This window comes from Dromiciops gliroides, chromosome 2 (assembly GCF_019393635.1).
Source record: "Dromiciops gliroides isolate mDroGli1 chromosome 2, mDroGli1.pri, whole genome shotgun sequence".
NCBI lineage: Eukaryota > Metazoa > Chordata > Mammalia > Microbiotheria > Microbiotheriidae > Dromiciops > Dromiciops gliroides.
Window position 1 is genome coordinate 243417055 of NC_057862.1, and position 288358 is coordinate 243705412.

At 37.7% G+C, this 288358-nt stretch overlaps 5 protein-coding genes, 1 non-coding gene and 1 pseudogene across 13 annotated transcripts; 3 read left to right on the plus strand and 4 right to left on the minus strand.

Annotated features, from left to right (window-relative positions):
- The first annotated feature begins 748 nt into the window (after window positions 1-748).
- Window positions 749-17486, plus strand: FKBP3 (FKBP prolyl isomerase 3). The gene is made up of 7 exons (XM_043981774.1): window positions 749-969; window positions 3167-3242; window positions 6115-6222; window positions 13806-13941; window positions 15124-15191; window positions 16527-16624; window positions 17191-17486. Exons 1-7 carry the CDS (start codon window positions 836-838, stop codon window positions 17243-17245), a joined length of 675 nt encoding a protein of 224 aa, XP_043837709.1. The 5' UTR covers window positions 749-835; the 3' UTR covers window positions 17246-17486.
- Window positions 17487-18048: 562 nt separating this feature from the next.
- On the minus strand, window positions 18049-75567 carry PRPF39 (pre-mRNA processing factor 39). The gene is given in 17 exon segments (XM_043981775.1): window positions 18049-18765; window positions 19496-19616; window positions 20537-20611; window positions 28032-28216; window positions 29928-30139; window positions 30142-30195; window positions 30327-30453; window positions 30768-30817; window positions 30820-30931; window positions 31479-31497; window positions 31499-31584; window positions 32092-32257; window positions 34492-34659; window positions 57749-57867; window positions 58511-58636; window positions 59583-59930; window positions 75374-75567. Coding segments are annotated over 16 exon segments (1998 nt in total). The 5' UTR covers window positions 59904-59930; window positions 75374-75567; the 3' UTR covers window positions 18049-18708.
- Window positions 29780-29866, minus strand: LOC122745164. The gene has a single exon (XR_006355437.1). It is a non-coding gene; the product is annotated as a small nucleolar RNA SNORD127 (small nucleolar RNA).
- LOC122740010 lies at window positions 45392-45908 on the plus strand (annotated as a pseudogene).
- A 22549-nt stretch (window positions 75568-98116) lies between the features above and the next one.
- On the minus strand, window positions 98117-188292 carry TOGARAM1 (TOG array regulator of axonemal microtubules 1). Of its 5 annotated transcripts, none has more exons than XM_043981923.1 (22): window positions 185927-188287; window positions 157075-157228; window positions 145160-145294; window positions 142080-142376; window positions 141139-141395; window positions 138738-138970; window positions 134359-134459; window positions 131474-131623; window positions 128050-128145; window positions 126367-126542; window positions 122171-122339; window positions 121418-121543; window positions 118518-118671; window positions 114779-114884; window positions 113799-114034; window positions 113239-113397; window positions 110707-110833; window positions 109152-109228; window positions 102751-102937; window positions 101396-101615; window positions 101059-101145; window positions 98117-100296 (listed from the first exon to the last, which is right to left on the minus strand). In XM_043981923.1, exons 1-22 carry the CDS (start codon window positions 187997-187999, stop codon window positions 100043-100045), a joined length of 5574 nt encoding a protein of 1857 aa, XP_043837858.1. In that variant the 5' UTR covers window positions 188000-188287; the 3' UTR covers window positions 98117-100042. The 5 variants fall into 5 exon arrangements, with proteins under 5 accessions (XP_043837858.1, XP_043837860.1, XP_043837857.1 ...); XM_043981922.1 differs by having other exon boundaries at window positions 98118-100296; window positions 109110-109228; window positions 185927-188286; XM_043981925.1 differs by lacking the exon at window positions 121418-121543 and having other exon boundaries at window positions 109110-109228.
- Window positions 188293-188453: 161 nt separating this feature from the next.
- KLHL28 (kelch like family member 28) lies at window positions 188454-238233 on the plus strand. 2 transcript variants are annotated; one of them, XM_043981927.1, is made up of 6 exons: window positions 188454-188721; window positions 209474-209512; window positions 216861-217759; window positions 230281-230724; window positions 232594-232802; window positions 233721-238233. In XM_043981927.1, exons 1-6 carry the CDS (start codon window positions 188557-188559, stop codon window positions 233882-233884), a joined length of 1920 nt encoding a protein of 639 aa, XP_043837862.1. In that variant the 5' UTR covers window positions 188454-188556; the 3' UTR covers window positions 233885-238233. The 2 variants fall into 2 exon arrangements, with proteins under 2 accessions (XP_043837862.1, XP_043837863.1); XM_043981928.1 differs by lacking the exon at window positions 209474-209512.
- A 15802-nt stretch (window positions 238234-254035) lies between these two features.
- On the minus strand, window positions 254036-278147 carry C2H14orf28 (chromosome 2 C14orf28 homolog). Of its 3 annotated transcripts, none has more exons than XM_043981129.1 (5): window positions 277818-278145; window positions 260834-261358; window positions 259175-259264; window positions 256866-257000; window positions 254036-256118 (listed from the first exon to the last, which is right to left on the minus strand). In XM_043981129.1, the coding sequence occupies exons 2-5, from the start codon at window positions 261355-261357 to the stop codon at window positions 255935-255937; spliced, it is 933 nt and encodes a 310-aa protein (XP_043837064.1). In that variant the 5' UTR covers window position 261358; window positions 277818-278145; the 3' UTR covers window positions 254036-255934. The 3 variants fall into 3 exon arrangements, with proteins under 3 accessions (XP_043837064.1, XP_043837065.1, XP_043837066.1); XM_043981130.1 differs by lacking the exon at window positions 277818-278145 and adding an exon at window positions 277262-277392; XM_043981131.1 differs by lacking the exon at window positions 256866-257000 and having other exon boundaries at window positions 277818-278147.
- Window positions 278148-288358: the final 10211 nt, after the last annotated feature.

Here is a 288358-nt window from a genome sequence, read left to right on the forward strand (position 1 = left end):
CAGAAAATTGTCCAGTTCTAATGCTGATAACTGAGATCTCCATTAACATAAATAAGTGCTGGTCTCTTTTAAAAGTACTCTTAGTCATAATTTTTCTTTTTACCTCACTCTTATTTCTTAATATATCGCTCCCATAATCTGTTTTAAAGATATGTTCTCAAAAAAAAAGCTAAAGACATTTTTTCAATTAATAAGCAATTATTTTCTCCTTCCATTTTTCTCATCACTGAGGAGAGGGGAAAACTTAAAAATAGTTCAGCAAAAGCCAATTTCAGTGTTTTTCAGATATGACTGTGGCCTTTTGAGCACAGGCCGAATTATATACGGTGTCTTTAGTCCAGCCTAATTTTGAAAACTTTTATGCACCAGGACACAGGCCTGCGTGACTTCAACAAATGCTGACAGAGACAGAGACAGAGACAGAGAGAGACAGAAAGAGACAGAGAGAGACACAGAGAGAGAGAGACACAGAGAGAGAGAGAGACAGAGAGAGACAGAGAGAGAGAGAGAGACAGAGAGAGACAGAGAGAGAGAGAGAGAGAGAGAGACAGAGAGAGAGAGAGAGAGAGAGAGAGACAGAGAGAGAGGGGGGGGGGAGAGGGAGAGAGGGGGGGGATGGATGAAGAAGGGGGGGCCATTTCCCCCCATACCAAAAAAATAGAGAAAGACTTCGTAGGAGAGTCCTACGTCACTCAAAACCTGGCCAATCGCGCTCAAGGCTCCCGCGGGAACCCCGCCTATGACTCGAAGGCTCCGAACCTTCGGAACTGCGGGGGGAGGGACTCAGCTTGACTGAGGCGAGCGGCCTCAGTCGTTTAGAGGCAGTAGGGGGAAGATGGCGGCTGCTGGACCACAGCGGGTTTGGAGTGCGGAGCAGCTGCGTAGCGAGGCGCTCCCTAAGAAGGACATCATCAAGTTTCTGCAAGACAACGGCTCGGATTCGGTACCTCAGGGCAGGGAAGAGGCCGGGCTTGGGATAGTTGAGGGGGCAACCCTTCTCCCCCAACAACATTCTATCTCCCGCCTCGTGCTCCTCGCCACGCGCACCCAGCCTCGCGGCGCTGGGAAGGGAGGGGGGGGGGAAGCCGCCCCTCCATTTACCGGAACTAGAACCACGTATTTTAATCTCGAGCCCCGGGGAGAAGTCCCGCCTCCTCGGACTTGAGGGAGGGGGAAGGTGGAAAAGAAGACCGCGGAGACAAAGTGCGCCGGCCGGGTGGGGGAGGCGAGAGAGGAGAGCCCGAGGGGGATTGTGGGACTCAAACTTCCCTTCTTCCCCGCTTCCTATCGCCTTGGGTGCTGGCTTGTGCCCTCTCCCCTCCCGATTTTAATTTTTTTTTTTGTTTGGCTCTGTTTTCTTTTCTTCAAATTTTGATGAACCTCACTCCCCGAAATCTTAATTCTCGAAGGGGCCTGAGTGGGAGTGAGGTCGACGTTCTCCTCGCGGTTAGGGGCCAGTCCTGCTCCATGCCCTTTCTCCCCCCCCCCCCCCCCCCCCCCGGGCCTCCTGAGGCTGATTCCAAATTTGCAGCCACCTCGGTCATACTCAGGTGCTCTGCGTATAACGGGGTAGCAGAACTTGGTTTTTTTAATTTAGATAACTTTCAATGTAACGAGTTACTTTCGTGACCCTGTGGTGTTTTGTCTTTTTTTTTTATTTATTTAAAAGCATTTCTTAAAGGGGTCCATTGGCTTCAGGTTTAGCAAGTTGCAAACTCAGTCAACCTCAATTATACTCAAATTCTCTGCATAAAAAAGAGTTTCTTAACCTGGGGTGCCTGAACTTTTTTTTTTTAAGAAAATAACTTTAAGTATAATGGATTTGATTGGTAATCCTACGCGTTTTATTTTTTGCATTTAAAAGCATTCCTTTGAGAGGGGTCTCTTGGCTTCACCCGATTGCCAGAAGGTTGCAAACTGACACCGAAAAGGTTAAGCAAGTTGCAAACTCAGTCACCTTCAATTATACTCAGCTGCTCTGCACAAAACTGGAATTATTTACACGAACTTTATGTTTTTATTAAATGTTTTATAACAGTATAATGGGATTCCTCTATCATCCTATACATATATATATATTTTTTTTCATCTTACCTATTTTATGCAGGAAGAATTTTTAGATATAGGTGGCAAACTGAAAACTGGTGAAGAGCCAAGGTACCTAGATTAAAGCAGAGAGGGAAGTAGTGGATACTAGGAGGAAGAGATTTATTTTAAATAAAATTTTCAAATTAATCAAAATCACTTTCTTCCAACCTCCCACCCCTAGTTAAAATAAAGAAAAAGAAAGCTCTTCTAACAAACACACATAGCTAAGCAAAACAAATCCTACATTGGATATGTCCAAAAATTAAAATGTCACAATCTGCCCTTTGAGTTCCTTACCTCCCTATCAGAAAGTATGTTGGTATTTGAGGAAATTATTTAAGATTAGTATGGCACACAGTTGTGAGTGAAGAGAAATTAATTTTTCACCTTTGTCAATTTAAGATTATGGTATTAGTATTTCTAAGTTTTTTTACTTGATAGTATAATTTCTGTCTAGTACAAGTGAAATTACAGCCAATTTTTTAGTTAACAATACATTTCACTGGCCTTTAATAGGCAGTATCAAACCCATTAGGACTGATAATACTATAATTCTTTTGCCTTTGAAGAATTTTAATTTTATATATAATTTTAACATTAACATTTTTTTAAAATTATGCTGTTGCGTAGCTAGGTAGCACAGTGGATAGAGCACAGGCCCTGGCACTAGGAGGACCTGAGTTCAGATTGGCTTCAGATACTTACTACGTGGGCAAGTCACTTAACCCCAGTTGCTCTTCCCTCCAAAAAGAAAAATTACAGTGTGACTAAACCTTGAGTAAACATAGTAGCAAAACTTTAATATCCCTGTTCTATACACTCATTTCAGGTCCACAAGTATATATTGAGTGCCTAGTTTTCCAAATACTGAGCTTAATTATTTTGGGGGAGGGAGGAAACAACGGGTATACCAATAAGAATATAGAAAATATTGGAATAAGTACCAGTAAGTAATTGGAGGTATTGAGGGAAATTTAGGAATTGATTTCTTTTAGCAAGTTTTTCACTTGGAAGGAAGCTAGAAATTCCATATGTAACTTTCCTCTCTTAATAGTTTCTTGCAGACATAAATTCCTAGGAAACATAAAAATGTGGCCAATACAGCAAACAAGGATCATTTAGTCACAGCCTACAACCACCTTTTTGAAAGTAAGGTAAGTGTCTCCATCCTCTCTATATTCAAATGATTTTCAAGGATTTACAGACATGTGTATAGACATGTAGGCATGTGTTTTCCATATGCATATACAGATACTATGTCATTTGAAATATTTTGGGCATACCTATCTCTGTCCTAAGTTAAGGGAACTTAACTGGGGTTTCTAATATATTGCTACTTATAAATTGGAGACTATAGCACCAGTCTTTGGGCATTAAACATTTATTAAATCATATTAAATGTTAGTAAAAAGAGAGCACATGGCTGCAAAAGTTCAGAAGCCCTACATTACCTAGGATAGGAAGGAGACCCAGCGGCAACAAGTGCCTGTTCCCTTCAGCATGGGGCAGGGGAGGGGGGGAAGAGCGTGACCACCCTCTCCCCAAGGATTTTGTCCTCTCTCAGATAGAGGTGGGTCACTGCATCTTGACCCAAGCTAATTGGCCAATAACATTCAAGTCCATGGATTGGCATGACTTGAGGATGGTCCATATTAAAATGAACAGTGCCCTGCTGCTCAGGGTCTGTGAAAGACAGATCCTCTGAGAGCAAAGTTTTTAGATAGGTGTGGGTTGTTTTTTTTGTTTTTTTGTGGGGTTTTTTTGGTGAGGCAATTAGGGTTAAGTGACTTGCCCAGGGTCACACAGCTACTAAGTGTTAACCATTGCCCCAGGGAGGTGTGGTTTTAATCTATTGTCCCTATTCAGAGTCTGAGCTTCAACTTTACTGACTCTGGGTTGGCCTTAAAAGAGCTCAGGCAAGGCTCCCTCAAGTGGGAGGGCCTCTGGGTTTCCCAGAACCCCATTATTTTTCTCACAATACATTAGAGTTATAATGTATATAAATTGTACATGTATATATATGTACATGTGTGTCTGTTAAATATATGTATTGTCTGCTGGTTTTGTAAAATTCAGAGATAAAAATCTGCCAATTCTAGGGAAGTTAATTTACACCATGATAAGATATTGTACTATTTCAGGAATTTTGATTTTATTATTAGTAAGTTTGACCTCTAATTAAACATAAAATGACATAATGGGTATGAATGCACCTTGAAAATCTACACATTATGTATGGTGTCATCATATTACTGAAGCAGCAGTTTTCTGCAGTTTAGTCTTGTGGAAAGAATGTTAGATTGTAGTGAGAATATATACATTTAGGGGGCAGCTAGGTGTCACAGTGGGTAGAGCACTGGCCCTGGATTCAGGAGGACCTGAGTTCAAATCTGGCCTCAGACACTTGACACTTACTAGCTGTGTGACCCTGGGCAAGTCACTTAACCCTCATTGCCTTGTGCCCAACCCCTCCCCCCCAAAGAATATATACATTTGAATCCTGTCTCTTGATACTAGCTATATGAATCTTTATGTTGTTGAGCCTCTGGGGGTGGGTAACACTTTAACATCAGACCATTATATAAATGTGAGCTATTGTTATCACATAGCAGACCAGTTAGAGATTTGTATTGGTAGAAAAAAGTTCCCTCACCCTGAAATCTGAGGTTTCAAACAAAAAATGCCTTGGTGATATTGGGGCTCCTCCTTTTAATGCAAGGGTTCTAAACCTTGAGTCTCTTTTTAAAAAATAAATATTTTAACATAATCAGTTTCCCTTGTAATCTTTGTGTTTTCATACATTTAAAATTATTTATTTTGAAAAGGGATCTATAGATTTTACCTGATTCTCTCAAAGGGGTCCATGACACAGAAAAGGTTAAGAATCCCCATTTTAGGGGTAGTAGGTGGTGCAATGGATAAAGCACCCAGCTTGGATTCAGAAGGACCTGAGTTCAAATCTGGTCTCAGACACTTGACACTTATTAGCTGTGTGATTCTGGGCAAGTCACTTAACCTCATTGCCCCCCCCCACACACACACAAAAGAATCCCCATTTTAATGACTCTGTGAGGTGCTATATATTTAGGTTCTGGTAGCAACAAATACCTCAGAAAGTACCTTCCTGTTGCTCATTGTAAAATATACAGCTCAGGGCAGCTAGGTGGCGCAGTGGATAGAGCATTGGCCCTGGATTCAGGAGGACCTGAGTTCAAATCCAGCCTCAGACACTTGATACTTAGTAGATGTGTGACCCTGGGCAAGTCACTTAACCCCAATTGCCTCACCAAAAAAAAAAAAAGAGTAGTGAATCTCTAGATAATGGAAAATATATAACTCTGTGGAAAAAAGGATTCCTTTTTTTTAATGATCAAATGAGTAACATAGGCATATCTTCCTCACCCCACCAGTCCTCATTCCGAGGAGATATATATGTACTATTTGAAGAATAGGACTGTTTAAATTTTGTCTTTGTACTCCAGCCACCACAGAGACTGATACATAGGAGGCCATGATAAATGATTATTGATTGATAACTATCAGCATCAGTATGTTTTATGAAAATGTGATTTGGGGTATATAACAGGTCTATAGGAGTAATCCAAAGATGAATTGACAAAAAGAATGTTACAGTGGAGTATTGCAGTGTTATGATTTGAGTTAGATTAAAATGTATCAGCAGTGTTGTTGCAAAACAACTCTGGTTCCAGCAGCATTAGATGGGGTCTACCTGCATTTGTGCCATTGAATCAGGAGTATCTTCTTAGGATTGTTTTTTGGTTCTTATTGGTATCCAAGGTTACCAATGGCATTTGGAAAATTAGCTCATGATTTATATAGTAAAAATGTTGACAATAATTTATGTTTTATATTCCTTAAGCCAATTATTTTATGTTAAATTACGTTAAATTCCATTTATATTCATTGGTCAGTTTTTCATTTGGCACAGGGTAGCCCGATTTCCTCAGGTTCATGAAAAACAGGCTTGTCCTTGATGTATTAACATGTAAGGAAATTTTATTACAGCGTTTCCAAGGTACTGAGAGTGTTGCCAAAGTGACAGAGCAGGTGAAAAATGTGAAGCTTGATGAAGAGAAATCCAAAGAAGTCAAGCCTGAAGAAGCTTTGGATGAGGTCTGTATAATGTCACAAAATATTTGCAATTTTTTTGTTGCTTTTTATGTAAATTCTAATGGTATTGTCACTTAATGTAATTTGCAAATCCAACCTTGGATTGCTTTTATTTCCAATCCTGAGCCCAACTTTTTTCTAGCCTTTGAGGCGGAATTTCTAGGCAGAAGATTTTATGTGCAAATTGTAATAGATCTGTGGGAACTCCTACTTCCTGGCTTGAAAGCCTTGAACCTATTGCTTAAGCTTCGGGGATGAAAAATAAGTGATTATGGTTATTTAGACCTCTTTGGGCCTTTCAGACCTAGGTTGACATTCAGTAAAAATTATTATTGTCTCTTTTTGTCCATCTCACAGCTCATTTTCTTGTCTTTTTTTTTTTTTTTACCCCACCGTTCAACATAACTGCTTTTTCCAAGGTTACCAGTGGTCCTTTTGTTATGCCTTGGCTTTCTTGACCTCTTAAGTATTAAGTAAATATACCACTTGGGTGGGATGGGGAAGGGGCATGTCAAGATGGGTTGTGGTTTTCCTGATGTTGTTCTCTCATGGTTCTTTGAATATCTGGATTATCATCCTTGTTTGGTTGTTTGGTTTGCTCTGTCCTAGGTCCTTTTTTCTCTTTTCTTTGTGATCTCTTTCATTCCCATGGTTTCAGTTACTCTCCTTGTCTACAAAGAGACACCCAGATTTGCTTATTAAACTCATTGTTCTTCTGAGTGCCAGTTCTGTATCACCAAAAATTTACTACTTCAACTCTCTACCTTGATGCCTATATATGATGATTACATAATATCTATGTATTTTTATACATAATATATACATACACATACACATATACACACATACATATAAATCACTGTCATCCAAATTCAGGCCTTCATGTCTTCTTACCTGCAGTCACTTCTTATTTGGGCTTTCCTTCTGTCCATCCTCCATATATCTGCCAAACTGATATTCTCAGAGCACAGGTTAGCTCCCCTTTGTCAGTGTCTTCCTCTTGCCTCTCTAATAAATGCAAACATCCTCGTTGGGTATTTAAAACCCTTTGTAACCTGGCTTCAACCTTGTTTTCAAATTTTCATTAAATATTTCCAAATTATATATAAATTTAACATTCATTTAAAAAAAATTTTGAGTTCCATATGCTTTCCTTCCTCCTTCATATCCCTTGAGAAGGCAAGCAGTATATCCATGAAAGTGAAGAGGACAGTCTTTTACTGATTTGATTACAACCACTGGTACCTTACGGATTTCAGCCAATGAGTCCTATAGTCCCCATAGTCTTTGACCACTAGATTATTCTGCTATTCCTCCTGAAAGCAATACTCAGTCTCTGGGTCTCAATAGGTAGAATAAATAAGGATGGAAATATTTGTAGTCTGTAAAAGTTCAGGTGAAGAATCAGAAGCCTTTTGTAATCAGAAAATTGCATGTTCTTAATGGATGATATCCAGTGACTGAATCCTTTATTTAAAAAACTTTTATAAAAAAGTTTCTTCTGAGATAAGCAACTGTTAGGCAAGGTGTTGGGCTAGACCCTAAGGATGCAAAAAACTAGAAATAAAGTGGTAGCTATCTTCAGAGCTTACTTTGTCTTTAAAGGTGGGGGATAAAATACATACTTAGGTATGTAAATTCAGCATAATTTGAGGAGAACATAACAACTAGAGGGGATCAGGAAAGGCTTAGGAGGTGGCAGCCTAAAGAGACAAAGGTGAAGAGAAAAGGCGATCCAGGCATGGACGTATTGTTTATGCAGGCTCACAGAGAATGGGAGTTGAAATGTTGAAGATGGGAAACAGCTAATCGGCCAGTACAGTTAGAAAGTAAAGTACATGAAATAAACCTGAAAATCAGATGGGAGTCAGACTATAGAGGAGTTTTAAATGCAAGGCCAAAGCTTTTGTATTGTATTCTAGAGGCCATGGGGAGGCAACTTCCACCACCCCCCACACACACACCTGACTTTTGGGGGGGGTGGTATAAATGGGGGGATGACATGGTTAGACTGAGATTTTAGGCATGCTAATTTGGCAGCTTTGTAGAAAAGGATTGCAAAGAGAGGATAATGAAAGAAGATACTGACCAATTTTGAGACTTTTGCAATAGTCCAGGTGGGAGATTATGAACCCCGGAACAAGTGGTTGTGTGATTGGACTCCAATTTTAGCCTGTAATCCACTGTACAAGACTGCCTCTCTTTTGATCCCCACATCTCACATCTATTCCTCTCTGATGTCACGACTGTAGTATAGGACTATATTATTTCAAAGCTGGACAGTTGCAGTATCTTAAATATGCTCTTTGCCTTCTTTAAAGCTTTCCCTTTTCTAATTCATCCTCTGTGCCACTGCCAGATTAATCTTCCTAAAACACTGTTTCACACATGACTTCCCTATGGAATAAATGCCATTGGATTAATTGGGAGTTCTGTTCAATTTTTAAAGCCCTTCACAATCTAGCTGAAGAGGCTGCTCCATATTCGCTTCCATGAATATGCAGTCTTTCTTTATCTTCCTCTCCTTGAATCCATTACTTCCTTGAGCACCATATACTACATGAAGCCTTCCCCTAAATTACTTTTTGTTTATGTGTATAGATGTTATATATGTATGTGTGTTTATAACTTTACCTTGAATAAGCCCTGCTTTATATCATTGCCTGATCTTTCTGAAGAATTCATTTACACATATCACCCCACACATTCAAAAAGCTTCAGTGGTTGTCATTGCCTGTTGGATAAAATCCAATATCCTTGCCTACCAACCAGGACATCTTATAAAAAGGATTCAGCCTACTCTTCTGATCTTATTTCCCAATGTTCCCCTTTGGATTAGCTTGCTTAGAGTACAGGATTCCTTTTATTTACTGTTTGCCAAACACACATAGTCCTGCCTCCAGGCCTTTATGCTGGTGTGTTCTCTGAGATTTCCTTCCCACTTCTTATTCTGCATCTTGAATCATCATTTCTATCTAGAGATATATAGCATAAATGATCAATATCAGTTTTCTTGACTCAGGTTGGTTATTTTATTGGTCAGAGTTCTTAAGTCTAACAGAGTTTGTCTTTACTATATTATACAGATTGTTTGGGGCAGCTAGGTGGCGCAGTGGATAGAGCACGGCCGTGGAGTCAGGAGTGCCTGGTTCAAATCCGGCCTCAGACATTTAACACTTACTAGCTGTGACCCTGGGCAAGTCACTTGACCCCAATTGCCTCACTAAAAAAAAAAAAAACATTGTTCTTCTGGCTCTGTTCACTTCACTCTGTCAATTCATACAAGTCTTTCCATGTTTCTCTGAAATCATCCCTTTTGCCCATTCCTTAAGGCAAAAGAGTGTTCCATTATATTCGTGCTTTAATTTCGCTTTAACTTGTTTGGCCATTCCTCAACTGATGGACACCCTTTAGTTTTCAGATTCTTTGCCATTTAAAAAAATGTTGCTATAAATATATTTGTACATACAGGTCTTTTTCCTCTTAGATTTCTTTGGAGCCACTTTTTTTTGCAGGAAAATTCCAAACATAATACATGATTACAATACTATTAGCCCAGCCTAATTAAGGACTAATTTTGCATTATCTGGCTGTCCTGTCGATTATTTGTAGTTTGATGAAGTCCTTAAAAACTGGGTTAGTTTCAGGGCCAGTCACCAGCATTTTGACCTTCCAGAGTGGCTCTAGAACTATTGCTATTCTTTTAAGATGATTCCATGTGTTCACCAGGAAATAAACCCATATCCTCGATCAGTCCAAAATTTGAAGTTCTTCTCCGTTATACCTTAAAGCTGAACAGGAACATGGAAGCTTGATATTGGGCACTTGCCATAATGTCTGCCTGTGGTTGTGGGAAATATATAGGTTAAATGATTTGCTTATGTGACCAGAAAGCACAGTAAGCATATGGGGAGTTAGCATTTAAAATTTGATTCTTATCGTTGACTCAGAATACTAATCTATTCTCCAGTTTAAAAAGCAGTTTAAAAAAAACCTTCAGAGATTTTGACATTACTTTTGAAGTAAGTTATTTTTATGGTTTATTAGGTTTCTTTTCTCTAAGAAAATAAACTTTTAAAAAAGAATTATTTTCTAATCTTGGAATTGTTTTTATACATTGTCATAGCATACCACTTTTAGTAGGCTTTCTGATGTACTTGAGCTTTTGAAGTGGGTTAAGTTGTAGGTCATTTGAAACAGCTTCCAATTTTATTAATGAAAGTTATTGTTAAGTGTTAAAGAATAAAATTGGGTCAGCTAGGTGGTGTGTGTAGTGGATAGTATGATGGACCTAAAGTTCAAATGTGACCTCATGGGGCAGCTACATGGCACAGTGGATAGAGCAGACACTTGACACTAGCTGTGTGACCCTGGGCAAGTCATTTAACCATTTGCCTCAATTTCCTCATCTGTAAAAATGAGCTGAAGAAGGAAATGGCAAACCTTGCCAAGAAAACCCCCAAAATGGGGTCACTAAAGTGTTGGACTGAAAAAACAACTCAACAACAAAAAAGATCAAAATTATTAATGTAAAAATGCTTGGGTTAAATTTTCATAGCTATTCTTTACCATAATAGGGGAAGATCTATTAAGCAGCAGTTCACCAGTACAGTTTCCTGAAACATTATTAACTTTAATTTATACATTTTGAGGCTAAGAATATTTTTAGGAAGAAACATTCTAGGATTTTCATAAGAATGAACTAAAGGGGGCAGCTAGGGTGGCACAGTGGATAGAGTACCGGCCCTGGATTCAGGAGTACCTGAGTTCAAATCCGGCTCAGACACTTAACACTTACTAGCTGTGTGACCCTGGGAAGTCACTTAACCCCCATTGCCTCACTAAAAAAAAAAAAAGAATGAACTAAAGGATGTTACAGCCGTGCAGTTCAGAAGAGCACCTTCTGTGTACAAATAGTTTTATTCCTTAAAAAAAACCCTGAATCTTGAACATACTCATTTATGTTTCTCTTATACCTTTAACAGAGTCCCCTAAAGAACTGAAGAAATGCCTTTTAAATGTATACCACCAGAAGTTTTAAATATTCTTTTGGTGGTCCTTCAGATGTTTAGACATTTGTACAGTCAATCACCAAGCATTATTAAGTGCTGTGTCAGGCATAGTAGCCACTGGTCATATAGATGTAAGGTGGTTGAAGGATTTTAAAAGCCAAATAGGAATTAATATGAAATTAAAGGAGATAATAGGAGCCATTGGGCCTTGAGTATAGGAGAGATGTGTTCAGACATTATTTACTTAGTACTAAAAACATTTTAGCAAATGTGTAGAAGATAGTTGTAAGGAAAGACTTGACTCAGAGAACCTAGTTAAGAAGCTATTGCAAAATGAGGGCATGCACTAGAGTGGTGGCTATGTGAATGGAGATGGATTTGAGAGATCTATCAGTAGAATCAACAACTGGCAACTGATAAGATTTCCAACAAGTATTTTAACCTCTTTTTTTTTGGTGAAGCAGTTGGGGTTAAGTGACTTGCCCAGGGTCACACAGCTAGTGTCAAGTGACTGAGGCCAGATTTGAACTCATGTCCTTCTGACTCCAGGGCCACTGCTCTATCCACTGCACCACCTAGCTGCCCTGTTTTTTAACCTCTTAAAAAAATATTTCTTTTGATAGATTCTACTCTTGGAGATGTGCCTAAAAATCCTGTCTTTACAAATTTAGAACAAACCCCAGCTTATCAAAAAGAAAAGCAGCAGTAAGATTCTAAGGACAGGGCCCCTTTTCTTATATGCTTAGGACAATGGCTGGCACATGGTAGGTACTTAAATGTTTACTGAATTAGATTAGAAAAAAATATCACATAGAAGGTGGGACATGACCTGAGCCTTTTCTTTTCTTTTTTAAATAGTGTTTTGTTTTAGCCAGTTGCATGTAGGGACAGTTTTTTTGTTTGTTTTTGTTTTGCAGGGCAGTGAGGGTTAAGTGACTTGCCCGGCTACACAGCTAGTGTCAAGTGTCTGAGGCTGGATTTGAACTCAGGTCCTCTGAATCCAAGGCCCGTGTTTTATCCACTGCGCCACCTAGCTGCCCCAGGGACAGGTTTTGTTTTTGGTTTTTTTGCAGGACAATGAGGATTAAGTGACTTGCCCAGGGTCACACAGGTAGTAAGTGTCAAGTGTCTGAGGCTGGATTTGAACTCAGGTCCTCCTGAATCCAAGGCCCGTGTTTTATCCACTGCGCCACACTAGCTGCCCAGGGACAGGTTTTGTTTTTGGTTTTCTTGCAGGACAATGAGGTTTAAGTGACTTGCCCAGGGTCACACAGCTAGTAAGTGTCAAGTGTCTGAGGCCAGATTTGAACTCAGGTACTCCTGAATCCAGGGCCGGTGCTTTACCACTGTGCCATCCAGCTGCCCCTAATGTTTCCTTTTTTTTTCTTTTTTGTGTGGCAATGAGGGTTAAGTGACTTGCCCAGGTTCACACAGTAATAAGTGGCAAGTATCTGAGGCGGACCTGAACTCAGGTCCTCCTGAACCCCGGGCCAGTGCTTTATTCATTGCACCCACCTAGCTGCCCCTCAGGGACAGTTTTTAACATTAATTTTTAAATAAACTTTGAGTTCCAGATTTTCTCCTTCCCTTCTCCCCAGGAAGGTAGGCTGTTTGATATGGGTTGTATATGTGCAGTTATGTGGAGAATATTTCATCTTGTTTGGGAGTTATTTATTTTTACACTAAAAGGAAATTATGGGATGATTATTTGATATATATTTGTAATAGTTTGATTTCTACAAATGCATTATATGGATGTTTTTAGGATCACAGATAAAGGTGTACATTTGTATAAAATGTTAAAACTAATGTATTAGTATCTAACTTATCTGAATGTTAACTATTGAGAAACTTCAGGAATCATTTGGGGATGGATGGATTAAAGCACATGTTTTTAATATCTTTTGAATTATAGCAAACAGTTTCAATTCATTACAAAACTTGTTATGGCATTTTACCTTTCAACCCTTTCTTTCCCTCATTTGAAATTTTCAGCTGTTTTCTTGGCTTGGATTTCTTCTGCTTTAAGTCCGTAAATTCTGTAGGTGTTAATGTTTGAATTTGACTGAAAGTTGGATGTACTCAGATATGTAGTAATTTTTGTGAAATTAAACCAATTCTGAAATCGTGGGTATCTATTTTTCAATGTTCTTCTGGTACACAAAGACACTTCAGAAATCCAATTACTCTATATACCTAACTTAAAAGGTATTGAGCTAGTTTTTAATAGTTCATTTTTAAATCTACATATTCATGCAAGAAAAATTAGAAGTCATTACTTTACAAGTATATTTATGATTGAATTTTACTCATTTATAATCCAAAGTATTCTGAACACTGATGATTTGTACTATTTTTAACGTTCAGATTTTAGATTTGACATGAAATATATACAGTCCTGTCAAATTTCCACTGAAATATAATTAATGTTAGCATTTAGCAACCATTTTGATTTCTTGGCATTTTTTTTTAAGTTGAGTTGAATTGGATATAGTTAAATATCAGAAATCTCTCTATAGGATTTTTTTTCTTAATGACTAAGTTGGTACCAATTCTGTTTTCTCTTTTATTTAGGGTCCACCAAAATATACAAAATCTATTCTTAAGAAGGGAGATAAAACTAACTTTCCCAAAAAAGGAGATATTGTTCATTGTTGGTATACAGGAACATTACAGGATGGAACTGTTTTTGATACTAATATTCAAACTAGTAAGTCTGTATTTACTTGACATTGTGAATTATTTGTATATATAAGTTGGGGAAATACCTGGGAGTATCCATTAGCTTTTTATTATCCACTTTCAAAACTCTCCACAACAGGTTTTTCTGGTTTGTTTTTTTTAAACCTAAATTCCAGTTAAAGGAATATCAGTTACAATGGTTTTCAACTTTTTAAAGTGTGGATTTTTTTTCATATTAAAAAATTTCATTGACTATACTTAGTATTTTTATATATACTTAGTATTTTATATATACTTATTATTTTTTATTAGTACCCATTCATTGAGAAAACACATGACAAGAGATTACTATGAATTAAAAAACTTTTAATGACTTTTAGTAATCATAACATCATCTATATACATTTTAAAAATGGTAATACATACATGAGTCATGCTGCATTTTTATTGGAACTAAGGTTAAAAAAATTACAATGCTTGGTACATAATGTGGATCTGAAGACCCTTATAATAATTTTGCTGTTCCTCTTCCCACCTTAATCCCCACCACACCCCAAAAGAGTCCTTGGCCCAGAGGTTGGGAACCATCAATTTACTTCAAACTACAGTGAACTTGTAGTCAAGAAACTAGATTCCAGTCTAGGCAAATCCAACCTTTGTGACTGACCTCTGGAGTCTGTTCCCTCATTTGTAAAATGGGGATAACACCAGCACTTCTATACAGGCTATTGTGAGGATTAAATTAGATAATACACGAAAAGCTTTGTAACCATAAAGCACTATATAAATAAAAGATGTCTAAGTCTCCTTTTCACTGGCTGACTATAGGCTGTTGACAGCTCTTCGCCTTCAACACAGTTGATATTGATAGGTTAATTCAAAATCTGAGTAGAAATGGGAGAACCCTAATTCCCCAGCCTTGAATGATGCAGCATTATAGGGCCTGAAATACTTGGACTAAGTGTCATTCAAGCCTAATGGAACAAACAAAAACAAATAAAATAAAGCTTCTCAGTGGTAAGCCTGAATATTGAAAACATAATACAGAATTCTGAGTCATCTGATTTTTTTGGCTTTTACTTTGTTTTATATTACCAAAAAGCCTGCATAGTGACATCAGCAAGAATGTAACTGGTTATTGACTACTGTTTAAATTTTTTTAAAAATCCAGTTCTCAAAAAATAGATCATATCTTTAAATTGTTTTACAGGTGCAAAGAAGAAAAAGAATGCTAAACCTCTAAGTTTTAAAGTTGGAGTGGGTAAAGTTATCAGAGGAGTAAGTAATCAACATATATACTTGCATTTCTGTCCCATAGAAGGCATTGTGCTATCAAAGACAAGATGTCATCCTTGCACCTTCTAACAGCCTTACAGCATCAAATTTGGAATCATTATTTTCTCTTTAACTTAAGTTTATAGATGAACTCCTTGGATACCCAAAAAGTGAGTGGGAATTAGGATGTATATTCAGTGTTCAGTTTTAATTTCTGACTGAAGTAGGTATAACTTAAGGTGATTTATTTGCTTGTTATAGGTAATTTTTTATTTATTATTTTTCTTAATTATCTGGGCCTTTAACCTAATAACTAGCTTAGTGGTAGTACAGTTATGGACTTTGCTCAAGTTAGAGCCTGGAAGACACAGATTTGAATTTTGACTATTTGTAAAATGGGGGTGGGAGGTTTGGACTTAATGACCTAAGTTACTGCTCTAACTCTAGTGCTTGTAGGAACAAGAAAGAATCAAGTGGTATTCTGTCACTCTGATGCATGGGGCAGTCTCAATTTCTGTTACTTGAGACTTTTCCCATCTCTCTTACCCTTCAAATACAAGCTCAACAAAGAGAAACTTAAGTGATGGGATTTTATATATAGTGAATGAGGCATAAGGCAACTTTCAATTTCTGTTCAGTCAGGTCTATATTTAGTTACTTGAGTATTAGCTAAACCAAATACAATAGGAATCCCAGCACCTCAGTTCATTTTAGTGAATGGACATTTGGGATTGTTTCATTCCTTATATTTGTGCCCCTATCACAGGGTCTGATACATAGTAGATGCTCAAGTTCAATAAGCTCCTTGATTGATCACCAAAGTCTAGGATGAATTTTGTAAACTAGAGAACTTAATCATAGGTATAACTAGAGTAGCTTTCAGCAGATGGACCTCACCAGCTTACATTTCTGCTACCTTTTTTAAGGTCCTTCTAAATAGCTTACAAATAACTCATGAATTTTTCCCCTTTCCTCCAAGCACAGCAGAAATTGAGATTATCTACTATTGAGAAAGAGATGTCGGCCTCCACTTAATAGAGAATGATTCTGTGTGCCTTGTAAACTTTTATAACTTGTGATTTTCCCCCTCATAAAGAGCTTCAAGAACCAAAATGGGGGGATGAGGTGGGAGGACCTTACCATTTTTAAAAACCTTATATTTCTATAAAGAAGGTTAATGATAAGCATTTAGACAATGTCTGTTATAAAAATAAGCCCTTAGTAAAGCAGACTTATTTAAGAATCATTATTTCTATCTAGTTTCTACCCAAGTTTTTTTGTTTGTTCTTTTAAAAAGCTTGGACTGTTTTTCCATGTTTTCTTTGTTTTCACTTTTAGTGGGATGAAGCACTCTTAACAATGAGTAAAGGAGAAAAGGCTCGCCTGGAGATTGAACCTGAATGGGCTTATGGCAAGAAAGGACAGCCTGATGCGAAGTATCCTTTTTATTGAAGCAGGTGTTTGCTAGCTAGAAAATGGTGATGCCATGTATCACCTATCCTGTGCAGCAATAACTCATGGTACATATAACCATAACCATTTTGCTTTTCTCCTTTAATCACTTGGAATAGGAAAGGGGGAAAAGACTTTATACAGGTAGAGCTCATTAGGCTACCTGGAATATGGGAGAAAATGTTTATCAGTATTCAGTGCATGTCAACCACGTGGGAAAATGACAATTCTGCCACTAAGGAGGACAGGTTCAAGAAGGACTTGGTTCAAGATACTCCAGGGGCCTTTTTTTCCTATGGTGAAAAATTTCCTGAGGTTTTCTGAAGGTAGCTTTCTCAACCTAATGCCTCCATAAAGTGAAGTCTTTTAAGTTTGAAATATTAGGTAATAGCTACTTATGATATTTCAGAATAGTTCACAGTGAATAGCTCTATTCTGATTTATATAGAACAAGGGATTCATATGACTTTTTGGGCTTTGGACTACTGTGATGAAAATAAAGGTGGTCTGATTTAGGCAATTACTATTTTTACCTTGACCTCTCAAACAGAATTCCACCAAATGCAAAACTCAATTTTGAAGTGGAATTAGTGGACATTGATTGAAATGATAAACGGTTTGTTGCCCAAACTACATGCTTCAGGAGCTACTTCTACAAATCTGTGGCCTTGTCTATACTTGAAGAACTGACCTTATTTGTGGGGAAGGGGGAAACATTACTCATTTTGAGACTACATCCCTCAAGTTGAAAATGTATTGTTGAGGCTGGTTGGGGTTGAGTTTTCTATTATTTAATAGTCATGTTGTAAATAGAAAATCCTGAATACAAATACATTAACACATTAACTGGATGACTCATTGAATTTTTGGAGGCTGCATGCAATGCATAAGATTCCTTCGGTATATGTTTTAAGTATTTTTAGGAAGTACTCTCCTCAGTAGTAAAAAAACAATAAGAAGTAGTAAAAAAACAATAACTAAGAAATTTTCCTATTTTTAATTAAGGGAATAGATCTAATAGATCAAATTTCTCTGCAACTGGGTGCGAGATGAGATTCTCAATCCCCAAACTTCCTAATAAATACTTTGACCTTTTCCCAATTAAAAACTTAACTGCATCTGTGGTCATGACAACTGGGCACAACTTTCCTTGCTGGTTATAAATAATATACACATTGAAAGATTGAGTGCTCAGCAGAAGTCAGTGGCTAAAAAGTTGGAAATCTAGGTTTAAATCCTCTTTTGAATATGAGCAAGGCAAACCCTCCCTGGACCTGTATACAATAGAGATTATGCAAGGAGCAGAGTTTTTTGGCATTTAAAAGTAAAATAAATATCAAAAATGTCTCACCCGGCTTGTTGCCTGCTTTAATTGGCACAAGTTTAATTTCTAAAATGTGTTTTTAAAAAAAAAAATCAATTCATAAGCAATTTTATAGAAGTCCTTGTTTTATTATGAAAATGATCAGTTTGATCAAAAAAGTCTGCTCACAAGTTACACATGAACATTCTGTGTACAAAGGTCTACCTGAAATAGCATATTTTTAAAATGATTTTCATTTTTAAAGGGATGCAAATATTGACATTTTATTACATGTCCATTTTAAGATTAGATCTTTATGTTTCTAGGTGCAAGATTACAACAAGGACAACTGAAACATGACCTGGACACAATCCTTTTTAGGTCGAAAGTTTGAAATCATTTTTGATAGATGAGGTGAAGACATTTTAATAACCAGCCCTTATGTGTATTCAAAATTACTGCAATACTGACATGACAGTCAGTTTTTTCTCCTTAAGGCTACTAGACTTGGTTTCAAATATGTTGAGAATTCTAGACCACTTAATATGCCAAAAATAAAAAAAATTCCAATAAAAAGTAGGAAATAGTATTATTTGCTATTAAGTGAAATTATTGTCCCAATTACTACATAAATCATGTTACATATCAACAGGGAAGACAAGTTATCAAATATTATCAAATAGTTTTGTTTATACCCCTCATTTAAAAAAAAGTTTGGTTTTCCCCCCAAGACAATACCAATTATGAAATTAAAACTTTTTTCCATCAGGTTGGAGGGGGAGGATAATATTGTCCATAATTCCAGGGATTCTGGTAATTATACTGTAACAAAAAAACAGACAAATTAGCACTGTTATCTGGTTATCTTTATCAGGAAATGTTATTCATCAAAATTAGGTAATTTTAAAATAAAGGAACCTGAGTTTAACTCCATCATTTTATGGTCTGGGCGCACAATATCCCTTAGGTAACTCCCCTACACCTTCAAAAAGAAGCACAGCCATACTGGAATCAAGTACTTCTACTAATTCAGTAATCAACAAAAAGTACCCTAACAATATTAGCTGTGGCTCTAAAAACCTGAAATCCAGTAGCAAAGGAAGGGCGATACTTTGAATCAGGAATACAATCTACACATATGAAGAAAGGCCAGCATGGCACTGTGGCAGGACTGGTCAATAAAAAAATTTGAAAAGCCCACTTCTGACCCTTACAGTGACTCACGGGCAAATCTCAATTTTCATAGGCCTCAACCAACTCTTTAAGACATTTATAAATGGATTACAATCTGCATTATTTAGAACAAGTTCCCATACTGACAAAAAAGTCAAAACAAGCATTTAATAAGCACCTATTATTGTAGGCTAGGCTCTATTCTATCCACACCTTAGTAGAAGATATCAAGACAAAAAAATTTAAATGATGCCTTTCTTGGCAAGTTTATCACGAGTGTACATAAGTATATCTGTAGAAAAGTCAGTGGGAAAGATAAAAACTTTAAGAGAAACTGGGTCACAGAAAAAGTCCCCAAATATGAATTATTTATACTTACTTGATACCAGGCACTATAATTATATGCAGCTTGGTTAGCTTGGATGTCTCCATCAATCATCTGAGTAGATGCTAACGTGGCATCTTCTGTGTGTACTTTTTTTTCATCTGGCTCTTCTGCCCTATTAAGACAAAAATAACCAAGTGTTTCAAAATTCTGGGCACCAAGACAAGAATTCTGTATCCATTAAGCTTTTTTTTTGGGGGGGGGGGTTAATAAGGGTTCAGTGACTTGCCCAGGGTCACACAGCTAGTAAGTGTCAAGTGTCTGAGGCCAGATTTGAATTCAGGTCCTTCTGAATCCAGGGCCTGTGCTTTATCCACTGCACCACTTAGCTGCCCCCTCCATTAAGCTTTAAAAAGCACAACAATCAGCCACTTTAAGTCAGCATAATGAAGGAACAGTAAGTTTCTTGCCCTCACTGATAATTACTGGTGCTGATTCTGGATTATACACTTTATGTAGACTTTGACTTTTAAAAATAGTTTTTTTTTAAAGTAAAGAAAAACAACAATAAGAACAAAACAATTTTTAAATTCTTCTATGTTCAGAAAAATAATTAACTTTTGAACCAAAAAACAATATGGGACAATTTCTCTTATATAAGAACTGACATTCCCAACTTATGATCCAAATATTCACAAATCATAGATTTAGGTAGAAGGGGTTTTTTTTGTTGTTGTTTTTTTAGTTTTTAGTGAGGCAACTGGGGTTAAGTGACTTGCCCAGGGTCACACAGCTAGTAAGTGTTAAGTGTCTGAGGCCAGATTTGAACTCAGGTACTCCTGACTCCAGGGCCGGTGCTCTATCCACTGTGCCACCTAGCTGCCCCCAGAAGGGGTTTTTTAACCCTCTTATTTAAAAGATAAGAAAACAGGCCTAGAGAGGTTGGCTTGCCCAAGGTCATAAAGGCATCAAAGGCAGAATTTGAACCTAGGTCCAAATGCAGTGGGGTTTATGGGTTAAAAATAACCTTTAGAAATGCTAACCAAGTATTTCTTCAACTTAATCCACTGTAATGATCTTAAAGATATTACATACCCATTTTCAGCTTTCCTTTTTAAAGAATCTTGTTCTTTTAAAAGTATTTGATGTTCATCATAAGCATCCAAAAGCCTGAATGGGGGGGAAAAGGCATTAGGTTTTTTCTATATTTAAGGTATAAAATAATGTCAATAATTATTTTTTCCAGAAAATCTATGTTATTTCAAAGTCTTCAAGTTTTCTAACAATAACTAACATTTGTTTTGTAGTTAGAAGAAAAAAACCTTTATGTTAAATGAAAACCAAAAAGTTTTCAATTTGAATATCACAACAGCTCATTGATAAAAAGTCTTTCTTTAAACTTTTATGGACTCTTGTACATTTTAAGGTAAAAGTTACCAAACTGTTTTCTACTAAAATTTTTTTAAAAACACAAAAAACACAAAACCAAAACTCTATGGAATTTGTAAGCATAGGATATATAAATGGAATGCCCAGCAGTTATGATATCTGTAACAAGATTTCTGCCACTTAAAAGTCTATGAATGGAAATCGTTCAAAGACAAGAGAAATCCTACCTTAAATTCTTTTTTGTTTTGTTTTGTTTTGGCAGGGCAATGAGGGTTAAGTGACTTGCCCAGGGTCACACGGCTAGTAAGTGTCAAGTGTCTGAGGCCAGATTTGAACTTAGGTACCACTGAATCCAGGGCCAGTGCTTTATTCACTGTGCCACATAGCTGCCCCCTACCTTAAATTCTTAATTTCCATGATTAAAGCTACTTTTATCAATACTTGTGCCTCAAAACAAAAATTCCAAAATCACAATGAGTAGTCATAAAATAAAGTTTCTTATGTCATGATGCAAGTAGTAAGCAATATGGAAAAAATTTTATCCAAGTCATAACAGTTTTTTAAAATCAAACTATTTCTGGGGGCATCCAGGTGGCGCAGTGGATAGAGCACTGGCCCTGGAGTCAGGAGGACCTTTGTTCAAATCCAGTCTCAGACACTTGACAACTTACTAGCTGTGTGACCCTGGGCAAGTCACTTAACCCCAATTGCCTCACACAAAAAAAACAAAAACAAAATTAAACTATTTCTGGAGAAAACACAAGCTGAACCATGATGTGTATGTTTAACTTTCATTTCCTCAAGTGGCTGACATGCATTTACCTAAAATAATCATTCAATTGTGCGGTACTGAGACATAGAAAAAGTACCCAAATAAAAATACCCAGCTCCTATGCCCATGATTCCAGTTCTTAAGATTTTTTTTCTAGCAAAGCAAAAAACTGGCAAATTCTACTGTGCTGGAGAGCCTTTTAGTTATTCCCTTAGTTTGAGATTTTTGTCTGTTTTCTGAGGATAAGATTAGCTATTTACAAAAAAGATATTCAGGTAAGCATATTAGGTGAATTATTTGGCCAAAACAACACATAAAATGAAAAAAGTACCTCCAAGGTGCTCTTTTACTCATTTACTACCTGTATAAGCTTCAACAGGGAACTAGGGGTCTCAATTTCTTTATCTGTAAATTTCTGGGGGGTTTTGTTGTTTTTTAATGGTGAGGCAATTGGAGTTAAGTGACTTGCCAGGGTCACACAGCTAGTAAGTGTCAAGTGTCTGAGGTCACATTTGTACTCAGGTCCTCCTGACTCCAGGGCTGGTGCTTTATCCACTGTGTCATCTAGCTGCTCCATCTGTAAATTGAGGGTTGGATTAGTGAAAGTGGTCCAGAAAAGGAAGATGAGCCTAAGAATGAGAGTTTTTAGACAGTCTATACACATCAGTAGACTAAGATCATCATTGTCCAAGAACCTCCATGTCCTGACTCAGCCCAGATCTTTATCTACTACTTACTAAGCTTCTTTTAATGGGATCTTAACAAATTTTATCTGTATCTTTTTCTGCAATAGATTTTGTTGTAACTGTCTTCACCGAAGTTTTTTTCAAAACCTCATGATGACTATTAAAATAAAAGATAGCACACCGACCACTGAAATGATGTTTCCTGTTGCCATTGGACTAAAAAAAAAAAAACCACCCCCCCAAAATAAAAAAAAAACAAACCACCCTCTGCCAAAGCCTTGAGTCCATGATAATCTCTAAATTAATTTTTACATTTGCAAGTTCCTTTTGACCTTATTTCATTAATATTCTGAATGTTAAAAACATTTTTTTAAAAGGTGATTATCTTCAGGTCAAACCATAATTAGTAAAAAGGTCCTTTTATTTTTTTCTTGCTCAATACGATCTGTGATCAGAATCGTTTAGGAATTTCCTCCAACAATACAGAATGCAGCTCATCAATGCCTTGCCCATTAGGGGCAACTGCTGTTCATGTTTTCCTCTAAGTTCACCAGAGGGGGAGCACTCTGTGCTATATAGAATTCTCCCTCACTTTCTCCTGACATCCTGAAGGCACCTGTGGAGCATTCTGTCCACCTGTCATTCCTCAACTTTATCACATCTTCTCTCTGTCATTCAGTCCCCTGAGGATATCTTTTGCTCCTGTTCTTCAGAATTCCTCACTGACTATGTTGCATGCAGCCTACTCACACCCTTTGTGTGACTGATACTCATTTTTAGTTTTTTGGTGAATGCTGTTGTATTCCATGTCTTGCTACCATGTATCAACACTGGGAGAAATGGACCTTTAGCTTTCATAGGAAGCCTGAGTTTATGAAAAGAGCTTTGTGATTTTCCAAAGGCAACAGAGCAAAATTGGAGCCTGATCTCATATTCAGTTCTGTCCTTCTGAACTGTCTGATCCGGATACACATAGTGGTGGGTGAGCTCTATAGGTGTGCAAACAAATGCTTGTTGGAGTCTGGGCAATAGACATTGTTCATCCACTTAAAGGTCTTTGCTGTGTGTCAGGCAGTTGTCTCTGAGGATACTCTTCAATATGCTGGGACTTGATGCAATCAGTACAATATCATGTGCAAGCCAGGACACCTGGACAATCTCACCATCCAGAGGATCCCTTTTCATCTTGGACTCTGGGCCTCATCACTTCCACTATAGTGCAGAGCAATTTTGCCAAGCTTACATCTTATGTCTCTTATGCCTTGTCTGATGTTTATGATCAGAAGGTTATTGAACAAGGTTATTATTTCTGTTAGATCTTTCAAGGAGGTGTGAATGATGTAGACATATCCATGGGAGAACCTGTTGTAAAAGAGCATACCAAATTTAATGTTGGGTTTTTTTTTTAAATCAACAAAGGACCACAGTGATTATGTACAGTCTTGTATTCTCTTCAAGGATGCCCTCTATTCATGTAAAAAGTCTCAGGAAGATTTTATATAGATGGAAGAGAGGGTCAATAGCCATTTTTATTTTCTTAATTGCCTTTTTCAGTGGTATTAAAGTCTTGATTTTCACCATGCCTTTGAAATTTTTGCTTTCTTAAACCAATGGATGAAAGTATACTATCAGTTGTCCACTTATTTTTGATAGTCTATTACTAGTTTAAATAGGTTCAGTGATACTTCAATACCTCAACACTAAGGTTTTTTCTGTCTTAAAGTATACTTTATTTTGGCCTTTACACTGCTAAAGAGCTGGCTAGTAGCTTTATTATGTTGATGCAATAAAAACTTGTATTTCTTAAGCACTTATTTATTAGGTGCTAAGCATAGAAAAAAAATAAACTCCCTATTCTCAAGGAGATAACATTCTATCAGAGGAGGCAGCATGTTCTTAATAAGAAACAAAATATTTATCAAGGTAATTTCGTGGAGCAAGGTCACTAAGCTGGGTATGGTAATCAGGACAGGCTTTATTAGAGTAGCTCTGAAAGCACAAGGCATTTCAAGAGATAGAGACGAGAAAGAAGTGCATTTCATACATAGAGATCAGTCAATGCAAAGGTATGGAAACAGATGATGGAGGTCCTTAAGTGGGATAGTGTCCATGTGAATAGTGAAGAGTTTGGATGTAAAAACTTATGAGGATGCATGTGGAAGTAGACAACAACTGACAACTTAATGGATACACACACAGCCATTAAGTTACCTACATGTATGTATATTTTATGTATGCACATGCACGAATGCAATTCATATGTATGTTACGGGAAGAGCATAACATCAAAGACTAGAAGGATGGTGGTATCCTTGAAAGAAATAGCCAAGTTTGGAAGAGGAAAGGGGTTATTTGTGAGGGGAAAGATAGTAAGATACTGTGTACATGTGGTTTTATATGTCTATAGACTGACCAGTTTAAGATGTCCCAAAGGGGACTGAAGTGTAAAAGATTGACTTAGGCTAGATAAATAGATGTGGAAGTCTCCTGCACAGAGAGAACAATCAAACCCTTTGATGCTAATGAGGTCACCAAGAGAGTATATATAAAAAGAGAAGAAAGGAGAGTCCAAGACAGACCTTTGAGGTATATCCACAATTAAGAGGTATGATATGGATGATGGGACTGACAAATGGAAAATGATTTAGGCCTAGAAAGGAAGAGAACATGCAGGACTGAACATTATTCTTCCAAGATAGTACATGGTTATAAATCAAGGAATATCACTTCTTTGAAGAATCAGGCACTAACTGGGCACTAGATGGCGCAGTAGATGAAGCACCAGCCCTGATTCAGGAGGATCTGAGTTCAAATGTGGCCTGAGACACTTGACACTTACTAGCTGTGTGACCCTGGGCAAGTCATTTTAACCTTCACTGCCCCACCAAAAAAAGAAAAGAAAAAAGAAAGGATCAGGCACTAAAAGGACAATGGAAAAGGTGGGTATAAATAAGCTGCGGCATATATATTAACACAGAACTGTGCCCCCAAACAGTAAAAACCATCACCGAGATATAGAACTATGAATGGGAGGTTAGAATGTAAAAGCAAATAGTTTTTAAAAATTACTGACAGACTACATATAATATTGGAATATCACAAGGGCTAATGACATACCCATGGCACACTATACATATCTTTATATGATTTCCAAGAAAATATGCTAAAGAATTATGTAAGACAGCATGGTATGGCAACAGAAAGAACTCTAGATTTTACTCAAAGAACCTGGATTAGAATGCTTGCTGTGCTAACTTAAGTAGTGTTGACAAAAATAACTTAATTCTCACATTGATCAAATCCAAGGATACATGGAAGTATAAAAAACAACCAATAAACATTTACTAAGCCTCTATTAGGTGCCAAATGCCAAGGAAACAAAAATGAAAATAAAGTGAAAGACATTAAGTTGAAGATTTTATAAGGGAAACCAGATCTTACCATTATGGTTTCTATTTAAGTAGAAGGATGACATCAGTTTTAAATCAATGATAACTACACTAAGTTTAAATAAAATCTATTAAAAAAATTTAAACTAGCTTTATCAGAAAATCTTACACATGCATACTTTCATCATTTACTCTTAAAATGAAAATCTGAAGCAAATAGATATAAAATAAAACTTAATTTTTACCCTAAATATTAGTTTTTCCTTAATTTTCTTTATGTACTTCACAATCATCAGGCAACATAATGAACATTTTCATACACAATGAACAGAAACAAAGGATTATATACAAAACTATGAATCTCTACTATAGGCTTTTTCTTTTAAAAGTATATATTAAGCATAATATGATCATACAACACGTGCTTGTGTCCTCTTCTGAAATTCCTTGTTTCGTTGACACTTTTTATTCTTTGCTTCTCTATTACTAACTCCCCAAACCACAACATAAAACACATTTTTAAAGGCAATAAGATTTCTGGGGGACACAACTTGTAGTTTCACTGGTATAGGTAATTCTTGGCAAGACAATTCCCTCTACCAATGAAAATCTATAAATATTTTGCAATTCAGAGGGAACACTAAGAGCTAAGTAACAACGTGTTTCAGGGTTATGCAATGATCTAGAGCTCCTGAATCCATGAAAATTCTCCAACAACTACCTGTATTGTGCTACTTTTAAGATTTCACTTTAAAAGTGAAAAGTTTCATATTTAAGTGCTGTATGTTCTTCCTTCAAAACCTCAGTTCCTCTCCATTCCTAGTATCCCAACTTGAGTCCAGGTTCTAATCGCTAATTATTACTAGAGGGGTCTAAAAATCATTAACTACAGGGGCAGCTAGGTGGTGCAGTGGATAGAGCACTGGCCCTGAATTCAGGAGGACCTGAGTTCAAATCCAGCCTCAGACACTTAACACTTACTAGCTGTGTGACCCTAGGCAAGTCACTTAACCCCAACTGCCTCACCAAAAAAAACCAAAAATCATTAACTACAGTCTCTCCTCATTACAACATTCCTCACTGGGTGGCTATTAGATTAAGCTGTCACTCCCTCAGCTACAAACTTCCAGTGGCTGCCCAATGTGTTCAAAGCTCTTAAATCTGATTTTTAAGACTTCACAGTAAGTAAATGGGGCCACTACATCTAACCCAATTGAACTTCCCACTGATTAGCCAAATAATCAGCCCTTCACTCTAGCTAGGCTTGTTTCTTAAACAACCATAAATTTGACCAAATTGATTCCTATCTTCTACAATGAATGACATTTCTTCCTTTTCCCCCCAAGCACCTTCAAAATTCAACAACTTTAGCCAAGTTCATGTTGCTTTCCCTAACTCTTCTGGGATGTTTCGATTTGGCTCTTAAGTACCATAAGACAAAGTATGTTAAAACTCTTTCATATCATGTCTGTATATGCCCAACTTAGGAGCATTTTTCTATAATGCATTGTTTTTTTTCCTCTTTCCAGGCTTGAGAGTGCTGAATTTATTTGTTCTGAGTTTAGTCATGTTTTAAAAAATTGAACTTCTCATTGAAAATTAGATAAGCAAGCCAAACAATAATAGGGCACTCACTAGCTGCATTCCACTGCAATTCCCAGGGAAGATGATGACAACTACCATAGCATTCTTCAAGGCTCCTAAAAAGCCATTACTAAGAGCTCTAACAGAACCAAATGAAATAGTACACTTGCCTTTTTTTTCATTAATATAAATACATAATTAAGTGATAACTAGGAGCTCTTTTTGCTGCATTATAAACTAATTTCTGGAAAAACTTTAGCAAGAAAACTAGAAACATATCTTCGCCTTCAATATTTTTTTGTTGTGTTTTTTTTTGGTTTTGTTTTTTTTCAGGGCAATGGGGGTTAAGTGACTTGCCAGGGTCACACAGCTAGTAAGTGTCTGAGGCCAGATTTGAACTCAGGTTCTCCTGAATCCAGGGGCGGTGCTCTATCCACTGCGCCACCTAGCTGCCCCCTCAATATTTTTTTAAAAGGAGGAGAGGTACAAGGGGTAAAGGGAAAAATACAGGAGTAATGAAGGAAGAAAGAGGTATACTTTCCCTTAGTCAAAGGATTCAGTCCCCATTTGAATTTTGAAGGACACAGTAAGTATTAAGGAGAAATAAGAAACAAAATTATCACTGATATATTCCTTGGCTTTAGTGTGGTCAGTATTTTAATTTAGAAGGAAAAACATTCCCAACTATATAGATGTTTAGTTTTTTTAGACTTTTTTAGAAGTCAATGTTCACTCATTCATCTTTCAAGTAAATAGTAAATATGTCTTACTTGTTCACATCAGAACCAAAATCTTCTAGAAACTCCACTTTTCGCTGAGAAAACGTAATTCTCATTTTAATAGGCAACGAACCATGTATAGCCTTGTCAAAACAGGTGAGGATATTGTCTTCATTTTGTTTGAGATCTCCACTATATTCCATTTCAAGTAAGTTGAGGTATAATTTCGTGTTCTCCTGTTTCAAAAGAAACACCAATAACATTAATTGCCTAAAATAGAGATAAAATGACAGAATTTAAAAACATTCAATAACAATTATTACAGTAATATTGTTATATAAATACATTACAACAAAATTATAAAAATATCATAAATCAGGGGATAGGGAGAGGTCAAAAACACCTACATACAAAATAATGTCATGCACAGCTGACTAGTCACAAGTAGGGAACTCAGAAAAGGCCTGTGTAGGAAGTGATCTGTGAGTGATATGAAATCAATTTTGGAATGCCAGGGGATAAATTTCTATTTTCTCCTTGATATAATTATGAAGGAACCATTGGAGTTTACCAAGTAACAGATGAACTAGTTAGAATAATGCTTTTGGCACTGATGGAGCTAAAAGAATAGATTAAAGAGACAAGAAACTGAAGGTAGCAGAGCAATGAGGAGGCTACTTTGACAGTCTAAGCATGAAATGATGAGGGCTTGGACTGAAGCAGGAAAACAAGTTCCCATTTTCCAGAAATATATTTTAAATTATATAGTATAATAAAAATTATTCCAGTGGGGCAGCTAGGTGGTGCAGTGGATAGAGCACCGGCCTGGAGTCAGGAGGACCTGAGTTTAAATCTGGCCTCAGACACTTAACAATAGCTGTGTGACTCTGGGCAAGTCACTTAAACCCAATTGCCTCACCAAAAAATAAATGAATGAATGAATGAATAAAAATTATTCCAAGTGGAAAAATATAAACTCCATCAATCATCCCACATAAATGTATGTATGTATACCTGCATATATTAGAAGTGACATTCCAAATACAGAAAAATGTACGGCTATTGCAACATTTAGTATGGTTTTGGGTTGTTTTTGTTTTTTTTTTTTTGCAGGGCAATGGGGGTTAAGTGACTTGCTCAGGGTCACAACAGCTAGTAAGTGTCAGGTGTCTGAGGCCAGACTTGAACTCAGGTCCTCCTGAATCTAGGGCCAGTGCTTTAATCCACTGCGCCACATAGCTGCCCCCTAGTATGTTTTTTAAAAAACCGTTTTCAATGGTCATTTTTAAACTTTTAAACCAATAATTAATATTTTTGCTGTCAAATTAGTTAAGAATGGCAAACATTTAATGTCCTATCCAAGGTTGCACTTTCATTTTTATCTAAATTGAATTTTCCACTCAGGTTTGAATTACTACATGACAAATGTAGCATGTGTATGTGTGTGTATATATGTATGTATGTGTGGTATGTGTGTGTATGTATGGATGCATGCATGCATGCATGCATGCATATATGTGTAGCTTAATACTAATTGGACCTCTGATTTTATTGGTATAGGAAACTCCAGGTGAATAAATTCCCTCTATGCATAAAGAGACTAGAATCTGCCTTGCAACTTGGAGTCTAGAGACCTGTCTTACAGCCTTGAAAGGTTAAGGGAACCAAGGAGTCACAGAGCAAGGAGACTAAGGTAGGAGTCAAGCCCAGGCCTTCTCAACTCTGACATCAGCTCCTAACCACTTAGATGATGCCTCTCCCCCACCCCCTCATATCTGATTAATGGCTGAAAACAAGAATGGCAACATCAGCTTAGAGGGACTGGTGTCTTCATGTAGTAATAAAATAATATTACATACAGACCAAACCTGTCATCACTGTTGCCAGTATGATAAAGTATTTGCTTATTTGCCTATTTCAATATTTGAAATGTACAGAAACACATACTTTGTCTCTCTCAATGGCTTCCAAGAGCACTTTTCTTGATTTTGGAAGGTTTTTCTGTATCTTGAAAAGATGTCGGGCTAGTTTTATAGCATAAAATGAGGATTCATTATTTGATTTGGCATTCTTAACAGCATCCTGAAGCAAGTGTTCAGCTTCTTCCATGTTTCCATGCCGTCGCTCTAAACTTACTCTTCTCAAACGAACCATTGCAATCCTAGAACACATTCTTCAATCGTTCTTAGACTGCTTCTTGCTTCATTAATATTACCTAGAAGTATCAAGTAAATATTCATGTTTTTAAAAAGCCTTCTCCTACAACCTTCCCATCCTTTTGATTTGATTATAATTTAAAGTAAAAATTTCAGAAACAAAATTTAAACTGATGTTGCAAATTCTTACCCTGCTGTTCTTCAAAAGCAGCCCATAGCATGTGAACCATGGGTTTCTTTGGAAGATGTATAGTACAAGCCCTGCTGTAGACATGTCTCACTCCTTCGATACTATGGTTTTCCATGTACTTGGCATACTACACACAGAAACAGAGTAAACACTGAATAATTTATGATTGAGTAGGCCATTAAATACATTTCAGAACAATAAAATTCTATTTTTAAACCCATTCAGCACCTTTATTGAACCACTAGACTAGTTTCTGTAAGGAAGGACGAAGAGAGGCAACGAGGTTGGCATATGCAGCAGTCAAATCTGGTTGCAAGCAGACCATCTCCTAATGCAACAGATATAGTTACATGAACAACATTCGACAGAGGTACAAAAAAGGTTAGTCACTGGATCAATGTTTGTAATCTATTAAAAATCATTAAAATGTAATTTTCGCACCTTAATCCAAAAGTCCTCATAGAGGGCACATGATATGACACATCTTTCAAGAGAACCACAACACGTTCGTGAGTCCCATTTTCAATTTCAAATTCTAAGTATTCTTTCCAGTTTTTCAGTTGGGCTTTTCCAATGGTTTCACAATGGAAATAAGGTCTTTTAATCTGAATTTTAAAAATAGCATGGCCAGTGCAAACATGCCAATATTGTTTAACACAGAAATGTCAAATGTGAATTCAATTAATATAAATTAAAAAACTGGTCTACTGTCTAAAATGTTGTGTGCTTTAACATACTGTGGGTTTTTTTTTAATTTATATCCCCTATACTTGGTATAATTCTGAGGCACATGCTAAGGAATCAATTTTAAATTAAATTTTATACTCTACAAACCGGGCATAATGAATAATTTTTTTAAAAAATACTCATGAACTCTCGGCTTTTCAGAATCATTTAATTAATAATGATCTAGTTCAGTATGGGCTACTAATTAATATAACTAATATTCTAAGAGTTCTAATAAAATCTTGATGATTCATGGCATCTACTGAAATTCAAATAAATTATTTTAATGAGATTTATATACAGGATAGTTCAATAGGAAAAAAGTATGTAGTCTTTATTTCTAGTTAAATAAGCAACAAACAAAAACCATAAAACAGAAAGTCAAGTTTCAAAACATCATATGTATTTTTAAAAAAGAACACTTACACCTTCTTCAAAGGTCCACTCTGCTAACCTCATGCTCATTATAATTAAACATTTCTTGATGAATCTCAATGATTCTATGTCTCATGTTTTCTATTTCAGTGATTAGCTTAGGAGAGAAAAAAAGAAGCATTAAAGAAATTAGTTTAGATTACAATTTATACCAGCTGCTTTAATCTCAGAATTATAATTATATAACATTATTTCTTCCAGTAGAGACAGCACCATCAATGTTAAACTAAAATTCATCTCTTGTAGAATTTTCAGAAAATACTATTTTTGCATTTCTTGAATTTTCTAGGTTGTACATTAATATCAAGAAATTCTTTTGCTGGTTATCTTTAAAAGTGAAATTTATCTTTATGCTAATTAATACCAAACACTTGTTCCTATTAAAAACATTCCATAAATTACATTTAAACCCAACAGTTGCAGCTGCAGAATTAGTCACTATTTGCCTTCAAGAGAAGTGAAAGGCTTGTTATTTTAATCATTTCACTTTCAAAATGTGAAATGATTGGTAAAAGAGTGATTTATAACTCAATACATCATATCTGTAACGAAGAATATGCAAACAGAGTTTATCATACACTAAAGGGAGGAACTTTTTAATTACTTTTGCTGGGTCAGTTATATCTTCAATGCCAGATGGTAAATCATCACCAGGAGGGCCATCATCACCACTGTGTCCATTTACAGAAGCCAGCTCTCTTCGTAGCTGAATAAATTGCTCACTAGATAAAAGGTCTCTAGGCAAGTTATTCTGTACATGTTCTTTAAACCTAGAAGATGCAATAATATATATTAAATATTTCAAAGCTCAAGGCCATCTTACTCTCAAAGCAAATATGCACTGACTTTTTAATGCTTCATAAAATTTGAATGTATCAAGGAAGTTATGACCAAAACAAAAACAAAAACAAAACAACCAAAAACAATCCAGTATCAGAGATGAAATAATACTGCTATAAATTAACATACACACAAAAGCAAAACTGCATAGTATGACCAAGATTTATTTGTATAAATGCTACAAATCAAATAGAAATTTGATTTCACTTTGTTGCATACTTTTAACAATACTAAGATGGGTCTTTATCTCACAAATTGGGCTTTCTCTTTAGAAAATACTGTTCATGGGGCAGCTAGATGGCGCAGTGGATAGAGCACCCCGGCCCTGGGGTCAGAAAGACCTGAGTTCAAATCTGGCCTCAGACACTTAACATTTACTGGCTGTGTGACCCTGGGCAAGTCACTTAAACCCCAATTGCCTCACCAAAAAAACCAAAAACAAAACCATTGTTCAAGTCAGCTAGAGATTAAAAAAAACTTTTTTTAGTTATTAATCTATTTAATAAATTTGGAAGTGAAAAGATTTCCTGGGAAAGGACAATTAGAATAAATGTTTTTGTCCTTTACCTCTTTTCAAGTTAATGCATGGACACAATGGATTTGTATTACAAAACAAATTAATTTCCAGTTACATAAAGGATAGTTTTCAACATTTTGTTTGATATCTTTGGGGACCCAGTGATCTCCCCTTTTGGGGGAGAGAGAATGAGGGTTAAGTGACTTGCCCAGGGTCACACAGCTAATAAGTGTCAAGGGTCTGAGGCCAGATTTGAACTCAGGTCCTCCTGAATCCAGGGCCAGTGCTTTATCCACTGCAACATCTAGCTGCCCCCCACAAAACAAATTAATAATAAAAGTTACTATATATAAATACTTTTTTGTTTTTCAGTCGTTTAGGGAAAGAACTGATATTAATTGAACACAGACTGAAGCATGCTATTTTTGACTTTCATTTTTTAAAGTTGAGTTTTCTTATACAATATGACTATATGGTAATGTTTTACATAATTGCGCATGTATAACCTATATATCTAATTGCTTACTGATTCAGGGAGAGGGGGGAAGGGAGTGAAGAAGGAATAGAATTTGTAACTCAAAACGTAAAAGTTTTTTAAAAGGAGAAGATACTGTATATGTGCATCTGTATAGATGCAAATAAATACTTACCCATGCACTATATATAAATATAAATACTAGCCCCAAAAGAAAAAAATTTGGATTGAATTCCTAGCTTCTTCACCACTCAAAAGTACATTATCATAACATATCTAGCCCATGGCTTTCTTATTTGGAAAGTGCAAAAGATTTTATAATCACTCAATTCAGTCACTACAGTGAAAGTGCTTTTGACGACCTTGAAAAACAGTCACTACTAATAATATGATTTTAAAAAGTAAGTGGTGGGGAGGGAGATAAGGGGTGGAAAGGGGAAGGAAGGAAGGGCAGATTGGGGAAGAGAGCAGTAAAAAGCAAAACACTTTTTAGGAAGGTAAAGATGTTCTGCATAACTGCACAAGTATGACATATTGAACTGCTTGATTTCATAGGGAGGGTTGAGGAGGGAGGGAGGAAGAAAATTTAGAACACAAAATTAGCTCAAAGACCTTAAACTCATCAGAATGGGCTCATGGAGGGAATAACATTCACACCCAGTTGGGAGGAGTAAGCTATTTAACCTACAGGAAAGTATGAGGGGAAGAGAATAAGGAAGGAAAGGTGAAAAAAAGGGAGTGCAGAGTAGGGGAGGGGACAGTCAGAAGTAAAACACTTTTGAGGAGGAATAGGTTAAAAGAAGATATAAAATAAAATTTTTAAAAGTTGTTCAAAGTTATATTAGTGATTACATAGCAGAATCAAGGTCTAAACCAGGATCTTATAATTCAAAAGTCAGTAATATTTCTACTATAATACATTATGATGGTACTATTCAAAATATTTAGATCAAAGTCCTACTCACATCTATTTTTAAAGCACCTTAAAACACTTAGTTTTTTGGGGCAGCTAGGTGGCGCAGTGGATAGAGCACTGGCCCTGGAGTCAGGAGTACATGAGTTCAAATCCAGTCTCAGACACTTGACACTTACTAGCTGTGTGACCCTGGGCAAGTCACTTAACCCCAATTGCCTCACTTAAAAAAAAAACAACACTTAGTTTTTCTACTTACCTCTGGAAATGATGACTGTATAGCTGTGTTGGAATACCAAGAATACGATCATATATAGTTGTAACCTCTCTCAAATTTCCCTGTTCATTTTCCCAGTTTATGTACATCTCCCATAATCTGTCAGATCGGAAATCTGTTCCTGCAGCTAAAACAGCATGCTCGAAAGTTCTGAAAAATTAAATTATTCCTAAAATTATCTGTGATGAAATCATCTTGTAAATGTTTTACAATCTTATAAAAAAATCTGTTTTTATCAGATAATCCTAATATTAAAATGTACTTTAAATCTTATATAACTAAAAAAAGGGGTACATTTTGCAAAGTAATGTGATATAGCAATTATCCTTCAGCTCAAACAGCACAAAATTGCTTTGTACACATTTAATCCAAAAGGAAACAAGTTGCAAACTCAAATGTCACATGAGCAAAGGCTCATGAATGTAAGGTCCCTTTGGGCAGGGGTAATTCTATTTTATAAATCCTTGTATTTAGCACAAAGCACTGCACACGTGGATGTTTAACAAATGTTTGTTGAATGAGGAAACTAATATAACTGCATAGGGAGTTCTCTAACATTAGATTTTAAATATAAAAAATTTAAAAGCACATAACCAAATATATACAAAATGACTGAAAAATGGTAAGAAAAGCTGAAACTCAGAATAAGCTAAGATTGTTAAAAGTACAGAAGAAAACAAAAAGTGTTAGTCTGAATCCATAGCATGGCAAGTCTGTGTTATATTAGCAAATTATTAAAAAAACTATTTTGATGATATGAAGCTGAAAGAGGTAATATAAGCATCATAAGAAGACAGAAACTGCATCTATGATAAAGGAAGAGAAATAGTTAAAAAAAAAAAAACATGAATTCAAGTAATCAAGACTACATGAAATTACATTAGAGCATTCCAAAACCATGCTATTGTGATCATTGTCAGTAATCTTTGAGAAAATGAAACAGGAGTTAAGCTTTAAGACTTAGGTTTTTGGGTGGTGGGTTTCTTTTTTTTGTTGTTGTTGTTTTTGGTGGTGGTGGGGCAAAGAAGATTAAGTGACTTGCCCAGGGTCACACAGCTATTTAAATTCAGGTCCTCTTGACTCCAGGGATGGTACTCTATCCACTGTGCCATCTAGCTGCCCTAGTTGTTGTGTTTTTTTTTAAAGATTCAGTTATTTATAAATGTTCCCTCAATTTATCAGACATATGAGAAAAGGGTACCATTCTGAAAATTACAAACAATTAAGCTTGATGTCAACTCCTGGAGAAATTCTAGAAAATATTTTTGAAGAGACAGTTTGTGATCTAGAAAAGAAAGCAGGTCACTAAGAACCAACAATGACATACTAAAAGTAGTCATGACAACCTAATTTTATTTCATTTTATGATGGGATTACTGATTGAATAGTTAGGATAATGACAAAGAAATATAGTAATTTTAGCAAGGTATACCTACATATTTCTTTTTTTAGTCTCTCCTGTTAGAATGCAAACACCTTTAAAGTAGACATTATATAATTCATTATATTTGCATTTCCAGTGCCTAACATAGTGCCTGGCACTTGGTAGGAGTTTAATGCTTGTTGAATGATATAAACAGGGTATCATTCCAGTTAGGATACTAGGGAAAAAAGATGCAAGTTGATTAAACAATTATATCCCAAGTACTGCTTAACATATATCAATTTAGAAATAGGTTTCTAATGTCAAGCCATGTAGCTCTGTACTTCTATGATCATAAAATTACAGATAGAGAGTTGAGAGGTACTTTAGAAGCCATTTAAACATTTTACAAATGACAGAACTGAAACCCAAGGACATTAGATGACTTGCAAAAGGTCATAGAAGTTTCAAGTACCCTGTCATAATCAACAAGTTTATGAAATATTTGGAGACATCTAAACTATGTTTATCATCTATATGGCTAATACAATGTTGAAATGGATATCCAATATAAGTAAGAATTAAGATCCAAAATTATCAAAACAATCTGGAATAATAAGCTAAAACAGAAAGGTAGAATTTAATAGGGGTAGATGTTTAAGTTAATAATAGTAATAGTTAGCATTTATATAGCACTTTAAGGTTTGCAAAACGCTTTAGAAAGATTTCATTTTATCCTCATGCCGACTAGAAAGATATGTCCTATTATTAGCCCCATTTTACAAATAAGGAAATTGAGCCAGGCAAAATATAAGTGATTTGCCAAGGGTCACAGATTTGAAATCAGATCTTACTGACTGATTGCAGGACCAATGTTCAATATCCACTGTAACATTTAGCTGACTAAAACAAAATCAACTCAAAAAAATTTTAAATTAAAATTAAAAAAAAAAAGAAATAAACTACATAGTAACAGTTAAAACTTGGTTTGACAGCTATTCAATTAAAAAAAGACCAGAAGGTTTAAGCTAATAAGGTTACACACAGATCAACAATCCAAAAAAAAAATTTTAGGCTGTCATTAACAAAAGTAGAAGGTCCACACAAAAATGAAACTAAGACCTCTACCATTCTCTTCACTGAATTTAGAGTTAAGATCCTATATTTTTAAATTTTCAATAAAAAATTGAGAAATTCATTAGAAGGGCAACCATAATGGTATAGAAACTGGCTAATCTAAAGAATATTTCAGGAAATGGGCAAGTTTTTTGTTGTTGTTGTTTTGGTGAGGCAATTGGGGTTAAGTGACTTGCCCAGGGTCACACAGCTAGTAAGCGTTAAGTGTTAAGTGTCTGAGGCCATATTTGAACTCAGATCCTCCTGAATCCAGGGCCAGTGCTTTATCCACTACGCCACCTAGCTGCCCCTCAGGAAATGGGCAAGTTTAAAGGACAATTGTTTTTAAAAGCTGTCTTTTGATTGGAGTCTGAATGCAGATCAAAGAATAATACTTTGGTCTGTATTTTCTTTCACAATATGACTAATATGTAAATATGCATGACCGTACATTTATAATCTATATAAAACTTGCCTTCTCAAGGAGGGAGGAGGGAAGAGGAGAGAATTTAGAACTCAAATCTTTGAAAATCTATGTTTAAAAAGTGGTTTTGCATGTAATTGATTTTTTTTTTAAGTGAGGCAGTTGGGGTTAAGTGACTTGCCCAGGGTCACACAGCTAGTAAGTGTTAAGTGTCTGAGGCCAGATTTGAACTCAGGTACTCCTGACCCCAGGGCTGGTACTCTATCCACTGCGCCACCTAGCTGCCCCTAATTGATTTTTTTAAAAAGAAAAGGCTGTCTTATTGAGCCCGATTTCTAAAAGATACCTGTGGTTTTTTTTTCCTCATGCTTAGTTTTATTTATATGTAACCAATAGCTGTATCTTACATTTTATACCATTTTAAAAAGCTGTAAATTTAAACTGCATATTATCTTGCAAATAAATTCTACCCCCCCCCCCAAAAAAAAGAAAGAAGGCTGGCCTGTGAGAGAGGGCAGACATTTCTCTACTTTATGCGGAAGCAGGATTAGAGCATATGAAAGGAAATTAAGGTAGATTTTGGCTCAACATAAGGAACAGTTATCCCAAAATGAAACAGTTATCATTTGAGGAGGTGATGCAAATTGTTCTATACTAGAAATCTCTGAAATCCCTTTCAATCTGAGATGTTATGAAATAATTATAATGAATATATGCAAAGAATCTTTTAACAAACATGGGTGAGAATATGAACCTACCACTGTTATTACCCATCTAACTATACCTAATCCAGAGTCCCACAGCTAAATAAATTTCAGAAGTGGGATGTAAACCCAGATTTTCCTCACTCCAAGTCCATCATGGCACAGTGCCTGCCTATAACTATCTACATGTGCATAAATAATCAAATGGATCTATAGTCTCACTGACTCAGGAGTTCCCCTGATTAAAGAAGACAGAAAAACATTATATTCAAATCTATAGATGTATATAGAAATGTTTACAGATATAGATATACACACACTTGTATAACAATCACATTCAGAAGATTAACCAAAATAAATTAATTGCCACGATAAGGCAAGACTGCCTTAGTCATCAGGCAAATGACTTTATGCCAGATGGAGAGAGATGGCTGCTGAAAGAAACAATCAGTCCCCAACTGAAAAATGGTCAAAGGATACGAATGGGTAGTTGGCAGATGAGGAAATTAAAGCTATCTGCAGCCATATGAAAAAAAGTTCACAATCAATACTGATTAGAGAAATAAAAATTAAAACTGCTCTGAAACACCACCTCCCAACTATCCAACTGGCTAATATGACAAAAAAGGAAAATTATAAATGTGGGAGGAGATGTGGGAAAATTGGAACACTAATACACTGTTGGTGGAGTTTTGAACTGATCCAACCATTCTGGAGAACAATTTGGAACCATGCCCAAAAGGCTATAAAACTGTGTATACCCTTTGACCCAGCAATACCACCACAAGGTCTACATCCTAAAGAGATCATAAAAAAAGGAAAGGACCCACATGTACAAGAATATTTATAACTGCCCTTTTTGTGGTGGCAAAGAATTGGAGATTAAGGGGATGCCCCATCAATTGTGGAATGGCTAAACGAGCTGTAGCACAAGAATGTAATGGAGCAGTATTGTGCTGTAAGAAACGATGAATTTCAGAAAAACCTGAAAAGACTAACATGAACTGATGCTGAGTGAAATGAGCAGAACCAAAAGAACATTGTATACAGTATCAACAACACTGTGTGATGATCAACTATGATACTTAGCTCTTCTCAGCAATACAATGATCCAAGACAATGCCAAAAGACTCATGGTCAAAAATGCTGTTGTTGTTTCTTCCTTCTTGATTTTTTCCTTTTGTTCTGATTTTTCTCTCACAACATAACTAATGTTAGCTTTGGGAGGGGGAAGGAAGGGATGGTGGGGGAAATATTTGGAATTCAAAATCTTACAAAAATAAATGTTGAAAATTATCTCTATATGTAATTTGGGAAAAAATAAAATAAAATGCTATTTAAAAAAAGAAAAAGCAGGTTAGGACATAAACTATTTTGCAAAATCTTAAGAATAATGGACAATTGTGGGTAGTACCATCTATCAAAACAGACAGAAGCAGTTGAGAGTAAAACCCCTTTAAATAAAACTTGACATAATGGTAAAATAAAGATAGTCACCTCCAAAACATTTAAAGGACAGAAAAGACAGAAAAAAAAGGAAAGTAACAGAAAAAACAGAAATCGATGCTGAAGGCAACCCAATTATGAGGGCCTTAATATATAAAAGTATCCAAAGAAACCCAAGGAACAGAAAAAAAAACCAACACAAAAAACCCCAACTCTGACTTTAAGGATAATGAAAAAATGGGAATCAAGAGAATTAAAGTGGCTACTGATCTACATCTCCCTCTCATTTATACAAAATATTCCTGAGACTCTTTATGTGAAGTAAGAGCATCCCTATAAGGGTATTAGTAGAGAATAGCAGACTAACATCTTTACGATTTCACAAGTAATGAGAATACAAGACTGTACATAATCACTGTGGTCATTTTCTTTTAAACAATTAATTTGGAAGGACAAAATGACTACTTCACAGGGTCTTTTACAACAAGGTTCTCCCATGGATATGTCTACATCATTCATACCTCCTTGAAAGATCTAACAGAAATTAATAACCTTGTTCAATAACCTTCTGATCATAAACATCAGACAAGGCATAAGAGACATAAGATGTAAGCTTGACAAAATTGCTCTGCACTATAGTGGAAGTGATGAGGCCCAGAGTCCAAGATGAAAAGGGATCCTCTGGATGGTGAGATTGTCCAGGTGTCCTGGCTTGCACATGATATTGTACTGATTGCATCAAGTCCCAGCATATTGAAGAGTATCCTCAGAGACAACTGGCCTGACACACAGCAAAGACCTTTAAGTGGATGAACAATGTCTATTGCCCAGACTCCAACAAGCATTTGTTTTGCACAACCTATAGAGCTCACCCACCACTATGTGTATCCGGATCAGACAGTTCAGAAGGACAGAACTGAATATGAGGAGATCAGGCTCCAATTTTGCTCTGTTGCCTTTGGAAAATCACAAAGCTCTTTTCATAAACTCAGGCTTCCCATGAAAGCTAAAGGTCCATTTCTCCCAGTGTTGATAACATGGAAGCAAGACATGGAATACAACAGCATTCACCAAAAAACTAAAAATGAGTATCAGTCACACAAAGGGTGTGAGTAGGCTGCATGCAACATAGTCAATGAGGAATTCTGAAGAACAGGAGCAAAAGATATCCTCAGGGAACTGAATGACAGAAAGAGATAAAGTTGAGGAATGACAGGTAGACAGAATGCTCCACAGGTGCCTTCAGGATGTCAGGAGAAAGTGAGGGAGAATTCTATATAGCACAGAGTGCTCCCCCTCTGGTGAATTTAGAGGAGAACGTGAACAGCAATTGTGCCTGAGAAACAAGCACTGTTTAGTGACAATCTGCATTACCAGGGAATATCCATGTTGATGAAATCAAATATCCATTGAAATAGAAGACAGACAGACACACACACACACACACACATACACTCTTTCTGTGATACATTATTTGTGACTGATGATTTTTATAGATGCTTTTAAAAGAAAGCACTCGGGGATAGCTAGGTGGCACAGTGAATAAAGCACTAGTCCTGGATTCAGGAGGATCCGAGTTCAAATCTGACCTCAGACACTTGACACTTTCTAGCTGTGTAACCTTGGACAAGTCATTTAACCCTCACTGCCCCACAAGAAAAAGAAAAAGAGGGGCAGCTAGGTGGCGAAGTAGATAAAGCACTGGCCCTTGATTCAAGAGGACCTGAGTTCAAATCCCGGCTCAGACACTTGACTCATACTAGCTGTGTGACCCTGGGCAAGTCACTTAACCCTCATTGCCCTGCCAAAAAAAAAAAAAAAAAAAAGAGAGAGAGAGAAAAAAAAAGAAAAAAAGAGGGCAGCTAGGTGGCACAGTAGATAGAGAACCAACCCTAGAGTCAGGAATACCTGAGTTCAAATCAGGCCTCAGCCAGTTAACACTTACTAGCTGTGTGACCCTGGGCAAGTCACTTAACCCTAGTTGCCTCACTAAAAAAAAAAAAGAAAAGAAAAAAACAACTGTGGGGGAAAAAAAATCCAAAAAGGAAAGCACTCACTAACCAAAATCTCCAATCTGACAATTACTCCAGAAATAAGATAGTGGATAAAGAGATGGACTCAGAAAGATAATAACCTAGGGGCAGCTAGGTGGCACGGTGGATAGAGCACCGGCCCTGGAGTCAGGAGTACCTGAGTTCAAATCTGGCCTCAGACACTTAACACTTACTAGCTGTGTGACCCTGGGCAAGTCACTTAACCCCCATTGCCTCACTAAAAAAAAAAAATAATAATAATAACCTAGACTCAATTCCCACTTCAAACACTGTGGAACTCTGGGAAAATCCCTTCATCACTTTTACCCTTGATATCCTTATATGGAGAATCATGATAATAATAGCACCTATATCATACTAGGGCTATTCTAAGCTATTCTAAGGATCAAAGGGTATGTATAACTGCATGGGGACACAGAAGATCTGAGAGTCCCTACCATTTACACAGACCCTCAAAAGGCCTAGAAGCCAGCTGAACTGAGTATATCCTATCACCCCATCAGATGAATAAAATTAACTACTGGAGAATAAAGTTAACTTCCTTTATATACACACATAGCTGTTCAAGGAGGAAATAAAAAGTTAAAATTGAAAGGTGACTCAAGCAGAAGCCAAGCAATGAGGCAAAACTGTAGAGTTCTTGTCCCAGGTCTCTGTCCCAGACCAGGGCTGTGGAAAAGCAGACAAATTATAACAAAATTCACATAGAGGAAACAAAAGGATTAGAAACTCAAAGGAAATACTGGGGGGGAAAACAGAAGGAAGGAGAATCAGCAGTACCCAATCTCAAGCTACACTATGAAGCACTAATCATCAAAACTATTTAGTACTCCTTAAAAAAATAGAAAAGGGGCAGCTAGGTGGCACAGTGGATAAAGCACCGGCCCTGGATTCAGGAGGACCTGAGTTCAAATTCGGCCTCAGACACTTGACACTTACTAGCTGTGACCCTGGGAAGTCACTTAACCCTCATTGCCCTGCCCCCCCAAAAATATATAATACAAAGAAATTAGATCTCACGTCCCATACAAAAATAAGCCCCAAAAAGATATGTGACCTAAATAGAGGCAGTCTTATCAAAAAAAAATCAGACAAAACAGGAAGGAAATATTTTTTACAACCCTGGATAGGGAAAGAATTCTTAAATAAACAAGGTTGATAAAGATCCTAAAACAAACAGGACAATTTTGATCACATAAAATTAAAAAGCTTTTTTAGAAACAAAATCAATGAAATTAGAATTATATAGCAGAAAATTTCTAATAGGTTTGATAAGGCAGGATATGGTACAAATATAAAATAAGAACCATTCCTCCAAAAATCATAAAAGCAAAGATTCACAACTGAAAAAGATATCATATTTTATGTACTTCAACTCCCTTATTTTACAGAGGACAAAATTAGGCTGAGTATATCACCTGACCAAGATAAATGCTTAAGTTATAAATAAGCAGTTTTCATTTTTAAAAATTAACTATTTTTAAAACTTCTAAACTTAAAAAGAAACCAAAGAAGACCCATTTTATATAATGCAGAAAAGAGAAAGGATAATATATAAAACGACTCATCTAATCAAGATATACATACAGCTTGTTATTTTCAAAGCTGTCCTGTTTCTTTGGGCTTCCTTCTGAGCTTTCTTCCAAGAAGCAGTTTTCAAAAGAAGAAATTCACGCTAAATACAACAATATAAAAAAAAGCTCCCAATCACTACTGAGAAATACAAATGCAAACAATGTTTTGGTTGTACCTCACATGCAGACTGACAGAAGTGACCAAAAATGGTAAATGACAACAAACAGCTACAGAGAAACAAGCATAAAGCACCACTGATGAAACCATGTGCAAATTGGTCCTTCCATTCTGAAAAGCAGTTTGGAACCACATCCAACAAGTCACAAAACTGAAACTTTCAATACAACAATATATGAATACTGGACTCATACCCCAAAGCTTGAAGACAGATTCACATACACACATATTTGCAGTAGCACTCTTTGTTGTGGTAAAGAAACAAAGGGGGTGCCAAAGAATTGGAGAATGGGTAAAGAAATTATGGTATATAAAAGTAATAGAGGAAAACCCAAGACAACTTACAGAAAAAAAGTCTAGAGTGAAATGAGCAGAACCAGGAGAATAATGTATACAATGACAACAATGATGTTAAGGAAAACAACTTTTTTTAAGGGGGGGGGGGGCGGCAGGGCAATGAGGGTTAGGTGACTTGCCCAGGGTCACACAGCTAGTGAGTGTTAAGTGTCTGAGGCTAAATTTGAACTCAGGTCCTCCTGAATCCAGGGCAGGTGCTTTATCCACTGCACCACCTAGCTGCCCCCCACAACCATCAAAATCTTAAGAATTCTGATTAATACATTATGAGAAGGGGCAGCTAGGTGGCGCAGAGGATAGAGCACTGGCCCTGGAGTCAGGAGTACCTGAGTTCAAATCCAGCCTCAGACACTTAACACTCACTAGCTGTGTGATCCTGGGCAAGTCACTTAACCCCAATTGCCTCACTAAAAAAAAAAAAAAGAAAAAAATACATTATGAGAAGTTAGGATTCAAAATGACTGATGACAAAGCATGCCTCCATCATTGTCATCCCTAGCATTTATTTACACAGACCTTTAAGGCTTATAAGTCCTTTATAAATATCTTATTTGAAGCTCACAACAACCTTGAAGGTAGCAGCTGTTATTAAAATCACCATTTTACAGATGAGGAACCTGAAGCAAAGAGCACTTAAATGCCTTACCCAGGGTCACAGAGCCAGTCAATAAACATTTGTTAGATGACTTTTATAATACTAGGTACTATGTTAAGTGCTGGGAATACAAAAGAGTCTGAGCTTAAGCCTTTCACGGTGTAATAGGGGAAACAACATGCAAACAACTAAGTACAAACAAGATATATACAGGATAAACTGAAGATAATCAATAGAGGGAAAGCACTAGTAAACCTTAAATGTCACTTAAAAACAACAATAGTAACAGTAATAGCAATTATGATACTGTCCTGGTGGAATCATCCCATTTCTTGTCCTTATTATAATCACTCAAGTCCTTAGCCGGGTTATGAGCTACTATCATCCTTAATCAAACCATATAGCCCATTACCCTGCCTGTGTACCTCATCTACCTCTCATACCTCCAATTCCCTACTTAGCCTCAGTTCTTAACTTCTAGCTTCTCTCCTCATTACACACACACCTCCTGGTCTCAACCTGCCAAACTACGGGCTATTATCATGAGCAGCTAAAGCCTCTTTCTCGAAAGCCAGATTTAAACTCGGCCTCAGGTCTGGCACTCTATCTAGTGGCACTTGGACTACTAGTGCAGAATGAGACATACGAATTCTAACAAGACCAAAGAAAATAAATTTTTTTTGGCTTGACTGTATTTGTTCGTTATAAGGAAGGACTCTTGTGTGGCAGGGAAGGGTCTGCAGAAATACTGACAAGAGATTAAAAAAAAAAAAAAGATTTAAAAAATACACAAAAAGAGCAGGAAGCCCGGAATGGAACAGGAAAAACCATGTCAATGTTGGTACTTCCACTTTAACTATATATTAAAATACAAGGTGGACATAATACATTAAGTTTCATATACGATTCTCTTTTTCTGACTTTTTTTTGTGAGGATATGTTCATGCTCTTCAGTTTATGGGTTTTTTCAAAATTGTTTTGAAAACCTTTAAAAATTACAAAAGAGAGGTGACCAGTTGTTCTCCAGTCCTGTACCCTGGCAGCCCTGTGGGCTCCACCACTGCCACTGAGATGCCAATGAAGGGGTGTTTCCCCATCTGGTGGACCCTGCAGTACTTGAACCAGGGCAACATTGTGTTTAAGAGCTTGATCAAGGTCATGATCGTGAATTACAACACCTACAGGGAGCTGAGCGAGGGAGCCAGGAAATTTGTGTTTTTCAACATTCCTCAGATTCAGTACAAAAACCCCTGGGTGCAGATCATGATGTTCAAGAACATGTCGCCATAGCCATTTCTGCGCTTTTATTTAGATTCTGGTGAACAAGTTTTGATGGACATGGAGGACAAGAGGAACAAAGAGATTGTGCTGCATATTAGAAAGATCCTGGGGAAAAATGAATTACTCAAGATGGAGGAGCCAGAGAAAAAGAAGCTCTCACCCAGCTAACTCTGAACCCAAAAAATATTGCCTGTGGAAATGTATCTGTGAAGTGGAAGGACAGGTCCCCTGCCCCGCCATTGTGCCTCTGCCCAAAGAGATGATTGGCAAGTACAAAGCTGCTCTGAAAGCCAATGTTCAAGACTAAGGGCTGTTGGGAGGCTTATGGTGCCTGGGACACCTGAGCCTATGCTGAAAGCCAGGTGATAGAGAACCAGCCACTGGTAAGCTCCCAGGCCTCTCTTTGTAGCTCAGGAAAGCCCAAGCTACCTCATGTGCAAAAAGACCCATTTTAGACACTAGGACAAGACTGAAGGAGCAAGAAGACAAAGCAAAGCTGGCGGCTATATATGAAAAGGTTAATTTTGCTAATAAAACACTCTAAAAAAATTACAAAAGAGAATCCAGAGAAGTGTGGGAATTTGTGTGACTGATACAGTAAAATAGAACCAAGATTTATACAGTAACTACAATGCCAAGAAAAGCAAAGGAAAGATTTAAGAACTATCATCAATGCAACAATCATGTTTCAGAAAAGCGTTAATAAAACAGTTCACCTCTACTGGTAGAGAGGTCACAAATCAAAGGTAAGAATGAGACATTCTTCTTCAAATATGACCAATGTGTGAATTTGTCTTTGATAACTATACCTATATAGATAAATAAAGGGGGCTTCTGGTTAGGATGCACTGCTGGGACAGTGGAAACCCCCAAGGGTGTATAATGAGTGGATAAATAGGGATGCAATTTTTTTTTTTTAAAGAAAAGATTATCAATGAAATATTTTAAAAATACATAGGATGGGGGGCAGCTAGATGGCGCAGTGGTTAAAGCACCGGCCCTGAATTCAGGAGTACCTGAGTTCAAATCCGGCCTCAGACACTTGACACTTACTAGCTGTGTGACCCTGGGCAAGTCACTTAACCCCCATTGCCTGCAAAAAAACAACAAAAAAAAGGAAATAAATGGATTAAAAAAATACATAGGATGGGGGCGGCTTGGTGGCGCAGTGGATAAAGCACCAGCCCTGGATTCAGGAGTTCCTGAGTTCAAATCCGGCCTCAGACACTTGACACTTACTAGCTGTGTGACCCTGGGCAAGTCACTTAACCCCCATTGCCCCGCAAAAAAAAAAAAAATTAAAAAAAAAATACATAGGACATAAAAATGAAGTTCAGAAGAGGTCAATAACAAGTGCGGTTTTGCTACTATTCTACACACACACACACACACACACAGAGTTTTTAAAATGTTCAGTTTCATATAAAAAGTTCCTGTCCATGTTATATTTAAATTGTATATTTGTTCAGTTCCACCATTAAAAAAAAAAAGTCAGGACCCAGCCACACTATCCAGGATTGGTAGCAGGGGACAAAGACTGTCCCTAACACAAAATTCCAATATAGAAACTGAGGCTGGAGATGTGTAAACAGAAGAAAATTCCTAACATGCTGAAGAAATATGGTTAAGATACACCCAAGGAAAAAAAAAGATACACCCAAGAAAATAACTCCATAACAAATACAAATAGAACTTGTAAATAAGATTCAATGTTTTATTCCCTCTATCATAGCCACCTCCTCAACAACACTCTCCAAGTCCATGCCAGAGAACAGGAACTAGGGGAATTTGAATCTTGAAGGCTCACTCACTCTCTTAACCAGCAAATGCCTCTCCTAAAACAATACTTTAGGAAAGCTCTAGCAATGCTTCACTTTACTTCCTCCTCTCCGGGGTCACTAACTCCAGATTCTTCCCTCATAACCATGCAAGCTTATACCTGGCACCCTTATTTAGTCCAATCACTGGGATCCTTTCCTTCTTCCCAGTTCTGGAACCATCAAGTTACTTCTTATATTGTTCTAGGATTAAGTGTGTTGAATATCCACTCACCATTCCTGTACCTTTTATCAACCAAAATACCCATTAGAATAATGTAACTTTTGTGAGAACAGGGACTGTCTTTCCTTTCCTATTTGTATACCCAGTGCATAGCACATAGTAAGCATTTAATAAATAACCTTTACAAATTTAATTATATGAAATATTGCAACTAATTTTAAAAAAAGAACAAATTAGATATCTACTATCAAAAACTGATCTGAACAAAACTGACCTAGAGGTGAATGAAGAAAACCAATTTGAGAATCACTAGTACTGACCACCAATATGAACAGGCAGTTTTCAGATGAAGAAATCAAAGCTATCTATAGTCATGAAAAAATGCTATAAATCACTATTGAATAGAGAAATGAAAATTAAAACAACTGAGGTACCACTTCACACCTATCACATTGACTAATATTACAAAAAGGATAAATGATACATGTTGGAAAGGATGTGGGAAAATTGGTACACTAATGCAGTAGTAGTAGAGTTTTGTACTGATCTAACCATCCTGGAGAACAATTTGGAACTTAGGCCAAAGGCCAATCAAACTGTGCATACCCTTTCATCCAACAATATCATTATTCAGTCTGTATCCCAAAGATATCATTAAAAAGGAGAGGACCTACATGTGCAAAAATATTTATAGCACCTCTTTTTGTGGTGCCAAAGACTTAGAAATTGAGGAGATGCCCATCAATTGGGAAATGACTAAACAAGCTGCGGTATATTAATGTTATGGAATAGTATTATGCTATAAGAAATTATGAGCAAGATGATTTCAGAAAAACCTGTGAAGACTTACATGAACTGATGCAAAGTAAAGTGAGTAAAACCAGGAGAATATCGTATACAGTAATAGCAATATTGTACTGATAATCAACTATGAATAACTTAGCTCTTCTCAGCAATACAATAATCCAAGACAAGTCCAAAGGGTTCATGATGGAAAATGCTATCCACATCCAGAGAATTAGGAGTCTGAACGCAGATTGAAATATACTATTTCCACCTTCCTAATTTTTGTATTTGTGTGTTTTTCCCCCCTTTTTGGTATGTTTTTTCTTTCACAACATGACTAATATGGAAATGTTTTACATGATTGCACTTGTAATCTATATAAAATTACTTACCATTTTAGTGAAGGAAGGAGAAAATTTGAAACAAAATTTTTTAAAAACAAATGTCGGGGCAGCTAGGTGGCACAGTGGATAGAGCACTGGCCCTGGAGTCAGGAGTACCTGAGTTCAAATCTGACCTTAGACACTTAACACTAGCTGCGTGACCCTGGGCAAGTCACTTAACCCCAATTGCCTCACCCCCCCCAAAAAAAATGTCATCAATTGTTTTTACATGTAATTGGGGGGGCAGCTAGGTGGCACAGTGGATGAAGCACCCACCGGCCCTGGATTCAGGAGTACCTGAGTTCAAATCTGGCCTCAGACACTTGACACTTACTAGCCGTGTGACCCTGGGCAAGTCACTTAACCCCCATTGCCCCGCAAAAAAATAAATAAATAAATAAAAACGAAAAAACGGACATGTAATTGGTAAAAAAAATAAAATACTATTTAAAAAACCCACCAGATTCCATGAAAAATATGACCAAACAAAAAACCTAGATATCATATTTCCAAAAAATTGTAAAAAAAACCAAAAAAACCTGCCCACAACTATTGGAATCAGAGGACAAACTTAAAATAGAAACACTCCATTAATTGGTTATCTCCTGATAGAAGCCCAAATAAAAAACCCTCAGAAACATATCCAAAACCCAGAGCATCCATATCAAAGAAATAGTGAAAACAGCCAAAAAGATACCAAGGAACCATATTCAGAGTCACACAAGACAATGTCACAGTAAAAAAGGAAAGGAAGTCTTGGAATGACATACCAAAAGGCAGAAGAAAAGATTTAACTACCAAGTATAACTTATCTTGCAAAACTGAGAATAATTCTGCAGGGGTAAAACTGTAGAGGAAATTGTCAAGTATTCCTGATGAAAAGACCTGAAATGAGTGGAATCTTTCAAGTACAAGCATAGGAGGCAAGGGAAAATGGGAAAGGTAAATAAATGCAGATGAGCAACTAGAAAGGTCTAGATGATGAACCAGTGATTACATTCCAATCAAAGGAGAAAAAAATAAATGGCTCTTCAGATTCCCAATTGTCTTAAAGGACCACAGAGAAAATAAAAAACTAAAGTAGGGCTCGACCTGAGTATGCTTCTGCTTTATGTTGTAGGTTTTAAGAGAAATGAAAATGGAAGGAAAGAGGAATACACTAAGGGAGAAAGGGGGAGAAAGGACTTATTTCTCATAATTTTTGTGGATAAGACGACTATAAAAACAAGGGTGAAAAGAAGCATCTTACAAACCTTGTTGGGTTTTTTAAAATTTTTTTGTGGAGCAATGAGGGTTAAGTCTTGCCCAGGGTCACAGAGCTAGTGGCAAATGGCTGAAGCTTGATTTGAACTCAAGTTTTCCTGAATCCAGGGCCGGTGGGTGCTTTATCCACTGTGCCACCTAGCTGCCCCCTACAAACCATGGTTTTTTTGGAACAAGGCTTCAATATATAATTTATTGTAGAGCAGAGCCAAGATGTTGGAGGAAAGACATTCAACACAGAGCTCCTGATACAATTACCCCCAAAACAGGAATAAGAGAACCCCATGAGCAGAAAAATCCACAAAAAGATGGGCTGAGATTATTTTCCAGACATAGACAGATTAAAGGGGGCCGTGCTGGACTGGTTATGTCCAACCCCCCAATCTCACTGAGAGACCCCAAGCACGCTGCACCAGAGTAACTTACTCCCAGCCTCTGAATCAGCTACAGCACCAGCGTCTTCTGCAACTAAGCTTGCAGTTGGGTGAAAGGGCTGAACAGCTGGCTGGGGGGAAAAGTGCAGGGGTGTCAACTGGACCTAGGGAAGAATTCGGCTGTCCCACCCCAGCAGGGAACCAGGAAGAAATCCTAAGCAGTGGGAGGCACAGATGGGGGAGGGGCACAGACTCATAGAAGATAAGAACCACAGCACAGAAAGCTTTGCTGGTTGGTTAATTAGTAATTTGACTTGAGGTTATCTTTGGACCAGAGAACATTCCAGGTAAGAGAAAAATCTGCCCTTCCTCAAACCAAAATACCTGGGACCCTCTGAACTTGGGACAGTGTAGCCCCGTTGGGGAGTTAAAAGTCAAGTAAAAGACAGCAAGATGAGCAAGCAAAGAAAAGTTGAGAATTATAGAAAGTTTCTTCAGTGACAAGGAAGATCAAGGTGCACCCTGAGAAGAGGATAACAACCTCAGGGCCCCTTCCAAGAAAAATATGAATTGGGCTCAGGCCATGGAAGGGCTCAAAAGGGACTGTGAAGAGAAAGTAGGAGAGATAGAAGATTTAGAGAGAGGGAGGAAAGAATGGAAAGAGAAATGAGAGCGATACAGGAGAGCTATGAGAAAAAAGTCAACAGCTTGAAAAGCCAAATGGAAAAAGATTAAAAAGCTGGTTGAAGAAAATTATTGCCTAAGAATTAGGACAGAACAAATGGAAGCTAGTGGCCTTATGAGAAATCAAGACACTGTAAAGAAAATCTGACTGAATAAAAAAATAGAAGGCAATATGAAATATCTCCTTGGAAAAACAGCTGACCTGGAAAATAGATCTAGAGAGATAATTTGAAAATCATTGGACTACCTGAAAACCATGACCAATGTAAGAGTTTAGATAACATCTTCCAAGAGATTGTCAGGGAAAATTTCCCTGATATTCTAGAAGCAGAAGGTAAAATAGAAATTGAAAGAATCCACTGATCACCTCCTGAAAGAGATCCCAAAAGGAAAACCTCCAGGAATATTATAGTCAAATTCCAGAACTCCCAGGTCAAAGAGAAAATATCACAAGCAGTAAGAAAAAAGGAATTCAAATACTGTGGAGCTCCAATAAGGATAAAACAAGATCTAGCAGCTTCTACATTAAAGAACCAGAGGGCATGGAGTATGATATTCCAGAGGGCAAAGGAACTCAGACTACAGCCAAGAATCACTTATCCAGCAAAACTGAGTATAATCTTTCAGAGGAAACAATGGAACACTTCGATGAAAAAGAGGACTTTCAGGCATTCATGATGAAAAGACCTGAAATGAATAGAAAATTTGACTTTTAAGTATAAGACCCTGGAGAAGAATAAAAAGGTAAACAGGAAAAAGAAATCATGAGGGACATCATGAGGTTAAATTGTGTGTAATTTAAAATTCTAAATGTGGGTTCAAATCTGTCCCCCCAGTTTGAGGGGAAACTGGCTAAAATCACTGACAAATGAGTATTTTTAAGGGTTTACTAAAAAGATAAGATAGTAAAGAAAAAGATCAAGAACAGATTTCTTATAGCATGGAAATCCTAGCCCTCCTAAACCTCTCACTTGAAGTTCTCTCGTACCAAAACGTGTCTCGAATCAAAAGAGGAAGAAGCCCTCCACCAGTGTGGGCTTCCTACTTTGCATCCTCCTCCCAGAAATGGGAGGCTCATCAAGTTGACTGGCTGGTAGGTTTGATAGACAGTACCCATGAGCAAACATCACTTCCTGACACCAAGGACCTGACCACATGGCTTGCCCTCAGACGCCTTCTCCTCATGGCAGAGATTTCCTACAATAACTCCCCAGTTATTTCCTACAATAACTCCAACTGTTACAACTGTTTACATTCTTACATGAGAAGATAATACTTCCAACTCATAAGAACTTTCTCAGTAAGGAATACACAGATGACACTGGTCTGAACTGAATATCAAGGTCATGTAGGAGGCAAAAAGGGGTTAATAGAAAAACCTAAGGTCCAAGCTCCATTTCAGATATTAGCTCCAAAATGGAGTTAGACCCCAGTTAATGGATAACTTATGCTAGGTTATCATACCCACAGTGATCAGTACCCATAATGGGACCACAAAGGGTCAGGCCATATAACAATAAAAGAAATGACAAAGTTTTAGAAATTCTTTCTTTTTTGGGGGAGGGAGAAGGGGGGCAATGAGGGTTAAGTGACTTGCCCAGGGTCACACAGCTAGTAAGTGTCAAGTGTCTGAGGCCAGATTTGAACTCAGGTCCTCCTGAATTCAAGGCCTGTGCTTTATTCACTGTGTCATCTAGCTGCCCCAGTTTAGAAATTCTAATAAAAAATGGTATTTTGAAACGAGCCATGGGCATCAGAAAGAGCCATGCGCAGAAAAGGCCAAATTTGCCCCCAATTTCACCATATGACCTGTAAACCCCAAAAACACACCTCCACAGAAAAAGGTATCTGCTTTGGGGGTTGGCTTAGGACCCCAGGAACTCCCAATTAGGATAAGCCCTCCCCTGTACCTTCCCAAGGTGGAGAATATAATAATGAGTAGGACAGGTCCTCCCTTGTACCTCCCCCCAAGGTAGAGATTATTATGAGACTGATAATCTATTTATCCATACTATAAATATAACTGTCTTTTCTTTCACTATTTGAGAGATACCTTTCCACTTTTCTGGTTCTCTCCCTGTGATCACTCACAGCATTGCAACAAAACTTGAGAAACTGAATCACTGAGTGTTGTAATTCTTTTGAGACGACTCACAATCAATATGACCCCAAATTCCATCCCACATCAAAGGGATGATACCTGTAAAGCATTTTTTTTTTGTTTATCCTTGCTCTTTGTGGGGCAAACAGGGTGGGGTGTCATATTTGGGGCCAGATTTGGGCTTGGGGCTTCCTGGGTTCAGGGCTGATGCTTTGTCCACTGTGCCACCTAGCTAACCCATGATGACATCTTTAAAATAGGGTTGAGGGGTAGGAGGAATAGACTGGGAGAGGTGGACTGGGGAGAGGTAGCTCACATGAAGAAAACAAGAAAAAAGCTTAAGGAGGGGAAGGGAAGATGGGGAAGGAGTGAAGGAGTGAGTGAACCTTACTATCATCAGAATTGGCTCAAAGAGGGAATAACATACATACTCAAGTGGGTATAGTAATATATTTTTGCCCTGAGGAAAAGTGGGAGGGGAGGGAGATAAGGGGTGGTGGGAGAAGAGGGGAAGGAGGGAAGGGAAGTTTGGGGGAGGGAGCTGTAAAAAGAAAAACACTTTCAAGAAAGGTGAAGATGTTGTGCATAACTGCACATGTAGGATGTAGATTGAATTGCTTGATTTCATAGTGAGGAAGAAAAATTTAGAAAAGAGAATTAGCTCCAAGACCATAACCTCATCAGAGTGGGCTCAAGGAGGGAATAACATACACACCCAATAGGGAGGAGTAATCTACTAAATCCTACAGGGAAGTAGGAGAGGAAGAGGATAAGGAGGGAAGGGTGAATGAAGGGAGGGTAGAGCAGGGGAGGGGCAATCAGTAGGAAAACACTTTTGAGGAGGAATAGGGCAACTAAGATAGAAAACAGAGTAAATATCATTGGGAGGGAATAGGATGGAGGAAAAGAGTTAGGATGATTGACTACAATGGCAGAATGTATGGTACCTACTCTGCTGGGCTATTGTGAAGAAAATTATTTGTCAAGTTTAAGGTGCTATATAAAAGTCATGATCAACAGGATGCTATCAGAAAAACCTGGAAGGACCCACGTGAACTGAAACAGAGAGAAATGTACTATATACAAAATAACAGCAATAGTGTAAGATGATCTGCTGAGAAGCACGTGGTTATTTTCTGCAAGGCAATGATCCAATATAACTCTGAAGGACTTAGAAAATTTAAATTGTAATACATCTACAGAGAAAGAACTGATGGCATCTGAAAACAGACTGAAACACATTTTTTTGACAATTCCTTAATCTGAAGTTTTGTTTTTATCTGTTTTCTCTCACAACCTAGCTAATGTAGAAATGTTTTCCATGACTTCTCATGTATAACTTACATTGAATTGCTTGAGTTCTTGGTGTGGGGGGGTGGGAAGGGAGGGAGGAAGAGAAGTTGGAACACGAAGTTTTAAAAAACATGTCAAAATTTGCTTTTGCATGTAATTTGGAAAAAAAATTCTAAACAGAAAAAAAAATTATTGTAGATATCAAATTCAACAGGGAAATAGGTAAAGAAGGGAAGCAGAAAAATGTTTAAGAGGGAAGGGATAACAAAACAAACATCAACTTTTGTTGATCAATTATTTCAGCCATCTGACTCTTTGTGACCACATTAGGAGTTTTGACAAAGATACCAGAGTGGTTTGCAATTTCCTTCTCTAGCTCATTTTACAGATGAGAAAACTGAGATAAACAGGATTCAGAGACTTGCCCAGTATCACACGGCCAGTAAGTGTCTGAGGCCAAATTTAAATTCTGGAAAATGAATATTCCTGAATGCAGACCTGGCACTTCACTACCTAGATATCAAAAAATATCAATCACCTAAGGATAATCATAAAGGGGGATGGAGGGAGGTGAGGGGAAAAGGTCAAAGGAGAATTTTTAAAATATAAGCACCAGGGTGGCTAGGTGGCACAGTGGATAGAGCACCAGCCTTGGATTTGGGAGGACCTGAGTTCAAATCCGACCTCAGACACTTGGCACTTACTAGCTGTGTGACCCTGGGCAAGTCACTTAACCCCCATTGCCCCGCAAAAAAAAAAAAAAAAAGAAGAAGAAGAACCAAGGGTCTGGATCTGGGCAAAGGAGTAGTCAGGCACATTACTAGGGTAGATCCCATTCTTATTCTCCACTTTTTTTTGTTTGTTTGTAAAAGAGGGCAGAGAAGATAAATTATACTAAGAGTTGATGGAAAAAAAGAAAGAAAAAAATAGGGGGCAGCTAGGTGGTGCAGTGGATAAAGCACTGGCCCTGGATTCAGGAGGACCTGAGTTCAAATCTGGGCTCAGATACTTGACACTTACTAGCTGTGTGACCCTGGGCAAGTCACCTAACCCTCATTGACCCCCCCCCCAAAAAAAGAGTTGATGTAGGGAAAACACAATTAACAATCATAATGGTGAATGTAATTAGGCTTAACTCTTAAAGTGGTAGAGGGTAGTAGTATGGATTAGATAGCAATTTAACAATATATAACAAGAAACATGTGAAACAAAAAAGTTCAACATAAAATTAAAATTAAAATTAAGAGCTAGAGCAGAATTTATAAGGCCTCAAGTGAATCCAAAAATGGCAATCAGATTCACAAGCCAAAAATTAATAGTTAAGCGGTAAGTAGGCACCTCATACCCAGCAAATTTTTGTTTGTTTGTTTGTTTTTTGGTGTGTTTTTTTTTGCAGGGCAATGAGGGTTAAGTGACTTGCCCAGGGTCACACAGCTAGTTAGTGTCAAGTGTCTGAGGCTGGATTTGAACTCAGGTCCTCCTGAATCCAGGGCCGGTGCTTTACCACTGTGTCATCTAGCTGCCCCCATACCCAGCAAATTAGCAAAGTTAATAAAAGGTAAGAATAGTCAAGGTTGGAGAAATATGGAAAAAACAGGCATACTAATACACTGTTAGTAGAGCTGTGAATTATTTCAACCATACTTAGAAGCAATGTGGAACTATGCAAATAAAGTAATAAAATGGCCCAAAGATTCCACTGCTCCATATATAACCTAAGGAAGTCACTGATAAATAAAGGCTCTACATACTCCAAAATATTTACAGAAGTACTTTTTGTGTTATGAAAGAACTAGAAACAAACTAGATGTCCATCAAATGGGGAATGGCTGAACTGTGGTATACAAAGGTAATGGAATATTATTGGGCTTTAAGAAAATACATGATGAATACCAAAAAAAAAAAAAAAACCATGGAAAGACTTACATAAATTGATGCAAAGTGAAGAGGAGCCAGGCAAACAATATTTACAATGACATCAATGGAAATAATGACCCCACAAAACTGGAGATGAATGTTGTGAAATTATAAACAAGCTTGGCCTCAAAAAGAACTATAATGAACCCTACCCCCCAACCTCTGAGTCACCCACACCCCTTTACTGAAGGGTAGGGGTGTTTGAAGGGGGGGAGGCTCTTTAAGTATAAAATATTACATGTCAATTTTTTTCAAAATATTGATATGTTCTATAATTTCCTCTTTCATTTTAATTCTTTAGTATAAGCAATGGTTCTCTGGGAAGAATCAGGGAAGGATGCATGGGAATAGGCAATGTAAAAACAAAAGATATCAATCTTTTTTTTTTTAAGAGACAATTCTAGTTTTAACTTTCCATGATTCTCTGGATTTTTGTGGGCAATCCTAGAAGGATGCTACTACATAATACCATGTCTAAAGTAGGGATTCTTAATTCTTTTGTGTCATAGTTCCCTTTGTCAATCTGATGAAACCAACAACCCCTCCTCAAAATGTTTTAGTGCAAAAAATAAAATACATAGAATTACAAAGGAAATCAACAGAAACAGACAAGGCACTAAAGATAATAGTAATAAAGATAAGGGGATGGACTTGTGAGTTCACTGGTATAGGGAACCTCTAGGAAAGGCAAACAATGAAGGTTAGTATCGTCTTTGCAAATTCTAGTTTGAGTTCCTTAGATCACAAGAGGTTAGGCACTGCATGGCACAACATTTAAGTTACTTAAACAAAAATCTAATCAACTATAGAAAGAAAGAGAGTGCAAAACTCTAAAGAGTTGAGGATTCAATGTGCCCTTTAGATACAGACAAATCTAACAGAAAGATAAACAAGAAGTGATACCTGGCTGTCAGAAAAAAGAAAAAAAGAAAAAGAAAACATCAACTACATAAGGGTAATCATAGGGGGAGGGGGGCAGGGGAAAAGTTGGTCAAAAGTAGAGTAAAAAAATCTAAGAACCAACGGTCTGGGTTTGGGTAAAGCAAACAGGCAGATAACTAGTGTAGATCCCATTCTTATTCTCCACCCTTTTCTTTTCCTTTGTAAAGGGAGGGTGGGGGGAGAGGAAAAATTATAAGAGCTGATGGAGGGAAAACAGAGAAGGACCAGAAAATAATTTTTTAAAAGTCAGTTAAGATAAATTTCAATATCAACTACTGAATGAGAACTGAAAGTAATTCAACTTTATAAAAACTAACCACATGCTATGGCATAAAAAAAAAATCAAACAAAGAAGTCCTCCCCCCTACTCAGGGCAAGAAAATAACATCTATATTTCACGTACCCTCTTATTGTATTATTTGTCTCAGGATCATCTGGGTCCAATGTTTCTTTTAAGAAGTTTATATAATGAATCCAAAGATCAACACTAAGAGGTATTGCCTGAAGCCCTCGCCGATAAACCTAAGAAGAAAACAACAAACTGTACTTCAAATATTTATTTATTTCTTAAAAGAGAGGCAACACTGTGTTATCCGGTGAACCTTAGAAATACTAATTACTGGAATTTTGTTTAAATAATCTACCATTACCATTTGGGTGGAGGTTGGATAGAACATGGCAATGTTCTGATCCCCACGTGCAGAATCTTGATCTTCAAAGCGCAGCAGTCCCTGCATTCTGACCGGGTTGTGTGGGCAGGCTTTGGGGTACAGACCATAGGGCACAGACCCATTAGAGCATCAATGACAGCGTCTGACCAAAAATGCAATAAGACGTAGCAAATGTGACTAGCAAACCAACTATATTATTTGGAAAATGAGAAATAAATGTAAGTGAGAAAAGCCCTGCCCTACTTGTTAAGCTGCAGTGTAATACAGAGGCTTGCACTGCAAAGCTTGACAAACTGTTGAGGTTTTACGCACCTGCCAACAAAGAGAGAAAATATTAGCTACAAATGCCACAAGAGTGACAAATGCAAATAAAATACCCTATTAAACTATTTGAGCATATATGGTAGGTACTGCCAGCCAAAAAAAAAAAATGTTTTGTTATTATTTGGCTTACAGTACCTAATAGTGTCAATTTCATTCTGTGATGTACGCACCTCATCTGATTGTTTAATGTTGTCATGGCGCTTTTCAAGATCTGCATACTTCTTCCAATAACCATAGCAATATGGGTAGTGTGTAAAAAATTTGTCAAATGCTTTCCTGGCAGCCAGCAAGTGATTCTGATGGGAAGAAAGAAAACCACAAACACAATGTTTTTTACAAATCTTATTTCTTACATGAAGAACACAAACCATCCTTTACCTAATATGTAATAAAATGTTCATCTAAATAATATTTAACACAAATAAAGGAATGGATTAAAAGAAATACCAAGTAATAATTTATATTGTGCTTAAGGTTGCAAAGCACTACAGAGACATTATCTCATTTGACCCTCATGATAACCTTATGAAGCAGGTGTTATTATCCCTATTTTACAAATGAGAAAACTGACAACGAGATTAAGTTATTTCCCCAGTTCACATAGCTTAGTACTTAAAGACTGATTCAAAAGTTAGGTCTTCTTGACTCCAAAGCCAATCCTCATCCTACTAAGCCATGCTATCTGTCATGAAACAACAAGCTTAAAATCTTAAGGATTCTGATGACCATGGTTTTGCAACTATAATGCTTACTGACTGAGATAGAAGCCATTAAATCTAATTGTGAACATTTTAACTTTCAGTAACATAATACTTATGCTCTGAGCTAGTATTCTTTTACTATAAAGATGATGTAAGAAATATTTTTCTAATATCAACATCATTAAAGATTTCATTCAACGTCAATTTGTCCTATCAAGATACAAGCAAAATTATACTAAAAAAAATTTTTCTAAGTCTCATTAAGGTCTAAAAAGCACTCTAAAGCAAAATAATTTGAAACAAGAAATTTTGAGAAAAAGGACTTGCATGATAAAATTATTTTCTATGCTTCCCCATTCATACTTTTTTTTTTTAAGGCAATTGGGGTTAAGTGACTTGCCCAGGATCACACAGCTAATAAGTGTCAAGTGTCTGAGGCTGGATTTGAACTCAGGTCCTCCTGACTCCAGGGCCAGTGCTCTATCCACTGCACCACATAGCTGCCCCTCCCCATTCATTCTTAATTTAAATAATTACTAACCTCCTGTTCTACATACTGCAGCAAATATACCCAGCCAGTAAAATCCTGGAGATTGTTTTCTACAGTTTTCCAAAACTTTTCATATTCTGGAGGAAATTGTGCTTCAGGGTCTGTCACTGGTAGTTCTACATTTGAAATTTCATTTTCCTCTGTATTTTCTTCATTCGCATTGGGAGAGCCATCAGGTGACTGTTCCATCTCTATAACATTCATAACCTCCGTACTGAAATCAGTCGGCTGCTCTATGGCTACCTCAGAACCATTGCTTGCGTTGCCATTGCTATTACTGCTGTACTCCTCCATGTGAGCAGAATTCTGCATAGCTGTTGTCTTCTGTTAAACAATAACCTGTGAAAACATAATAAAAAAATCACCATCCTCCAAAAGATAACTAAGTAGTACAATATGCAGTCAACCCTCTTCAAGTAGTCTGCTTAGGTGTAAAAGACATACAACTTCAGCACTCAAATACACCATCCTCTAAATCATAACGTTAATACATCTTTTCATCATTTGTTCTATTCACAAATACTTATGAGTGCTTTCTTATATGTTCATGCTATTTATACTTGGACCTAGAAGGATAAATGAGCATGCATCTATTAAGCACCTACTATGTACCAGACACTTATTAACAGTAGGCTAAATCAAAGCTTCTTAAACTATGGGTCGTAAAAAAAAAATGGCAGAAAATGCTTGATTTGTATACCTGTTTTATATACCTATATACCCAGGGTCATATAAAAATTTCTAGGGCAAAAAGGGGTTACAAGTAGAAAAAGTCTAAGAAGCTCTGGGCTAAATAATCCAGTTTTACAAATGGGGAAACTGAAGCCCAGAGAGGGGAAGAAGTGATTAGTCCCAAGTCCACCTATCCTACCAACCTTCCCTTTATCAAAAATATCATTTAGGTTTGTAACCTCTGCATTATCCTCTATTATTCACTTTCACTCAATTCACATATCCATTTACCAAATCTTGTCATTTCTATATCCACAATATCTTTGTATCTGATTCTATCTCAATTCTCATACAGCCATTACCCTTAGTTCAGTCCTAGACTAAACCTAGACTGTTGCAATGGCTTCCTAATTGGTCTCCCTGTGACCTCAAGCCTCTTCTTCCTTCAATCCATTTTTTACAAAGCTACCAAGATGATTTTCCTTAAGGGTTTTACTTATGCTTAAGAGACCATATCAGTCTCCCACTCAATAAAACTTCAGTGGTTCCCTATTACCTCTAGGATAAAATATAAACTATTCTGGCTTTTAAAGTCCTTCATAACCTGAGTTCAACCTATTTTTCGAGTTTTACTTACATTACTCCACTTTTCATGCACTCTACATGTACACATAGCACTCTATTTCCCTAGAAGAGTTAAATATGGAAAACAATAGTCCTGGGGTGGATTGGTTCTTTTCTGGGGGTTTTGAGAGGAAAAACGAAGGGATAGTAGGAATTCAAGTCAGCAACTATTTATTAAGTGCTTACTACATTCCAGGCACCATGCTAAACTCTAGAGACACAAAGACAAAAGTCCCTGCCCTCTAACTCATAATCTAAGGGGGGAGACAACATGAAAAAAAACTATGTCCAAACAAGATATACATATGTATGATAAAATCCGAGAGAAGGCACTAACATTAAGGAGGACCAGGAAAGGTTTCTGGCAAAAGGCAAGGATTTTAAAACTCAACTTGAGGGAAGGCAGGAAAACCACATGGGGGAGATGAGGAGAAAGGGAATTCTAGATCAATGAAAAAAAAAAATTCAAGGTGGTAGGAAATAGAACCTCTTGATCACAGAGTACATGGAAGAGAATAAGGTATAAGTAGACTGGAAAGGTAGAAGAGGCAAGGTCATGAAGGATTCTAAAAGTATTTTCAGATTTTATTCTGGTAGCTTTAGGAAGATACTCGAGTTTAATTAATTAGGGAGAGAGATCATCAGAAAGGAGAAAAGAAGGGGGTAGACATCAATTGGGGAATGGCTGAACAAATTGTGGTATATGAATGTAATGGAATACTATTGTGCTGTAAGAAATGATGAGCAGGAAGATTTCAGAGAAACCTGGAAGCACTTACATGAACTGATGCTGAGTGAGATGAGCAGAAACAGGAGAAAAATTGTACACAGTATCAACACTGTGTGTGAATCAACTGTGATGGGGGGCAGCTAGGTGACGCAGTGGATAAAGCACTGACCCTGGATTCAGGAGGACCTGAATTCAAATCCGACCTCAGACACTTGACACTTACTAGCTGTGTGACTCTGGGCAAGTCACTTAAGCCCCATTGCCCCGAAAAAAACCCCCAAAAAACCTGTGATGAACTTGATTCTTCTCAGCAATACCATGGTCCAAAGGACTCATGATGGAAAATGCTCTCCACATCCAGAAAAAAAACACAAACAAAAAAAAAACCTGTTGAATCTGGATGCAGATTGAACCATACTATCTCTATTTTTTCTTTTTTGAGGTTTTTCCTTTTTGCTCTGATTCTTCTTGCACAGCATAACTAATGGAGAAATATGTTTAATATGAATGTACATATATAACCTATACTGGATTGCTAGCTGTCTTGGCAAGGGAGGAGAGAGGGAGAAAAAATTTAATTTTAAAAATTTAATAAGGTTTTCATTAAAAATCTTATAAACAGCTGTGTGACCCTGGGCAAGTCACTTAACCCCCATTTTGCCCCGCGCAAAAAAAAAAACAAACCCAAAAAATCTTATAAAAACAAATGTTGCAAACTATCTCCACATGTAACTGGAAAATAATAAAATACTTTTATGGAAAAAATAGAATATGAAGGAACAAGCATTTATTAAGCACCTGCTATGACAGAACTGTTCTAGGCTCAATAAATATATTTACCACAAAAAAAAAGAAAAAGGGGGTAGAACTTGTTTATTTCTCATATTTGGGGTAACTGAGAAGAACAGCATATAAACATGTAAGGAGTAGAAGGACCAGCCATCAGATAAATCTCATTCATCTGAAGCAGACAAAAGAAAGTTGAATGAATATACTTAACAATTTAGTATAGAAATACATCATATTCAACAGGGGCACAAACAGGCATTTATTTGGTGGGGGAGGAATAGTAAGAGGGAGAAAAATAACAGAAAATGACTGCAAGCAAAATTAATTTCCTGATTCTGAAAGGGGTTCCCACAAAAAGGGAAGGATATTGAACTAGACTCTAAGGATAGGATACCCTTTAATTGGAGAATGGCTAAACAAATTGTAATATATGCATGGGATGGAATGTTATTGTACTGTAAGAAATAAGACACAATTTCGAGAATCCTGGGTAAAATGAATTACCAAGAGTGAATGAGCAGAAACAGAACAGTTTATACAAAGGTAGCAACATAGTAAAAGAAAAACAACTTTGAATGACTTAAGAACCCTGATCAACGAAATGACCAACCTGGTCTTCAGAGGATCTATGATGAAACATGCTATTTACTCATCTCCCAACTAAGAGGTATAAATTGATGGTTTCACATACAATCCTTTTTATTCTCTGCTGTGTATACTTTTTTAGGGTTTAAGTTCAAATTTTTAGTTAATCATAAGCAGTTATGACAAAATAATATTTCTGAAGTTCAAATGATAATTCATTTCACAGGTTAAAGACCCAGTATTTCATTCCTAAATTCCCAATTTTATGGTAGAACCAAGAGTCTATTACATTCATACCTCAGTTTGTTCAGACATTCTTAATTTGAATTAAAACTCATGTTTCTACTCCTAAATTGCAAGGAATATGGTGACCTAGATTTCTTTTCTTTCTGTTCAATTGCATCTTCAAGAGAACCTAGAATATATTATCTAAACATGGCTTCAAAAATAATTTTAAATAAGAAGTTTCTGTAAGTGTAACATCTATTATAAAATAAAATTTTTTGGCCTTGGAAACTGATTTCATTGGCACAGGACACTCAAAGAGGAAACAACCTCTATAATTGCAGATCAATCCTATTTCAATTTATAGTCTTGAGCATAGCCTAGGGCACTAAGAAGTTAAGGGATTTGTAGAGATTCACATAGCTTGTTTGTGTAAGAGGTGGAGCTTCGAGTATTATTAACTGGGGCAAGCTCTAACTAAAAAAAAACAAAAACAACCCCCCCCCCCAAACAATTGTCAACAAATGACAGCTGGTGAAAGGTGCAACAAAAATAAACTAGGAGCTTAGATTTATAGTTGCTGCTAGCTAGAGTGCTTAGCTAGCTATTCAGAAACTAAGGCCAAATAGTGATCTCAAATCATTTGTGATTCTATGTACCTCATTTCTAATATTTATAGAAAAGAAGATGACTCAATGACAGGATGAAAAAGAAGGAAAATAAATAATAAGCCTTAACTTGTATATGAGCACAGTTGTATCATGTGCCCATTTTAGCATAAATGTACATCTAGCTTGACCTTAGTATAGTTCTTAGAAAAATGCCAGGGAAGATTGGCCTACAAACAATACAATTAAAAAAAAAAAAAACCGGGGCAGCTAGGTGGCGCAGTGGATAGAGCACCGGCCCTGGAATCAGGAGTACCTGAGTTCAAATCTGGCCTCAGACGCTTAACACTTACTAGCTGTGTGACCCTGGGCAAGTCACTTAACCCCAATTGCCTCACTAAAAAAAAAAAAACCAAAAAAAAAAACCCACGTTGGATTCTATTTTTTTTTGTTAATTATTTCCCAATTACTTTTCTTTTTTTTCAGTTTTGAATTCTCTCCCTCTCTCTAGCCCTTCCCCTACTTACTGAGAAGGTAAGAAATAAGATACCCATGATACATATGAAGTCATGCAAAACATCTTTCCACATTAGCCAATTGCAAAAGAAAAAAAAAAAGACAAGAAAAATAAAGTGAAAGAAAAATGTGGTTAAATATGCACTCAGAGCTCTCTCTGGAGGGAGAGCACATTTTTTCATCATGAATCTTTTGGAACTATCATGGATCACTGTACTGATCAGAGTAGCCAGGTCTTTCACAGTTTCTTAGAGTACAAATAGTATTCCACCACAATCATATACTACAATTTCTTCAGCCATTCCCAATTGCTGGTCATCCCCTCAGTTCTTTGCCAATACAAAAAGAACCAAGATAAATATTTTTTTGTTTGTTTGTTTTGGTTTTTTTGTTTTTGTGAGGCAATTGGGGTTAAGTGACTTGCCCAGGGTCACACAGCCAGTAAGTGTCAAGTGTCTGAGGGGGGATTTGAACTCAGGTACTCCTGACTCCAGGGCCGGTGCTCTATCCACTGCAACATCTAGCTGCCCCCAAGATAAATATTCTTTGATTCTCTGGGGTACAGATCCACTAGTGGTATTGTTGGGTCAAAGGGGATACAGTTTTATTGCCCTTGAATAGTTCCAAATCAAACAATAATTTTATAAATACAACATATATTGTCCCAAAAGGGAACTCTGCTTCTCTGATATTTTCTACAAATTTCTACAATAAAAATAAAGTAAAACCAAGGAGAAGACTGAAGGGTACCTAAACCTTTTCTCCACAGTATCATAACAAAAAAACTTTAATAATCTAATTTTTATGGCTTTGATCATTATATTTTCCTCTTATTACATCTAGGAGGAAAACATAATGAGTTCCATTCATTATAGATATATTGAGTCTCAGATGTCTACAGTACATTTAGACAGAGATGTTCACCAGGCAGGTTTTGAAGGAGAGGATTTCAGAAGATAAGGTTTCTGAGTCATCTGGAAAGATAATTCAGTGCTAGAAAAAGAATTCCTTCTAACACATACCCACCCAGCTAGTGGTTATCCAGCCTTTGCCAGAATGAGAGAGAATCCATTCTCTCTCAAGGCAGACCATTCCACTTTGGGATAGTTCAGTTGTTTATCCTTCATTTTCAATGACATGATGGGGTAATGATGTGACTCTGTATGTGAACTGGATTTAAGTGAGGCAGAATTGCACAGTCTCACTCTCTCTTCCAAAGCCACCAAAGTCCAGTGACAAGACAAAAGTCAAGAGGACTGGTGATGGATTTGCATGCAGTGGATGATCTGGGCTTTTGTGATACAGCGCCTGCTTCAGCCACCTTCATAGCTTTTTTCTGGTGTCAAACCTATTCTCATGAGCCCATTCCACCAGGGAGTGTCACATGATTGGGGAAAACTATTCCTTAACTCTCCTACACATTTACAGTCTGGTGGTTACCCTCAATCAGGTTTAGCCCATCTGTGAGATGGTTTTACTGGGATGTAGCTACAGATTCTTGGAGCCACATGTGAGAGTTAAGTGGCAGGTGGACACCAAAGGTGATGAACAGCCCTGAAAAGGGCTTGCCAAGTCCTCACACATGAGGTGCTAGTCCTTCCTTGAACATCCCATACACCACTTCTTTCTTTCTTTCTTTTTTTTTTTTGGTGAGTCAATTGGGGTTAAGTGACTTGTCCAGGGTCACACAGCCTAAGTAAGTGTTTGAGGCCGGATTTGAACTTAGGTCCTCCTGACTCCAGGGCCGGTGCTCTATCTACTGTGCCACCTAGCTGCCCCAATACACCACTTCTGAATAGTTCTATAATTATAGTTAGAACAGAGAGGTGGTGAAATGGCCAGGCCTGAAGTTAGGAAGATTTATTTTCCCAAGTTCATATATGGCCTCAGACACTTAACTAGCTAGGTGATCCTGGGCAAGTCACTTAACTCTGTTTGCCTGTTTCCTCCTCTATAAAATCATCTGGAGAGAATCCAAGTCATTCCCCAATTGAGAAATGGTCAAAGGATATGAACAGGCAGTTTTCTGATGAAGAAACCAAAGCTATCTATTCCCATATGAAAAAATGCTCTAAATCTCTAATGATTAGAGAGATGCAAATTAAAACAACTCTGAGGTACCACCTGACACCTATCAGATTGGCTAAAATGACAAAAAAGGAAGATAATAAATGTTGGAGAGGCTGTGGGAAAATTGGAACACTAATGCATTGTTGGTGGAGCTGTGAACTGATCCAACCATTCTGGAGAGCAATTTGGAATTATGCCCAAAGGGCAATAAAGCTGTGCATACCCTTTGACCCAGCAATCCCACTTTTAGGTCTTTTGCCCAAAGAAATCATGGAAGGGGGAAAGGGACCCACATGTACAAATATATTTATAGCTGCTCTTTACATGGTAGCAAGGAATTGGAAGTTCAGGGGGTACCCATCAATTGGGGGATGGCTGGACAAGTTGTGGTATATGAATACAATGGAATACTATTGTGCTATAAGAAATGATGAGCAGGAGGAGTTCAGAGAAACCTGGAGGGTCTTACGTGAGCTGATGATGAGTGAGATGAGCAGAACCAGAAGAACATTGTACACAGTATCATCGACACTGAGTGTTGACCTACTGGAATGGACTATATTCTTCTCACCAATGCAATGGTACAGAAGAGTTCCAGGGAACTCATGATAGAAGAGGATCTCCAAATCCAAGAAAAAAAAAAAAAACTATGGAGTATAGATGCTGATTGAACCATACTATTTCTTTTGTTTTGTGTGCTGTTGTTTGTTTTTTCTATTTTGAGGTTTTGCATCACTGCTCTGATTTTTTCTCTTGTAACAGGATTAATGCAGAAATAGGATTAATGTTATTATGGGTATATGTGTGTGTGTGTGTGTGTGTGTGTGTGTGTCTGTCTATGTATATAGATATATAGATATAACCTATATCAGATTACCTGCTGTCTAGGGGAGGGGGAGGGAGAGAGAAAAATCTGAAATTGTAAAGCTTGTATAAACAAAAGTTGAGAACTATCTTTACATGTAATGGAAAAAATTTAATTTAATTTAATTTAAAAAAAAATCATCTGGAGAAGGAAATGGAAAACCAGTCTAAGAAAAAACCCAAATGGGATCATGAGTCAGACAGGACTAAAAATGACTGGACAATAACAACAAATAATTATGACTTAGGGAAGAATTCCTGGCTGAAGATTTGGCATCTATAAATCCTAAATATGAACAATAATGTTATAAGGATAAATATAAAAAACCATAAAATTTCATTAATGATCTAAAATTGTAAAACTATGTTCAAGTCAAACTGGACTTGACTCAATACACCATCCTAATCAACTCCAAATGAAATTTATTATTCCATTTTGAACTTCATATACCTGTGAGGTGAGTACTAATCATTATGATTGTCCACATTTACTGATGAGGAAACTTTGGCTCAAAGAACTTAACTGGTTTGCCCGTTGTCATACAATAAATATGGAGGAATCTGAACCTAAGTTGGACTACAAGTCCAACATTGTCCATATGCCACACTACCTAAACTAACATAACATGTGGAAAACAGAAACACCCTTTGTATGGTACAGGAGAAACACTGTGTTTGCAGTCAGAGGTCATGGGTGGGAATCACAACATTACATGTATATAAGTCATGACATCTCTGCACCTCTGTGTTTTCTTCATATCCTCCTGAAAATGTGGTGTTGGATTATAAGGGCATTTTAGTTCTCTCCTAACTCAAAATCTAAGAACTTATAACTAGCCACCTGGTCTCTTGACTTGTGTTCCAAAGTTCTAGTATACCAAAGAGGCTCTTCTATTTGTAGCAGTCTTACAAAGTGGATACTATCGTATATACTAATTATAAAAGAGAAGTCAAGGTACTAAAAAAAATGGATACATCTTAGGGAATCAGGTGAGACTGGTTCACAAACTTAACTAACAGTCTAGTCAACTGTATCCAAAGGACATGCCTCACATCTAACCCTTTCTTTACAGGTACTATGACCAACATAGTCTCATTCTCCATCACTTGAGCATCATAGCAGCCTCCAACTAATTATCATTTAAAGCCCTTAATGAGCTACCTCAAACAGTCTTCCAGATTAATTTCACATTATTCCCCTTCAAAGACTTTGTGTTAGTCAAACTGGCTTACTCGTTTTTTTCCTTTCTACATATTGTGTCCTATCTTTTTACACAGGCTGCCCCCCATGTCCAGAATACTCTCCATCATCTCTATTTCCTGGAATCACTAGCTCCTTCAGAGTTCAGCTCGAATGCCACTTAAGAGTATTTTTCTTTGCCAAGACAAACCCAGGAACTCTATGAACACAACTACCAAACACTCTTCACACAAATCAAATCAGATCTAAATAATTGGAAAGATATCAATTGCTCATGGATAGGCAGAGCTAATATAGTAAAAATGACAATACTGCCTAAATTAATTTACTTATTCAGTGCCATACCAATCAGACTACCTAAAAATTATTTTATAGAGCTAGAAAAAATAATAACAAAATTCATCTGGAAAAACAAAAAATCAAGAATATCCAGGGAAATAATGAAAAAAAAATTCTCACAGGAAGGTGGGTGAGCGGTACCAAACCTGGAGCTTACTATAAAGCGGCAGTCATCAAAACTATCTGGTACTGGCTAAGAAATAGAGTGGTAGATCAATGGAATAGGTTAGGTTCAGGAAATGCAATAGTAAATGACACTAGTAATGTAGTGTTTGACAAACCCAAACACTCCAGCTTCTGGGATAGGAACTCAGTATTTGACAAAAACTGGAAGATAGTATGGCAGAAATTAGGCATAGACCAACATCTTACACCTTATACTAAAATAAGGTCAAAATGGATACACGTTTAGACATAAGAGGTGATACCATAGGTAAATTAGGAGAGAAAGGAATAGAATACCTATCAGATCTTTGGAAAGGAAAACAGTTTATGACCAATAAGAGATAGAGTATATTATAAATGCAAAATGGATGATTTTGATTACATTAAATTAAAAAAATTTTTGTACAAACAGAAGCAATGCATCCAAAATTAGAAGGGAGGCAGAAAGCTGGGAAACAATTTTTGAGGCCAGTACTTCTGATAAAGGCCTCATCTCTAAAATATATAGGGAACTAAATCAAATTTATAAGAACCCTAGTCATTCCCCAATTGAGAAATGGTCAAAGGATATGAACAGGCAGTTTTCTGATGAAGAAACCAAAACTATCTATTCCCATATGAAAAATGCTCTAAATCTCTAATGATTAGAGAGATGCAAATTAAAACAACTCTGAGGTACCACCTGACACCTATCAGATTGGCTAAAATGACAAAAAAGGAAGATAATAAATGTTGGAGAGGCTGTGGGAAAATTGGAACACTAATGCATTGTTGGTGGAGCTGTGAGCTGATCCAACCATTCTGGAGAGCAATTTGGAATTATGCCCAAAGGGCAATAAAGCTGTGCATACCCTTTGACCCAGCAATCCCACTTTTAGGTCTTTTGCCCAAAGAATCATGGAAGGGGGAAAGGGACCCACATGTACAAAAATATTTATAGCTGCTCTTTACATGGTAGCAAGGAATTGGAAGTTCAGGGGGTGCCCATCAATTGGGGGATGGCTGGACAAGTTGTGGTATATGAATACAATGGAATACTATTGTGCTGTAAGAAATGATGAGCAGGAAGAGTTCAGAAAAACCTGGAGGGTCTTACGTGAGCTGATGATGAGTGAGATGAGCAGAACCAGAAGAACATTGTACACAGTATCATCAACATTGAGTGTTGACCTACTGTGATGGACTATATTCTTCTCCAATGCAATGGTACAGAAGAGTTCCAGGGAACTCATGATAGAAGAGGATCTCCAAATCCAAGAAAAAAAAAGAAAGAAAGAACTGTGGATTATAGATGCTGATTGAACCATACTATTTCTTTTGTTTTGTGTGCTGTTTTTTTTTTTCCTCTATTTGAGGTTTCGCATCACTGCCTCTGATTCTTTGTAACAGGATTAATGCAGAAATAGGATTAATGTTATTATGTGTATATATATATATATATACGTGTGTGTATATATATATATCTATATGTATACGTATAGAGATATATAGATATAACCTATACCAGATTACCTGCTGTCTAGGGGAGGGGGGAGGGAGGGGAGGGAGGGAGAAAAATCTGAAATTGTAAAGCATGTATAAACAAAAGTTGAGAACCATCTTTACATGTAATGGAAAAAATAAAATATCTCATTAAAAAAAAACAAAAAAAAAAGAGAGGAAACAACAAAAAAAAGAGTATTTTTCTTTATTCCCCATGATTAGTACTTCCCTCCTCTTTCACAAATTATTTTAAATTCATTTTTATACATTTTCTATTTGCTTATCTGTATACAAACTATTCCATCCAGTAGAAGAAGGTAAGTTTATTAAGTGTGGGTACTGTTATGTTTTCTTTATATCCTCCCATTCCCTACAAAGTATTCTAACATAAAGTAGGTGCTTAATAAATTCTAGTTATAAATGTCAGTCAGCATAAGTACTTGAAATGTCTCCTATTGTATAAAAAATCTGACCAACCTAAGAAATGTGCTAGCCATGACAAACAGTGGATGTTGATTCAACAATAACTTTGCTCACCAATTTAGAATTTTAGGGGGTCCTTTAGGATGATTTGAATTACCCAAATTTCTTTAAAAGTGGGGAAGAAGGTGGGGAGGAAGTGCATTCGTTTTCTCTGGGAAAATTTCCCTGTAGCTAACAAAAATTTTTTACAAATCATATCACGGATCATTATTTTTAGAAGCTGTTTTTGCAACATTTAAAAATTAGAAAACATCACTAAGGAATGGTTGTCAAGAAACAGGTTTTTAGTCACAGGGCTGATGCCAACTTAATGAGCTTACTTTCCTGACCCATAAATTGAATCTATCTTTAATTAATGATCTCTAAAGTCCAATATTCAAATTCTATGACTTTGGGGGTCTTTAGATATAAGTGTCTGAAAAACAATTTGAATCTAGAAATTCTTATTCTTTTTCTTAACATTGAACTCCAAAATCCCCATCATAAGAACACTTAAAGGGAAAAGGCAGACAGAGAACCAAATGACCTGTCAAAAGGTTTGGAAAGGACTTGTTTTGTTGTTTTAAATTTTTCCTCCACCAGCTAACTAGAATCACTTACTTTCCCTTTCCCTACTTTTAACACCAATCCTGCCCTAGTGGGAGAGTGGAACAGATGAGTGCAAGAATAAACAACTGGGTAAAGAAAGAAATGAGAAGCACAAGTATTAATTATAAAGTAGTCAAGGTGTAGAGTAAAAAAATGCTAAAATTGCAGCTGCTTTCATTCTAAACTTCCAGATTACTTTCAGTCAGATTACTATGTTAACAGTGATTACACAAACACAGTTTAGGCTAACAAAGGCTTTAGTAAATTGGGACCTTTTAAGATTTCTGGTAATGACTGAAATTTTAAGCAAGTATAAATAACTAATATAGAACCAACAGGGAGTCAAAAGTCTCAAAGTATGGTAAGCAGAAATGATCCTGCTTATTATAGTTCAGTTGACTAGAATATTAACTCCAGTAATTTAAAGTATAATGCCATAACATTAAATTAGTGCAACAAAGCTCGGAACCATCTATGACAAAGTACCCCACCAGCCCAGAAATTTATCGAAAACTAGTTACTTTCAAATTAGGTTATAAATGTGAACAAGCAAAAAAAAGTAATCAGCCTTTGACAATGTCTAAAAAAAAACCCTGCAATAACCTTATTTAAAATAATTCTATACTTTAGCAAGACAAACATAAATGTTTCTAAACAAGGGCCCACTGCTTCTATTCATAGAAAGGAAATTCCATTTCATAAAGTCAGAATTACATTATCTTTTTTCCTAGATAATTTTTATAGGAGTCTACCTAGTAATGCTGCTTGAACAACCCTCAGTAGGAGAAAATGGTGAATTCTTTCTGTCCCCAAATATCACCTTGGTTATGTGACATCAACCATTCACCTCACCTGTTATCCCCAGAGGATATGGAGTTGATTACTGGATTCATAAAATTGTTTAAAAGACCACTGCTTATTACCATTTTACCTTTATATAAAGAGCACACAGGGAAAAATTCCACACTTAGAAAATATATAAAAAGTTAACAGTACTTGCAACTTAGCAGCTTCATTCATAGCAAATGAATGCCTTTCTTTTCCCAATCACCCAAGATACTAAGAAGTTAAGTGACTTGCTATGGTTATGTAGCTAATATGTGTAAAAGGCAGGGTTTGAAGCAAGATCTTCCTAATTCTACTATCTAAACTGCCTAAGGGTTACTTGCAGTGTGATAATAAAGCCATTACTTTTTTTTTTACAGGGCAATGGGGGTTGAGTGACTTGCCCAGGGTCACACAGCTAGTAAGTGTCAAGTGCTATATCCACTGTGCCACCTAGCTGCCCCCCAAATAATGTTTTTTAAATGCATGAAACCAAATGCAGGGGCAGCTAGATGGTGAAGTGGATAGAGCACCGGCCCTGGATTCAGGAGTACCTGAGTTCAAATCCAGCCTCAGACACTTAACACTTACTAGCTGTGTGACCCTGGGCAAGTCATTTAACCCCAATTGCCTCACTTTAAAAAAAAAAAAGAAAGTGTCAAGTGTCTGAGGTCACATTTGAACTCAGGTACTCCTGAGTCCAGGGCCGGTGCTTTACCACTGCGCCACCTAGCTGCCCCAAAGCCATTACTTTTTAGGGTTTTTTTTGGTTTGTTTTGGGCCATTACTTTTTAACTTAAAACTTCTCACTACATCCTACCAATCCCAAGTTATCATACTATTATTTCCCCTTCATTTCTCAAGCTTCTAAGAAAAGTTATCGACATTCATTACTTCTACTTCTTTTACTTTCCACCTCCAATCTCTTCAGTCAGCTGAAACTGCTCTCTAAAGTTACCAATGATTTTTAGTGCCAAATCTGACAACCTTTCCTCAATCCTCAGCCTTAACATCTATGTATAGCATTTGACACTGTTGACTACTCTCAGTTATAAATACTCTCTTCTCTTCGTTGTCCAACTACCTGCCTGACTGCTTCTATTCAGGCCCTTTTGCTAGATTATCATTCATTTCATATCCCTAACTGTGAGAAGACCTCAACGATTTGCCCTAGGACCTTTTTATCTTTTCCCTCTACACTCTCAGCAACCAGCTCCCTTGGTTGGAAATAATTTCTTATGCAGATGATTCCTAGATCTACATAGTCAGTCCTAGTCTCTCTCCAGGGATCCCATCCCACAAATCACCTATTGAATCACAAATTAAATGTTCCATATAAATATTTTGAATGCAACATCTTCAAAACAGAATACATCTTTTCCCCAGAAACATACTTAACTAAAAAAGAAAGAAAGAAAGAAACATACTTAACTTCCAGACTTCTCTATTTCTAGTGAGATTTTCAACATTTTTACTGTCACCAAAGGTTTTTAGAACTTTGGTGTCATCCTCAACTCCTCACTTCTCCAGATCCCACAAACTCAATTCAGTTGCCAAATCTTGTCCTTTGTACCTCCCGAAACACTCCCACATCTACCATATTCTGTTCAATCACACAACCACCATCATCTTCAGGGCCTCATCACCTCTTACTTGGACCGTTTCAAAAACCTAATTAGTTTTGCCTGTCTCAAGCCTGTCCCCCCCCCCCCCATCCCAATCCAATCCATTCTTCATTCAAAAGACAAGGATTTTCCTAACGTGAAGATCCAACCATGTCTCTTCACACTAATCAACGAACTCTGGGGTTTTCCTATTATTTCTAGAATAAAATATAAACATTTCTGTCTGGAATTTAAAACCCTTAAAACCTCATCCCGGGGCAGCTAGGTGGAGCAGTGGATAGAGCACCGGCCCTGGATTCAGGAGGACCTGAGTTCAAATTCGGCCTCAGACACTTGACACTTACTAGCTGTGTGACCCTGGGCAAGTCACTTAACCCCCATTGCCTCACCAAAAAAAAAAGAAAAACCTCATCCCAATCTATCTTCCCAGGCTTCTTTATGTGACTTACCGTCATAAGGTCCAGCCCCAAAAGCCACTTTACCATCCTTCAAGGACACTATAGCTCATTTATCTCCCATGACTAGAATGCTTTCTTCTCTCACTTGTGATTCTTAGAACGTCTAGTGTCCCTTAAGACCCAGAGTTCAAGCGCCACCTTTAACATGAATATAAAATGTGTTGTTCCTGCCCTTCATCCCCTATCCACCAGTGAATGCAAACTCCTTCAGGAAGACCTTTCATTGTTTTATTATCAACATTGCCTAACGCAATACCTGGCACACATTAGAGACACTTATTAAAATGACTGCGGGGATTAATATTTATAAATGGGAATGAAAAACACTGAGGAAAACGAGAAGGAGGAAAAGTTGGGCTCCAACCTGACCACTTCAGTTCTCTTCCTGTTCCTGAAATTGCCAAATTAAAAGTTAACTTTGGCCTATCTTTAGAAGGCTGCTGCCCGCTTTAAAGTCCAGGGTTTAGTACAGCGCCCGACACTACAGTAGGTGCTTAGTTTAACGTGCTTGTAGAATTACTTGACAGTAGGATTTTCCTGGAAGGGTGACTGAGACTTAGCTCCGTAGGATTTGTCCTGGCTCCCTGCCCCTCCCCCCGCCCCCATCCCGGGCTGCCTTCAAATTTGGGGGAGGAGGGGCGGGGAGGACGGCTCTCGATAGAGACTCGCCCAACAACCTCATGGTGCCCAGGAAGCCGCTATCCTAGCCTAAACCCGAAAGAGCCGTCCCTCGCGTAAAGGCCCGCGGAGCAGCCATCGGGCCTTGAAAGGGCCCGCTAGGGACGGAAGAAGCAAGGGGCCGTGGGGGTAAAAGGGGGGCGCAGCACTAGGCGCTTCGGGCGCCAAGTCAGGGCAAGGCCGCAAGGGCCTGTGGGGTGGGGGTGGGGAGGTGGAGTTAGGCCCAGGGCCGAAACAAATCAAACCAGGCCTTACCTCCCGAGAAGTCGGCCGCCAGCTCTCTGCTCGTGTCTCTACCTCGCCGCCCAACCCGCGCTAACCTTGAGCTGAAAGCCGTTCAATGCCATTAAGTAGAGACACGGGCCCAGCTCCCCACAAAACGAGCCCACACAGCCACGTCTACAGCGGCCGCCACAGCTTCTGCTTCTGCGACGGCGGCGACTTCGAGCGCCCCGCCCACGACACGCAGAGGGCGCAGAGCGCATGCGTCCGCGTCCCCCCTCCGGGGCAGGCGGGGTCACGTGTTTCACCGCTGCGTTTCACCCACCCTCTGGGGGTGGCTTCACCTGGGCTTGAGCTCCGGAAACTCCTGGGAGAGCTTTTTCCTCCCAGCCGACTCAGGCTGTTGCGCTGCACGCGCTCTCTGCCCGTCTCACCTGAGCCTTGTCCTGGAAACTCCAGCAGCTGGCACCCCGCTGGGCTCGCGGAGCTGCGTACTGTCAAATTAGTAACGTATTAAGTAAGAGGCTCCTATGTTTGTGCTCCGCGTTAGGAAAAAGCAAAAAACAGCCCTTACTCTCAAAGAGCTCACAGTACAGTATAGTTTTCTTTCCCCAAATCCCAACACTGGAGATAGGGATTTTTTTTTTACTGGAACCAGAGTCTAGATTTAGCGTCCATGAGGGGCATTATGCCATGATGCCACTTGCTAGGGGAAAAAATACAGATATCTTGATAACAGGATTTGTTGTTCTTGTTGTCTGCCCTAAGGAAGATCGCTGAAATAGGATTTGTACCTTTTAAGGCGATACTCACAAGTACTTTCTCCAACCTTTTATCCAACTCCACCAATCCATCTAAAAGCAGGGGAGACTCAACTGCTCTCCAAACAGAACTTTTATTTGTTTTTTTTTGGGGGGGGGTGGAGATTAGTGGATTATAAATGACCGGAGGGTAAGGATTTTACATTACACATAATGTATTAGATTATTCTAATCCACACCCTTTATTTTACAAAGAAGAACATTTGAGATGCAAATTAAATGGTTTACCCTAGGTTATTTAGAGGGTAGTAAATCCAATGACTTCAAATCTCTTTTCTTTAAAAAGCAAAACAAAAGGGGCAGCTAGGTGGCGCAGTGGATAAAGCACCGGCCCTGGAGTCAGGAGTACCTGAGTTCAAATCCGCCCTCAGACACTTGTCACTTACTAGTTGTGTGAGTGTGACCTGGGCAAGTCACTTAACCCCAATTGCCTCACCAAAAAAAAAAAAAAAAAAAAGCTCAAAGAACTTCAACAAACAAGAATCGTTCAATATGCAAAGAATAACCAAAAAGGAGGATTGTATATGAAAATGTGAACTGGTTTGAGTAACTTGTCTCCCCCTCCCTCACCAACATTTTTTGTTGTCGTTCAGTCAAGTATGACTCTTTGTGACTCCGTGGACCGTGGCATGCTGGCCTTTCTATCCTCTACTGTCTCCTGAAGTCTGTCCAAGGTTATGGTTGTTGCTTTGGTGACTGTCTATCTCATACTCTGCCATTCCCTTTTCCTTTTGCCTTCAATTTTTCCCAACATCGGGGTCTTTTCCCATGAGACCTGTCTTCTCATTATGTGGCCAAAGTATTTAAGCTTCAGCTTTTCAGTATTTGACCTTTCAGTGAACAGCCTGAATTAATTTCTTTAAGTATTGACTGATTTGATCTTATTGTTCAAGGGACTCAAAGCATTGATTCTTCAGTGCTCAGCTTTCCTTATAGTCCAACTCTCACAGCCAGGCATTGCTACTGAAAAAACCATAGCTTTGACTATATGGATACTTGTTGGCAAGGTAATGTCTCTATTTTTTTAATATGCTGCCCAGATTTGCCATAGTTTTCCTTGCAAGGAGCAAGTGTCTTTTAATTTCATGACTATGGTTGCTTTTTGCAGTGATCTTTGAGCTAAAAATTCTCCTTCCTCTTGATGTGGCATGGAATTAGGGTCAAATTGATCGTGAGTCATCCCAAAAGAATTACAAGACTCAGTGACTCAGTTTGCCAAGTTTTATTGCAATACTGTGGGTGACCACAGGGAGAGAACCAGAATAGTGAAAGAGAGTTATATTTATAGTATGGATAAATTGATTATCAGTCTCATAATAATCTCCACCTTGGGGAGGTACAGGGGAGCGTTTATCCTAATTGGGAGTTCCTGGGGTCCTAAACCAACCCCTGAGGTTGGCTTTTTCCGTGGAGATGTGTTTTTGCAGTTTACACATCATAAGGTGAATCTGGGAACAAATTTGGCCTTTTCTGCACATGTCTCTTTCTGGTTCCCATGGCTAGTTTCAAAACATCTTGATTTTTCATATATTTCTGGTCTAAGTTTCCATAGCCTGTCATTTCCTTTATTGTTATAGTTTCAGGGTATTCATGGCCTCTTTCCCTCTGTTCCGTTATGGGCACTGATTTCTGTGGGTAAGAGAACCTAGCATCCAGACTTGTAAGTTATCCATTAACTGGGGTCTAACTCCCTTTCGGAGCTAATATCTGAATTAAAGCTTGGGTCTTAGGTTTTTCTATTAACCCCTTTTTTGCCTCCTACATCATTCTATTTGCCAGGAAGAAATGGGATCAGTTGATAGGATCTTGGGGTTTTTGATGTTAAGCTTCAAATCCACTTTTATACTCTCTTCTTTCACCTTCATCAGGATGCTTCTTAATTCTTCATCAGGTTGGCATTGTCTACATATATGAGATTGTAGACATCTCTCCTGGCAACCTTAATTCAGGCTTTTGATTCATCTAGCCTGGCACTTCACATGATGTACTCTGCATATAAGCTAAATAAATAAGGTGACAATGTACAACCTTGTTGTGCTGCTTTTCCACTCTCAAACTAATAAATTGTTACATATTCAGTTCTAACTTGCTACTACTTACATAGTTTAAAAAATAATCATTCACATTTTTTTTTTTTTGGAAAAAACAAACCTCAGACAGAACTTTATTGTTCCCCATGCGGGGCAAATGCAGAGGGAACAAATCCCTACAAGGGAACAGATGATGGCTGGAGCGGACAGTGCAGAGAAGGGCTTGGGCAGCCCACATCCAAACTGCACCCCCAGTGTGACAGCCCCACCCCTCCCTGACCCCCTCAACACACCAAGACAAATCATTCACATTTTTAATGGTAATTAACACACTTTTCCTGTTTGTCCATGTCCCTTTCAGAGCTTCCTGATGCTCACTTCTTGATTCATTAAGGCTCTTTTCCTCCCTTCTTCCCTTCCTTCTGTGTTTTGTAAAATTAAATTACTATTACTATAGACACCAGTTTAGGGTAAGCATATATTAATTCATCAATATTATACCAGTAAAGGATTGGCCACATGTCTCCCTAACTTCTGATGGAGGAGACCCTAGAGAGACAGCAAAGGAGACAGAGACCATATGGCCCCAGAGAGCAAAGAGAAGCCCAAAAGATGCCCCAGAAGACCTTTCATGGTGTCTTCCAAGGACTTTTTTATCCTCTTTTGATAGAGGCAGGTCATTACATATTGATCAAAGCTAATTGGTTAGCATCATTCAATTCCATTGGTTTATATGACTTGAAAGTAGTCTACATTAAAATAAACTCTAGAGATGATATCAGGGAAAAGAATGCAAAAGACCTTTACTCAAGTTTCTTAAGGTAAAATCCATTATCTAGGTGTAGTTTAATCTCATCAATCCTTCATCATTAATCTTCATCAATCCTTGTCCCAGATGAGATTTGATGAAGTTTCTCAAAGAGAACTGGACTTTCTGGAAGGGGGTGGGGAAAGGACTAAGAAAGGGATCTTTGAGTCCCCCAAGAAACTGATTGTTGTTGTTGGTAGGGGTTTTTTTTGGGGGGGGGGCAATGGGGGTTAAGTGACTTGCCAAAGGTCACACAGCTAGTAAGTGTCAAGTGTCTGAAGCTAGATTTGAACTCAGGTCCTACTGAATCCAGGGCCGGTGCTTTATCCACTGTACCACCTAGCTGCCCCGAAATTGATTATTAATAATTATTTTCTCATACTTCTTTCTTCCTTTTCTTCCTTCTTCTTCTTTCACTGTCACTACTCTCTACTATTTCAACTCTCCCAAAAAAGAAAACTAAAAGTCTTCCCTTGTAACAAGTATATCCATACTTTTGCTGTTTCTGAAAATGTATGTCTCATTCTCCTCTGGTTCATTGTTGCTGTTGTTGTTTAGTCATTTTTCAGTTAGGTCTGACTCTTCATGACCTCTTGGCAAAAGATACTGGAGTAGTTTGCCATTTCCTTCTCCAGCTTATTTTACAGATGAGCAAACAGGGTAAAGTGACACATCTAGTAAATGTCTGAGGCTGGATTTGAACTCAGGTTTTCCTAATTCCAAGCCTGCCACTCTATCCACTGTGCCACCTAGAGGCCTCTTCCTGGTTCATTACCTCTTTGCCAAAAGGTAGGAAGCATGATTTATCAGTAGGCTTCTGGGAATATAATTGGTTATTTTGACATGGGCCTAAAATCAATCAGAAGGGGTTTTTCCTATGAGAAACAAAATCAAAGATGCAGCAGGACTGGGAAGCTCTTTCTGTGAAAAATGATTAATCTATCAGGTAACAGTGATGTAGTAGTAGGGATGGATTTAATTGATCGTGAGGCGTCTCAAAAGAATTACAAGACTCAGTGACTCAGTTTCCTGTTTTATTAGAATACTGTGAGGTGGAGCAGCTAGGTGATGCAGTGACTAAAGCACCAGCCCTAGATTCAGGAGGACCTGAGTTCAAATCCGGCCTCAGACACTTGACACTTACTAGCTGTGTAAACCTGGGCAAGTCACTTAACCCTCATTGCCCCCACAAAACCAAAAAAAAAAAAAACACAACAGAATACTGTGAGGGCACAGGGAGAATACCATAGGAAAAAAGATAAGGTATCTCAGATAGGAGAAGAAAGATGGTTTTATTTATGGTAAGAAAAAATTGATTATCTCCTCATTATCCTAATCTCCACCTTAAGGAGGTACAGGGGAGGATTTATCCTTATTTGGAGTTCCTGGGGGTCCTAAGCCAACCCACAAGTCAAGTACCTTTTTCCCTGGAGGTGTGTTTTGGGGGTTTACAAGTCATAAGGTGAACCTAAGGACACATTTAGTCCTTTCTGCACATGTTCCTAAAGATGTCAGACTAAACTTGTCAGACTCGGAGTGATATAGAAGGCAAAAAGGGGTTAATAGAAAAACCTAAGACCCAAGCTCTAATTCAGATATGAGCTCTAAGAGGGATTCAAACCCCAGTTAATGGATAACTTAAAAGTCAGGATGCTAAGTTCTCTTACCCACAATAATCAGTACCCATAAAGGGAATAGACAGAGCTAGGCCATGAAGGCCTAAGACTATAACAATGATACATTGACAGGATATAGAAACTCAAACTAGGAATAAATGATAAATGAAAATATTTTGAAACTAGTCATGAGAAACAGAAAGAGACATGCGCAGAAAAGGCCACATTTGGCATCAAATTCACCTTATGAGTGTAAACCCCAAAAACACACCTCCAGGGAAACCTTTGCATTTGGTTTCTTTTTGTTTGTTTTTTGTTTTTTGTTTTTATTTAGTGAGGCAGTTGGGGTTAAGTGACTTGCCCAGGGTCACACAGGTAGTAAGTGTCAAGTGTCTGAGGCCAGATTTGAACTCAGGTACTCCTGACTCCAGGGTCAGTGCTCTATCCACTGCGCCATCTAGCTGCCCCTGCATTTGGTTTTATGCATTTAAAAAACATTATTTGGGGGGCAGCTAGGTGGCACAGTGGATAAAGCACCAACCCTGGATTCAGGAGGACCTGAATTCAAATCCAGCCTCAGACACTTGACACTTAATAGCTGTGTGACCCTGGGCAAGTCACTTAACCCTCATTGCCACACAAAAACAAAACAAAACACAAAAACAAAAACAAAACATTATTCGGTGAAAGGGTCCTTAGGTTTCACCAGACTGCTACAGGGATCCAGGATACAGAAAAAAGGTGAAGAATTCCTCTTGTAGGAAGTGACTCAAGCTAACCCTTAAAGAGAGATTGGAGGAGAGTTCCAAACATGGTGGTCAGCTTGTGCAAAGACATAGAAAGGTAACTTGCATTGCATATATAAAGAACTGCAAGTGGTCCAGTTTGGTTTGACTGAAAGTAGAATACATGAAGGAGCAGTAATGTGAAAATCAGCTGGAAAGTCTGGCTGGAACTAGATAGTGAAAAAGGAGTCTTTATCCTTATTGGTTGGTTGTTATCCTTTGTTCTTGAAGAGAACCAAAATGACCACTATGTTGGGATTGAGGTACAGTGTGGCTGATCAGATCAATATGAGCTCTAAAGACTCTGCCACAGGACTAGCGCAAATAGTCCATACGAACATTTTTGGTGGAGATGTCTCTAAATTTGCAAATCTCACATTTCTTTTGAGCTACTGCAATTCTGCTTCACTCAAGGAGCTCAGCATCTTCTTTAATGAGGGCATGTCAGGCTGCACGGTCCTGTGCCAGCATCTCCCATGTCACTCAATGGATTCCAAAGGTCTTCAGAGAGACCTTGAGAGTATACTTGTATCTTTTCTTCGGACCTCCATGTGAGCACTTTCCTTGTTTGAGTTCTCCATAAAATAGACTTTTAAACAAACATAAATTTGGCATTTGAACAACAGGGGTAGCCCACCAAGGTTATACTCTCTGCAGTAGAGTTTGAATGCTTGGCAGTTCAGCTTGAGAAAGGACCTCAGTATCCTGATGATCTTCAGATGTTCTAAGACAATTCCAATGGAAGGGATTCCATTTCCTGGCATGGCGCTAGCATACCATCCAAGTTTCACAGGCATACAACAATGAGATCAGCACAACAGCTCTGTCTGTAGGTCTTCTATTCGGCAGGCAGTGTTCTCTCCCCCACTTTCTTTCAGAACTTCCCGAACACTGAGCTAGCTCTGGCAATGCATGTAACAACCTCATCATCTATGTGGACATCCCCAGAAAGCATACTGCTAAGGTAAATTAACCTATCCACAGTATTCAAAACTTCTCCATTTGCAGTAACCAATGGTTCCATGGATGGATGGTATAGTGCTGGCTGATGTGCTCCTGTGTTTTTGTTGTGTCAATTGTGAGGCTAAAATCAGCACAAGCAGCAGAGAATTGATCCATCCTTTATTGCATCTCAGCTTCAGCCCCTACATTGAGTGCACAATCATCTGCAAACAGAAAAATCACATACTAACTCTATTTTATCCTAGAGCCAATAGGAAACTACTGGAGCTTTTTTGAGGGATACAACATGGCCAGATTTATGCTACAGGAATACCAGTTCAGCAGCTATTTCAAAGATAGATTAAAGAGGGGCAAAACAAAAGACTAGGAGACCAATTAAGCGACTGTAGTAATAGTCCTAGTGACAAAGGAAATCAGCTATTATTGATGAATTTGATTTATTTTTTTTTAGTTTGATTTATAGGATTAAACGCCCTTCTTTAGGAAAAGGTAACCCTAACAGCTAAGCCAGACTAACATAGATAGTCTCTTTTTTTTTTTAATGTATGAGGTATTTTATTTTTTCCGTTACATGTAAAGATAGTTCTCAACTTTTGTTTATACATGCTTTACAATTTCAGATTTTTCTCCCTCCCTCCCCTCCCTCCCCCTCCCCTAGACAGCAGGTAATCTGATATAGGTTATATCTATATATCTATATACATATACATATATATATATATACACACACATATATATACACATAATAACATTAATCCTATTTCTGCATTAATCCTGTTATAAGAGAAAGAATCAGAGCAGTGATGCAAAACCTCAAAATAGAAAAAAAAAAACAACAGCACCCAAAACAAAAGAAATAATATGGTTCAATCAGCATCTATACTCCACAGTTCTTTCTTTCTTTTTTTTTCTTGGATTTGGAGATCCTCTTTTATCATGAGTTCCCTGGAACTCTTCTGTACCATTGCATTGGTGAGAAGAATATAGTCCATCACAGTAGGTCAACACTCAATGTTGATGATACTGTGTACAATGTTCTTCTGGTTCTGCTCATCTCACTCATCATCAGCTCACACAAGACCCTCCAGGTTTCTCTGAACTCTTCCTGCTCATCATTTCTTACAGCACAATAGTATTCCATTGTATTCATATACCACAACTTGTCCAGCCATTCCCCAATTGATGGGCACCCCCTCAACTTCCAATTCCTTGCTACCACGCAAAGAGCAGCTATAAATATTTTTGTACATGTGGGTCCCTTTCCCCCTTCCATGATTTCTTTGGGCAAAAGACCTAAAAGTGGGATTGCTGGGTCAAAGGGTATGCACAGCTTTATTGCCCTTTGGGCATAATTCCAAATTGCTCTCCAGAATGGTTGGATCAGCTCACAGCTCCACCAACAATGCATTAGTGTTCCAATTTTCCCACAGCCTCTCCAACATTTATTATCTTCCTTTTTTGTCATTTTAGCCAATCTGATAGGTGTCAGGTGGTACCTCAGAGTTGTTTTAATTTGCATCTCTCTAATCATTAGAGATTTAGAGCATTTTTTCATATGGGAACAGATAGCTTTGGTTTCTTCATCAGAAAACTGCCTGTTCATATCCTTTGACCATTTCTCAATTGGGGAATGACTTGGATTCTTATAAATTTGATTTAATTCCCTATATATTTTAGAGATGAGGCCTTTATCAGAAGCACTGGCCTCAAAAATTGTTTCCCAGCTTTCTGCCTCCCTTCTAATTTTGGATGCATTGCTTCTGTTTGTACAAATTTTTTTTTAATTTAATATAATCAAAATCATCCATTTTGCATTTTATAATATACTCTATCTCTTGTTTGGTCAAAAACTGTTTTCCTTTCCAAAGATCTGATAGGTACACTATTCCTTTCTCTCCTAATTTACCTATGGTATCACCTCTTATGTCTAAATCATGTATCCATTTTGACCTTATTTTAGTATAAGGTGTATAGATAGTGTCTTAAATCTAGGTTACATGTGGATTTAGTGAATAGATACATTGAGAAGACTTTATCATTTATTAGCAGATAATTTAGAAGAATAAAATAATCGTAAGATTGTAAGGTTTTTCGGAAGGCTAAATTTCCCTTTCTGGCAGAAAGTGGGGTTAGCCAGAAGCTAAATTCCCCTTTCTGGCAGTCAGAGAAAGGTCAGCTAAATAATAAGCACCCCCCCCGCCCCCCGCCGCTTTTTTTTCCTTGAGCTAGAGTCTAAGTTGAGTAATGGACTATTCTAAGGAAGATAGGGGTAACTACTAACCACAAGTTCCTCTTTCCCAGTACACTTTCTGGTTACAAAAGATACTACCTGGAGGAAAGGACATCTGGCATAGGATTAAGAAAATCCTGGAGAAGCTAACTAATCAGATAATCTGCTTTATCCTATTGAATTATATTCTTTTTTTTTTTGCAATGCCTCCAATTTTTAATTAAGAAGCTGTTGTATGGTACATGGTGAGTAGTAGTTTGTTTCTTTATTTTAATTAATAAAGTATTTTATTTTTTTTCCGTTACATGTAAAGATAGTTCTCAATTTTTGTTCATACAAGCTTTCCAATTTCAGATTTTTCTCCCTCCCTCCCCTCCCTCCCCCCTCCCCTAGACAGCAGACAATCTGATACAGGTTTTATATATATATATATATATATACACATAATAACATTAATCCTATTTCTGCATTAGTCATGTTATAAGAGAAAAATCAGAGCAACGATGAAAAACCTCTATTGAATTATATTCAAAAAAAGTTTCTATAATTTTTCCAATTCCTCCTTTTTGTTATAAAAATCATCTCCTTAATCACTCCCAGTTCCTGACCTCTAAGGAGAAGTCAGGTGACCTGGTCTGATATGCAAATGCTAGCTCAATAACTTCATCCTTAATTTCCTTTTTATTTCAGATAATCAATTTGAACATTGGCAGGGAGGGTTCTGAATGATAGTAGCTGATATTTCCCCATTTTCCTTCAGGCTGTCCTTATTTTGTATTTTTTTTTTTTTTACCAAACTACTAAGGATACCTTTTCCTCACAGTCCCTTACTCCCTTTTCAGTTTTATTGGAGGTATTGTCTTCCCCTTTTAGACTGTAAGCTGCTCAAGGGCAAGGACTAGCTTTCTTTTCTATATTCATATTCCTTCTGCTGGGGCAGCTAGGTGGTACAGTAGATAGAGCACTGGCCCTGAAGTTGGGAGGACCTGAGTTCAAATCTCTCCTCAGACTCTTACTAGCTGTGTGACCCTGGACTTCAGGGGCTAACTCCAGTCATCCTGATATATATCTTGCCATTGGACCCAGATGGCTCTGGAGGATGGAGTGAGGTTGGTGACCTTATACAGCCCTCCCTCACTTAGATTCAATTCACTGCAAGCCATGACACATGACATCACCCTGATGTCATGGTCTTCCTTGAGATAGGACAAGCAATTCCCTGTGCTTATCGCTGTGACTAGGACATTGTTGACTATGGTCAATATTGGTTAGAGAGGAGAAGATGAATGCAAGAGATATAGAACTGACAGACTTAGTTCTTGTGTCATTTTGGTTCCAGGCATTTTCTCTGGCTTTCCCCCATGTCTGGAATGGTCTCTCTCTTCAACTCCATCTCACAACTTCCCTGGCTGCCTTCAAATACCAACTAAAATCCCATCTTCTACAGGAAACCTTTCCCAATCCCTCTTAACTCTAGTGCCTTACCTCTTTTAATTATTTTCTTTGTTATTATTATTATTAAATTATTATTTAACAACTATTTCCTATTTATCTTCTATATACCTTATTTGTATATATTTTGTTTGCTTTCTCCCCCATTAGAATGTGAGCTCTTTGAACATTGTACACAGTAACAGCAATATTATATGTTGATCTTCTGTGAATAGCGTAGCAAATCTTACCAATTCAATGATCCAAGACAATTCAGAAAGACTTATGATGAAAGGTGTTGTCTGTCCATCTCCAGAGAAAGAACTGATGGAGCCTGAATACAGATGGAAGATACTTTTCTTTATTTTATTTTTGGAGGTTTTTTGTTTGTGTTTTCTTTCACAATATGACTTATGTGTTTTGCATAAGTTACACATATATAACCTATGTCAAACCACTTATCTTCTCAATGGGGGTAGAGGAAAGGGAGAGAATTTGGCACTCAAAATTTGAAAAAAAAAAAGACTTAAAATTGTTTTTACATGTAATTGGGGGAAAAATAAAATGTTGAATAATAAAAGAAAAAGAATGTGAACTCCTTAAAGATAGGGACTGTTTTACTTTTTTATTGTATTGCCAGTATGTAGCATAATGCTTCCTACTTTGCTTAATGAATGCTTTATTCACTCTTTCTCCCTAGGGCCTGTGGTACTAAAGGAGAGAGTGTGCCTCTGGTTCAGGTCCTTGTCTCTGATGCAGAATCTCCCTTTACTTTTTTTTTGTTGTTGTTGTTGAGACAGATGGGGTTAAGTGACTTGCCTAGGGTCACATGGCTAGTAAGTGTAAAGTGTCTGAGGCCAAATTTGAACTCAGGTCCTCCTGAATCCAGGGCCGGTGCTCTTTCCACTGCACCACCTACCTGCCCCTCTCCCTTTACTTTTTTTTTTTTAAGCAACAAACATTTATTTTATTTTTTTCAGTTACATGTAAGGGTAGTTTTCAACATTCATTTTCATAAGATTTAGAGTTCCAAATTTTTCTCCCTCCCTCCCTTTCCTCCCCCTTTCACAAGATCGCAACCAGGTTATATATGTACAATCCACAAGTGGTTTTTTTTTTTGTTGTTTTTTGTTTTTTTAGCAAGGCAATTGGGGTTAAGTGACTTGCCAAGAGTCACACAGCTAGTAAGTGTTAACTGTCTGAGGCCAGATTTGAACTCAGGTACTCTTGACTCCAGGGCCAGTGCTCTATCCACTGTGCCACCTAGCTGTCCCCACAAGTGTTCTTTTTATCAGTTCTTTCTATGGGGTTGGATAGTAAGCTTCCTCATTAGTTCCTTGGGATTGTCTTGGATCATTGCATTGCTAAGGATATTTAAGTCATTCACAATTGCTCATTGAACAATACTGCTGTCACTATGCATGATGTCCTCCCAACTCTGCTCACTTCACTATACATTGATGTTCATTAGTCTTTCCAGGTTTTGGGGGGATCATCCTGTTTGTCATTTCCTATAGCACAAGACCATTCCACCACAATCATATACCACAGCTTCTTCCATCATTCCTCAATTGATGGACATTCCCCTGATTCTCAATTCTTAGCCTCCACAAAGAGTTGCTCTAAATATTTTTTGTACAATTTCCCCCCCTTTTCTCTTTTTCATGATTACTATTGTTAACTGTTTCCCTTCCATCCTATTCCCTTCCCCATAATATTTATTCTATTATCCCTCTTCTTTCATCCTATCACTCTTCAAAAGGGATTTGCTTCTGTCTGTCCCCTCCCCCATTCTGCCCTTCCTTCTTTTGCCCCTCTCTCTTTATCCCCTTCCCCTCCTCTTTTCCTGCAGGGTTAAAGAGATTTCTCCACCCAATTGAGTGTGTACATTATTCCCTCCTTGAGCCAATTCTTTTTTTTTTTTTAGTGAGGCAATTGGGGTTAAGTGACTTGCCCAGGGTCACACAGCTAGTAAGTGTTATGTGTCTGAGGCCAGATTTGAATTCAGGTCCTCCTGAATCCAGGGCCAGTGCTCTATCCACTGCGCCACCTAGCTACCCCTCCTTGAGCCTATTCTAATGAGATTGAGGTCTTTGAGCCAATTCTGATGAGTGTTAGGCTTTACTGCCCAGATTAAATAGATTACTCCACCCAGTTGGGTGTGTGTGTGTGTTAGTCCCTCCTTGAGCCAACTCTGATGAGTTTAAGGTCTTTTAGCCTTTTCTGATGAGTATAAAATTCATTTACTGCCCTGCTCCTCTCCCATCTCTTCCCCCACTCCATAAGCTTTTTCCTGTTTCTTTCATGTAGGATTTCACCTCTGCCCTTCCTCCTCCCACAGTGCATTCCTCTCACCCCTCAATTTTATCCTAAAGATGTCATCACTTAGCTAAGTGACACAGTAGACAAAGCATCATCCCTGGACCCAGGGGAATCCAAGCAAAAACCCAGCCTCAGACACAAGACAGTCACCCATTGTACGACCCCAGGCATGTCCCTCAACTCCAATTTTTTATATTTCTCTAGGGTTTTGTATTTGAAAGTCAAATTTACCATTCAGTTCAGGTCTTTTCATCACAAAGATCTGAAAGTCCTCTTTTTCATTAAAGTCCCATTTTTTCTTCTGAAAGATTATTATCAGTTTTGCTGGGTAGGTGATTCTTGGTTGTAATTCCAATTCCTTTGCCCTCTGAAATATCATATTCCATGTCCTCTGGTCCTTTAATGTAGAAGCTGCTAGATCTTGTGTTATCCTGACTGGGGCTCCACAGTACTTGAATTCTTTCTTTTTGGGAGTTTGCAATATTTTCTCCTTGACCTGAGAGCTCTGGAATTTGGCTATAATATTCCTAGGAGTTTTCCTTTTGGGATCTCTTTCTGGAGGTGATTGGTGGATTCTTTCAATTTCTATTTTAGCTTCTTCTTCTAGAATTTCAGGGCAATATTCCCTGAGAATATCTTGGAAGATGATGTCTAAGATCTTTCCTTGATCATGGTTTTCAGGTAGACCAATAATTTTCAAATTATCTCTCCTGGACCTATTTTCCAGGTCAGCAGTTTTTCCTAGAAGATATTTCACATTGCCCTCTATTTTTTATTCATTTGGATTTGCTTTATTGTGTCTTGGTTTCTCATAAAGTCACTGGCTTCCATTTGTTCAGTCCTAATTCTTAGGCAATTATTTTCATCAGAGAGCTTTTCCATTTGGCTTTTCATGCTGTTGACTTTTTTTCTCATGCCTTTCCTGCATCACCCTCATTTCTCTTTCCATTTTTTCGTCTACCTCTCTAACTATATCTTCAAAGTCCTTTTTTGAGCACCTCTATGGCCTGAGCCCAATTCATATTTTTCTTGGAAGCTTTAGGTATAGGGGCCCTGATGTTAACATCTTCCTCTGAGGGTGCACCTTGGTCTTCCTTGTTATTGAAGAAATTTTCTATGGTCCTCACCTTTTTCTGTCTGCTCATCTTGCCTTTCTTTTACTTGACTTTTAGCTCCTTAAAGTGGGGCACTGTTTCCAGGCTGCAGTATCCCAAGCTTAAGAAGTCCCAGGTGGTATGATTTAAGGAGGATCAGGTTCTTCGTGATAACCCCAGGCCAACTTGCTAATCAACCAGATTTGTGTGTTGTGGTTGTTAGCTCCAATGAGCCTGTGCCCCTCCCCAACCTGGACCCAATTTCTGCCTCAGCACCAGCTTAGACCCCTGTAGTCTCCCCCCTGCCCAGGGCTCAGCCCTCTCACTAGACTGTGAGCTTAGTTCCAGATGACGTTGGTGCTTCAGCTGATTCAGAGGCTCTGGGGGTCTCCTCTGGTGAGGCCTTCCTGGGACTGGATCTATGTCAGGGTGACTGTGGGGTTGGGCTCAACTCCTGTCTCAGCACAGCAGCTCCCTCCTTCTGACCTTCCAAGCCATTCGTGGTTAGAAGATGATTTCAGCACATTCTTCTGTGAGTTTTGCTGCTCCAGGCATTTTCCTGTGGTGTTATTTGGATATTTTTTGGAGTGATCGTGTCATGAGTTCGAGCTCCCTTTACTTTTTTTTTTTTTTAGTGAGGCAATGAGGGTTAAGTGACTTGCCCAAGGTCACACAGCTAGTAAGTATTAAGTGTCTGAGGCCGGATTTGAACTCAGGTACTCCTGACTCCAGGGATGGTACTCTATCTACTGTGCCACCTAGCTGCCCCATCTCCCTTTACTTTTTCTTTTTCTTTTCTTTTTTTTTTTTTACAGGGCAATGGGGTTAAGTGATTTGCCCAGGGTCACACAGCTAGCAAGTGTTAAGTGTCTGAGGCCGGATTTGAACTCAGGAACTCCTGAATCCAGGGCCGGTGCTTTATCCACTGTGCCACCTAGCCGCCCCTCCTTTACTTTTAACTAGCTCCAAATCAGAGACTCAGACCTTCATGATCTCTCTTTTTTTTTTTTGCAGGGCAATGGGGGTTAAGTGACTTGCCCAGGGTCACACAGCTAGTAAATGTCAAGTGTCTATGGTCGGATTTGATTCTTTTTTTTTTTTTTTTAGTGAGGCAATTGGGGTTAAGTGAGTTGCCCAGGGTCACACTGCTAGTAAGTGTTAAATGTTTGATGCCGGATTTGAACTCAGGTACTCCTGACTCCAGGGCCTGTGCTCTATTCACTGCGCCACCTAGCTGCCCCTATGGTCAGATTTGAACTCAGGTACTCCTGAATCCAGGGCCTGTGCTCTATCCACTCTGCCACCTAGCTGTCCCAGACCCTCATGATTTCAAGGCTGCCTTCAGGACTGGATGTGTCTATCTGCTGTGTGATCATCCATACTCAGGAAAGAAAGAAAACAGAAGAAGGGGCCCAAGGTAAAGAATCCGGCTTTCCCACACATATGTTTTAGCTATCAGCATGTGCTTGCAGTTCACCATGTCTTCTGGTGTGGCTGAAAGGCATCAGTCTTCTCTCCCCCTATCTTCTCTAGGGATGAGTTCAGATAGCCTTGACACACTCAGCAGCAGATGGGAGGAATAGAGAGAGACCTAGGCTGGGTCATTCTCTTTTAAAGATCCGCTGAATCTTTGTCATTTCTGCTTAGGTCAACGGGAGGGTGGCTTAGTCATTGCAAAGTACCCAAGTCCTTTTTCACAGAGCTGTTTCTACAGAAACAGCCAGGGCATAGGCTCAGCATTCCACTGGGTATATACTTCAGTGCAAAGAGTCATTTATTTATTTTGTTGTTCAGTGTTTAAAAGTGTTAAGTTTCTGATGTTTTACTTTGAGTGGATAACTAAGAGAGGAGCGGGGGACACCTGGGAAAATAGATTAGATGAAGTTATAACTTTATGTTAGGATATACAGTCCTGAGCTACAACTTTCACTCAATTACCTTGAGGCACAACTATTTTCATCACAACCACCAGAGTTGAGGCAACTATGCCTCTGTAAAAGGGGACTCCATTCAAGAAAGTTCAATTTTGACTGGTTTAGGAATGCCTTCTTGTGCATGACCCATGGAAACAACGTAGATATTCTTCAGATGCATATTCAAAGATAGGAACATAAAGAAAATTTGGTGAGAGATCCAACTATGGGTAGAATTATTTTCCTCTCCAGAATGAACTCTTGACTCTCCAGGATTCTTTGACCATGTCACAAAAAACATCTTTCCCCTGGAAGTTTTACTTTACCCCTGAACTTCTCACACTGGAAATATTAGGAAAGTGAAGCTGAAGTTAAGTGATGTGCCCAGGGTTACACAGCTAAAAGGATTTCCCAGGAAACATTTGAAATCACATCTTTTTGATGATACTTTTTTTTTTTTTTGGTGGGGCAATGAAGGTTAAGTGATTTGCCCGAGGTCACACAGCTAATAAGTGTCAACTGTCTAAGTCCAGATTTGAACTCAGGTCCTTCTGAATCCAGGGTTGGTGCTTTATCCACTGTGCCACCTAGCTGCCCCCAAAATCACATCTTTTTGATTCCAAGTAGAGCACTATCTGCTCAACCACCTAGCTGCCCAATTGATACTTGTATCATTTTTTTCCTATGGATCTGGGATATATGACATCACAAAAATGTGCTTCAGGTTTTTTCCTAGTTAACTGTTTCCTTTCTCATTCTAACCACATTCCCTTTTTTTGGATACAAAACCTTTTCAATTTTATGGAAGCAAGATTGTTCTTTTGCTCTCTTTCAATTGTCTTTCTCCCATTTGGTCATTGGGATTGACATGAACTGATGCTGAGTGAAGTAAGCAAAGCCCCTTTCCTTATTTGTGAGAATTCTTTCTTTCTTTCTCCTCTAATTTATATAAACTTTTATATCTGGGTCATGTATTCATCTGAAGTTTATTGTGTGGTACATGGTGTGAGATGTTGTTCTAAATCTAATTTCTGCAAGACCGTTTTCCAGTTTTTGTTCATTTGTTTTCAGTCATGTCCTACTCTTCATGATCCCTTGGCAAAGATACCAGAATGGTTTGCCATTTCCTTCTCCTGCTGATTTTACAGATGAGGAAGTTGGAGAAACCAGCATTAAGTGACTTGCCCAAGGCCACACAGCTAGTAAATATCTGATTCCGGATTTTAATTCAGGTCTTCCTTACTCCAGGCTCATCACTCTATCCACTGTGCCACCTAGCTGCCCTGTTTTCCAATTGTCCCAGCCATTTTAAAAAATAATAAGTCTTTTTTTGTGTGGGGTTTTTTTTTTTTTTTGGTGAGGCAATTGGGGCTAAGTGACTTGCCCAGGGTCACACAGCTAGTAAGTGTCAAGTGTCTGAATTTGGATTTGAACTCAGGTCCTCCTGAATCCAGGGCTGATGCTCTATCCACTGCGCCACCTAACTGCCCCTAAAAATAATAAATCTTTATCCCATTATGTATTCTTGGGTTTATTAAACATTATGCTGCAGTACTTTTAAATTTATTGACTTTGTTGCTGTTACTGTTAGTGTGCTAACAGAAAATTGAACCCTAAGCAGGGACTCAATAGCAGAATTATAATTATCTCTAAATGAAGTTGGTCAAAGCTTTTCTAGAATTTTCAAAACAAGACAAGATGTAATACAAACCATTGCATCTGAAGATTTTTCCCTATTCTTGAAGATGACTGGAAAAGAAAGTTTTGATTGATGTAACTCAAAACACGATAGTATAAATAGTAACCATTCCGCTTATCACTACTTGATTGAGTTTAAAATTTCAACTTAAAAATTTCCAAGATGGGGGCAGCTAGGTGGCGCAGTGGATAGAGCACCGGCCCTGGAGTCAGGAGTACCTGAGTTCAAATCCAGCCTCAGACGCTTAACACTTACTAGCTGTGTGACCCTGGGCAAGTCACTTAACCCCAATTGCCTCACTAAAAAAAAAAAAAATCCAAGATGACCTTAGTTTAATTAGAAATGGACAGCATAGAAATAATTATAAATTTCATTTGCTTCTAGATATCAAGATCTGTTTTTATGCAAGAGTTATAGTTAAAATTACCTTATTAAGTAATGGATAATAACACTTCATTACAGTGATAAAATCAGCATTAAATTATAAAGCCTACTCAGCTTGTGTTTCTGCTTAATCACTCAGTAGTACAGCAACAAGAGATAAGTGAAAAGTTCCTATATATAAATGATCTCCTAAGACTATTAAAAATTTTTTTTTGGAATATTTTTTTAAAATCTTCTCTTTGTTTTTTTCTTAATTGACTTGTAGTGTTGTAAACCTTATAGAGCCCTTACTTCACAAAATACATCATGATAAATTCTCTTGAAAAAAAAAAAAGACTAATCCTTTTACATAGTATCCTATGGCATACCTTGGTATTTAATGCACCACTTGGATTTCCCCTTGTGGCTCTATTATTATATTTGATATATATATATATATGTATATATATATATATATTTCCTATCTATCTCTTTCATATATCCTTGGATTGACAAAGAAACTTTATATTTTGAGTAAAGATACAAAATATGCCCCCAAAAGGCCATTGCTGAAAAAAAATTAGGGAATACATGGTATATAGCTGGGTAAGCACATAAGTCATCAATTACAGATTTTTTCACCTTCTTTTGTTCTTTTCTTTCTTTCCTTCCTTCCTTCCCTCCTCTCCTTTTCCTTCTTTCTTTCCTTCTCTCCTTTCCTTCCTTCCTTTTTTCTCCTCTTTTCCCATCTCCATTATTCCTTCCTTTCTTCTTCTTCCTTCCTTCCTTTTTTTCCTTCTTTTTTCCTTGTTTCCTCTTCTCTTTTCTTTCTTCTTTACTTCTCTCCTTTCCTTTCTTCTTTCTTTTCTTTTTAGCATTAACAAGGTCTGAAACTTCCCCCCACACCTTAGGTATCTCCCTCTCCTTTAGATACCTTATATCAGTCTTTCAATGCTCTTACTATTGCCTTTAGCACTCTTTTCTATATACAGGCCAAGCCGGCTGTTTTTCTCATTTAATTTCTTTCTTTAAGACCCTTTCTAACTCCTTTAAGCATCTTAGGGACTCTGATTCTAATCTTTTCTTTTTCTTTTTTTTCAGTTTGTAGTCTTTGCATTTTTTTTTCTTTAATGCCCTTGGGATGACTTTGCTTAATTAGATCTTTTCCCACATAGTCTTCAAATTGATCTTACCATCTACTGCTTTGCTTCTCTCTGCTTTATGAGACAATATTACTCATGATTGTTCATCACATATTTTGAGTGGATGTTGACTTTGGTAACTAACTCTTCGGCAAATAAGTCAAACGTTTGCTGACTAAGGCGTTTTCTAGGCTCTTTTGGTCTCCATGTGGTAATTAATTTATCCTAGTTAAACTTCTGGATGAAATCATTCTAGTCTGAGGCAATCTCAGTTCTGTGGCCTGTTCTCCATTTTTTAAATTTTCAGTTACTCATTTATAAATTTGGGGTTTAATTATTTTAATTACACTCCATATGTTTTCTTCATCATTTTTTTATTTGAAAAATTTACAAATTCTGCTTTTTACTTGCAAGTTGATGGTACTGTACATATCTCTCAAATCATTAACAAGAAGTCTTTCCTTGTCCATTAAAACAAAATATAATTTCTTCATATTTTTTAATGAAGGGCAGATAGATGGCGCAGTGGATAAAGCACTGGCTGTGGGTTCAGGAGGACCTGAGTTCAAACATGGCCTCAGACACTTGACACTTACTAGCTGTGTGACCCGGGGCAAGTCACTTAACCCTCATTGCCCTGCAAAAATAAATAAATAAATATATTTTGTTAATGTTCACTTTATCTAGTGCCTACCAATTCTTCTTTTAAAATGTTTTCGTTGATTTTTTTGACATCACTATAATTTCCCCCAGTATCCCTACCCCTAGAGAGTCATCCCATATAACAAATATTTTTTAGCTACAAAAAGGATGAATAAAATTCAGCATAATTAATCAATACATTAAAATAGTCCAAATATGTGCAATGTGAAATATTTATGGACCTCTCACCTATGCAAAAGGGTGGGATGGGACTGTCTTATCTTTCCTTTCAAGCCTTGCTTGTTTCATATAATTTTGCAATATTCAATTTTGATTTTGGGGGTATTCTTTCCATTTGTATTTTAGTTGTTGTCATCTTTTTTGCTACTTCCCTCCTCATCAGTTCATGTAGATCATTTCATGCTTCTCTGTATTCATCACATTTGTCATTTCTTACAGCACAGTAATGAATTCCATTATATTAATTTACTACAATTTTTTCAGGCATTTGCCACCTAATGGGCACCTACTTTGGTTCCATTCTTTGCTAACAAGAAAGTGGTACTTTAAATATTTTGATGTTTATGGGGACTATCAATGGCCCCTTTGTGGTATAAGCCTAATAATGAAATATCTCTTTGTCAGAGGGTATGAAGCTGTTATTCGCTTTATTTACATAATTGAAATTATTTTGTAAAATGGTTGTGCTGATTCATATATCCACCAACAGTACTTGGGCTATTGCAATAGCCTGCTGGTTGGTTTTCTTGTCAAAGTCTCTCCCAACTCCAGTTCATCCTTCACTCGTCTGTCAAAGAAATTTCCCTAAAACATAAGTCTAACCATGTTACATACCCCACCTCATCAAAAAACTCTAGTGACTCCCTAACACCTCCAAGATCAAAAATAAAATCCCAGTCCCTTCATAAACTGGTCCCCTCCTATCATTCCAGTTTTCTGATACTTTATTCACTCCTACATGTATTCTCTGATCCAGTGATACTGGTTTCCTTGGAGTTTCTAAGGAGACACTCCATCTCCCAGTCACTGGCATTTTCACGGACTATCTCCTATAGCTGAAATGTGCCCCCTCATCTCTTTCTCCTGGCTTTCTTGAATTCCAGCTAAAATTCCACCTTCTACAGGAAGCCTTTCCCAATCCCTCTTAATTCTAGTGCCCTCCTTCTCTTGATTATATTCAGTTTATCTTATATCATAGCTTGTTTTTACATAGTTGTTTGCATGTTACCTATAGATTGTGCAAAGGTTTATTTTTCTTTGTGTATCACGTGCTTTGCACAGTATGACAAATATTGGGCACTATTAAACTTTTGTCTGACAACTGTGACCATTATCATTTGCCATTTTTGCCATTTGCAGGGTGTGAGGTGAGACCTTAGAATTATGTTAGCATTTCTTTTATTAGTGATTTGGAGCATTCTTTCTCATCATTGGCAATAGCTCTCAATTCTTGAGGAGCTGTTTATTAATATCCTTTGAAAACTTACCAGAAAAATGGCTTTTGGTCATATGTATATATTGTTTATAAATCTCAGATATATCTTGATAGAAAGATTTTTTTTTCATGCATTCAACCACTTCCCTTCTTATCCTAGGTGCATTAAATTTGTGTGGAAACTTTTCATGTAATCAATGTTACTCAGTTTTTTCTTTTGTATTTGTTTCCACTGTTTGGTTAATAACATATCTTTTACTTATAGCTGTGAAAGGTATACAATGGTTACCTCTTTTTGTTGTGGGAGTAACTTCCAATCTGGTTCTGGATGGCTAACTCACCCAAAGAACTGGAGGCTCACAACAAATCTTGTAAAATTGAGAGGTTTATTAGGAGAGAGGAATACACGGCCGGGAGGCAGTTAAGATGGAGACTGCCTGTCCTAGTAGAATTCATCTTAAATATGTTTACAGACAAAGAAAACTACACGCTGAGATGACAAAACAACTGGGAAGGGGATTGCAAAATAACTGGAGAGGTGGTACCTAGGGTTTGAATAATAGGCAGTTAGTAAGACATGTAGCATTTAACCTGCTGACTTACAAGGGGCCCATATCTCAAAGGTATGGAACTTGCATATAGTGTTTGTGTATGCTTATCAGTGAACTAGGGTCTTCCTGCTCTGGCCACACTGCATTCCTGAGGTGGGGGGCAGAACTATTCTTCATATCTAGATTCTTTGGTTTTAATGTCTAAAGTTTAAGGCTTCCTTAGGGGTTGGGGTCTTGGGGATTCTTGGGGTCCCGCATCCCACTACATTTTTAAGTATGACCATTAATATTAAGGAGATATATTTGGACTATGGTATAAGGTGTTGGTCTAAGCCTAATTTCTGCCCAACTATTTCCCAGTTTTCCTAGCAGATTTTTATCAGAGTTCTTGCCTAAGTAATTTGTGTTCTGTTAACCAAACACTGTATTATTGAATTCCATTGTTTTTGATTTTCCCAGGTCTAGTCTGTTCCACTAATCTACTTCTTCTTCTTCTTTTTTTTTTGAGGCAATTGGGGCCAAATGACATGCCCAGGGTCACACAGCTAGTAAGTGTCAAGTGTCTTAGGCCAGATTTGAACTCAGGTCCTCCTGAATCCAAGGGGAGTGCTTTATCCACTGCGCCACCTAGCTGCCCCTACTTCTCTTTTTAAATCAATACTAGATGACTTTGATGACTGCTGCTTTGTAACTTGGCTTGAGGTCTGAAAGTGCCATTCCTCCTTTGTCCCTACCTCATTTCATTATTTACCTTCATAGTTCAGATCTTTTTTTTTAAATGAATTTTATTATTTTATCTAGTAAAATTTTATCCCTGGTATAAATCCAACCTAGTTATGATTTTTTTCTTTAAAAAAAAAAATGATTATTTCTTGGGGGGCAGCTAGGTGGAGCAGTGGATAAAGCACTGGCCTTGGATTCAGGAGGACCTGAGTTCAAATGCAGCCTCAGATACTTGATATTTGACACTAGCTTTGTTTTGGTTCCCAGAATAAGTAATCCTCTGGGAAAAATTCTATTCCTACAAACATACATTATTAACAAAATAGAAAATGAGATAACTGGTGAACTGAATATGCATTTTTAAAAATAGCCAACAAACCTAAAATAAGCACAGGGTATATTAGAAAATTAGAGGAGAAATAATTATTTTTAATATTAAAATGTCTAATGGCTGAAACTCTAACCACCCCACCCAAATTCCTGACATGATTAGCCAGAATTGCCTTAACAGACATGCTATAAAGCAAAGGATGAATTGTATCAACAAATTTGTCAAGTACTGTTACAGAAGTTCAATTAGGTGCTGCCATGGTCTCCAGAACTATAAAAACTAGTGACTCAGCTAGAGATTCTAAGCCTTGAATTGCAACCAATCCAAAGTGGTATCTCCAAGCAGGGAAACTGGACTTCATGACAGCTACCTATGAAGGAATTCTTTAGTTGAGGATTGTCTCAAGAAAAAGACTATCATTCTAGATGTGGAGGCCCCCACTATTCCATAGGCAGTATATTTGTATTCACTGGAATCCTATTCTTATAGTATTAATAGTTTTCCACCACCATGCTGGCAGTATACTTGCTTTACTATTAAATACATCTGCATATTTTTTCAGTCCCCAATGTTTTGGGGATTTGAAGGTGAATCTACTCATTACTTTCTTTCTTTCTTTTTTTTTGGGGGGGGGGTGAGGCAATTGGAGTTAAGTGACTTGCCCAGGGTCACACAGCTAGTAAGTGTCGAATGTCTGAGGCTGGATTTGAACTCAGGTCCTTCTGGATTCAGGGTCGGTGCTTTATCCACTGCGTCACCTAGCTGTACTCATTACTTTCAACATTGGAAGCCAAAAAAAAGAGTTAATGAACCTCAAGACAAACGTTTGATTATTTTTCCATTTCTTGGGGAAAAACAACGCCTCACACATCTACAGAAATAAATCCCTTTATTTTATAATATTCCTTTTCCTTTTTAAAATGTAGTACAGTACATGTAGCTGGATAACCTTGAGAAAATCTATAGAAGACCTGGCACTATTGTTGAAGATTATACAACTGGGCAGAAATATAATACCTTTATAAAAGAAAAAAATTTAGTGTTTTCACACAGAGATATGGAAGTTATATTCAACATGTTTTCTTAAATAAATGTGTACCTTAAAATATTTGGAAATTTGTTTCCTAAAAATTTGTCATCATGCTTTATTATAAGTTATTTAAATCTTACAGTTACATAGATGATAATGCCCAATAGTTAAGCAAATATATTACATCAACATATCAGCAATAGCAAGCTAATACTGCACAATCATATTGGTGGACTGATTTAAGAAATACATGTTTTTTTACAAGTAGCAAACAAATCTCTCTTTGTGGTACAGATATTTCAATGACTTTTTTCCCACTTTTGTAAAATAAGGCTAAGTAATAAGACATATCAGAACATGATTACATAATAAAAAGTATATTTTTAATTACAAATCTAATTGTACATATAGGGCAACATACTGCAATTTCTACAGAGGAGTGCAAATGAGCAGGACTTTTCTTATAAATGTTAAAGATGGATTCATTCCATGTGTTCTCAAATAGCATTTGTCAGTGTTATACTGATTGTTTCATCTGTGTTAAAGGTTTGATCATGAATGGTAGTGCTAGTATGAGACAGAGGTGTGCTTTACAAGTTGTCAAAGCTGCCAATCTAGATAGTTTCTACATGGAAAGTGTAGGTACTGTGACAATTTAACTTTAAAAAGGCTCCATCTGTCTTCATGTAAACAGGTATTTTTAGCCTATCTTACTGCATTACACATTAACGGAGTAACATACATAATTCAATTTAAGTTGTCATTTCAAGCAATTCTTCTAAACTCTTTTTAATCTGTGGTGGCTGAGATGCCGCCTGGTTTAGTAGACTCTGACCCATTTGTGCAAAAAGTGCTTTTGATAATTTAGCTGTGGCTGTTCGGATATTCCCTCCAGCTCCAGGTAGTGAGCCACTATTTGTCATGTTGCCTAATAGGTGCCAGAGGACAGCCAACACCTTCTGTTCAATAGCATGAGGTTTCCTTTGATAGAGATCCATAACAAGATCTGAAATGCAATAATATGGTATATGAGTAAATATCTGTTGTAATTCAGTTCATTTTAATTAAAAACATCAAAAATAAAATTTATTCCAATATAAAACAGGCACAGAAAAGTGTTATAAAAATTTATGAAAGAATAAAAAATATTGAGTCTAGCTACCTTAAAGCCTCTAACAGAATGAAACATACTACAATATTTGACATAATAAAATACTTCAGGAAGAATAGGAATGAGGGAACCAAACCCTAATTTGACTCTGAGATTCTCCTTTCCAAATGAAAATTGTATTCCATTACAAAGAAACAAAGCTATATTCTAAATCATATGCCATAATGAGAACAAATACTGTTAGGGCATATTTTCTGTCTTATAGATAATTTCATAAGGACTTCTTTTAAGGCCTCTTTTTTTTTTTTTTTTGCAGGGCAATTGGGGTTAAATGATTTGCCCAGGGGTCACACAGCTAGTAAGTATTAAGTGTCTGAGGCTGGATTTGAACTCAGGTCCTCCTGAATCCAGGGCCGGTGCTCTATCCACTTCACCACCTAGCTGCCCCTAAGGCCTCCTTTTTAAAAAAGCAGTATTAGGAAGACAGAAAACATTAAAAATGCTTTGTAAAGTTCAAAAAGGTCTTGTTTGGATACATAGTATGGCTTGTTTTAGCTTTAAGGCAAAATGATACTGAATGAGGTGGGTTTCTTAATACTGATTACTAATTTGTACACAGCTAAAAATTGTTATCTTCAGAAAATTTAACATATTTACCAGCAAGCTTTTCAGTCATATCCTGTTTTGCTTTTCCATTTAAAAACTGTGCTTTTGTACAGAAAGGCTGCAGGAGTAGGTAATTGTCTAAATGAAAGTGGATACAAGAGAAATAAATATAGTTATGGAATATTAATTTTTCATTAAAAGACAGAAAAACATTTATTTCTAGCATGCAGATATAATGGAAAAGTTTACACAAAGACAAAACCAAGTAATTAATTTAAAGTTCTTTACCAGGTTAGTGTGCTTAAAGAAACTGAGAAATAAAAGAGCTGGGACATTTTCTCAAGTATAAATATAAACTCTCTTTTAGCTTTAAAGTGAAATTTCTTACCAATATGCTGACTCAGAGCATGAATAACATTTGTGGCAGCAGCATAAATTCCTGGATTCTTGGAATTTAGATTGTTATCCACTATTGCTGGAATGAGCATGTTGATTACTGGTGATAAGTTATCTCTGAGCAAAGGAATCATTTTATGCATTGTTTCCAGAGCTATGAGATTTACTTTACTATTTGAATCATGTAGTCGAGACTTAAAAGCATCAAAGATCTGAAAATAAATGAGTTAGTGATATTGAATAATGAGATGGGAAATTTTTTTGATCATTAATGCTAGAACTCTAAAAAAAATTTAAACTACACCTAGGTTTGTGGTTTTTCAGTTATTTAAGTAGTGTCACACAAGGTTAATGTATGTAAATTATTTTGCAGACCTTCAAGTACAATAATTGTTGTTGTTGAGTTGTTTCAGTTGTGTTCAACTCTTTTTGACTTCATTTGAGGTTCTCTTAGCAAAGATACTGGAGTGGTTTGCCATTTCCTTCTCCACCTCATTTTACAGATGTTGAACTGAGGTAAAGAAGGTTAAGTGACTTGTCTATAGTCACACAGCTAGTAAATGTCTGGGTCCAGATTTGAACTTACGTCTTGACTCTAGGCTCACTACTCTATCCACTGTGCCACCTAGCTGTCCATGACAAAGATAATAAGCTATTAATCAACTGTATAGATATTAAAGATTTGTATTCCAAAGCTTTTTGAGCCCTTTATGCAAAAGAAAAAAAGCTTTAGAAGTCACTCTGAATTCTAGTTTTACAATTCCACTAAAATCCTAATTCTAGTCACAAAACAGGATAAGAAACCTATTCTTAGCAGGTAAGGTCTATCCTACTGGAGGGAGTACCCACACCACTAAGATCATGTATTGACTCAAATATTAAATTACTTTATTACATTAATCTAAAATAAGATGAATCAAATTGATTTCAAATAAAAGAATAAGTAATATTTTAATTCTGGTATCACAAATTTTTATCTAAAATAGATTTGCATAATATTCTGACAGTGTCACAATGACCATACAATTTAAGTTCAAGTATACCTGAATTAAGGTCAATCACAAATTAATTTAAAATCCACACATAACGAGTTTCCTTTTTCTGAGCAAATGGATCTTTCCACATACTATTTTTACTATAAACATTTTAAGTTCATTTTAATGAATTATTCTCTTTTAAGTTGGGCTTACTTTCTAAGTCTTATTCTCATTAGCTCTAATTTTCATGGTCTCAAAACAAAATTAAATGTGATAAGATTATCAGGCTACATATTTTAAATGTATTTATTCACCTACATAGACAGGGAGTGAGGTTTATCTGCTGCAAATTCCTTTTACATACTATTACCTTTACAATGTTTCCAACAACAAGTTCTTGATTGTTTTCAGTGTCTGATAAAAGTTGTTTGATCCCATTAATTCGATCTCGGAAGTCTTTTGCATTTAATAAACCTGTTATGACTTTAATATATTCAGCACTTTCTAAAGAACTGCGGGGAACGGCTTTTCTTATTTCACGTATGTCTATAGTCTCCCTAATGGGAAAGAAGAGAAGCATGTTTAGCATACTTAATTTGCTGGAAAGTCACCTACCACAGTTTTACATATATACACATACATATGCACACACATATACATTTATAATATATTATAAAAATTTGTATTCCCAGGATTCTCAAAACTACTGTTTGTTCTCTTGGTCTCAAAATTTCTTTTGAGGCTTCTTTAGTTTACTAGAACTCATAAATCCTGAAAATGATCCTATAAGCACTGATGCCTGGCAAAAAAAAAAAATGCTTTTCATTTGGAGGTAACTGATTAGCTGCCAAAGTAGTTACCTCTGAGTTTCTCTTTAAGATGAGTACACCTATATAACTTAATAAATGGCTATTTCCAAAGAAAAGTGATTTTTAAAAATGACAATATTTTGTTTGATATCATTTAAATTTGTCCCTGTATTCATCTTCTTCCTTCTACCTAGAAAACCATCTATTATAATAAATAATTTTTTTAAAGGAAAAAAAGGAGAAAAAAATCACTAAACCCAATTGATTTATTGAATTCAATGCAATGTTCCACAGCTGTGGATTCCCCACCTCTGCAAAGGAGTACGGTAAGGTTATCTTTCTGTATCTCTTCTTTGTGGCCAAACTTCTTTGTAATTTTACAATATTCATTTAAGATTATTTTATGGTAGGTTTTTTTTTAAGATTTATATCATTGTAGTTATTATTTATATTGTTTTCTTGGCTCTGTTTACTTCATTTAGCATGAATTTACATACGTCTTTCCATGATTCTCAGTATCCATCATATTTTTTGTTTCTTTTCAAACATCATTCTACATATTGTTGTGGATTTAGCTGTTCCCAAATTAGTGGACATATACTTTGTTTCCAGTTCGATATCACAAAAGTACTGCTATAAATATTTTGGAGGTATATAGGGGCCATTCTTTTTGTCAATGGTTTCTAGCAGTGGAATCCAAAAAGAATTGATTAAATGACTCCCTACAGATCAGGGGTTCTTAACTTCTTTGGATGATGGATGGCAGTTTGGTGAAGTCTATGGACCCCTTTGAAGAATAATGTATTTTAAAATGGAAGGAAATGTTAAACCAGTTATATGTTAGTGAAGATAGAGATGTATTTTGCTTGAAATTTATCCATGGGCCCCTTGGACCCAGGATTAAGAACCCTTGCTACAAATGGTGAAATTCTCCAGACGCTCATATTTATGGATTACATTGTCCTAAGTGTATGAAGTCCTAGAAAACTACAGAATCTCCTAGATGAGTTCCAGAACTAGTTAAAAGATTTTGGATTAACATCCACTCAGGAAGAACAAAGTATATGATGCCTATTGAATGAGGGTGGGGTGTGTGTGTGTGTGTGTGTATGTCTGGACAGACACTAAAAAAAGAAAATGTGTTGAGCCCTTGATATATGTGAATTGTGAATTGTTCAACCGAAACTGCTCCCTCCAAAGTTACTAATCATCTTTTCAGTACAATTCAATACAACGGCCTCTTCTCAATCCTCATTGTTCTTGATTTTTCTGCAGTTTCTGATGTGGCCGATCACTTTTTCTTCCTTGATATTCTTTTCTCTCTAGGTTTTTGGGACTTTATTTTCTCCTGGATCTCCTCCTACCTATCTGACCAATCCTTCTGGGTCTCTCCCTTGCTGCATCTCAATCCAGGTCATACCACTTAACCATGGGTGTCCAACAGGGCTCTGTCCTGGGTCCTCTTCTTTTTTCCCCTCAATACTACTTCAGTTAGTGTTCTTATCAGTTTCCATGGATTCAATTGTCATCCCTATGCTAATGATTCTCCAATCAGCTTATTTAGCCCTAACCTTTCTGCTGACTTGGTCTCATATCTCAAACTGCCTATTAGACATTTTTAACAGAATGTCCTGTAGGCATCTTAAACTCAACAAGTAAAAACTCATTATTATAAATCTTTCTGCCCAAATTCTATCCAGTTTCAAACTTCCTTATTATTGTTAAAAGGGTACCACCATCTTTCCATTCTCCCAGGCTCACAACCAGGTGTCATCTTCAATTCCTCAGTATTTCTTCTCTCCTCCCCACCTCAAATCTAATCTATTGCCAAATTCACCACTGCAACGTCACTCAAATACATCTCCTCTCCTCTGATACTGCCCCCACCCTGGTGCAGGCCCTCATCTCCTCACTCCTGGATTAGGGCCTGCTCATTGGTCTGCTGCCACAAAGCTCTCCCCACTCCAGTCCATACGCCATTCCACCACTAAAGTCATTTTCCTAAAGCACAAGTCTGACCATGTGGCTCCCCCATATCCCTTAATAAACTGCAGTGGTTTTCTGTCACCTCCAAGATCAAATACAAAATGCTCTAGCATCCAAACCCTTTCATAACTTAGTACTCCTCTACATTTCCAGTCTTCCTAAACCTTTGTCCCTCTCCCTACCACATACTCTTCATCCCAGTGACACTGGCTTCCTTGCTATTTCTTGAACGGGACCCTCCATTTACCACCTCCTGTCATTTCCACTGGCTATTCCCCATGCCTGGAATTTTATTCTTCATCTGTACCTATTTGCTTCTTTCAAGTCCCTGCTGAAATTCCACCTACAGGAAACTTTGCCAAATACTTAATTTTAGTTCCTTCCTTTTGTTGGTTATTTCTGATTTATCCTGTATACACCTTGTGTTTACATAGTTGTCTGCACATTGTCTCCAGATGGTGAGCTCCCTGAGGGCAAGGATTGTCTTTTGCCCTTCTCAGTATCCCCAGTGTTTACTTAGCACAGTGCCTGGTACACACAAAAAATGTTTATTGAATGACTGTTCTCATAAAAATGTTTATATAGCTAGGAAATGGTAGATGGTTTACTAGTTATTCATGTTCTCTAGATTACTATTTTTTTTTGTGGGGGGGTGGTGGGGGTAGGGATGAGGTCAGATTTTTACCATGCCTAAGGTATCTTTTCCTCTTTTTCAGATAACTTTTGAATTGATCCTCAAAGCTCTCACAATTGTTTTACCTTTTTCATGTACCTCCTCAATATACTCTTTTTGTTTGTTTGTTTTTTTGGTTCTTTTTGGTGAGGCAATTGGGGTTAAGTGACTTGCCCAGGGCCACATAGCTAGTAAGTATCAAGTGTCTGAGGCCGGATTTGAACTCAGGTCCTCCTGACTCCAGGACCAGTGCTTTATCCACTGTGCCACCTAGCTGCCCCAGCTCAATATACTCTTATCTAGACCTGCTGCTTGCCTCAGTTTTGTCTTTCTGGGGCCACTTCTCTCTTCTTATTAAGTTCATCTAGGATGGTGATGTTTAAAGATTCCAGATATAGCGGTTAAATTGTCTTTGATGAAAATAATTTGGTATAAAATCCTTTAAAGAGCTTTTCCAACTCTGTTCTGTTTGCTGTGCTTTAACTAGCTTATTCTTGCATGATCTCAGGATGATTTTGCTTAGTTTGGCCTCTTGTCAGTCTTGAGACTTTACATTCTGCTACTTCTTTATGAGAAATACTCAAATTTTTCCATTATTTTTTCCTGTAAGATTCTACAAATGAATTTATACTCTAAACTGTTGTTACCCTTGCCTGCCATATCTCTTTGTTTAGAAAGTGACTGAAATGTTTACTCAGGTAATTTTATTTAGATTTTTTAGATTGCATTATGGCAACTGATTTTCATAGGCTAAACTTCTGGTTCAAATTATAATCACTACTGATATCCTTTCATCATGAGGCAGCTAGGTAGCACAGTGGATACAGCAATGGGCCTGGAGCCAGAAAGACCTGAATTCAAATACAGCCTCAAATACTTACTAGCTGTATGACCCTAGGCAATCACTTAACCTGTTGCCTCAATTTCCTCAGCTGTAAAATATATGTAAAGTACTTAGTAGAGTGTCAGGCATGCAGTAGGCACTACATAAATGCTTATTTCTTTCCCCTTTCATCTACACATAACATTTTTTGCATCCATAATTTGTTTTAATAGGTCAGGTTAGAGTTGTTTTAAATGCATAATCTTTTTCTTTCCCATTTTTTTTCTTGCTGCTAGCTTTTTATTAATTCTAATCTTTGTTTTAACAAGTCAGCAGTCTGACTATACAATCATTTCCTGTCAAAAAAGAACTAATTTCATTTTTTTATAACATTATTTGGTGTTTTGTCATGTCTGAGGCCTTCTGATTTTTTTCTCAAAGTTATCATCAAATGGGTAAGGCTCTTGTGACGTTTATAAGTCTAGGTATCTTTCACTTCTTACTCATGAATCATGTGGTTTTTTTGCTTCTTTTTGTTTGTTTTTTTTTTTGCAGGGCAATGAGGGTTAAGTGACTTGCCCAGGGTCACACAGCTAGTAAGTGTCAACTGTCTGAGGCCAGATTTGAACTCAGGTCCTCCTGAGTTCAGGGCCGGTGCTTTATCCACTGCACCGTCTAGCTGTCCCTCATGAATCATGTTTTACAATAAATTACTATTCCTTTGCATTGAATTAATCAAGTATTAGAATATATGTTGACTTAATTGACTTAATATAAGTTGATTTAATTGTAGAGGGAGCATCCACATTGATGAAATCACAAACTTAAAGTACTGAAGTATGCCAATAATGACTGTGTGTATAGCTTTTAAAAGCTACTGTACTGGGGCAGCTGGGTGGTGCAGTGGATAGAGCACCAACCCTGGAGTCAGGAGGACCTGAGTTCAAATCCAGCCTCAGACACTTGACACTTACTAGCTGTGTGACCCTGTGCAAGTCACTTAACCCCAATTGCCTCACTAAAAAAAAAGCTACTGTACTCTATAAAGAGCTAATGGAGGGGCAGCAAGGTGGCACAGTGGATAGAGCACCAGCCCTGGAGTCAGGAGTACCTGAGTTCAAATCCGGCCTCAGACACTTGACACTTACTAGCTGTGTGACCCTGGGCAAGTCACTTAACCCCCATTGCCCCACAAAAAAAAAAAAAAGAGCTAATGTTAATGAATATCTTTCTCTAGAACTGTACTTATAACTTTTCTTTTGCTAAACAACCTGAATTGGTAAATGGGCAGTTTGGGTATCATACTAATATAAAATATAAATGTCTTTCTTTAAAGATAAATTATTCTGGTCCTTGTTGAGTAATTTAGATATATTTATTCATATGTGTGTGTATATGTGTATGTCTGGGTCTATCTATCCTGAAGACTAATCTGAGTCTCCTCAGAAAGGATTTAAGAATAATTCAGTTTGAAGGTTGTTAGACTATACTTCTCCTCCCACAGTTCTCTTATGTGTTCACTACCCAAGATTCTCCTAACACCTTGGCAAAAGCCAGATGCAATGTTAGCCATTAAAACAAGTCCAAATATGACTGCTTCCTCAGTTGTCATTCTGATTATCCGATCACTATAGCCCTTTGTGATGCAGGTCACTGGCCCAACAAAGAAATCAATGATGCCTTAATTTTGTATCTTTTGTCAAGGAAGATGTTCATAATATTTCCATTTCCCATTTATGTGGACCCATGTTATCTCCCACCCTTCCTGTATGGTAATCTACTTCTTCACTTCTCTAGTTAGAAATAGATGTATATTTTAACTTTGTATATATTTTACATATTTTTTCCTGTAATCAAATATAAGTGCTTCTACTGCCTAATGCAGTGCCTGTCACATAGTAGGGGCTTAATAAATGTTTGCTTATTGATTTTCTTGAGTGTCTTAGACAGCTCTTCAGCCAATTCTTCTACCTGGTCTTCTTTTGAAATTGGTAAACGAGCTTTAATTATTTTCATGGTGGTCTTTTTGTAAATACTTGTAACAAAGATTTCAACAAATGTCCCATTAAATGCTGCTTGTTGCCTCTGGGCAATGAACTCCACAAACTCCTTCTCTAAGAAGTTATCTTTTCAATTGGTTGCAATTTCTTTCTGTCTTTGATTTTACTTATGTCAAGAATGTTAGGATTGGGGCAGCTAGGTGGGGCAGTGGGTAGAGCACCGGCCCTGGAGTCAGGAGGACCTGAGTTCAAATCAGGTCTCATACACTTAAAACTTACTAGCTGTGTGACCCTGGGCAAATCACTTAACCCCAACAGCCTCACAAAAAAAAAAATTTTTACAGTTCTTCTGGGGGAAAACAGTTCAAGAAAAAAGTCAAAGGAATTATTTCCACAGAGTAAGTTAGTCAAATTAAATGATATATCAAATGATCCTGCCTTTCAGCTGAATTGAGAATATCTCTAGAAACAGAGGATGACCTTGTACTTCCAACACTGCCAGCATGGGAACGCCTTCCTTTGGCAGATGGAGTATCTAATGGTATCTCTCCTAAACCCTGAAAGTGAAAAAAAGAAAGCCAATATTACAATATATAATTAAAATCCAAAGAATTAGTAATTTATAAATTAAAAAAATAACACAAATTTTTCATAGCAGTAATCACAGTGCTGTTTTAATAATATGCTAATAATCTACTATATATGTATGTTAATATGAAATAAGCTATTGAGTCTGTGACATAAGCAGTTTATGATTCTAAATAACCCAGTAGTTGCTTACTGCTAAGTTGATCTCTAAGATGCCTTGTCCCTGATAGCTATTATCACCACAGCAGCTAATATAAAAGTTGACAGCAACAAATGTTCCATTTTTTAAAATCCTATCTCTAAATTTAATATTTATTCACCCTTGAAACTCCACAAAATAAACAATATGACAACATTCTTTCAAAGATGAACACTGTGTGCATAATTTCTATACTACCAATTTGTTTCAATTAATTAAATCCTACATCATCAATTTAGAGGTGGAAGAGGATTTTAAAGTCATATAGTCCAACTTCCTCATTTTACAGATGAGGAAAGTGTGGTCTAGAGAGGTTAAGTGACATTCTCAAAGTCACACAGGTAAATGTCATTAAATGCATGTGCATGTACACATATGCCATGAGTGCTTTCTTGATAATGATAACTGCTTTGAGGCAGGAAGACCTGGGTTCAAATCCTTCCTCTAATACATCTGACTGTGTGAGCATTAACCTCTCTCAGTGCTCTATTCAGCTCTCTGAGACTACAGTTTCAGAGAAGGTGTAGAGGGGTGCAAAGGGAGTTTCCTCACCTAAGAGTACTTACTCTTCACCAATGAAATCACAGGTCTATTCCATATCCCTATTCCTATCCTCTGGCTACCACAGATTTTTAAGTGTCACAGAGGCTCAGTCAGAGTTATAATGGCCCTCAAAAGTCATTTAGTCTAATCTACAGCCAAAAAAGAATTTCCTTCTAAAACGTACCCTACAAATTTCCATCTACTTTTTGCTTTAAGATCTCCAAAGATAGGAAAACCAATACTTCCCAAGATAGCCCATTCCACCTTTGGACAGCTCCTACTGTTTATCATAATCCTCAATGTGTGTTTTTTTGGTTTGTTTTTTGTTTTTGTAACTTTCATCAGTGAGTACTGGTCCTGTCCTCCTTTGCATGTTTCCTAAAGTTATCAGTAATGATATTCTCAATGATGACAACTGAAGCTGTTACTAAATTAAACACATTTTTAGTATATCAGATTGGCATCTATTCTACCATTATGAGGCTAGCTATTATCTAGAAAAGTTCCACTGCCTAAGAATAAAGAGGTTTCATTATACAAGAAAAACTGCATTTTAGGAGCTCTTCTGCTGAAGGAACATTTGTCCTAAGTTATTAACATGATGGAAGATGAAACAGAAAATAATTATTTTTATTCTTAATCACCAAAGGTGAAAAACTCTCAATTTCTAAATAGTTCATTAAGTCCAGATTTTTTTTCACATACCTTTTGACGTAAATTTTTAACAGATTCTTTAATATAAAGTAAATCTTTACACGGGACATATTTTTCAAGCATTTTGTCAAAGTTAGGATGGGACATCATGAGGAATAGCATCTTTCGACCATAATACCTACAAACATGTAAGAAATATTTCTATCGTTTAGACTTAAGTTGTTTAATAGTTTGCATTATTACTTGCAATTATTCGTAATTCAATCCAAAAACCTGCTTGCCATTATCAATTTAAACAGACTGCAAAGTACTATATCTCCAAATGTTTTGTGGTCAGCTGGCTCTACATCATAGTTCAGATGAAGGGTCAACTGTCTTGCTCAATCTCATGAGTACCTATAGGAATCCTGCTTTTCAACATTTGCCAGCCTTTGGCAAAACTGTGAAGCAGGTCAAGTGTATCTTTGGTATTTGCTTCAAAGCCCAATAATCTTATTGCCTACTTAGAGCTTCTGACTTGGTTGCCTCATTGGAGTTTGACATATTAAGTAGGAACCCTATAATCTGATTTTTTCATTTCAATCCACCCCCACTGAAAACTTACCTGTGTGTACCTATCTCTCAGGAACTTGTTCTCTGCTTTCAGTTAACTGAGTTACATCTATAATAATGTTGATAATTTAAATGCTTCTCTTTTTCCAGGTAAAATACATGAATTTTGATATAAATCTTCTAGAAAGAATACTTTAAAGAAATGATTCTCATAGTGTGAATCTCAGATGCCACAGTTAAGCTGTTAAGAACTTACAGCAGCAAGGGGTGGGAAGTGGGGTGTCAGGGAACTAAGTGGTAACCTTTAACTTCTATCAAGTACAGTGCTGCCTTTTCTGCCAAAGTGCTGGGCTGGCCCTAATCTGAGTTCCAATGGGTTTTTCCCTCTTGTCTCTACTTCCAGGTATGAGTGTATCATTTGCTGGGGGGGGGAGGGGGGGGGGAGAAGAGATAATGGAAAGAAGCACTGAGGTCTCAGAAAGTCTAAACAAATCTGTCTTTTTTCTATTCTCCTCCCTAAGCACAAAGGAGTTATGGAAAAAATGTGGGGAAAACAAACATTCCTCAATTCCAATGTCCCCAGAACCAGAATATGCCTCACAATCTAGATAACCAGCTCCTAAGCAATTACAAGTTTCTTGGAGACAACTCTGGTACTTACTTAAATCCCTCCTGGAGATTTAAGAATCATAAAGGGTCTAAGAATAGAAAACAGTAGTGCAGAAAGGCCAATAGATAGGTGATAAGGGACATATGAAATGAAATATAGTCAATCTTGATTAATTTTTACTATGTAATAATTTCAAAATTGCAAAGAAAAATAAATTTTATAAAACGTAAGACCCAATGACTGCCATTAAGGAAAGGTTAAGGGGTATATCCCAAAAGAATCCTAGCTTCCCATAATAATATAGCATATTTATATCATTCATGTATTTATCTAAATCTTTATTTTTTTTTGGTGAGGTTTGGGGTTAACTGACTTGCCCAGGGTCACACAGCTAGTAAGTGTCAAGTGTCTAAGGCCGAATTTGAATTCAGATCCTCCTGAATCCAGGGCTGGTGCTTTATCCACTGCACCACCTAGCTGCCCCTATCAAAATCTTTCTTGAACGTCACTCACTCTCTGTATCACTTTAGGAGTAATATGTTCCAAATGTTTACTCACTGCCATGTAAAATAGTAATTCTATGTCTAAAATATACCCCTCTGATGTTTTAAAGGCTGTCTTTGTAATCAACTTATCAATTACAATTTTACAGATTTTGACCATATTCCTTTTCAATCTTTACCATTCTAGACAAAAAAAAATCCTATCTTCAAAAATCTATTTCCATATAGCAACCCTTTAATCCCGGTAACACTTTCTTTGGACATCCTTTACCTATGTCTTATTTTTTCTTGAGGTTGAATAAAAAAATGCATACAGGATTCCACATACATTATGGCCCTGAACACCAGTAAGATAACATTTCCTCCCCCATGTTCTTCCTGAGGATGTCTAGCATTTTGGTGGCCTTTTCATTGCAGCAGCACACTAGATCTATGTCTCCAATGCATATTGCTCAATGACCCTTAAATCCTTTCCTGGACTGTAACTGATCACATGGAGCCCATTATTCTATAAGTATGATTTGGATTATGTTTCCCTAAATGCATTACCTTACACTTGCCCACAATGAAGTTCATCTGCCACTTTTCTGCCCACTCACACAGCCTCGTGTCGTTTTCCTGAAGTTCATCCCTGTGACTTGGCATTTCACTACCCAGAAGTGCGTAGTGTCATCTGTAAATTTGGAGAATTCACTGTGCACTCCTTCTTCCAGATTATTTATAAAAATGTTAAACAAGATCAGTCCCAGAACCAATCCCAAGGGACCCCACTGTCAACACTTCTCCTTTCAGAGAAATGCCCATTTGGCCCTACCCTTCGTGTCCTACTTTTTAAAGTCAGTTTCCTATTCATGTTAAAATATTCTTCCCAATCCCAGGTGTTATTAGATTAAGTTTATTTTATGAGTACCAGCTCACCTCGTTTCTTGTGAACTGTCCTGTGCAAACTTAGCAGCAGCTGGCAATATCCGGTCTGTCAGGTCTTTTGTTCCTGACAAAATCCGTTCTGGTTCCATTTGCTCCACCACATCAGACAAATGCTGGGCTGTACATCTTCTTACTGCAATGTGTAAATGGCTATAAGGAAATAATAGTAAAATAAAATTAATTTCTATTAATCTGATAAACAGATTAACTGTTTATCAGATGTAAGAGTCCTTAGGATAAACCACTAAATTGCTCTTAACCTTCTACCCCAATCCTTCTAGGTTAAAGAAGGAAGCATGGCATTAATAATTTGGATTAGCTACCCCTGCACAAACAGCAAAAAATGATATTTATAATCAGTGTCTGGTTTAGCACTGGGCCTGGCACATAGCAGGCACTTAATAATAAATGTTTATTAAGTGACTGAGACTGACATCTTTCTTTCTAAACCTCTTTGTAAATAATACTATAATCTGCCTTCTTTCTCTACAGTCTGGACAGCATGAAATTTCATCTTAGCTAAACTATTTTCAATTTTTTATGAACATTACCTTTGTCCTCCATTTATTAGAGAACTAATTGCACGTGCTGGAGTTACATTATTAACCATAGCCTTCAATGCTTTGTCTACATCTTCTCTTATAAATGTGTTGGATTCACCAGCTTTATGCAACAGAACTTTTACTGTGTTATCTAATTCTTGATCCATATTCTTTTTCAGATGAGTAAAGAGATCACCTAAACAAACCACAGCAGCACGAGAAACTCCAGAGCGTAAATTCTTCACCTAAAAATTTTAAAATCTTAAATTAAGAATAATTCTTGCTCATTTAAAAGGCAAATCAACAAAAATATAAACCCTATTTTACCAATATTAACCAATCTCAGCATTAAATTCCCATATTTCAAAATATATCAGTAACATATTTTTACTTCTCTGTCCAAGCTGGGGGACTGCTGCTTTCTGCCCTCAGAAATTGGGCTTCTGACTGGTATGAATTTATCACATTCAGGGCAAACCCAGATTCACCATGACACGTACCTGTGTCTCTGTCTTCACATAAAAGCTAATATTCCAAGCTCCTGCTCTGTGGACCTGAGCTTCTGATTGGTGAGCATTAGTCATATTTAGCCCAGATCCAGACCCAGACCCGTCCTCTTCCTCCTGGTCATTTTCATGCAATGCACATACAATTCTTGCCCTTGCCTTTCCTACTCTGGCTCTGTAAAAGGTAATGAAATCAATGGTACCACAATACTCTCCCCTTGCCACCACTCCCCTAATGTCTTTCCCTATTAGGTTATAATTTTCTTCAGAGGAGAGACTGCTTGCTTGTATAGGTTTCCCCCAAGCTTGGGAAAGTGCCAGGCACATGGTAAACACTTAATAAATACAATTTATTTAGAGAAAATGACCAAAAGAGAAAGAGGCTACATTCCCTACCACTTACTAAAGTGTAATGATATTGAATGAGAGGCTAAATATACATTTTAATTCTCGGTCTATCCAAAAATACGTTTTGGGGATTACCTCTTGAACAACGGCAAAACTTGTTTCATGCAACTTTACAATCAAGACATCGGAGTGGAAAGCAGATAAACATCGTATAAAATTCAGTCCTTCAATTTTTTTTTCCCTATGGAAAAATAAATCAGTGGTAAAGGCATTAATTAAAAACATTTAGTCCTCAGATTCTAATGTATCAGTGAAATACAGCCAAAGAATAAAAAAAGACAATGTTCAACTTGTAAAGGTAATTTACTACCTCTTTCTGTGATAGTATCAGATTAGGAATCTGAAATGAAGAGTGTTTGCCTAAATTGTTTTTCCTTTTATTATCAAAGAGGAACCCTAAAATTTGAGTGTTGGCAACAAACAAACTAAATTTATTTTTCCCTCAATACGAAATTATCTTCTTGTTCTACCATATGTAAGTATTTCTCTTGGAGCACTAGGGAAAGGCAAGAAGAAGAAAGGGAAGGAAGAGAAGGGAAAGATAAACACAAGTTAATGGAGGTCAGTTTTCCTGGATAACGGAGGGAGTAGGGTCACTGGCCTTCATACTTTGTATGAACAGTCCTGAGGAGCGGCACTCATATTTTTAAGTTTCAACATGTACAATATTACATGCTTAAGCGGCCTGTTTTTGTTTGCTATAGCAAGCTAGCATGTCAAAAGACAAGATAAATAGATAATGACAATGAAAGAAAATGAAAGGTAGCTAAAATTAAGAAAAAACAAAAGATATATTAAATATAATAGAGATAAAGGAATTAAGCCGAGAGAGCTTTGTCTTTCTTTGTATCTCCAGTGCTTACTTAACACAATGCCTGGCACCTAGAAAGTGCTTAATAAATGTTTATTGATGATTACTGACTAAATAAAATTTTCACATATGAATTCTTTTCTAATGTCCCCAGAGGGTAGGAACTAGCTGAGGTGCTTAAATCTTTACAAAAAGATACTGTTTGTATATGTTCCCTCCTATACTTTCTGAGGGGAACAAAACATTTCCTGTATTACTTTCAGGTGGGTGCTACTTATGAAAGGGTGGTGGTATCTTTTTTTGTTGTTGTTGTTGGTTTTTTTGCGGGGAAATGGGGGTTAAGTGACTTGCCCAGGGTCACACAGCTAGTAAGTGTCAAGTGTCTGAGGCCGGATTTGAACTCAGGTACTCCTGAATCCAGGGCCGGTGCTTTATTCACTTCACCACCTAGCCGCCCCCTAGGGTGGTGGTATCTTACCCTCAGTGGTTCAATGAGAAATCAAAACCCAGGGTAAAATAAGTTGTTATCATCCTCCTCATCCTCATCACTTCACACTTACATAGCACTTTAAGGTTTGTGAAGCATTTTACTGTTATCTCATCTGATCTTCAAAACAACCCTAGGAGGTAGATGTTTTTATTATCCCCATTTTATAGAGGAGGAAACTGATGCTGAGAGAAGTTAAATAACTTGGCCAGGGTCAAAGAGCTAGTAAGTGTCTGAGGCCAAATTGAACTTCAGATCTTCCTGACTCCAAGTTCAATGCTATCCACTGTGCCACCTCACTGTTTTTGTGTGTGTTTTGTAACTATGGGCTCTTGGGAGGGGTGGGGGAAGAAGGGTTGTGGACAGAGGAGGCAGATGGACTCAGGGTGTTCAGGAGTCAGAAAACTTCATGATACAATACAAATCAAGGATTGATTTACTGTTTTATTCATTGTCTTGACTTAAGAAAGTGATGGAGAAAATGTTAATAATGTAGATTAAACTTTAAAATGTATTGTGTGAAAAAGTTTTCCCCTGGAAAGCCAGTTGTTAAAACATTTTCCAGCATGCTTCTGTGTGTACCTGTGTGTGGACATGTGAGCTGGAGAGGCCGAGAAACTGGAAAGCCAGGAGGCAGAGGTTGGGGTGAGCCAGGTACAAAACTTATCTGGGAAAGTTAACCTAGAGATCCATTTATGACAGAAACTAGGATCTGGATAGGGTAAGGAAGCTTTGAAAAAGTGTAAGTAGGTGCTAAGTGATGATGGTCCTAAATGTAATTAAGTAAATTCTAGTTTGACAAAAATTACCTCCTTTTATAATTTTTTTTAAGTGAGGCAATTGGGGTTAAGTGACTTGCCCAGGGTCACACAGCTAGTAAGTGTCAAATATCTGAGGCCGAATTTGAACTCAGGTCCTCCTGAATCCAGGGCTGGTGCTTTATCCATTTCGCCACCCAGCTGCCCCTCCTTTCATAATTAAGCAAAAGCAATTCATACTTAAATATATAAATGGATCTGTGATCTCTTTCATTTACATGACAACCCATCCATGCCTGTGCCCACCCTGTAAGGTTCTTAATCAGGGCCTCTTATAAATTTATCACAGAAAATTCAACTAATATGCTGGAATATGTCTTCATGGACTGTTTTCCATCATAAGAATACCAGTAGAGCCTATTAACTATTATTATTATTTTTTTTTCAGGGAGGCAATTGGGGTTAAGTGACTTGCCCAGGGTCACACAGCTAGTAAGTATTAAGTGTCTGAGATCGGATTTGAACTCAGGTACTCCTGAATCCAGGGCCGGTGCTCTATCCACTGCACCACCTGGCTGCCCTGAGCCTATTAACTATTAACTTGTGATCTCTTGCCTCTTTCACTCCTGTCCTTTGAGGTTCCTCATTATTTTTGTGTTGCTCATACTTTATTAAAAATGGTAAACCTCCATAATAGAAAGTTTTCAAATGGAAAACCACCCAATCTATCAATATCTTGTATATATCAAAGGCAATGTGGCACAATGGACTCAGTGTCAAGACTTGGGTTCAAGTCTGACCTATACATAATGGCTGCATGAACCATGGCAATTCACTTACTTAATCTTTAAGTGCTCCAAGAAATTCTTTAAGATTAGAAGTTGTAGAATTGCTCCCAATCTGCACAGATAGAGGGTATTTCCTCATTGGGAGTTTCCTAAGGTCACAGATTTTGTCCAATCCCAAAACAAAGAGCAAACCTTTCCCACTCTCAAGAATCAGTAATTAGTAGCAGCTGCAGCAGCAAGCATTTTATGTAGCATTTACAGGTTTGCAGAGTATTTTATAAATATGATCTCATTTGATCCTCATAACAGTCATGGGAGAGAGGTGTTATTACTGCCCTCATTTTACAGATGAAAAACTGGGGAAGACAGAGGTGAAGCGACTTGTCCGAAGTTCCCACATCTAGTCTGAGGCTGGATTTGAAATTGTCGTCTTGACTGCAAGACCAGCATCCTATCCACTGGGCCAGCTAGCTGCTTGCAGCATTCCCACTGCCACTATTTTTCCTTTTTCCTGTACTAAATGGGCAGCCAAAGTGGTGGTGTCTGTATGTGTTCATGCCCATGTACGGATAGGTACGTGCAACAATGTGACTGTACCCTGTTGTTCAGTCCAATACAGAGAACAGACTATGTGTTTTCCCTTTGTTACCCCACTGTTGAGGGCAGAATGCATCTTTCTTTAGAAACCATCCTGTAAAGAATGAGGTTCCCACATCAGCTAAAACAACAACAACAACAACAAAGCCCATTTTATCCACAATACCAGGTGTACTATAACATTGAAAGCACTTAATAATATTATTAGTATTCTTTTATTATCTGCATTATATTTCAGCTACACCAAAAGTTGAACAGATTTGTGGCTGGCCTGGGTACTTAAGACACCACTGTACTAAGTTCTAAGTAAAAGAATTACAAATTAACTTTTGGAACAAAATGGATTTGTAAACTGGGGTCTGTGTATACTTACCAATCATCATCAGCTAAAAGTCTTAGGGCTTCTGTAAGTGCTACTTCTGGTTTGGAAAAAGGCCTTAGTTCAGATGGATCCATTATTTCTGGACTATGTGTAACAGATGGGATTCTTTCTTTGTATTGTGGTCTGGTCCCAGGAGACACTTCACCTATGAAGGTAAATCACATTAAATAAACACAGACCATCATGTCAAGTACACAGAAAGAAGATAATACTTTTATCTAATTTTATTTTTATGAGTCACAGAAAGCTAATTTTATTAACATTTTAAACAAAATTGTATAATTAAGTCATTAATAATAACAAGGATGAGGAAGTCAAGGATGATAGCTAACATTTATATAGAACCCACTATGTGCCAGGCTCTATGCTAAGCACTTTAAAATTATTATCTCATTTGATCCTTACAACAACCCTGGGAGGTAGGTGCTATTATTATCCCCATTTTACAGACTAGGAAACTGAAGCAAATGGGCTTAAGTGACTTGCTCAGGGTCATGAAGCTAGCAAATGCTTAAGGCTGGAACTGAACTAAATTCTTCCTGACTCCAGGCCTGGAATTCTATCCACTGTGCCATCTGTATGGAATAAAGAGAATTTAAATCTTCATTTCTTATGACTAAAACTATTTAGAAAATAGAGAAAACTTTATGCCCTTGACATTTCATATATTATTATATATGGTTTTTTTTTCAGGTAATGGCCATGTTACACAAAAGTTTGCATTAGTTTTACTTTTAAAATTGAAGATAACTACAAAATGACAGGATACAGCCAAAGTTCTTCCTGTAAGAAATATTCTGGCAATTGGGAAATAGGTAGAGATAGGAAATTGGAAGGCCACATCCAGCTTATAATCCATTTTAATAATCCACTGGCTCACTTAAGTCTCTCTCTCTATCTGTATATGGAACAGCTAGATGGTATAGTGGATAGAATACTGGGCCTGGAGTCAGGGAGACTCCTTCAGAACAGGGACTGTTTTTTGATCTTTCTTTGTACCCCCAGTGCTTATCAAAGTACTTGGCATATAGCAGGTGCTTACTAAATGGATACTGACTGACGCTTACTGACTATAAATACAGCCAACTCTGGCAATCTTATCCCTTTATTTTTAAGGGAGGAAAAAATCCCAACATTTTACTACCAAAAAAGTCTACACAAAACACACTAGCTATGGGGAAATAAAGCTTGATAAGATAATCTGTTACTTATAATATAATTTACACTTCCATTTCCAAATCTTAACTAGTAAAAAGTTTCTCCATGATTATATACCATTATTAAAGAAAACTACATGTGAAGAACCACATAACAAATGTTTGAATTGCCCAAGTTTTATTTGTAACACTAAAGCTAAGATCAGGCAACATTAAAGCAGACACTCTTACTGGTCCTAAATCCTAATACACAAGATATATTATTTTATTTTTAAGTTTATAATTTCTTAAGTTTATATATCACTTTTATTCTTACTCACTATTTTGGGGGGGGGGCAATGAGGGTTAAGTGACTTGCCCAGGGTCACACAGCTAGTGTCAACTGTCTGAGGATAGATTTGAACTCAGGTACTCCTGAATCCAGGGCCAGTGCTTTATCCACTGAGTCACCTAGCTGCCCCCATATCACTTTTTTTTTTTTAAATTAACTGAGGCAATTGGGGTTAAGTGACTTGCCTAGGGTCACACAGCCAGTAAGTGTCAAGTGTCTGAGGCCGGATTTGAACTCAGGTACTCCTGAATCCAAGGCCGGTGCTTTAACCACTGCGCCATCTAGCTGCCCCCCCATATCACTTTTATTCTTAACTTCCTCTAAATTTCAACCCTCTCTAATAGTTAAATTTTAAAAACTGACACAATGTTTTGATGTAAGACATTTCCCAACACAAATCCAATAAGCCCTTCAACACAATATATTCTCAGGAAGTTAAAAAATATTTAATAGTGTAATTATAAATGATACTTGTTAATTTTAGTTTTGTAGTTTACTAATTAATAGAAAGGAAGATGTGACTTAACTTTGTTAAACATGGTAGTAACAATCTGTTGCATTATTTACCTTGAATCTTGTTGCATTTTAGTGCTATCTTTATTTATAGGGTTGTAGTAATTGTGTACTTTGTACTTCTGTTTCTGCTTTCCTCACACAGCATCCCTATATAAAATTTTCCAATGCATTTTAAAACGATACTGGTAATCTGGAGATCTATATTCTTTTGGTTCTGCAATGAATGACTTCTACTTGTAACCACAAATTACTTAACAATTTACTATTACTTCACAAATTACTAAGCCTTCACTATAAAATGGGACAAAGAGATCTAGTCTGTACCTATCTCTAATAAAATTATGAAAGCCATTTAATTAGTTAGTCAAACTATGCATTTATTAAATATCTACTAGGCACTGTGCTAAGCTGTGGGGCTACAAAGAGAATCAAAAGGCAGTCAGTCTCTGTTCTAAAGAAGCTCACACTCTAATGGGGGAGACAACATGAAAACAACTATGTACAGACAAGATATATATGGGATAAATTGAAGGTAACCAACAGAAGGAATTAAGTTGGATCTTGAAGGAAGAAAAATCTGATAATTTTAAAAGTAAAAGGGATTTTAGGCATAATCTAATCCTTTTACATATATTTTTATGGTATATAATCTGTTGGAGTTAGAAAAATATATTATCTGGTATATTTGGAAATGAAAAATAATCACATATTTTGATTCTTACTCCTATGACTAATGATATTTGGTGACTCATTCATTCAAGGCTGCCCAGAATCAGGACCAGAACAAAGCCCTTCTGACATCTAGTGCTTCTTCCACTGTAGTCTGCAGAAAAGAGTCTTGTTAGTATAACCAGTATCTTTTCAACATTAAAAAAAATTACAATTACCTGACTCTGAAAAAAGTAAAGATGGTGATCTTTTTAAATGGGATACTCCTTTTGATGAAGGGCTGAAGGCAACGTTTTCTAAAGATAAACCTGATATTACCACCTCATCTCCAAAAATACTCAAGTCTAAAAGAGAAGAAAAAAAAAACTAGAAATTTAAATGAAGATAATGTATTAACTTTTTTTTTTTTTTACAGGGCAATGGGGGTTAAGTGACTTGCCCATGGTCACATAGCTAGTAAGTGTCAAGTGTCTGAGGTCAGATTTGAACTCAGGTCCTACTGAATCCAGAGCCAGTGCTTTACCCATTGCGCCACCTAATTGCCCCGTGTATTAACTTTTTTTTTTAAGTGAGGCAAGTGGGGTTAAGTGACTTGCCCAGGGTGACACAGCTAGTAAGTATTAAGTGTCTGAGGCCGGATTTGAACTCAGGTACTCCTGATTCCAGGGCCGGTGCTCTATCCACTGAGCCACCTATGTGCCCCTCTGTGTATTAACTTTTACTAAAAAACTTTACATTCAACCTAACTATTTATTTTCTTTTTACTACAGGGATTCAATATTTGCTCTATAGAGACTACTGTGTTAAATGAAAAAATTTCTCTAGTACTTACGAATGTAACATTATTATCCTGATTATGTCAAATACTAAAAGCAAAGAATGTTATATTACAATCTGCTAATATAATATTTAGCACAAACATACCACAATTGTAGCCCCCAACCCCAATCCATAACTTTAACTGAACTAACTTTCCGTTGCCATTTTCTCAGTTTCATTATGCTTAATTCGTTCTCTGGGATGATGTTCCTTTTTTTCATGATCTTTGACTTCAAAAAGTTCTTTATGGCATATTTCTTTTTCTTCCTTTCTCTTCTGTCTCATCTTGTCATAAGTGGATTTTGAAATAGAAGCTTTAATCTGCATTAAAAGTTGAAACATTTGAAGATAAATAAGTAGTTTAAATAATTACTAAAAAAATTTTTTATCCTAGACACCCTACACATACCCATCCATATCTGTAACTAAGTTTATTCTACACAGAAGAGATAATTAATTGCCATGTGTGTGCTTAAAAATGATTAAATTTCAATTTTGGCATCGAAATGTAGGAAAAATAACATGCTATATTCCTAGTGAAGTGTAAAATGTCTCAAGCTTTTTGAAAAGTGATATGACATTATAAAGTAAAGAGTTATGATACCAAATTACAATAGATAGCAAACTCTGGCTAGAGAGTCTTTGGGTATGGAGTAACCACAGGCCTATGACTGTTTTCAAAATATTGGTCTCCCTGACCATGGAGATTTATTACCAGCAGGCTGGCTACACAATATAGTAACCCACAATAAAATGAAAAATACAAAATGGCCCTCAGGCCTTTGTAGGCCTCCTTGACCCTTTATAATGGGATACTTGGTAATCTTGTGTTGCAGTAATTATGATAAGCATTGGCTAAACAGACAAACATGAAGATAACTGCAGTTTATACACCACTATACAAAGGATGGTAAAGTAGAGTATAAGCTGCTCCAAATTAAATTAATAAATTCTTTAATACCTAATGATTTCAATAAAATGAGAGATGAGTGGAAACATATTGGACAATATAATTCAAGAATAAGAAATGAGAGAGGCCAAGGCCTAACAAACTATAAAGAAGGTTTATTCCCATATACCAAGAATATTTTCTTCAAGAAGTAAGGTGGGAAACATTAGACATGGCAAACACAAAATATCAAAAAATGAAAATGATTATATCTTAATAGAAACTCACTGTTTATAGATGTGGGAGTCATTTCAGCCTCAGCTGTCTATGTAAAATAAGACTACTGACTTGAAGAGCAAAGATAAAAAAAATACCAAATTAGAGAAGAAGAGGAACTAGAAGGTATGGCACCCAATCAAGCAATATTTAATAAACATTCACAATATACCAAACACTATGCCAAGCACTGGAGATACACAGACAAAAATCTCTTTCCCTAGGGAGCTTACATTCTAATTGCGGAGTGAATAAGCATAAAAATTGTTGGGTTTTTTTGGAAAGCAGATGAAGAAATCAAGAAAAGTTTCTAGAGCCTAAACTGAGTTTTGAAGGAAACTAGGGAATACAAGAGAGAGAGAGAGAGATTCCTAGTGTGGGAGATAGCTATAGAAAAGGCAAGGAAATTCCAGATACTATCTCTGTGTGTGGAATTGCAAATAAACCAGTGTGAGTAGACATAAGGTGTGTGGCAGGAGTAATGTAGAGAGAAGGGGATGTATGTGAAAAGTGTAGTAGAGACAGAGATGACAAAATTTGGCAGATAAATGCATATGTTGACTGAGTAATAGTGAGGAATTGAAGGTTGTAAATCTGAGTGAATGGAAAGATAGTGGTATCCTCAATAATAAAAGGGAAGTTTAGAAGAGGGATGCGTTTAAGGTGAATACTAATGAATTGTTTTGGACATATTGAATTTATAAAACTTATGAAACATCTATCATGAAATATCCAGTTGCCACTTTGTGATGCAGGATTGGAGCTCAGGAGAGACTAGGGCTACATAACTACATTTGGGAATTCTCTACAAAAATGAAAAGTGAAACCATAAAAGCTGATGAGGTCACCAAATGAAAGAATATATAGAGAAAAGAGAAAATGGCCCAGGATAGAGTCTTGGGGTAAACCCATAGTTAATGGGTGTGACATGGATAATGAGAAAGCAAGAGAAAAGAAAAGTGGACAGACAGGTGGGAGGAGGATGAAGACATTCCAGACAGGAAAGAGTATCCAGAAGGAGAGATTGGTCAACAGGGTCAAATACAGCAGAGAAATCAAAAAGGCTAAGCCTTTAAAGAGGTCATTAGAATTGGCAGGTCATTGTTAATTCTGGGGTGAGTTGTTTTAGTTGAGTGATGAGGTCAGAAATCTGATTGCAGAAGGTTTATTAGGAAAAGAGAGGAGAGAAAATGGAAGCACTTAAGTGTGTTTCTTCAAGGAGTTTGGCTTAGAAAAGGAGGAGAGATATAAGATGCTACCTTGTGGGGAGGAGATCAAGATCCAGTGAGGGTTTTTAAAGATTAGATCAGACAGATGTTTCATGGGCAAGCATCATAGAAGAAATCAGTACAGAGAATGAAAACTAGAAAGAATAAGGAGCCAACTAGAACAAGATTACCCTGACCTACTGACATTTTGCTGTTGATGTCAAAAAATGGAAGTAGATAAAAGAACAGAGCATCAGCATCTCCTAAGGGAGTTTAAGTATGATAAATTAATAGTCACAACTGGTTGCCCACAAAAGCCTAGAAACCACTTTTTTTTGTGTGTGTGTGAGGCAATCGGGGTTAAGCCTAGGGTCACACAGCTACTAAGTGTTAGGTATCTGAAGCTGAATTTGAACTCAGGTCCTCCTGACTCCAGGGCTGGTGCTCTATCCACTGCCCTGAAACCACTTTCAGTAGTAAGCACTTAATAATTGTGCCATATAAGGAGATATAGGCGCCAACTGCAACATGTAACACAAGTTTGACATACAAACTCTTCTGTAAAATCCTAACAGCAAAGTAAAAACCAAGTTGAAGAAGAATACCTACTGTTGGTATGTAGTTAAGATGGACAAGTCATAGAACTAGTCATTAGTGTGTGTATATATATATATATATATATATATATATATATATATATATATATATATATATATATATCTTGGACAAGTACTATGCATAGACAATGAGCTTAGCCCAGAACTGAACAAATGGAGAAGAGAAAGCTTGACTGCAATTGATAAATTCTGCATTGCTTTTAATGACCTTAAATTTTCCTCTGAAACAAAATCTGACCTTTGTAATGATCAATAATCTTTTAATAATAATAATCAATAATCTTTTCATAATAATGTTTCAAGTCTCCAAAGAGGTAAATGGTAATCGAGAGGCTTGTGATGAGCTTATGCAAGGTGCAACATATCATTATCAAAGAACTGCACTTGAAGAAGTTGCATAAAGGGTATTATCACAAAGTTTTATGACTGGAAAAGGAGGTAGGCTGGTCACAGAGTGAGAATGATGACCAATAGACAGCCTATGTGTTCCATTGGTATCCATACAATATTCAGAGATCAAGAGGAAGAGCCCTCATATGGCAGAATTGAAGTCTTAGATAAAAGTCTCAGAGCTTAAAAAAAGATGAATGGATTAACAGAAGAGATAAAGTACCTGCTTGGAAGGGATAGACACATCAATGAGATCAGAGATACATTTAATTTTATGTGACTATACTGCAATATCATCATACCATAAGAAATAATGAATATTAATTTTCTGGAGCATTTTTGCATTTATTTATTTATTGAATATTAATTTTTTTAAAATGGGAATTGACATGTTCATGGAGAATGAAGAAAGTAGAAATAAAAGAATATACATATAAAGTAGAACAGCAACAAAATTTATGTTAAATACATAAGATGTCTTTTTCAGTACCCTGTTAAAATTAATTTAGATATTTTTGTTGCTTAACAAGTGCTAAAGATAATTCTACAGTTACATCTACAACCATTTGTAATCACCATTTTGTTTTCCTTTTTGCATGTTTCTCTTTTGTCTTTGTTTAAATATTTGTATATCAAATTTTCTTGTGAAAGTGTTAATAAGCATAAAATTCACTGTCATTGGCATTTATGTATTTCTTAGTTCTTGTGCTGTTTAAGTGATTTTCACTAGGATAATAGTTTGTTACCATTCTAGTGCATTTTTGGAAAAACTGAGACTAGAGTATTACTATGTGTTAGTAATAGAAAAAGGATGGCATTTGATGGGAAGCAAAATCATCTACTATTTAAGATCAGCTCATTTCAAAATTCAGTTAGAGATTATTACTTTAATCAAGCATATTCATAGTTTTTAAGTCTATAAAACAATGACTCAAAATTCAGACTTTAAAAAGATAATATAGCCTTACATCTTTTTCATTCTCAACATCCAGATATGGTAGACTGTTCTGTTGGACTGCTCTTCCATAAACCCCTGATGGTGGCTCAATGCTTGGCTTAATAGAGAATGTATCCCCATTTTCAACAGAAGGTATCACTGATTGGTTGCTTGAAGCTGGAACTGAACTTGAGATTCCAAAAACACCTGAAACCAATTAACCAGCAAATATTTATTGAATGCCTACATACAAGGCACTGTGACAAATACAAAGATGGCCCTGCCTTCAAGAGGCTTATAATTTAGTTGGGAAGTTTAATAAATATGTGAAAAGCTAAATAAGGGCATGATACAACAGTGTAAGAGATATTAGAAGACAGTAGATGATTATTTTTAAATGAATACTACAGACAAGTGTTGCAAATTTATAGAAGAGATTATGGACTAGATTGGCCTGAGTTGAGTTAATCTTTCAAGATAAGTGGGATTTAGAAGAGCAAGGGAGAAAAAAAATCCCAAACATTACTGGGGCAAGGGAACAATAACACAAACTGGAAAAAACAAAGCACAAGACATGTTGGGAGAGAGTATAGAAAACTTTAAATAGACTAACTCACTGGGGCAGAGGATAACATAAACGTTAAAGAACAAGAGATAATGCTACAAAGGTCAACTAGGGCAAACTGAAGACCTTGAATACACGTTTAAATTCTGTCCTATAGGCAATGGGGAGACACCAAAAAGAGTTCTAAGCAGGCAAGTGACATTAAAGGATATAGTAATAATTATGCATTGTCAATGTTTTATTACTTAAAAAATTTTCATTTCAATTAAAAAAACATAAGTAGAAAAACAAAACAAAATTAAAAGGACCTCCATAAATATTATTTAAAATTTTCTTTTCTTTTTAACACAAAACTAGGAGTTCAATTCTTGTTTGTCTAAAATGTAGGTGAAAACCAACAAACCAACATATTTATGGAAATTTAAGCTGGTAATTTAATAAATAAGCAAAAACTGCCATACTATTTCTAGCTTTCATAAAACTTCATTAAAAAAGAGTACTATATATAGTATAAAGCATTTAAAAGTCCTGGAGATAATGTTTGTTTGTTTGTTGTTTTTTTTTTATGGGGCAATGGGGTTAAGTGACTTGCCCAGGGTCACACAGCTAGTAAGTGTCAAGTGTCTGAGGCCGGATTTGAACTCAGGTACTCCTGAATCCAGGGCCGGTGCTTTATCCACTGCACCACCTAGCTGCCCCTGTCTGGGAGATAATGAATTGTTGTATGCTGTAGCTATTAAGTCATTTGCTAATACCCTTACACAAGACCTTGTTACTGAAAAAAAATATGGGAATTCATCTTTGAGTTATTAAAGGGTATAAATAAGTTCTGATGCATTTAAAATTAATTTCAACTTTTATTTTATTATTATTTTTTGTGGGGGCAATGAGGATTAAGTGACTTGCTCAGGGTCACACAGCTAGGTAAGTGTCAAGTGTCTGAGGCCAGATTTGAATTCAGGTCCTCCTGAATCCAGGGCCGGTACTCTATCCACTGTGCCACCCAGCTGCCCCCAGAATTAATTTCAATTTGAAAGATTTTTCAAAGATTTTACTGAATTAAACTAAACTCTTCTTTCTATTTCAAAAAGATAAGCTTTCCGATGTGTGAAAACTATAAACAAGACTAAATAACTGAAATCTTAATACCTTTTCCAACAACTACAACTGAGTCTTCTGATAAGGCATTTGTTGAAGTGAAGTCAAAATTGGAAATTTGCTGTAAATTTGATGACCCTGTAAATCCTAAAAACATAGGTTTAAAAAGAGAATAAAATTTTTCTAATTGTTTTTCCACTTCAATTATTTATAATGTAACAGCCTTTAAAATGTATAATTTTTCATACATTCAAATTTAATAAAGGGATACATGTAAAATACTTTGCAAACCTTAAAGAGCTATATAAATTTATGCTATTAATAATGACTATCATCTACATTTCACTAACAAATGCTTTATTCTCTTAAAATGTTTGAAGCAGACCAGAAATGAAAAGTAAAAAATACTATATCTATGTGTGGCTAATGGTCTGGTTATTTTTGACTGAAATGATTGCTAATTTGGGTAACTTATGGTCAACTTGGTCAAACAACCATTTTCACTGATTTATTACCCCAATTGATTAACTGACTGAAAGAAATTGTGATTGACTGTGGTCAGGTTTGACTGCCAGGTTATCTATACTAATGTGGAGAACTAGTATGAAATTTGAAATATGAAAATTATTTATATTTGTTTTTGGAATTTAACAAAACATTTATCACAGATTTACTGGTTGTTTTTTTTTTTTTGCTTTGGTCAGTACAAAAATTAGTTTGTAGTTCTACTGCAAATGTGAACTTATAGCAAAAGGAGATAGTCCCCAAAATTGTACAATGGGAAAGATAGGTCAACACAGGATAAAAAACTTAGCAAATACACACAGATAATTAAAGTTTAATTACAATTAAGAGTTGACATCTTACAACAAGAAAAAAATAACAGCCATTCCAAGAGTATGAATTATTGAGGGTTTTTTAAAATAATTCTTTTATAGAAGTAGGCTATTTGTACTCCTTTTTTAAGTTTATTCTTTTTTTTTTTTGTGAGGCAATTGGGGCTAAGTGACTTGCCGAAGGTCACACAGCTAGTAAATGTCAAGTGTCTGAGGCCAGATTTGAACTCAGGTCCTCCTGACTCCAGGGCTGGTGCTCTATCCACTGCACCACCTAGCTGCCCCTACGTTTATTCTTTGAATTACAGTTTTTGCCACACACACACTTAAACTGTCTATTAATCATTAAGTAACATGTGAAGAAAAAATGTCCAAAATAAACTTCGTATAAATATGCCATATTTACTCACAATTTCCTCTCATTTTCACTCTATCAATGGGGTTCAAGGAAAAGAACATCTGGGGCCTTGTCTATCTACCCACAGCAATCTTCATTAATTGTATCCCCCAAGGGTCATCTTAAAGAAAAAGCAAACTAGGGCAAAGTTTCTAGGTGTCAAAGGGTAGGCTTAGGAAGACAGAGAAGAGAGAGGATCAGCTAGCTCCACAAAAATAATTAAATAAATATGTATAGCTAAGTGTGTATGTGTATATATATATATATGTGCATATGTGTGTGTTCATGCATGTATGTATATAAACAGATCTGTATAAATACATACACATATATGTATGTGCGTATATCTATATCTATACACATATACGTATATGTACACATACACACAGAGACTGCAAACACTATTTTGTGACTTTGTATTCTTTTTTTTTCCTTCTTTGTATTCTTTTTTAAAGCTGCCCTTGATATTAATGTTAACTTGATTTCACTGGCATTAAAAATAATACTGGGGAGGGGTAACAGGGCTAATCAAGTGGAAAGAATGATAAAGCCCATAAAGTATAACATATAATTTGTCCTGGGGCCCACACTCCCCCCCTTTACTAAAAAACAGTGACTCACCCAGAGTTACACAGCATTCAGTAGCAAAGTTAACTGGAATCTAAATCTACAGGCAATCCCTGCTTTTTGCTGCAATGCACTCCTGGAAACCGCATCAGAAAGCAGAATGGCGAAAAAAGGATTATTTTTTTCATATGCATGCACTGCGCAGTCTGGAGCTACCCTTGTCCACCACTAGGTGGTGGTCTTGCCTTGGTATGGAATGCTGAGTTTACAGGGGCAAGTGGGAAACAGGAATGAGCCAGCTCAAAGTAAGCTGATCAAGGCTGTGAAAAGTGAAATACAGGTACTTTTTAGGCACTGCTGGATGTGTAGTAGGTGAAATTTGGGGCAGCGAAAAGCGGGCACTGCCTCTAATGTTTTCTTTAGTACTTCTTCACTCCTAAAGAATGCTGTCAGTAAGCCTTTCTGGGTAGGACAGATAGTAAAATGCTTTGCAAATGATGGAGAGTTGATATGTACATTTACAATTTCCTTTCTTTTTATTTTTCAAGTTTGGGGTTTTAACACCTTTGATCCACAAATGAACTGTCTGCAATCTTTCCACAGAATTAGGAGTGCATTAGTAGGTCAACTGCCTCTGAAATCTGGACCTAGGAGAGGCAAGAAGGAAACAAAGGAGAAAGAAAAGGCACAAGGCAGCTACTAAGGAGTGAATTCAACCTTTTCCAGTCTAATCAAAAGCAAAATGTATTTTTAATAGTAACTCTTTTATTGACAAGAAAAGTTCTTATTTCAATAAAGAAGAACACTGTAAGTATAGGTAGTGATTATACAAGGAAACTATTGTTTTTTTAAAAAGTCTTATCAAACTCAAAGTATGGGAAGAAATACTCAAGCAGAGAAAATATATGAGTAAATATGGTAAAAATATCACTTTTATACAAAAGCTAAGGACAACTGGCTGCTATTATGACTAAACAGGATAAGTATTATACTATACTATGGACTGCTTCTTTACTGAAACATAAGTATTTCCTAATTCTTTTTCCCAATCCTTCCATTTCTTACTTAATTTATCATAGAAATAAATGGCATAATAGATCTTTTGATTAAGAGTCATTGAAATAAATATTCACCATGATCCAAATTTTATTTTGCATATGATTAAAGGGAGATCTGCTTACATTCCAAGCACAAAATTTTGCCTTATTTTCACTACATTTGCTGAGGTTTGGGGCTTATAAAATAGTGGATTAAAAGATTACATAAGAGTTCCTTGCTGCCTCACAGTAAGATTATTGTAAATTTGAACACTAGACAGTTATAAATTATAAGTATTACCTCTTGAGTTTGTAACTCATGAAAACTGCCCTCTTCCTCTACCATCTACCCCCAATTCTAAGTGGTAAATATAAGCAGCAGGATTCTTTCTGAAAGCTTGATCAGAATACTGCTATGCTTTGAGTTTTAAAACATAAAGGTGTTAGCAATAACTAAATGTTTCAGGCTTTAAGTATTTACCCATAAAATTACCTTAATTATTTTCCTTCTACCAGTTTTAGTAGTCAAATAACTTAAAAAGTATTTGTATTTTGTGGGATATTAATAGATAAATTCTATTGGGTCAATTTGGTATCTAATAATTCACTTTTATGAGCCTGTAAGGAAGTTCACAAACCTTTTGTATGTTTATAATGCTTCAGGTGGTCTTTATTTTGCATTTTAAAAACACTAGGTGAAACGTCTTGTAACTTGTCATCTTCAAAATCACCACAACCATATCCATAGTTCATGCGTTGGCCAATTATGCTTACATTTGATGTAATTCCTGCATAATAAAATTCAGAGTAAATCTATTTAAAGATGAAGGCAATTCAGTATATTTTAAACAAACCTTCCCTAAAAACTTAGACATAATAATCATTTTAAAGATTTTGATCAATCAGTAATTTCAATAATAGCAATATATGAGAAAATGTGATGGCATATATGGTGAAAAACAACTTCAGGAAACTTGTGAATTTAATTTACAAACACCAAATTTAAAAAATTTTAGCTCTTAAAATATGCTGTATTTCTTTTTTGTTTGTTTGTTTTTGTTTTGTGGGGCAATGGGGGTTAAGTGACTTGCCCAGGGTCACACAGCTGGTAAGTGTCAAGTGTCTGAGGCCGGATTTGAACTCAGGTACTCCTGAATCCAGGGCCAGTGCTTTATCCACTGTGCCAACTAGCCGCCCCTACTGTATTTCTTAAATGACAGGAGTACACACTAAAAAAACTGCAACACACCCTGAAATTCATTTTGATATAAAATTAGGAAACTTATCCACTGTCATTTCTTGTTCTCTGATAGTACTGTGACCCTGGATGAGCCTCAGTTTCCACAATGGTAAAAATGGGGATGATAAAAATAACACCTACCTCCCAGGGTTGTTATGAGGATCAAATGTGATAATATTTGCAGACTTTAAAACACTATATAAATGGTAGTTAATGTTATTAAGTAGTAAGTTAAAGATTAAGTATTATGCAAGTTAATATTATTAAGTAGAATGTAAGCTCTTTATATACATTATTATATCAGATATAAATTTATGGAAGGTCAAATAACCTTAATAAAAATTCCACTGTAAACAAATTATATATGGTTTTATAAGTGAGAGCTAGAGGAATGAAAAGAGTGGCAGATTGATGAAGCAGAAATAAGAGTGGATTTGGAATCCAGAGGACCTGAACTGAGTAAGAAAGAATAGTCCAGTATAGAATTGAAAAGGTTCACCAAAATGTCAAGATGGAGAAAAGAGAGGTGAGTGATTAATGTAGGGGTCACAGCCTAGGAGAGAACTCAATAGTTGAGGATTAAAGTCATGGTGTAAATAAAGAGTTGAGTCTGGGAAGGCAGAAAGAGAAGTAGAAAACAAATAGGTTACGGTAAGACAAGGGGACTTAAGAGGTGAGACAAACCTACATAAACCTAACAAAAACGTAAAACAGGAAAAGAAGTTAAGTATCTGAATAGTATTTTGGAACAGTTAGATATAATAGATACTAACAGATGCTAGCTTAATGACTGACTGAGGATGATCAAGAATATCACATGAAGCTGAGAGGTTAAAGAAGTTGAGGACAGAGAAGCAGTCATTAGACATGACTGTCAGGAGACAGCAGTTTCAACTAATTGACAAGGTTATGAGACAAATTGCCAAGGGTTAAGAAAAGAGAACAGAGGAAGTTGAGGCATTAACTAAAGATTGCTAAGAGTCTGGCTCAACAGGTAAGAGAGACAGATGATGTTAATTAGTGAGGATGATAGGCTTTAGTGAGAATTTTTACAGGATGAGGGGGACCTTGGAGTATTTCTATGCAAGTAGGGATGGAACCAATAGAAAGGAAGGCACTGAAGATTAAAGGGGTAGTAGGGACAATTATGGAAGTAATCTGCTAGAGAAGACAGGTGAGGATGGGATTAAGGGTGCATGTAGAAGGGATGGTTTATGAGAAGGCCCACTTCTTCAACAGAGATTGGAATAAAGGAGGAAATAGTGGGAATTGATGTTTGGCAGGGCAGGGATGGTTTCAGGAGAGAAGGGAAGAAGAGGGAGTGTTCAGAGCAAAGTATTCAATAAAGCCTGAAGCAAGGGCATTTTGAATCTGTAATTCCTTTTTCTAAAGTGAATGATCTTATCTATTAAGTTTCCAGGCCATTTCACACTCCTATTTAACTCACAATCTAGCTGAAACTAACCAGTTTTTATTATATTATTTCTACAAAAAAAATGTACCAAGGCATTAGGAAGCTGGTAGGAAGCAAAAAATGCTTGGTCAGGAATAGCCGCTACAAGGATTCACACATGGAGTAATGTCCTATCCTTTCTGAAAGCTGAATATCTATGAGGAAAAGGGGGAAACTATGAGAGTGTACCGTAAATACAGTCCTTTGTCCCATTTTTCTAAGGTAAATTTCCATGTTATTTTTCATAAATTAAACTTGATAGTTACAGATCTAGTCATTAACTTTTTGTTTTTATTTTGTTTTAGTTTTTTTTTCCCCCAGGGCAATGAGGGTTAAGTTACTTGTCCAGGGTCACATAGCTAGAGTGTCAAATCTCTGAGGCTGGACTTGAACTCAGGTCCTCCTGAATCCAGGGCCAGTGCTTTATCCACTGCGCCACCTAGCTGCTCCTATTAATTTAACTTTTTAAAAATGGATTCAATTTTTGTTAATTTCAGTTCCAAATTCTCTCCTTCCTCCACCCATGGAAAAACCAAGACCACTACAAATATGTGTAGGAAAGAAGGAAGAAAGGAAGGAGGGAAGGGAGGAAAAAAATATGCTTCAATCTGCACTCTGGGTCCATCCCTTCTCTATCTGGAGATGGATACCATGTTTCACTGTTAAGTTTACTTTTAAACAAAAAAGTTCTAATACAGAAGAATTCCTGCTCAAAGAAACCTTAGATATGAAATATACTTTGTTTCATCAACTATGTAAAATTTCACCTCTTCCTCTAATGAGGAAGTCTATTAGACATTCTATTTGTTCATAACACAGACAATGAATACCTGAATTGGAGCTCTGTTCCACTACATGAGAATTCTTATTTTTTGCAGAGGAGAGTCTTGTTGAATAGGGTTTGGATCCAAATGTAGGAAAGATGTCTGCCCTAAAATAATACAAGGATATTAAATATGTAGAAAATATTTAGCACATCATTGTTCTTGGTGAAACTTTTTCAAAGAGTAAGACATGAAAAATTAAGTATAAAAAAACTTATGTTGAAGTTTTCAGTTCATGATTAAGCAACCCAATTCTATTCAAATAGATTTATTCAAAAATATATGTATATATGTAGACTTGTATGTGTTTGTGTGTGTGTGTGTGTGTGTGTGTGTGTGTGTGAGTGACCAACTAGAACTTTCTAATTCCTTATTAAGAGTTGTTATGGGAGGATCTATTAACATTGGGTCTAAAATATCACATTACAAAATGGAATGATCACCATTTATCCACTGTATTTATCTATAACTCTTCTCTGCATTAGCTTGAATATCTGAAAACTAATTGCATTATAAATACAGGAATCAGCAACCAATGTAAACTATAAATAGCTTTCTTCCTTAGAAGAAAAGACAGAATAATTTTAGGCCTTTTTTTTAGCTTGCTTTCTTGGCATCAGAAAGACATGTATTTCTTGTCTCATCAAGAAAGAAAATCATGGAGAGTATTAATTAGGAACTTTAGAGAATGACTTTTAACCAGTATACATTAGTCACACTATAAATACCTAACAGCTGACTACATGAAACAGATTTTAGTAGACACAGATAACTACAAAACTAATCCAAGCTGGAGTATTTATTGTCAATAGGAAATCTTTTTAGAAATTGCTGAGAGCTAATTATTTAGAAATGTTCAAGAATATGTGATTTTAGATTTTAAAAAGTCTTTCTTTTTCTTTTCTGCTATTTGAATTTACTGCCTTCTATCACTGTTTATAATTTGAAGAGAAACTTCTTGGAGGTGACATGTTATTCTCTACTGCCTTCTTTAATTTTTAAAAATACAACTTTATTTTCAATTCTGAATTCTTTTCCTTCCCCTTTCCTCCATCCTTCAGAAAGCAAGAAAATCAATACCCCTTACAAATATGTATAGTCATGCAAGAAAAATTCCCACATTAGTGATGTTCAAAAAAAAAAAAGAGGGAAAAATATGCTTCTGAGTGCATCAACTATATAGTTTAGAGGTAGATAGCATGTTTAATCATGAGTCTTCTGGAATTGTGGTTGGTCACTGTGTTGATCAGAATTACGAAGTCTTCTGATTATCTTCACAATATTAATGTTACTGTGTAGATTGTTCTCCTGGTTCTGCTCACTTCAGTTTGTAACATTTCTTAAGAGTCTTCCTCGGATTTTCTGAAACCTTCCCCTTAATAATTTTTTTTTTCAGGGAAATGAGGGTAAAGTGACTTGCCCAGGGTCACACAGCTAGTAAGTGTCAAGTGTGTGAGGCCGGCTTTGAACTCAGGTCCTTCTGAATCCAGGGCTGGTGGTTTATCCACTACACAACCTAGTTGCCCCCTTAATCATTTTTTTATAGCACAATAGTATTCCATGACATTCATATACCATAACTTATTTAGTCATTCCCCAATGATGGCAACCCCTCAGTCTTTAGTTCTTTGCCACCACTAAAAGAGTTGCTATTAAAGTTTTTGTCCATAGTAGTAGGTTGTAGGTATAGTTTACTATCTTTTGGGCATAGTTCCAAATTGCTTTCCAGAATAACTATAACTAGGTAATAGTAATAGTAATCATCATCATCATCATAATAATGATAATGATAACTAGACCAATAGTTCCGTTTTCCAACAACCCCACCAGTATGTCATTTTCCTTTTTTTGTCATTTTAACCAATCTGAGGAGTGTGAAATGGTACTTCAGAGTTCTTTTAATTTGTGTTTCTCTAATTATTAGTGATTTAGAGCATATTTTCATAAGGCTATTGATAGCTTTGATTTCTTCCTCTGAAAACTACCTATTCATATGCTTTTACCATTTATCAACTGGTTAATAAGTCTTCAGTTTCTACAGGTATTAAAAAGCCAAATTTGTTTTTTTGGGAAATCTTAAATTTAAAGGCATTTTGAGACCTTATTGACAGGGTAGGTACTTTAAATCTTCTCTAAACAATCTAATACTAGTCTCTACTGTCTGATAAGACAAGTATTGGCACATAAAATGATAGATTTCAAATCTGTGTAGTACTCTTTTTCAGAATGTTCATATGACATGTCATGGAATAATAGAAAAAGTGCTGGATTAGGTATCAGAGGGTCTTGGCTCAAGTCCCTCTTATGTACTTACATGTACTTAAATGACTAACCTTGGAAGATTAACTTCCTCTCTCTAGGCCATGTTTCCTTCTCTAGAAAATGAGGGGTTAGGACCATATCTTCCAGTAGAGATTGTTTCATTCTTTACATGGGTATTCCCAAAGCCTACCACAATGACTGGTGCTTGTTGATTAACAAATTTCTCTATATGATACTATAGATCTCAACATTACCTAATATAATTGCCCTTTTTTTGGTGAGGCAACTGGGGTTAAGTGATTTGCCCAAAGTCACAGAGCTAGTAAGTGTTAAGTGTCTGAGGTCGGATAGAACTCAGGTCCTCTTGAATCCAGGGCCGATGCTCTATCCACTGTGCCACCTAGCTGCCCCTGTAATTGCCTTTTTGAAAGACCAAGGAAAAAATATTTTGGCCTAAAAATTCTGTTCTGATTGTACATTTTATTATTCTGGTCTGGCATATGAGCTAGGGAAAAAAAAAACACACCAGAGTAAGACTTTTTTTTGGGGGGCGGGGTAATGAGGGTTAAGTGACTTGCCCAGGGTCACACAGCTAGTAAGTGTCAAGTGTCTGAGGCTAGATTTGAACTCGGGTCTTCTGAATCCAGGGTCAGTGCTTTATCCACTGCACCAACTAGCTGCCCTGAGTAAGACATTTTAAAAGGCTGAAATATATAGGTTATCATTTGAAGAGGCAAACTTCTCATAAAAGGGTACAGGAAATATAGCTGGCCTCTTAGATCTAGTGATTCAAACATCACAACCAATGTGGGGAGGGGGCGCTATGAGGATTAAGTGACTTGCCTAGGGTCACATAGCTAGTAAGTGTCATATGTCTGAGGCTAGATTTGAACTCACATCTCCTGAATCCAGGGCCAGTGCTTTATCCATTGTGTCAACTAACTGGCCCCCATTTTGTACTAATTTTTCAAACAAGATTACCATTTTTTTCTTTTGATTATGTAACTAACAAGTTTTAGTTACATTTCACTGAAACAGGCTTAACTTTATTTCAAATATTTAACTATTAGGATCACAAGACTGTGGAACTGAAAAGAACCTTAGAGATCATCTATTCCAATCTCTTCCTTTTACAGGTGAGGAAAGTGAGGTCCAGATAAGTTAAGTTATTTGCCCAAAGTTACATAGAGTGGCAGAGCCAGGATCAGAACCTAGGCTTTCTGGATATTAACCTAGGGTTCTTTCCTCTTCACATTACTCTTAATAGGTGATATTCGGTTACTAGAGAGAGAGAGAGGGCAAAGTTAAAATAGCAATGATCAATTCTTTTGTGTACTAAATGCTCCATATATACAACCTAACATGAAAGCAAGGGGAGAAAACTCCCAATAATAACTAAATGAAGATATACAGACAAATCTAGCTTAGGACTTTTGTTGTACAGTTGCTGGGATTCAAATAGCTCTCTAGGAAGAACAAAATGATAATCATGAACAGCACAATAACAACATTTTTCCTATGGTTGTGAGGATGGCCAGATGAATTAAGTCCATTTGAATTACATTAATTCTTGCTGTAAGGATACTCTTCAGAAGACCATACCTCACATCCAATTTAGGAAACTAAAGTCCCAACTAAGTGGTAGCAAGACCTAGTTGTCGATGGCAAGGATAGATCTAAATAGTAGTGGTCTAAGAAATATGCATTTGTGCCTCCAGAATACTTTTGTTGTTGTTGTTGAGGCAACTGGGGTTAAGTGACTTGCCCAGGGTCACACAGCTAGTAAGTGTTAAGTGTCTGGGGTTGGATTTGAACTCAGGTCCTCCTGACTCCAGGGCTGGTGCTCTATCTACTGCACCACCTAGCTGTCCTGTGCCTCCAGAATACTAGAGGAAGCTGGGTAAGCTGAAATAGGGTCATTAGTATTAGTAACTTATAGGCAGAAACAGATGTGGTAGTACAGGAAAAGGAAGTCAAAACCTAAGAAGGCAAAAAATGAAACAGAAACTTGTAAATATTAATTCTAAAGCTAGTTTATATTATAAAGTACTTCAGCCTGATACAATATCAACAGTGCATAGAATTAGTATTAGCATATACTTGTTAAAAGACCCAAAACACACATTATTCTCTTTCCCTGGGGAGTTGTTGACAGAGAAGAAGTCAAGGACTCTTGGCTGTAAACTCCACTTTCACTGTATGAGCTGATGTTTGGAGATGATGACCGGGATGGGGAGTCCATATTCAAGTCAAGTTTAATTGCAGAATCAGGGCTTTCAAGGTCAGAAGTACTGCCACTCAGCTTTGCCCTTTTCTTAGCTGCACTATTACGAAGAGACCTAAGAGAGCTCTGCATCTAAAAAATGTTGAAAAGAATTAAATTTATAGGTTGATTTAAGATTTTTAAAAATAACAGCCATAGCCCCAACTCATTAATTTGTTCTGTGAAAACATTATGTTATGTAAAAGGCAGTTAATTCTCTATGAACAATTATTACAGAGGAGTAATCTGGGAGATGTTGTAGTGAATAACTTTCCAGTGTGGTTTGTTGATATACTTTCATAACGTTAGCTGGCAACCTTATGCAAAGTGCACCATTATTAGTAATAGGGGACTCATTTTTGGGGCCTAGCTTCTATTAAGCAATTAGGTACCAAGTATTTCTGGAAGAGGATGGGAAGTAGGAATTAACACATGAAAACAACAATGTAAATTTTTTTTTATTTTGTAGGGCAATGAGGGTTAAGTGACTTGCCCATGGTCACACAGCTAGTTAAGTGTCAAGTGTCTGAGGCTGGATTTGAACTCAGGTCCTGCTGAATCCAAGGCCAGTACTTTATCCACTGCACCACCTAGCTGCCCCAACAACAATGTAATTTGCAGAGAACCTTATAGTCAAGGATCCAAAGGTCAAGGAAAAAGGAAGTTAAAACCCTTTAACTTCTCATTCTCAGTTAACTAAATGGAGGCCAGTAATTGTTAGCAACAGGCTGTTGTGCTAATGTGGCTCTAACAGAAAGGCTGAAAACTAAAAACCTCCTCAGTAATACAATATAACCCAAATTATAAGGATGAGGACATATAATCTCCCTGGAATGAAGAACTGCCAGGAAATTGCCTCTACCACCTCGGATAGGCAACTTTTCTGCAACTTATGGTGTTAGAGATTGCTTAAAGCACTGAGAAGTTAAGTGACTAGTCCAAAGCTTCTTACTATGTCAGAGGTCTCTATCCAATATGCTGTGCTGCCTGAAAAAGCTGTCACTAACCTAAACTTTGACCATTTAAAAATTTAGGTAATGGCTAAAAGACAGAATCTTGGCAGATAAGCATTTCAGGACAGAACCTTGGGAAAATTAATGAGTTATGCTTAGAAAATTCATGATATGTACTTTTATTTATATACATATTCACAAGATTAATTATTTAAGTAAGGAGTACTTTGGCAAATTATGATTTTTCATTCAAGAAATAAAAATTTTTTCAAGAACTATTTCATTATTATCCTTGTATCCCCAGCATCAAGCATAGTGCCTAGCATAAAACAAGTATTTAAAAACCTTTAGTGAGTTGACCACCTGGATTGTTTGAATTTCATAAAGCTCTGCATTTTATACCTAGGAAATAGGCTTCAGTAAACACATAAAATAAGTTCTCAGAAGGTAGAAGACCCTTCTAAAAACTAACAATTTGCCTTGAGGGTAGAAATATAAGGAGAAGCACCATTTTGAATTGATGACTTTGCTAAGTTGTCTTTTCTTCTGTGATAGTCTGAATACAGTTTGGACATAAAATACACAGTTCTTTCCAAAATCAGTTCTCACCAAAGAAAACAAAATGCATCTTACTACTAAATATATGAATACAATAGCAAAGAATCAGGGCAAGTACACTGTGGCTCAACACACTGTTTAAGAAAAAAAAAACTGGTTAAAAAAAAGGTTCAACTGTTTTTTCCATTCAGTTTTTAGGGTGCTCCTATGGTAGAAATTTCAAACCAAATGAAATAAAATCTACAAAAAAGGCTAAATGCAAACATATCATATACATAAGTTTCTTTACCTTTGTGGCTATTACCTGTGGATATTATCGTTTTTTACCACATCCAAATTAGGGGGAAATGGCACAAAGTTCCCCCCCACCAGCATAGCATCTACATGGTGAATTATTTGCTTTATTTTTTTTTAATATTAGTGCTTCATGAATTAGCTCTACACACTGATGTTTAAATATTAAATCTTAAAATGGAGCAGCATTAATATCACTCAAATAATCAATATCAAAATACATTAGTTTTAAGTAATTTGAGGTAATATAAATTAAATGTACATGTGGTACCAATGCAACTATAACCTTGATTCTAAAGTCAAAGTATTATATCAATTCTTGCTATCTTATATATTTGTCAATTTGTGGTTAAAAAAAAGAGATAGTGCTATTGTTATTATTCCAAAACAATTTATAAAAACCAAATTATAAAGAAAAGAATAGCAGATATTTAAAAAGTGACAATTAGATCTAACCTCTTCCTGATCTGATTCCTTATCTCTGACATTTAATTCAGAAAGATCAATTGCAAGATTGTCTTTTTCGTTCCTCCAAATATGATCTTTTTTTTCATGTTCCACAGTGATAAAATCTGCTTTATCAGGCAATAGGCTTATACCCCGTGGAATTGGTGGAACTGGTTTTGTTCCATTTAGGCCTCTCCGGGAAGATGGTGATCTCACCAATGCAGGTATAAGTTGTATTGGAGAAGGTTTTTCTTGTGAATTTTCTCCTGTACAAAACATATATTTTATCAATTTACAGAATAACATAAGCAGGGAATTACAGTGCATAAGAACCTGGAATACAGTATTGTAAATTTTAAAAAATCACATTTTTCCATAAAAAATGATAAAAGTGAACAACAGACTTTCCTTAACAAATAAAATTAAAACCAAAAGTAATTTTTTGCTGGTTTATATAAACATGAATATTACTCAAGAACAGGTCTGTCTGATGAGAAGGAATAATTTTCAATGTTCAAAATTAGCAAACACCCCCTTGAGGAAGGCTTTTGAGTCAATGGGTAATTTAAACTATTTGAGACATTGGGTGGGATACTGAAAAAATTATATAATTGAGCTGATAGTGAACACCAGAAATCTCTTCCTGATGTTGGTTGTCCAACTGACATGCCATTCAATATGAAATTCTATAAGTAATTGTCAATAAGATATTGGGCAACAAATAAAAGGGTTCCTTTTATACACTTAGTATAAATATTTTAAGAAAAAAATGACTATTAAGGTTAGGGTCTATATGACTTGTACATCATAGCACCAATATGTTGTTTAGTTTTTTTCCCAGAATATGAAGACAAATATTTCAAATCTACTGAGTTTATGTTAATTCCAAACTGACAATTCAAACTTACATAAAACACAGAGCATATTAATTTTTTTTTCATCATCTTTACCTGAAGCATCCACTGATTTCGGACTGAAGAGCTTTTTCTGTGGACTTGGCTTTGGTAGCCCTTCAAAGCTCTTAAGAGGCCAAGAATTTGAGAAGTTAACAGAATTATCTTGAGACTTCTTTGGAGATCCATTAAGAGGGGATGTGTGTTTTGGACTGGTTCGAGGTGATGAGAGTGGATAGGATGGTAGGATGAGAGCTCCCTGGCTTGTGTTTGGACTAGGATATGATAAAGTATGCTCTGCAGGACTACCAAATGTTTGTTGAGTTTTACTGCCAAAATTTAGGCTTGCACACACTGTATAAGATAAAAGAGAATATATTACTTATATATACTTATCTAACTCAAACACTTTATCATTTTAAAAACAATTTCCTATAATTATCACTTCAGTCTTCTTCCAATGACTCGTTGCATACCTTGGGTAAATGAAGACTATACCAGTAGAGTGAAAGTTTTGGAAGTTCCTACACTAAGCTGGAAAGACTTCAAGTACTGGCCTGGCAAGAGACTACACATCCGTCAAAGCTAAGACCAGCTTGGTTAAGTTTGGAAAAGCTCATGGACTTCCCACAGATGATGAATTTTCACCCATATCAATTCTCAAAGATGATCTACTAGGGGGCTACAATCCATATTGGTAGAAGAAACACCCATACTTACAAAATCAAAGTTCCTTAAGTATTTAAGTACCAGAGAAAAGAGAATAAGTATTCTATATTTTGTTATTAAAAATGTAAACACCTGTGTCTTAAACTGCTTTCTTCTGGGACATCTCAAAATTATTTACATATTTTTGTCTCATTAAAAAAAATTTTTTTTGAGGGGCAATGAGGGTTAAGTGACTTGCCCAAGGTCACACAACTAGTGTCAAGTGTCTGAGTCTGAATTTGAACTCAGGTCCTCCTGACTCCAGGGCCGGTGATTTATCCACTGTGCCACCTAGCTGCCCCCCGTCTCATTTATTCCTAATTTAGGCAGGACCAGGCCCTGCAACAGTCTATATTTTTACAGGTGCAGGTATCCTTAAGAAATTGACCAAAGGTCAAAATACACTTATGTGATCAAAACCAGAACTAAGGGTTTCTAATTTCTTGTCTAATTCTCTAGCCACTTTGTTATACTTATGATATTACTTTATCATATCATTTGCTCATAGAATCTAAAACACTTTTAAGGCAGTAGTTCTTAAATGTATGACAGAAAATACAAAGGATTACAAAGGAAACCAATTATATTGAAACACAGTAATTAAAATATTTTTAAAACAAATTCACAGACCCCAGGTTAAGAACCTCTACTTAGGGGGACTATGGTAAACAGCTTTATTGTAAAGGAGTCTGTATGGATATACTGTTAAATCAAAGTAGTGACTTGTAAGAAGATCATAAACTTTCCTAATACCCCAGTGGAAAAATGGACAATTTAAAAATGGACGGAAACTAGTTGGTTAGGTTTCTAGAAGCCATACCCTAAGAGCCTTTCAGAGACCCTGGAATTGTCTTGACACTATTGGCTAGAACTATGTAGACCCAATATTTCTCCAGTCTGTCCTTTCCCCTTTTGAAGGGGTACATTGGCTTTGGGCTACCTTTAGATTTCTTTTTTTTTTCTTTATTTTTAGTGAGGCAATTGGGGTTAAGTGACTTGCCCAGGGTCACACAGCTAGTAAGTGTTAAGTGTCTGAGGCCGGATTCGAACCCAGGTACTCCTGACTCCAGGGCCAGTGCTCTATCCAGTGTGTCACCTAGCTGCCCCTACCTTTAGATTTCTACAGTATCCCTGAACAGACACAGCAGTTCCAAAGCCCCAGTGAGAGTTTATACAATTGTGTCAGGTCTAGAATTAACCAACAACTACTGGAGACTCCTCAGAGTTAATCAGAAACTTCTAGGCTGACCCTGGGATATCCTGAAGCAGGAACAGGCATGTTCTTCTAGCCTCCTGGTAGTTTGAGATAGAGATGAGTAGAGGTGTCCTGTGGTACCATGGTGGGATTTAGCAGTTACAACAATAGAACTGCATTGTTTCCTTTAACCATAATGAAAGCATTTAAGGGAAAGCTAAAATGTCAATACACTAAATCTACCCTATCTACTTAAAGTGATCAATACTTTTCCACAAGCATATTAACCCCCCCCCAAAAAAACCCCCAAACCATATATCCCTAACACTTAAAAATAAAACATGAAATTTCAATCCTGCTATATAATTCAAATTAAAGTGTTTCTGGAAATATTCAATTTTGATGTAAGGCAAAATCTTGGCCCCAACTACAAATGGCAATAATCCACAAATTCACCTATCTGACAGTCTGAAATACTATTTTTGCTATATCTCTTGTCTTTTGTCGTTCTTATCCTGTTCAGGCTGAAAATGCAGCAGACAGTCAAAGGCCTGATACAATTACTGACTGATACAGAAACTTTTACCTGTTCTGCTTACAACCTAGATCGGTTCATCCCTCCAAAGGCCTCCCTGCTCCTGGGGGCTCATCATATTACTGTAGGACTCAGTGCAGGCACTGAATAAGCTCTAGGCCTATTACAGCTCAGATATTTGGGCCACAGTTCAAGCAATCTACCACCTTTAGTCTCAGGCATTTAGCAGCAGGTATTACAGGTATATGCCACCATACCTGAGCTATACCTCACATTCTATTTAAATTAACATTGGAAACAGGTGCTTATTGAGGGATGGGCCTGTCTTCTGGGTTGGAATACTCTCACCAACCCAAAAAGTTAGACTATCTGGGTAAATTATTATTATAACACTTTTCTAGCACAGTTTTGATAAAATATTATTTAAAATAGCGTGTTTCACAACAGAGATCAACATCATATTTAAAATCAGGGCTCATAAGAAAAGTATCATATAGATCTAAGTATGAAAACATGTGAACACATTACTAAAAGTAATTCAGGGTTCTGTTGATACAACAAGCTTCTTTTATTTATATGATAATCCTGAGGAGACATGTAACACTCCTTTTATATATATATATATAATATATAACATATAAGCACTCCTTTAATATATTTCTAAATAGTACAGACTACAAAACAAATTAGTATTTATACCTTTATCTTGACGACTGTTATTTGTGCCTAAAAACTGCAAATCAGAATCTACACTGCCACTTTTTCCACTCATTTGTGAAAAACCTAGTTGTCCACATTTCCCTGAAATGTTTGTTTGATGAGATCCAGCAGTACCTTTTGGAGAAGAGAAAAAACACACAAATCCATATAAATAAAACTGAGTTCTGTTTCAATAAGATACTTTGTTTCCCAAATGCATAGTTAGCATATGAGGTCAAATATACAGCTGGGCATACAAGTGGGTAACTCTTTAAAGCTGATGATAAAGGGACAAGGCATTTGGAAAAAGGGTTTGACAGAGGAAGCACCCATTCACGAGGCAGACTATAAGGACATGCATGCCCATTCGCGCACATGTGCGCGCGTGCGCGCACACACACACAGATAGATTAGGTCCATGCAGCTTTTCCTGGTTCTCCCAACTACCACTCACTAAGCAGTGTCCCCAAAGAGTGATTAAACCAGTTCTGACTATTCACAGTCCACAGTTAACCCATGAGATTTTTATCTTTTAAATTTCTTTATCTATTTATTTTAAAATTTTATTTTATTATTTTCAAGTTACATATTACATATAAGAATAGTTTTCAACATTTGTTTTCAATGGATTTTTAGTTCCGAATTTTTCTCCCCCCCCCCTTCTGTCCCTCCTCCCCAAGACGGAAAGCAGTCTGATATAGGCTGTATATGTACAATCACATCAAACATATTTCTACATTAGTCATCTTGTGAAAGAAGAATCAGAGCACAAAGGAAAAACCTCAAACAAGAAGGAAAAAAAAAAACAGTCTATCTTTCATCTCTTACCTAGGTCACTGGAGCCTTTTCTCAGCTTCTCTTTCTTATAAACATTAGTATGCTAAATCAGATACCAAGGAGAACAACTGGTATGACAGAAGAACAACAAAAGGCATTTGATAACCATAGAAAATAAGAAAAATGTTCATAGCCTATACCATAAAATGAATAATTATCAACATGAAGCATAATAATATCAACATGAAGTATAATGCAAGGAAGTAAATGTTTTCATAGACACCACTGAGCTTTAGTGGAAATTTATCACAATAGAATATGACAACAGGCAGGTAAAATTTGTTCAAAAGGAAGAAATTAAAGGGGAACAGGTTATGTACAGCCAAAGGTCATCCTTTGGGGAAAAACATTAACTGGAATAAGAACCCAATAGTAGGGCACATTGAGGAGAGAAAAAGAAGTGTTATCATGGTGGGAATATATTAAAGGCTGTCAGCCTGCTTAGGAAATGGGGGACAAATTCCTTATGGGTATGCACAAAAGCAAGAAAAACTAGGAAAGAAAAACAAATTCCTTTTAATGACACGCATAGTCAAGCAAAATAAATTTTTTTCATTTATGCATGCATGTCTTGTTCTGCACCCTAAATCTATGTTTCATCCTCAGTCACTGGAATTAAAAAAAGTCACCGTATTGATGACAGTTTTTATAGCTTACAAAATTATCTTTGCAAAGTTGTTGTGATATACAGTATACAGTGTTATTGTATAATTGTTCTCCTGGTGCTGTTCATTTTACTGTTCATATAAAAGTCTTCACAACTGTTTGTTTTTCATAATATTGATGTTGTAGTATAAACTGCTCTTCTGGTTCTAATCACTGCATTCTACATCACTTCACAGAAGTCTTTCCATGTCTCTTTGAAATGATCTGTATTCTCATTTCTTAATCCCTTACTTTCCCCTACATGACTGCTATATTTTTATTTCCAAGTCACAAAATAATCTGGGGCAAACAATCTGGACAATAGCTATACTTCATCTGCTTGGTTTTTCCTAAGTGTACAGTCAGGTTAAACTCTTTTGCAAGATTATGAATCTAATTTAGGAGACTTTGCAATATTCCAGGACTTGATGCTATCAACATGTCATCCTTGAACAGAAGCCTCTTTAGAATGCTTTCAGCTTATCAGCCAACTAACAGGCATTTATTTATTAAGTGCCTACCTACTATGTGTCAGACATTGTACTAGGAGTTGGGATTAAAGATAAAACTGAGTTTCTGCTTTTAAGGAACTTCTCCAAGCAGCACTCAGGTTTGTACAGGTAGGAGAGCACAGATGTGGAATACTGTACATAATGACCATTTGGACTCTACCACAGACATCTTCCACGATAAGGGAAGAAGTATGAGCAAAGTTATCTGACTTTAGCATAAGCATGGGAAATATCTTATTGTCAGAGCATCTTAGAGCATTTTATTCTCCCTATTCAAAAGCGTTTTTTAAAATAGTCAACAGACAATAATCACATTGGAATTTTGTGTTGTTTATATCTTGCAGCCAATTTTGATTTGTTGCAGATTATCATTTGCATTATTCCTTTCTTGTTTTCTTCTTGTACCTTCATCAAGTATACTCTGAATGTGTATATAAATTCAGATATCTTAAGAACTGATCCATCAATGAATTCACAATTGTTTCACTTGCAAAACTGACTTCTTGCGTGAATCTCTGGTCTAGTCCCACTGCTTTCCCAATAATTTTGTTTCTGTTAAGGGCATTTTAACTTCCACACTCAGCTTCAAACAATGTGATGATTCCACTAACAGTGATGGAGGAAAGAGCCTGTTAAAAGTAACTTGTGAAATCTTCACTGTTTTGTTCATTTGTTGTCCTTTCCATTTCACCTGTAAAAGCATTTGGGATGACTTTATATAAATTTGTTTTTCCCTGTACTATTTTTTGTCATGTGGCAAAACATTTTGCCATAGGCTATCACCACCCTCCTCTGCTAAGATTTCAAATAATTTTACATTCTAAACTGGTGTTTTCCTTTTGTCTTATTTGTCTGCCAGGCAAGGAGATTAAGTGTATGCTACCTAAGGCAAATTCTAGACTTGTAGGGTACTTCTCATGGATTTAGATCAAAACATGTTTTTGGAAAATGTTCAACTGGTACCAACATTTGTTCTCTTGTCTACCTCCAGTTTTCTTAGCTTTAACTTATTTGAATAAGTCAGGTAGCTAAGTCTTCTTTTTAATAATAATAATACTTTACTATTATAGTTTACAAAACACTTTACATGTACTATCTCATTTGATATTCACAACAACCGAGTTTAGTAGGTGCTATTATTATTCCCATTTTAAAAATGAAAAATCTTAACCTGAGAGTGATTAAGTGATTTGCCAAGTCACATGGCTAATAAGTGTCTGAGAAAGAATTTAAATTCAGCCCTTCCTAACTTCAAGTAAGATAGAGAGAACGGAAAAAGATAACTGTACATGAAACTGTCACTGTGTATTATGAAAATACAGCTTAGGGGCAGCTAAGTGGCACAGTGGATAAACCACCGGACCTGGATTCAGGAGGATCTGAGTTCAAATCCAGCCTCAGACACTTGACACTTACTAGCTGTGTAACCCTGGGCAAGTCACTTAACCCTCATTGCCCTGCCTGCCGCCCCCAAAAGAAAAGAAAATACAGCTTTTCTTTTAAAATATATAAGCTTAACATGTAATTTTCAAAACTGTCCTATTTGCTTGTCTATGATTCTTTTAGAATTTTCTTCTATGTATTTAAAAAATGTCCAAAGACTCCCCCCCTTTTTTGGGGGTATGTGTGTACTATTTTATGTCTAATCTCTGACTCTCCCACCCCCTCCCATCAAAATGAAATTTATTAAGCACCTACTATATTCCAGGCAACATGCTAAATGTGCTAAGTGTTGTGGATGCAAAAGAAAAGGAAAAACAAGATTCCTGACCTCAAAGAACTCACATTTTAACAGGGAAGTAAAATGCAAAAAGCTATCAACACATAAGACACAGGTGTTGTCTTTCATTCTTGAAAAGGACCAAAATGACAACACTATGTTGGGGTCAAGGTACAATGTATCTGATCAGACCAATACAAGCTCACAAGGCTCTACCACAGCTCTGGCACAAATAATCCACATGAACATTTGGAGTGGGGATGTCTAAATTTGTACATCTCATATTTCTTTTGAACTATTACAATTCTGCTTTGTTCACAAGGAATAGCACCTTCTTTGATACAGGCACGCCATGCTAGGTGGTCCTATGCAAGGTCTTCCATGTCACACAACTGATTCCAAAGTTCTTCAGGGAGACCTTGAGAGTGTGCTTATATTTCTTCTTCTGATATTCATGTGAATGCTTGCCTTGTGTTGAGTTTTCTATAAAATAGTTTTTTAGACAAATGTATGTCTGACATTCAAACAATTCAGGCAGCCCATTGGAATTGTACTCTCTGAAGTAGAATTTGAATGCTTTGGCAGTTCAGCTTGATAAAGTACTGTAACGATTCGAATAATGCCACCTGCTGAAGACTTACCATAGAAAAGCTCCGCCATGAGGAGAAGGCCTCTGAGGGCAAGCCATGCGGTCAAGGTCCTTGGCATCAAGAAGTGACGTTTGCTCGTGGGTACTGTCTATGCTGGCGAAGGGGTTCTGTCTCTTTTGGTTCCTGACCTCGCCATGGTGGGTCGGAAGATGGGGTCTCTTAGAAATAGTTAGATTTTTACCTTTCTCTCTGATCCTAATGCTCTTTAATAAATACTTAAACACTTAAATACTCTTGCTAATGCTTATAATTTACTGGTGACCACTCATTAGATTTTGGGTAGCATAGCTAGAATTTTAGCCCTTTACAATACTTCAGTGTCAGGTACCTTATCTTGCCAGGTGATCTTAAGAATTTCCTAAGATGATTCAAATGGAATCGATTCAGTTTCCTGGCATGGTGCCAGTAGATTATCCAGATTTCACAGGCATCAACAAAATGATATCACCACAACAGCTCTGGAGACCTTCAGTTTGACAGACAGTCTAATATCTTTTTCCCCACACTTTCCTTCAGAGGCTCCCAAACGCTGACCTAGCTTTGGTAATGGGTACATCAGCCTCTACATCTATGTGGGTATCCATGGAAAGCATGCTGCTACGGTAAGTAAGCGAAGTTATCTCCTCCATTTGCTATAACTGATGGTTGGTTCCACATATGGCTTGTGTAGTTCTGGCTGATGAAAACCCATGTTTTCTTGGTGTTAATTGTTAGACCAAAATGAGCACAAGAATTAGAGAATTGATATATACTTTGTTGCATCTCAGCTCCAGAGGCCACACTGAGTGCACAATCATCTGCAAATAGAAAGCTACAAACTAACTCTCCCTTTAGTCTTGGCTTGTAGCGTTTTCAAGTTAAATAATTTACTGTCAGTGCAGGAGCTGACCTTGATGCCATTTTCATCTTCAATGAAAGCATATGACAACACTGGTAAAAAAAAAACATCATGCTAAAAAGCATGGGAGTACACACACAACCTTCCTTTCCTCTAGTTGGTGACTGGGAAAGTATAAGAACATTGTCTCACTAAGCATGCTATCATGAAACTGACATACAATAAGGCTGAACTTCTCTGGGCAACCAAATTTTGCCATAATTTTCCACAAGCCTTCACAACTGACAGTATCAAATGCCTTGGTCAGGTCAATGTTGTATACAGACTTCTATTCTGCTCCTGACATTTCTCCTGGAGCTACTGTCAGCAACAAACACCATAATGACCATTCCTCTGCCCTTTCTGAAGCCATACCAGCTCTTGGGTAGATGACTTTCTTTTAGGTGAAAGATTAGCCTACTAAAGAGGATTCTGGCAAGAATCTTGCTAGCAATGATTAACAGAGAACCCTGCACTGTGATTGTCACAGGACAATCTATTTCCTTTACCTTTATAGAGATGGGACAATGGGGCAGCTAGGTGGTGCAGTGGATAAGCATTGGGCCCTGGATTCAGGAGGACCTGAGTTCAAATCCGGCCTCAGACACTTGATGTTTACTAGCTGTGTAACCCATGGCAAATCACTTAAGCCTCACTGCCCCACAAAAAAAAAAAAAAAGAGAGAGAGAGAGAGAGGAGGTTATCCCTGAGGAGTTCAAGGATGCCTCCATTGTCCATCTCTCTCTTTTGGTGGGGCAGTGAAGGTTAAGTGACTTGCCAGGGTTACACAGCTAGTAAGTGTCAAGTGTCTGAGACTGGATTTGAACTCAGGTCCTCCTAAACCCAGGGCTGGTGCTTTATCCACTGTGCCACCTAGCTGCCCCAGGGGGATAACCTCCTCTTGACATATAATCTGAAAAATTTTAGTCAGTTTTTATATGAGCAGTGGACCCTCTTTCTTGTAAATCTAAGCTGGGATAGAATCAGCACCAGGTGCTTTGCCACAGGAGAGGAGCCTAATAGCATTCAAAGCCTATTCTTTTCATTTGGAAGTTTGGCTATAGATTGACTTCAATCTGAGGTATACAGTGAGTATCTTCAGCATTGACTGATGATGATCTGTTCAAAACATTATGGAAGTGTTCAGCCCATCTTTCTGGGATCACGTCCTTATCACTAAACAATGTGACTTCATCAGCACTGAGTAGATGAGGTCCACCATTAGTCTTTGCCCCTAAATAGCCTTTAGGGCATCATCAAAGGACTTTGGATTGTTACTATCACCATAAAATTGAATTCATCTGCTTTCTTACTGAGCCCCAAATCCTGCATCTCTCTAAGCTCTTCCAGCGGTTTATTGTTGATGAAGCTAAACATGGCCATCTTAGAGACAGATGAATTATCCTGCTGGTAAACCTGTGGAGTTTAGCAGCTTCAGAATTTTCCCATCATTTTTGTCAGCCCAATCTTTATGTTTTTGAGTGTTCTGGCCTAAATGAATTAATGTGGTGCTGTACCAAATTTCTGAAAGCTGCCTATTCCTCTTCTGCTCCACTGATGCCAACCATGTGTTGGCTCAGCTTTTCCTCCAAGTTAGCAAGGAACTGTTCACACTCAGAGAAGCACTCTAATCTGCTGATATTAAGTCTTTTAGTAGTTATCTTGCTTTGGAGTTGCTGCTTTTGTTGAATGCAAATATTAAGCTTGGAGAGGCTACATCTATGATCACTACAGCACTCTGCACCACACACTGCCTTCATCACTTTCACATCCTGTCTCTTTTTCTTACAATGGCATAGTCTATTAAATGCCAACATTTGCTTCTGGTGCATCCATGAAGTTTTATTGCATGTAGGTATACAGAAGACAGTGTTGGTGATGAGGTCATGGGATGCACAAGTCTTCAGCAGTAAATGACTGTTGCTGTTTCCAGCTCCATTCCTCCCAAGGCCTACCTGTCATGTCTGGTCATCTGTGCCTACCCTGGCATTAAAGTCACACAGAAGTATAAGCTTGTCCACTCTGGGCACATGGATGATGAGAGTCTCCAGGTCTTCATACAATTTGTCTTTGACCTCATCAGGTCATGGTAGGAGCATAGGCACTGATGATGCTTGTGTGCTGCTTTCCTGCAAGTGGCAACCACACTGTCATAAGCCTGCCATTCACTCCCTTTGACAAGGATACAGAATGCAGACTTGTTGACTAGATTAGTCTTCATTGCAAAGCCTATGTCAGTATTGCAACGCTCCCCATCACTGCAGAAAATATGTATAAATAGTTCTGCCTTTGGTGAGCCAGCCTTCATTTGCCAGTATTATTTCACACAAGGCTGCTATTGGATACAACACCTGCTGAGTCCTCTTCAAACAACAGCTGCTGGGGCAGCTAGGTGGCACAGTGGATAAAGCACCAACCCTGGAGTCAGGAGTACCTGAGTTCAAATCCAGCCTCAGACACTTAACACTTACTAGCTGTGTGACCTTGGGCAAGTCACTTAACCCCAACTGCCCCACTTAAAAAAAAAATCAAGTCTACTGGATTAGGTGTTGCTCATAAGAATGTGTACATTCCATGTCCTGATAGTAACTGGAATCATATTTGCAAATGTTTCTGTACATTTTTTGTTTCAGTTGCAGAGTGGGATGTCTGCCTGTTGCAATAAGCAGGCCAGGGTTGGGTGAAACAGACAGTTTTTAGGGTACCTTTTCTAATCCCTTTCACATGCCAGGAGATGAGCAGGGTATTCCTTCAAAAAAAGCTGCTGAGACACACAAGGGCTGCTGAATTATACTGTGTGCAGAGTTGTGACTACTCCCAGTGTATCTGTACTTGCTGCTTTGTCACTTGCTTGTCACCACAGGACTTTGAGGTAGGTAAAAATGATAAAATGGCATAGGTGATGTCTTTCGATTCTTGCATAAATTGGATTTAAATGGGGCAAGACTGCATGAAGTTCTCAGCCTCACTCTCTCTTCCAGAGTCATCAGAATCCAGTGGCAAGACAAAAGTCAAGACAACTGGTGGCGACTCATGAGGTAGTAGATGACTTTTGCATCTTTGATGTCTAATCATGCTTAAAGTGCTCCATAGCATCTGCTTCAGCCATCTTCATGGCCACTGGAACAAACTGTTCCCATCTACCCATTCTACTGGGGAAGTCTTCCCATGCTTGGGGTAACCATACCCTAACTCACCAATGGGTTTGAGACCCCTTAATTACCCTTAACCTGGTTTAATCCATCTGCTGAAATGGTTTACTGTGGTATGGCCACTGCATACGCAACAAAATAAACTATATACAGTATAAATGAGAAGCAAGGCACTAGCAAAGGGGTATGGAGGTGGGAATGCGAATAAAGAACAAAGAGAAAAACAAAACACTTTCTACATTGTTTACACTAAATTGTATGTATGTTGTCTTCTGCACTTGTAGTCCTATCTGTCAGAAGGTGGAGAGCACATTCCATCACTAGTTCCCTGGAAATGTGTGGTCATTCCATTAATCAGAGTTTTTGAGTCTTTGTCTGTTTTTCTTTATGATATTGTTATTGCATAAATTGTTCTCCCAGTTCTGTTCGTTTCACTCTACATAAGTGCACAAGTCTTCCCAGGTTTCCCTGAAATTGTCACTTTTAATAATTTTATAGTGCATCAATAATACATTATGGTCATAATGTGTCCAGTCATCCCCCAATTTATGGGCACATTCTTAGTTTCCAATTCAAAGAAAAAGAGCAACTACAAATATTTTTGTACATATAGGTCCTTTATCTTTAATCTTTTGGGGGAAACAGGTTTAAGTGGTATCACTGGGTCAAAGCCACAATTCAGTGACATTTTGGGCACCCTGGTTTCAAACTGTTTTATGGAATGGTTGGACCAACTGTGACGAGTAAAACTAAATGTGTGGAAGCCTATTTCTGTCCCATGTGTAGGGAAAGCTAGCTAAGCTTTAGCACCAGTCTTTGGGCATTAAGCATTTATTAAAGAGTAAAGAGAGAACATGTGGAATTCACAAAGATAGGAAAGTCTAACTATGATCTACGGGAGGGAGAGAAGAAAGAGCTGCCTTCATCCACGAATCCCAGGCCACAAAGAGGAAGTTCCTGTCCCTGTTAGGTCAGAAGCTCCCTGCCGGTCCAGAAGACAGGCAGTCCCTCCACACCACTCCAAGCTTATTGGCTGGTAGCATTCAAGTCCATTAATTGACATGACTTGAAGGCAGTCCATGAGTAGAATGTGCTGAGGTCAGAGTTCAGATCCTCTGGCGGGAACAGGGCTTGTCTGAGGTAACTTCCTGATGAAGGGCTGACTTTAAATCAAGGTCATCCAGGCTCTCTCAGCAGGGGGCCCCTGGTAATCATTTTCTCACGCAATTCACAACTCTATGAACAGTCCATTAGTATGTCTGTTTTCCCAGACTCCCTCTCAAAATGACCATTTTTAGCAATCCGAAGTCAACCCCTTCGTTTTATTTTTATTTTTTCATGTATCCAAATGACATTTATTAAAGAATATTCTGTGCAACTGTTCAAGTGCCAAGGAGGGCTGGAGATGGAAAGGGGTCTTATGGTTTTCAGATTTTGCATCCACATTGGGGTGGTGATATAGCAGCATTAATATTAGTAGGGAACAAGATTACCTCCACTTCCCAATCTATATAAGAACATGCTCTGGGATCTTTGAGCATTGTAACTGGTTGAGGAGTAAGTAAATCAAAGGATTGGGATGTATCTATTTAAGGTTGGTGAATAAGGGGATATCCAAGGTTTTATCTATGATCCCAAGTGCTATGGTACCATTTGGATTTAAGTGGGCACTTATCTATTAAATTATAGCTGTCCCCCTTCATTTTAAATTTAAAAAGACCATGGTGAGGGGCAGCTAGGTGGTGCAGTGGATAGAGCACCAGCCCTGGATTCAGGAGGACCTGAGTTCAAATCCAGCCTCAGACACTTAACACTTACTAGCTGTGTGACCCTGGGAAATCACTTAACCCCAATTGCCCCACAAAAAATAAAAATAAAAAAGACATGGTGAGGTTAAGCTGACTTTCCAAAGTCACATAGTAAGTAGCAAAGATACATCTTGATTTTTTGAGTTCCAAATTCTATCCCTCCCTCCCCTCCCCCCTCCCCAAACAACTTGATTTTTTAATATTTAACCAGTTTAAATATACAGTGTTCTTCACTCTCAAATCTCTTGACCCCTTATCCTATTATTGTCTATAACCTGCCAAACTCCAGTCCTGATGGAAACCACACAACTATGCAGATAGGATTGGTCACAAATCTGTTTATGGTATCAACTGGACCCTCACTATTGTACAATAATCCTTTTATTTTACCTTAACTAATCTATCATCATCATATTCCCCATAGTAACTGTTCTGAATTTTCTCTTTTATAAAGCCTCTCCTCTCAGCAGAGGACCATGCCTCATAATTTCTTGGGGAAAATAGAATCTATCAATTATCAACTTCCTTTGCTTCTCAATTCTACAAATCAAAACCCTTTGACATTATTCCCCATTCTCTCTTCCATCTCTTTACTAGTAGTCTGGATCCCATTCCTTCCTGCCTCTTTTGACACAAATCTTCACTTGACCCCTACCATCCACTCAAGCTGTCATCCAGTGTATCTCCCCACTTTCACAACCAAACTCTAGAAAAATCTGTCTATAGCCATTCCCTCCATTTCCTCTCTACTTCTCTATATATTCCAATATGGCTTCCAATTTTACTTCTTATTTAAAAATACTTTCTGTAAAGATTACCAAGTATCGTCTAATCACTAAACCTGACTGGCCTTTCCTGAAGGCAAGAACTATGTATCATTTATCTCTTTATGCTCAAAATACTTATTACTTAATAAGTACATAATACTTTTTGAACTGGATTAAACATTCATTTCCCAGTGTAAAATTCATATGCCATAGTTTGTTAAGTCATCCACAACTGATGAAACACACTGTTTCAAGATATCTGCTACAAGAACTACTGTTATGAATACTGTGGTATTTATAAGGACTTTCTTTCCATCTTTCATTTCTTTGGGGTATATTCCCACAATAAGGATCATTGCATCAAAGGATATCAACAGTTTTGTGACTTTCCTAATATATTTTTATCTGCTAGAGAATGACTCTTCGTCTTATATTTTTGTGTCTACTTCTTGTGTTGATTTTGGGCTTTTATCAGAGGTTAATGGATGAAAAGATTTTTCTCCTCTAGTCAATAGCATCTTTTTTTTTTTTTTAAAGTGAGGCAATTGGGGGTTAAGTGACTTGCCCAGGGTCACACAGCTAGTAAGTGTTAAGTGTTTAAGGCCGGATTTGAACTCAGGTACTCCTGACTCCAGGGCCGGTGCTCTATCCACTGCGCCACCTAGCTGCCCCTAGTCAATAGCATCTTTTAATTTTAGTTGCACTAACTTTAAGGAAAAAAATATTTGGCAATGAAAATTACTTCCTTTGTCTTTATGATTTTTTAATTTCATTTAATTTCCTCCTATCTCAGTTATAAAAGATAACATGTTTTCTTCTATTTTTTTCTGATATCACCTTTTACATTTAGGTTATGTAAATAAATGCTTATTGAATTTATCAATTTCAGAGTATAAAAAAGTATTTCACTTATTTAAACATGTTTTCTACTTGTAATTGTTACTTACCAGCATATATAGGAGGTGGTTCTGGGTTAAAATCCAAGCTATTCTGAAATAAATTCCTTGACACTCTTTTTCTGCTAAAACATAAATCATCACTGACTGGCATTCCTTGAGAGGGCCTTAATTTTGGAGCTGGGATGAAATCATATGCAGATAACTATAAGAAACAGAAGAATAAATTAGGTAAAGATAGTGTTAGCTTAATTTATACAACATAACACATGGTACATGACAGCTAGCATTTGTCTAGAGCATTTCAAGTTAAATAAATACTAGATGTATTATCTCCGCTGATCTGACAACTACCCTGGGAGTTAGATAAGTCATTTGTCAAGGTCAGACAGCTATGAATTGTAGCCGGTAGGATTTAAACTTCCATCACTGTTCATCTGGCTGCTTTCCTGGAGTTCGTGATCTCCACCCAAGATGAAAATCAACTTGAAATGAAACACTCAGAGCCCTTGCCCTGGAGGTATCTCCCTCTGGTTGAAGTGGGTGAGGAGTGGATGTCTGGGAGCTCTTCCTAGACCCTTAGTTTGAGACAGTTACCTGGAGAATTCACCTCATCATGTCCCATTCAGAAACTCCTCAATCTGAGAGATGCAATGTAAGGTCATTTTCACACCCCAGCCATAGGACCTCATCATGCTGGTGCTAGTAACTCTCCAACACTTTTCAGCTTCTTGTTATGTACAGAATTCCTGCTTTAGACAGTAAAACTCTTAGAGGGCGGGATTGTCTTATGCCTTTCTTTATTCATTATGGGCATAACACTGTGCCTGGTAATGCTCATTCATGTCTGAGTTTCTGTAACCCATTGAAGTTTCCTTGGCACGGATACTGGAGTGGTTTGTCTTCTCCAACTAATTTTTACAGATGAGGAAACTGAAGCAAAGTGTTAAGTGACTTGAACAAGGTCACAAAGATCTAGTATCTGAAGCCAGATTTGAACTCAGGAAGTCTTCCTGACTCCAAAGCACATTTATCCACTGCACCATCTAATTGCCAGCTCGTACATAGTAAGTGTTTAACAAATGTTTATTGACTCTAACCCAGGTCCGAGTCTTAAGTCTAGGGATCTTTCAATTATAACAAGATGCTTCACTTATAATGAGGCAAAGCTTTTTTAAAATTTAAAATTATTTAAAAAAATACACAACAATAAGTGCATATACAATGTGGTACTCTGGAAATATCTTTTCTATCTGTGATCTAAAGGCCAATGTTTCTTATTGCCTTGACCATTCTACCCAAACATAATGTTTCTGGCTCTAAGTCTTCCCATTTCTTTGCTCACATGATGGGGCTGGATAAAGTAAAAAAAAAAAAAAAAGTGATGAAATTACAGTTTTCATACCAAACTAAGTATAAGAGAACACATCTCAGAAAAATGTGATAAAACTTTAATAAAAACTATAACTATACATCGGTGATCTCCAAAATTCTGTGATCATGTATTCCTAAAGAGGAGGCAGGCCCAATATATGCTACTTATAAACTCTATACATATACTCCATACTAATATTATGTGCAATACAAAGCATACATAAAATAAAAATTTTAAGAATGAAATAAATTTCAAAATAGTTTATTTTATTTATCAATGGTAAAAAAACCCAAAAAACCTTTTTGCTCTTGCTATTATTTTTATTTTTTTATTTTTTGGTGGGGCAATGAGGGTTAAATGACTTGCCCAGGGTCACACAGCTGGAAAGTGTCAAGGGTCTGAGGTCGGATTTGAACTCAGGTCCTCCTGAATCTAGGGCTGGTACTTTATTCACTGTGCCATCTAGCTGCCCCCTGCTCTTTCTATTATTAATATTTTAATGAGAATAATGCTGATACTTATTTACTAAGAATGGCAAATAGCCCTTAATTAAGTTCATGTCACTTTTATTAATAGCAAGAACTTTTCAGTTAGAAGTTTCAAAACTTTGAGCCCCGTTTTGAGCAGTCATTTAAATGTACTCATTCTGATTTGACTGAATGAAAAAAAGAGCTAGAAAATGAAAAAATGAAAAAAGTTTCTAATTCCCAAGTCATTTCACTGAAAATAAAGATACTAACACTAAATTCAGGACTTTATCATTGATAATTACACATGACCTTTTTTTTCCCCAAAATGGATTTGCAAATAATGGGAAAATATTCAAATGTTTGGAATACTAAATTTCATGGCAAAGTTTTTCTGGAAGTAAAACTTCATTTGGATTGTTCATTTGGGAAATCTAAGGTTCTAATCACTATTACTTCTTGGGAGCTTCTTTTGAAGGATTTAAGAACTCTGGTAAATGCCCTGGCACAGATGAAGCATGACAGAGAGGTTGACAAACTAGAGATGCAGTATGAGATGTATGTTTTCAGATGTGTGGATTCTGTTTTGATTGACTATGGTATGTATTACAAGGGAAGATTTGTATTTTTTAATGAGGAGAGAAGATTAGGGGAGGATAAGAGGCACAACAGTGGAAAGAAAAAGAATAGAGGTGTCTTTGAAGTTGTTAACACTGCACAATCAGGACCACTTTGAAACTAGCTTATTGAATTTATTATATATACCTCTCATTTATTTGGGGGGGGGGGCAATGAGGGTTAATTGACTTGCCAAGGTCACACAGCCAGTAAGTGTCAAGTGTCTGAGGCCTGATTTGAATTCAGGTCCACCTGAATTCAGGTCTGGTGCTTTATCCACTGTGCTCCCTAGCTGCCCCTTATACCTTTTATTTTATTATTATTATTTTTTTTTTAGTGAGGCAATTGGGGTTAAGTGACTTGCCCAGGGTCACACAGCTAGTAAGTGTTAAGTGTCTGAGGCCGGATTTGAACTCAGGTACTCCTGATTCCAGGGCAGTGCTCTATCCACTGTGCATCTAGCCTGCAACACATACCTTTTATTTATAACAGCAAACTATGTATAATAAAGTTTTGTGGCTTCATATACAATGCGTTTTTGTCTCTTTTATATGGCGATGTTTATGCTTTGTTCTTGTCCAATTTGAGTACAAAAAAAAACAACTAAAGAAAAATAACAATAAGTTATCTATGAGGGGCAGCTAGGTGGCACAGTGGATAAAGCACTGGCCCTGGAGTCAGGAGGACCTGAGTTCAAATCTGGCCTCAGACACTTGACACTTACTAGCTGTGTGACCATGGGCAAGTCACTTAACCCCAATTGTCACACAATAAAAAATATGTGTCTTGAGGGGCAGCTAGGTGGCGCAGTGGGTAAAACACCGGCCTTGGATTCAGGAGTACCTGAGTTCAAATCCGGCCTCAGACACTTAACACTTACTAGCTGTGTGACCCTGGGCAAGTCACTTAACCCCCAATGCCCTGCCCCCCCCCAAAAATGTGTCTTGAATAAGTTATCTATGAGTGTTTTTCTTCACAGAAAACATGAACTTTGCTGCGATATTCACTGTCATTGCCCCTATAAGTCAAACCTCACAAAGATACAATAGATGTTCAGTAGATATTCTTTCTGTTCTAAGTGTTAACTGGGTTGTACTCAATTGAATTCTTACTCTAAATCTATTATAAAGTTTTATTCCAACCATGTCCATAAGACTTGGTTTTAGAACTATTTAAAACAAAGCTCAGTTACATAACTACTAGATTATGTTCACTAACCTGACAATTCAAGTTTTGGAATCTATAGATTAAGGTATAAACCTAAATCATAGAAATCTAATACACAGATTATAAAATTCTACGAAAATATATTGAGGAGGACAGGGATAAAGGCTGGACCCATCGTTTCACTGGTGTGTATATCTCCCAGGAAGAAATGCCTTTTACCAATGCAGGTCTGTGACTTTTCTGTGGCTAATATGTACATGGCACAGTGAACAGAGTGCTGGGCCTGAAATCAGAAAGACAGATTCAAATTTGGCTTCAGAAGCTTAGTAGCTGTGTGATCTTGAGCAAGTCACTTAACTCTGTTAGTCTCAGTTCCTTATCTGTAAAATGATATGGAGAAAGCAAACCACCCCTGTATCTTTGCCAAGACCTCCCCCCATCAAAAAACCCCAACAAAATGGGGTTATGAGGAATAGGACATGACTGAAACGAGTGAACAAACAAACAACAGTCATAGAAAAGTTGCCCAGCAACATTGAAAGGTTTAAATGACCTGTTCACAGTCACACAGCCAATGTATCAAGAGGCGTGTCTAGAATTCAGGTCTTCTTGGCTATAAGGCCACCTCTTTTATACAGCTGCTAATCATGCCTGCATCTCCTATTGGAAATTACTATTCAATGTGAACTTAATCTATTAACATGAAAATAATCCTCCAAATACAAATTGTCTCTTGTAACTACATCCATAAAGTGAAATCAAAAGCCTTCTCATCAGTGTAGTAAATGTTAAGGAGACATATATATGGTAAACTGTGACAACATTGAGTTTCAGCTATTTAGCAGCCTAAATGGAATTTTAGGCATTTATAGTTCAGTTTACATTAATATTATTCTTTTCAAATAGTGGGAATATAACCTCTGTAATTGCTGGAGTAAACTGCACATTATAATAACATATAGTGCTTTACCCACATCCCTAACCAATCTGGACATATCCATAATTTGACAAAAGAGATTAGAAAAAGGGTTTAAAACTAAGTACATTGGTTTCCATGCTGGGTGGGGATTTTAATCTTTCTTGATTCTGTTTTGGGTTCATTTGTTTCTAGTTACTTGCTGTACTTGAAATTTGTACATCAGTGATAATCCTACAGAGCTGCTTGGTTCCCCCACAGCACAGGAAAGAAGGTATAACATCTTCCTATAACTTAAAGAAATAATTTCTTTAAACACTTCTCTGGAGACTTAAAGTATCTTCCTAGTCACCCAACTCATTCCTTATCTGCTCTCATGTTACAAGTCAACAAGCATTGGGGTTATAAAGAAAGGCAGAAATAGTCCCTGCTCTCAAGAAGCTTGCAATCTAATTTTTTTGAGCTAATTATACTATGTATTATGGAACTGTTCACATGACCAAAAAGGTTGCTGGGGTGTGAGAGGAAAATTAATGATTATCATTATTGTAATTTCTGATTTTGGATTATTAGAAAATCATTGAATAATCACAGGATAATTTAAAGTATACTTATTCTGCCTTCCAGATAATTATTTGCCTCAGACTATGGCTAAAACTCTAAACCAAATGATATACTTCAAAGTCAGTTTCACTATTTCTTTTTTTTTTTTTTAGTGAGGCAATTGGGGTTAAGTGACTTGCCCAGGGTCACACAGCTAGTGTTAAGTGTCTGAGGCCGGATTTGAACTCAGGTACTCCTGATTCCAGGGCTGGTTCTCTATCTACTGCGCCACCTAGCTGCCCCAGTTTCACTATTTCAACAAAAACATAACCTACCTGCCAAGCATATAGAGTGTTCCAAAAGCCTTAGTAGAGTTTTAAGTTTTAGTGGCTTAAAATTGTGCCAAGACTTTTGGGATAAACTGTAAAATGTTGGGAAATTGACTGAAACAATGTTTACATTTGTATGTATTATAATTTTTTCAATCCATGTAAGATACTAATATTTCTAGTGAAAAACTTCCATTCCCTTCAGCACTTTAATCATTAGTGTTTTTCCTACCTTGGAAGATCCCACTTTAAAAGGCTTGCCTCTCTAAAGGCTAAAATTGAAACAGAAAGGCAAGGTGATTGTGCTAGCCCTCTCCTTCCAAAGAAGAGGATAAAAATACAATACAAATCCTACAACCTCAGAGATATAAACCTATTTTCACTGGGTTAAGCCCTAATCATTCTCTGTAAATTCCTTTTTTTTTTTTTTTTGCACAGGGCAATGAAGGTTAAGTGACTTACCCAGGGTCACACAGCTATTATGTATCAAATGTCTGAGGCCACATTTGAAATCAGGACCTCCTGAATCCAGGGCCAGTGCTTTATCCACTGTGCCACCTGGCCGCCCCCCAAAAGGGTTGTTTTTAAAGCAATACTGAGGCAAAGAAGATAAAAGCATTGACAAGCCCAATCCCACGGACCACGATCACTGACAACACAGAGAAAGCAGAGTTGCATAATTTGGATTTCTCTGTCAAAAAAAAAATGACCTTTCCACTGGAAATGATTGAACAAAAAATAATGGTTAACACCGACATTATACCCAAGAAGAGAAAGGAAATGTAAAAGAGTGCCCTTTTTTGGGGGGAGGAGGGATGAGACAATTGGGGTTAAGTGACTTGCCCAGGGTCACACGGCTAGTAAGTGTCAAGTGTCTGAGGCCGGATTTGAACTCAGGTACTCCTGACTCCAGGGCGGGTGCTTTAACCACTGCGCCACCTAGCTGCCCCTAAAAGAATACCTCTGATGCATTCAGACAACCTGGCCTAGATGAACTACATCTTTGAGTATTAAAAGAACTTTCAGATGTAACTGCTGAGACACTCCATCTCTAAAAGACCAAAGAGAATAGTAAAAGGCCCTATATAACTGTAGAAGGCTAAATGTCCTTATATTCAAAAAGAAGAAAGTAGAGTCTACAAGCTATAAGCCAGTGAGTTTGATTTCTATTTCTGGAAAAATTCTAAAACACATTATTAAAGAGATGGTTGGTGAACACCCAGAAAGGAGAGCAGTGATTACAAAGAACCAGTATGGCTTCATCAAAAGTATATCATCTGTGTGACCCTGGGCAAGTCACTTAATCCCCATTGTCCCACCAAAAAAAAAAAAAAAGTATATCATGAGGGGGCAGCTAGGTGGCACAGTGGATAAAGCATTGGCCCTGGATTCGGGAGGACCTGAGTTCAAATCCAGCCTCAGACGCTTGACACTTACTAGCTGTGTGACCCTGGGCAAGTTACTTAACCCTCATTGCCCTGCAAAAAAAAACAACAAAAAAACCCCAACAACAAACAAACAAACAAAAAATTTAAGCTTGACAGGAGAAAAGCTTCTTAACAATTTATTACAGTTATCCAAAAGTGCATTGGTTCAGCCAGTGGTGGAATTCTCCTCCTCTGAGATCTTCAAGCAGAGGCTGAATGATCATTGTTAGGTATTTTATACTGGAATCTTTTTGTGTATGAGTTGAACTTAAGTTCTTTTCAACTCTAAAATTGTCATACTCTGTAATATGCAGGAAGTGTGCAATTTGGTGGGAATATGGCTTATAAAAGTAGATATCTTTAGACTGAAGGTGAGTCAATGTCATATTTCATCATTAGGCAGAAAACAGATTGGACTCATATTTCAATCAATGATACTCAGACTTACTAATAAACTCAATTAAATCTCATTTTCAGAGGTTAAACTAGGACCATATCTAACAACTCCAAGGTCTCAGAACAGCCATTCCCTTCCATCGCCTCCCTAAAAAACAACAACCCAGGAGCCAAATATATAAGCTGTACTTGCAACTCTGACTACACATTGCTAGTGACTGGGAAGGCAAGGAAGGTAAGGGAGGCTAACATTCTCTGCAAGAGATGAAAATTATGGTGGTAGGGAGAAAAGAAGGGAGTTTAGAAGCAACAATCTAAGTTGTACATTACTTTGAGTGTACCCTTAAGTCATCTGACAGTAGTTATTACCCAGGGATATGGATAAAGGAGACTAGGGTGTTTGTTATCCACCCCTTGCACCATCAGTTATCCCAATTAAGATTATTTCAAACAATGATCACATTTAAAAATTTAAGCAACAACATTAAGGGAAGCAGCATGGTATGTAAGTCAGACGGATAGTGAGACCTGAGTTTTAACACCAGCTCTACCACTAACTGGCTGGGTGACTGCACAAATCACTGTATGGGACTTGGTTTTCTCATCAGGAAGTATTTTACACTAGATTATCTAAAAAGTTCCTTCCAGTTTAAAAATGCTATCCAAATTCATTTATGGAGCAGTGGTAGGATGGTGTGGTTAACAGTATTATTCAACAGTTCCTATTTGTCTTCCTAACCCTCCATGTATAAACTCTTTCTCTGCTCTGTTAAGTTGTATCAAAAGGCTCTAGAATTTTTTCAACAACAACAGCAACAGCAGCAAGTTTTTTTTTAAAGCTCTGAGCAACCAGCCAGAGCCAGGGATCCCGAATTTCCTGATTTTAAAACCAAGCTTCAGTGGCTATCTTAATCCTGGAATATACCTTACCATCTGAAGCTTTTTACTCTGGAACATTCAACCACTCCTGTGGCCTCACTCTGCAGTGTCCTTCCACCAGGCTGGTAAATTTCTCCTGGGGCTTTCTTTTTTGTGGGAGGACTCAAGCTAGTCAATCTTCATTCTCTTCCTCACTCTCTGCAGACTTCAAACCTATGTTCCCTTCATTCCTTTCCTCTCTCTCCCCTTGTTTTCTGTGCCATTTTGTGCACTGTTTTACCTCACAAGAATGTAAGCTCCTAGAGAAAGGACTTTCTTTGCCCAGGGCCTGGCACACAGTGAGCATTTAATAAATGCTTTGCTTTGCTTTACAAAATATCTCAATGTAAAAATTCTCTCTTCTTCAAAGATGCTCTCCCCCTCAAATGCCTTCTCCCAACTACCTTCCCAAATACGTTTACCCCAATCATCAAATACATACAGTATTATTAATACAGTTATACAGTTTATAAAGACAACAAATGCTTAAAACAGAGAGAGGCAAACAGGTCTCTCCTATGGTCAAAAGAAAGGGCTTTCCCCTTGAGAAAGACAAAGGGGAAAAAGGAGATTGTGAATTGTGTCTTGGGATTTGTAGTTTGGGGAGGTTCCAACAACACAGAATTCGTCCTGATACTGTTTGATACTCATCAGCCCACACAATCCTGGCCAGACTTTTTATGGTAGCTGTCTCCTCTGCATGTGCTTCTGCTCTACTAGCTCCACAAAGTTTAATGGAATCTTCCCTCTTCCAGCTCCAGGTTCAGTTGCAATCCTTGGCTGGGATATAGGGGTGTTTTTTGAGAAAGCACAGGAATCCTTAGGAGTAAGTGGAGAAGTCTCCCTAGATCTGTTCCCGAAGTCCTTCACTCTGTGGCTTTCCATTTCCCAAGCAGAAGGTGAGAGCTGGATTATCCCACCAAGGAAGTACCTTTGAGGCTTAACCCTTCCTTTCAAAATCTCTTTCTGATATAGTATGAGACCCTCTTAGTAAGAGAACATACACCAACTTATGTTGATTATCCAGTACATTTCCCAAAAAAACTGTGGATTCATTCAAATAAATGGGCAGGGAACAGCAGCCCTGGGAACATGTTCAAGGTTTCTGACACCAGCTTAGCAGCTTTCTCTAACTTTCCACATGCAAATGTGCTATTCAAAGTTGAGTTTTAAAATGATCCACTCAAATCTGAAAGGTATTTACCTTTACAAGTCAGAAAGAGAAGTACCTTTTTACTTAAATACTAGTAGGTATTTACAAAACTTATAGAAACACAGAAAAATATGATTTGAAAAATGCAAAAATCCTTAACATTCATTCCTTATGGGGCAGCTAGGTGGCACAGTGGATAGAACACCGGCCCTGAAGTCAAGAGGACCCGAGTTCAGCTGTGTGACCCTAGGTAAGTCACTTAACCCCAATTGCCTCACCAAAATAAAACAAACAAACAAAAAAACCAAAAAAACCATTCATTCCTTATTAGTTTTCACAAAGTAACATGACAGAAAGTTTCCTTGCCTTGTTAGTAAGCTTCTTACATAGTTCTTCCTAAGGCAGCAGTCAACTCCAGGGTATGATGAGCCCAGGGCCTACAGAAGGGTGTAAATAGGCCATGTAAGGGAGATGGCAAATCCTTACCTGGCTGCAATGGAGAATGTGAATGTCAAGATAAGGGAAAACGGATCCTAACACTAAGAGGGGTGGAATATGAGAGTAGGTCCAGCTCAGACAACAGTGTGTGCCATGAGTGTACTACTAGGTAGTACAACACTGTAAAAGAACAGGAGCTTGAGTCAGAGGACCTGGATTCAAATCCCAACTGACATTTATTGTGTTACCCCTTGAACAAGTTATAGCCTCTTTGGACCTACATCTTCATCTGTACAATGACTAGTTATCAGACTAGAGTTGGAATAGATGGCCTCTGAAGTTCCTGCCAGCTCTATGTCTGTGATCTTATGAACTTAACACATACACACACACATATACATGTAGACACACACAGTTTTGGAGAGGTTCCAGAAACGAAGGATTTGTTCTGACACAACTTGGTCCTCATCTCCATCTCTCTCTTTCTCTCTCTCTCTCTCTCTCTCTCTCTCTCTCTCTCTCTCTCTCTCTCACTCACACACACACACACACACACACACACACACACACACACACACACACACACACGATTCAGCCCCATCCAACATCTTAAATCTTGAAACTCTTAAGTGGAAGAGGCAATGTACTATAATGGAAGGAGCCTTGGTCTCTAAGTCAGGAGACAGGATATTATCCCAAATTAGTCACTAACTCATATGTTGTTGTTTTTTTGGTGGGGCAATGCGGGTTAAGTGACTTGCCCAGGGCCACACAGCTGATAATTGTCAAGTGTCTGAGGCCACATTTGAACTCAGGTACTCTTGAATCCAGGGCTGGTGCTTTATCCATTGCGCCACCTAGCCGCCCCCTACGAACTGATATGATTTTGAGCAAAGAAGAGATGAGGGAGAATAGCATTCTGGATCTGAATCTGTGCAATAAGGTTGTCAAAATAGAAATAACCATAGCCTTCTAAGAAAGGAAACATACTATCTTCTACTTTGTGACAGATGAGACTACTGGGCATAGTCTGATGTACATCCTAAATTTTTGTTTTGAAACTCTGTAAAAAATCACCCCATGTGACTTTCATACATGTCTTTATTCTACTGACCTTACAAGGATACTAATGGAATCTAGATGCTGTGCCACTTGGCGCATATGTTAAGTATTGATATTGTCTATTGGTACATTTTAGCAAAATGTCATTTCCCTTCTTATTTCTTAAGTATTTTAATTATTGCCATGTCTGAGATCATGATTGCTACCTTTGCCTTTTTTTTACTTCAGCTAAACTATAAAAGATTCTGCTGTAGCCCTTTATTTTAACTATATCTAGTAAATAACAGATTGTTGGATGCTGGATTCTAATCCATTCTGCAATCCTCTTCCATTTTACAAATCAGTTCATCACATTCACATTCAGAATTATTACTGTTGATTATATATTTCTCTACATCCAGTTCTCTTATACTTACTTTCCTCTTTTTCCCCACCCCCACTTAAAGAGTTTGTTTTGCTTCTGACTAATACATCCCTTAATCTGCCCTCCCTCTTATTCCTCTTTTCCCTTAACCTCTTTCCATTTCCCTGATGCATAAGACAGGTTTCTGTACCCAACTGGGTTTATGTGTATTCTTCCCTCCTTTGACCAGTTTGGATGGGAATGAAGTTTGAGTATCACCTGATCCCTCCTATCCCTCTCACTACCCCCTCCTTGTATAGATTTCTATCTGCATAACCCATTTATGTGAGATAATTTTCCCCATTCTTCTCCCCTCCTCCTTCCTATTGTATTCCTGTCTTTTTTTTTTTTTTTTGGGTGAGGCAATTGGGGTTAAGTGACTTGCTTAGGGTCACACAGCTAGTAAGTGTTAAGTGTCTGAGGTTGAATTTGCGGGTGCTCCTGAATCCAGGGCCTGTACTCTATCCACTGAGCCACCCAGCTGCCCCTCCTATTGTATTCCTATTCCCCACCCTTCCCATTCTTCTCCCTTAATTAACCCTAATGAGTTCTGAAGTGATGTATGTAAAATATCATCTCCTCAAATAAGAATGCAAACTAAACTGTTAAGCTGCCTTCTGTAGTCCCTTATGATTGCTTGTTATATTTACCTTTTCATACTTCTCTTGACTCCTATGTTTATATGTTAAAATTTTTTCCTTATCTCTGATATTTTCATCATGAATGCTAGGAAGTCCTCTTATTTTCCTTAAAGGTCCATACTTTCTTCTGTAGCATTATACTCATTTTTGTAGATAGATTATTCTTGGTTTCTAGAATATGATATTCCAATCTCTCTGTTTCTTCATGGTGATGGCTGCTAAATCTTGTATGATTCTGACTATGGATCCTTGGTACGTGAATTCTTTATTTCTAGATGCTTGCAATATTTTTGTTGTGACCTGAGAACTCTGGGTTTTGGCTATAAAATTCTTGGGAGTTTTCATTTTGGGGTTTCTTTTAGGAGGTGACTCCTAGTGGATACTTTCAATTCCTACTTTGCCTTCTGGTTCTAAGATATCTGGATAGTTTCCTTTTATGATTTCTTAAAATATGATTTCTAAACTCTATTTTTGTCCAAAATTATCAGGCAGTGCAATGATTCTTTTTTTTTTTTTTTAAGTGAGGCAACTGGGGTTAAGTGACTTGCCCAGGGTCACACAGCTAGTAAGTGTTAAGTGTCTGAGGCCAGATTTGAACTCAGGTACTCCTGACTCCAGGGCCCGTGCTCTATCCACTGCGCCATCTAGCTGCCCCCCCCTTTTTTTTTAATGATTCTTAAATTAACTCTCTGATCTATGTTCTAAGGTAGTTGTTTTTCCTATGAGATACTTTACACTTTTTTTGTGGGTATGTATTTTTTTCAATCTTTGACTTTATCATTTCTTGATGCCTCAGGGAGTTATTAGCTTTCGTTTGGCCAATTCTGATTTTCTTTCCTTTTTTGGGGGGAAGGGGGCGGCGGTAATGAAGGTTAAGTGACTTGCCCAGGGTCACACAGTTAGTAAGCATCAAGTGACTGACTGGATTTGAACTCAGGTCCTCCTGAATCCAGGGCTGGTGCTTTATCCACTTCTCCACCTGGTTTTTAAGGAGTTATTTTCATCAGTAAAGTTTTGTACCTCTTTTTCTAAACTGTTAATTCTCCTTTATCTTTTTTCCTTAGCTTTTACTTTTCACATTTTTTTCTCTATTGCACTCAACTGTGGTTTTTTTTTTTTAATTTCTTAATTCTTCAAAAAAAATTTTTTTTGTTTTTGTTTTTTTGGCGGGGCAATGAGGGTTAAGTGACTTGCCCAGGGTCACACAGTTAATAAATGTCAAGTGTCTGAGGTCGGATTTGAACTCAGGTACTCCTGAATCCAGGGCCAGTGCTTTATCCCCTGCGCCACCTAGCTGCCCCCTTAATTCTTTTAAAAAAAAATCTTGTTTTAACTCTTTTAAAGAATTCTTGTCAGCAGAGGATTCAGGGAAGATAGTGGAGTAAGACAGGAAATACCATGCTCTCTGAAATTCTCCCACAAACATAATCGGAACATTGCCTCAAAGGAATTTTGAGCAGCATAAATAATTAAAAGTTGGGGTAAGGAAATTGTCATCCTAAGACAACTGGGAAGGATCTTAGGAAAACTGGACCTCCAGGGGCAGAGGCCTGGCCTGACTGAAGTACAAACAGCTCCAGGGAGACTCTTTTGAACCAACAAACAACAAGCCCTGGGGGGGAAGTGGCAGCTTCAGCTGCAGAAACTTTCACCACAGGACAATGTGGGGGTCAGACAGGAGCAGGGGAAGACTGAAAGACCCTCCCACAGTCACTGGATACCAAACACAGTCCTAGGCTATGGCTATGGGTGAGGAGTGAGCACAGCCCCAGTGAATGTGGAAGCAGAGAGACAGGGACCCTGATGACTGTGGGCATGCTTAGGACAGCAGCATCCCTGGCTTTGGTTTTGGTTCCAGAGCAGAAGGGTGAGCTGAACTTCACAGTACCTAAAGGGGAAGAAAGCAAGAGCATTTGCAATTGCAATTAAGTGGCTAAGGACCTTAGCCTAGGCTCAAGAGTGGAGAGGAGTACAGGAGGTCAGACAGAGCTTAAAAAAATAATCGTATGTGAAGCCTGAGGCATCATCCCCTATACCTCTAGACTATAACTTGACTATAATAAAAAGCCAATAATAATAACAACAACGGTTGTTGACCATAGATAGCTACTATGAGGACAGAGAAGATCTGGATTCATACTCAGAAGATAGTGACACTAAAAAAACAAAACAAAACATTCCTACTTCAAAGAAAAACATCAAATGGTCACAAGCCCAAAGAATTCTTGGAAGAGCTTAAAAAGGACTTTAAAAAATCAAAATGAGAGAGATTGAGGAAAAATTATGGGGAAAAAACCCAAGAACAATCCAAGAAAATCAAGAAAATTATGAAAAGAAAGTGAACCAATTAGAAAAAGAGATACAAAAACATAAGAAAATAATTCCTTAAAAACTAGAATTGGGCAAGGAGAAGCCAATGATATTATAAGAAACCAAGAAATGATAAAAGAAAATCAAAAGAATGAAAAAATAGAAGAGAATGTGAAACATCTCATTAGAAAAATAACGCTCCAAAGAACAGATTGAGAAGAGACAATATAAGAATTGTTGGACTACTTAAAAGTTATGACAAAAAACGTCTAGATATGACATTACAAGAAATTATTAAGAAAAATTGCCCATAAGTACTAGAAGAAGAGGGTAAAACTGAAATTGTGGGGGGATATAGGGGGAAAATCAGTCACCACCTAAAAGAGATCCCAAGAAGAAAACTTACAGGAATATTATAGCCAAGTTTTAAAGCTCCCAGAAGGAGAGAATGCTACAAGCAACAAGGAAAAAAAAAAACAATTTAAGTACTGTGGAGCTACAATCAGGATAACACAAGATCTAGCAGCTTCAACATTAAAAAAACTGAGGGGCTTTGAATATTTTTATTTCATAGAGCAAAGGAGCTGGGCTTATAAGCAAGAATAACTTACCCAGCTAAGCCCTATGGGGCCCACCAGAACATTTCTAATCCCTCCTCTAGTGCCCTTTGAATTCTAAAGCCCTTTGAAAATTGGAACAAAGCTACCATGTCCCCCATGAGTCTTCTCTCTCCAGGCTAAATACCCTAGGTTCTTTTAGCAGCTTCATTTGGTATATTCATGGAACTTCGTCATTCTGACTGCACTCCTATGGATAATTTCTGGCTTATCAATGTCCTTAAACTGTGGTGCTGCAGTGAAAGTATGATGAAGGCAAATATATACTTCGGGGTTCTCAGAAGTTATGCCTCTCTTAATGGAACCCAAGATTATATCAACTTTTTGATTCTCACATCATACTGCTGATTTGTATTCAGACTTTAGATTGTGCTGAAATTCCTATTGTTCTGAGCAATTGTTGTCCAATTGTATCTTCATCACCTTGTACTTGTGAGATTATAAGACTTTTTCCCCTTACATTTAGCTTTATTGATTTTATTAGATTCATTCCATTGTTCTAGCCTGTCGAAATCTTTGGATCTTGACTCTGTCATTCGGTATGTGAGCGGTCTCTCACAGCTTGCTGCTCCCTACAAATCTGATGAGAATGTCATCTGTTTTTTTTTTTTTAATCAAAATAACTGGTAAAAATGTTAAATGGCACAGGACCAAACACAGATCTCTAGGGCACTTCATTGGACACCTCTTGCCAAGATGATACTGAACTACTAGTAACTACTTTTTGAGTTCAGCCACCTAACCAGTTCCAAATATATCTAACTGTATTATTGTCTAGACCATATTAGTATGAGATAAAGCTTCAGAAGCTTTGCTAAAAATTAGGTACCCTAAACCCACAGCATTCATTTAATCTAGTAAGCCTCTGTAAATTAGATGCTTTTCTAGCAAATTCAGGACATGTTTCAGATGATGCTTGACCAGATAATTGACTAAAATCGTGAAAATGAGTAGTCACCTCAATAAGCTGAAGAAAACCATTGCAGGACCAGAGCAAAAGTGGAATAAAGAGAATGGGAAACAAGATGCTTGGTGAATAAATAAATAAATGTATATATTATGGATGTATTTGCGACTAACTACTGTGTAGGGACTCTTTTTGGAAAGTCAAGGTTTTATCACCATCTATAGTAGTTTCTGTATGTCTGTTTTTAAGAAATATAATAGTTTTTTCAACTATTAGTAGACCCTTCATGTGAAGTAAAGCACATAGAGTCTATGGTCTGTCACCAGGAGTTTGCTAGTAAAGGATTAATAACTAGCTCTGAGGGGGGGAAAAGTGAAACATTTTAAAGTTATTTGCATTTTAAATCGAGACAATCGAGGAAACAATAAATCAAGTCCTGATTTATACTGTTTTCCCACTTCCTAAGTGCTCACAAAGTTTAACAATTGGCTCTCAAATATGGCCTGGCTCCAGAAAACCTCTCTTTGTCATTCTTAGGAATATAGTAATACCAATTAAATGATGTTTCAATCATATTTTTAAAGAAGACAAAAATCTTGAGCAAATGTAAAGTTTTAAATGCACAAAGTTGAAGCTAAACTCTGGTATCCTTTATGAGGTGTGAAGTTATCTGCTCAAAATTGGTGGAATAGAGAGTGGGCTGGCCATTAACTAGCCAAGGGATCAACAAATTAATAAATATTTGTTAAGCACCTAGGATGTGCTAGGTATGGTAAATACAAAAAGAGGAAAAGAGAGTACCTGCCCTCAAGAAGCTTACAATCTAATGGGGGAGACAACATGCAAACAAATATATACCCAAAAAAACCTAAATACAGATTAAATGGGAAATAACAGAGGGAAAGCACTAAAATTAAGAGGACTCCTGTAGAAGGTGGGATTTTAATCGCAAATTAAAGAAAACCAGGGAGAGGTCAGTCATCAGATCTCATTGGGGGGAAGAGTGTCCCAAGCATGAGCTGAGACAATAGTGTCTTGTTCTTGGAACAGCCAGGAGGCCCAGTGTCACTGGATCAAAGAGTACATGTTGGAGAATAAGTGTAAGAAGACTAAAAAGGTGGGAGGGGATGGGTTAGGAAGGGTTAAGCTGACTTGCCCAAGGTCACACAGCTGGTAAGTATCAAGTGTCTGAGGCTGGATTTTGAACTCAGGTCCTCCTGAATCCAGGGCTGGTATTTTATCACTAGGAAGGGCTTTGAATACCAAATAGAACATTTTGTTATTTGATCCTGAAGCCAACAGTGAGTCACTGGAGTTTACTGAATAGGGGAAGGAAGTAACATGATTGGACCTGTGATTTAGGAAAATCACTTTACTGGCTGAATGGAAGATAGAATAGAGTGGGGAGAAACTGGAGGCAGGCTATTGCAATAACCCAGGCATGATGTGATGAAGGCTTATACTAGAATGATGAGTGTCAGAGGAGAGAAGGGCGAATATTCAAGAGATGTTACAAAGATGAAATCAATAGGCCTTTGGCAACAGCTTGGATATAGGGAGTGAGAAATAGTGATGGGTCAAGGATGATTCTTACGTTGTGAGCCTGAGGGACTGGGAGATGGTGTTGCTTCCTACAGTAATAGGGAACTTAGGAGGGGGTAGGATATAGGGGAAAGATAATGAATTCAATTTTGGACGTTCTGAGTTTAAGATGTCTAAAAGGCAACAAGATGGGAGACTGGAGGTCAGCACAAAGTTTGGGACAAGAAAGGTAGATTTGAGAATCATCAGCATAGAGATGGCAATTAAATCCATGAGAGCTGATGACATCACCAAGTGAGATAGTATAGAGGGAGAAGATGACCCATGACAGAATCCTGAAAGACATGTACAGTTAAAGGGCATCATCTGGAAGAGGACCCAGCAGAGACAGAAAAGTAGTAGTCAAATAGCTAGGATGAGAACCTGGAGAGAGTGGTGTCCCAAAAACCTAGAAAGAAGAGAGTACTACAAAGGAGAAAATGATCATGAGGTCAAAGAGAATGAGGATAGAGAAAAGGTAACTAAGAGATCATTAGAAAGGCTGGAGAGAGCAGTTTTAGTGAAATGATAAGGTCAGAAGCCAGATTGTAAAGAGAGAAAGTGGAGGCACCTATTATAGATGGTCTTTTTGAGGAGTTTAGCTACAAAAAAGCAGAATAGGTATAGGATGATAATGGGTATGGAAGGATCAAGTGAAGGGTTTTTTTTCCAGATAGGGGAGACACAGGCATATTTGTAGATAGGAGGGAATGAGTCAGTAGACAGAGAGACTGAAAATAAGTGATAAGAGTGAGGATGACAGAGAGGGTATTCTACTGGAGAAAATGAGATGGAATGGAGGTCACTTAAACAAGTAGAGTTGTTAGCACTGGTAAGGGGGAAAGCTATTTCTTTATGTGAGACAGGTAAAGGAAGAGAAAGTGGCAGAAAGCATCTGAGTGATACATGAGGAAGAGGAGAGAAGAGCGAGCTCACAGAGAATGGCCTCATTTTTTTCTGTAAAATCTGAGCAAGGTTCTCAGCTGAGAAAGTAGTGAGAGGGGGAGTTATGTGAGGTTTGAGGAGGGATGTAAAGGTTTGGAGGAACCACATGTGTAGGAGTGAAGGTGAGGAATGGTGGGAGTGATTTAATGCTGAAGCTTGACTGGCAAAATAATGGGGGGGTAAGGATTCAAGAGAGGAAGACAGTGTAGAGTGGAAGCAACACCCCGGGTGGCCCTTTAAAAATGAAGATATTCCCTAAAGAGCAGTTAAGGATAGAGGAAATTCTAAGGAATGTGAACACTGGAACCCAGTACTTACTTAATTTCTTGCCTGGGGAAGAGAGGACAAGGATCAGTGAGATTTCTCTCTTTCCACCCACCATCAGTTATGGCACTTTTCACTAGAGCTAGTTGCCCAGTAGAAGACACTGTATTCCAGCAGACAGTAGGCCTAAGAATCAGGGTGAGAAATAAGGAATACGACCCCTGTGAGTAGAGAAGAAAGCCCTGGCTGTTGGGAGTTAAGATGTAGAAAGAAACAAGCCCAAGTAGTTTAGTAGAGAGATTTGTCCAACAGAGATGCTGCACCCAAGAACAACAGGATGATGTCATCACAAGGAAAAAAGATATTGAACTCCTATAGTGTAGGATGTGTAAGCTGCCCATGGCCATGTGTGTTCCTTACACATGTGCCCAATTGTGTGCATGTCTTTTCCATTAATACCGTGCATAGTCGTGAAACAGTAAACCTGAGATTTGCAAGGGAACATTTTGTTAATACTGTCATTGCTTTAGGGGCAGCTAGGTGGCGCAGTGGATAGAGTACTGGCCCTGGAGTCAGGAGTACCTGAGTTCAAATCCAGCCTCACACACTTAACACTTACTAGCTGTGTGACCCTGGGCAAGTCACTTAACCCCAATTACCTCACTTAAAAAAAAGAAAGAAAGAAAAAAGAAAACTATCTCTCATGTAATTAGAAAATAATAAAATACTTAAAAAAAATACTGTCGTTTTGAGCTAATTTTGTGTACTGGCTTCTTATTAAAAGTAAGCACAATGGTTAGGGAAATGGATGCTATAAGACAATATTTTACAAGTTCATATCCGCAGAGTACTTTGAACTTTAGGTAGTGACCCCCAAACCTCAAGAATCCCAATCTATGAATGCAGATTGAGGCTGCAGTTTTGGAGACTAATTCTAGGGGTTTATACCACCTTGGCCTTTCCTCACTTCAAAAATCTTCAATGGTTTCCCATTGCTTACAGGATCATATCCAAGCTCCTGTACCTGACAGCTCAGGAGTGTCTACAATCTTGTTTCCACCAGCCTTTCCAACACTAGCTCACTTATAATTCCTCTAAACAAATTAATTTCTTCTCCAGTCGAAATAGGTGACAGTAGTATGTCATATACACTGGTGCCTTTCTTCATGCTATTCTTCCTACCCTGGAATGCCCTCCCCACTCCTCTGCCCTTATGTAAGTTCTAGCCTTCCTTTTGAGGTCCAACTTTCAGGACCCATCTTCTTTCATTGTATCATCCTTTACAACCCCAGTTCTAGAAGATTAGAAGGGACCTCAGGGGTCATTCTAGTTATTTCCCTGACATTTTCCTACTTTTTTATTCATTCTTCCCCACCCAACTCCCTGTTTTCCTCCCCCCAACAGTAATCAAATCAACACTACCATTCCTTTCCAGATTAAAATACCCCTTCATGGCCACCAGTCCCCTATAAATTCTGTCTTTCATACTGGAATGTAAGTTCCTTAAGGGCAAGGATTATCTTGCTTATTGTATTTATATTTCCAGCATTTAGCATAGTACATGACATTTTGTAAATGCTTAATAAAGGCTTTTTTCATCTACCTAGTTTAATATCTTATTTTATAAATATAGAAAACTAGATTTAAAGTAACTGAGTTGCTTATAATTATACAACTAATTTAGCAGCTAGAAGTAGGAGCCAGATCTCTTGACGTTTAGTCCAATATTTGTTCTACGTCACATTGCCTTATGTCTCTGAGTCATATGCTACTTACTCTCTGCAATACTCATGGCCCTTGGAAAAAATATATTTAAGACATTATAAATTGGAAAAGTTTATGATTGCTTATTTTTATGACTACTATTATTATTCTCTGGAGCTGCAATTTTCTCCCATGAGAGGGGAGGGTAAGTTGGTCTCTGGAGTTCCTTTCAGTTGACCAGTACATAGGCTTGCTATTGCAAATTATTATATAAAGTTCTATGGTTTTTATATTTGCCTTTATGGCGTTATTGTTCACATCTGGGATACAATGCCAAATCCCTGGTCAAGAATACAACTCCCAAAGATAATTATTGAATTATCCAAAATGAGAAAGTCTACCTTGGGTGAGATTGAATTCTCCTTTCACTAGAGGTTTTTAGCCAAAGGCTGGATGATCACTAGCCAGGTACATTTTAGTAGGGATTCTTGTTCTGGCACTGGGTTCAATAATCTTTATGCAAATGACCCCCAAATCTATATATCTAACCTATATCTCTCCCCTGAACTCTAGTATTAAACTATTGTTGTTGTTCATCCTTTATTTTCAAAGAGGACCAAAGATATTAAGGGGTGATGCCTTGACATGCAAGTGAACTGGATTTAAGTGAGGCAGAGTTGCACAAAGTTGCTGGCCTTATTCTCTCTTTCAGATTCATCAAAGTCCAGCTCTAAGCTAGACCAAGCTCTAAGCATTCCGCAGTGCTTGCTTCAGTTGCCTTCATGGCCATCATAACAAATGGTTCTTATCTACTCAATCCAGTGGAGAAGTCTTCACATGCTTGAGTAGAGAGATTTGTCCAACAGAAATGGTGCACCCAAGAACAACTGGATGATGTCATCACAAGAAGAAAAAAGAAATCAAAAAGAAAAAATCCTCCTAAGTCACTATTGGGTTTGGGCCTGTTGGTTACCCTCAACCTGGTTTACAGCTTGTCTGCTGAGACAGTTTTACTGGAGTATGGCTTCTGAGCATGCTACAGCTTCTTGGAGCCACAGGTGAGAGTTGGGTGACAGATGGACAACAAATGTGGATGAGCGGCCCTGAAAAGGGGTGGACAAGCCCTCACACTAGAGGTGCTATTCCTCCCTGAACACCTCATATACTGCACATATCATCTCTATGTGCCAAAGCTATCTCAAACTCACCATATTCAAAACTGGACTTGTATTTCCTCCCTACATCTCCATTTTTGTTATGGCACTACCATAGTTCCAGTCAGAGGCTCCCAACCATGAAATCATCCTTGAATCTTCCCTCTCCCTCAGATCACTTACCTTGGCACTATACTTTCCAGGGATGTACACACTGATGATGAGGTTGGCATACTCATTGCCAAAACTAGCTCGGTATTTGGAAGGCTCCAAAGGCAAGTGTGGAAGAGAAGAGGGAATAGAGTGACTACCAAACTAAAGGTCTACAGAGCTGTTGTACTGACTTCACTGCTGTATGCCTACGAAACCTGGACAGTCTACCAGTGCCATGCCAGGAAACGGAATAGCTTCCATTTGAATTAGGAAGATTCTGCAGATCACCTAGTGGAATGAGGTACCTGACAGTGAGGTCCTTTCTTGAGCTAAAATGTCAAGTGTTCAAACTCTACTGCAGAGAGTGCAACTCCAATAGGCTAGCTGGAATGCCAAACTTATGTTTGCCTGAAAGACTATTTTAGAGAGAACTCACACAAGGCAAGTACTCAGGTGAAGGCCAGAAGAAGAGATACAAAGACACTCTCAAGGGCTCTGAAGAACTTAGGAATTGACTGCATGACATGGGCAACAATGGTACAGGACTGCCCACTGTGGCATGCCCTCATCCGAGAAGGTGCTATGATCTATGAGCAAAACATAATTGAAGTAGCTAAAAAGAAACGTGAGATGAGCAAATTTAGAGAACCCACCCCAAATGTTCACATGGACTATTTGTGCCCAATCTGTGGTAGAGCCTTCTGAGTTCATATTGGTCATATCAGCCACAGTGTAACTTGACTCTAACATAGTGATATCATTTTGGTCCTCTTCAAGAATAAAGGACAACAACCAACCAAGCATTTTATCTAATCAGTTCTGGTTAATTCTATCTCCACATCTTTTATCTGTTCCCTTATCTTCACTCAGACAACCTAGATTCTAGTTTTACCTCTCACTTGGATCATTGTATTATTCTTCCTACCTCCACTCTGTTCCTTTTTCAATTTATTTTCCATATTGCTGTCATCAATTTATTAATTGAGTACAGATATGACCATGTCACCACCAACTAAAAAATCTTTAGTGGCTTTTTATAAACACAGAAATCTGATCTATTTACTGGCTCCCAACTGCTTTCTAGGCTTACTGTACACTACTCTTATCACTGTACATTCCAATGAAACTGGACTACTTACCAATCCCCATATATGACATTACAATATTGCATTATCTCTTTATCACGAGAAGACTCCTCTCTCTGACCACAATGCAGTTCCTCCCCACCTGTCTTATAAAATCCCTGGTTTCCTTAAATGCATAGTTCAGGTATCACCACCTACACAGACCTTTCAGGATGTCCCCAGTAATTAGAACTCTTTCTTGAAATTACTTTATATTTATTTATTTACCTGTGCATCTTGTGCACATGTTGAAACCCTCAACCCTACCCTCTGGTACAATGTAACCTGTTTAAAAACAGGAACTATTTTGCTTCTGTAGCCTCACTGCACACAATAGGCACTTAATATTTACTGTTCTTTCCAAACCCATCTCTCTTCCTAACTTTTCTATATCTGTTGAGGATATTACTGCCCTTTGCGGTTCCCGAGGTTTATAACCTAGGGCCTGTACTTAACTCCTTATTCTCTTCTATTCCCCTACTCCCTATGTCATTTCTCTGCTCAAGAAGTTTCCATGGCTCATAATTGCCCTAAGATCAAATACAAAATTCCCAATTGGTTTTTGTAACTCTTCCAAACCTGCCTCCAACTTACCTTTCCAAGGGTGATTATACATTACTCCCCTTGTACCGAGGACAATACATTCCATAATGTCTGGTCTCTGTAGTTTTATAGTCCTATTCGTAATGAATATAAGGTTATGTTTGTTATTTAGGACTTTTAAGATGGCAAATGTTATCCTAATGAATGGATGTTGCTTGCTAATAATATATTAAGGGAAAATTCTAAACTCCTGAGCAAAGGCTCTATTCTTCTTCTTCTAAGGAGCAAGCCTCTAAACTATTTCCCTTGATAACAGAAAAAGCTAGTTGGAGACAGAAGAAAACTCCTTAGGGATACTTTGTCTATTTTCTATTTATGCAATTTATTGCAATTTCATTATGCTGTCTAATACTTCTGAACTATGGGAAAGATTTCTCTCTTTTCAAATTTATAATAATGTTCATCCCAGCCCACATAAAATAATTTCTTGTAGCACTAGCCTCAACTGAAAACATATTTCTACATCCTAAGCAGAAGATGAGCTTTCCAATACTATGCTGGCTCTACCATTGAACTAAACACTACCATAAGACTCCTAGGAACTAGAAAAGAAACATTTCTAATGTGTGTCAAAAACAAAACTTTTCTGTATAATAATGGAAAGCTTATGAGCCATCTCCAAAGAGTGCTGACAAGTAGATGCAGTATGGATGCCTGTTACTCTCTGTGACAGCTAGCCTGAGGTTCTGGTACTCTCTCACAAACTAAGGGTTATTTGTGGCAGGGGGCCACCAAGGGGAAGAGAACCAACTTCTAGTAGTGCTAATCCTAAAGGTGTTAATACTTCAACTAGGGTGGTACCCCTTTTGTGATACAATTCTCCATAGATCTCTGGGAGTTGACTTGACTGTTGGAATTGGTAAAGCTCTTGCTTGGCCAGATAACTTGTGGAAAAAACATCCTGAGTTCTATGATCCAATCCGTAGTAATATTTTTGGGAGGACATTTTTGGTAGCTATTTGTGGAGCTGCCACCTTCCCCCAAATCCAATAGCTGATAGGAGATCACAGCCTTCTGCCTTCCCTTACAAAACCCTACTCTTCCTCCACACTGTAACCTCCAATCCCATGATACCTCAATTCTTTCCCAAGCCATCTCCACTGCACTAGCCACTCTCTCCTCTTCTTCCCATTCTGAATCTTTGGTGAACCAATTCAGGTCTATACTGTCCTCTTCCCTAGTTTCCCTCTATTGAATACCCCTAGTTTGACTATTTAATGAAAGGTATGTAAAGTTTACTCTAATATGTTCATGCTGGAAACTATAACTGCAAAAACTGTAACTATTCAAATTTGCTCAAAAAGACAAACTTTGATTGTTTCACTTTTTCATGAAAGGGTACAAACTTTTAAATGTGTGTGATTCTCAGGATGATAAAAAATGGTAGCAAAAATAATCATGATAAGAAAGTATATAATACTTACCTCACAGGACTGTTATAAGGATCAAGTGAAATAATGCATAATAAGCAAGGATTTTACCTTAAAGTAATACACACACATACATACACACAGAGATACACACATCTATATCTATAGATACATATACAAATATACATCTGTTGTGACAATGATGACGATGATAATAGTAACTTAAATTTACTAATGATACACAACTTTGGGGATTTTAAGTTTTAGGAATGATTAGAAATAAACTGATCCTATAATTTCCAAACTATCTAAAGATTAGTTACAAAATCTTTGAAGTTTCATTGCAGTCTTTTCCCAGGGAATCATCTTTGTTTCACACACATTGTCACGAATAAAAGAAATGTCTAAATAGATTGTCAAATTACAAAATATGTTCCCCAGTTAAGGGTACATTAGAGAGCTTGTGTTACTTTTCCACACTCTAAGAAATATCTAGAGATAACTTACTTAATTTGAGCCTTATTTTGTTGAAAGGAAACCTTATAGCACCCAAACTAAACTTTAGATCATTTAACTTAGATTAGAGGATGTTCCATATTATACCTCATTGGTTTAATAGCTTTCCAAGAAGGGAAAGAACATTAGACAAAATCTTAGGGGACCATTAATTTGTTGTTGTTTTTTAAGCAAAGGAAACAAGATTTTTTTTTTTTTCAAAATTACTAGAATTATCTGTTACATATCTTCCCTACAGTGGAGGATAAAGTCTACACCTAGGTCATATTAATATAGCTCCACATGTAGTTGGGTTTTCAACTTATGGGAAATCATCAAACACCTGAGGGGAATTTTATATTTAAATGTTTTCAGTTTCGTGATATAGAGAAGTTCTGACACATCGGACTTTTATTTAAAATGGTATAACTTTTATTTAAGGAAATAGCGATGAAGTAATTTATAATTTCCTTGGTACAAAACCAAAGGATGCATTTTCAAACTTACACTGAGTACAACCACCTCTGATCCAGCTGTAGGTGGGTGAAAAAAAAAATCAAATGGTGGAAATGTTTTCAGCAATAAAGCTAAAGCACAGCCATATAAACTTGTAGTATTTGCCATAAAGTGTATTTCTGAGGATCATCTATGTAAAAGTGCTTTACAAACGTTAAAGTTCTATGTATCAGTTATGATGTTGGTAACTAAAGTTATGTAAGCTAATTCATAACCATTGCTTTTCTAAGTTTTAGGAATGATTAGTAAATGAAAAAATCAATAGCTCACTTTTATATAGTGTACTTTGCAGTTTACACAGTGCTTTCCTAATATTTAAGGTATAGGAGCAAGATGAGAAGCCAACAAGAGACAAAAAATGGGCAGTGAGAGAGGTAGGAGAAAAGTTATAATACTACTGTGTGATGGAAATGGGGAGACAGGAGGGGATGCCTAATCCACTAGTCCATAATATTAAATGCCACTTAGATGGGTCAAGGAGGGTAAGCTTGCACAGAAAAGTTGACTGGTTTGATAATATAGAAGAAAATTTAGAGTTGTTTCAGTAGAATGGTAGGGATGGAAACCCAATCAAAAGGGTTAGCAAGTAAATGAGTAGTTGATGAGGCAGTAGAAATAGTGAGTGGAGACTTATTTCTACCAGTTTAACAGCAAGAGAAAGAATAGAGTATGAAGGTTTGAGAGAATGGAACTGTAGATGGATAGCTGTTTTAGGAGATTACAGATCTCAGTATGTTTTTTATTTTATTTATTTATTTTTTTTGGTGAGGCAATTGAGGTTAAATGATTCTCCCAGGGTCACACAGCTAGTAAGTGTCAAGTGTCTGAGGCTGGATTTGAACTCATGTGCTCCTGAATCCAGGGCCGGTGCTCTGTCCACTGCAGAGAGATTCAGGAGGACCTGAGTTCAAATCCAGCCTCAGACACTTGACACTTACTAGCTGTGTGACCCTGGGAGAATCACTTAACCCTCATTGCCCAGCCCCCACTCCCCTCCCCCCCTAAATAGATTCTTAAAAAAGAAAGAAAGACTCAGTAGAGATGCATGAGTGAGAGATGTGCAAAGTAATGGAGAAGAAAAGGGGAGATAGGTCTGAGGGTAGAGGTGGAGGGATTAACTTAGCTAAGGCTGAATAACACTTTTGAGACTGGAAGAATGAAGCTGAAATAGGAAGTCGAGGAGTCAGGGAGCTCCCATAGATAGCCTTGATCTCAGTAAATCAGGGGGAAAAAATCATATGCTGAAAATTAAGGGAGAAGGGGTGGTTTGAGGCTTGAGAGAAAGGTATAGTAAGGGCTTAATATGATGGGGCAACCAGGTGAAGCAGCTAGATGACACAGTGGATAGTGTTCTGGGCCTGGACTCAAGAAGACCTGACTTTCGGTTTTTGTTTTGGTTTTTTTTAGTGAGGCAATTGGGGTTAAGTGACTGTCACATACAGGGTCACACAGCTAGTAAGTGTTAAGTGTCTGAGGCCGGACCCGAACTCAGGTCCTCCTGACTCCAGGGCAGGTGCTCTATCCACTGCGCCACCTAGCTGCCCCAAGAAGACCTGACTTTCAATCCAGCCTCAGATATATATTAGTTGTGTGTCCCCATGGCAAGTCATTTAACCTATGTTTGCCTCAGTTTCCTCATCTGTAAAATGGGGATAATAATAACACTTACCCCCCCCCCCACCATTGTTGTGAGAATCAAATGAGATAATAGTTGTAAAGTGCTTTGCAAACTTAAAACACTATATAAATATTTTGGCTTTGAAACAGCTGTTGTACAATGTGAATTTCAAAAAAAAAAATAATAATATCCATGCTGCAGTGAGGACCTATTTGATTGAAATGATTCAGCACAAAGTTGCATTAGATTCAGGTAGGTAGGGTAGCATTATCCCTATCTTACAAAAAAGAAAACAACTTCAGAAGGATAAGTGATTCACTTGAGTCCCCACAATCAGTAAACAGTAGAATTCAGGTTTCCTGACTCCAGACTCAGTGATTTCTCCACTATAAATCACTGCCTAGTATCAGAAGGAATGAAGGTTCAATTGCTTCTACAGATAAAATAAAGGCTTTCAATACCAAAAACTAGACATTTTCACTACAAGTTGACCTTAAGAGATCAATCTAGTCCAGCCCTCTTATTTTACCTTTAGGATTTACTTTAAGGTGTTTTTTTTTCCTGTTAGGCATATAAAGCTCTTTACAACCTAAACTTTCCTACTTTTCCAGTCTTCTTGCACATTACTCCCCTCCATTCAATAGTACAGCCACACTGGGCTATCTGCTATTCCTCATCTGATGCTGTCTCCATGTCCCATTTCCATGTCTTTGTACAGACTATGCCCCATGCCTGGAATATGCACCTTTCTCACCTTTACATTCTAAGATCCCTGGTTTCCTTCAAGACTAGATCTTAACCACTTCTGACAAGAGGCATTTTGTGGTCCGGAGGGCTGCTAGTGCCTTCTCATCCAAGGTTACCCTGTCTTTTCTGTTTATAGACACACACACACACACACACACACACACACACACAGGTTTCTCTCACCACATTATAAGATCCTTAAGGGCAAAGGATGATTCATTTTTGCCTTTGCATATGCTACCAAAGTAGCACAGTACTTTGGTACACAGTAAAAGCTTAATACTATGGGGTAACTAAGTGGATAGAATTCTGGGCCTGGACCCAAGGAAAACCTAAGTTCAAATCCAGTCTCACACTTACTTGTGTGACCTGAGGTAAGCCATTTGACCTCAGTCTGTCTCAGGTTTCTCCTCTGTAAAATGGGAATATGATAGTAACTACCTCCCAGGGTTGTTATGAGAATCAAATAAGAGAGCATCCGTAAAGTGCTTTGCAAATCTTAAAAATCCATAAAAATGCTAGCTATTATTATAAGTGATTCTTGATTATTTACTTTTAACAGTCAGTCACATTTATACAGTGTTTGCCAATAACTAAGTCATCTCGTACAACATTTCATTTGATCCTCCCGAGGGAGGTTAAGTGACTTGCCCAAGCAAGTCCTCACAGATATCAGTGTAGTTGGCAAAGCCAAGAGTCAGGGACTAGAATCAGAGGATCCTGATTCTTAAACCTGATGCTCCTTCCAGTATACCATATTGCCTCTGAATCAAATCCATCGTAAAGATCTGTTTAATTTGTTCCACTAGGACTGGACATTCTTATATCACTTAGCACAAATCATTTTGGATTAAATCGCTTCCAAGAGACTGGCACATAAAAATATCTTTCGTTAAAGTACTTCCCCTGCCCCAACCCATGCTAATTACAGAAAATGCATACCTGCTCTATTTCCTTTGAATGGGTTGTCCGGTTTTCTCCCAAGCCTCCAGGTTGGTCATTTTCCCATGGTAATTTATTTTTTCCTTTTCCTGCACTTAACACCCTTCGAGTACAGATAGTCTGATCAGCAGATGGACTATAAGAGCCATACATTTGCATACTATCCCTTGAATGGTCACCACAGTGACAGTGTGCACTTTGAGTTCTGTTACCTGCCAGAAGCCAGTCTGTGTCTGCTCCATGGGGCAAGTGGGTTGCTCTTCCCTGGGCAGAAGATGGCATGAGTATTGCATATTCCACAAATCCCTGTTCTGTTAGCCTTGGAAGAGTTTTCCTAGCTAATCTGGCTTGCACAGCATTCATCACTCCATCTCCATTGTCTTGAAGTTCAACAGCATCAACAACTCTGAAAAGTACACTGGTTTTACCTGAGCCCATTGAAGATGCCAATACAGCAAAGGCCTCCAGAGCAGCTTGGCGTACCCTACGCTTACTATCGACTAGAGCTGGGGCAAGGCCAAAAGCCAGTTTGGGCAAGTCAAAATCCTCACTTGGATAGGTCAGCAAGGAGCAAATGCTTATATTCACCACCTCTTCTCTCACTCTGGAATGCTTATGTTTGAGATGTTCCAGTAATAAACGCAGCACCTGTTGAGGTCCTACTTCCTTCATCAGCTTAAGAAAAATTTTCATGTATTCTTGCTTGATCACCAACTTGTTGTCGGCTAGTACTTTGACTGTGGCAGCAATGATTGGGCCCAAGAATTGTTGTACCTGGTCTCCAAGACGTGTCACCAACAGGTGCAGTACCTGAAGTGTGCCATGGACCACTTTGAAGTTAGAATCATCTAACAAGTTATACAATAAGCTAATGAAACCTACGAGACTAGAATGAGGAGTGGAGACAGGGCTAAACCTTCCCAGCACCTGCTTGAGTTCCTCCACAGCCTGAGTCCGACTCTTATAGTCATCCTGATCTAGCAACCTAGAATGCAGCTCCTGAGGAATAACACCAAATTTGAGGTGGCTGCTGGAAGGTGTTGCCGGGCAGGGGAGGGGATCTTCAGGAAATTCAGAAGCTTCAAGTTCCAAATAATGAGGAACCTGACCCCCATACTGGGACTCGACACGACGATTGTAGTGTCTCCTCAGGGCTGAGGGCAGGCGAGAGATATAAGATAGAAACCGGTCTTGGCCCAGGCGTTCCCCTATTTGCTGCAGCGCAGAAAACGCTATCTCAGCCTCCTCTTCTTCCTCTTGTTCCCCAAGCTTGCGGGCCAGGGATAGGGTGACCTCGGTGAGATCAAGGCCAAACAAGAGATCGGGGGGAGTGAGCAAAATGGGGAGCAGGAGTGCAGTGGAAGCCCGGAGCCGGGCATCCGTGCTCTCCAGGCCTCGCTGTATGAGCGCCTGCAGCACCTGCACGGGGCTCCGCTTCAAACACTGGTGCAGGATCTGCAGTGCATCCTTCCTCAAGGCCGGGTTCTCTTCCCGCAGGGAGACCACGAGCTGCGGCAGAAGAGCCAGGCTGAAGGCTTCTTCCAGCTGACCCGCCTCCCCTTGACCCCGGAGCACGTCGGTGAGAAGTTGCAAGCAGAGTCGCTTCTCTTCCAGGACCCCCTCCACCAGTACCCGGCCCAGGGCCCGATACAGCGCTTCCTTCCGTCTCGGGAAACCGAGGCGCCCGCCCCGCCGGGGCAGGGCAGCCTGCAGAGCCTGGAAGGCCTCGGACGGCTCTGGCGCCGTGCGGAGGAGCTGCAGGAGCCGGGTCACCTCTTCGTCCCCTCCCGGCAGGCTCCCTCCGACCCTGGACCAGCCACTCGTGACGGCCTCCTCCGCTGGGAGAAAGAGGGCGGTCGTGGTCGGGGACAGGGCAGGAGGGGCCGCTGGGCAGGAGCCCTGATCGCCGGCGGCTCCACGGCAGCAATAGCTTTTCTCCTCTCTCATCGTCCGCCGAGGTCGGTTTTCATCAGTCTCTGGGGTGGAAGGGCGGCAGCTGCTCCGGGGCCGGTAGGCGCTGGGGATTAGGAACTGGGCCTGCGGCAGAAGAAGCACCGGGGGCGCGGACGCCATGGAGGGGCGTCAGGAAGCTGCGGCAGCGGGGAACCATCGCAGTCTCCTAGGGGCTCGATGGAGCCCTCCCCTCCCTTTTCTTCTCCAGGCTCCCGGGCTACAGAAGGGGAAAAAAAGCTGCCGAAGCCGGGGACCGGAGAGATTTCCTCCTCCTCTTCCTCCTCCTCCTCCTCTTCTTCTGCAGCAGGCGCCACGGCCCCACTGGAGCGGAGCGCTCCCAAGCCGCCCCCGGCTACAGGAGGCAGCCCTCAACAAAATGGCCCCCGTCGCGGGCCCCAGACCCAGCCGCAGCCACCGGGCGTAACCAGGGGCACCACGTGACCAAACCGACCGCTTCCATGGTGACCAGCCGGCGCGCGATCTCTTGACCCGGAATGAAATTTCTCAAGTGGTGGTGAGAATCCTGGGATATGTAGTCTCCAAGACGTGCCTAACACACTCACCCCCACCCCCACTCCCGCTGAAATCGCCTGAAAGAGGCCTGGAGAAACCAGCTGGGAATGATTGCTAGGGGAGGGAAAGAGAGATGGATGAAGGCTGGGGCATAGGCGGAAGTGATGCGGCTTAATCTCGAGGCGGCGGGGCTCCGGGCGGAAGTCCCCCGCCCTACTCGTGTGTGTCCGTCGGGGTTTGACTGGAGGCGAGTGAGGCTACGGCTCGGGTCTCTCTTGTTTCTGGTCCCTCCTGCTTCAGTCGCCGCCGGCACAATCCCCGGGACTCAGGTACTTTCCATTGGCTCTCCAGAAGCCGTTTCGTTTCTGGCCGGTTCCCCGTGCGGGTAGGAGGATCAGTTCGGGGGGGGGGGGCTCGGGGGCGGGACGGAGACACAGAGGAAGAGAAGCGGGGACTGAAAGACATCTCCGTGCAGGGCCGCTCGGACCCCGGAGCTAGGGGGGCGGCTGCCGCCCGCCTTCGTCGAGGCCCGGTGCCCCCGGAGCGGCCGAGCCTGGCGGAAAAGCTCCCTCCCTAGCATCCTTTATGCTCTCAGGCCCTCGGGGTAAATTGGTTAGGGTTGTTGTTGTTGTTGTTATTCCCTCCCCGGTCCCAGGTTTGGCTCAAGAAAGGATCTCTCCCTTCCCCATCTCTCCCCATCCGCTAATTCTTTTTAATATCAATTAAGGCAAGAAAGAAAGAAAACAACTCCAGATACCTCCCTTGTCCCTCAAACCACCTGCCACCTTCCTTCCTCAGATCAAGTCCTTTTTTATTCCAAGTGAAGGGAGCGATCCCCTCCCTCCTGCCTTCCCTTCTTCCAGGATCTCCATAGCTCCTTTTTTCGTCGCCAAGAGACCGAGACTGCAGATGTGTTACTTAGCAGATTAAGTTCTTGGCACCGTGGTCCTGAGAGAACTCTGCCCTGAGGGTTTGAGGAAGGATGGGAGAAGCCATTCATCGGTATTTTTCAGGGAGAGCTGAACTACGGATATTTATTTATTTATTTATTTTTAAGATGTGGGGAGGAGGCAGTTTTCGCTCTTAGAAATTTAAGTGGTCACAAATAGAGGGCTAGCGGTCCTGGACTGATGGAGTGTAGAATCCCCAGGAATGTAGAAGATGAGTTTCTGCAGGAACAATACCTATGTATTTTGAAAACAGTACATTTTCTATTTTAGGACCGTCCTTTGGGGGAGAGTGGCATTTCTGAATTGCTATTTGAAATCTCAAAATGTCTTAATTCAAATAACCTGGTTATCTGCTGTTATAGGATCAAGGATGGTGTTTGTTACTAATTCAGATAATTGATCCACTTAGGCTACACAACATAAAATAGTTTTGTTTCAAGCTCAGAATGAATTTTGAACATCTTTTTTTTTTAGCACAATTGAATATTACAGTATTGTTGATATGTCTGAAGTTCTTGGAATTATCCTTTCTTAGTGGTGTTCTGGTTAATCACGGAAGGAAGATGTTTTGTTTTTATTTTAAGAAGGTGATTTAGTTTTTACAATATTGACGCGTTTGCATAACTTCATATGTATAATGGGTATCATTTCTTGCCTTCTCAGTGGGTGACTAGAGGAATTTGCTGGAGAAAATTTGGAACAGAAAATAATGTTTTTTAAAAATTTGACATATTTGATATCAGAATAATTTTGCTCATAGTTGTAACTTGGCATTGAAAACACCCATTTTAAGGGGGGCGGCTATGTGGCACAGTGGATAAAGCACCAGCCCTGAATTCAGGAGTACCCCGAGTTCAAATCTGGCCTCAGACACTTGACACTTACTAGCTGTGTGACCCTGGGCAAATCACTTAACGCCCATTGCCCTGTCCCTCCCCCCAAAAAAAGAAAACACCCATTTTAAACAGGATTTTTCAACTGTAGAAAAGTTTATAGGATTAAAATGTACAAGACCACGAAGGGCATAAATAATATATGGTTGTTCATCAACTTCCAGTGCATAGCACAGTGCCTTATGCATAGTAAATGTTTAAATAGGTGGTGATTGAATTGAATGCCAAAATTGAAAAGTAGTTTTAAAAATTGTAAGAACAATTTTTGGACAAATAATTGGTACATTACAGGGCAAGTATCCAATTCATATACCCAAGTAATAGTAGGAGGAAAATAATAGATTAAACTATGTTGAGATAAATACATGATTTAATGTATTCAAAGAAATTAGGGATGTTTGGGGGGGTATATCCATTTTTTCCTATGAACTTTACAGTAAAAAGAATTGCAAACATATTTACAAATAAAAATACTTAAATATACAAGTAAACATGATTTATTACTACCTTATCTAAATCTACACTCTGATCCCTGTGATTGTACATTCACTGGTATGAGAGCGTATTTGGTCTTTTTTTCAGTTTGTATCATTTTATATAGATCTTTCCATAGTTCATTATATGCATCATATTTGTAATTTTTTTTCATATTTGTAATTCGTAATGGTGATCTGACATTTTATTACATTTACCACAATTTGTTTAGACGTTGTTCAAGCACTGGACATTTAGATTGTTTTCAATATTTACTATTATAAATAGTGTTGTCAGAGGCAGGTACAGCTTAGTTGTATAAACCAGAAGAGATGTTATTTATTAAATCAAGAGAAACAGTCAGATTGCTCTGAGCTCTGGCAGAGATAGGCACTTTTTATATGGTTGGGGGAGGGGAGTGTATTTCTGTTAAGTGGGGAAAGTATTAATCAACAGTGGAAACATTTCAAGGATGTTATAACATTCTTCTCTTCCTATGTTTACATTCTAAAAGTTTGCCTCATAAGTGTTTGTGGTTTTTTTGAAAGTGTGCTTGTCACTGTGGTGTCTTCATCAAGGTTCTTTACTACTCAGATAAGGAATTGGTCTTGTTTTCCTCTTCACTGCAGCTATTAACATTTATGTATAGATAGTTACTTTATTTTCAATTACTTCCTGGTGGTATGCTTCCTGTAGTGAAATTTTAGGTTCAAAGAGTTTTACCTCTTGCTATGTTACTGCCAGACTGCTTTCTAGAAATGTTAGGTGGTTGTAAGATCATTTAAAGCTGCAAAGAGACTTAGAGGCCATCTAGTCCAACCCTTTGATTTTACACATGGGAAATTGAGGTCAGAGAAGTTAAGTTCAATCAAAGTCATACAAATAGGTGGCAGAGCTAGAATTTGAAATTAGGTCTTCTGATTTCCAAATAAGTACCTTACTTTGCCTTCAGCAATGCTTTTCCTACAGGTCCACTAACACTTGTTTTTATCTATTTTTGCCAATTTCATTACACCTCCAACTTTTAAGTTTTAACATTATGGAGGGCAATCACATGCTCCTGATAAACCTTCCTTGGTTCCAGTGTTAGAGTTTTTCTTATGTATATAACTTTGATAGACATAACATGATCATGTTACAAAGTAATATCATATGCTGTTACATTCAGACCCCATCAGTTCTTTATCTAGCTATGGATAACATTTTTCATCATAAGTCCTTTGGAATTATCTTGTATCATTGTATTGCTCAGAACAATGAAGTAATTCACAGTTGATCATTGTATGGTATTGCTATTACTGTGTACAATGTTTTCCTGGTTCTGCTCATTTCACTTTGCATCAGTTCATTTAAGTTTTCCCTTAAGATTTTTCTGAAAGGATTCTGTTCATCAATTCTTATAGCACAATAATATTTCATTGCGATATACCACAACTTGTTCAGCCATTTCCCAATTGATGGACATTACCCAATTTCCAATTCTTTCCCACTGCAAGAAAAATTGCTATATATATATTTGTACATATAGGTCCTTTTCCTTTTTCTTTGATCTCTTTGGGATACAGACCTTGTAGAGGTTGTTGTTGTTTGTCCTTCTTTCTTGAAGAGGACCAATGACATCAGGAAGATGATGTCTTGACTTGCAAGTGAATTAGATTTAAGTGAGGCAGGGCTATGCAAAGTTACCAGCCTTGTTCTCTCCTCCACAAGCCATTTGGGTCCAGTGGCAAGATATAGATCAGAACAACTAGAGATGGCCCCCAGTGCAGTGGGAGACCTTGGTCTTTTTAAACTAAGGTCCCTCATAGGTCTCAGTTTGACTAAAGCAACACCCATTCATTGATTAAAGCTAGGTAAGAAGTAAGGCCAAAAAATGGTCTCTTTTACTTACTCCAAAAAAAAAAAATCAATCTGGGAGGGGAAGACCCTCAAGGTTTCTGGCCAAAACAGAAATAATTGCTATTTGCATTCACTCAGAGTCATCCAGACTTACAGTAGTGGTAGGTATTGCTGGATCAAAGGGCATGCACTGTTTTATCATCCTTTGGGCATAGTTCCATGTGCTCTCCACATCTCCTGCAACATTTGTCACTTTCCTTGTCTGTCATGTTAGCCAGTTTGATAGAAATGAGGTGGTACCTCAGAGGTATTATAATTTGCATTTCTCTAATAGTGATTTAGAGATTTTTTTTCATATAATTATAAATAGCTTTGGTTTCTTGTTCTGAAAACTGCCTGTTCATGTCCTTTCATCATTTATCAATTGGAGAATGACTTGTATTCTCATAAGTTTGACTCACTTCTCTATATATTTGAGAAATGAGGCCTTCTAATCTTGACTGTGCTGGGTTTGTTTGTGTAAAACCTTTTCAATTTAATGTAATCAAAAATATTTATTTTATATCCTATATTTCCATCCATTATTTGGTCATAAATTCTTCCCTTATATATAGATCTGACAGGTTAACTATTCCATGCTCCCTTAATTTGCTTATATTACCCTTGAGGACTAAACCTTGTACCAATTTTGACCTTATCTTAATCTGTGTTGTAATATGTTGGTCTGTATCTAGTTCCTGCCAAACTGCTTTCCAATTTTTCCAGCAGTTTTGTCAAATAGGGAGTTCTCGTCCCAAAAGCTTAGGTCTTTGGGGTTTATCAAACAGTAGATTACTATGGTCATTTACTACCGTGTATTATATACCTAATCTATTCCACTCATCCACTACTCTATTTCTTTTTTTAAAAAATAAACATTTGGGGGCAGCTAGGTGGCACAGTTGATAGAGCACCAGCCCTGGATTAAGGAGGACCTGAGTTCAAATTCGGCCTCAGACACTTAACACTTACTAGCTGTGTGACCCTGGGCAAGTCATTTAACCCCAGTTGCCTCACCAAAAAACAAAAAATACAAAAATAAACATTTTTATTTAAAGTTTTAAGTTCCAAATTGTATTCCTCCCTGAGGCAGTAAGCAATCAGAGATATAGGTTATCCATGTACAGTTATGTAAAATATTACCATATTAGTCATTTTGTATAAGAAAACTCGAGGGGCAGCTAGGTGGTGCAGTGGATAAAGCACTGGCCCTGGATTCAGAAGGACCTGAGTTCAAATGCAGCCTCAGACACTTAATACTTACTAGCTGTATGACCCTGGGCAAGTCACTTAACCCCAATTGCCTCACCAAAATTAAAAATAAAAAAAATTTTTAAAACTCGAAAAAATGAAGGAAAATGAAATGGCATGCTTCAGTCTGTGTTCAGTCAATATCAGTTCTTTCTTTTGGAGGTGGATGGTATGCTTCATCATTTATCCTTTGGGATTATCTTGGATCATAGTATTGCTGAGAATAGTTAGGTCATTCACAGTTCTTCATCCAACAGTATTGCTGTCACTGTGCAAAACATTCTTCTGGTTCTGCTCACTTCACTATATATCAGTTTATGCAAGTCTTTTGAGGCCTTTCTGAAATCCTGCTTGTAATTTCTTATAGCACAATAATATTCCATCAGCATCATATACCACAGCATCTGTAGCCATTCCCCAATTGATAGGCATTCCTTTGATTTTCAATTCTTAGACACCACAAAAAGAGCTCTGCGGTAATTTTATTTATTTATTTATTTATGTATTTTGGGGCAGGGCCATGAGGGGTAAGTGACTTGCCCAGGGTCAAATAGCTAGTAAGTGTCAAGTGTCTGAGACCGGATTTGAACTCAGGTCCTCCTGAATCCATGGCTGGTGCTTTATCCATTGCACCACCTAGCTGCCCCATAGTACAGCTCATTTTAATATGGACCACCCTTAAGTCCAGTAAACCAATAGATTTGAATGATGCTAGCCAATTAGCTTGGAGCAATGTGTAAGGGCCGCCTCTTCTCTGGTCTTCAAGAGGCATAGCTTTCTTGTCCTGGGATGTTGGAGGAGGCAGCCACGAGATTCCCCCCTTGGTCTCCTTTCTAGGTAATGTAGGGCTTCTGAACTCTACTTAGAGTCATGTGCTCTCTCTTTCTTTACTAACACTTAATATGGTTAATAAATTCTTAATGCCAATAACTGGTTTGATAGCCTGTAATTTAAAAGTAGCAATATATTAGAAGCCTCAGCCAAGTTCCCCAACTTACAGCAGAGAAAGGCTTCCCTCAAAATATTTCAAATGACACAAATCCTAATGCTTTATGTGGGTTTTAAAAAATACACATATATCCTGTAACTTCACTTTAGTTGTTAATTGTTTCAACTAATTTTTAAATTGATTCTATAAGTATACCATTGTATCATCTGCAAAGTTATAGTTTTGTTTCTTCATTGCCTCTTCTGGTTCCTTTGATTTCTTTTTCTTTTCTGATTGCTATAGTGAACATTTCTGTTACATTGTTGAATAGTAATGGTGATAATGGGCATCCTTGCTTCACCCCTGATCTTAGGGAAGGCTTCTAGCTTATCTCCATTACAGATAATGCTTGCTATTGATTTTAAATAGATACTACATATAATTTTAAGCTTTTTACTGTTTTTTGTTTTTGTTTTTAGTGAGGCAATTGGGGTTAAGTGACTTGCCCAGGGTCACACAGCTAGTAAGTGTTAAGTGTTTGAGGCCGGATTTGAACTCAGGTACTCCTGACTCCAGGGCCAGTGCTCTAGCCACTGCGCCTCCTAGCCGCCCCCATTTTTAGTGTTTTGTTTTTTTTTTAGTGAGGCAGTTGGGGTTAAGTGACTTGCCCAGGGTCACACAGCTAGTAAGTGTTAAGTGTCTGAGGCCGGATTTGAACTCAGGTCCTCCTGACTCCAGGGCCGGTGCTCTATCCACTGCGCCACCTAGCTGCCCCCATTCTGGGGTTTTTTATCCTCATTGCCTATTAAAGTGGCTGCCGCATAGTACATGCTTATGACTGAAAGGCAACCCACCTTTTTATAGAACTGTAAAATAGTAGGATTGCTTCCTATTTTCTTGGGATAAACAATGGACATTTTTGACTTTATGGGCTTTGATTTGTGCATTGCACTGATAGTGCAGTGTTTACATTTTCATTTAACTGGTTTCAAAGCCATGGTGATCGTTCTGAATGAATAAATGAAAGAAAAAACCTTGATTAAATGCTTTTTTATGTGCTATGCACTGTGCTAAGTACTAAGGACATAAAATAAATGAAAAAATGTACTTGCCCTCATAGAACATACATTCTAATAGAGAAATATAACATTTAGGGGAGTTGTGTCTAGGGAATGGGGTTTTGGTCTAGGAATTTAAAGGATTGCTGAGTGGAGCAATAGAGCAGTGGATTAACATACCATTTCCCAAAACAGTGAAAAACATAATTTGATTACAGTCTCCAGAACAAGAAATAGAAAAGGGGGTGGGGGGACAGTACACTTCAGTATATCGGTTAGCAAGATGTCTGGGGTGACGCATGATTGCTTTAATACTAGTTATCACTGGACAACACATCTCTAGGGCAAGGTTTCTTCAGTGATGGTGTGTGTGTGTGTGTGTGTGTGTGTGTGTGTGTGTGTGTGTGTGTGTGTGTGTGTGTGTGTGTTGGGGGAGTGGGGCAGGGCAATGAGGGTTGAGTGACTTGCCCAGGGTCATACAGCTAGTGAGTATCAAGCGTCTGAGGCTGAATATGAACTCAGATCCTCCTGAATCCAGGGCTGGTGTTTTATCTGAGGGGCCACCTAGTTGCCCCTGATGGCTTGTATATTTTAATGCAGTGATTTCAGCACGTTTCACATGTTCATAAAACTAGAGATTTAGGACTAGAAAACATATTTGAGGTCAGACTGAATTTTTAATTTTTTAGATAGAGGAAACTGAAGCCCAGAGTCGATTGTAGCTTGCCCAAGATAATAGGTGGATAAAGCCAGGATTCTAAGCCACTGCACCCGACTTTACGTCTGGTATTCTTTCCATTATGCCAGCAGAGACACTTTTTCCTTTGAGCAGGAAGGAAAGAAGAGAGTGAGAGGTGAGGTTGAGACATTTCAAGAACTGAAGGAGGGGAATTGAGGAAACCTGATGGCCTCATTATTCTCAATGAAGTAGGAAGTAAAGGCATATGAGATAAAGGTATTTTGGGATGTTTTGAATTTGGACTTGCCACTGTAGAAAATGAAAGAGGGAGTCAGTAAGAGTAGGATGTGCTGTAGTTATGAGAGAATTCTGTCATTCATATATACATATATGTGAGGGAAAACATTTTAGCCTCGTGTGTGTGTGTGTGTGTGTGTGTGTACATATATATGTATATTAGGCTAAAATACATAGTTCTTCCTCTTTATTGCTAAAAATCATTATTACTAATTTAAGTGCATCATGACGTCTGCAGTGAGCTAAAGCTTGCAGTCGTACACCTGAAGCTCAAAAGTCTCTTAGAAAATTTTAAAGCTACCTATACAATTTATGAAACTCAGCTTTTCCTCTGAATACTTCTTGAAGCCCAGTGTTTGGTAATTGGAAAAGCTAATCCAAACCAAGATGACAGAAACAAGGATTGATGATCCTTAGGATGTAATCACATTTTTTACCATAGTTTGGAAACAGAAGAGCATGTCCTATAGCTTGCCTTAAGTCAACAGATACATTATCAGACTTTGTGTCCTTGGACTTTAGATGTTTGTTCAGGTCTAGAATGCTCCAGTCCTTAGTCTACCCTTTTGGTTACTACATCATAGATTATATGACGTGTAGTTGGATAGCCAACCGAAAGACTTGTCCATCAGTGCATATGCTTTAAATAAACACTATAGATGGATAGTGAGTTGGGTTCAGAGTTGAACAGGAAGATGAGAACAGGCCGGCTTGCTTTAGGAAAATGTGCATTGCTGTGAATGACCTCAAACTTCTGCTTGAAGCAGGCCCATCTCTGTAACTTCTCTTCTAGAGATGATGCTGTGTAATGGAATTGTGATGATGGAACTACAAGAGACATAGTTTCTGGTTAATTTAATCATTTTATTAAAATGGCTGGTGGATTATTAATAAAATGAGATCCATGGCTATATCTCTCAGACCAAAGACTCCTAATGGCAATGGGATCTTGGTTCATATACCCTTCCAGCTGTAGGAGGTCCATCACATAGCAATCAAATCCAGCTGGTTGACATGATTTGGAGGTGAGTTACATTAAAATAAAGTTGGGGATACAGGACTCAAGTAAAGATGATATCAGGGGAAAATGTGGAGGACCCCCCCCCCAAGCTGATGGGGGAAACAGTGGTTCCCACTTAAAACTGCTTCATGCAGGCCAAATCTCATCAGTAAAGACCTGCAGCTTTTCTAGACAAAAGAATCTGTCTATCCAAGGCTCCTTTTGTGAGCTTGGCTTGGGCTTTGCCCGGATGGAGATATTTGATGGAATCTCTTTTTTTGGGGGGGGGGGGGAAGGACTACAAATTAAGGGGAAGTCATTGGGTCCCCCAAGATATTGATTATTAATAATTATTTCTCATAGAATAACACAAAATTATGGTTGATAGTCATCTAAAGAGCAAGGGAGAGGTGCATATGGGATGTGAACAGGCTGTAACACTTAAAAAATGAATTGCGTAAGAGAAGTGGTATAAAGTATCTAATCAGAGTTTCACATCCAGTACAGTACTCAAGTCTTTCCCTTTAAGCCCATGCCTCTTCTTAATTTCCATGTATTTATTCCCTGTTTCCTTCAAGTCACCCAAGTTTACACCCTGAAAATCATCTTGATTCCCTCACCCTGCCTGCGTGTCTGGTTTGCTTCCAAGACTTGTCAGGCCTACTTCTATAACATATCTTGTTTTCATCCTCCCCTCTCCAGTCACAGTACAACCACCCTAGTTCAGGACTTTATCCCCTCTCCCATATTATTGAAGTAGCCTCTTAATTAGTATCCTTGCCCCTATGCTACTTCCTATGCCTGTATGCCAAATCAATATCATTAAAGCATTTATCTGACAATTTTACTTTTCCTCTATCTTCAGAGGGGCCCCTTCCCTTTAGGGTAATTTTATCTCAGGCATATCAAGCCTATCTGGCTCCAGCCTATCTTTCCAGATTGATTTCGCATTACTCCCCCACATGCATTCTACATTCTAGCCAAATTTGTTATTCTTATACACAGCATTCTGTCTTGTACTTTTGAGACCTTGCCCAGAATGCATTTTAAACCTATCATCTTAGTCAGTCAACATTTATTAAGGACCTACTATATGCCAGGCCCTGTGCTAGACACTAGGGATACAAAGAAAGACAAAAGACAGACCCTGCTCTTAGTTTAATGGGGAAGGTAGTATGCAAATAACTGTACAAACTACATACAGAATAAACTGGAAATAATCAACAGAGGAAAGACACTAGAATTAGAGGGGATCCTAAAGGCTTCTTGTTGAAGGTGAAATTTTAGCTGTGACTTTTTTTGGGGGGGGGGCAGGGCTATGAGGGTTAAGTGACTTGCCCAGGGTCACACAGCTAGTAAGTGTCAAGTGTCTGAGGTCAGATTTGAACTCAGGTCCTCCTGAATCCAGGGCCGGTGCTTTATCCACTGTGCCACCTAACTGCCCTTACTTGTGACTTTTTAAAGGAAGCCACTAAAGAGAGATGAGAGAGAGCATTCTAGGCACAAGGGACAGCCAGCGAGAATGTCTGGAGTCACCTCTTGGAACTCACTTTTTTTTCTCTTTGAAGGATTGTGGGTACTGCCACCTATATGACACTTCCTACTTTTCCTTATTCTGTTTTCAACCTGACTCCCAAATTACTTTATATTTATTTTGTATTGAAAAGCAATGTGACAGGAGGTGACTAGGTGGTGCAGTGGATAAAGTACCAGCCCTAGATTCAGGAGGACCTGAGTTCAAATCCAGCCTCAGACACTTGACACTAGCTGTGTGAGCCTGGGCAAGTCACTTAACCCTCAAGGCCCGTACCCCACCTCCCCAATAAAAAGAAAGAAAAACAATGTGACTTTGATTTAATATTTTTTCTCCTAATTATATGCAAAAATAATCTAACTTTTTTTATTTTAAGTTCAAATTCTGATCCTTTCTGCCTCATTGAGAAGGCAAGTGATTTGGTATAGGTTATACATATGCAGTCATGCAAAACATTTCCACTTTATATATTGTGAAAGAAAAAGAAAAAGTATGCTTCAATCTGTATTCAGACTCCATCATTTTTTTCCTCTGGAAATGGGTAATATTTTTCATCATGTCTTTCAGAATTATCTTCAATCATTGTGTTGCTAAATCATTCACAGTTGATCATCATATATTATTGCTATTACTGTGTACATTGTTTTCTTGGTTCTGCTCATTTCACTTTTCATCACTTCATGTAAGTCTTTCCAGGTTTTTCCAAGAGCATCCTGCTCATCATTTCTTATAGCACAGTCATATTCAATCACAATCTTATACAGTGTGATTTGTTCAGCCATTCTCCATTAATGGACATCCCCTCAATTTCCAATTTTTTGCCACCATTAAGAGCTAGTATATTTGTATACATATAGGTCTTTTTTCTTTTTTTTTCCTTAACTCTTTGAGATACAGATCTAGTAGTGGTTTTGCTTGGTCAAAGTATGCATGGTTTTATAGCCCTTTGGTTATGTTTCCAGATTGCTCTCCAGAATGGGTAAATCAGTATACAATTTCACCAGTAGTACATTAGTGTCTCAATTTTCTCATATCCACACCAACATTTGTCATTTTCCTTTTCTGTCATATTAGCCAATTTGATAGGTGTGAGATGGCTCAGAGTTGTTTTAATTTGCATTTTTTCTAATCAATAGTGATTTGGAGCATTTTTTCATATGATTATAATAGATGGCTTTGATTACTTTGTCTGAAAACTGCCTGTTCATATCCTTTGACCATTTATTAATCAAGGAATGGATCTTATTTTAATTAAATTTCATTCAGTTCTTTGTATATTTGAGAAACAAGATTTTTATCAGAAAAACTTGCTATAAAATTTTTTTGACACTTTTGTTTACTGTGTTTTTTCTCCATCCTATTTTCCCCCTTTTACCTTTTCCCCCTTCTTTTACCTACCTTATTAATCTGTCTTCCCTTCTATTACTCCCCTACTTTTCCTTTCCCCTTCCCCTCCTAAATAGATTTCTTTACCCAACTGAGTGTGTATATTCTCGTGTTGAACCAATTCTGATGAGAATAAGGTTCGTGAGCTCCCTCCACTTCCCCTATCTTTCACTCCACTGTAAAAGTTTTTTCACGCCTCTTTTATGTGAGATAATTTATCCCATTCTACCACTACCTTTCCCCTTTTCCCAGTGCATTCCTCTTTCTTACCCCTTAATTTTATTTTTTTAGACAATCATCCCATCATATTCAACTTACACCTGTGCCTCTCTCTATATTCCTTCTAATTGCCCTAGTAATAAAAAAGTTTAAGTATCATCTTCCCATGTAGGAATGTAAACAGTTTAACCTTATTAAAACCCTTATGTTTTCTCTTTCCTTTTTATCTTTTTATGCTTCTCTTGAGTTTTGTATTTGAAAATCAAAATTTCTATTCAGCTCTGGTCTTTTCATCAGGAATGCTTAAAAGTTTTCCATTTCATTGAATATGTTTTCTCCTGATTATACCCAGTTTTCCTGGGTATGTAATTCTTGGTTGTAATCCTAATTCTTTTTGCCTTTCAGAATATCATATTTCAAGCCCTCGAGTTTTTGGTTTTTTTGTTTTTCTGGTGAGGCAATTGGGGTTAAGTGACTTGCCTAGGGTCAGACAGCTAGTAAGTGTTAAGTGTCTGAGGCCCAGATTTGAACTCAGGTCCTCCTGAATCCAGGGCTGGTGATCTATCCACTGCGCCACCTAGCTGCCCCGCCCTCGGGTTTTTTTAATGTAGAATTTTGTTCTTCTGACTATGGCTTCATGATATTTGAATCATTTCTTTCTGTCTGCTTGCAATGTTATCTCCTTGACATGGGAGCTCTGGAATTTGGTTATAATATTCCTGGGAGTTTTCATTTTGAGATCTCTTTCAGGAGGCGATTAGTGGATTCATTCAATTTCTCTTTTACCCTCTGTCTCTAGAATATCAGGGCAATTTTTCTTAATAATTTCTTTTTGTTTGTTTGTTTGTTTTGCGGGGCAATTGGGGTTAAGTGACTTACCCAGGGTCACACAGCTAGTAAGTGTTAAGTGTCTGAGGCCGGATTTGAACTCAGGTCCTCCTGAATCCAGGGCCCGTGCTCTATCCACTACACTTAATAATTTCTTGAAAGATTATGTCTAGGCTATTTTTTTGATCATGGCTTATCTCTCCTGCATCTATTGTCCAGGTCAGTTGTTTATTAGATGAGATATTTCACATTTTTTTGTTTTTTCTTTCCTTTGATTTTGTTTTATTGTTTCTTTGTGTCTCATGGAGTCAGCTTCCACTTGCCCAATTCTAATTTTTAAGTATATTTACACTCTAGAATTTGTGTTAAGGCATTATTTTAAAGGATTTGGAAGGAAATTTGGGAGAGCTCAGGTGAGTCCCTGCCTTTTCTCTGCCTCTAGCAGTATAACTTTGAAAAGAAAACAGGCCTTGGCCTCCAAATCAGGAAGAACTGGACTTTAGCCTCCCCTTGATACTGTTGCTTTGTTACCCCAAGTCAGTTTAACCTCTCAGGGCTCTAGGTAACTCTCAAAGACTGTATAAGTTGCAGAGCTAGCACTGATCTACACTGGTAGAAGGAGTTTCCTCTACTAGTGAATTCAAATGTATTTCTTTATCCTTTAGGGCAGTGATTCTTTTACTGTTACTTTGTTTCCTAAGTACTTAGCACAGGGCCTAGCATATAGTAGACATTAAATATGCTTTTTTAATTTTTAATGAACAAAAATCTTCTTTTCCCTCCCAGAACAACAGATTCCCTTGTTAGCCACGTCTAAAAGTTTGTCTCATTCCACATTTTGACTCCATCTGTCAGGAAGTGGCTAGCATAAATCATCCATAATCAGACTCCTGAATTGCTGGTTGGTCATTGCATCGATCCAGAATTTCAAAGTTATGTGTCTTTATAGTGTTGTTTTTATTGTATTTTATTGTATAAATTGTTCTCTTGGTTCTGCTTATTTAATTCTGTATCAGTTCATACAGGTCTTCCCAGGATTCCCTGAAACCATCCCCTTCTTCCTTCTTATACCACAGTAGTATTCTATCACATCTACATACCATAATTTCTGTAGCCATTTCCTTAATTGATTTACATGCATTTAGTTTCAAGACTTTTGTCCCTTAAAAAAAAGTTACTGTAGATATTTTTGTACATATATTTTCCTTGTCTGTTTCTTTGATCTCTTTGGTATTTAGGCCTAGTAGTGGTATCAGTGGGCCAAAGGGACATACAGTTCAGTAACTTTTTTGGCATAGTTCCAAATTGCTTTCCAAAATGGCTGGGCAAATTCCCAGTTGCAACAAAAGTGCATTACTGTGCTTGTTTTCCCACAGGCCCTCCACCATCTGTCATTTTCCTTTTTTTTGTCAACTTTGCTGGTCAGATAGAACCTCAGAATTCCTTTAATTTGCATTTCTCTAATTATTTTTGATTTAGTGCATCTTTTTAGAGCATATAGTTGTTTATAGCTTGATTTTTTTTTTTCCCTTTTAACACTGCCTGATCACATTGACCATTTATCAGTTGAGGAATGACTCATTCTTAAACATTTGAATCAGTTCTTTATCTAGTTTGGAAATGAGACTCTTGTCAGAGAAACTTCATACAAAGATTCTTCTTAATTACCTTCTTTCTTCTCTTGTATTGATTTAGTTTGTACAAAAACTTTTAAATTTTATGTAATCAAAAATTGTCCATTTTACTTTCTGTGATCTCCTCTTATCCGTTGTTGGGTCTTGAGCTGTTCTATCCACGTATCAGAAATGTCATTTCTTTTTTGCTTCTCTAATTTGTTTATGATGTGGTTATCTATTATTATATTTATTTCATGTATTCATTTGGTACTTACCTTGGTGTGTGATGTGAAGAGTTGTTTTGTTGAGCAATGAGGGTTAAGTGGCTTTCCCAGGGTCACACAGCTAGCTAGTAAGTGTCAAGTGTCTGAGGCTGGATTTGAACTCAGGTCCTCCTGAATCCAGGGCCAGTGCTTTATCCACTGTGCCACGTAGCTGCCCCTTGTGAAGAGTTGTTTTAAACCTGATTTCTGACAGACCTCTTTCAAGTTTTCCCAGCAGTTTTCATTGCATCCAAGGAGTCCGTGCTTCAATAGTTGGAGTATTTGGGCCTAACACATATAATTGAAATAGAAATAATTATGGAAACAGCTACGAGACTCTTACAGTAAATTAAAATAATAATTTAACACAATGAAAGTGGGAAAATTCCCATAGATTTTGAACTATTATTTCTTGCATCTATTTATTTTTTTGGAAAGGGAGTATGGTAGAGTCCAACCATTTATTATCTGATTAACCTTGGACAAATTAAATAGCCTCTTTTGGAATTAGTTTCCTCATAGGTAGAATGAAGTGGTTGGACTACATGAACTTTGAAGGTTCCTTCCAACTCCAAATTGGTTATCCTATGAACTTTCTATTCCCACTGCCATCACCCTAGTATAAGTCCTAATTACCATTTACCTGGACTACTGTAGTAATCTCACTTTGCCTATATTCTCTTTCCTTCCTTCATACTGCTGCCAGACTTTACCCACCTTATTCTTAGCTTTGGTCATGTTAGTTTTTGTCCTTCACTTCTTTATCTGGTATCCGAGATCCCTTCACACAATGGTACACATCCTTCTGCCTCACAAACTGTGTTTCAGTCAAACTGAACTACCTGCGTTGTTCCTTGTCTGTCTTTTCCCCTTTCTGCTTCTGTGCCTTTGATTAAGTAGTTTCCTATGTCCAGAATGCCATCTTACTTCTTTCTTTCCTACCATTCCATCTCTCCCTCTGTTCCCATTATGGGTACTGATTTCTGTGGGTAAGAGAACTTAGCATCCTGAATTGTAAGTTATCCATTAGCTGGGATCTGAATCCCTCTTAGTGCTCATATCTGAATTAGAGCTTGGGCCTTAGGTTTTTTTATTAACCCCTTTTTGCCTCCTATATCATTCCCCCCTCTTCTTATACCCCGGGTAAAAGGATGAAGATCGTCTCTTCTGTATCTACTTCCTGCTGAACAGGGACGAAGTAGGGGCCCATGGGGGTTTTATGAATTGAGGAGGATCTAGGAACTAGTGTTACAAATGCAAGAACCACAACACAAAACACAAATGATTTACAAACAGACCAAGGGGCAACAGGGGCTCTAATACAGAATAAATCTAAGCGTTCCATGAAAAAAAAAAACTGGATGAAGCAAACAGTTGTGAACAGTTTCAGCCTTCCAGGTAACCTCTGTACTGGAACTCAACCTTTAGGAGGTGTTCTGAACCACACAGACTCCATCTCAGTCCAGGACCACATTTGCCAGAGAGTTTGAACACTCTTACAATTCTTATAACCCTAATGCAGTAGAATTAGAAATATATTCCATTACCAAAGTTAAATTTGTAAGCATAGCTTCGTGTTCAAGTTACCCAACAAAAGGGCAGCAGTTTTTCAGACCCACCAAAGAAAATTATCCCAGGTTCCTCTTATGACTAGTATAAGAAGAGGCAGTAGCATTCCTACTATGGAATCCAAATAGCCCAAGATAACATGGGTTTAAGCAGTTGGTAGTTAACACTAAAGATTTATAATCTCCTTGTTATAGGAAGGAGAAATACCTTTGGGGCACAATAGGGTGCAAGGGAACCAGGGCTAGAGTTGACTGGTGAATGGGCCTAACAGCTAATCTAGCAGCAAGGTCTGCCCTGTGATTCCCTTGTGCTATGGAGTTGGCAGCTTGGTGCCCTTGGCAGTACATAACAGAGATCTGACTGGGCAGATTTATGGTAAAACCTGAAATGCATAGCTGTGTTTTCTAATTACCATCCTTCCTCTCATCTGCCATGAGGAGGAATTTCACTATCTAAACCAAAAAGATACCCAGTTAATTTAACCTTATCATAAAACCATGTAAGCATTAGCAGGCAGATAACAAACCTGAATATTAATATACCTTGTTGTTTGGCATATCAAGTGACTGCACATTTAATCTGAAAACAGTAAGATCTTACATACTTGCATTGTGCTCATTTCTTCTACTGACTACTTGCTCTGATTATAGAAATCTGCTATAAAAGAAAAAGCAGGAATATGATTATAAGGCCAGGATAAAACACCCTTAACTCTGTTTGATTTCAGGTAAAAGTTACAAGTGACCACCAGTCATGCAGTACTAACCAAATTCAGGGATAGCCAGGTGGGAAAACATTTCCTGTTCAGTAGGAACACAGTGAGCCAAAAGGAGCCTACCTTGGATTGAGTCCAAAATTATCCTCTCGGCTTTTTCCCAGATACCTCCACCTGTAAGCAGCACATTCCCTCTTGTGGCATTGATTTGTAGCATTCTCTCCAGTACTTGGATTAATGGCTCAACCATCCAAATAATTATACCTGAATTCAAAACTCAAGACAATATTAATTACTGTCCCAAAATATTTTATCTTAAATAGCAAACCTCTACTCATGAAGTTACAATAAGCAAAAAAGATTTACCAGGACACACACGCATGTTGCTTTCCTTCCTTCTTCTCAGGTTTAAACTTTATTGTGAGAAAATGGGTAGTTGTCTCTTCTCAATGACCATACTCCTCCTGACCTGTTTGTAGGCCAAAGGTCTCAGATCCCCTCCTCCCCCTCAGGCTAACAAAATCACATGGTTCAAGGAGCCCTGGTCTCAATAAGGTCCCTCTGGAGTTATGTCCATATAAGGAAGAATAAGGTCCACCTCCTGAGTTATGCCCATACAAGGAAGAGGGGTGGGAATACTGCATTCTGATTAGCTAGTTTTTGTGTGTAGATTGTAACCCTCAAGTAATCAGACCAATGATGAAAAAGGGAAGGGTCCATTCACATTAGGGACTAGGGTTTAAACAGGGCCTGGGAGCCCCCTTTTTTTGGCACCCACTAGCTGCACACTAGGGTGCCTCCTTCTCATGAGAAAGAAATAAAAGAGCCTTTGTCACATTGCTGCTGAGTTCCTGCAAATTATTAACAAGAGGATGGTTTTTCCTTCACATTTATCCTGGTGTAAAGATCAATCATTAGAAATTACTTCTATACAATAAGCAACCTTATAAATCCTCAGCAAAACTGTTCCTTGTAACAAGCTCTTTTCTGACAAGTTTACATATTTTAAAAAGTCTAGAAAGTCTTTTTCTGTGTAATGATCTACTAGCTTCCAATGCTTTCCTTTGTCTTAGAGGAAACAACTAATGTACCTGTTTTTGTTAAAACCATCAATTGCTTTGTTTCCAATAATTTTAACACACATCCACCAATTTAAAAGTAACTTTAAAACTCTAAAAGTATTTTAGTTTTCCAATAAACTCAATTACTCTGGTTTCTTCCAGAATTCACAAACCTTGAAATGGCAGGTGAGCACTTAAAGTGGCAGTGTACCTTAAATATACTCCCTCCCCCTTTTTTTTCCCCTCAAGATTCCAGATTCTCTGCACTGTCAGTATAAAACAGTACAGCTTTCTTTCTCTCTGCTTTTATCAATTATTTAAAATTCTCTGGACAGTTTCTTAAGATTTTCTAAACATTCTCTCACCTATCACTCTGCTCTGGCACTGCGCAGCCAGCCAGCACCTTGAGGATGTTTAAATACCAAGCCTAGGACTGTATAGCTCAGATATGTGACCTTTAGGCTTTGACTAAGGGAATTTATGTTTTACCAGGGAGATCAATGGAAGACTTGGAGGCTATCTTCCTGTAGGATATCTGGGTATAGTTGCCTTCAAATATTATATGATAGCCTTATGAGATTGATAGCTATAGAAACGTTAGGTTAAATATAGATATTGGACCTCCCAGGCTCTAGACAGTAAAGGAAAGGTGGGAAGTAGGAGAAGAGCTGAAAAAAAATATGACCAATTTGGATAAACTTTCCATACCTGTGGGTGTTTCATTCCTTCATGGGAGAAAGCATAGGAATGAAATTCCAGTATGCCCCAGGGTCACTAATATGTTATAGTTAGAAAAGACTTGAAGCAAGGATACCAACTAGTAAGCTATTGGAATTGTCCAGGTTTGAGGTTATGAGAACCTGCACCAGGGTGGTGACGGTGTCAAAGGAAAGAAGGGAACATACACAAGAAATGTTATGAAGGTAGAATTGACAGGACTTGGCAACTGATTGGATATGGAGAGTAAGAGTGAAGAGCTGAGTATGACCCTTATGCTAATGAAGCTGAGTGACTAAGAGGATGGTGGTACCCTCAGCAATGATTGGGAAGTTTTGAAGAGGGAAAGGTTTGACCTGGGGGGGGAAAATAAATCCCATTTGGGAAATTTAAGATGTCTATGACACACCTAGTTTGAGATAAATAGTCATTTAGCACTGTGAGACTGGAAATCAGGAGAGAGGTTAGGGCTGGACCAACAGGTGAGAATCATATGTATGGAAATGACCATTAATTCCATGGAAACTGATGAGATCCTTAAGGAAAACAGTATAGAGGTAGAAGAGCTTATATTCTGAGTTTAGACTCTTTGGATATTGCCTTGAGAAATCCAGAGTCATAACTACTCTCCTAGAATGCATCAGAATAGTACTTTAATGGAATTCATTCATATCCCAGTAATATATTATTCCAGTTTACTAAAGTCATATAATCACAATTGTATCTAACTGAAAATCTCTTCTCCAATATCACTAACTTGTTCATCCACCTAGCACTTGATAACCTAGATACTAGGAGAATTTACTCTATCCTGAGGCAGCCCATTTCCCGGACTTGTAGTCTCTCTTTCACATTTAAATCCTTAAAGATAGCTCTTTTGTTTCCTCTTGTAGTAACTAGGATTTATATTTGCTTTAAGATTTGTAAAGCATTTACATATCTTATCTCATCAAAACAACTCTGTGAGGTGGGTGCTATTATCATTCCCATATTACAAATTAGGAAACTAAGGCTTAAAGAGAGTAAATGATTTGCTCGGGGTCACACAGTTTAGGCCTTCAGTGTAAATATCCATCCTAAAGATTTTTTCAAATGCTTTGCTAACTTTAGGTAAAATCTATCTATAGCATTTGCCTTTTTAGTTACTTTGTTGATGCTGTAGCTAAAAGTATCACACAGGATGAGAAGTCAGTGATGGGTTGTGATCTGCATTGATCACTTTAAAAGGTGTGACTTAGGTAAAATCAACAGTCTTTTATTTCTTCCTGAAATGTGTTTTCTAATATTTTCCCCACCATCCTCCATACCCATCTTTGCATTGAAGTTGTCCTATATTTAGACATAGTGATTTAATTTGGAAAATTTTATTGAATTCTTTATATCTTTACCACCTCATCATCTTCAATAGGTATTGGTACATAAGCTAGTTATCTTCATAATGAGCAATTCAGTGTGAAATGATCAAATATTCCCTGCAGTAATATTTGTTGTTAACTTTGAAAGCGCAGTAAAACCAATGCCACCAACTCTTTATCTCTCCAGGGAATATCTGAGTCATACTTCCATTGAGTTGCAACTTCCTTTTGTCTTCTAGTTTCATTTATTGTAAGAATGTCAATATTTTTATGTTTTAGTTCGTCCACTTGTTGATAACTGGTCAAGAGTCTCATGTTAGATTACCAACAGTTAAGTTAATGTTTACTGACTGTCTAAACACTCTGATTCTTAATACCTTCTCCTCCTTCCTTTTCTGATGTTATGCCAGCATCACTACGGAACCAGAAGGGGGCCACACTGGACTGAGGTCAGTTTGTATTTTTCTTTATTTCAAGGGTTACCTTGGTCTTCATTACCAAGTGGCTCCCCTACCTCTGAGCAACCTCCCTGCACTTAGTTAGCCTGGTATACAACATACAGAAGCAAACAAACAAATTAGTATAGTGTTCAGTAAATCCAAAGACCCATCTACTGGGATGAGGATTCATCATTGGACAAAACTGTGAGGGAAAAATCCATCCTCTTCTCAATAATTCACAGGAACTCAGCAGCAAAGTGACAAAGGCTTTATTTTCTTCTCATGAGAAGGAAGCACTCTAGTGTGCAACTAGTGGGTGCCCAGAAAGGGGTCTCGCAGGCCCTGTTTTATACCCTAGTCCCTAATGCAAATGGACCCTCCTTTTTTTCATCAATGGGCCAATTACTCAAGGGTTACAATCTACGAGCAAAGACTAGCTAATCGGAAAGCAGTATTCCCACCCCTCTTCCTTGTATGGGCATGACTCAGGAGTGGACCTTATACTTCCTTATATGTACACAACTCTGGAGCAGACCTTATTGAGACCAGGGCTCCTTGAACCATGTGACCTTGCTAACCTGAGGGGGAGGAAGGGATCTGAGACCTTTGTCCTATAAACAGGTCAGGGGGAGTATGACTGACTGTTATATCCACATTGAGAGGAGACAACTACCCATTTCTCACAAAAACCCATTGGGAAAACAGACCAACACAAATGAGTACATGATTTAGATATAAAAAGTCACATCATAAACACATTAGAACAGGGAAGTAATACCTACTTCTAATCTATGACTAGGGGAAAAGTTCATGCCCAAACAAGAGACAGAATATTACGGAAGGCAAAAATAGAGAAATCTGTTTACATAAAACTAAACTGTTTTTGCACAAACAAAACCAATGCAGCTAAAATTAGAAGAGAAAGTTAACTAGGGGCAGCTAGGTGGCACAGTGGATAAAGCACCAGCCCTGGATTTAGGAGGATGGGAGTTCAAATCCAGACTCAGATACTTGACACTAACTGTGTGATCCTGGGCAAGTCACTTAACCCTCATTGCCCTGCAAAACAAAAACAAAAAACAACAACCAGTTAACTAGGAAAAATCATTGTTGCAAGTATCTCTGATAAAGATCTTATATTCAAGGTACATAAAAAACTGATTCAAATTTATAACAAGAGACATTCCATAATAGATAAATAGTCAAAGGATATAAACAGGTAATTTTCAAAGGAAAAAATCTAAACTGTTAACAAGCAGCTATGTGAATAAATGACCAAGTCATTAATAATTTGAGAAATACAGTTCCATTTCACACCTGTCAGATTGGCAAAGATGACCAAAAAAGTAAAATGGTAGTTGTTGGAATGAGTGAAGGAAAATAAGCACACTAATGCAGTATTGAAATTGTGAATTGGTCCAAATATTTGGGAAAGCAATTTGTAACAGTGCCCCCAAACTCCCTAAACTGTGCATACCCTTTGATTCCGATATTTCTTACAAGCCTATACATGTATTATGATGCAAAGTGATATGAGCAGAGCCATAATAGCATTATTATTATTATTTTTTTTTTTAGTGAGGCAATTGGGGTTAAGTGACTTGCCCAGGGTCATACAGCTAGTAAGTGTTAAGTGTCTGAGGCCAGATTTGAACTCAGGTACTCCTGACTCCAGGGCCAGTACTTTATCCACTGCGCCACCTAGCCACCCCATCATTATTTAAAAAAAAAAAAAAGTCTTGAAATAGTTTATCATCAATGAAGTGATAAAGTAGGATGCCAGTGGACCAAAGATAAGCATACCACCCACTTCTGGACATAGAAGTGATGAATTCAAGATTTAAAATGGAGATACGTCTTTGGACATGGTCAGTGTGGGAATTTGTTTATTCATGCTAGGTTCTACATTTTTGTTAAAAGGGTTTTGTTTTAGTTTTGGTTTGTTCATTTGGAGGGGGCAAGAGAAAATAAATGCTTTTAAATTGAAAAATATTAGTAAAATTTTTTTTAAATGGATGGCCAACCATCTTATTTATTTTCTATAATACAATACATATGGATACCAAATACTAATTATAAAAAGTTGCATCACTTATAAAATATAGAAGAGAATAGAAGTACAGAACTATGGCCAGTGGAACTATTCCTAACTAAACAGGGGATGTAGGCAATGGCAAAAGTTAAAATTGGTCATTTCACTTATAAAATTTGAAGCTTCTGCACTAAAAAAATCATTGTGGATGCATTAAGGAAATGAGTAGGGGAAAATCTTTGTCTCAGCTAATCACTGATAAAAACAGTTTGATATCAAGTATGTGTAGGGAATTGACAAAAATACAGTAAGACCAAGTGTCAGTATTCCATAGTGGCTAAATGTTTAAAAAAAAAACTATCAACCAAATGAAAGATTGCTACAGATCAGTAATAAGAAGAAAAATGCATATTAAAATAACTCCCAGCAAATTGACTCCATGCTGCTATTTTTTACCAATGTTGAAAGATTTGTGGGAAGACACATTTGCTAGTACACTCTTGGCAGAGTTGTGAATTGATTCAACCATTCTGAAAAACAGCTTGGATTATGTGAGAAAGGTGGCTGAATTTTCCATACTTTTTTACTTTTGTGATCCTATTACTGTGTACCCCACAGAGAGAAAAGACAAAAAGATCTAATATATACCAAAATATTCATAGTTGCACTTTTTGTGATAGCAAAGAATTGTAAACATAGTGATTACCTATTGATTAGAAAATGGCTTAACAAACTGTGGTACATGAATTTAATGAAATATTATTTTACAATAAGACATGATATAAAAAGCATCATGGTTTTGTAGATAGAGAACTATCCTTGGAATCAGGAAAACCTGAGTTTAAGTCCTGCCATTGACACATACTCTCTGGGTAATCTTGAGCAAGTCACTAAACCTCCTAGTGGGAGGCAGCTAGGTGGCGCAGTGGATAAAGCACCAGCCCTGGATTCAGGAGTACCTGAGTTCAAATTCGGCCTCAGACACTTGACACTTACTAGCTGTGTGACCCTGGGCAAGTCACTTAACCCCCATTGCCCCGCAAAAAAAAAAAACAAACAAAAAAAACAAACCGAAACCTCCTAGTGCCCCAGATGACTTTTTTTTTCCCCCCAGAGCAATGAGGGTTAAGTGACTTGCCCAGGGTCCCACGAGTAGTAAGTGTCAAGTGTCTGAGGCCGGATTTGAACTCAGGTCCTCCTGAATCCAAGGCCAGTGCTTTATTCATTACGCCACCTAGCTGCCCCCTAACTTTTTTTTTTTAACAATTTAATTCCCTGTAACAATGAAGATGTATGATCCTTTCTGATCTGGTCTGGTGTAAGAAATGACAAGTATAAAGAATTCAGAGAAAATGGGAAGATTTATATGAATTGATTTAGAGTGAAATAAATAGCCAACTCCCCCCTGCCCATGCATATGATGATTGTAGTAAAGTAAATGAAAAAAACATTAAGGGGTGGCTAGGTGGCGCAGTGGATAGAACACTGGTCCTAGAGTCAGGAGGACCTGAGTTCAAATCTGGCCTCAAGACACTTAACACTAGCTGTGTGACCTTGGGCAAGTCACTTAACCCCAATTGCCTCACTAAAAAAAAAAAATTTAAAGGAAGGCAAAATCTGAATAAGTATAATAACTAATCTTGTCCCTTTCTCCTTCTAGCAGAGAAAAGCAAGAGACTTCAGGGCAGAATGTTTCATACGTTGTCAGATGTGGTCTTGATTTTGCCTATCTATTTTTCGGCTAGGTGGCGCAGTGGATAAAGCACCGGCCCTGGATTCAGCAGTACCTGAGTTCAAATCCTGCCTCAGACACTTGACACTTACTAGCTGTGTGACCCTGGGCAAGTCACTTAACCCCCATTGCCCCACAAACAAAAACAAAAACAAAACGAAACAATAAAAAGATTTAATTCTGAGTGTTTCTGGAGGGAATCCTGGGGTCACTTCCTTACCACAATAAGTCATCAACATAGGATATTATGGAGGACTATTATATTTACTTACCCTATCAAAAATATAGTAATCTTATTAAGGGGATGCCTATCAATTGGGGAATAGCTAAATGAGTTGTGGTATTTGAATATAATGGAATACTACTGTGCTATAAGAAATGATGAGCAGGTGGATTTTAGAAAAACCTGGATTTACATGAACTGTTGCTGAGTGAAGTGAGCAGAACCAAGACAATGTTGTAACACAGTAACAGCAATATCGTGCTATGATTGACTTAGCTCTTCTCAGCAGTACAGTGATCCAAAACAATTCCAAAAGACTCATGTCAGAAAATTCTATCCACATGCAGAGAAAAGAACTGTGCAGTATGAATGCATATTGAAACATACTATTTTCACTTTTTTTTTTTGTGGTTTTCCCCTTTTGTTCTGTTTCTTTCATAATATGACTAATGTGGAAATATGTTCACATGATGGCATATGTGTCACCTATATCAGATTGCTTGCCATCTTGAGGAAAGGGATGAAAGGGAGGGTGAGAGAAAAAATTTGAAACTTAAAATCTTATTAAAAAATGAATGTTGAAAATTCTTTACATATAATTGGAAAAAATAAAATACTATTTTTAAAAATACAGTAATTCCTTCTTTCTTGATCATTGAATTATGTCCTGACCTTCCCTTTAATAATACATTCTAGAATTTTGCCAGGAATTTAAATCAAGTTCATTTGCCAGTAGCTTGCATTCTCTAGCATCTTTCCTGTTATGAAAATTGGGATATTTGCCCCTATTTATAACAACATTAAGAAAATGTAATCAAATTAAGAAATCTCTGTATCACATTGCCAAGCATAATGTACTTTTTTTTTAAAATGAGGCAATTGGGGTTAAGTGACTTTCCCAGGGTCACACAGCTAGTAAGTGTTAAGTGTCTGAGGCCGGATTTGAACTCAGGTACTCCTGACTCCAGGGCCCGTGCTCTATCCACTGCGCCACCTAGCTGCCCCCCATAATGCACTTTTTAATCTTGCATTATTGAGATGTGCCTAGGCATACTCTAATAGAAGCACCTTTTTCTCTTGTGTTCCTTTGACAAGATGTGAATAGAGGATCAAGAATTTATCTTTAAAAATAATATTTTAAAATTTATCTTACATTAATAACAGCATTCATACATCTGGGCTAGATGAGCCTTTGGGTTTTTGGTTTTTGGTTTTGTTTTGTTTTGTTTTGGGTGAGGCAATTGGGATTAAGTGACTTGCCCAAGGTCACAGAGCCAGTAAGTGTTAAGTGTCTGAGGCTAGATTTGAACTCGGGTCCTCCTGAATGCAAGGTCAGTGCTCTATCCACTGCGCCACCTAGCTGCCCCTAGATGAGCCTTTAAAATGAGAAAGAACGTTTTCCAAAAGAGAGCTACCAGGTTGGAGGTGAGAGGAATTATGTGCAGATAAAGATTTAGTTCCTTGTGGAGAAACCTATATATACAAATGTCCCTTACAGGAAACTTAAAAAGCATCTGAGAAACATACACAAAGGTCTTGTGCCTGATAGAGATATAGAAGGAACAGAAAGAAGGGTCTTCTTGAGGTCTTTCAGAGGAAGAAGACAGTAGGGACTCAGATGATGTGGGAGCAATACATTCATATCTCTTTGCTGGTACTGTGTCACTAGACTGGGTAGGCAAGGTGGGATCTATCAGTAGAAAACATTGATGGACTCCTTAGCTCCAGGGCCCTGCCATTTGCAGGAGGTTACCAATCAAGGGCAGTACTAAAAGTTGTAAGAGTTATATAAGTTGCTGGAAAAGGTAAAGGCCTGAGTCACACAGCTAATAAGTGTCAAATGTCTGAATCCAGATTTGAACTCAGGTCCTCCTGACTCCAGGGCTGGTGCTTTATCCACTGCACCACCTAGCTGCCCCTCAAGTAGGTTTCTATAGGTTTTTCTGAGAGCATCCTGCTTGTCAATTCTTGTAGCACAATAGTATTCTATTACAGTCATATATCCCAACTTGGTCAGGCCATTCCCCATTGATGGACATTCCTTCAATTTCCACTTCTTTTGCCACAAAAGAGCTGCTATAAATTCCATTGTACAAATAGGTCCCTTCTCTCCTCCCCCCTCCCCTTTTAAAAAATCTCTTTGCAATATAAACTTAGTAGTGGTATTGCTAGATCAAAGGTTATGCACAGTTTTATTACCCTTTTGACATAGTTCCAAATTATTCTCCAAAATAATTGGATCAGTTCACAAGTCAGTTCCTAGTTTTCCTTCGTCTCCTCTAACATTTATCATTTTCCTTTTCCATCACATTAGCCAATCTGATAGGTGTGAGGTGGTACCTTGGAGTTGTTTTAATTTGCATTTCTCTAATCAATAGTGATTTAGGGGCAGCTAGGTGGTGCAGTGGATAGAGCACGGCCCTGGAGTCAGGAGTACCTGGGTTCAAATCCGGCCTCAGACACTTAACACTTACTAGCTGTGTGACCCTGGGCAAGTCACTTAACCCCAATTGCCTCACTAAAAAAAAAAAAATAGTGATTTAGAGCATTTTTTTTCTGAAAATTGCCTATTCATATCCTTTGATCATTTAAGTACTGTATCTTCAACAAATAAGAAGCCAACAGGAGAGGGAAGAGAAATTATCCTGACTATTTAAGGGCTTAGGTTTAAGTCCTTTGCATTTTTTGTTATATTAAAAAAAACTTGTTTTATAGTTGATATTTTTTTAGTCTGAGTGCTTACTTAGGAACTGAAGCACCTGGACATGAGTCAGGTTCTGGCACTCTTCAGGAAAACTCTTGGTAGGGCTAAAAAGAGCCATGTTCAAATGTTCCCAGGGGAAATCCCAGATAGGTGCAAAATGAGCCATCATAAAAATTATATAGCAGATCCCCAAGAATCTAGTCCATATGAGCTTATAGCTTTGGTAATAAAGGTATAGGTTACAAGAAAAACAGCTATATATGACTATTTCTGATCTCTGTATTTTGTCTACACTGAAGTAGACCGTTTATATTTGGATTTCATTGGTGTGGTTGTGTTAAGAGGTTAGACTTAAAGTTACAAAGAGAGGTACCATAATCCATTGGAAAAAACACTAACTAGTCTTAGCTTTTCCCCTATACAAATATATTATACTAATCACCTAACCTTTCTAACCTAACATAAGCCTTAATTTTCTTTAAAATATGAGAGCTATACTAGATGTTCTTTAAATTCTCTTCCAACTCTAAAATATTTTGTTGAACTATTTGAAATTAAAAGCTTGCATTTGAAAAAAGAAAATATTTTCTTTGTATTGTTAGAAAGAGGATCATTTGGTAATATTTCTTTTGAAAATAAAATTGTCCATGTTTTCTGTTTTTACAGATGGACCAGACGCCCCCAACCTACATGCTTGCTAATTTAACCCTCTTACATTCTGAACAGCTTCTGCAGGGCCTGAACCTTCTTCGTCAGCATCATGAGCTCTGTGACATTATTCTTCGAGTTGGTGATGTTAAGATTCATGCTCATAAAGTGGTGCTTGCCAGCATCAGCCCTTATTTCAAAGCCATGTTCACTGGAAACCTTTCTGAAAAAGAGAATAATGAAGTTGAGTTTCAGTGCATCGATGAAGCTGCACTGCAGGCCATAGTGGAGTATGCCTACACAGGGACTGTGTTTATTTCCCAGGACACAGTAGAGTCACTCCTGCCAGCAGCAAATCTACTCCAAATAAAACTTGTGCTGAAAGAATGTTGTGCATTTCTTGAAAGTCAGCTTGATCCTGGAAATTGCATTGGAATTTCCCGTTTTGCAGAGACATATGGCTGTCATGACCTCTATTTGGCAGCAAATAAGTATATTTGTCAGAATTTTGAAGACGTTTGTCAAACTGAAGAGTTTTTTGAGCTCACACATGCAGATTTAGATGAAATTATTTCAAATGACTGTCTTAATGTTGTTACTGAAGAGACTGTTTTTTATGCACTAGAATCTTGGATCAAGTATGATGTACAAGAACGTCAGAAGTACTTGGCACAGCTGCTTCATTGTGTTAGATTGCCATTGTTGAGTGTTAAGTTTCTTACTAGGTTATACGAAGCAAATCATCTCATTCGTGATGATCACACATGTAAACATCTATTGAATGAAGCTCTAAAATACCATTTTATGCCTGAACATAGACTTTCCCATCAGACAGTCTTGATGACACGACCTCGCTGTGCTCCAAAAGTACTTTGTGCAGTAGGAGGAAAAGCTGGACTGTTTGCTTGTTTGGAAAGGTAAGCAGAATTTAAAAATTTTAAGTGATTGATAGAAGATAACATACAGGGTTTGTGTGTGTGTGTGTGTGTATGTACTTTTGTGTAATTATACATTGTGTGTATGTATTTATATATTGGGGGGGGCAGGGCAGTGAGAGTTAAGTGACTTGCCCAGGGTCACACAGGTAGTAAGTGTCAAGTGTCTGAGGCCAAATTTGAACTCAGGTCCTCCTGAATACAGGGCTTGTGCTTTATCTGCTGTGCCACCTAGCTGCCCTCATATATACATACATATATATTTGGGGGGGGCGGGGCAATGGGAGTTAAGTGACTTGCCCAGGGTCACACAGCTACTAAGTGTCAAGTGTCTGAGGCTGGATTTGAACTCAGGTCCTCCTGAATCCAGGGCCAGTGCTTTATCCACTGCGCCACCTAGCTGTCCCCTATATATATTTTTAAATGAGGTGACTTCATTTTAAATTAGGATTTCTTTTTTTTTAAGTATTAGCATTTGGAACTTGGGTTTTTTCTTCTGATAAGCCTAATTTTTTTTTAAATAAAAGCAAAAAGAATGTTTAAAATATGTTGAAACTTATGTTCATAAATGCTGAAGAGTTTTTTCTTGTTGGACAGAATTTTTTTTTTTTTTGGTGAGGCAATTGGGGTTAAGTGACTTGCCTAGGGTCATACAGCTAGTAATTGTTAAGTGTCTGAGGCTGGATTTGAACTCAGGTCCTCCTGAATCCAGGGCCAGTGCTCTATCCACTGCACTACCTAGCTGCCCCTAGAATTCTTGTTTACTCATTTCTTTTAGTCTTTATCCTCTCCATTTTCATCCTTTTTTCTTTCTCTTGCTTAGATTTTCCTCTCTTATTTTCATAGTCTCCATTCTCTTTTAATTATTTGCTTTTCTGACTTAACACTGCCTTTTACAGTAATAGAGAAAAATAGTAGTTATCATACACTGAAGCACAGGCTGGTTCCCTCTTTCACTGGTGAAGCAAGCTGTACCCCAGCTTATTTCTATAACTCTTCGATAGATCAAATTCCTCTAGACTTCTTGTACCCTTTTCTCTAATACCAACACCGCCAACTAAACCCCTGTACAAATTCAAAGGACAAGCCCTTGGGCTCAGAATTATAGAAAATACCAGGTAGTTTAAGTTGACCTTTTTATTCCACTATAAATTCTTATTTATTGAAAATTGTCAGTTTTTGAAATTAGCCTACAAATCCCTTATGTTCTGTCTCATATCTTGAAGCATCAGGGATTTTGGTGAGGAAAGAGAATACTTAATTGTTGGTGCCGTGTGTTCAAAAGTAAGTTATAGCGGGCAGCTAGGTGGCGTAGTGGATAGAGCACCAGCCCTGGAGTCAGGAGTACCTGAGTTCAAATCCGGCCTCAGACACTTAACTCTTACTAGCTGTGTGACCCTGGGCAAGTCACTTAACCCCAATTGCCTCACTAAAAAAAAAGTAAGTTATGGCCAGGGATGGGGCATGGGAGAGGTTAGGGTCAAGATCATAGAGTAGCAGGTAGCACTACAGCCAGTGAGTTTCCCCTCACAATTCCGCCAAACATATCTAGAAAATCCACCAGGCTAAATCCAGATGGGGAAATTCAAGAAAAAGTCATAGTGGGTCATTTTTCTAGCCTAAGTTGGCATAAAGTGATAAGACGAACAGGTTTGTGGTTACTCAGGGTGGGGTCTGGTCAGAAGCCGGGCCATGGAGTATTGTAGTACCCAGGGAGAAGTAGTGCACAGGGGCAAGCGGACATTCTATAGCTATACCAAGGTACTATAACAGGAACAGTGCATTGTTGTTTACTACTTAGGTCTAGGTCACAGATCTAGGGCAGGTTGAAAGGTTCTGGACCAGGGATGGTGTTCCCCAACAGGGAGCAGTAGAATGCCCTGGGCTATGTACTGATAGAGGAGCAGTAGCAGTGTGGTTCATATCCAAGGGGCAGAGTGGGGTCTCAGTTCCAGCTTCTAGCTTAAGTCTGAAGCCTACAGGAGAGTAATCAGAGAAGGAATTTCAGACCAAAGCAGTGCCTGCAGTTCTTTCACTGTTGCTGAACAGAAGTTCCCACTTGGAACTTGATTAAATCCAGTAGCAATCTGTTGTTGTCAGACCCAAACCCAAGTCAGAAACTTGTACAGCTCAGACCAGGAGGGCAAATAACATACTTTACCCTTGATTAGACCACTTTGGGAGCATTGAAAGCTTTCAGTTCCTCAAACTAAGCTGTCCCTCATATCCTGGAATAGCACAGTAATCAGTACTTCAAGAAAGCAGCAATAGGCCTTTCCCATTCCTAATACAAATTCAAAAATCAGGAAGTAGGCCTGAAGAATGATCAAACAAAAAGAATTCTGCAATACAAAGCTATTATGATGATAGAAATGCTCAAGGAATGAAGGCAGAAAAAGAAAATTACCCCAAAACATCTATAAGAAAACTCTCAAAGGAAAACACAGTATGGGCACAGACTCAACTAGAATTCCTGGAAGAGATGAAGCAAGAGGTTTGTGGTGGGTTTTTTTTTTTTTATTTCAAATTGTTTTTCTCAAAATAAGCATGGTAGAGGAAGAAATTAGAAAAAAGTTGTGAGGGCCAAAATTTGATATATGGAACATTATTTGTGTGACTCGCCAGAATATTGGGGTCCCGGGAATAATGAGGGACCTTTTAGGTTCACCCTCCCCTCTGAACTGCCCTTTTTAGATATTTCTCCCAGGCCAATAAGAAAGGAGCCTTTAAGCTTTAATTCTCAAAAGGATCAGATTTTATTACTTGGGAATTAATTAAACAACAAAGGTGAAACTAATAAAAATCAAAGATAAGGAAATAGGAAAATAGAAATACAGATAAATACTCTTAACTCTAAACTTAACCTATTCAATTCTCAGGCCATTTCCAGTTAAGCTAGTTCAAAGGAATTTAGGGTTTTCTGTAATTAACTCATCAACACCTAGACAGTCTACAGTTGCTTGCGCCACCAAGGAAAACCGCCACCCGAGACAGAGCAAACTCTCGCCACCTCCATGGGAGAAGACCGAGAGACCACGTTCCGAAGACGCCTAGTGTTCTGGAAGAACCCTCTGCCTTCCTTCAGGGAGCGTTTAATCTTTCTTCCCCCTAAAGGGGAGGTCCTTCAAAAAACTGCCTATGCAGAGTTCTCCTTCTGACCTCAGTAGCATACGTAACCTCAGGGTGGGCCAGGTGCGGCCCCTCCGAAGTGAGTCAGCTAAAAACTGCAATATCAGTTTTTACCACAAAGTGAAATTGTGATGAGTAAAAAAGAGCCTAGACATCATATTTCAAGAAATCTTAAATTTACCACAAATAATTTTTGCCACAAAGTGAAATTGTGGTAAGTAAAAAAGAACCTAGACATCATATTTCAAGAAATCTTAAAACTTCCAAGATTTCTCAGAATCAGAGGTCAAAGTAACCTCTTAAAAGAAACCCCAAAATGAAAACTCCTAGGAACATTATAGTCAAAATCCAGAGTTACATCTGTAAGGAAACAAATAGAAAAAACTTACGTACAAAGGAGCCAGAATCAGGATCATACATGAATTAGCAACCTCCACTATAAAGGATTAGAAAGCCTATACTATATTTCAGAAGGCAAAAGACATAGGCTGATAGCCAAGAATAAATTGCCTGGTAAAACTGAATATAAACCAAATAATGTTTTTTAAATGCATAAAACCAAATGCAGGGACAGCTAGGTGACGCAGTGCATAAAGCACCGGCCCTGGATTCAGGAGGACCTGAGTTCAAATCTGGCTTCAGACACTTGACATTTACTAGCTGTGTGACCCTGGGCAAGTCACTTAACCCCAATTGCCTCACCAAAAAAAAAAAAGAAGAAGAAGAAGAAGAATAAAAGAAGAGGGAGGAGGAGTACATTAAGATGGTAGGGGTGGGGTGGGAGTGGGGAGGAAGAAATTATCTTACTTAATCAGGATGTGCAAAAAGACATCTATATAATAAGGTGGGACTGGGAGAAGGTAGGAGAGAACAGCTGACACTAGAAGTTCACTCTTATCTGAACTGGCCAAAAGAGAGAACAATATACACACAGAATTGGTTATAGAAATACATTTCACTCAAGGAGGGAAAGGGGAGTAGGGAGAATTTGAGGCAAGTTAGATTAAGAGAGGAATTAGTCTCAACCAAAACAAACTCTAAGTAACAGAAAAAATATTAATTGCTCATGAGTAGGTTGAGCCAATATAATAAAAAAATATAATTCTACCCAAATTAATTTACTTATTTGGTGCCATATAAATAAAGCTACCAAAATTATTTACAGAATAATAATTTACCTGGAAGAACAAAAGGTAGAGAATATCAAGAGGATCAATGAAAAAAATGTGAAGAAAGGTGACTTAGCAGTCCCAGATCTCACATAGTAGTACAAAATAGTAATCATTTAAACAATCTGATACTGGCTAAGAAATAGAGTGGTGGATCAGTAGGATAGATTAGGTACACAAGACACAGTAGTAGATGACCATAGTAATCTAGCATTTGATAAACCCAAAGATCCAAGCTTTTGAGACAAAAGCATTTTGACAAAAACTGCTAGAAAAACTGGAAAGCAGTTTGGCAGAAACTAGATAAAAGACCAACATCGTACAATATGTACCAAGAATAGGTCAAAATAGGTACATGATTTAAATATAAAGGGTACTATCATAAGCAAATTAGGTAAGCATGAAATAGTTCACCTGTCAGGAAAAAATTAATGACCAAATGATAGATAGAGGACATTACAGAATGTAAAAGAGGTACTTTTAATTACATTAAATTAAAAAGGTTTTGCATAAACAAGCCTTTATGCAGCCAAGATTAGAAGGAAAGCAGAAAATGGGGCAGAGGGGAGTTTGCAGTAAGTTTCTCTGACAAAGGCTTCATTTTTCAAATGTATAGAGAACTGAGTCATATTTACAAAAATACAGGTCATTCCCCAATTAATAAATGGTCAAAGAATATAAATAGGCAGTTTTCAGAGAAGAAATCAGAGCTATCTGTAGTCTTTGAAAAAGTGCTCTAAGTAACCCTTGATTAAAGAAATGCAAATTACAACTCTGAGGTATCACTTCACACCTGTTAGATTGGCTAATATGACAGAAAAGGAAAATGACAGATTTTGGAGAGGAAACAGAAAAATAGGGAGACTAATGCTCTCTTGGTCGAGTTGGGAATTGATCCAACCATTCTGGAGAAAATTTTGGAACTATGTCCAAAGGACTATCAAACAACCCATATCCTTTTATTCAATAATACCACTACCAAATATCCCAAAAAGATTTTTTTTAAAAGGCAATGACCTATATGTACAAAAAATATTTATAACAGCTCTTATGGTGGCAAAAAATTGGGAATTGAGGAGATGCCCATCAATTGGAGAATGGCTGAACAAGTTGTGGTATATAATTGTGATGGATACTATTGTGCTATAAGAAATGACAAGCAGGATGATTCAGAAAAGCCTGGAAAGACTTACATCAAGTTATACAAAGTGAAATGAGCAGAACTAGGAGAACATTGTACAGAGTAACAACAATATTATATGATCAACTGTGAATGACTTAGCTATTCTCAGCAGTACAATAATCTAAGACAGTTCCAAAGGACTCATGATGAAAAATGCTATCAGCCTCCCGAGAAAGAAATTAATGAGAATCCGAGTGCAGATTGGTGGTGTTTTCTTTTACAACACAACTAAAATGAAAATATACTTTGAATGACTGAACATGTATAACCTATATCAAGTTGCTTACCTTCTCAATGGAGGGAGGAAGAATTTGGAACTCAAAATTTTTAAAAACAAATGTTGGGGACAGCTAGATGGTGCAGTGGATAGAGCACCGGCCCTGGAGTCAGGAGTACCTGAGTTCAAATCCGGCCTCAGACACTTAACACTTACTAGCTGTGTGACCCTGGGCAAGTCACTTAACCCCAATTGCCTCACTAAAAAACAAAAAACAAAAAAAAACGAATGTTAAAAATTGTTTTTGCACGTAATTGGAGAAATTTAAATAAAACAGTGAAAAAATAAGTTATTACAACATTAATATTATTAGCTATTCTGTCTTTAGAATGTAACTAGAGGGAGTGGCTAGGTGGCACAGTAGATAAGCACCGGCCCTGGATTCAGGAGTACCTGAGTTCAAATCCAGCCTCAGACATTTGACATTTACTAGCTGTGTGACCCTGGGCAAGTCACTTAACCCCCATTGCCCTGCAAAAAGGAAGAAAAAAAAAGAATGTAACTAGAAATAAGGAAAATTATTTCCTAGCTTTATTTAACATTTATCCAACCATCTATTTTTCTAGATTATATACAGGGCTTCACATGACAGGTCCCATTTTTTAAAAATTGCTTCTCTATTCTGAATTTTGTTATATGTAGTAGGGAAATGGTTGTTCCCAGCTTAATGAAGTCACTGAAGATAAGGGGCGGGTAAGAAAGAATGTGGTTATTAAGTTCTTAATGAATTACAGAGATAATATCCATACTTAGCTATCTTGAAGTCAGGAAAAAAATTTTTTTTGAAACAAAATTGATGACCCTGGGCAAGTCACTTAACCCCCATTGCCCTAAAAAAAAAAAAAGAAAAAAATTTGATGTAATTAGAGGGCAGCTGTCCATTGACTATGAAAAGATTGACCATGTCCTTAGTGTCCTTTAAAAAGTAAGATAAGGGAGTGGCTAGGTGGCACAGTGGATAAAGCACCGGCCCTGGATTCAGGAGTTCCTGAGTTCAAATCTGGCCTCAGACACTTGACACTTACTAGCTGTGAGACCCTGCACAAGTCACTTAACCCCCATTGCCCCGCAAAAAAAGTAAGATACACCCTTTAAAGGAGGCTGTGGGGGAGAGAAACAGCTCTCAAAAATATGACTCCTGGCAACGGAAGAGAGGTAGCTTTGGAAGAACTCAGTCTTTGAGAAGTAATTGTTCATGTATCTGGGTCAGATATGAATGCATTAAGGAAAATAAATTCTCTTTTCCCATCTCCTTATTTATTTATCTTGGATATCGACTTTGTTAGCCATTTTTCTGTCATTTCCACCACAAAAGTCATATTTCTTTTAAGAGAACACACAAACAAAATGAAAATTGAGCAGTTCTGCCTCTTTTATTTTTGTTCCATCCATCCCAGAGATCATCTCCTTTCTTTGATTCTCCTTTCCCCTCCCCATTATAGCTTAAACCCCAACAAAACCTTTTTTGTTGTCCTTAGCTTCTCTTACTAATCTCAGCTCGTTTTGACATTCAGCACTTTTTAAAATGACCACATGACACTCATATTCATCCTCTGTTATCAGGCTTTACTGCCGTCTTCTATACATCTCTTTTTAAAATCTGAGCTGATTTGATGAACTGCCTTTAGAAAGATTCCATTTTTCCTCTTCATCAGAATTATTTCTTCAGGATTTACTTCTATAGAATTTTATCCCTAAGCTTCTCCCACCTATCCTGTGTATCTCTTTTTTTTTTTTTTGCAGGCAATGGGGGTTAAGTGACTTGCCCAGGGTCACACAGCTAGTAAGTGTCAAGTGTCTGAGGCCGGATTTGAACTCAGGAACTCCTGAATCCAGGGCCGGTGCTTTAACCACTGCGCCACCTAGCTGCCCCCCTGTGTATCTCTTATAGGCTGACTTCCCCTGTACCATGAGGATCTTACCTATATTTCCTCTGAACTGTCAGACTATGCTGTTGTTCCCTCTTTTCTGTTGAAAACTGCAGTTGAGAGTGTTCACTTTGCCCCAGGGTTCCTATCATTTGCACACCAGAAAGTATTTCTTAACCTGTTGATGAGAATCAAATCAAAAACAGAATTTCCTTTTGTGGCTTACTATACTTTTTATTTTTTCTATTCAGTTCGGGTCTTTTCATCACAAATATCTGAAAGTCCTCTTTTTCATTGAAATCTCATTTTTCCCCTGAAAGATTATACTCAATTTTGTTGGGTAGGTGATTCTTGGTTGTAATCCCATTTCCTTTGCCCATTGGAATATCATATTCCATGCCCTCTGATCCTTTAATGTAGAAGCTGCTAGATCTTGTGCTATCCTGACTGGGGCTCCATAGTACTTGAATTGTTTCTTTCTGGCTGCTTGCTATATTTTCTTCTTGACCTGGGAGCTCTGGAATTTGGCTATGGTATTCCTGGAAGTTTTCATTTTGGGATGTCTTTAAAGAGGTGATGGGTGAATTCTTTCAATTTCTATTTTAGTTTCTGTTTCTAGAATATCAGAGCAATTTTCCCTGACAATCTCTTGGACAATGATGTTTAAGCTCTAGTTTTGATGATGGTTTTCAGGTAGTCCAATGATTTTCAAATTATCTCTCCTGGATCTATTTTCCAGGTCAGTTGTTTTTCCAAGGAGATATTTCACATTGCCCTCCATTTTTTTATTCATTTGGATTTGTTTTATTGTGTCTTGATTTCTCGTAAAGTCATTTGCTTCTATTTGCTCACTTCTAATTTTTAAGCAGTGATTTTCTTCAGAGAGCTTTTGTACCTCATTTTTCATTTGGCCAATTTGGCTTTTCAAGCTGTTGACTTTTTTTCCATGACCCTCCTGCATCACTCATTTCTCTTTCCATTTTTTCCTTTACCTCTCTTACTTTATCTTCAAAGTCCTTTTTGAGTGCTTCTATGGCCTTAAACCAATTCATATTTTTCTTGGAAGCTTTGGATGTAGGAGCCCTGACATTGCTATCCTCTTCTGAGGGTGTATGTACCTCCATCTTCCTTGTCACTAAAGAAACTTTCTATGGTCCACATCTTTCTCTACTCATCTTGCCCCTCTTACTTGACTTTTAACTCCTTCTTAAAGTGGGGTACTGCTTCCAGGATGTCCTGTCCCAAGCTTCAGGGGATCTAACTTGGTACAATTTAAGGAGGGGCAGGTTCTTCACTTGCCTGACCTGTTCTCTGGTCCGTAGGTAACCCCAGGCCAACTTTCTAATTAATTAACCAGGCAGCAAAATTTTGTGTGCTGTAGTTGTTAGCTCCAAGGAACCAGCTCCCCTCCCCGACCTGGGTCACCACCATTCAAGCCTACTTCCTGGTTCCCAGCAGAGGTGGAACACCCAAGTTCTGCCTCAGTGCCAGCAGAAACCCCTGTAATCTCCCCCTGGCCAACCTCTCAGCCCTCTTACCAGACCGTGAGCTTAGTTCCATACCACCACCGGCACTGCAGCTGATTCATAGACTCCACAGGTCTTTTTCTCTGGCTAGGCCTGTCTGAAACTGGATCTGTGTCACTGTGACCTCGGGGTTGGGCTCCACTCCCACCTTGGCACAGCAGCCTCCTCGTGCTGACCTTCTAAGCTGGCTTTGGCTGGAAAATAATCTCAGCCTATTCTTGTGTGGGTTCTGCTGCTCCAGGAATTGTCCTATGACATTATTTGGAGTTTTTTGGAGTGAACGTGTTGTGAGTTCTAAGAGCTTATAGCCTTTCCTCTGCTACCTTGGCTCCACCCCAGAAATCTATTATACTTTTTAAAGAATAAAATTACCACTAAGGCAAATCAAGAAGTTATTGTTTGCTCTGCTTTTAGGAAAGAGAAAATTCCAGAAGGTGTCTGGTTTATTGAAGTTCCTAATCACTACTGTATTATGCCTCCACTCCATATTTGTGATATTTCCCAAACTCCTCATCTATTTATTTTTTCCATCCAGGTGGTCTGTAGTATACTCTGTTGAGTGTATGGGGTGTTCAAGAGGACTAACCTCTGGGTGTCCACTCATTTCACCCAACTCTCACACATGGCTCCAAGGAGCTATAACATACACAGTGACCACAACCTAGCAAGCGCACTCAGCAGATGGGCTAAACCAGGCTGAGGATAAATGACAGGCCTCCAACCTGTTGGCGAATTAGGAAGATATCTATCCCAAGCATATGAAGACTTTTCCCAGTGGAATGGACAGATGAGAACAGTTTGTTCCAATGGCCATGAAGATGGATTAAGCTTGGTCAGACATCAAAGATGTCAAGGTCACCCACTGCATCCTGAACCCTCACCATTCATCCTGGCTTTTGTCCTGCCACTGGACTTCAGTGACTCAAGAAGTGAGTGAGACGGACAACTTTGTCCAACTCTGCCTCATTGTAATCCAATTGATGCACAAGTCAAGATGTCATCTGTAATGTCTGCCATTTTTCCTCTTCACAAATAAAAGACAAACAACAGTATGCTGATGACAGAAATTGTTTCTGCTTCACCAAAATATTCTCCGTTATGCTTCCCTGCTTCCCAACTCCTTGATTTCCCCATATGATCATGCTTTTTTCCTAAATAATTTTTTTATTCTGAGCTTTACAAGCACTAACACATATGTATTTTCATGTATAAAGAACAGAAAATAATTTTATATGAAATTGTATTACATACAAATTGTTTTTTAAAGTATCCAGTAAACTCAACATACTAGTTTCAGAGCTGTCTTGCTTATCTATCTCTGAGTGTCCTTCTGTTTTCTCTATTTTTTAAAATCCTTCAATGGCCTTTTTCTTTTCTTTCTTTTTTTTTTTTTTTTGCATTACAATCAATATAGGACACCACTATTCTAAGTAAGCTCCAGTAAGTCCCTATTACTGCTAGGATCAAAGATGGACTTTGGCATTCAAAGCTCTTTACAACCTTGCTTCTTCCTCCCTTTCTAGTTTAAACTTATTCCTCCATGTACTGTTCAGTTGAATCATACTGGCTTATTTGCTATTCTTCCATAGTAATCCATTTATTGTCTTCATGACTTTGCATTGGTTCTTTTTTTTTTTTGTGGGGCAGTGGGGGTTAAGTGACTTGCCCAGGGTCACACAGCTAGTAAGTGTCAAGTGTCTGAGGTCGGATTTGAACTCAGGTGCTCCTGAATCCAGGGCCAGTGCTTTATCTACTGCGCCACCTAACTGCCCCCTTGCATTGGTTCTTTTGTCTAGATAGTATTTCCTTCTTGAAATCCTTTGCTTCCTTAAAGTCTCAGCTCAAGCACTGTATTCTTCAGGAAGCCTTTTCTGATTCTCCCTGAGCTGCTAGTGCCTTTCCCTCTTAGGTATCTTCTTTACATGTATTATTAAAATATTAGCATCTTAAGAATACAGATTGTTTAACTTTTGACTTGGTACCTCCAACATTTATCACAGTGCCTAACACCTGTTAAGTACTTAATATCACTTATTGAATAATCAGTTGGTTGAATATCACTGATTTTTCTCTACTTCTAATTAACTTTAAATATTGAAGAAGGTATTATTCAAAAGGCATTTCATTTCTCTGTATTCTTTTTGGTTTTGTTTGTCTTAGTTTTTTTGTGGGGCAGTGAGGGTTAAGTGACTTGTCCAGGGTCACACAGCTAGTGTGTCAAGTGTCTGAGGCCGGATTTGAACTCAGGCCCTCCTGAATCCAGGGCCAGTGCTTTATCCACTGCAGCACCTAGCTGCCCCCTCTCTGTACTCTTTTGCTTTTAAAAAAGAGATTAACAAATTCTAGATTTCTGAACATTCTTTTGTGAATTTTACAAAAAGCTCTTAAGTTATGCAGTCTGTAAGATTAGGCATCCTTTCTTATAATTACTTGCAAAATACATTGTGTGATTAACACTATGAAACAACGTTTTCAGGGGCAGTGTGTTAACCTAGCATCATCATTATTGTTGTTTAGTCATTCATTTGTGTCTGACTCTTTATGACCCTGTAAGACCATATCACACAAGTCCTGCCTATGGGGTTTTCTTGTCAAGATACTGGAGTGGTTTGCCATTTCTTTTTCCAGTGGATTAAGATAAATGGAGCTTAAGTAGCTTGCTCCGGGTCCAGTAACTTGCCCAGCTAGTCAGTATTTGAGGCTAGATTTGAATTTAGGTCTTCCTGATTCTAGGCCCAGCATTCTAACCACTGAGCCATCTTGTTGTCCCAGTACCATTTTTAGCTATTTTACTTTATTAGCATTTAACTGACGTCTTGGGTGAATTGTTTTACTTAAACAAAATATCAGTTGTATACTTTGGTTGCATGAATTCTACTGATTATGCATTCAACCTTTGGTGTACTACCATCTTTCTGTTTTGGATTATATGTGACATAATCAACCAAAAAGCATTTATTAAGGATATGTTGTGTTCAGGGCACAAGGCTGGTCCTGGAGATACAAAGATAAAAATCAAAATTCCTTCCCTCAGGAAACTTGAATTCTATTAGGAGAGACAACATATACACACACAAGTACATATAAGATATGTACATAACAAATATAAGGTAATTTTTTTTTGTAGGGGTGGTTAAAAGCAGTATCATCTGGGGAGTCAAGAAAGACTTAACATAGAAGATAGTGCTTTAAGCTAAGCTTTGAAGAAAAATAGGCACTCTTAAGAGGCCAGGGTGAAGACAGTACATTCTAGGAGTTCAGAAAGGGGACCATCTGTTCATATAATACTGAATCTGAGTTTTGGACATTTACATTCTTGGTTTGTGTAACTGATATTTTCTTCTTCTTCAGTGTTGAGATGTACTTCCCTCAGAATGACTCCTGGATTGGTTTGGCATCCCTTAATACTCCTCGCTATGAATTTGGAATATGTGTTTTAGATCAGAAAGTATATGTTGTAGGAGGCATTGCAACCCATATGAGGCAAGGCATCAATTTCAGAAAGCATGAAAATTCAGTGGAATGCTGGGATCCTGATACAAATACCTGGACATCTCTGGAGAGAATGAATGAAAGCCGAAGTACCCTTGGAGTGGTTGTACTAGCAGGAGAACTTTATGCCTTGGGTGGTTATGATGGGCAGTCTTATTTACAGTCTGTAGAGAAATATATTCCCAAAGTTAAAGAATGGCAACCTGTAGCACCAATGTCTAAAACTAGAAGTTGTTTTGCTGCTGCCGTACTGGATGGAATGATATATGCCCTTGGTGGCTATGGCCCTGCTCATATGAACAGGTATTTATTTTATATATTCAAAATATTATTTTTGATGAATAAAAAAGCATTTATTGAACATTCACTATGTACCAAGCACTATGCTAAACACTGGATATATAAACAAAAAAGAAGACAGTCCCTACAGTCTTACTTTAATTAAGGGAAATTTTATATATATATATATACACACACACACACACACACACACACACACACACACACACACACACACACACACACACACGGCAGTGGGGAGGGAGAGGGGAGGCTTCAACTGCAAGAAAAATGGGAAGGCCCACAAGTTCTTAGATTATGTGAGGTGTCTGCCTTCCAGGGTCGGGGGAGTGTGATTCACTTTTTAAATTTAGGTACCTGGAAAATGGACATAATCTAGAAAGCTGTAGTTTCAGATTATAGATTGTATATGGATATATATTTGATTTCTTTTCAAATTGATAAAGTAGTAGAAAAACTATAGTGAACTTGCATTTTAATTTATTATGTTATGTGTCTTAATCTTTGGGAATTATTGCATCCAAATTACTGGAATATAAATAAATGGGACTTCACTATATTCTGAAATATCCATTCAGGTATTGAAGATACAAAGACAAAAATAAAACAATACTTGTTCTCTAAGAACTTAATTGTATATTGATCAGAAGAGACCATGTAATGAATAAAAATGCAAATGAAGTTTGTCATTATAATGAATTAATCTAGATTGCATATTACATGGAGCATTGTATTTGTTTTTACTTCTGAAAAAGGAGAAGAGTGATCTGTTTGAATCTAAAGAAGTGTCTACAATGCAAACATTTTTAAAAACCACCCCACCAGAGTGGCAGTTTTTTTGGACTTAATTGTGACCCCTTGTTTATCTAACATGCATTGTAATGGCAGGCAATCCATTTGGCTCCTAAATATGCAACAACATACTTTGAAAAACTTGTTAATGAGCACACATAGTGTGTATTACAAATTAGGAAAAGAACGCTTAAAGAATGCAGTTTCCCATTGCCATTTGACCATTTTCTTATGAATTTTGATCTATGGTGTTTTGTTGTTTTGAGTTTTTTTGTATCCAGGTATATACTATCTGCCACCTAGTCCAATAATGAAATGACTTCCAGAAGCTCCATAAATCTTGGTGCTGTGACAGGGATAGGTCAGAAATACAATAAGAAAATCTTTGACTGATAGGGCTCCTTTTCTGATCCAGAACATCCCAAAGGTTTTTTGTTAGGAAAGGTTCCAGGAAGGTCTGGATTCATTTGGACATTTATATAAAGCAACTTGCAAGTCCCAGTGTTAACCCAGATTTAACCTTCACATGCTTAAGGATCATCTAGATTTTAGAGATTATCCTAAGTCTAGAGTGGGACTTTTTTTTTAGCATCCATAGTCTCAAGTGTGTATCCTTAAGCTCTGACTTAAACTTCCATGGTGATTCCAAGCTCCACAAAGTCATCCTTGGCTTTAGTATTTAGAAACCAGGACAGTGAACTAATTATTATTGAATTTGGGGCAAAGCAAAAAATCAACATGCTTCAGCAATATTCTGTTTTTCACTCTTACCAGAACTCTGTTGTGGTTAGATTTCAAGTATGTGCCTTTTCAAATGGAGATAGCCCATAACTAGAACAGTTTCCATTCTGCTATTTTAATGGCAGAAGTCTAAAGTTATATAAGTTCAGAATATGGATCTATATTTTTAATTTTCCGTTTTTGCCTAATCTTTTGAAGGTATAGTTTTCAGTGTACAACCCATTTTCTTCATTTTATTTGTTTACTATTCTGAAATCTAGGCCTGTAATATGCTTTTGCATGGTATTAATGGTATAAAGCCTATGGAGACTAATCCTCACTTTTTTTAAATTTCTGCAGTGTGGAACGTTATGATCCAAGTAAAGATTCTTGGGAAATGGTCGCATCAATGGCAGATAAAAGGATTAACTTTGGTGTTGGTGTTATGCTAGGCTTCCTTTTTGTAGTGGGTGGACATAATGGTGTTTCCCATTTATCGAGTATTGAAAGATATGACCCTCATCAAAATCAGTGGACTTTGTGTAGACCAATGAAGGAACCCAGAACAGGTAATAATCAGTATTATTATTATTATTTTTTTTTGGCGGGGCAATGGGGATTAAGTGACTTGCCCAGGGTCACACAGCTAGTAAGTGTCAAGTGTCTGAGGCCGCATTTGAATTCAGGTACTCCTGAATCCAGGGCCTGTGCTTTATCCACTGCTCCACCTAGCTGCCCCAATAATCGGTATTATTTGCTAAACACATACAATGTATATCACTGTGGAAGCTTTTCTTTTGATATCTACCCAGACTACAAGTATATAATTTTACACACACACACATAACACACACACAATAGACTGTCAGATAGAGCCTAGTGACTTAAATCAGAAAACCACTGTATGACCTTGGGCAGTAGTTGACCTCTTTAGGCCATCCTTTGTACTAAACTCAGGAGAGTGAAGTAATTGAACTAATTGATCTTTTAGGGTTTCTTCCTAGCATTTTATAATTTGTAGAAGTTATCTTTTTTGAGCATTTTAACCATTCTAAAAAACACACAACGCCTTAAGTATTGCTTCCCATAGGGTTCTGGCACAGAAAAGGATGATGACCTTGGAGTTTTCTGGAAGAACCAGATCAGCCTCTGTGCCCAAATAAAATTATATTAGCATGTTAGGGTAAACATTTAAAATGGCAATAGAACATATTTTAGCAACATAAAAATAGTAAATTATCAAAAATGGAAATATACTATTTGAGGTTTGATTACAAATGACATTAATTTTGGGGAAAGCCATGGTTTAAAAGAACAAGTGAAGATAATAAAATTTTATCACATATAAATACACATACATATGCATATATTTATATAATTATTGAAGTGTTAAAACAATTCTAGGAAACATCCTTTCTTATAAACTGGAAAAGAGCTGTTTTATATTTAATACTTTATTTCCCTTGTTTCTCACCTACTTTTCACAGGAGTTGGTGCTGCAGTAATTGATAACTATCTTTATGTGGTTGGTGGTCACTCAGGGTCATCCTATTTGAACACTGTACAGAAATATGACCCTATTGAAAACACATGGCTGGATTCTGCTGGCATGATGTACTGTCGGTGTAATTTTGGATTAACTGCACTTTGAGAAATGTGAACTCATGGACACAATGTGATGGTGAATCTTGCACTGCATGAAAAGATGCCCAGTTTTCCAAGACCCAGAAGCTGCATACTTTTCTTTTTTTTACTTGGAGTGGCATGAAGACTTATTTAAAATTGTATTGGGTGTTTTAAATTGATAGGTAGCTTTGAGTACTCTTAATTGCATATGAACAGATGGAAGGGGGGAAAAAAGGAAGGCCTCTTGCCAATTCAGTGGAGCACGTTTTTCTGAGACTGGCGTGGTACATAGTAGCTTGCCATATTTTATCGACCTATAGGCATGTGAAGAGAGCCTGTGTTTTTCATTTTTTCCTTCTCTCTTCCTCCATGCAGTTTCCTGGAATGGTATAGGAGGTGCTTGAGTATTGTAGGAATGCGCTATTTGTTGATAATTGTTAGATATGTCTTCATGATAGATTGAAACACAGTGCTTCATTTTTTTTGTTAAACAAAGTAACTCAAGGGCTGCCTTTTTTTCAGTAACTTAGGGTTTGTAAATAACAATTACCATTGTAGGTTGGCTATACTTCCTGCTAATTGGGTGTAGGGCTGGGGTTAATTGGTGAATATTCATTAATATATTTACAAGGCAAATACCTTTAACTATCATGTTATTTTGGGGCCATTTAAAAAATTAGCATTTAATTTTTATGCCATTTTTATGTGGACAGGTTCATGCTAGATTAATTTTTGTAACCCAACTAGGCTATTTTTTCACTTTAAGAGGAGCATGGATTGGGAGTTAGTTATATGATTTATTTCATGTTTATTTAAAGCTCAGCAGATTTCACAGACCACTTCGATGTAAGTATTTGAAAGAGGTATAAGTACTCCAGCCCATGTAGATTTTTTTCATATATTTGTGATAATTTTATTTTTTAAGAATGTATATTTGGTTTTTCAAAGTGTTGAGATATAAAAATGGTGCTAACTGTAGGTTCTATGACAAGGCTATTACCAATGTTCTTAAGGTAGTTCAGTATGTGTAACGCATGACATTCAAATAGTATTTTTTTTTTGCTTGACTCATTTGTGCCTATGAGAAATGTTAGTAACAATACTAATGTATGCAATGTTTTGTTACTTTAAAAAAAATTCTAAAACAACTTAGTTTTATGTTCTGTTTTTTATAATTTATGAATTGTGGTTCAACCATTTCTTGTAATAATCCTTGCCCTTAAAAAATGAAAAAAAATTATAGCAAGTAAAAAGCAACAGGAAATTACATATTACTGCATACATATCCTATAAAACTGAATGTTTAACATTATTGGAAAAACTGGAATTCTAATATGTTTACTTCCATAAATTTGATTTTAATTTGGCTTAACTTAAAATCAGCATTGTTTGCTATAGCCAGATGAAAACTTAAATGAAATAAGCAACTGGATTTACTATAGTGTTTTTAATTAAATGTTTGTTACTCTTAAGCAAGGAATCACATTTAATTTGCATTTATTATGATGTTGGTACTTACATTACCTAGTTTGGTACTATAGTCACTAGCTCCTTTCTCCTCATTTCTTCATTTTCTCATTCCTCTTTTTGTTATTCTTGAAGCCAGTGTATATTTTTACCTCAAAAACTCATCACATACTACATTCTTAAGTGCCATAATGTTCTAAACAATTGTTAAGCCATTTGTAATTATATTACATATAGGTGACTTTTTAGTGCGTGTGTATATAATACATTGCATTCTTTGAAAAACTAGTTGCAGCTAGGCAATCTGCAGTTTTCCTTGTTCTTCCATAAACTTCCAGATGTGGATCTGAATATATATCATAAAACATAGCATCATGTTTCACAGTTATTTGCACAAACTATAAAATCTTGCAAGTGATTTTCCCTTGGCTAATTTAGAATACAACAGGAGCTACAAATAATAAAATTGTCAGGCTAGATATTTTCTGCATTGCTTATTTAAATGACCTAATGATATATAGCAATAATAGTACTTGATCATTAATTTTATTAAGTCTGATAATTGAAGAAGAGTATACCAATTGTGATGTTCACAAACTTTATTTAATTAAAAGCAACTTAAAAGTTTCCTTTTGATTTAAAGTTCAATTTACTTTCTGCTTTTCTAGCCAAATAATTTATACCATATTAGAAAAAACTTGGTTTTTTAAATGACTCAATTCATTTTTCTTACTTTTATTAGAAGATAGGGGTATTCGAAGGAGATTGTGCAGTATAGACCAATTTTTATAATCTACTTTATTATTTAATAGTTTTATTTATGTGCTACCCCAACCCCAAAGAATTGACTGATTTAGCATATTAAAGGAAAGATATTTGTTGGTTAGCATCTTTTGGAAATACTATTACCCCTTGAAGATACACATATCTTCTACATTGACTCAAAATGGGGAAACAATCCTCCTACAGCCTGTTTAAGTTGCCAAAGGAATTGTAAGCATTTTATGTATCCTTCCTGGGCATCTATGCGTACTGCTGACATTCCTGCAAGTTCTTAAGTTATTCATGTAGTTAATGAGTATCCAAATTGTTGATCTGGTCTGACAAGCTGAAAAATATGTAAGATGTAATCTATTACTTAAGATACTTGTGGTGAAATATACCCAAAATATCATTCTCATAAAGGCTGAATTTAACATCTTTAGTTCTTCAAATCTTATTTTCCTTATGTTAGAGATAGTGAGTACACAATTTACCTAAACTTGTTTGGGCAGAAACAATAAAGATTAAAGTTTTGGAATTAAATGTTGAGCTAAAATGAGAAGAAAAAAGTAGGAAATGATTTATATGTTTTGAAAAACAGTTTGGAAATCAATGATAAAATAAACTAGTCAAATCAGATATAAATTGTTTCCATTAATACTAAACAAATCATGTTTTATAGACCAGACCTGGAAGTCACTATTCAATGTTTTTTGGATATATAGTGATAGAATTTAAGTGATTTTCAATATATCACAGTGGATTGATGATTAGTAAAACTTCAATTTGTCTTTGCTGATAGTTCTTTTAAACTTAAGTATTTTGTTAATAGGAAGTGGCATTAGCAGATGCTAGGAAATGGCATGAAATGTGAAAAAAGTTATTTAGCTTTAAAGTGTGATTCTAGAACCTTTCTTTACTCCAGCATCTTAAAATGATTATGCAGCCTAATTGCCAAATTATATAGAGTACCAACACAAGCAAATCTCCTTAATGCATAGGCTAAATGTTATAAGTATGAAAAAGTCATAGTTAACAAAAATGTGGATGTTTTAGGATACAAAATTGCCTGGAATTGGATAATTTAATTCTAAAAGAAAAAAATTAAAGTATGATAATTATTATTAAAACATTAAAACTTTTTTATGGCTTATGAGGTTGTGGCTAACATTGACTATATGGTTAGGGAAGAGATGACATATGTATGTACAGTACCATGTTTATTTTGTTTTGTTTTTGAAATGCTATTGTCTAGTTCACCCAAGTGCTCATTTTTAGAAAACCAGATAAGTTCAATAAACTTGCTGTGACTTCTTTTAATCTGTCTTCTGTCTGAAAGTTAAGATATTCAAATAACATGTCAATGTTGAATTAGCATCCAGTTCTAATTCTTAACCACTCCATTTTTTTTCTTTGTAAAAGCACTTTAAATAAATATGGTTATTCTGTGACTGACGATACATTGGATTTTCACTTAAAAGATATTGATTCATTATTAGTATATAGTATCCTTATAATGAATGAGAGATATGATTTTAGAAACAAATTAAAATCCAGTTTACATTTCTACAGAGAGAAAAATCATGTTAAACATGTCTCTTTTACTACATGTAACATTTAACTGTAGGTAATTTATTGTAACTTTTGTCAGGTTAACATTTGTAAGCTCCATTCATCATTTAAAACACTAAGCAAAAAGTTCCAAGTTTGCCTTAAATTTCTAGTGAAGTTAAATTAAAGAACTGGATGATAATGCCTATATTTTTGCCTTACAAGTTGTGCTGTATTTTAACCCAAGATGACTTTAATTTTTACAGGATTCTGAAATTTTGTAGATGTAGAGTACTAATACTTTAAGTTATAAGGAGATTGATGTGGCTGTGGATCAGATTGTTTAAATGTATTTGTTATATACTTCACCTCTGTGTATGTATCTTTCTAGCAACAGGGTTTTATTTTGTTTCGGTTTACATAATTAAGTGGCATTTAATTTACTATTATAAAAGAACTGATGAACTTTCTTTTGGTTTGGGTTCACTGTTCTTAAAGTACTTTGTGTGTACTATTGTCTTAATGATATGTAATGATTATTGTTGTATTTCATTTAATGTAAAACATTTAAAATAAATCCAAAAAGCACGTTTATATCTTTGATTGCTAAGTGGTGAATGAACAGTTTTTATGCTGTTTATTTTGTGCATAATATGCAGTCACCATTGGGACATCATGTTGTAGTAGAAATAGGATGTAGAATTTTCTGGAGTAAAAATCAGCAAATAAGAAGCAGCTAGGTGGCGCAGTGGATAGAGCACCAGCCCTGGATTTAGGAGGACCCGAGTTCAAATTTGGCCTCAGACCCTTGACACTTACTAGCTGTGTGACCCTGGGCAAGTCACTTAACCCCAATTGCCTCACCAAAACCAAAACAAAACAAACAACCAAAAAAATCAGCAAATGGGTTTCAATACCAGTTCTATCATTAACTTTCTGTGGCAGTAAGCCATTTATCCCAAGTATTATTTTAATCTTCTGTAAAAATGGAAGGATTGAGTAGATTTTAAGGCCCTTCCCACCCCTCACATTATTAGAATCTATGAAGATTACATGGGTATTAAAGGGGTTCTCTTGCGGCACACTGAAACACCCACAGGGCCTGAACCCAGGTTCAGACATTGCCTGTACTCCATGCTACTTATTAGATGGGGTTGTCACTTTATCCCTTTTGAGTCTCAGTTATAAAATGAGAGAGTTGGTCCAGATATCTCAATGATCCCTTTCAGGGCTAATTCTGATACATATTCAAATTAACTAATAGCTATTGTCAATCAATTAGGTAATATTTTTGAAGGCTTACCTAACAGTAAGTGGGCTTTAAAGTATTAAGATGGCATCTGCCATCAGAAAGGCTACAGTCCAGCTGGGGAGATAAGATACACAGCTACGACTAATATACAATAGTTGAATGAGTAGTATAGACAATAAATGTTAAAGAGTTCAGAGGGAGAGATTATTTCCCACTGAGGTGGATCGAGGAAAGCTACAAGAAGTTTAAGCTGGAAAAGTATTCAAGGAGAGAAAATATAAGAATCACAGACCTACCAGAAATGAAAGTCATGACCAAAAAAGGAGCTTAGATATCATCATTCAAGAAATCTGAAAACCATCCAGATCTCTTAATACCAGAGGAAAAGAGGAAATAGACTCCACCAGTCACTTTCTGAAAGAAACTCCCAGGAACATAACAGCCAAAATCCAAAGCTTCTACGTCAAAGGAAAAAATGCTGCAATCAATCTATTGATAAACATTTATTAAATGCCTGCTTTGTGTCAGGCATTCGGCTAAGTGCTGGGGATACAAAAAAGACCAAGTACAGCCTCTGCTTTCAAGTAGTTTACAATCAATTAGAGGAAACAATGTACACAATTAGAATTCTAGTACCAAGGAACCACAGGCAGTATCATACATGATTTTTCAGCCACACTATAAAGGAGCAGAGAGCTAGGGATGTTATATTCCAAAAGGCAAATGACATAGGCTTACAACCAAGAATAACTCACCAGCAAAACTGAGTATTATGCTTCGAGGGGAGAAAATTGCCCTTTAATTAAAGAGGGCTTCCAAGCATTCTTCATGAAAAGATTGGAGCCACGTAGAAACTTTGAAGTGCAAACAGGGAGTCAATTGAAACATAAAATGGTAAAGATGAATAAAAACTCATAAGGTACTAAACAAATATAAACTGCTTATATTCTAATATGGGAAGATGATCCATGTGTCTCTTCTGAAACCAATTATCAGGGGTCATAGAGGGAATCTACAGAAGGCTTGGGACTGGTTTTATTATGCCTTAATGATCTTAAAGAAAGAATGGAGGGGGCAGCTAGGTGGCGCAGTGGATAGAGCACCGGCCCTGGAGTCAAGAGTACCTGGGTTCAAATCCAGCCTCAGACACTTAACACTTACTAGCTGTGTGACCCTGGGCAAGTCACTTAACCCCAATTGCCTCATTAAAAACAAAAAAAAAACAAAAGAAAGAATGGAAAGTGATAGGAAGAGGAATACAGTAGGGCAGGAGAGGAAAGTGTATGGAAATTTTCCTCATAAGCAGGGAATGCAAGTAGATACCTTTACAAAGTAGAATGAAGAGATAATCTGACACCTGAATCTTCCTCTCATCAGAACAGATGAAAAGTGGAAAAAATACACAGTTGGGTAGAGAAATATATTAAACTCAACAGAGAAATAGGGAAAGGGACAAGGGAGAATTAGAAAGAAAGTTGTTCCTGTTCTTCATCCTTGAAGAGAACCAGTGACATTAAAGGTGACATCTTGACTTGTGCATGAATTGGATTTCAATGAGGCAGAGTTGCATAAAGTCATCAGCCTCACCCTCTTCCTGAGTCAAAGTCATGATGACTGGCAATGTCTTGGGATGCAATGGATGACTTTGGTGTCTTCAATGCCTGACCAAGCTCTAAATACTCCACAGTGCCTGCTTTAGTCACCTTGGTAGCCCCTGGAACAAATTGTTCTTATCTGCTCATTCTGCCTAAGAAAGTCTTCACAAGCTTGGAGTAGACATTCCCCTACCTTACTGACTGGGATTGAGGCCTGTCAGTTGCCCCCAGCCTGGTTTAGCCCAGGTTTGATGAGATGGTTTGCCAAGATGTGACCAGTACACATGCTATAACTTCCTGGAGCCATAGGTGAGAGTTGGGTGAAAGTGGACACCAAAAGTGGATGAGCAGCCCTGAAAAGAGTTTGTCAAGTTGTCAGACCAAAGGTGCTGTTCCTCCCAATACCCTATGTATAGGCTATAGGAAGTCATGGGAATTGATTGGAGGGAAGTCAAAGGGTCATATCTATGATAAAAGGCTTTGGTAGTAACATGTAAGGGTGGATTAGAGTGGGGAGGAGACTTGAGGCAGGAAGGTCTCTCATTCTTTAAGGCTCTGGCACCATTTTATATATGAAGTTTTTTTTTTATTTTTCCCCTAACCTCCAAACTATCTGGTATATATTTTTATATATTCACTTTATACTTCATATATTTTCAAACTCATTACAAATAGGGATTTTTTTCATTTTTTGTTTTCCTAGCATAATGCCTGGCATATGAAAGATTTTTTTTTTTACTTTATTTTTTTTCTGGGGCAATGAGAGTTAAGTGATTTGCCCAGGGTCACACAGCTAGTGTCAAGTGTCTGAGACTGGATTTGAACTCAGGTCTTCCTGAATCCAATGCTGCCATATGAAACGTATTTAATACATAATTCCTGATTTACTGCCAGGAGTTTGCAGCAATAATCTAGGTGAGAGGTGATAAATGTTTGACTGAACATGGAGCTTTGAACATGGAGAGAAGAGGTGGAATCAGATGATTCATGAAGGTAGAAATTTTGCAATATTTGGCAACTGATTAGATATTTTGGGTGAGGGAGAATGAGAATAAAGACCAGGTTTCAAAACTGAGAGACTAGAAAGTTGGTGGGTGCCAAGAAGAGCTCACTTCTGACATGCTGGCTGTTTGACTCTGCAAGTCACTTAACCTCTCAATACTCTAGGCAACCCTCCCAATTTTAAATTACGAAGAAGGTGCCCATCTAGAATGGTAGAGGGAATTTGCTCACCATTATCACTAGTCCTGTCCCTATCTCTCTCTCTCTCTCTCTCTCTCTCTCTCTTTTTTTTTTTTTTGGTGAGGCAATTGGGGTTGTGACTTGCCCAGGGTCACACAGCTAGTAAGTGTTAAGTGTCTGAGGCTGGATTTGAACTCAGGTCTTCCTGAATCCAGGGCCAGTCCTCTATCCGCTGCACCACCTAGCTGCCCCCCTATCTCTTTTTGAAAATCTGAATAGTATTAAAAATCGTTGCCCATTTTAAGCTCATACACAAAAGAGATTTTAAATTAACATCAAATGGAATGCTTGATGACAACACTTCTATATAGTACTCTATACAAATATTAATTGATTATAGATATATCTACCTAAATGCGCAGGTCTCAAAATCCAGTACTTCTATTACCTGTTCCAGCCTCAAAAAGGGTGAGGGTGGGGGGGAGAACAGGGGAGAAACTTATTCAAAGGAAAAATGGCTTTGACTTGTGGGGAGGAGGGTGGTAAATAAGGAAGTTTTTAGAAACCAGTATCCTAAATGCTTTCATACTTAATGCAAAATGTATTTTTCTAAAAAATAAAGACTGACTAATTTTCAACTTACCCAAAAAAGTGGTATATAAAAACAGTAATTTACTCCCATCTTCCTCCAAATGACTGCGCACATATTCTTTAAAAACTTTAACCTTTATCAAGATTTCAAGTCCAAAACTTAATTTTACATGCCATCAAAATGTCCTGACATTGTGGTGAGTAAAACTATATGTGGTTGCTTTAATTCTGTCCTAAATTTAGGGAAAATTAGCTGGGGTTTCTAATATATTTGTTACTTATAAATTAGAAGCTTTAGCACCAGTTTGGAGCTTTATTAAAGCATATTAAATATTAGTAAAGAGAGAACACTTGCCTCAGAAAGTTAAGAAAAGCCCATTTAGCCATCACAAGTGCCCCCCGAGAGCCTATCTGGGTCCAGAGGAGAGGCGACCCACACTGCTCAAAGCTAATTGGCTAGCATCACCCAAATCCATTGGTTCACTGGACTTGAGGGTGATACATGAGCAGAATGTGCCGAGGTCAGAGTTCAGAGAACCCCCCCCCCCCCTCCCAGGGCCAGGCTTTCAGGCAGGTGTGGTTTCAATCAAGTCAACTTTAAGTGAGTTAATCAGCAAAGTCAATCCAATCAATCTGAATACTATCCTTTTGAGAGCAGGGGCCTCTGGGCATCCCAAAACCCATTATTTTCTCACAACATTAATTGTGGAATATGTTTTGCAACAATTAAAAGAAAAGGAAATAGAAATCACATTTTCCCCTAAATGAAAGAAAATTATGACTCAACCAAAGATACAAACTATTACAATTCAAAGACAGCCAAATTACTTAATCTAATTTCACTTTGGAGTTACCAGGTGAAAACCTATTTGATTAACAATAAGTTCCTCTTGGAGGGAGCCACTGCTTCTTGGTTTACATTAGCAGTTATTTTTTTTAATACCAAAGATCTTTAATTTTCATTATTTGTGGGTGGGTGTGAAAAAGAAATAATAGTTCCTCACAATAAATGCACAGAGAAAAGAAAGGGGTAGTCTGGGAATAACCTAATCCTAGCATATTATATCCTCAAGGGGAAGAGTATACTCCTGAACTACTTCTGTTCTCAGCCCTTACTCCATAGGGATGTCTACTACATAATAAGTATGATACCAGCCACTGTTTAAGTGTCTTAGCCACAAAACACACACACACACACACACACACAGAGACACTTTCTTTTTCTTTTCTTTTTTTTGTAGATTAAATGAAGAATTAGTCCTAAAAATAAGTTCTAGGAATGGAAGAAAAATGTATAGTTTTTTGAGGTGGCAAAGAATTAGAAAATATTGAGGGGTGTGCCTGATAATTGGGGAATTAATTGGGAAAGTTATGGTATATAAATATCATGTAATACTATTGTGCTAAAATGGGATAGTTTCAAAGAAGCCTGCTAAGTTTCATATTAATTGATACAGAGTGAAGTGAATAGAACTAGGCAAACAGTTCATACAATGACAACAATATGGTGAAGAAAAAACAACTTTGAAAGACTTAGAAACTCTGATCTGCTTAATGACCAACAATTCCAGAGGACTAATGATGAAACATGCTACCCACTTCCTGATAGAGACATAAAAGGACTCAGGATGCTGAACAAAATAAGACATGACCAGTGTAAAAATTTGTTTTGCTTGAACATAAATGTAAACAGAATTTTGTTTTTCTTTTGTTCTCAACTGGGGGAGTGTTGGGATAGGAGGGAGGGGGAAACACAGATTTTTGCTAATTGAAAAAAAATATTACCAAACAAAACAAGATTCCAGGTTACCATCACCCCAAATCTTTGCTTGGGACAAACCATGGCAAAAATATTTTTGGCTCCAATTCTGCAGCTGGGAAAGCTTCAGATGGAATTTTGCCATTGGGAGGTAGAGCTGTATTCCTAGACTGTCAGGAGGGGGTGGTCTTAGGCACAGTTAGAAATAAAAAGGGGGGCAGCTAGGTGGCGCAGTGGATAGAGCACCGGCCCTGGAGTCAGGAGTACCTGAGTTCAAATCTGGCCTCAGACACTTAACACTTACTAGCTGTGTGACCCTGGGCAAGTCACTCAACCCCAACTGCCTCACTCAAAAAAAACAAAAACAAAAACAAAACAGAAATAAATAGGGGGCAGCTAGGTAGCACAGTGGATAAAGACCGGCACTGGATTCAGGATGACCTGAGTTCAAATCAAGCCTCAGACACTTGACACTTACTAGCTGTGCGACCCTGGGCAAGTCACTTAACCCTCATTGCCCACCAAAAAAAGAAAAAAATAATTTCCTCAGATATGCCTTATCGCCATGAAAAATATTAATGTGTATATTAGCATATTATATTAAATGATTTTAAAGTGTCAGTTATAGCACCTATCTTTCTATATGTGTTTTCCATCTTCTTAGCTGTTCATGTAGTAGTCATTTATTAAAACATTTGTATTTTATTGTATTTGCATTTATTAGAACATTTGTATGCTCAGGCAATGGTAGGCAATGGGGCTATGAAGACAAGAATAATCCCTGACCTCAAGGATCTGACATTCTATTAATGGGAAGCAACTTGGATGCAGATAAGTAAATATATATATAAAGTCATTTACACGAGGGAGCATACTAGCATCTGGGGGAAGGGGAAGTAAGTTAGGCTTCACACAGGTGTCGCTTGAGCTTTGGAGGAAGCTAAGAAATCTAAAAGGCAGAAATGAGGGGGAATGCATTTGAGATATAGGGGGAACCACTAATTGAAAGACACAGAAATAAGAAGTGGAATGTGCTCTATGGGAAATAGCAAATCAGCCAGTTTGGTTAGAATGTAGCATATATACAGGACAGAAATGTTCACTGAATGGGGGGAAGTAAGCTATTATAGCCAGGTTGTGAATGGTTTTAAATAGCAAATGGAAGAGTTTGTATTTTATCCTAGAGGAAATGGGAGCCACTGAAACTTCTTGAGCAGGATAATGACTTGGTCAAACTTGGGTTTTAGAAATGTCAATTTGGAAGGTGGACTGAAGAAGTGAGAGATTGGAAGGAGGAAGAACAGTTCAGGGATTACTGAATGGTCCATACAAAAGGTAATAAGGTGGGGGCAGCAAGGTGGCAGAGTGGATAAAGCACCGGCCCTGGATTCAGAATGACCTGAGTTCAAATCCGGTCTCAGACACTTGACACTTACTAGCTGTGTGACCCTGGGCAAGTCACTTAACCCTCATTGCCCCGTAAAAACAAAAAAACAAAACAAAAACGGTAATAAGGGTCTAAACTAAGGTGCTCATCAGAGTGGAGAGAAGGGTATACATGTAAGGGATGTTGTGGATGTAGAATGTACAAGATTTGGCAGCTGATTCAGTATGGAACTGTGAGAGAAGAAAAAGGTAAGGATTACTTGAAAATTGTGACTAAGATGACTAAAAGGTTGACCTGTACAAAATTAGGGAAGTTAGGAAGGGAAGGTTTGTGGAGAAAGACATTGAGTTCCATTTTCAATGTGTTGCGCTTAAGATGCCCACAGGATGTCTTTTTGAAACATTTAATAAGCAATTTGTGAACTCTGAGGTACCACATGACACCTATCAGATTGGCTAATATGACAGAAAAGGAAAATAATTGCAGGGGCCAAAATTTAATTGGGGAGTGTTAGGCAGCTCGCTGCAATATTGGGGCAAGGAATGAGATTAACAGCCTCTTTCAAAAACAGAACAGGGTTTATTAACAAGAATGAACTTAAAAACACAAGTAAGATTAGTAGAATTAAGGGAAAGGGAAAAAAAAAAAAGGAATGTGGGAAGGAAGACAATATGACCTGAATCACACCACCGCCCAGGGCTCAGCAGTACACATGGCTATGTCCTGTCTTTTTCCAGCTCCATGCCAGAATGGCCAATCTCCTCCCTTCTCCTTCCCAGAAACCCCCAGGTTCCTAGGAAACAGGGAAGACAGACACACAGCCCCAAGCTAATTGTCTGGCAGCCCTGATTGACAGAATTAACAAGTTGCTCTATAACGACCAGCCCCCCCTTCAGCTTCCAGACACCATAAGTCACCTAACTACCCTCACTTGGCTTCCAATCATGGCGGGGCTGCCCTCATAATTTGGTCAGGCCCATGCAGGTGTGTGAGTTAGAGCCAGAGTGAGCTCAGGGTGCACTGCATGCACCAGGGTCAGGGCACACAGGGTTTCTAATTTTAGGTAAAGATGGGGTCATAGAAACCTCAAGTCACAATTAATTCTTTACATAATAAATGTTGGAGCTATGGAAAAATTGGAACACTAATGCATTGTTGGTGGAGCTATGAACTGATCCAACCATTCTAGAGAGCAGTTTGGAACTATGCCCAAAGGGCTATAAAGCTTTGCATACCCTTTGACCCAGCAATACCACTATTAGGACTTTTTCCCAAAGAGATCATAAAAAAGGGAAAAGGACCCACATGTATGAAAATATTTATAGCTGCTCTTTTTGTGGTGGCAAGGAATTAGAAACTGAGGGGTTGCCCATCAATTGGGGAATGGCTGAACAAGTTGTGGTATATGAATGTAATGGAATACTATTGTGTTGTAAGAATGATGAGCAGGTAGATTTCAAAGAAACCTGAAAAGACTTGCATGAACCGATGTTATGAGATGAGCAAAACCAGAACATTGTACACAGTATCAATAACATTGTGTGTTGATCAACTGTGATAGACTTGATTCTTCTCAGTAACACAATGGTCCAAGATAGTTCCAAAGGACTCACGATGGAAAATGCGCTCCATATCCAGAAAAAAAAACAAATTGTTGAATCTGGATGCAGATCGAACCATACTATGTCTATTGTTTTTGTTGTTGGGGTTTTTTTGAGGTTTTTTCTTTTTGATCTCATTCTTCTCTCATTACATGACTAATTCAGAAATATGTTTAATGTGATTGTATATATAACCTATATCACATTACTTGCAGTCTTGGGGAGGGGGGAGGGAGGGGAGGGAGGCAGAAAAATTTGAAACTAGAAATCTTATAAAAACAAATGTTGAAAATTATCTCTAAATGTAACTGGAAAGTAATAAAATATTTATATGGGGAAAAATTAAGCAGTTTGTGATATGGGGACTAGAACTCATGAGAAAGACTATATAGGTCTGGGAGTCATTGGCACAAAGATGGTAACTTAGCCCGAGAAAGTGCATAGAACAAAAAGAAAAAAGGGCCCAGGACAAGGATCCCTGGGGTAAAAATGTGACTAAGGAGCAGGGCATATATATATATATATATATATATATATATATATATTTTTTTTTTTTTTTTTTTTTTTGCGGGGCAATGGGGGTTAAGTGACTTGCCCAGGGTCACACAGCTATTAAGTGTCAAGTGTCTGAGGCAGGATTTAAACTCAGGTCCTCCTGAATCCAGGGCCTGTGCTTTATCCACTGCCACCTAGCTGCCCCCAGGGCATAAATGTTAATACAGCAAGGGAATGAAGGAGCAACCAGAGAGGTAAGAGGAGACCTAGGAGAAAGAAGGGTCATGAAGACCCAGGAAGAAGAAAGTATCCAGAGGGAGAGACTTGTCAACAGTGTCAAAAGTTGCAGCAAGGTTGGGAAGGATGATGACTAAGAAGATGCAATCAAATTTGACAATAAAGACCATTGGTAACCTCGGAGAGAACAGTTTGAGTCAGATGGTGGGGACAGAAACTATACTACAAAGGAATGGGAAGTGAGAGGAGAGAAAGTATAATTGATGTCATCTACTCACCCCTTGGGTTAGGGGATGAAGAACCAAACATTGGTAATAAGGGTAACAAAAACCAAACTGTAGGGCAACTCCTTCAATAGTTTAACCTTTATGAACTATTTTGACTAAATTTTGAATTACAGTATTTCTCTAGTTAATAATCTACTGCAAATACTAAAACTGAAAGACAGGACTAAACAGGAAAAAGTCATCTGGTATGCAGCCTCTCATTGCAAACACATATTTAAGGAATTAGGCTTTGAAATAAAGTTGTTAAAATTGTTTTAGTGTAAAAAAGATGTGTCAAGTCATTTTTAAAAGTGCACATAATAGAACAAGAGGATATTCAGAAGGAAACAGACAAGTGGGACAACTTCGAAACTAAAGTGCTATATATGGTTTATGCTTAGAAAAAAACATTTTAAGTAACAGATTAGTGATTTCATGTGTAATCCTTTTCTGTCCTCTGTATACGGAAATTCTCATATTTACTGGTGTCTGCCAAGTTCAGAATAACAAAAAAAAAATTTTTAATCATTTTACCTATTTATAGCAGCTTTTTTGTGGTGGCTAAGAATTGGAAATCAAAGGAATGCTCATCAATTAGGGAACGGATAAACAAGCTGTGGTATATGATGGTGATGGAATATTATAGTACTATAAGAAATGACAAGCAGGATGATTTCAGAGAGGCCTGGAGAGACTTGTATGAACTGATGTGTAGTGACGTGAGCAGAACCAAGAGAACATTGTGCACAGAGACAGCAATACTGTTTGATGAAGAACTGTGAATGCCTTTACTATTCCCAACAATATAACAATCCCAAAGGACTACTGATGAAACATACCATCCACCTCCAAAGAAAGGACTGATATTGATGGAAAACAGATTGAAGAATGCTATTTTTCACTTTCTTTTTTGTTTTCTTTTATTCAAGCTTTCTTGTACAAAATGACAAATATAATGTTGCACATAATTATACATGTATAACCCATTTCTTACTGCCTCAGGGAAGGGGGAGGGGGGAGGGGAGGGAGGGAAAGAGGGATAAAAATTGGAACTCAAAACTATAAATAAAATGTTTATTACTTTAAAAAAAATCATTTTACTGTATTTTATGCTAAACTTAATAGGAGCATATTGTCCATAGGATAGGAATTGGACCAGTGATTATAATGATATAGGAACCTCCTAGATGGAGAAATTTCCTGTATCAATGCAAGTTGGCACCTTTTGTGCTATTTATAGAGTTGCTTAGGGCACTGAGAGGTTGTCATAGATCTAAGCATCATACAACCAGTATGTGTCATAAACTAAAACTGAAGCCAGGAAAGCCTGGCTTTAAGGTTAGCTTTCTATTTATATACCACACTGCTTTTTTTAATAGTCGTATACCATAAAATTATACAAAAGAACTAAATTGTAATATATTGTCAAATTGGCAGGAGTATATGATTATCATTAAATTGATATCTCTCTTTTCCTTGCCAAATTCTAAAATGGTAGTTTCCTCAGCAAATAATGAAAAAGCCATGACAAAAGGTAATCATGGCTTCTTCACATAAAGCTCTATCTCGGGAGGAAAGGGTAAAAGCATTTATGTAGCATCTACTGTGTGCTAGTATGATAAAATAATTATAAATAATGAATTTCTTGGGGGGACCCAGAGATTAGTTTCAATCCTTTTTCCCTCAGAAAGTTCAGTTCCTGCCTGGGATGGAGTCCAGGGAACAAAGGAAATGGAGATGAATTCGTTTATTTCAAAGATAAGCTTAAAAGCTATCCTGTAGGGCAGCTACATGGGGCAGTGGATAAAAGCGCCTCTCCTTAGACCAGACCACCCTGGATTCAGGAGGACCTGAGTTCAAATCCGGCGCCAGACACTTGATACTCAATTAGCTGTGTGACCCTGGGCAAGTCACTTAACTCTCATTGCCCCACAAAAAACAAAACAAAAAGCTATCTTGCATGAGGACTTTTCTAATCATCCTTCCTCCAGTCTGAATTCTTTGTATTTACCAGTTATGTGTATTTCTTTATGTATATATACAGAAGGGGCAGCTAGGTGGTGCAGTGAATAGAGTTCCAGGCCTGAAGTCAGGAAGACTCATCTTCTTGAGTTCAAATCTAGCTTCAGACACTTACTAGCTGTGTGACCCTGGGGAAGTCACTTAATCCCATTTGCCTCAGTTTCCTTGTGTAAAATGAGCTAGAGAAAGAAATGGCAAACCACTCCAGTATCTTTGTCAAGAAAACCCCAAATAGGGTCACAAAGAATCAGAAACAACTGACAAATGTCTGGACAACAACAAAATGTACAGAGAGAGAAAGAGAAAGGCTTCTCTGGACTCTCCAAAATTCCCCTCCAAACAACATTAAAATAAAGCCTCAAACCAAATTCTTAAGCTGTAGAACCAACAAAAGTTCAGGGCAAAACAATTTTCTGGCACCAAACAATTTAGGAGGTTGGCAGGAAAGATCTGTCTCAGTGCAGTGGTGATCAGACCTGGAGGCCAGCACAGACTGCTCAGCACAGATCATGCTTACCAGCAGCAGTTCATCAGCAATGGCAGCAGCAGCAGCTTTGGGAGCTTTTAACCCAAATATAGTAAGGATGTAGGACAACTGGTCACAAGATTACAAGAGACCCTTTGCTGGCACTTGGTGCAGGACTCTGTTACATTGCTTATAAAGAGTTCCAGTTCATGCTCCCAGAGCTAAGAGCACTAGTTCATTAGCACTTGTAGCCACAGGGGGATAGAGGATCTGGCCATAGTTCCAGTGTGGAGAAGAGGCTCACAGGCCAAGAGAACAGTGACTGCACCTCTCCTTAGGTCAGACCACCTTGGAAGAAACAAAAACCTACAAACCCATAGAGCTAGTTCTGAAAACAACAGCAAGAAAGGCTTGAAGCTTAGGACAGTGCTTCCTTGACTCCAGGAGCAAAGCCCAATTTTAAAATACAGTTTAACATAAGTTAAACATGAAGTTTAACATAAAGAACATAAGGGGAAGTAGCTAGGTGGTGCAGTGGATAAAGCACCGGCCCTGGATTCAGCAGGACCTGAGTTCAAATCCACCCTCAGACACTTGACACTTACTAGCTGTGTGACCCTGGGCAAGTCACTTAACCCTCACTGTCCAGCAAAAAACAAACAAACAAAAAATAAGGGTTCTTATGTCAAGAAATAGGCTAGAAAAATGAAAAGTAAAAAAAAAAACAAAAAAAAAAACAACCTGACCATAGAAATTAACTAAGGAACTAAAGTTACACTGAAGATCAAGACACAAACTCAGAAGAAGACAACAAAGTCAAAACAGCTATATGCAAAGCTTTAAAAAACAAACAAACAAACAAACAAAAAAACAACCATGAATCGGTCACAGGCCCAGAAAGAATTTCTGGAAGAGTCCAAAAAAAGGATTTCTAAAATCAAAGAGAGATATAGAGAAAAAGTTGGGAAAACAAATGAGTGATACAAGAAAAAAACATTTTTTTGGAGGTGAGGCAATTAGGGTTAAGTGACTTGCCCGGGGTCACACAGCTATTAAGTGTCAAGTGTCTGAGGCCGAATTTGAACTCAGGTCTTCCTGAATCCAGGGCCTGTGCTTTATCCACTGTGCCACCTAGCTGCCCATGATACAAGAAAATTATGAAAAGAGTTAAACTACTTGGTAAAAGAGGCACAAAAAATACTGAAGAAAATAACACTTAAAAAAATCGGAATTGCTAGAGAGCATTATGGAACTGCTCAAAGTTCCATTAAACTGTGCAGTTGACCCACCCATACCCTTACTAGGTCTGTATCCCAAAGAGATCATAAAAAAGGGAAAAGGACACGTACAAAAATATTTATAGCAGTTCTTTTTGTAGTGGCAAAGAATTGAAAATTGAAGGGATGCCCATCAATTGGGGAATGGCTGAACAAGTCGTGGTAGATGAATGTAATGGAATACTATTGTGCTATAAGAAATGACAAGCAGGCCGATTTCAGAAAACCTGGAAAGACTTGATGCTGAGTGAAGTGAGCAGAACCAGGAGAACACTGTACACAGTAACAGCAACACTGTTTGATGATCAACTGTAATAGACTTAGCTTTTCTCAGCAATACAATGATTCCAGACAATTACAAAGGACTCATGATGGAAAATATTCTCCACATTCCGAAAAACAAAAACAAAAATCTGTGGAATCTGAATGCAGATTGAACTATATTATTTTCACTTTTTGGTTTTTTTTTTCCTTTCTTGAGGTTTTTCCCTTTTGTTCTGATTCTTCTGTCACACCATGACTAATGTGGAAATATGTTTAATGTGATTGTACATATATATATATATATATATATATAAAACCTATATCAGATTGGTTGCAGTCTTTGTAGGGGGAAGGTAAAGGAAGGAGGGAGAAAAATTCGGAACTTGAAATCTTACAAAAATGAATGTTGAAAACTATCTTTACATGTAACTGGAAAGAAAATACTATTAAGATTTTTAAAAAAAGGTTTTGTAAAAACAAACCCTATGCAGTCAATATTAGAAGGAAAACAGGAACCTTGAGGAGGGGATTTTACATTAGGTTTCTCTGATAAAGGCCTCACTGCTCAAATATATAGAGAACTGGGTCAAATTTCTAAAAATTCTAGTCCTTTCCCCAACTGACAAATCAAAGGATATGAACAAGCCATTTTCCAGAGAAATCAAAGTTATCTATAATCATATGAAAAAATGCAATGATTAGAGAAATGAAAATTTTCACAACTCTGAGATACCACCTCACACTTAATTAGCTAATAAGACAGAAAAGAAAAATGACAAATGTTAGAGAGAATGTAGGAATATTCAGACACTAATGTACTGTTGGAGTTGTGAGCTGATCTAACCATTATGGAGAGCAATTTGGAACTATGCCCAAACAGCAATCAAACTATGCATACTCTTTGACCCAGAATACCACTACTAAATCTGTCTCCCAAAGAAATCAAAGGGAAATGACCTATATGTGCAAAATATTAAGAGCAGCTCTTTTTGTGATGGCAAAGAATTTGAAATGGAGGGGATGCCCATCAATTGGGGAATAGCTGAACAAATTGTGGCATATAATTGTGATGGAATACTATTGTGCTATAAGAAATGACAAGCAGAATGGTTTCAGAAAAATCAACTTATATGAAATGATGCAAAGTGAAGTGAGCAGAAACAGTAACAGAAATATTGTATGATGATCAACTGTGAATGACTTAGCTATTCTCAGCAATACCTTGATCCAAGACAATTCCAAATGCTATCCACCTCCAGAGAAAGAACTGATGAAGTCTGAATGATAATCAAAGCATATATATATTTTTTTACTTTATTTTTCTTTTGGGTCCATTTTCTTTCACAACATGGCTAATACAGAAATGTTTTTAAACATATCTATATGCATATAGCCTATATCAAATTGCTTGCTTTCTCAAGAAAGGAAAAGGGGGGGAAAGAATTTGGAACTCAATTAAAAAAAAAATCTTTAAAAAATTTTATATAAAATTTAAAAATAACAAAAGATAAAATATTTGAAGGGGAGAGACAGAAAATGCTACCTCACCTTCTATGCTTGAAGGCAAGGACTACTTTTTTGTTTTGTAGCCCTAGTACCTAGTGAATAGTAGTAGATGCTTAGTAAATGCTTGCTTGTTGACTGACTATCCAATTTAAGGATTTCATAATGTTCATCCCTTTGTAATGTATTTGGGAACATTTCTTTAATTTCAGTCACATTATTCTATCATATTAAATTTAGCCCTTGATACACAGCTTTTGTTTTTTGTTTTGGCGGGGCAATGGGGGTAAGTGACTTGCCCAGAGTCACACAGCTAGTGTCAAGTGTCTGAGGCTGGATTTGAACTCAGGTCCTCCTGAATCCAGGGCCAGTGCTTTATCCACTGCGCCACCTAGCTGCTCCCCAATACACAGCTTTTGATTAAATAATAGAGATGATGCAGAAATAGGAAATAAACTGGGAGACATAACTCATACATGAAAGAAAAAAATCAGTTTGGTTTTTTTTTTATTAGCACCTTTCAGGGTGGTCAAGAGCTTTACAGACATTATCTTCATCCTCACAACAACCCTGTGAGGTAGGTAAGTCACCATTTTGTAACAACTAGCATCAGGTACTTATTTTAAATAAGATGCAAATATTGAGTAAAATTTGCCTTTTAAGCATAATTTTAGTAAAGACTCAATTTATGTATTGTCTGTATCCCTGTATCTTTTAGGGAGTATAACTTCCTTATGCTATCATTATAGCACTATATAAAAATGAGTTATGACTTTTAGTCTTTTTAACCCAGAGCAGTACCAAATGCACCTTGATTTGTTCAATAAAGTTCAACTGTAAATCAAATCCTTTTCAAAATACAACAGGGAAACACTAAAGAAAAGATTACTTTTTTGGTAAAAAGTGATTACTCACCCCCAGATTTAGCTTTTGTCTAACTATTTTCATATTGGGATTGCTTCAGCCCAGATGCCTTCTAAAGTACCAATCTGACCCAAATGACAATTTGAGATTTTATTTAATAAAAACTATTACTCTATGAAAGTTAATTATATAGATAGTGGGATGAATTCTCAAAAATAGTTTGCCCATCTGAACAGTGAGACAATTTTAGCTTCTAGTGTTCCTATAAAATCATTTAGGTAGAATACTTTAAGGATAGACAATAAAATAAACATATATTTCCAAGATGGTACTTTCCTCAAGAGTTTTATTTTTCTTCCTCTCCTAAACTTAACAGATAATAGATGAGGTTCTTGAGGGGCCTCAATGAGCACAATATTCTGATAAATGTAAACTTGTGTAGTAACGTATCTAAAATCCAAACTGTTAAAACTATTAGTTCACCGAGCAAGGACACTTAAACATCCAAAGCATAAATATTTTTGTCCCTGATATATAATATTCAGATTTAGGACAAAAACAAAAATTCCAATGACAAATTTTCCTTTTAGTCATTTAAACAAAATAAAGCACATTGCTTATATTCACACTAGCATGAGAAAAAGATTTGGCTACTTTAATATCTAAGGAGAGCACATTTGTCACTCCTGTAAAAAATAGTTTCTATTTCTATTTAATTATGAAATGACATTTTAGGATGGTTATATATTTATTAATAATACTTGCCTGGGAATTAATACTTAAAATTAGTTAGCAAGGCCTGTATTACTTGAGCAGTTGGTTCAAAATTCCCTCAGCAATATTTAAGAAAAACAATTCAAAGCCCATGCATAAGAGTCACAGATATGTGTACAAACATATATTTTTAAATGTTTAAAAATTGATATTTGTAGGTCAGGAAAAAAAATGGGCAAAAATACTTAAGACATTGACAAGTTACGAATCCAAATAAAACCTAGCTGATTCCATAATATACTCCAGGCTGTGGGTAGAATGGTATGAAACAGAAATTTGAAGATACCTTTTTCCGACTCAGGTCAATTTTCTACTTAACAAAGTCTTCCAAACTTTGAGTAAGTTTTAACTTGGCTTTTCTCAATATAGATTCAGGATTGAAGGATTTTTATTTGAATCCCGAAGGAAAAAAGCATCTGTAAATGAAATGGGGTTTTTTTGGATAAAAAAAAGGTATATTAATTTCAACAGATCTGATATACATATGAATACAAAATTCAAAATCTACAAGATATCTTTATTTCAACATAAAATATGCTTGTATAAAAATAAATTGGGAAATATAAAAAGAATTACAAACATTTTGCATAGTTTTTCTCTATATAAAACAATTACCTGGGGCTTAGCATTGGATAATACAACTCTGAAACTACTGTAGTTCAACAATTTTCTTGGATACCAAGTAAATAGAAAATAAGAGCCCTTATTTTGGAGGGGAGGGGCAGGAGGGAACACAATTTAATTTAGCATCAGTCTATATTTATTTTTCTGTTGCTCGAATATAAACCAACGATGACAAGAGGAGAAACTCTGGTGGTTTATTTAACAAAATTAAATTCACATTTCTGAGGCCATCATAGTGCATCCAATATCCATCAATCTGGAAAGCTGCAGAATAATGATGTTCCTCTTTGTTAAATAACGTGGCACCTTCCAACAAATACCTGAAAATTAAGATAAATTATACAGTACATATGTTTAAAATTCTTTTATTAGCCTTTTAATCAGAAAGATTAAATTCATTAAACATTAAATTCATATCCTAGTGGTCAGAAAGCTATGTTTTGACTGTTCTGTTCCCAGAAAAGGATGGTGATCTAATATATAAAGTCTATGTGGTGATGTGGTAAAAAATTTTAAATTTCTAAAATTTATTTTAACAAAGGTAGCAAGAATAAAGTGAATAAAGTATCATCACAATATTAAAAGAATTAAACAAAAGTATCTAGCTCACTGGATATGTCCTACAAGGAAGACGTGCAGAAAGACAAGGACAAGAATCACACGGAATAACAAAGCATGACTTATGATTTGCACAGTGAAGGGTTAACCACAACAAGATCAAAGATTTTAACAAATCATAACGAATCACAGAAAACTTTCTAAATCAAAGTACTAAAAGGATTCTAGATTTCTCAATTTGTATGCCTAAATTTTAGCCCTATAACATTCTATAACTATAGATATTAACGTCTTTGTTAAGTAAGCACCTACTATATCACTGAACTGAAAAAAATAAAGCTACACTTACTTGTAGTAATCTAAAAACTCATTCTGAATAAAAAGGCAATTCAGCAATGACTCTTCAACCACAATCCCTTCTTTAGGCCTATTCAAAATCATGAATAAATAGGTAAAATTGAACTGAAATTCCATTTTCAATTGTTTTAAAAACCAAAAATAGTACCTACTTGTGATCAGATAAATCCAAGTAATATGGTACATATGCCAGATCTTCAGATTTCCAGTGCTGCATATTTAAGACAACAAAAGGGGGTGCTCCATGGCAAAAAACTCGCTGGGAAAATTCTCTTAGCCCACCACAGCTAAAATGAAAAAGCAGGGATCATTATTTCACTTGGCACACAATCTTTTCAGCACTTCTGGAATTGCTTTGTTGTAGCTTTAATTTTTCAAAAGCCTAATTTTATGTATTAGAGTAGATCTTTTTACTCTTATTTGACATATCTTCCTTCCCCCGCAACCCCCAACAGTTTCTATTCGTGTGCTGAACGTTGAAGTTCCTAGAATAACTAACAAGGAGGCAGCATGATCTCGTGAAAAGAATGCTGAACTTTCTGTTAGCAAATGCTCAGGTTAAAACTCTACCACTTATGCTTAGTAACACTCTAACCATGAGCAAGTCACTTAACCTTGTGAGCCTCAGTTTCTCATCTGTAAAAAAGTGAAAATAACACTTGTAGTAGTATTTGTTGTGAAAGTCAAATAACATACCCTATGTACAATGCTTTCAAAACTTTAAAGCACCAAGTAAATGGCATTTATTAAAGATGACACCACTGAAACAGCACTATTTTATAACTTCTGTTTATTAATTTAGCATCAGTCAATGAGCAATTTATTTATTTATTTAAAAAAAAATTTTTATTTACTGTGTTGTGTTGGTTTTTTTTTTTTTAAGGCAGGACAATGAGGGTTAAGTGACTTGCCCAAGGTCACATAGCTAGTGTTAAGTGTCTGAGTCTGGATTTGAACTCAGGTCCTCCTGAATCCAGGGCCCATGCTTTATCCACTGCGCCACCTAGCTGCCCCCAATGAGCAATTTATTAAACATATAGTATGTCCTAGGCACTATGCTCAAGATACAAAAACAAAACCATCAAACAATACTGCCCTCAAAGAGATTATTAAAACTTTAGAATGTAGAAATATATTTTCCTCATTACTGGACTGGTTTGAGTATGCAAAGAGGTAAGTAACATGATCTAACAAGACTTCCTTGTAGCCTGGATGAATTCTCTTATTATTTGCTTCATTTTACAAGTATTGTTTTTATTAATATATGAAAAGTTGTTTTTCCCAGCAGCAGCAGGCTTTATAAAGTTTTTACTGCATATGAATTAGAAAATTACAAAGTAATCACACAAGTAAAATATCAATTAACTAGAATGCTTTGGACATAACACACTGCTTTATATTACTTTATGATTAACCTAAATAAACCAGAAAACTTTTTTGTTTCAAAGATTTTATCATTAAAAATTTTTCTAAAATATAAAAGTTAATTTTCTTGACATAGTAAAGAGAATATACCAAATATAATTTTTAAACCTCTTTGCTGATTGAAGATCTTGCACTTTCTTCGAGTTATCATTCTGAAATTTAGGAGTCTAGACTAATGAATGGACTGATTCCTGTATATAGCCAAGAAGTGATTTTTTTTTTTACTAAATCTTTTCTTTTTTTTTTAGTCATTTACACCTCTTTTTTTCCTAAATTTGGAGTGCAGAAAAACATCCACTTAATTGGGGGTCCTCAATGGTTGGGTTTTGCTTTAACAAGGTACCTATTCATTAATGGTTCAGGCAGGTGGGCTCGTTAGCCTTGGCAGGAAACCCACCTAGGGGAAGGAATCGATTTTAAACCTCCGCTGCCTTGCGGCTATACCCATGTATGGGAAAGGCTTTGGGAGTTAACCCCGAGGAAAAATCAGGAGTCGGAGTCCCTTAGGCAGTTGGATGTTGGACATCACATCCCTCCGGCAACTCCTTCAGCACCACTGGTGTCAAACTGTATTGGCTCTGCCTCTCCTTTGGATCCACCAGTGTCATAGAGAGTGAAAACCTGCTGCATGGGCAACAGCTTGTTTTCCATATTGATCCACCCAGGCCAGCGCCCTGGAGAGGACACTCCAGCTACTCTTCATGGGGTAGATACAACACGGGATGCAGCAGTTACCAGTTATAAGTCACTCAGGAACTGCAGCTCCCGTATGGGACTGCACAGCCACACTGTGGCCTGTGGCTCTTCAAGGCACTGATCCATGGTCATCCGTGACTGGTGGAGGCCTACTACTCATTAATGGAGAAAAATGGTATTATGGCCATATTAATTAGCTGTAATTACACTATATGCTGTCTTCTAATAATACACAATATATGTAACTTAATATGGCACATAATAAAATGCATGTGTTTACATGTTTCTCTATAAACAGCATAGTAATAGACTGCCTTTAAATAGTTGACAAAATACTCACCCTTGCTCTTCACACAATTCTATCTTGGAACAAAATAATTCATCCACAGCCAATCGAATCAAATTTCCATGCGGTATTTCTTGGGGAGGACTGAAACAATAAAGAAATATGGATAATTTTTTATTTGAAAGTATAAAGCAGTTCTTATTGCATTTTAAGATAATACTCTAACATTCAAATAGGATAATTCCATCAACATTTCTCTAACTTTTCTATCAACACAATTACTTCAAAACAGTATACTTGATTTTAAAATGTTGTTGTTAAAGGAACTTTCAAATGCACTATTATTTTTTTTGTGTGTGTGGGGCAATTGGGGTTAAGTGACTTGCCCAGGGTCATACAGCTAGTAAATGTTAAGTGTCTGAGACTGGATTTGAACTCAGGTCCTCCTGAATCCAGGGCCAGTGCTCTATCCACTGCACCACCTAGCTGCCCCTCAAATGCATTTTTAAAAGGATTTCAAAGAAGCAATTTGGTCTAGTCTAATGTTATAATAGGTGACCAGGACTCAGGAGACTGTTTCTTCCACTACAGCAATAGTAGTGCAGCCAAGTCATTTAACTTGTCTGTACCGGAATTTTTCTTTATCTGTAAAAATGGACTATGTGTATATTAGTACCTTAATACATTTAGGAGAGTTATGCAGACAAAATAAGACTGATAAGGGTGTGCTATGCAAATTTAAAACATCATGCAAATAGAAAATATCGGCATTTTCTATTACATATCTAAGTCAGATAAAGACATCAATATACATATACAATAACTGTGGCCACTGATGTACAACTATAATATTTCATTATAGTTTAAAAATACAAAATTTAATAGGTAATGATAGACTCTATGACGGGTTTGTTTACAAGAGAAGAAAACATTTTACAGTTCAGTGAAAAATATTCTAGAGAAAGGATACATTTAACTTTTTGGGCAAAGAATGTCATCTCCACTTTTTAGAAGCCTCATAAGGAGAAGATAAAATTAGTTGATCTTCTTTGTATATAAACCAAAGCAATGTATGTGGATGAATGAAGAAAGATATTTTATTCCTATTGAATAAAGAAATCTTTAATCAAAATATGCCTATTTCTGGGGTAACTTATAATTCATGCTATGTTTATTTTTTTTAAATTAGTATCTTAAAAACAGAACTGCCCAAGAGTGGGAAAATGCATCTATAATGAAATTTCTCAAAATTATGGAATGTGACTTATTTTTCCAAATGAAAGTTTGCTTTGTTTTTTGTTTTGCAGGGCAATGAGGGCTAAGTGACTTGCCCAGGGTCACACAGCTAGTAAGTGTCAAGTGTCTGAGGCCAAATTTGAACTCAGGTCCTTCTGAATGCAGGGCTGGTGCTTTCTCCACTGTACCACCTAGCTGACCCTCCAAATAAAAGTATTTTGCTGTTTTCTGGAATGGGATCCAAGTTTCCTTTCCGGTGTCAGTCAAGAAACATTTATTAAGTTCTGGTATATATGTATACTTATAGGGTAGCATTGTTCTTTTTCTTATAGTCATGATTTTCTTTTCCTGATTCACAGTTCTCTTGCTCTTAGACTTTGTCTCTCTCTTTCAATAACTATCCTGTAGGTCTGCCCTTTCTCCAATATATTCAGCCAGATGTTAGCACCTCCTCTAACATTATTTTCAGCTACTTACTTTATGTTAATTGTTCGCTGCTGATCTTCCTGCACTCGGGTTGGACATCTCCAGTTTGAACAATAACTCTCTTGAATGGTAGACATGAGGTTTTCCAGATTCTTTGTAAAATTATCATGTTCATTTCCAAACAAATCAATTATTAATGAAGCTTTGTGAACTTCAGATTTGTATTGCTGTTTTTCCATCTTGTCCCAAATCCAGAGTAGTTTCACAGTTGTAAAACTGTATGAGTCCATTAAGTAAAGAAAACAGTCTACGAACTCTCTGCCTAAGTGAAGAGAGAGCTCCCTGGGGAAATTTTCATTTTCATGAAGAATGACATATAGTAACATCAAGAATCCATCTATAGTGCAGGTATTTTTCAGGTTTATTTCAACATAGAGTGGTGTACAGGACACTGCTTTGCGGCCAGCTTTGATGGTAAAAACCCCTCCCCAGGGAAGGACAGGCCTCCAAAATGAACGGTCTTGGTTATAGTTATTTTTAATTGATGCTTTGATCTCTTCAAACAATGTCTTCATCCTAAAATTTAAAAAATAAATTTATAATAAAATACAGCAATAAACTTGAGTTTTAGAACTCCTGTGATTCTAAATATAAAACTATTTAAAGATGTTGACTAGATTTAGAAGGAACTAAAAGTTCTACTAGATTTTTAAAATATAAAGCAAGTCAAAAATGACTTATTCCTGCTATTATCTAGTTAATTTGTTTGGTCATGTTTACTTAAGGAATTGATAAATTGAAATCCATCTTATAGACTCTACCAAACCTACAAAAATATTTACAACAGCACCTCTTGTAGTAGTAGGACAGCCAATGTTTTGAAGAATATTTCACCTGTATAATTCAAAATTCACCTGTATTAAAGCCATGAAATAATATATCTTGTTATAATGGAATTCTATTGTAATTAAAGCTATATCCATTCAGCTTTAGAAAACAATGTGAAGAATATGCCAGTCATCGCTCAATCATGGTAATTAATAGAAGTGAACAATTCAAATATAATTTCCGTGCAGCTCTGGAAGTATTTTGCACTTAGAGACTTTATAGTTGTGCCAGATGATTCAAGAATCCCTATTACTTAAGCTAATAACACCATGTCTAATGAAAATCTGATTCAGAAAACTTGGATAGCAATCTCTCCAACTTCATTAGCCTTCTCCCTCCAGCCTGTAACGGGAAATGAAGACACTTTAAAGTCTAAAAGAAAAGTCCCATATATACAAAAAGTAGACACAAAGGACTAGAAATAGTGCACATCAACTAGGAATGGGCCAGGGGCAGCTAGGTGGCGCAGTGGATAGAGCACCGGCCCTGGAGTCAGGAGTACCTGAGTTCAAATCTGGCCTCAGACACTTGATACTTACTAGCTGTGTGACCCTGGGTAAGTCACTTAACCCCCATTGCCCCACCAAAAACAAACAAAAAAACAAACTAGGAATGGGCCAAACAAACTGATATGTGAACGTATTGTAAGACTGCTGCAACTACAGGAAATGACAAATAATTAAGAATTTAGAGAAACTAATTTACATAATAACCAAGGAAGCTATACTGTAAAGGAAAAACATTCAAAGACTACAGAACTCTGATCAATGTGGAATGCCCATCAACTGAAAAATGGATAAACAAGCCGTGGTATATAATGGTGATGGGATATTATTGTGCTATAAGAAATGATAGGTAGGATGATTTCAGAAAAGTCTGGAAAGACTTATATGAACTGATGTATAGTGAAGTGAGCAGAACCAAGAGAACATTGTACACAGTGACAAATATCGTTCAATAAAGAACTATGAATGACTTAACTATTCTCAGCAATACAATAATCCAAAAAATCCCAAAGGACTAATGATGACACATGCTGTCTACCTCCAAAGAAAAAACTGATATTGATTGAACATAGACTGAAGCATGCTATTTTTCACTTTCATTTTTTTCTTTTATTTAAGTTTTCTTATACAAAATGACTAAAGTGGTAATGTTTTACATAACTGTATGTGTATAACATATATCTGATTGCTAACCACCTCAGGGAGGGAGAAGAGGAGGGAGGGAAGGAGAGATAAAATTTGGAACTCAAAACTTTAAATAAAAATGTTTATTATTAAAAAAAAACCCACCCCTGATAAGTCATGATTCTAGAAGGCTGATGTAAAGAGAACTGATGGTAGGTACCACCTCTCAGTAGAGAAATGATAGACAAGAGGTACAGAACGAAGCAAACATTTTGAAACAGTTAATGTGTTGGTTTGTATTGCTTGACTGTACTTTCTTGTTACAAGGGAGGATTCTATGGTGTCAGAAGTGGACAGCAAGAAGTGACTAGTTTAGCATCCTAGTGAACTAGGACCTGGACACCTCACTAGGACTACTGCCAATAGCTTCCTACATGCTTTTATTGCTTCAAGCCTTTCCCCTCTTCAATCCATCCTCTTCTTAGGAGCTAAAGTGATTCTCCTAACACAAAGGTCTAACCATATCATTGCCCTGTCAATAAATAATGATTGCGGGGAGGCTAGGTGGCGCAGTGGATAAACACCGGCCCTGGAGTCAGGAGGACCTGAGTTCAAATCCGGCCTCAGACACTTGACACTTACTAGCTGTGTGACCCTGGGCAAGTCATTTAACCCCCATTGCCCTGCCAAAAAACAAACAAACAAAAAATTCTGATTGCCTTTAAAATGAAATACAAATCATCTGTTTAGCAGTTTTAGTCCTTCACAACCTGGATCCAACTTACCTTTCCAACCTTTTTAACCATTACCCCCACCCCCTTCACATGCTTTTAAAAGTCAGCCAAAACAGTTATCTTCTCTGTTCCCCATATGCCATACTCCACCTCCCACCACCATACCTTCACACTGTCTGTCCTCCAAGCCTGGAGTGTACTCCCTTCTCACATCTGCTTCTCAAAATCCATAGTTTTCTTCAATGGACAGATTAAATACTACCTTCTGCATGAGTCCCTTCCTCAAACCCCAACACACTGTTTTCTCACCAATATTAACCTCATATTTATTTTGTATAGTTATTTTTATATATGTATATATGTACATATTTGCCCCTATAAAATAGAAGTTCCTCAAGGAACTGTTTCACTTTTCTTTTTGGATACCCAGCACCTAGCAGAGTGCCTGGCAAATAGTAGATGCTTAATAAATACCTGCCAAATGATTGATATGTGACAATAATATTTTTAAAAGAAAAGTACATCAAACTTTTAAAAAGACTATTTTGAAAAGAAACCCAACTGACCTCCTTCCCTCTAGTGCAAACCTTTACTGAGAGCTGGTGGTAGCCAGGTGATTTAGTTTATTGGGTTGTTGTTTTTTTTTTTGGTGAGGCAATTGGGGTTAAGTGATTTACCCAAGGTCACACAGCTAGTAAGTGTCAAGCGTCTGAGGCCACATTTGAACTCAGGTCCTCCTGAATCCAGGGCCCCACTGCACCACCCAGCTGCCCCAGGTGATTTAATTTAAATATATTTCCATGGGACCTTTAACAAACACTATGTCTGTCAAACAAAGAGTCTAAATTACATAGAGCAGGTAATAAAAAAAGAAATGGAAAAATAAAATTTGTTTGGGCGAGTCCCTCACGAGACTATGTACGGAAGTAGGGCTCAGGTGAACTTCTGATTAAGAGATTGGTATCTAAGAACAGGATATGGATTTCTGGGCCATAGCTTAAGCTAAAGGAATGAAAGATTCCTGGAATATTTAAAGTGTCCCTAACAAGTACTGATAATAAGAAGGAATTTGCCTGGAGTCTGGCAAATCTGAAAAGTGGATGGTGAAAACTACCTCTGTATATGATCGTATTGATCAACAGGCATTTAGGACCACAAAGGTCTTCTAGTCCAACTCTCTCATTTCACAGATGAGAAAACAGGCCCAGAGAGATTGAGTGACTTGTCCAAAGTTATATAGCTTTTCTGCTTCCCACATTGTACAACTAGAATTTAAATTCAGGTGCTCTGATTCAAAATCCAGTGTTCTCAGAGTTATAATCTAGGAAGAAAACTAGGAGTTGAAGTACACAGTAGTTCACAGGAGATAAAACCCAAGGAAAGAGCCAGTAAAAACAAAGAAAAAACCCATGTAGTCAACGTTTACATACCAATTTAGAAAGTATACCTAACTCCTTGTTATATATGTATATCTATATGTATATATACATATATGCATATATACATTTTATATATATACACATTATATAGAGAGAGAGAGAGGGGAGAGAGGGGGAGGGAGGAGATCTTAATACAGAGAACATGGCAAGTGGTTAAAGGAGCTATCTTCTGAACTAGATAAGACCTGGGTTCACATTCTGCTTCTGACCCATGCTGGACAGTGTGACCCTGGTCAAGCTACTCACTTCTCAGTGCTCTAGGCAACTCTAGCTGACTTGACAATTTCCTCTCCTAGGATTTCTCTCTTCCAGGAAATCATAGGCCCAGTCCCTATCCCTAATTTGACTAACTCCACTGAGATTCAGTGATACAAAAACTCATGATTTTTACAATAAATACAATAAAGGCTCTAAAAGGATAGGCCTTTATTCAAAAAGCTAGGTGGGAAAGATGGCTGTACAGCATTGTGCTTGTCTTTGAACTTTAGAATGATAAGTGATTTTACTGTTGTGGGTCCTCTAATGATGCAGATTACAACCCATCCATGCCCTCTCATGTAGTCAGTCAATAAACATTTATTAAGTGCCCACTATGAGCTAAGCATTGTGCTAAGCATTGGGAATATGAAAAAGAAGTTCCTGCCCTCAAGGAGCTGACAATTTAACAGGGGAACACAACAAACAAAAAAAGAAAAGGAAAGAAAGAAAAGGAAGGTACTCTACATGGGAACATGAAGTCCAAAGGACTTCAAGTCTCTCAGCTGAAGTCCTACCTTCCGCAAGAAGCCTTTCTGGGGCTCCCTAATGTCACTGCATTGCTCTCTTGTTCAGCCATTTCAGTCAAGTAAGACTCTGTGTCACCCCATTTGGGGTTTTCTTGGCAAAGTGGTTTGCTGTCTTCTTCTCCTGCTCATTTTACAGATGAGAAAACTGAGGCAAACAGAATCAAGTGACTTGCCCAGGGCTGCACAGCTGCTAAGTGTCTGAGGCCAGACTGTACTCAAGAGGAGTGTTCCTGACTCGAGGCTCCACACTCTATTCACTGTGCCATCCAGCTACCCCACTGCTTCTGTCATTTACTCCAGTTTCCTTATTGGTACCTTGTTGTTTCTATGCATTCCCCCAACAGAGGATGAACTCTTTGAAAGCAAAGTCCCTTTTTGCTTTTCTGCGTATTCCCAGTGCTTAGTACAGTGCTTGGCACAATAGCAGGTGCTTCATAAGAGATGGCTCAAGGGGCAGCTAGGTAGCGCAGTCAGGAGTACCTGAGTTCAGATCTGGCCTCAGACACTTAACACTTGCTAGCTGTGTGACCCTGGGCAAGTCACTTAACCCCAATTGCCTCACTAAAAAAAAAAAAAAAAAGAAAGAAAAAAGAGGTGGCTCAGTGGACAGGAGTGGGACCAGAGTGAGTAAGACCTGAGTCCAAATCTGACCCTTGACACTCACTAGCTGTGTGACCCTGGACAAGTCTGAGCACTGTGATTGCCTCAAATGTAAAATGGGGATAACAGCACATACCTCTGAGGGTTTTGTTGTGAGGATCAAATGAAATAATAGCTGTAAAGCACTTAGCGAGTGACTGGCACATAGTAGGTGCTTAATAAATGCTTATTTTCTTTCTTCTCAACCATGTCCTACACAGGGAGGCTCCATAGTGTGCCTATCCAACATATCAAAGGCTTTCTACTAGTTGTTTTGACAATATGTGTGCAGTGGAGCATTGGTTATCCCTCCCCATCTTGACATTATTGGCTAACTGGTGAGTTAGTCACTTATCTCTGATTTTTTTAAATTTTTGCAGGGCAATGAAGGTCAAGTGACTTGCCCAGGGTCACACAGCAAGTAAGTGTCAAGTGTCTGAGGCTGGATTTGAACTCAGGTCCTCCTGAATCCAGGGTTGGTGCTTTATCCACTGTGCCCCCTAGCTGTCCCCTTATCTCTGATATTCTTTACCCTTCTGTACAATACTTGCTTACTAATGTACCACAACCCATCTATATTTCTCCATTATCCTCTGGAAGAACTTCAACTTAATTTTTTCTGAGACTTTATCCTAGGACTTATAGTCATTCAGCATCACTAGAAAAAAAGACTGTTGTTTAAAAGGAGGGTACATTGTTGATAACTGAACAAGTTGTGGCACATGAATGTAATGAAATATTATGTAATTAAGAAATAACAAATGTGAAAAATTCAGAGAAATATGGCCAGACTACATGAACTGATCTAAAGGGAAGTAACTGAACTAGGAAAACAGCATATACAAATGACTACAACAATATAAACAGAAAGCAAAACAAAACTGAATGCTCTTTCATTGTAGTGACCAAATCTGACCCGAAGAGATGACAAAATCAATCTTCCCTTCTTCACAAAGCTGAAGAATCATCAGCACAGAGACTCAGCTGATGTGTTGGGTAGTTTTGCAGTCCCGCTTTTTCTCCTTTCTTTTTTATTCTTGGTTACAAGGGATGGCTCATTGGGTAGGGAAAAGGTAAGGGATATATTTAGAAATAAAGGTAATTTTTAAAAACATACCAATAAAATATTTTAAAAATTAAAAGGGCTTTTTTTCTTAAAGGGAGAAGCCTGGATCACTGAAAGTGCTGCAAAAATTGCCAAAGGGTTTCCTGCCTTTTCTCCTCATCCACATGCAAAGTCTAACCAAGACATATCTAATAATGAAACAACTCTAGGTTATCCATCTGCACATCACATAGACAACCTTCATCTACCTAGTTCTTCTGGTGTGGATAATAATTAGGCTTAACTTTGAGTGACTATGGCTCTCACTTAGGAGGCTTACACAACGTTCTGAGGCTTAAAACAACGAACACGATATCCACAAATACAAGTAGCTAGAGTAACTATCTAAATCTCATCCTTCCATTTACCTTCATGATGTACCGTGGTAAATACCTTTGATAAGCATGTCTCGAGGGAAGGTAGATGGTGCAGTGCATAAAGCACCAGCCCTGGATTCAGGAGGATCTGAGTTCAAATCCAGCCTCAGACACTCTTGACACTTACTAGCTAGCTGTGTGACCCTGGGCAAGTCACTTAACCCTCATTGCCCCACAAAAACAAACAAATAAATATAATAATGATAAGTATGTCTCCCTGTTTTCATTTTAATAGTGTCAGAGTTACTTCTGTTGTTACAGCTTTTCAAGGTACATCTCATATAATTTTTAACATATACCTTTGCTCCTAGCAGACCCTTCTGAGTTTTTCCCAGAATTTATATTTTGGGGAAGCCCAGACCAGTAATCCAGAATGCTCAGGACTTAGTCACCATGCCCCTGCATGGGCCCCTCCTTCCCACACCTCCTCTCTACTTTTCAATTCCCCTTTTATGTGTTGCCTCCCCCCATCAAAATGTTAGCTTCTTGAGGCCAAAGATTATCTTTATTTTTACTAGCATTTCTATCCCCAGTGCTTAACAATTATGCCTGGCACATACATAAAAAGCCCTTAATAAATGTCTGTTGATTGTGCATGCAAGATACCTTATTAAAAGAAAATATCTAAGTGACATATTTTTTGTAATCCGCAAACAATGAACAATGATATCATGTATTGTCTACAACCTTTCTATCAACCCTGTAAATATAAAAATAAGATTGTGCAGCTTGGCATAGTGGATAGAAAACTAGAATTGGAGTCAGGAAAACTCAAATTAGAATTTTAACCTCTTTCAGTCTTCGTTTTCTCATCTGTAAAATGGGAGAAACAGCACCTACTTCACTTCAGTAAGGATCAAATCAAATGAGATAATAATTTAATAAATAATAAATAGCTCTTATACAGAGCTTTAAGGTTTACAAAGCACTACAATTATCTCATTTTATCCTAACAATCACGCTGGGAGGCAGGAACTACTGTTATCCCCAATTTACAGATAAGCAATCTATGGGAAACAGAGTGACCTGCCCAGGAATATATAGCGAATAAGTGTCTAATGGCATACTCAATTCTTCCTGAGTCCAGATCCAGCGCCCTATCCAATAGGCTTCAAACTGCTTCCAACAAAGTGCTCAGCAAACCCTAAACCATTATGTACATGTAAGGTATCATGATTATTCTATAGAAGACCACATCTGCAAATCCCTTCAAGGATGAACACCATTTCAATACAGATTAGTCTCAGAAAAGTTTTGTGGAGATAGAAAAGGAGGCACATGATTGGTTCTCACTACTATTTGTCACCTTTTGGGGGTAAAAATAAGGTCTAAAAATTTCCCCCCAAGTCTTTAGTATTCTATCTTTTGGCTATTTTGATGATCAATCCTTCAATGGCTTTAAAATCGTCATCACTAGAACAGAACCTTTTATATATAGAGATGGTCTAGCAGACCTACTCTTCCCAACTTTATTTCTTTTTTTCCCTTTTTTTGCAGAGAAATGAGGGTTAAGTGACTTGCCCAGGGTCACACAGCTAGTGTCAAGTGTCTGAGGCTGGATTTGAACTCAGGTACTCCTGACTCCAGGGCCAGCGCTTTATCCTCTGTGCTACCCAGCTGTCCCCCCCAACTTTATTTCAATAAAACAATTCATATGCATTAAAATTAAAATTCAAGCGCTTAGTGTATTTTAACTCTTTTATTGAAATAAAGTACTTACTAGGTGTCAGTCTTAGCATAGCAAGGACTGTGATGTTAGAATTCAAACGTGGTAGATCTTCTGTAATTGGTGGTAGAATCTGCTCTAAAAATATAGATCTTTTTTTTCCCCTTTCATCTGTCCTTAGTTTCCATCCTCAGGTGCCTTCAGGATGCTTGTCCTTACTATGCTCTCTTACCAAACTTTCTTTAAAAACATTTTTCTCTCCGTTCTTTCTGTTTTATTATATATTAAAACACTATGCTCATGTGAGGAAATCCAAGAACCAGAGTGTGTATGAATGGTGGAGAGCATCTGGTCACACATCAATGTACTATCTAATCATTCTTGCTACTCTACCTCTGCCTCCATCACTAGCTTTGGCCTTTGAGATTCGAGGCTGGGGCCATAAGCTTCAAACCTCGATTTAAGGAGAGAGTCCAGCTTAGACTTCTTACTATTCTGGAATTTCTCTTAATTCATTTCTTTACCAAGCCCCAGGTAACTCATTATTGAGATACCATCCGGGGCAGCTAGGTGGCGCAGTGGATAGAGCACCAGCCCTGGAGTCAGGAGTACCTGGGTTCAAATCCGGCCTCAGACACATAACACTTACTAGCTGTATGACCCTGGGCAAGTCACTTAACCCCAATTGCCTCACTAAAAAAAAAAAAAAAAGAGAGAGAGAGAGAGATACCATCAACATCCTGTGGGGGAGCTAGGTGGCACAACGGAGAGAATGCTTTGGCTTGGAGTCAGGAAGACTCGTCTTCCTTAATTTAAATCTGACCTCAGACACTTACTAGCTCTATGACCCTGGGCAAGTCACTTAACCTGGTTTTCCTCAGTTTTCTCATGTGTAAAATGAGCTGGAGAAGGAAATGGCAAACCACTCAAGTATCTTTGCCAAGAAAATCCCAAAGGGGATTCTGCCAACAGGAACTAAGGGAAATACCTTTATTTATTTTTTTTAAGTCTTTCTTTTTTGAATTTGTATCCCTGTCACATAATAGGTGCTTAATAAATGTTTATTGACTACTGAGTAGTCAGTCAATAGTCTGGACAAAGAAGAAATTTTTGATAAGCTCCAGAAACAAATTACAGGCTTGACACAAAGGACTGATACAGTAGTGGTGAGGATCTTCAGTTTTCTGGAATTCTGCTGGAGGCTTCTATGCCCAAATAGAATGGCTATTTTTTTCTTAAAAGGGCAAAACAAATATAGCTAATAGGGAATGGACTTAAGAGAGAGATAGTGAGGGAGTACTTCTCATTAGCCTTGATGAGTACAAGGCACCTAGCCAACATGAACTACCTCCTAGGGTACCTAAAATTAACTGCCAGAAGTATATTGCTGAAGAGATTCTGAAAGATTGAAAAACTGAAGAATGTCTCCATCTTCAAAAAAGGATAGCAAACGGGGTCTGCAAACTGGAGGTTAGAGAGCTTGATTTTAGTTGCTGGAAAAAAACTAGAATGTGGTGACTAGAGCACACCCAGAAAAGGGAACAGTGTTCACAAACGGCCAGCATGGCTTCAGCAAGAACAGGTCATGCCGTAAGAACTGCTGGGAAAGCCAGAAAGTAGTTTGAGGGAAATTAGGGTCAGACTAACATTTTACACCAAATACAACAAAATGCTCCAAATGTATGTGCAAACTGAAATCTAGGAGACACCAGCTAGGATCAAGTACTTTTCACAATTTTGGCTGAGGAAGGAATTCTTAATCAAACAAAGGCTAGAAAAGATCATGAGAAGATGGCAGAGGAAAGGCAGTGAGCTCTTGAATTCATGACAAGATTGCTCAAAAAAACATCCAAATAATGCCACAGGACAATTCCTAGAGCAGCAAAACCCACAGAAGAACGTGCTGAAATCATCTTCCAACCAAGGATGGCTTGGAAGGTCGGAAGGGAGGGAACTGCTGTGCTGATACAGGAGTGGAGCCCAACCCCACAGTCACCCTGACACAGATCCAGTCCCAGGAAGGCCTCGCTAGAGAAAGAGCTCCCCAGAACCTCTGAATCAGCTGCAGCGCAAGTGTCGTCTGGAACTAAGCTCACAGTCTGGCTGAGTCCTTGGCAGGGGGGAGATTACAGGGGTTTCTGCTGGTGCTGAGGCAGAACTTAGGTTTTTCACCCCTGGTGGGAACCAGGAGGTAGGTTTGAGTAGCAGTGGCCAAGGTGGGGGAGGGGCACAGGCTCATGGGAGCTGACCACCACAACACACAAAGCTGGTTGATTAGCAAGTTGGTCTGGGGTCATCTATGGACCAGGCAAGTGAAGAACCTGCTCCTCCTTAAATCATACCACCTGGGACCCCCTGAAGCTTGGAATAGTGCAGCCTGGAAACAGCGTCCCACTTTAAGAAGCTAAAAATCAAGTAAAAGAAAGGCAAGATGAGCAGACAGAGAAAGATGAGGACCATAGAAAGTTTCTTTAGTGACAAGGAAGACCGAGGTGCACCCTCAGAGGAAGATGTCAATGTCAGGGCCCCTATATCTAATTTTTTTAATTAATTAATTTATTCATTCATTCATTTATTTATTTATTTATTGCGGGGCAGTGGGGGTTAAGTGACTTGCCCAGGGTCACAAAGCTAATACATGTCAAGTGTCTGAAGACAGATTTGAACTCAGGCACTCCTGAATCCAGGGCTGGTGTTTATCTACTGCGCCACCTAGCTGTGCCCCCCCTTTAAAAATTATTTATTTATTTATTTGTTTGTTTGTTTATTTGTTTATTTTGGTGAGGCAACTGGGGTTAAGTGACTTGCCCAGGGTCACACAGCTAGCTAGTAAGTGTCACATGTCTGAGGCTGGATTTGAACTCAGGTCCTCCTGACTCCAGGGCCAGTGCTCTATCCACTGTGCCACCTAGCTGCCCCAGGGCCCCTATATCTAAAGCTTCCAATAAAAACATGAATTGGTCTCAGGCCATAGAGGTGCTCAAAAAGGATGTAGAAGAAAAAATGGAAAGAGAAATGAGGGTGATGCAGGAAAGGCATGAGAAAAAAGCCAACAGCATGAAAAGCCAAATTGGCCAAATGGAAAAGGAGATACGAAAGCTCTCTGACGAAAATAATTGCCTAAGAATTAGGATTGAACAAATGGAAGCTAGTGACTTTATGAGAAACCAAGACACAATAAAGCAAATCCAAATGAATAAAAAAAATAGAGAGCAATGCGAAAAGATCATGAAAGACAAAGCAAACAATTGTGACTACATAAAAAATTAACTTTTGCACAAATAAAATCAGAGTTGTAAGAAAATATATAATCAAATACCACTGATAAAAGCCTCATATCAAAGATATATAATGGAGACAAATATTTGAAGATATACACTAGTTGTGTGACCCTAGGCAAGTCACTTAACCCTGTTTGCCTCAGTGTTTATCTGTAAAAATGATCTGGAGAAGGTAATGGCAAACCATTCTAGTATCTTTGTCATGAAAATCCCAAACAGGGTCACCAAGAGTCAGATACAACTGAAGAACAACAGAATGGAGACATGTGGGCTAGGTGACTTGTACTTATCAAGGCCAATGAGGAGTTAGGGTCTCTCAAGACCATTCCTTATTAGTTATATTTATTTTGTCCTTTTAAGAAATGATTAGTGAAGTGAAGAGAACCAGGACAACATTGTACACAGTAACAGAAATACTGTACAATGATCAACTGTGAAGGACTTGGTTATTCTCATCAATACAAAGATCCAAGACAATCCTGAGGGATTTAGGATTAAAAATACCATCCACCTCAAAAGAAATAACCAACGCTCTAAAAGCAGAACAAAGCATACTATTTTTAGTTTCTTCATTTTTTTAGTAGGTGGGGTTTTTTTTGTCTGTTTTCTTTTACAACATGACTAATATAAAAAAATATTTTGCATGACTGAACATGTATATCTCATATCAAACTGCTTGCCATCTCAGGAAAGGAACAGGAGAAAGGGGAGGAAGAGAATTTGGAACTCAAAATTTTATTTTATTTATTTATTTATTTTTGCAGGCAATGGGGGGTTAAGTGACTTGCCCAGGGTCACACAGCTAGTAAGTGTCAAGTGTCTGAGGCCGGATTTGAACTCAGGTACTCCTGAATCCAGGGCCGGTGCTTTAACCACTGCGCCATCTAGCTGCCCCAGAACTCAAAATTTTAAAAATGAATGTTAAAAATATTTTATATGTAATTGTAAAAAAATATTATTAGAAACTGGAAAAAATCATTAGCCATTCTATTTAGGCACAGAGACCACCAGACATGAATATTTAACACCAAGAACCATTCCCCAAGAGATAAGTATTCAAAGGGTATAGAAAAATAATTTTCCAAATGTTTGAAAACATACTCCAGATCATTAATAGTAACAGAAATTCAGATTAAAAGAATTCTGAGGTTTCACTTCATGCTGTGTAAAATCAGCCATGTTGACAAATAACAAAAATTGTGCAGGTAAGACAGGCTCACTAATACACAGCTTGCAGAGCAATCATTTAGTCCAAACTTTCAGAATGTCAGTTTGAAATAATGCAAAAAATTGATTTAAATATCCATACCCTTTGAGCAGGTGAGCCCATTATTGAGCACATAACCTCAGGAAGTCAAAGACAAAAACAAAGGTCTAGTAAAAACCAAAATATTCACAGTAGTATTTTTTGTGATAGCAAATTAACAGAACCAATGTGAATAACGATATACTGGGAATGGCGGAAAAAAATTATAGTATATGAATAATGGAATATTATTGTGCAGTAAAAAATGACAAATCAGAAATTCAGAGAAAGCTGGAAAGATCTGCATGAACTAATGCAGAGTGAAAGAAGGAGATTCAAAAGAACTATACAGTGACTAAACAATGTCAATGAAAGGAAGCCCAACTTTGGGGCAAATGAAAAACCAATGATAATATCAGAGAAGGGCCAGTCATGGCAGAGAGCTAGTAATCTACTAAGGCAGCATATGTTGTATGCCTTGTCTAATGTAGTCAGTCACTGATCAATTGTTTTTCTATTACAAGGCAAGGTTCAATATGAAGAAGAGGGAGAATTGATTTTTCACCATTAAAAAAATGATTGTGACAAAACAAATCCATAAAATGTAATTTTTTTTTTGGTGAGGCAATTGGGGTTAAGTGACTTGCCCAGGGTCACACAGCTAGTAAGTGTTAAGTGTCTGAGGGCAGATCTGAACTCAGGTCCTCCTGACTCCAGGGCCGGTGCTCTATCCACTGCGCCACCTAGCTGCCCCTAAAATGTACTTTTTAAAGGTAATGCCAGACTGGAAGAGAGAGCGAGCTAGCCTCAGAATAAGAAAGGACCCAGATTCAAGTCCCTACCTTTGACTCATATAATGGTTGTATGAATCTAAGTAAATATTAATCTCTCTGTGCTCTGGTATGTGGAAGAGAAGGTGCTGATCCGTCTTGTAGAGAAGTTCTTCAGTTGGAGTGCCCCTAAACAATAATAAGATAACAGAGCCAGTCCCCTGTTCCCTATCCAAGCTTCACTAAACTTATTTTCTTTTTCACCAAGGCAAACTCAGGGAGGGAGGCAAAAAATCCAAACAAACAAAAAACAACAACTCCAGTGCACAGGAACCAGATTAAAATGTAATTGGGAAATTTTTAACAAAATAAATAAATATACAACATAGTGTTAATTTGTGGTTTCTAAGGTAAAATTCCCCAAGGAATTCTATTTGTGGTTGACTTAAACCCAGGTCCTCCTTGGTTTGGAGGCTAGCTCTCTATCCACTATGTCACACTTACTTAGTTCTAGGCATCACAGTTTAGGAAGTACGTTGACCGTTGAAAAGACTAGAGAAAGGGGGCAGCTAGGTAGGGCAGTGGATAAAGCACTGGCCTTGGATTCAGGAGGACCTCAGTTCAAATCCGGCCTCAGACACTTGACACTTACTAGCTGTATGACTCTGGCCAAGTCACTTAACCCTCATTGCCCTGCCAAAAAAAAAAAACAAAACCAAAAATCCAAAACACCCCAAAACCAGAAAAGATTAGAGAGAGAGAGGGGTGAAGGAGAAATAGAAAGGTGAAGGGCTTTTAGTTAATGGCAGTAGGATTACTTGAAGGAACTAGGAATATCTAGTCTCTCCACTGGAACTTAAACAATCTCTGAACACTTTTAGTTTACTCTACATTTTTAGCTTTTTCTCTATCACACTCTTAAGTCTAGACAATCAACAGAATAATAAAACCAAGTCCTGATTTGTAGTCAGTTCATTTCTAGGGTGTAAATGTTCACACAGAATATTTAACAATGAGTTGATTCCAGTACACCACAATTAGGGAGGGACCCTTTTAAGGGCGGTCAGATGCAGGAGTGATTATATTTGTTCTTCTTGAGCATGGAAGGCAGATCTAAGAGCAATGGGTGGATGCTGCAAAGAGTCAATATTGGCTGATAACAGGTATTTCAAAGAATAGGCTGCAGTGGTAGGTAGTGTATTCCTTTTCCTGGGAGATCTTTGTGCGAGACAGGCACTTGTCAGTATAGTGTAGAGAAGATTCTTTTTCAAGTGTGGGTAGGACGAGTTAGAAACTAAAATATTTTTCAACTCAAATTTGACTGGTCCTTCCATCTGGCTAGAATAATTAGGGATTATCCTCTTAATTCCTCCAAATCTATTTGTATGGAAAATGATAAAGCATGTGACAAATAAGAATTTCTTTAAAATAGAAATCATGTATTTTGTTAGTTTTTACAAACTGTACATTCCCAGTACTGTTGGAACCTATAATTAAGTTTATGTGCTCTGCAGATATTGTTCTTTTTTGTTTTAGTAAAATGAATAGGTTGAAGACTATTAGACGACTTTGACCAAGCATGACAATTTCACTTGGAGCATGACAATTCAGATCTTTTAAATATTCAAGACTATATATTTAAAAGTATATGCTTCTTTCAACCAGCCAACATATTGGCCTTAATATTAGTCAAACAGCATCCAATCACTTAAGATTAAGTGGGTGTGGCAAGTCTAGAGCCTGCTATGACCCAAACTTAGTCCTACTATTACTTAGCAACAACTTTTTTTTTTAAATCAAGTGCCCACATAGTTTAAGATTGAGAGTAACTTCTATCTTATAGCTTTTGTTTGTGCTACATTTTTAGAGGATTTAGAATGTGTACTTAAAACGACTAGCCTGAGATTCCTTAATACTCTATTAGGAAAGCAAGCTTAAGTCCTGACTTTTATGTTTTCCCCCTTCTAAGGGTAGCATCATCTAATTACAGCCCCACAAACAAAACGACAGAATGATAAAGCAATACTTGTGTTCTTGCCAAGTTAAATATATCATCTTTGCATATGAAGGAAGGCAAAACCCCTTTACTTTGTCTCTGTAGGGCAAAGAATTTAAAGGAAGGAATGCTATCAAGTCAGGGCATCCATCCAATTTTAGCATTTAAGTTCCACTCTAACTTATTACCAAGAAAGTATAACAAAACCGGTAAAAGCAAGGAAAGCCGGATGCAAAGAGGTTTTTTTCTCCACGCCGTTCAGGTTGCTCTTGGGCTAGAGGCATGTTGGTGGAAGCTTCTGAAATGATGACATCTGGCCGGCCAGCGTTCCTCGGCAAGCGAGCGCTGTCCCCTAATGCTCCCTACTAGGGTAAATCGCTATTCTCTCCTGGCCAGTCACCCCCAAAGAGAGCCCGTTCCTACCCAAAGGCATTAGGTGCCGGATGAACGGAGGACTCCGCCAGGCCTCCTGTTGCTCCCAGTTCCCAAACCCCGAGTCCCAGCCCTTGCAGCGGCGCCGCACCCCGGAGCAGGGCGTGTCTTCTCCCCAGAAATGGCTTCTGGCTTTGGGAATTATTGCAGGGCAGCGGGGAGGACACCATCTCCCTCCTCCCCCCCCCCCCCCCCACCACGCCCACCGACCCTCCCCATCCTCCCAAGTCCATCCGAGGGCTCAGGAATCCGGCGTCCCCCGCCCCCCCCAACCCAGGCACTGCTCGGCTCCCCAAGGCACGGCGTGTTTGGCGGGGCTCAGTGGAGGGGTAGAGACCTTAGGATAGGGAGGACAGTAGGGGGGGTACGGGGATGGGGGGGTCCGGCAGAAGTGCCGTCTCCCCGCCCTGTACGGCGGGGGAGGAGGCGGCCCCGAAAGGCGTTTCCAGCCTGAGCATTGGGGGGCGGGTGGGGGTGGCGCCCGGTACGAAGAGAGGGCCGGGGGTGCAGAGGGCGTGGGATGCCCCACCGGGACGCCTCCGCCTACCTCCTCGGGGAGCAGAAACCGCCGGTGCCGCCCCCGCCGTCGCCGCCGCCTGCGCATGGAGAGCCCTGGCCGCCGCCGCCCCCGTCGTCTCCGCCGGCTCCTCATCGACTAATACCGCCGGCTACCGCGGCCTCCCCGCTGCTGAGCGCCCGGCGCCGCTACGACTTCCATGGCAGCGTCCGCGGCGGCCGCTCCAGCAGCCTTGGCTCCGCCAGCACTAGCCGGAGGAGCCACTGAGCCGGGGCCGCGGGAGCGCGTAGCTAGTTATTACGGAGGGGGATTCGGCCTGAGCTCCCCCTCCCCCGCACTCCGCCCCTAGGGCGGGGCTGTTGCGCAAGCACCGAGATGACGTCACCGCGCGGCCGGGCCTGGGGCAGGGCCCGTCTGTTCGGTGGGGAGAGACTTTTTCGACATTTGTCCCGGGGATCCTAAGAGTGAGGCCGAAGGGGTGGGGCTATGGAGACGGAGAGTGACAGGCGGACGGAGAGTGGGTGGGTCCTTGGGAGAGAGGGCGGGGCTTTGTGCAGAGGGCGGAGTTTGGAGGACAAACCCCTTTAGTCTCGCAAATCAAATCTCGATCTAAGATTGTCAGAGTTCTCCGCCCTTTTCTGCTGACAGGTCGGTTCTCTGGAGGTCTTATCAGTAACCCCCAGAGGCGCCACCTTACTATGTAATAGAATTGGGTCTCTCCCAGTTTCTGGATTAAAGTGATTTTTTGGTCTGAGAGATGCTCAAGGAGTAAACCCCCAAAGATGCTAGTGACCATACTACATGTCCAAGTGAAATCTCAGAGAAAAAAATGCCCTAGGCACAGGGATCATAGGAGGTACCTGGAGGAAATAAGATGATACATAGAATAGAAAACCTAGGGAGGAAAAGAATGGCAAGGACATTTAATACTTTATTATAGAAAGATGATGGAAAACTTCACTCAAGAACTGGATGCTCTGAAAATTAGAATGGACCAGAAAGACAATAATTCAGGAATATAATAAGAATAATTTTTAAAATTGAAGGAAATAAAAAATATATTATAAAAAGCAAGTGATATGTAAAACAAATAAAAGAGAAATGATCTTAAGAATTGCCAGGTTCTGAAAATTATGCTCCGAAACAAAAATCTAAATGCCATATTTCTGGAATTTAAAAATGAAAGCTGCTCAGGACTCTTAGAACTTTAAGACAAAGTGAAAATAGAAAGATTTCACTGACTACCTCCAGAAGAAAAACAAAAAGAAAACTCCAAGGAACATTGTGGTAAAAAATCCAGAGCTTCAAGTCAAAGAAGAAAAGAAATAAGCAGCTAGAAAAAAGTTCAAATATTAAGCAATCACAATTAGGATTACACAAGACTTAGCACTTGGTACTATGAAGGAGAAGAGAGCTTAGCATATGCTATTATAAAAGGCAAGAGACAAAGTTTTACAACCAAGTATAATCTATACAGCAAAATTAATATAATCCTACTATGGAGAAGAGGGATCTTTAATGGAATAGAGGATTTTCAGGCATACTTGATGAAAATACCAGAACTGTGTAGGTATTTGGAAATGGAAATTGAGGAGTCAAGAGAAGCATATAAAGGTATCCATATATGTATAATAAAAGGAGTCTATGTGGGGATAAATTTTATGTGTAAATGGGGGGGGATAAGAAAAGTCTTTTCAGAACCCTGATATCTCTAAGCAACATAGAAAAATGTTTTGTTTTTGGTTTTGGTTTTTTTGCAGGGCAATTGGGGTTAAGTGACTTGCCCAGGGTCACACAGCCAGTAAGTGTTAAATGTCTGAGGCTGGATTTGAACTCAGGTACTCCTGAATCCAGGGCCAGTGCTCTATCCACTTTGCCACCTAGCTGCCCCGAAAAATGTTAAAATGATAGTTTATGGGTGGGTTTGTGTTTTAATGGTCTTGGGAGAAGACAAAAATATGGATGGGGGGCTATACTAGGAAGAAAAGAAAAAGGAAATCACTACTGCAATAATAGAGGTTCATGACATGAAGCATATATAATCATAGAGGAAGGGGCAGGGGAAATGAATATCCCATGAACCTCACTTTCATCTGAATTGTATCCAGGGTTATTTAATGGAGTTGTAGAGACACGTACATAGATATTCTTATAGAAATACATTAAACTCAAAAAGAAAATTGGAGAGGATAAAAATATGGGAAGGATAGAGAGGGGTCTAACAAGGAGGACAGGAAGTAATAGAAGCAAAATGATTTCATTTGTTGGAGAGAAGAATGAGGGGAGGGTTAAAAGGAAAGGAAGAAAATAAAAACCTATGTTCAAGGATGGGATAAGAGAAAAACTGTGGTAGAGAAATAACAAGCAGTTTCATTTATAAGATAACAAGCATCTGACAAATCTCTCTACCATTTTTTTGTAAAGAGGGAGGTCGAAGTAAAGAGAAGAAAAAGTACAAGAAGACATGATGGAGAGAAATAAGCAACTAACAATCATAACTGAATGGGATCAACCCATTCATAAAATGGAAAAGATGGGTTAGAAAGCAAAAGCCTATGTATTGTATATAAGTATTTTCTTATTTTCCAGTTACATATAAGGATAGTTTTCAACATTTGTTTTCACAAATAGGTTATATATGTATAATCACATTAAACATATTTCTACATTAGTTGTCTTGTAAAAGAAGAATTAGAGCACAAGGGAAAAACCTCAAAAAAGAAGGAAAAAAAAACCAGTCCAAAAGTAGAAACAGTATGATTCAATCTGCATTCACAATTCACAGTTCTTTTTTCTGGATGTTGTGAACATTTTCTATCATGAGTTCTGTTTTTTCCTTTCTATTTTTTTTTGCAGGGCAATGAGGGTTAAGTGACTTGCCCAGGGTCACACAGCTAGTGAGTGTCAAGTGTGTGAGGCCAGATTTGAACTCAGGTCCTCCTGCATCCAGGGCCGGTGCTCTATCCACTGCGCCACCCAGTTGCTCCGTTATCACGAGTTCTTTGAAACTGTTTTGGATCATTGCACTGCTGAGAAGAGCTAAGTCTATCACTATTGTTCATCACACAATGTTTCTGTTACTGTGTACAATGTTCTCCTGGTTCTGCTCCTCTCAGTCAGCATCAGTTCATGTGAGTCCTTCCAGGTTTCTTTGAACTCCTCCTGCTCATCATTCCTTACAGCACAATAGTATTCCATTACATTCATATACCACAACTTGCTTAGCCATTCCCCTATTGATGGGCATTCCCTCAATTTCCAATTCATTGCCACCACAAAGAGAGCTGCTATAAATATTTTTGTACATGTGGGTCCTTTTCCCTTTTCTATGGTCTCTTTGGGATACAGACCTAGCAGTGGTACCACTGGGTTAAAAGCTATGAACAGTCCCAAAGCCCTCTGGGCATAGTTCCAAATGAGCATTATTTTTCAAGGGAAAAGATAGAGTCAATGAAATAGGGGATTTTCAAGCTTTCCTGATGAATAGACCAGAGCTGAACAGAAAATTTGATCTTCAAATACAAGACTTGAGAAAAATATAAAAAGGGTTAAACATGAAAAAACATGTTATTCAATCAGGTTAAACTATTTACATACCTACATGGGAAGATAATACTTATAACTCTTGAGAACTGTATCTCTTTTGGGGCAGATAGAAGGAATAGACATAGAGGTAATTGGTATAAATTGACTTTGATATGATGACATAAAAAACCCACTGCAGAGCAAAGGAATAAATGGAGCTTTCCTTAAAATGATAAGTAGTATCTATCTAAAACCATCAGCAAGCATTATCTGTAATGGGGATAAGCTAGAAGTCTTCCCAATATCAAGGGTTAAGCAAGGATGCCTATTAATCACCATTAATGTTCAATACTGTACTAGAAATGTTAGATTTAGCAATAAGAGAAGAAAAAGAAATTGAAGGAATTAGAATACGAAATGAGGAAACAAAACTATCATTCTTTACAGATGATATGATGGCATACTTAGAGAACCCTAGAGAATCAAGTAAAAAACTATTCAAAATAATTAACTTTAGCAAAAGTTGCAGGATATAAAATAAATCCACAAAAATCATCAACATTTCTATATATTGCCAACAAAGCCCAAAAAGAAGAGATAGAAAGAGAAATTCCATTTAAAATAACTGTAGGGATGGCTAGGTGGTGCAGTGGATAGAGCACCGGCCCTGGAGTCAGGAGGACCTGAGTTCAAATCCTGCCTCAGACACTTAACACTTACTAGCTGTGTGACCCTGGGCAAGTCACTTAACCCCAATTGCCTCACTTAAAAAAATTTTTTTAAAGAATTTAAAATAACTGTAGACAACATAAAATATTTGGGAGTATTTGCCAAGACAAACCCAGGAAAAGATCTAAATTAAAAAATCAATTGCTCATAGGTAGGCCAAGTTAATATAATAAAAATGACAATTCTACCTAAATTAATTTACTTATTTAGTGCCATACAAAACACCAAAAACTACAAAATAATTATTTTGTAGAGCTAGAAAAAATAGCAAAAGTCATCAGTAAGGACAAAATGTCAAGAACATCAAGGAAACTCTTTTTTTTAAATACAAAAGAGGGTGGCCTAGCCATACCAGATCTAAATCTATATTATAGAGTGGCAATCATCAAAACTATTTAGTACTGGCTAAGAAATAGAGTGGTGGATCAGTGGAATAGGTTAGGTACACAAGACACAGAAGTAAATGACTATAGTAATCTACTATTTGATAAACCCAAAGACTCCAGCTTCTGGGATGGCTTGGCCTAGTTGCACCTGTCCTGTGGGTGGTTCTCTAGTTGGAATTTTGCCCTCTTAGCCAGGGCTGAGGGGCCTCACAACTGGCCTGCTGTGCCACCAGCCTACTGAACCAGGACTGAGAGACCTCAGCTGCTGATCTGGTTTGGCCAAAAGCCCCTCACTGACTTGCCCAGACATCCTCCATGCTGCATTATGCTCCCCTTTTACCCAAGTGAGACAGACCTTTCCTGCAATCTTTCTAAATTATTTCAAGGTGGAAGATTGTTTCTCTCTGTCTTTTTGTAGGTTCTGTAGATCCAGAATCCATTTAGAGGCTTGATTTAATGTTGCTTCTGAGGAAAACTTGAGAGAGCTCAGGCAACTTCTTGGTTTCTCTCCATCTTGGCTCCACACCTGTTCCCCTCTCTCAATCTAGTGTTTTTAATAGGAATTGTTGAAATATTTTGTCAAAAGTTTTTTCTTCATCTATGAGAATCATATGATTTCTGTTAGTTTTGTTATTGATATTGACATGGACCTAAAATCAATCAGAAGGGATTTTTCCTGTGAGAAACAAAATCAAAGATGTAGCAGAGCCTAGGAAGCTCTTTCTGTGAAAATGATTAATCTACCAGATAACAGGATAGCAGTAAACCAAATGTTAACTAGGGGTGTCTACTACCTGGCTAGAGCCAGGAGACAGAGATAATCCCAGAGGACAGGATTATTTTGGCCCCAAAGCCTGTAACCTTTGACCCCAGAGTTTAGGAAATATAATACCAACTGTTTCAATATCCCCACCCCAAAACTGTAACTTTCCATTTTCAAGTTCCCCCTCCCTTCCCTCCATCCATCCTCTAAAAAAGCTTTGCCTGCCCTCTGGCTTTTTGAGGAAATGCTTTTGAACTCTTTTTCCTCCCAGAGAGGCTAAGTCTGACGTTCCTCTTGGTCACCTTCCCTAGTGCCAGAAAAAGATTATTTTCATTCTGATTGGACTGTGTGTGAGAATATAATTCTTTACTAAGGAATATGTAACAACCAAACCCACCTACTCGTGTCAATATGGTCTATTATACTAATATTTTCCCCAATATTGAACCAGCCCTGCATTCCTGGTATAAATCCCACCTGGTCATAGTGTATTATCCCAGTGAGAAATTGCTGTTATCTCTTTGTTAATATTTTATTTAAACTTTTTTTTTGCATCAATATTCATTAGGGAAATTTGTCTATAATTTCCTTTCCCTGTTTTGGCTCTTCCTGGTTTGAGTATCAGTACCATATTTGTGTATAAAAGGAATATGGTACAATTCCTTCTCTGCCCATTTTCCCAAATAGTTTATATAGTACTGAAATTAATTGTTCTTTAAGTGTTTCATAGAATTAACTTCTACATCCATCTGGTTCTGAAGAGTTGCTTAGAAAGTTGATGGCGTGTTCAATTTCTTTTTCTAAAATGGGCTTATTGGGGCAGCTAGGTGGCACAGTGGATAAAGCACCGGCCCTGGATTTAGGAGTAACTGAGTTCAAGTCTGGCCTCAGACACTTGACACATACTAGCTGTGTGACCCTGGGCAAGTCACTTAACCTCCATTGCCCCACAAAAAAATTAAAAAATAAATAAATAAAATGGGCTTATTTAAGTATTTTATTTCCTCTTCTATTAATCTGGGCCACTTATATTTTCATAAGTATCTATCCAATTCACTTAGATTGCCAGATTTATTGGCATATAATTAGGCAAAATAGTTCCTAATTATTGCTTTGATTTCTTCTTCATTAGTGGTGAATTCATCTTTTTCATTTTTCATACTGGTAATTTGGCTTTCTTTTTTCTTTCTTAAATTAAATTAACCAAAGGTTTGTCTATTTTATTGTTTTTCCCCATAAAACTAGCTCTTGGTTGTATTTATTAGTTCAATAGTTTTCTTTCAATTTTATTAATCTCTCCTTTGATGTTCAGAACTTCTAATTTGGTATTTAATTGGGGGTTTTTAATTAGCTCTTTTTCTAAGTTTTAAAATTGCATGCCCAATTCATTGATCAGCTATTTCTCTTTTATGCATGTAAGCATTTAGAGATATAAAATTTCCCGAGTAGTTTTAGCTGTATCCCATAACTTTTTATGTTGTCTCATTATTGTCATTTGCTTTGATGAAATTATTCATTGTTTCCATAATTTGTTGTTTGTCCCATTCATTCTTTAGTATTAGATTATTTGGTTTCCATTAATTTTTTTTTTTTGGTAGAGCAATGAGGGTTAAGTGACTTGCCCAAGGTCACACAGCTAGTAAGTGTCAAGTGTCTGAGGCTGGATTTGAACTCAGGTCCTCCTGAATCCAAAGCCAGTGCTTTATCCACTGCGCCACCTAGCCACCCCCTCCATTAAATTTAAAATCTATCTTTCCATGGCCTTTTATTTCACATAATTTTTCATGATCTTAGAAGGAGGCATTTAATATTTCTGCCTTTCTGCATTTTATTGTGAGGTTTTTATACATGTTCAATTTTTGTGTAGGCGCCATGTACCACTGAGAAAAAAAGGTATATTCCTTTCTATCCCCATTCAATTTTCTCCAAAGGTCTATGATATCTAACTTTTCTAAAATTCTATTCACTTCCTTAACTACTTCCTTGTTTGTTTTGTGGTTAGATTTATCTAGTTCAGGGTAGAGGGGTTAGGTCCCCCACTAGTATAGTTTTGCTATTTCTTCTTCTAACTTACTTAACTTCTAAGAATTTGGATGATATACCACTTAGTGTACATATGTTTAATATTGATATTATTCCATTGTCTCTGGTACCTTTTAGCAGGATGTAGTTACCTTTCTTGTCTCTTTTAATTAGATCTATTTTTGCTTTTGCTTTGTCTGAGATCAGGATTGTTATCCCTGTTTGTTTTTTTACTTCATAGATATCATAGTATGTTTTGCTCCCTTTACCTTTACTCCATGTGTGTCTCTTTGCTCCAAATGTGTTTCTTGTAAACAACATCTTGTAGGAGTCTCCTTTTTAATCCACTCTGCTATTTGCTTTCATTTTATGGGAGAGTTTATCCCATTCACATTCACAGTTATGATTACTAAATGTGTTTTCCCCTCCATCTTATTTTCCCCCTTATTTATAATTTTCCCTCTTTTCCCCTATCCCTCCTCACCAGCGTTTTGCTTCTGACCACCACCTCCCTCAATCTGCCCTCCCTTCTATTAGCTCCCCATCCCTTTTCTTTCCCCTTTCCCCTCCTACTTCTGCCCTCCCGTCTGTCAGAACCCCACTCTCCTAATTTTTTCTCCTTTCCCCATTTACTTTATTATAGTGTAAGATAGCTTTCTTTTTTGTTGTTTTAGAATTTTATTTTTTTTCCCCAAATTACATGTAAAAACAAATTTAATGTCAATTTTTAAAACTTTGTGTTCCAAATTCTCTTCCTCCCTTTCCCACCCCTCCTTAAGAACTCAAGCAATTCAATGTTATACATGTGTAGTCATGCAAAACATTTCCACACTAGTCAGACCGTGAAAGAAAACAAACAAAAAAAACTTTAGGAAAAAAAACTAACAAAAATTATGCTTCAATATATATTCAGATACCATCAGTTCTTTCTCTGTAGATGGAGTACATTTTTCATAACTCCATCAGAGTTGTCTTGGATCACTGTATTGCTGAAAATAACTAAGTCATTCACAACAGATCATCTTACACTATTGCTGTTATTTTGTACATTTCATTTTGCATCAGCTCACGTATGTCTTTCCAGATTTTTCTGATAGTATCCTGCTCATCATTTCTTATAGCACAATAGTGTTCCATCATAATCTCATCCCACAATTTGTTCAGTCATTCTCTAATTGATGGGTATCTCCCCAATTTTTAATTCAAATTTTTTTTTAAAAAATCTCTTTTAGGGGGCAGCTAGATGGCGCAGTGGTTAAAGCATTGGCCCTGGATTCAGGAGTACCTGAGTTCAAATCTGGCCTCAGACACTTAACACTTACTAGCTGTGTGACCCTGGGCAAGTCACTTAACCCCCATTGCCTCACTAAAATAAATAAATAAATAAATAAAAAAATAAAAATCTCTTTTAGGATACCAACCTGGTAGTGGTATTACTAGGTTGAGAAGTATGCATGGTTTTATAGCCCTTTAGCCTGTAAAAATAATTATTAACTATAACTAATCTGAAAAAATTATATAACTGCACTTATATGAAAAATTATAACTTTAGAAAAATTATAATTGGGCTCTAAGTCCTGCCTCAGTCACCATTCAGATGTAAGAATATTTTAACTAACTGATTTGGCCCTAATCTAACTGGGGGCCTAATCTGTTGAATTTGACTGGCTGGCTATCTGACTGCTGTTAATTTCCTAAACCAATCTGTTAGGGCCCTTTAAAAATTCCCCCACACTGCTCCTCCCAAAATTGATAAGTAAATGATTAAGAAAAGCCTCTTAATTAAATAATCAAAGCAGAATTTATTTATAAAAATAAATATAAGAGATAAGGGTAAAGAAATGCAAAATTATATGACCCGTCTGCTTTTAATAAGGGCCATTGCCTCCTCTTGCCTGAGGGTATGCTGGCCACTGCCACTGCTTGGACCTGTTTACCTTGTGTGTTTCTCTCTCACCGACCTCCCAGCATCTCTATCATCTCTGTGCCAACCAACCTTCTTCTAGCTCCCCATTTCTGTCTAACTTCCCTCCCTGCACCATAGCAACGAACCCCTGAAAAGCCCCTAACTCCATCCTGTTGCCAACCCCCAACATCTCTTCTCCTTTTTTCTGTCCACCCCCCTTCAGCGTCTCTTTTTATTAACTTTCTCAGGTGAAACCCTGGCTCGCTGCCCCCAGGGCTGGCGAGCCCCATGTTGCCCTGGCCAAGCTGGGGGCTGGGTTAAGCAAACCCAGCTTCTCTGCTGTTGGCAGGGGGGCTGAGCCATGCCTTGCCTGGGGCTTTTTGTCTGCCCAGCTTAGGCTCAGAGCACCCCCCCCCCACGCAGAGAGGGGGAGGGGTAGTTCCACTTGGGGAGCCTGAGGCTAATTTTAATGCCTACAAGCCATAGTTCCAAATTGCTCTACAGCATGTTTGTCAGTTTACAACTTTACCAAGAATGTATTAATGTCTCATTTTCACCATATCCCCTACATTTGTCATTTTCCTCTGCTGTCCTATTATCCAATTCTTTTGTATTTTTGTTTTGTTGGTTTTGGGTTTTTTTTTTTTGTTTTTTTTTTTTGCGGGGCAATGAGGGTTAAGTGACTTGCCCAGGGTCACACAGCTAGTAAGTGTCAAGTGTCTGAGGCTAGATTTGAACTCAGGTCCTCCTGAATCCAGGACTGGTGCTTTATCCACTGCGCCACCTAGCTGCCCCCCTATTATCCAATTCAATAGGTATGAGGTGGTACCCAGAATTGTTTTGACCTGAATCTTTCCAATCAATAGTGAGTTAGAACATTTTTTTTCATATGGGTATAGGTGGCTTTGATTATTTCATCTGAAAATTTCATGTCTTTTGATCATCTATCAATTGGAAGAATGGCTCTTATTTTAACAAATTTGACTCAGTTCTCTATGTGTTTGAGAACTGAGGCCTATCAGACAAACTTGCTTCAAATTTTTTTCATAGTTACTATTGCTAACAGTATTTCCCTCCATCCTATTCACTCCCCTTGATATTTATTCTATTTTCTATTTTCCTTCACCCTATCCCTCCTCAAAAGTGTTTTGCTTCTGATTGCTCCCTCCCCCAATCTGCCCTCTCTTCCTTCACCTCTCTCCCCTTATCCCCTTCCCTTCTTACTTTCTTGCAAGGTAAG

What these genes read in the sequence shown, in the direction of transcription:
- C2H14orf28 (XM_043981129.1), bottom strand. Translation starts at nt 261,357, where the DNA reads ATGAAGACATTGTTTGAAGAGATCAAAGCATCAATTAAAAATAACTAT. An exon ending in CAGCGAACAATTAACATAAA is followed by an intron (nt 259,265 to 260,833) that starts GTAAGTAGCTGA and finishes TTATTGTTTCAG; the next exon opens with TCCTCCCCAAGAAATACCGC. An exon ending in GAATTGTGTGAAGAGCAAGG is followed by an intron (nt 257,001 to 259,174) that starts GTGAGTATTTTG and finishes TTTTCATTTTAG; the next exon opens with CTGTGGTGGGCTAAGAGAAT.
- KLHL28 (XM_043981927.1), top strand. Translation starts at nt 188,557, where the DNA reads ATGCGGCTTAATCTCGAGGCGGCGGGGCTCCGGGCGGAAGTCCCCCGC. An exon ending in GCACAATCCCCGGGACTCAG is followed by an intron (nt 188,722 to 209,473) that starts GTACTTTCCATT and finishes ATGTTATGCCAG; the next exon opens with CATCACTACGGAACCAGAAG. An exon ending in AATGAAGGAACCCAGAACAG is followed by an intron (nt 232,803 to 233,720) that starts GTAATAATCAGT and finishes TACTTTTCACAG; the next exon opens with GAGTTGGTGCTGCAGTAATT.
- TOGARAM1 (XM_043981922.1), bottom strand. Translation starts at nt 187,999, where the DNA reads ATGGCGTCCGCGCCCCCGGTGCTTCTTCTGCCGCAGGCCCAGTTCCTA. An exon ending in AGGAATCAGATCAGGAAGAG is followed by an intron (nt 138,971 to 141,138) that starts GTTAGATCTAAT and finishes AACATTTTTTAG; the next exon opens with ATGCAGAGCTCTCTTAGGTC. An exon ending in CCCCAGGGAAAGAGAATAAT is followed by an intron (nt 134,460 to 138,737) that starts GTGTGTTTTGGG and finishes GTATTATTTTAG; the next exon opens with GGCAGACATCTTTCCTACAT.
- FKBP3 (XM_043981774.1), top strand. Translation starts at nt 836, where the DNA reads ATGGCGGCTGCTGGACCACAGCGGGTTTGGAGTGCGGAGCAGCTGCGT. An exon ending in TGATACTAATATTCAAACTA is followed by an intron (nt 13,942 to 15,123) that starts GTAAGTCTGTAT and finishes ATTGTTTTACAG; the next exon opens with GTGCAAAGAAGAAAAAGAAT. An exon ending in AAAGGACAGCCTGATGCGAA is followed by an intron (nt 16,625 to 17,190) that starts GTATCCTTTTTA and finishes CCTCTCAAACAG; the next exon opens with AATTCCACCAAATGCAAAAC.